General features: G+C 41.6%; 9 protein-coding genes and 2 pseudogenes across 11 annotated transcripts; 6 read left to right on the forward strand and 5 right to left on the reverse strand.

Moving 5' to 3' along the window:
• Positions 1 to 14,858: 14,858 nt before the first annotated feature.
• LOC112252194 (adaptor related protein complex 1 subunit mu 1) lies at positions 14,859 to 41,765 on the reverse strand. The gene is made up of 12 exons (XM_024423225.2): positions 41,530 to 41,765; positions 34,509 to 34,665; positions 34,168 to 34,235; positions 33,849 to 33,979; positions 33,465 to 33,612; positions 33,146 to 33,272; positions 32,697 to 32,839; positions 29,239 to 29,310; positions 28,939 to 29,097; positions 28,634 to 28,759; positions 22,101 to 22,176; positions 14,859 to 15,514 (listed from the first exon to the last, which is right to left on the reverse strand). The coding sequence occupies exons 1-12, from the start codon at positions 41,569 to 41,571 to the stop codon at positions 15,492 to 15,494; spliced, it is 1,272 nt and encodes a 423-aa protein (XP_024278993.1). The 5' UTR covers positions 41,572 to 41,765; the 3' UTR covers positions 14,859 to 15,491.
• Positions 41,766 to 46,618: 4,853 nt separating this feature from the next.
• Positions 46,619 to 48,204, reverse strand: fam32a (family with sequence similarity 32 member A). Its single transcript, XM_024423226.2, has 4 exons — positions 48,064 to 48,204; positions 47,578 to 47,719; positions 47,393 to 47,446; positions 46,619 to 47,287 (listed from the first exon to the last, which is right to left on the reverse strand). Exons 1-4 carry the CDS (start codon positions 48,138 to 48,140, stop codon positions 47,219 to 47,221), a joined length of 342 nt encoding a protein of 113 aa, XP_024278994.1. The 5' UTR covers positions 48,141 to 48,204; the 3' UTR covers positions 46,619 to 47,218.
• Positions 48,205 to 55,939: 7,735 nt separating this feature from the next.
• mrpl54 (mitochondrial ribosomal protein L54) lies at positions 55,940 to 57,864 on the forward strand. Its single transcript, XM_024425325.1, has 3 exons — positions 55,940 to 56,140; positions 56,853 to 57,009; positions 57,222 to 57,864. The coding sequence occupies exons 1-3, from the start codon at positions 55,960 to 55,962 to the stop codon at positions 57,352 to 57,354; spliced, it is 471 nt and encodes a 156-aa protein (XP_024281093.1). The 5' UTR covers positions 55,940 to 55,959; the 3' UTR covers positions 57,355 to 57,864.
• A 1,380-nt stretch (positions 57,865 to 59,244) lies between these two features.
• On the forward strand, positions 59,245 to 63,727 carry LOC112253275 (annotated as a pseudogene).
• Positions 63,728 to 67,042: 3,315 nt separating this feature from the next.
• LOC112252196 (scaffold attachment factor B2) lies at positions 67,043 to 76,565 on the forward strand. The gene is given in 20 exon segments (XM_024423227.2): positions 67,043 to 67,312; positions 68,197 to 68,287; positions 68,395 to 68,459; positions 68,566 to 68,748; positions 68,875 to 68,940; positions 69,059 to 69,104; positions 69,868 to 70,297; positions 71,011 to 71,057; positions 71,194 to 71,306; positions 72,777 to 72,926; positions 73,086 to 73,159; positions 73,603 to 73,735; positions 73,837 to 73,979; positions 74,116 to 74,427; positions 74,719 to 74,767; positions 74,770 to 74,858; positions 75,113 to 75,155; positions 75,290 to 75,381; positions 75,489 to 75,605; positions 75,799 to 76,565. Coding segments are annotated over 20 exon segments (2,532 nt in total). The 5' UTR covers positions 67,043 to 67,147; the 3' UTR covers positions 75,923 to 76,565.
• A 14,235-nt stretch (positions 76,566 to 90,800) lies between these two features.
• On the forward strand, positions 90,801 to 153,618 carry si:ch1073-396h14.1 (disintegrin and metalloproteinase domain-containing protein 10). The gene is made up of 15 exons (XM_024423231.2): positions 90,801 to 90,936; positions 92,998 to 93,145; positions 93,270 to 93,388; positions 93,518 to 93,673; positions 108,790 to 108,875; positions 110,996 to 111,118; positions 128,069 to 128,161; positions 128,426 to 128,594; positions 137,379 to 137,542; positions 143,298 to 143,469; positions 145,041 to 145,185; positions 146,195 to 146,378; positions 146,989 to 147,088; positions 151,244 to 151,473; positions 153,317 to 153,618. Exons 1-15 carry the CDS (start codon positions 90,876 to 90,878, stop codon positions 153,419 to 153,421), a joined length of 2,055 nt encoding a protein of 684 aa, XP_024278999.1. The 5' UTR covers positions 90,801 to 90,875; the 3' UTR covers positions 153,422 to 153,618.
• Positions 153,619 to 159,707: 6,089 nt separating this feature from the next.
• LOC112252198 lies at positions 159,708 to 173,541 on the reverse strand (annotated as a pseudogene).
• A 5,355-nt stretch (positions 173,542 to 178,896) lies between these two features.
• On the reverse strand, positions 178,897 to 187,503 carry LOC112252199 (lipoprotein lipase). Its single transcript, XM_024423232.2, has 10 exons — positions 187,235 to 187,503; positions 185,555 to 185,736; positions 185,057 to 185,236; positions 183,328 to 183,439; positions 182,680 to 182,913; positions 182,149 to 182,394; positions 181,011 to 181,131; positions 180,592 to 180,774; positions 180,294 to 180,401; positions 178,897 to 180,175 (listed from the first exon to the last, which is right to left on the reverse strand). Exons 1-10 carry the CDS (start codon positions 187,326 to 187,328, stop codon positions 180,124 to 180,126), a joined length of 1,512 nt encoding a protein of 503 aa, XP_024279000.1. The 5' UTR covers positions 187,329 to 187,503; the 3' UTR covers positions 178,897 to 180,123.
• A 28,028-nt stretch (positions 187,504 to 215,531) lies between these two features.
• LOC112252201 (tropomyosin alpha-4 chain) lies at positions 215,532 to 241,896 on the forward strand. 2 transcript variants are annotated; one of them, XM_024423233.2, is made up of 9 exons: positions 215,532 to 215,928; positions 219,506 to 219,631; positions 235,510 to 235,643; positions 237,264 to 237,381; positions 237,497 to 237,567; positions 237,712 to 237,787; positions 239,187 to 239,249; positions 239,363 to 239,432; positions 240,744 to 241,896. In XM_024423233.2, exons 1-9 carry the CDS (start codon positions 215,815 to 215,817, stop codon positions 240,824 to 240,826), a joined length of 855 nt encoding a protein of 284 aa, XP_024279001.1. In that variant the 5' UTR covers positions 215,532 to 215,814; the 3' UTR covers positions 240,827 to 241,896. The 2 variants fall into 2 exon arrangements, with proteins under 2 accessions (XP_024279001.1, XP_024279002.1); XM_024423234.2 differs by lacking the exons at positions 215,532 to 215,928; positions 219,506 to 219,631 and adding an exon at positions 225,387 to 225,874.
• On the reverse strand, positions 241,764 to 244,012 carry LOC112252204 (40S ribosomal protein S27-like). Of its 2 annotated transcripts, XM_024423237.2 has the most exons (4): positions 243,860 to 244,010; positions 242,640 to 242,748; positions 242,326 to 242,436; positions 241,764 to 242,196 (listed from the first exon to the last, which is right to left on the reverse strand). In XM_024423237.2, the coding sequence occupies exons 1-4, from the start codon at positions 243,863 to 243,865 to the stop codon at positions 242,168 to 242,170; spliced, it is 255 nt and encodes an 84-aa protein (XP_024279005.1). In that variant the 5' UTR covers positions 243,866 to 244,010; the 3' UTR covers positions 241,764 to 242,167. The 2 variants fall into 2 exon arrangements, with proteins under 2 accessions (XP_024279005.1, XP_024279004.1); XM_024423236.2 differs by lacking the exon at positions 241,764 to 242,196 and having other exon boundaries at positions 242,258 to 242,436; positions 243,860 to 244,012.
• A 74-nt stretch (positions 244,013 to 244,086) lies between these two features.
• LOC112252202 (ras-related protein Rab-8A) lies at positions 244,087 to 254,607 on the forward strand. Its single transcript, XM_024423235.2, has 8 exons — positions 244,087 to 244,313; positions 245,151 to 245,211; positions 245,363 to 245,423; positions 246,363 to 246,440; positions 250,760 to 250,849; positions 251,134 to 251,199; positions 251,339 to 251,389; positions 251,466 to 254,607. The coding sequence occupies exons 1-8, from the start codon at positions 244,190 to 244,192 to the stop codon at positions 251,553 to 251,555; spliced, it is 621 nt and encodes a 206-aa protein (XP_024279003.1). The 5' UTR covers positions 244,087 to 244,189; the 3' UTR covers positions 251,556 to 254,607.
• The last annotated feature ends 12,361 nt before the right edge of the window (positions 254,608 to 266,968 follow it).

The following is a 266,968-nucleotide window of genomic DNA, read 5'->3' on the forward strand; positions in this document are numbered from 1 at the left end:
ACACATGAAAACCACATCCAACAGAGTAACAAAAAACAATCCCGCACAAAACAAGGGCGGGACAAACTACTACATATAGGGAAGCTAATTAAACTAAAATACACACAGGTGAAACTAATAAGACAAAACCAACAGACAAACGAAAAAGGGATCGGTAGCGGCTAGTAGGACGGTGACGACGACCGCCGAGCACCACCCGAACAGGCAGGGGAGCAAACTTCGGCGGAAGTCGTGACACCCATTGCTTTAGGACTTGGTCAGGTGGTTTAAGTATGTCCCAGTTTAGGTCACCAAGCAGGACAAATTCAGACTTGGTGTAAGGGGCCAGGAGAGAGCTTTGGGCAGATAGGGTACAGGCCGGCGCTGATGGAGGACGATAGCACCCAGCAACAGTCAACAAAGAGCTATTTGAAAGTGTAATGCTTAAAACCAGTAAATCAAATTGTTTCGGGATAGACTTTGTGGAGACAACCGAGCACTGAAGGTGATGCTTGGTAAGGATTGCCAGTCCCCCACCTTTGGAAGATCTGTCTTGCCAAAAAAGGTTCTAACTCGAAAGGTTAACATCAGTATTCCAAACATTCTTCCTTCACAACGTCTCAGTAATGACCAACACACATCCATTTTAAGTAATAAGCTTCTAGTGTTAACGTGCAGATATCCCAGGCTTTTAAGAGAGCAGAAATCAGTGAAGGAGATATCACAGCACAAGTCAGAATTGGGGCTAGCAACAGTAGATGGGCCAGGGTGTACATGCACATTTCCAGATATCATCAACAGCAATACAATCAAGGCACAGCATAGTATGGGGAGAGACCACATAGTGCTGATTTATGACATCTGATTTTTTAATTTGACCTTTATTTAACTAGGCAAGTCAGTTAAGAAGAAATTCTTATTTTCAATGACGGCCTAGGAACAGTAGGTTAACTGGTCTAGGAACAGTGGGTTAACTGGTCTAGGAACAGTGGGTTATCTGCCTTGGTCAGGGGCAGTACGACAGATTTCTACCTTGTCAGCTCGGGGATTCGAGTACAACGCTCTAACCACTAGGCTACCTGCCGCCCCGAATGTGCATCAAATGGCAACAAGATCATATTGTATAGCAATTTCATCAGGTAACATGAATACAAAGCCGGTGAGAGGTGGTTAGAAGAGGATGGGTGGCCAAAATTCTGTGTAACCTATGGAGAGTCATAGTCCCGAGTGTGGGAACAAACATAGTCTGTCCCACGTTTGGGTAAAGAAAGTTTGTAGTCAACAGAGTATGCAGAAGTCATGAGGCAAATAGCAAAATGCACAAGAAAAAAATATATATATAATGACTTGGGGCTAGCCATTGTAAGTTCAGAGTCACTCACCCCAACAGTGCGTGAGCGCTGGAGGTGAGCAAAAGCTCTGGAGAGAGGGGTGAGTGTGGTGGGGGTACCTGTACCAGACAGGGGGCGACAGGCCAGGGCAGATGGTGAACTTATCGCCAAGTGGAAGCCAAGCAGCAGCGCAGCAGGCAAAGGGAGTAGGTGTCACACCCACTTGGGAGAAGCTTTACTTTCTGAAGGCAGACTTCTTGTAGAAAATGCCAGTGAATGATCTTTGAACAGCACGAGGGGGCTTCAGAGGACGCTTCAAAGACTCCTAACACTTGTTGGGCCCAAAGTCCTCGACACCTTTTACCTCACACCTTAGTGCTAATTGAATTTGTATCTGGTCTGTTCTTGCAAGCCTGGGAGCCTTAACTCAGCATTCAGTCCCCATAAAATAAAATAATAATAATTGTGATGTACTTTATTTTCTTTTTTTCTTCTTGGCTTTCAAAATAGCGTCAGCCCAAACACTACTCACTCAGTTCCAGGTTGGATGGTGTCTTCAGGTCTCTGCTGTTTGTTTGCTATAGTACCCTCCGTATAGTCCAGTCAGGCTTCATTATTTTCATCTATCTGTCTTACTTGGCCTCAAATTTATCTCAGAGAGATGTAATCTCAGACAATTGTATTATTATGAATACAACAAAATCCACAACAGCCTTTTTCAGGCTCGTCAACAGATATTTCCTATAAACTTGACATGTTATTTCAGTTTATAGACGGCTGCTTAGTTAGTTGGCAATGATATTGCCAAAGACATTTTATTGTCTATAGCCAACAATAAAGTTAAATTACAAAATGGAGATCAATCTTATCACTGTCTAGAAATAGATCTCACACTGCTGTCTCTTACCAAACGTAGTATGTGATAAAAATATATAATTATTCAGATATTTGTTTTGCATCCTCTAATGCATCTCTCACAGAGTTCAGTGTGTCAAATCGGAGGGCATGCTGTCCGGTCCTCTGGCAGTCTCTATGGGGGTGCCACAGGGTTCAATTCTCAGGCCGACTCTTTTCTCTGTATATATCAATGATGTTGCTCTTGCTGCGGGCGATTCTCTGATCCACCTCTACGCAGACGACACCATTCTATATACTTCCGGCCCGTCCTTGGACACTGTGCTATCTAACCTCCAAACGAGCTTCAATGCCATACAACACTCCTTCCGTGGCCTCCAACTGCTCTTAAACTCTAGTAAAACCAAATGCATGCTTTTCAACCGTTCGCTGCCTGCACCCGCACGCCTGACTAGCATCACCACCCTGGATGGTTCCGACCTTGAATATGTGGACATCTATAAGTACCTAGGTGTCTGGCTAGACTGTAAACTCTCCTTCCAGACTCATATCAAACATCTCCAATCGAAAATCAAATCTAGAGTCGGCTTTCTATTCCGCAACAAAGCCTCCTTCACTCATGCCGCCAAACTTACCCTAGTAAAACTGACTATCGTACCGATCCTCAACTTCGGCGATGTCATCTACAAAATAGCTTCCAACACTCTACTCAGCAAACTGGATGCAGTTTATCACAGTGCCATCCGTTTTGTCACTAAAGCACCTTATATCACCCACCACTGCGACCTGTATGCTCTAGTTGGCTGGCCCTCGCTACATATTCATCGTCAGACCCACTGGCTCCAGGTCATCTACAAGTCCATGCTAGGTAAAGCTCCACCTTATCTCAGTTCACTGGTCACGATGGCAACACCCACCCGTAGCACGCGCTCCAGCAGGTGTATCTCACTGATCATCCCTAAAGCCAACACCTCATTTGGCCGCCTTTCGTTCCAGTTCTCTGCTGCCTGTGACTGGAACGAATTGCAAAAATCGCTGAAGTTGGAGACTTTTATCTCCCTCACCAACTTCAAACATCTGCTATCTGTGCAGCTAACCGATCGCTGCAGCTGTACATAGTCTATCGGTAAATAGCCCACCCATTTTTACCTACCCCATCCCCATACTGTTTTTATTTATTTACTTTTCATCTCTTTTGCACACCAATATCTCTACCTGTACATGACCATCTGATAATTTATCACTCCAGTGTTAATCTGCAAAATTGTAATTGTTCGCCTACCTCCTCATGCCTTTTGCACACAATGTATATGCACACTTTTTCTACTGTGTTATTGACTTGTTAATTGTTTACTCCATGTGTAACTCTGTGTTGTCTGTTCACACTGCTATGCTTTATCTTGGCCAGGTCGCAGTTGCAAATGAGAACTAGCCTACTAGCCTACTAGCCTAGCCAACTAGCCTACCTGGTTAAATAAAGGCGAAATAAAAAACAAAAACAAAACAACACCACCAGAGAACAAAGAGATGTGATGTCAGACTCTGTGTCATCACCAGTAGTCCCCTACCCTCTCATCTCTAACCTCGGCATGGGTACATACCCACTTCCTTATTTCACGCATTTAATGTGATCTATAGTTCCCCTTGTTGGTATAGATTAGGGGTGTGGTGGTACACAGAAGACCTGCAACGCCCGAATATCACTCAAACAGATACTAACTCTGCAGTTTCAGTCCCCCTCTCCACCCCTCATATCTCATAAACAGCTTCAACAACAAAAACGATCAACTAGCGGATTATCTTTCAGGCTGAACCAGTTGTCTGATTGAACCACCGCCGTGACACGAGCAGTTCAGATGTCATGTCAGTAGTTGTATGCCAGGCAGCTATTCTACATAGATAAGGACATAAAGACATTATGACAACATGTCACAGTCATATTTTATCAAGATACACTGTGACCTGATTGTAGTCAGAGGTCCAGTGAGTTAGTCACAGTGACTGGCTGTGTTTGGTAAACTGGTGAGGTCACGTCTCTCTCCTATTCCATGGACATGTCTGTCTGTCTGTTACGGTCTGGTCTAGCACAGTAAGCCAGATCTCAGCTACTGATTGGAGCCATGACAGTTGCACAAGAGCAGCCAGAATGTCAACAGAACCATAATAATGGGTAAAATATTAAATTCACTATTTCACTATGGCTGCTGCACCCTGCTCACTGTGACCTAAGCCAAAGCCACCCACACAGAGACTGAACGCCAAGGGAAGGGCCACAGGCTAAAGAAAACAAAGACACTTACTCCCCAGGGACCTTTCCCTTCAGATAAGACTGTTCAAGATGGTGATGTATTTCAAATGAGACCCAAAACAATCTGCAACATTTGTTTTTAAGCTCGATAACCACCTGGCGCTATCTGGGGACATAAAGATAAGGGCAAATCCACAACTACATTGAACGGCATTTAATAAATCATTTATTATATGAATCATATGGTTGCATATGGATAGGGTAAAAAACCTGTCCAGGAAGACTAGGCAAGACACTCCTTAAAGTGGTGGAGTTAGAAGGAAGTCATTTGTCATTGCAAACCCCATTTACATTGCTTTTGTAGGACAGACTAGTGTGTCCACATTATAGCTGTTGTATGACAGACTAGTGTCCACATTATAGCTGTTGTAGGACAGACTAGTGTCTCCACATTATAGCTGTTGTAGGACAGACTAGTGTCTCCACATTATAGCTGTTGTAGGACAGACTAGTGTGTCCACATTATAGCTGCTGTAGGACAGACTAGTGTCTCCACATTATAGCTGTTGTAGGACAGACTATTGTCCACATTATAGCTGTTGTAGGACAGACTAGTGTGTCCACATTATAGCTGCTGTAGGACAGACTAGTGTCTCCACATTATAGCTGTTGTAGGACAGACTATTGTCCACATTATAGCTGTTGTAGGACAGACTAGTGTCCACATTATAGCTGTTGTAGGACAGACTAGTGTGTCCACATTATAGCTGTTGTAGGACAGACTAGTGTGTCCACATTATAGCTGTTGTAGGACAGACTAGTGTCCACATTATAGCTGTTGTAGGACAGACTAGTGTCCACATTATAGCTGTTGTAGGACAGACTAGTGTCTCCACATTATAGCTGTTGTAGGACAGACTAGTGTCCACATTATAGCTGTTGTAGGACAGACTAGTGTCTCCACATTATAGCTGTTGTAGGACAGACTAGTGTGTCCACATTATAGCTGCTGTAGGACAGACTAGTGTCTCCACATTATAGCTGTTGTAGGACAGACTATTGTCCACATTATAGCTGTTGTAGGACAGACTAGTGTGTCCACATTATAGCTGCTAGGACAGACTCGTGTCTCCACATTATAGCTGTTGTAGGACAGACTATTGTCCACATTATAGCTGTTGTAGGACAGACTAGTGTCCACATTATAGCTGTTGTAGGACAGACTAGTGTGTCCACATTATAGCTGTTGTAGGACAGACTAGTGTGTCCACATTATAGCTGTTGTAGGACAGACTAGTGTCCACATTATAGCTGTTGTAGGACAGACTAGTGTCTCCACATTATAGCTGTTGTAGGACAGACTAGTGTCCACATTATAGCTGTTGTAGGACAGACTAGTGTGTCCACATTATAGCTGTTGTAGGACAGACTAGTGTGTCCACATTATAGCTGTTGTAGGACAGACTAGTGTCCACATTATAGCTGTTGTAGGACAGACTAGTGTGTCCACATTATAGCTGTTGTAAGACAGACTAGTGTCCACATTATAGCTGTTGTAGGACAGACTAGTGTCTCCACATTATAGCTGTTGTAGGACAGACTAGTGTGTTCACATTATAGCTGTTGTAGGACAGACTAGTGTCCACATTATAGCTGTTGTAGGACAGACTAGTGTCCACATTATAGCTGTTGTAGGACAGACTAGTGTGTCCACATTATACCTGTTGTAGGACAGACTAGTGTGTCCACATTATAGCTGTTGTAGGACAGACTAGTGTCCACATTTTAGCTGTGTAGGACAGACTTGTGTGTCACATTATAGCTGTTGTAGGACAGACTAGTGTGTCCACATTATAGCTGTTGTAGGACAGACTAGTGTGTCCACATTATAGCTGTTGTAGGACAGACTGTGTGTCCACATTATAGCTGTTGTAGGACAGACTAGTGTGTCCACATTATAGCTGTTGTAGGACAGACTAGTGTGTCCACATTATAGCTGTTGTAGGACAGACTTGTGTGTCCACATTATAGCTGTTGTAGGACAGACTAGTGTCTCCACATTATAGCTGTTGTAGGACAGACTAGTGTGTTCACATTATAGCTGTTGTAGGACAGACTAGTGTCCACATTATAGCTGTTGTAGGACAGACTAGTGTCCACATTATAGCTGTTGTAGGACAGACTAGTGTGTCCACATTATACCTGTTGTAGGACAGACTAGTGTGTCCACATTATAGCTGTTGTAGGACAGACTTGTGTGTCTACATTATAGCTGTAGACAGACTATCAGTATTCCATCAAATCAAATCTTTACCGTGGATTCCCAAAATGGCCACAAAGAAGTTTATGCAACATGTTGCTATTAATTTATGCCGAAGAGAGTGTTTTTTAAAGAGCCCAGTAAGTGAGGATCTCACTTGTGCCTGTGCATGCTTATAGACTCCTCCTTGCTCATATATAATTCCACATGAACATGCCACATAACAGTGGAATGGAATCCAGATGGACTATTTATTGAATGTTATTACTGGCATTTCAGTATATTGCAGTTTCTGTAACTCTTACACCCACTCTCTCCCCTAAAGTATAAATACCTCAGTCTTAAGTTCTAGTAAATGGAGCATCAGCCTTATTTGGTGATCTGAGCATCAACACACTCCTACATCCATCACTCCATTTGAGAGACAAATCACTGAAATTAGATTCCCAATCCCCCCCCCCACCCCGCTCACTCGCTCCCCCTTTATTTCTGTGTACTGTATGGATCTCCCTTTTTCGCCCCCGTTTTCTATTCTGTTGTACTGTAAAGTATTTACATTTACATCGGGCTGGGCGGTACACTCCCACATTATTCAAGATTATTGAAGGCTTTAATGCAGCACCATGTGCATTACCATTTAACAATAAAGAAACACCTTGTATTGAACATCCACGTTGAAGCTTCCTTTGCAGATCCAGTAGTAGTAGAGCCTAATTACCACAGGCATACTGGGGAGAGCCACTGAAATAAGGTGATAGTACAGCAGTCTGGCGATGTGTCTGTCTGAGAGCCACCGCCATTCACACAAAACAAGTACTCTGCCTTCCTTCTGCTCTGTCTGATAGGTAAACACTGAAGGATTCAGTATTATCAAGCCCGAAACCCAGTCTAATATGAGGTTAAAAATATTTGTTAATACATGTTTGATCCCAATGTTTTTGCATGCATTAACAGGATGTATTGTATGGTGATGTTTTTTTATAAGCTTCTTTCATGCATTTATACAATGCAACAATTCAGTGCATTCAATGCACTCGGTCATGAAGTTGTATTTGTTTACTAAAAAACAAAAGCAGGTGGAAGTCATTCTTAACTTCAATATAGAGGCCTTGAGACCAGTAGAGTCCATTGTTTGAAATGCTGCTTACTGTACTTGGATGTGCTGCTTACTGTATATGGAGGTGCCCTTGATTACCTCACAAACAAACACACATGGCCTACTACAGGTCTGGGAACACCTGAACACAATGTATGTCCTATTTGTGTGTGTGTTTGTGTGTGTTGGGGAATGAACCTAGCTGAGTCAGGCCCCATGCTTCCTAGTATAATCCCCTCTTTGAATCACTTCCTTCTCCACATTCCAGGGCTTTTCCCCCAAAAAATGCTGCTTGTGACTCCAGATGTAACCTCACAGTTGCCCAGGCTGGAGCTGCAGCATTCACACAGTCACAAACCCCCCTCAGACCATGTGTAACATAGGTTTCAATGGCAGACTGGCTGGCCCTGTCCAGCTTTCAACACATAGAGACAGCATCAGACTCTCTATCTCTCTGTGTGTGTGTGGGTGTGTTGACAGGTAAAACAGCCTGCCACTTCCTGGTCCATGAGAATGCAAGTCAGACCCCTTGTTTGCAGGCATTTTTTTGGTTTTATCCTTCATACACAGCCAACCATACATACACTGGCAGCCTTTGGTTTATAGGCAATGTTGTTGTGTTTTGTTGTTACATTGTATCAGTGGAAAGGGGGAGGAGACACAAAAATAGATTTATGTATTTTTTACACACAAAAAAACATACACACAAATAATTACATCTACTGTGGCCAGAAGCGCATGCTCACGCCTCCATCCCTGGTGCTTGTATTATTGTTTGCCACATGGCCTTAAACTGTAACAATTTGTTTTTTCTCAGTCACCCAGGCTATTTCAATAACAAGTCATTCGATTCTTCCACTGTGTTAATGATGGCGGATGAAGTGATTTCCAAGTTTTTAATATACATTTTTTCAAGATGAGAAGAGAATCGTCCAGCCCATTGGGTATCTCACTACACCCCCATATGCCATGTCTTGAAATATGCAGACAGACAGATTAAAAGTACATTTCCATTGTAATACTTCTGACAGCCAACTTTCAAGCTCTGCCCATAATTTTTGGACTTCACAGTATTCACAGAAAGCATGGATAATTGGATCATTAAGTTTTACAATTGAGACATGACTCTGCCATTGTGCTTTGTCGATGCACAGATCTGGGGAAGGGTACCAAAAAATGTCCGCAGCATTGAAGGTCCCCAAGAACAGTGGCCTCCATTCTTAAATGGAAGAAGTTTGGAACCACCAAGACTCTTCCTTTAACTGGCCGCCTAGCCAATCTGAGCAATCGGGGGAGAGGAGCTGGTCAGGGAGGTGACAAAGAACCCGATGGTCACTCTGAGCTCCTCTGTGGAGATGGGAGAACCTTCCAGAGGACAACCATCTCTGCAGCACTCCACCAATCAGGCCTTTATGGTAGTGTCCAGACGGAAGCTACTCCTCAGTAAAATGGACTTGACAGCCCGCTTGGAATTTGCCAAGAGGCACCTAAAGAAAGACTCTCAAACCATGAGAAACAAGATTCTCTGGCCAGATGAAAACAAGATTCAAGTCTTTGGCCTGAATGCCAAGTAACATGTCTGGAGGAAATCTGGCACCATCCCTACGGTGAAGCCTGGTGGTGGCAGCATAATGCTGTGGAGGTGTTTTTCAGCAGAAGGGAATGGGAGACGAGTCACGATCGAGGCATAGATGAACGGAGCAAAGTACAGAGAGATCCTTGATGAATACTTGCTCCAGAGTGCTCAGGACCTCAGACTGGGGCGAAGGTTCACCTTCCAACAAGACAATGACCATAAGCAAAGCCAAGACAATGCTGGAGTGGCATCGGGACAAGTCTCAATGTCCTTGATTGGCACAGCCAGAGCCCGGACTTGAACCCGATTGAACATCTCTGGAGAGACCTAAAAATAGCTGTGCAGCAACGCTCCCCATCCAATCTGACAAAGGTTGAGAGGATCTGCAGAGAATGGGAGAAACTCCCCAAATACAGTTGTGCCAAGCTTGTAGCTTCATACCCAAGAAGACTCAAGGCTGTAATTACTGCCAAAGGTGTTTCAACACAGTACTGAGTAAAGGGATTGAACATCTCTGGAGAGCTGTTGATATGATGGCGCCGGTGGGTAGGGCCGTCTTATCGGCCATCAACCAATCATGCCATTATGTTTGTTTGTGTTGTTCGTAACTTGTTTTGTACATAATGTTGCTGCTACCGTCTCCTATTACTAAAAATAGCTTCTAAACATCAGAACTGGGAATTCTCACCTCAAACTGGACAAAGTTTTTCTTCAATGAGCCGGAACGCGAGGGATATACTGTTGACATCCAACCAGGTCCCGATCCCCGTGATTCGCTGGAGAAGGAAACGTAGATTGAGGCAAAAGATCAGGGTGCCTTGTGAATACCAGGCGACGAGTGACGAATCTGCCCTTGCCCTCCATTCTGCTAGCTAACATTCAATAGCTAGAAAATAAATGGGACAAACTAAAAGCATGTATATCCTACCAACGGGACATTAAAAACTGTAATATTTTATGCTTCACCAAGTCGTGGATGAACGACGACATTAAGACCATAGAGTTGGTGGGTTATACACTCTACCGGCAAGACAGAACAGCAGCCTCTGGTAAGACACGGGGTGGGTCCTATGCATTTATGTAAACAACAGTTGGTGCATGATATCTAAGGAAGTCTCAAAGTTTTGCTCGCCTGAGGTGGAGTATCTTCAGAGAAGCTGCAGACCTCAATATTTACCCAGAGTTAATCAGGTTTTTTTTCGTAGCTGTCTTTATACCACCACAGTGCGAGGTTAGAACTAAAACCGCACGCTGTATTCCGCCATAAGCAAACAGGAAAACGCTCATCCATAGGCGGCGTTCCTAGTGGTTGGTGACTTTAATGCAGGGAACCTTAAAACCTGTTGCGACTAAGGGCAGTATTTTCATTTTTGGGAAAAAAAATGTTCCCGTTTTAAAACGGGATATTTTGTCAGGACAAGATGCTAGAATATGCAGATAATTGACAGCTTTGGATAGAAAACACTAACGTTTCCAAAACTGTAAAGATGTTGTCTGTGAGTATAACAGAACTGATGTTGCAGGCGAAAGTCTGAGAAAAATCCAATCCGGAAGTGCCCCATATTTTGAAAGCGCTGCGTGCCAATGAGTCCCCATTGAGCTGTGAATGTGCTATGAACCAGCTTACGCTTTCTACGTATTCCCCAAGGTGTCTACAGCATTGTGACGTAGTTTTACGCATTTATGTTGAAGAATACCCGTAGGGGGCTACATTGCGCAAGTGGTCACATGATGCTCCCGGAGAAAATTTTGAGTAAAGTAAAGAGGTAGCCATTATTCCAATCGCTTCTACTGAGAAACCAATTGTCCCAGTGGATATATTATCGAATAGATATTTGAAAAACACCTTGAGGATTGATTCTAAACAAAGTTTGCCATGTTTCTGTCGATATTATGGAGCTAATTTGGAATATTTTTCGCCGGTCGATTTCTCAGCCAAACGTGAAGAACAAACGGAGCTTTTGGGAAAAAAAATGAACTTTGGCTATCTACCTGGGAGTCTTGTGAGTGAAAACATCCGAAGTTCATCAAAGGTAAACGATTTAATTTGATTGCTTTTCTGATTCATGACAAGGTTGCCTGCTGCTAGCAAGGCATAATGCTATGCTAGACTATCGATAAACTTACACAAATGCTTGTCTAGCTTTGGCTGTAAAGCATATTTTGAAATCTGAGATGACAGGGTGATTAACAAAAGGCTAAGCTGTGTTCCAATATTGTGATTTTCATGAATAGGAAGATTTTCTAGGAAGATTTATGTCCGTTGCGTTATGCTAATTAGTGTCAGATGATGACAACGGTCTCGTTCACGGGATGGGTTGTCACTAGAGGTTAAATCAGTTTTACCAAATTTCTATCAACATTTGAAATGTGCAACCAGAGGTAAAAACAACATCACTAACATTGAGTGGCTGCTGCAAACATACTGACTCAACTCCAGCCACTTTAATAATGGAACAATTTATGTAAGAAATGTATCACTAGCCACTTTAAACAATGCCACTTTATATAATGTTTACATACCCTACATTACTCATTTCATATGTATATCCTGTACTCTACCCTCTACTGTATTTTGCCTATGCCGTTTGGCCATCACTCATTCAATATTTCTATGGACATATTCTTATTCATTCCTTTACACTTGTGTGTATACTTGTTAAATATTACTGCATGGTCGGAACTAGAAGCACAAGCATTTCGCTACACTCACATTACCATCTGCTAACCATGTGTATGTGACAAATAAAATTTGATTTGAAACTCTAGACCACCTCTGCTCCACACGCAGAGACCCACACGTACAAAGCTCTCCCTCACCCTGCATTTGGCAATTCTTACCATAACTCTATCCTCCTGATTCCTGCTTACGAGCAAAAATTAAAGCAGGAAGCTTTAAAAAAGTGGTCAGATGAAGCAGATGCTAAACTACAGGACTGTTTTGCTAGCACAGAATGGAATATGTTCAGGGATTCTTCCGATGGCATTGAGGAGTACACAACATCAATAAGGCTTCATCAATAAGTGTATTGAGGACGTCGTCCCCACAGTGACTGTACATACATACCCCAACCAGAAGCCATGGGTTACAGGCAACATTCGCACTAAGCTAAAGGGTTGAGCTGCCACTTTCAAGGTGTGGAACTCTAACCAATAAGGTTATATGAAAAACTGCTATGCCCTCCGATGAACCATCAAACAGGCAAAGCATCAATACAGGACTAAGATCGAATCACGCTACATCGGCTCCGACGCTCGTTGGATGTTGCAGGGCTTGCAAACTATACTAGATTACAAAGGGAAGCACATCCGAGAGCTGCCCAGTGACACAAGCCTACCAGACGAGCTAAATAACTTATGCTCACTTCGAGGCAAGTAACACTGAAACATGCATGAGAGCATCAACAGTTCTGGACGACTGTGTGATCACGCTCTCCGTAGCCGATGTAAGACCATTAAACAAGTCAACATTCACAAGGCCAGACAGATTACCAGGACGTGTACTCGGAGCATGCGCTGACCAACTGGCAAGTGTCTTCTCTGACATCTTCAACCTCTCCCCGCCCAACTCTGTAATACCAACATGTTTCAAGCAGACCGCCATAGTCCCTGTGCCCAAGAACACTAAGGTAACCTGCCTAAATGACTACTGACTCGTAGCACTCATGTCTGTAGCCTTGAAATGCTTCGAAAGGCTGGTCATGGCTCCGAGCAACACCATTATCCAAGAAATACTAGACCCACTCCAATTTTCAAACCGCACCAACAGATCCACAGATAATACAATCTCTATTGCACTCCACACTTCCCTTTCCCACCTGGACCCTGATCTCCTTTCCCCCTTGCCATCAAGAAAGTTGACTTTGGTCTGAGAATTCCAGTTTACATATGATCATGCGAGGGTATTTAGCTTTCTTCTGCTTCACGCCGATCTGATGGCATCACTCCAGATCCTCCAGTGATACACAGCTCCTCTGATATCAACTTGAATGGTCCCCCCCCCATCCCCCCAATCGTCCGGTAGGGAGAATGATCTCACTATTCTGTCGCTTTTCTAGCTGATCCAGTTCATGTTCTGAAGTTTGAACCTTTGTTTCCAGAAGGCCAATTGTCTTATTTGTCCACACGCCCGCCTTGTATATGCATATCTGAGGAGACATATCCTCGAGGAGACACTTTTGTTGTGTAAAGGGCAGACCAGCTATGCAGAACTGGTCTTTGTATCACCATTATGATCTAAAGCTCATTAACTGGTACAATGGCAGATAGATTTGATTTAGAGTGCGAGAAAGAGACTCACAGGCCTGCATGCTATTCACACCCCAGTGGTCTGCAGGGAGATACACCATTCTGATCTGGAGCCGGAGCATGAGGAATGCACGCAACACAGCATCTAGACTCACTGACAATTCACTTTCTACTCTCCTCAAAGTTGTGATGTAACACAAATGGGCTGTATTGATAGATATCAAATACCTGTTAGCATAAAACTATTCAATTTTGGAATACTTTGAAAATGCATCCTTCCTCCCACACTTTCTTGAAATTAATCATTGATCGAACACATTTGGCTAGGTGAAAGCAGGGGTGTCACTATTTCGCATTCACAGATGCAGTCAAGTCAGATAAGTGATTACTTCAAAGGATGGATGCATTTAAGTATTCAAATGTTGCCTAAACATGCTGCAGACAATGCAGTAGAAAGCCTGCAATTAAGTTGAAAATAGTTTAATACAAAAGGAAACAGTCAAGCTCTTTTTGATAAAACTTTTAGACGCTTGATTTTAAAGATATGGATAATATAGGCAAGTCAATACCACTGCTAAAAGAGGTTTCCTAATTTTAACTGATTGAAGGGTTCCTTGTGTCATAAGTATAACGTAAGCAAAAGTTTGGTTGGATGATGAAGTAGAACAAAACCTTCATTTTAAAAGATCAATTGGATGTGAACTAAAGGTGTAAAAAAAGTGTCAAAATCGATGACATTTTCTGCATATGCAAAAGCTCTGGCCACAACGGTGTTGTGATCAAAATGAATAGACAAGAAAGAGAGAAACCTCAAACTCACAACCACTCGGACTGTTGTCTCTTTGATTTGGACATAAACATCAGTTTACAGCAAACAAGACAATAACATTTTTATTTTATGAGAGAGAAAATGTCTGATGGTGGTATCACTATAGGGATGTTTTTGCAAATTTGCAGTTTAAAGCTTTTGGCCTAGTTTGAGAACTTATTGAAGCAACCATGGCAGCCAACTGTTAACACAAGTCACCTAAAAGATCTGCTAGGAATGTACAATACCATTTAATAGCTAGCTTCATTCAGAATGGTTTATAAAAATGTTGCCTTCCATTGAGCATGTTGTATTCCACTGAATAATGTGAGGATAAATCAAGTGATGAAAATGACACTAACAAAAATGTATCAACAGCTAATTAGCAACTTAATACATCCCAATAAACATTTAGGATTTGATTATTCACAGAGGTAATGGAAACTGCAATAAAAACTTGTGGCAAATATTTTATTATAGTTTGACCATTTTAAGAGCTCACTTCGATCTGCACAAATGTACCAATGCACCTTATTCTCATCATAACAGCCATACAGACTGATGTCCGATGATTCCGGACCAGACGATATATTGAAGAGCTTTTTCAGCCTTGCATCAGGCTATCACTAAGTAATCAGGAAAACCGACAAATGAAGAACGCTGTGTGTAAATTCACATTAAACTTCTTATAACACTTCACTGGTTCGTTGGTCACACTCAACTTGTAACACCTGAAATTGACCTTTAAAATATATGACCACATTGCAAGCAGGTGATTTAGATGGAAAAGAGGTGAGTATCAACAATTGTATTCATTATTTGCAACTGACCTACTATAGAAATATCATACATCTCACTACTTTTAGAGCACAACTGTAACCAAATAAAAACGTATATTTTGAATTTTCAGAGGAATATAATTTCTGTATTATGGCACTAAACATGAAACAAACTTCAAACTTGAAAAGAAAACAAATGAAGTCAATTGACAACAAATGTCCATGACAAAGGACTAAAAGTAATTACACATCCGTGACCATCAATGTTCCATCCATAGAAATATGGGCCTTTCCCTTTCCTGCTGCAGTTTCTATTGGGTTCGGAGCTGGTAATCTGGAAAAGAAAATGGAAACCAATATCATTAGTGATCTAATCAGTAACAATCAATTTAGCACACAGTCATACATGGATATTGACTGATATATAATAAATCTGTTTGGCCATAAAAGCTAATGCTTAGAGAAGCCGTTTTCCTACCCTACCCTTCCACCTTAACCTCAAAACACTCACAATGGAAAATAATTCATCAAAATGAATTAGTGTTTCAATATTATTCCTAGAGCCAAACAAAAGAAAACCGGATGTGTCTCTTGGGGGCTGGCTCCACCCACTGTAAAACTAACACAGGACAAGTATGTATGAGATAACTGATTCAACCAGTAGAACCAGCTCAAGGATAAGTTTCCTTATTTTGCTTCCCTAAGACCAAAGATTGTGTGTAAGTAAGGAGATGTTGAGTTAAGTTTCCCTGGTGCTTTGCTTGGCAGTATGAGTTGTAAACAAACATCTTAAATACACAGATTTACAATGGGAAGCACACAGCTGTGTCGAGTTTGGTTTCTCTGCTCAGGCCAAGTTCTGACTGCTTATCTGTTCAGGAATCTCAGAGTTTTGAGTAGAGGTGAGCATGACATCCACACTACCCCCCCCCCACACACTGGCTTGTGTACTTCTTTATGTTTGTGGACTTTGTGTGTCCTCTTACACGTCACAACGTGGGAAAGCAAGCAGCATGGGCCGGATTTAACGAGATCAGTACAGTCGGTTAGTAGAAACCTCTCCAAAAATCACTCTTTAGCCTAAGAAACAGCATCAATGTATGTAATAACAATTTTTTTATAACAATTATGGAACCAGTGTGATGTGTGTAACGTTAGACGTGGAGTGATGAAATGGTTTGCCCCCCAAGCCCAGCGTATCTGGTTTTAATTTGCCTTGAACCGTATCTGCTTTAAGAGCAATTAAGTGCAAAGGTTAAGGTGGAACAGTGTTTATGTGGTTGCTAGGGGAACCAAGGGCACTTGGAACAATAGTGCATGGAGCCCAATAGTATTGTTACATGACGTGAGTTGACTTTGAAACACACTACTGACATATGTAATTTATTTGTGACGGTGGTTGGAGAAATTCTGTGCCAAATTCAGTAGTTATGATGAGTCTAAGACAGACGCCCACAAGTCCCTGCCACACACGCTTTAAATTTCACAACATGTTTACTTCTAGTGAAACTCAACGGTTCGCTTTCTAAATGTTGGGATTCATATTGTTAGTTTGAAATACTTTTTTCATGTGCATAAAACAGAAGACTTTTTCACCGTTTTTAAACATTTAACAACTAATAAACTTCAAAATACTACTCTAATATGACATTTCTTAAAAAATATGATACTTTTAACAGAACTCCTATCCAGTCTTCACATCAGTCTAAATAACAGACTCAGATGAATGAACTATTTTTAAATTGTTGCAAGCACATGCCACGGGCTAGACAGTGGTTCTACTGGTTTCCCCCCTTCGTAACCATCAAACACATGCTGGTTGTATGGCGTTTGAGAGAGAACATGAAAAGGGGTAGAATAAGACAGTTTAAGTCTAGGACTACTTTGGCTGTGGTAATTGATTGGCTGTGTTTACAGGCCTTTACTGCCCGCTCATGGGAGATCTCTAATTTTGTCCTATGAGCCCCTCTCCCCAAAAACGTACGCACACAGTTTTTCTTGTGGAGATGGACAGTGAGTGGCTTTGCTGACTCAGGCTCCTGGCCATTCGACACTCACACAGGGACACCCAGATGATGTGCCATTCGCACGCTGTCGTCAAAACAGAGTGCTTGTCGGTGCAGGGGTGAAGCTAAACCACAGACCTGTGACCCCACAGCAACCGCCATCAGCATGCCAATCAGAACCTAAGGCCACATCAAGGCCCCCAGGCCACTGCAAATCTGACAAGGATTTTTAATCAGCCTGAAGAAAACACTAGGCTGCCAAAGAGATCAGGGCCTCTAGTTGACTTAGGGCCACTACTGTACAGTGAAGTGTATCACTTCCCCATAAAATAACACTGCTCCTTTTTAAAAGTGATATGAAAGGTGGATTTGAAGTACTTCGTCTTTCATTGTTTGATAACAGAGTGATATGTCATATAGGCTGGGCATAGGTCAATAATGATTCACTTCTTTCCCTTTGACGTTGTAAATGTTAATGAATGAGATTAATAAAACCACAGGGTGCCACGCTTAATATTAAGGATGTCTAACTACATTTGCTCTTTCAAATGAATACATCTCAGACTGAATCATCTGTCAGTTAAGGCTGCATCACTTTCTTGAACAAAATAAAATAAAACGGTTGTGTGGTAGCAGTCTGCGGTGGACACTGGCAAGGAAACCGTCTGGAAACGGGTGCCCAGTGTGGCAACTAAAATCCAGAGCTCATCAAGATGATGCAAGTACTCAGATCAGGTGGCGTTGGCTTGTATTCAGTTGGGCCGTTGGGGGTGAATGTGGACTTAAAACTTGGCACTGCCCAGAGATGTCTCATCTTCCCAGTTAATTACAAACACCTTCACACATAGTTTATAATTACACATCAGTGATCTACTGTGTTGCTTGATTGCCGTGACAGCTTACATAAACACATTAAGTTAATAACAGGTTTGATGAACAATAAAGTTGGATTTTGTATTAATTAGGAACAAACAAAAGCTCTAGCATTCTTTGAACTCTAAGTGGAACAAATGGAATACGCCACACATGCACATGACAAATACAGATGCTTAGTATGGAAAAGGGTGGCTAGACTTTCCTTTTGGTGAGATACAACAGTGCAGTATGCTGGCAACATTCTTAAATATATATATTTTTTATCTTTGTATATGCACAGTACATCTACTGTAGGTATTCAGCGATCCACTCACAGTTAAGGTCTAACCTCTCCAGTATGAAATCTATCACCCATACTTAAGACTTCAGACTCCAGCCACCCGAGACAGACTGTTCTCTCTGCTACCGCACAGCAAGCGGTACCGGAGCGCCAAGTCCAGGTCCAAGAGGCTTCTAAACAGCTTCTAACCCCAAGCCATAAGACTCCTGAACAGCCAATCAAATGGCAACACGGACTATTTGCATTGCCCCCTCTCCACCACTGCCAATCTCTGTTGTCATCTATGCATAGTCACTTTAACTCTACCTACATGTATATACTACCTCAACTAACCGGTGCCCCCGCACATTGACTCTGTACCGGCACCCCCCGTACATATTTTTTTTACTGCTCCTCTTTCTTTACTTGTTACGTTTATCCATATTTTTTTTAAACTGCACTGTCGGTTAGGGGCTCGTAAGTAAGCATTTCACGATAAGGTCTACACCTGTTGTATTCGGCGCATGTGACTAAGAAAATTTGATTTGACTTGAGTAATTCAACAGACCCACTGGTGCTTGTTTTATTAAATCTTATCAGAACCATTTAGAGAAAATTACACTTTCAGTTTCAGCACTGCTGAATTCCCCTACTCACATATGCATGCCTAAATCATTCCTTGGCTAAATGCACTGTCAATAACCCAGTGATAAAAGGTCAACTTTTTAAGAGCAAGGGCATGCATGTGTAGTCCCTGTGGGCTGCCTACATTCTTAATCCGCCAACCCCAAACCGGAGGAGTCACCTTCGTTTGGCAAAGACCTCTCCGGCCGGCCCTCCCCTCTCGCTACGCTAGCAGGTTCTCACAGTCCTCTGGAACTTCAAAGCTTTTCCCCCCGTGTTTTCCTTCCCTTTTTTTCCACTCTTAAAAAAGAATGATTCTGCACCTCTGGCATTGACACTTAACTGCTTCAGCATATCTTGGTTCTATCCCTTCTCGCAGACAATGGCGGTGGAACTCATCTATTCAGAGGGATTGAAACAAAACGGAGCCGTCTTATTGACAGGCCTCATTATACTTCCGTGGTGAATATGGATTACTGGAGATTAGGCTTGGGCGGTATACCATATACACCCGGCTATTTTGAACTGCTGTCAATGCTTTATTTTTGGGGGGGTTTGAGGTGCCCTAAAGCTCAGGGGGGCATGCTACGCCACTGCTTATAACTTAACTATGTAAGATGTGCCAAATAAAGTATCTCTATCTCAGGGCTCCAACGATGCATTTGGTTCGCTAACTTGCAAGATCAAGCTGGCTGTTTACAGCAGAGACAATAAATCCCCTCCTGGATAAAGATCTCTGCCTCCTAATTTTGTTTTGTACCACAAATTAATATTTATTTTTTTTTGGAAAAAAAATACCGGCCCTTGTGTGCACTGCTGGTAATTCTATATACCCTGTTATGGTACAGGAATGGTATCAAGGCAGAGCTCAACATTCAGGGCTGCCCGAATTTTCAAACTCCAAAACAGAAAATAATGAATATTTGTATTTATTCCTTAATCTTCAAGACATCTGACGCTTCACGTTATTTATTAAATCAGCATTCGGTTTCCAAGCGGAAGAAGCCTTCCCTGTCCTTCTCGAGTGAGCCCCGCCCCAGAAGGCTACATCCTGGATACACGTGCGGAAACATCTCAGCGGAGGTGGGAAGCCCAATTCAGAACATCGGCACTTGGAATCCACACAATCACAGAATAAAAAGTTCTCCACCTGCTTTTCAGTCTATTTTCATATCAGACAACATCGTACACAGCGATGTCATTAGCAAAGAAAGGTTTATGTAGGCCTACACTATTGAACTGCTTGATTGTCAAGTTTATATAATTGTTTAATAACAGATTAATTTCTGAAGCTGTTAAGTAGCTATGTTGTTTATCAGCTGAATATCCATTGTTGGGTGGCAAAAGCTCACAACTCCTCACACAGCTGATCGCGGAGTGGAAAATAATATGTTCTAATAAGCCCAGTCACTGCACAACATCTATAACTGCAATCTCAGAAAGACAACCGTTTTGATTGCAATTATTGAAAAGAGCCTGACCACGGCTTTTCAGCGCTGTAGGATTCATTTTTCAACTCCATCTTTACCGCATTTGGCGGTGTTTTACAAACGAGGTGTCTGGCATGACAAAAAAAAGTACCAGCGGGAAGCACGTCAGCCAGTTGAATGCATAAACGGTAGGCCTATATTCACTGGAAAATGCAAACAATTACACAGTATTTATAAAACACTCAAAATCACATGATTAGTGACATTGGGAGGTTTTTTTAGAACATTTAGCAAGGAACAAGGTGATATTTAGAGTGTGGCCTAGCTAATGAATAGCGTATTGTGGTTAACAATGCAGAAGAGCAACCCCATTCTTCAGCCATGTAGTCATTATGCTACATCCATCTGACTTCAGGTGATAATGCTTATTGCTATAGTATCACACCTGCCTGATAATATGGATCATGTACACGCCCTAAAGATATTGCAATATATTATTAGGCTCATTTCAAGAGGAGAATATTACATTTTAAACAGTTAGATATGTTAAGGCTATTGTCATCCTTGAGAGGAGGGGGGTAAATAGTATAAATATCAGATTTTATTAATTAGCTATAATATATATTTTTTTAAAAAGGTACTTGCCCAGGCTGCAAATGAAACATGAAATCACCCACTATTGGAATTCTGCATGCCACTTGGTACTGGCCCGGCCTGCCACTGACAAATTTACCTGAATGTCATACCCTGGATACCGCCCAACTCTACTGGAGATACAGTTTGTCAGTTTAATCTACTTTTATTGTAGTAAAAAGATTGACATGAATTCCATCAGTGAGTCAGTGATTCCAAATAGGCTAGTCTTCAACTGTATCTTCAAGTCACATGCGCAGACAAAAACAGACACAGGACCTGTAGTCTGACCTTGCACAGAGCAGACAAAAGACTGCGCGGACCAAAAGACTCAACCCCCCTGATTGACAAAGTATCAAAACAAGCGCCCAGTCAAGAGGAGATGAATGCCTTCCTCTGGTTGATATCGGAGATAATTAAGATTGGCTGGGTTTGCTCTGCTTTATAATTCAGACAGCCATTCGATGGGGTGTAGTACAGCATGACAGCTGGCCAGCGGCCGCCAAGAACAACGCTATTGCCTGGCTACTTCCTTCCTGCCAATCAGAGGTGGGAGGGGCCCTGTCTCAGACCATCTGCACAGATAACCTTATCAGGAAGAGAGGCCTGGAGAGATGGACGGCAGACTGTACTGTAGAACCTCACAACATGATGTACTGTACAGGAGAAGAGGGGAGAGAAAATAACCAAATCTACTGGCGTTACAGACCCCTTGCTAGCAGTGAGTCTCCTAGATGTAGTCCATGGCAGGGAGAAAAAAAGGTATCAGAAACAACATTCAGTGCTGCAATTACTAAAACTATTGAAACCAATAAAAAGGCCAAGACATTTAATGTGAGGGGCAACAGAGCAGGAGAGCCAATGGAACCACGGAGGACCGGAGCAGAGCCACATGGCTGTTCAGATACATGCACAATTCAACACATAGGATTGATGGTAGTTGACAGGGTGTTTTACATGCAGATGTTTAGTGGGTGGTATGATAATGAGAGATCATTATTACAGTATAATGGGCTGAGATGAAGTCTTCTGAGAGAAGAGTGTGAATGCTTATTATTATTACTACATGGTGTGGAGAATGTTCAAACTTACCCCCGTTCTGTGTGATGTATCGAACCCATGGCAGAGCCTGGTAGCCACTCTTCTCAATGATCTTCAGGTAGCGCACCTAAAAACAAGACTTTCATCACACAGAGCAAATCGTGTTTCAAGTGAGGAAGGGGTTGTAAAGTACACTATAATGAATAGAACAAAATCAGGTTTACTGTATATGATACTGCATTGTTTTTACCAGGATGATTTATTGTTTATATTCTCTCAAATACTAACAATGCCACGTTTCAGGCAACAACCACAAAGGTCAAATATGCCCTGGCTGAAACACAAGTCAATGTCTGCAGATGAGAACTTCTCACATTCCAGAAACAAGCTGGTATGAAGAAGTGGTTAAGAACATTTTCGATATTAAAACAAAAAGTGGGGAACTAGCACTTCCCGGTCCTATGTGAAATTTCATAAATTCTTCAAACTACAACCTACTGAATAAGATCCACCAAGGGAACACATATTGCAAGAATTTACCAAATCCAAATTGAGCCATACCACAAGGGGGCTAACTGTTCAATAAAGCCTTTTATCCACTTCCCTAGAGTTAGATGAACTTGTGGATACCATTTTTATGTCTGAGTGTAGTTTGAAGGAAGTTACTCACTTGCGTTAGCGCAATTGCCAACTAGCGTTAGCACAATGGCTAGAAGTCTATGGTAACTGCTAGCACGTCAAAATCCAGAAGTATCCCTTTAATATGCTTATCTTCGTGGTGCTCATAATTCATTGAGCTTCATATTCCCCCATTGTTACATGGCCAGGCTCTCTTTGAAACGAGGACCACCTTCAGGCATTCAGAGATTCTAACAGAGAGTGGGGGGGATTAAATCTTAAATCTTCCCCAAGATAAAACACTTGCAATAACAGCCCAGAGAAATACACTGACAGGCAGATTTGACAATGTGTAAATGGACTCAGCACACCACACCGCAGCCCAGCTCTCTTCACATAAAAACTGAGAGTTTTATCAACACCATATGGGGAAGATGATAGTTTTTGCATTTGGGAGTGAAACACTTACACCAAGGGTACCATCAATCATAACTGGGCCATAATGAAGAAAGCCAGGATATCACAGGCCCTTAAAGGCTCCTCAATGAGCACCTCTAGGTCTGATCTGTCTGGTGGTCCCGATGAAGATGCAACAGGCATGCAGTCAGCCACCCAAACGAAATACTTGATCTTCCTCTCAGAAAGGTGTGAACACTGCTAGTACTGGGGCACAACCTACCTCCAAGACACACAATATTGCTTTGTCTCATAACAGGCAACAAAGAAACAATTGATGTAGTTATGTCCTTGAGCTGTTCTTGTCTATTAATGTTCGGTATTATGTCAAGTTTTGTGTTGACCCCAGGACGAGTAGCTGCTGCTTTCGCAACAGCTAAATGGGGATCCTAATAAAATACCAAAACAGCTACAGAGAGGGGGCTGCTGCATTCCCCTATGAAAAGGCTATTTCCCATAAACTGGTGCAAAGGCAACCTAGTAGGATACAAACACAATTTACTCCACCGAAGTAAATCTGTCTGCTGACTTGACATTATTCATGTCAGACTAGCGCTGTATTTGGACTGTAAATCTCCTCCCATTTGCGCACAACGCCAATTCCAAGTGTAATTTAAGATCTAAAGGGTGTTTGAGGCAGATCACACGACCGATACACAATGCAAAATGAATAGGTCTATATGCAAATGGGAGGAGTTTCTGAACAGTCTCAGAGCTGTGTGAGTGTGTGTGTGTGTGTCTGCAGTCTAGACAGTAAAGGCTCTTCTCATTGTGAGAACAGGAGGATCTCAGTGCTGGCATGTCAAAGCTAACATCAGTCAGGTTCAGTGGTTGTCATTGGCAGAACAGGAGTGCTAGCAGTTAAAGCAAGCCTACAAGGCCGATTCAGAAAGGCCTGGTGGTTATCACTGACAGTGGCCCTAGCTAACCTCAATTGTGCTACCAGCTCATACATAGACCTACATAACAATAAAGATTATGAATGACGTACAGTACCGGTCAAAAGTTTGGACACACCGACTCATTCAAGGGTTTGTCTTTATTTGGACTATTTTCTACATTGTAGAATAATAGTGAAGACATCAACACTATGAAAAAAAACATATGGAATCATGTAGTAAGCAAATAAGTGTTAAACCAATCAAAATATATTCTATATTTGAGATTCTTCAAAGTAGCCGCCCTTTGCCTTGATGACAGCTTTGCACACTCTTGGCCTTATTGATACATTCATACTTTAAATCAGCAAGAATCACCCTAACCTTTAGTCTCATCTTGCCTAAACGTTGTACCATAACTGAGCCTATTCAAAGTTCCCTAATATTTCAGAGTTTCTAAAGTTTTAGTAATCAAGAGTCATAGTGAGAAACCGCCAGAGATACAGAAATAGTACCCACAGGGTGAAACAAGGACAAAGCATTATTCTACTTCTGACATCTCCAACATTAGTTGACCTGTCTACAACTCTACATGGCCTGTGGTGAAATTGGTAGCTCCATATTCCTACACTACCAGTTAGTCACAGACAGTAAGAAGGTTGGCTGATGTGATTCTGTAATAAAAAAAACAGCTAAATCGAGGTGTAGCCTACTATACTCTATGTCTAAGTTGTCTGGAGCCTTACAAATTTAGATGTTTGTTGTTATAAACTACTGTAAGACCAAAGCAGACACGATTTGGCAACATTTTTCACACAGTTGGTAAAAAAGGTTTCAGACAGATTTAGAGCAAGCTAAATATGCCATATTTCAAGGACACCCTCTTGAAATACAGCATATTTAGCTTGGGGATGAATGTGTCCTCAGTCTTCAAGGATGTCTCTGATGGTACAGAATGTGAATACAGAGACAGTACATGTTAATAAGTGCTTTCTCCAGGCTCTGGTAGATCATTCACCATTTCAATAGCTCTTTGCCTCATGCTGATCAAATCAATAGCTTCAATTAATGCTGAAGCTAAAATAGGCACTGAATCTGTCAACCAGGGTCCAATAAACTTGTTTTTGAAGTTCTTCTTTGAAACAACTAGGTCTACATGACAGCTCTACTGCCTACTGATAGATGTTCAATAATAAAATAAACAGAAATCATTTTATTTAACCTTTATTTAACTAGGCAAGTCAGTTAAGAACAAATTCTTATATACAATGACGGCCTACTGAGGAACAGTGGGTTAACTGTCTTGTTCAGGGCCAGAACGACAGATTTTTACCCTGTCAGCTCGGGGATTCATTACAGCTTCCTTTCGGTTACTGGCCCAACGATCTAACCACTAGGTTACCTGTGCCACCCCAAAACAGGAACGACTGTTTATTTACATCAAATTAAGATCAAATGATCATGTGCTTTCAAAACTTACATCAAAGGCACATCCATCAATCACTTTCTTGGGCACCTGAATATAATATCTATTTTTCAGGATATCTGTCATGATGTCTGTGCCAAACACAATTCTTATTTTCATACACAGTACAAACATGATATGGACTATGATGTATTTATTGTACAATTTATAGTACATGAGAACTTGCAGTTGGTCATGTGTTCTGTTCTGATGGTTGACTGGGCCTATATGGAGTACATCTCTGAGGGGCTGGTGGGTCACGCCACTGTGTCTGAAGGGAGGGGGAACCTAGCTCTAATTATCCCCTTGAGGGGGAAGATGAGCCCTGATGTGGCTCCCCTACCATCAGCAGGTTATAAAGAAAGAATGCAGCCCCTGCCTCTACAGCAGTCCAACCACTCTGGTGTTAAACTTCCCTTTTCTACCTCAGATGGGGTATGGCTGAGCTTGATGCCTGTATGCCTGGCAAGGCTGGCAGTGGGGTTAAACGCCACTTTGATATGCTCTGATATACCACACTGTCTAATTAAGGAGCTGATGTGGTTCCTCTTTCTTTTCTTTTTTTGCTGGTGCCGCGTGTCGTGTGCGAGAGACATGGGAGCTTGGAGAGAGTGAGCACGCACAGTCACACACATACGCTCACACATGTAGCCAGGCATACGCAGAGGCACGCACACATATGCCCACACACCAGGGTTTCCGTTAGGAAAATGTGACGCCGGACACTTGACTGGCAGCATTTTAATTTACTGGACATTTAAGAAATGTACCGGACCAATATGCATTGGATGCATGACCTGATTAGGGCGTACACCCACAATGCTCAGAATGACTGAAATCACATGCAGACTACAGTAGGCCTAATTCATTTTAACAGAACAGGATGCAAGTGTGCGTCCTTAACGAATTCCGATCCCAATTTACTTTTCCTCAGCCAACAAGACGAGAAACGAACAGCAAAATCAAACCTATGTCAATCTACGATCCTCCATAGTAGAAAAGTATACCTATTCTATTGGTCAGCTTGTCGTTCTGTGCAAGAAAGAAATAACTTATGCCAAACAGACTGGAGGTTGTCAGATGATTGATCCCAAACAACCAGTAGGCCTAAACTACACCTAAAAACATTTAAAAAGCAATGAGGCTCATACAACAGATCAGAAATTTTAGCTTAAAATGTTGATAAACTAGATTGAACAAAAATATAAACGCAACATGAAACAATTAACAATTTTACTGGCTTAGAGTTCATATAAGGGAATCAGTCAATTGAAATTAATTACATTTAGCCTTAATCTATGGATTTCACATGATAAGTCGAAGCTGCCTAAACGTTCCCTCCATGCTAGAAGAGATCCTTGGTGGCGTGCGGTGGGCTCAGGGGTTCTGCACAATTCAAGAGGACCTGGAACACCAGCGAAGCAGCCTTGGGGTCAGCCAGAGCCAAACAACACAGTAGCTCAATCAAACTCCCTAAATAGCAGCTTCCAGCGGCATCTCTGATGATGTCTCCATTGATCTCTTGTTGAGTGAGTTATTTTAAGGAGCTGTGGTTTACAAGCAACTCTTTCCTCAAGGTTCCATTACTGGGGTTAAGTAGGCCAATGTGTTGCTACGTTAACGAGAGCATCTTGGAGTGATGATGAAACCTTTCAGTGACCGTTCTCTGGTAGAACATAACAGGAAGACACTATCAATATCTCCGTCGCTTGATTTCATTACAAAGTCCCTCATTTTCCATTAGTGGCAAAACTTCCTGATTTCCAGAGAAATTCAAGCAAAGTGTAATTTAATCCCCTGCCTCTCAATTATGTGTGGGATGTTATTGAATGTGCTGCGTCCAGTGCAAAACATGATACGGGTCGTTTCACCTCAGAAAGCACAAGAGGATTGACACCCACCATCTCAGATTGGTCTGAAATTGTTTGTTGTTAGAAACAGATACAATTAGCATAATTGCAACATTCTGTTGAAATATAATTTGATCTGAGAAATTCAACTAATTGGTTGCACGCAAATTGACCATTTTAATTTATAGGATTCACACATATTCAATAAATATAGAAACTAACATCTGATTTGGACGAAACTTTTTCTAACAACTAGTTCGATATGAAATTATCAGAAGCCCCCCATGGACCCACCACACCAATCCTCCCCACACCAACAACAGGTAGTACGGAGGTGCCGGAGTACTGCATCTTCATCCTATGTAAAGTTTCTCCAGTGGATTTGGTGATGTTTTTCTTCACCTGTTCAGAGAAATGAGTCACAACTGTGAGAAGCATTGGAGTCAACATGGGCCAATATCCATGTGAAATGCTTTCGACACCTTGCCCAGTCCCTGACAAATTTAGGCTGTCCTGAGAGCATACAAAGACACGAGGCGAGAGAACCCCCTCTGAGCCAATGAAAAGGCTTTCCTTTGATTCTCTGGGCTACAAAGTAATTTCCCTGGTGGCAGATTTGGAGGTTGATTGGATCTATCAGGGGACCCACAGCTCCCAGAGGGCTGTCAGGGAGAGAATGACATTGACCCACAACAATACAGACCTGCACACTGTACTATGCTCCTAATTGTTCTTCTCTTAACCATCCCATCAACAAGCTTTGACCATTATGTCACAGTATTTGTCAAAACAATGTCTCAATGCAACAAGGCAATTTTGAGTGCTAAAAGCAGTGTGTGTGGATCGTTTTTATTTTATTTATTTTTTTACTTTTGGGGGGCAATTGCCTAATGCTGGCTATACAGCACCTGTGCAGATCTTTCTGGATACAGTGCACACATTCTGCTGTTTCACAGAAATAGAGCAACTTGTCAACTCCTAAGCTCTCCAGTGTAGCTTTGTGACAGAGAGACCAACATCTCTGATAGAGACCCACCAGGCAAACTATGGTGATGAAAGGATGTTGTTCTCCCTGTGTTAACTGACAGTGTCATACAGTATGTAGTCAAAATACTACATAAACATCACCAGTCGCCGAAGCAGCAAACAAAGCACACCAAACCAGACACACCTCAGGTCTCAGCTTGAACAGCCAGACCTCATATGTGTTACAATAGCTCCATCATGTGTTAGAATGATTACCCGTTTCCCACTACTAAAAGCAACAAGACACCCCTGGTGGATAAAAGAGGTACTTCAGCGAGGAAGGCATCTTACCTGGATGCCAGAAGTAGTGAAGTAGGGGATCTCAAACTTGACACTGATGGGGGGCTTCCCCTCCTTGTCCTCTGCTTCCACACTGGGCAGACCGAAGTGGGCCCTCATCAGATACTCCTTACCCCCCTGGGACAAGATGAAAGAGCAACAGTTAGGATCATGGTGTTTTTTTTACATACATTTATCCAGGTTAGTTGTGACACTTGAGATCTGTATTTGTGGTTATGATGTTCAGTCACTCAAAGAACCCCACTTTGAAACTATGGCCTACTTTAGCATGCAGTCCAGTGTGGTGTTGTACTAACCGGGAATGACTTAATGGACCAGACGACCTCGCTGTTCTCTGGAATCCACTTGACACTGCCCACCGTGGTCTTGAACTTGGGCGAGTCGGCGTCTGTGGGAACTGGAATGTGAATCTCCACATTGTTGGCTGTGGACCGCCTCTTGAACTGACTCTTAGCCTGAGTGAGTGAGATCAATATATTGTATTTCAGAAGATCATGATTATTGTGTTTATGATAGCTTCGTGGTTAACTATTGATTTGATACCTAAGCACACTGTTATCTTAGCTGCTGGGTAACGTTGCAGGGCTGGTGTTTACCTTGATCATGTACTCGATCCTGCTGTGGGAGTGTTTCTCTATCACCGACTCTATCCAGATCAGGGGCTTCACCTGGGGACAACACATTTCTAAGGCTTAAAAAAACAACTTCTCAACAATACAACGAAAGGGTCATTTCTGCTTTGACACGTCTTTCTCATATATGCATAAAAAAATATGAATACCTTAACGCTGAAATCTGCATAAGACGAAACAGTGCCACTGTTCACCACAGCGCATGTATTATTGTTTTTGTTGATGACACCAGATGAGAAGCATCCAGCATCGTAGCAATAACAAAAAGTACACTGCTGCGAAATACATTTTCTATACCCAAAAATGTCACTTCTTTTACTGAGTTAAAGTTCATAGGAGGAAATCAGTCAATTGAAATAAATTTATTGGGCCCTAATCTATTGATTTTACATGACTGGGAATAAGCAGATAAGCAGCTGTTGGTCACAGATACCTGTAAAAAAAATTTTTTTTTACGGTATTCGTCACGGTATTTTTGTGCATTCAAATTGCCAACGATAAAATGCAATTGTGTTTGTTGTCCGTAGCTTATGCTTGCCCATTCCATGGGGCACTCTGTTCACAACGTTGACTCGGCAAACCGCTCACCCACACACCACCATACACATGGTATGCGGTTGAGGTCGGTGGAACGTACTGCCAAATTCTCTAAAACAACATTGGAGACGGCTTATGGTAGAGAATTTAACATTCAATTATCTGGCAACAGCTCTGGTAGACATTCCTGCAGTCAGCTTGCCAATTAAAACCTTCCCTCAAAACTTGGCATTGTGCTGTGTGACAAAACTGCACATTTTAGAGCAGCCTTTTGTCCCCAGCACAAGGTGCACCTGTGAAATGATAATGCTGTTTAACCAGATTGTTGATATGCCACACCTGTCGGGTAGATTGATTATCTTGGCAAAGGAGAAATGCTCACTAACAGGGATAAAAACAAATGTGTACAAGATTGGAGAAAAAAGCTTTGTATGTAAGTAAAATATCTGGGATCTTTTATTCAGCTCATGAAAACAACACTTTACATGTTGCGTTTATATTTTTATTCAGGGTATATTCACCTGTTTGAAGCTGGTGTACAAAACCAAAAGACACAAAAACTAAACTTCAGAACGGGAAGCATAGAAATAGCACAAAGAACAGATCTACAGCTTTGTACACTTGCTTTCAAAGGGAATGAAAGGTCTAACTCACATCTCTGAATTTGGTCGGTTCCCCAACAAAGTAGCTTTAAATCCCAGCTGAATATGCATTTTTAGAAAGCTGCTTTTAATGTATGATTTCAATGTATGACTTTATTTGGCCATCTTTTTTCATTCTCCTTCCTCCTGTCTTTGTTTCTTTGTAAGTTTTATGATGTGAAGCACTTGTATTGAAAAGCGCTATACAAATAAAGCTATCATAAGGGGTTCACAGCGAAGCTATTGTTATTCTTAGATTATTATTATGTCCTTGATATGGTCAAAACTTTGGCATACAATGAGTAACTTCGTCAAAAAGAATTGTACTGATTGGCCTATAGGTGGCACTGTTATAAGCAATCTCACTTAAACCCTCATTCCACAATCCTCATTGACCTTGAGACTAAATTTTTTTTATGTACAGTTGAGGGCAGAAGTTTACACACACTTAGGTTGGAGTCATTAAAACTCGTTTTTCAACCACTTCACAAATATCTTTTTAACAATCTATAGTTTTGGCAAGTTGGTTAGGAAATCTATATCGTGCATGACAAGTCATTTTTCCGACAACTGTTTACAGACAGATTATTTCACTGTATCACAATTCCAGTGCGTCAGTATATACACTAAGTTAACTGTGCCTTTAAACAGCTTGGAAAATTCCAGAAAAGTATGTCATGGCTCTAGAAGCTTCTGATAGGCTAATTTACATCATTTGAGTCAATTGGAGGTGTACCTGTGGATGTATTTCAAGGCCTACCTTCAAACTCAGTGCCTCTGCTTGACATCATGGGAAAATCAAAAGAAATCAGCCAAGACCTCAGAAAAAAGAATTGTTGACCTTCACAAGTCTGGTTCATCCTTGGGAGCAATTTCCAAACGCCTGAAGGTACCACGTTCATCTGTACAAACAATAGTACCCAAGTATAAATACCATGGGACCACACAGCCGTCATACCGCTCAGGAAGGAGACACGTTCTGTCTCCTAGAGATGAACGTACTTTGGTGCGAAAAGTGCAAATCAATCCCAGAACAGCAGCAAAGGACATTGTGAAGATGCTGGAGGAAACAGGTACAAAAGTATCTGTATCAACAGTAAAACGAGTCCTATATCGACATAACCTGAAAGGCTGCTCAGCAAGGAAGAAGCCACTGCTCCAAAGCCGCCATAAAAAAGCCAGACTACGGTTTGCAACTGCACATGGGGACAAAGATTGTACTTTTTGGCCATAATGACCATCGTTATGTTTGGAGGAAAAAGGGGGAGGCTTGTAAGTCGAAGAACACCATCCCAACCGTGAAGCATGGGGGTGGCAGCATCATGTTGTGTGGGTGCTTTGCTGCAGGAGGTACTGGTGCACTTCACAAAATGGATGGTGTGTCATGAGGCAGGAAAATTATGTGGATATATTGAAGCAGCATCTCAAGACATCAGTAAGGAAGTAAGAAACAAGATTCTCTGGTCTGATGAAACCAAGATTCAACTCTTTGCCCTGAATGCCAAATGCCACATGACCATGGCAGCATCATGCTGTGGGGACTGGGAGACTACTCAGGATTGAAGGAATGATGAACGGAGCAAAGTACAGAGAGATCCTTGCGCTCAAGACCTCAGACTGGGGCTAAGGTTCACCTTCCAACAGGACAATGACCCTAAGCACACTGCCAAGACAATACAAGTCTCTGAATGTCCTTGAGTTGCCCAGCCAGAGCCGGGACTTGAACCCGATCAAACATCTCTGGAGAGACCTGAAAATAGCTTTGCAGCGACGCTCCCCATCCAACCTGACCGAGCTAGATAGGATCTGCAGAAAAGAAATACAGGTGTGCCAAGCCTGTAGTGTAATACCCAAGAAGACGCAAAGCTGTAATCCCTGCCAACAGTGCTTCAACAAATTGCTGAGTAAAGGGTCTGAATAAATGTGATATTTCTGGTTTTTATTTGTAATAAATTTGCAAAAATGTCTTAACTTGTTTTTGCTTTGTCATCTTGGGGTATTGTGTGTAGATTGATTCGGGAAAAAAACATTTTAATACATTTTATAATAAGGCTGTAACATGACATGTGGAAAAAGTCAAGGGTTCTGAATACTTACCCAATGCACTGTATATTTATTAAAGCCCTTTCAATGGAGAAACTCCATTATTAGTCTAAGACTACACTTAATCTTTGTCTGAGAAAAACTATAATGACAAGCCCATCTTATGATATTAAAATGTCCCGTCGCTGATACAGTACATACGTGTGTGTTGAGGCGGTAGGACATGAGCTCAAACTCTCCATCAGGAGGAATGAAAGAAATGGTGCGGTCATTCTCAAAGCGGGACAGACGCACACACTGGTGGAATTTGGTGTCCTCCAGCTCCACTGATTTACTCTTCCCTCCTGTGATCAGCACAGCAATAGAACAATATGGAGAGTTGGAGAGGGCATTAGAGGATTGGACTTGGTACACGCACAGTTCTGAGAAAAATGAAAGCTATGTTTAATTGAAATAGATTAGAGGTAAGAGCTGAATCCTAACTTGAGTTATGTGTGCACAACAACTCTGTCTTGCAAATCATGCATTGATGGCTAAGTGTCTAAAGTTAAGGCTGAGAATCCACACAGAAACAGCTTTGAAATCTACATGCATTTGTCTTTTAACTGAACTGTAACCCATCCAGTGACAAACAGTGCAGAGGAACTCACGGCCAGTGTTCTCAAAGAGAACTTTGTCGTTGAGCCCCAGACGCAGCTCGGGCATCCCTGACAGGAACACCCGCATCTTGATGGAGCCCACGATCTCACTGCGCAGCACGTTACCATTCGCACTGACCTGCACATACATGAGAAAAGGAGAAGTATCAGACATTTTACAAGAATTGCTCAAATGTGTCTAAGTTCAAACGGTTGATAGTATTTCAATAAAACACTGAATGATTTTGTCATAGACAAAAATAAACATTGCAAGGCACGACTGTATTAGAGGGAAGGGAGTGTTAGAACACGACATGACAAGGCGCCTCACCAGAAGATTAACAGACTCAATGACGTCCAGGAAGACTTCGTTCTTCCTGTACTTGATGCCTTCTGACCTCCAGGACACTGCGTTGGTGACGGTTGCAGGGGGGCGCGGGCCCCCCGTGTCTAGCTTGTGCCCCTCTTGGGTGATGTACCTAAAAACCAACAGAGACAAACAGGGTGAGAGGATAGGACAACAATGACAGATACCACTCTGTCTGCAGCCATACTGGGTGTTTGGGTGAAATTCTAGATATATGGTACATACACTACTGTAGATCACTACGTATCATGTGTTTAACTTGGAGGAATATGAAAATCTTTAATGGAAGCAAAACATGGGTTGGTACAGAGTTCAGGAGACTGATTAAGGGCTGGAGAGGATACTCACTCTTGAAGGATCTTGCTGTCAGTGGTCTGGGGGTAGCCAAAGTCCATCAACTCATCCATCAACTCGTAGATGATGACAAAGTTATCTCTGATACTCTCCTCTTCCAACTCCTTAAAATACTCTGAGAAAACCTGAAGAGACATAGGACTTGAATAAAGTTACCCACCTGCATTTTCTCATGAAGTTGGTAGCAGTGCTTCATATAATAATTCAAAGACAAGAAATGTGTTATAGCTAACCAGTTAAACATCTGTAATAACCTATGGGTAATAATTGGCCAAATAAGACTACGATTTATCACCCAAAATATGCAACTCACCTGAATAATTTTGTAGAGGAAAGAGAAGACCAATGAGACACAAGCATTTTTCTTAGACGTTGCTACAACTGATTGAAAATATGTTAAGGTGAAGTTGATGTGGGGCTGATAAGTAAAACAAACATGAGCTGGAAAAGGCGGTCAGTTTGAGAAATAACTGAAAGTGGTATTTACTGGAAGTGATCCTTTTGTGAGCTCTAAAGGAGTAGTAGTATATTTGACCTAAGCATTCAAACCAACCATCACTCTCCCTTTTACCAATTTTGGAAAGGCAAAGGAATATTGAGGCAGTAGTTGTAAACACATTTTGTGAAAGGATGAGTGAGTGGCAGTAAGGATACGGTACAGGTTGTTGTGTTTGATCCACATGAAGCGGACACCTCCATGGGCCAGGATAGGGGATAAGTTACCCTCCTCCTCTCTGTCCATGAGGATGGGCATAAAGTGCTCAATCTCTGACATGTCCACATCTCCTCTGTAGTTACGGCAAACCAGAACCTGAAAAGGTGAAACAAAACAACAGGAACTTAACTCTCACTTTCTCTATCTATCATGTTAGGACATGTACATGGCATGTGTCTCCTGACGACATCCTGAACAGGAATCACTGGCAAGTCAAGTGTCCTTGATATGGAACACAAAAATCTACATGGGTCATCATAATTGGACTATGCATTTGAGCCGTCACACACAGCGGACAGTTTTTTTAGGCACACCACCACGTTCAAATGGTTTGCTCCCATGTACGTTGAGTGACGTGGACGTGGCTTGCTATAAAAAGCAGATAGACAGAGGCATTCAGTTAATGTTCGATTGAACGTTAGAATGGGCAAAGCGAGTGACCTAAGCGAATGATCATGGTATGATCGTCGGTGCCAGGCGTGTTGGACTTTCTACACGCAACAATGTTTAGGATTGACTTAGAATGGTGCAACAAACAAAAAACATCCAGTCATCAGCAGTCCTGTGGGTGAAAACAGCTCATTGATGAGAGGTTGAAGGAGAATGGCAACAGGCAGGCCACAAACAGGCAAATAATGGCACAGTACAACAGTGGTGTGCAGAACGGAATCTCGTAATGCACAACTCGCCGATCCTTGTCACGGGCAGGCTATTGCAGCAGAGGCCCATACAGGGTTATCAGCAAAAACATGAAAAAGCGACTTGTGGGCACGCGATCACCACTGGACAATTGAGTGGTCTGACGAATTCCAGTTCCTGTTGCGTCATGCTGATGGCAGAGTCAGGATTTGGCATAAGCTGTATGAGTCCATAGCCACATTGTGTCAAAGGTACAGGCTGATCACGGTGGTGTAATGGTGTGGGGAATGTTTTCCTGGCACACGTTAGGTCCCTTAATATCAATTGAGCAACTTTTCCATGCACCGAAGCATTCCGGCTGTTCTGGAGGCAAAGGGGGTACCGACCCGTTAGGAGACGGGTGTACCTAATAAACTGTTGGTGGTCATGACAACCATGGATGATAACACCTCTCGGCAGGCTTGTAATACAGCCTACTATTCACAAGGCCACCACCATTATCATAATCATCATGCAGAATTTGTCTTTAATGCATCACGTGATCCAATGAAACAGTTCATTCAAAACCAGTCCAGCTGGTGGGGTAGCTAGCTAAGTAATATTACTTTCCCACGGTTTTCAAAGCACTACTGATCTGATCATTTCAAAAGGAACATTATTACGTGATCAATGACGTCCGAAAATTCGTTTGATCACATGGTTTTTCAAACGTGTTGCAAAATGCGAGATGCCACTGATTTCGCCGTGGTTATGGTGAACTCTATGATTCCAAGCTGCTTTCAAGCACAGACCTCTACTGGACACCGTACTTACAATGTACCATAGTTAGTTAGTTAGCCTAATTTCAGTGTGTGTGACAAAACAGGCAAGTGAAGTGTAGAGAATTATTTTATTTCACCTTTATTTAACCAGGTAAGCTAGTTGAGAACAAGTTCTCATTTACAACTGCGACCTGGCCAAGATAAAGCAAAGCAGTGTGACACAAACAACAGAGTTACACATGGAATAAACAAGCATACAGTCAATAACACAATAGGGAAAAAAGAAAGTCTATATTAGAGGTCGACCGATTAATCGGAATGGCCGATTAATTAGGGCCGATTTCAAGTTTTCATAAATCGGAAATTGGTATTTTTGGATGCCAATTTGCCTATTTATTTAAAAAATATATATATTTTAATTATTATTTTTGAATACCTTTATTTAACTAGGCAAGTCCGTTAAGAACACATTCTTATTTTCAATGACGGCCTTGGAACGGTCTTGGGGCTGGGGGCAGAATTTTCACTTTTGGATAAATAGCGTGCCCAATTTCAACTTCCTGCTACTCATGCCAAGAATATAAGATATGCATATCATTCATAGATTTGGATAGAAAACACTGACGTTTCTAAAACTGTTTGAATCATGTCTGAGTATAACAGAACTTATGTAGCAGGCAAAACCCAGAGGACTAACTGTTCAGATTTTTTTATTTTTTGCCTCTGTTCCCTGACTTGTCATTGCCAAGGGATATTTCTTAGGAACCTGTTTTCAGTTCCTACCGCTTCCACTGGATGTCACCAGTCTTTGGAATTTGGTTGAGGTTATTCTGTGTGCAATGAAGAAGTAGGCCAACTAGGAACTGGGTACACTGTTGAGAGTTGCGCAAGATGTGAAAAGTGGCGCTGGTTTGTTTTCATTCCTGTATTGAACACAGATTGCCCCGTCTACAATTTGATCGATTATTAACATTTAAAAATACCTGAAGTTGTATTACAAAAGTAGTTTGAAATATTTTGGCAAAGTTTAAGCAACTTTTGAAATATTTTGTAGTGACGTTGCGTTTTTTGTTAGCTGTTTTTTTCTGGATTAAACGCGCTTTATAAATGGACATTTTGGATATATATGGACGGAATTAATCGAACAAAAGGACCAATTGTGATGTTTATGGGACATATTGGAGTGCCAACAAAAGAAGCTCAAAGGTAATGCATGTTTTATATTTTATTTCAGCGTTTTGTGTAGCGCCTGCAGCGTTGAAATATGCTAACCCCTTTGTTTACTGCTGGTGCTATCATCAGATAATTGCTTCTTATGCTTTCGCCGAAATTAATTTTTAAAATCTGACACGTTGGATGGATTCACAATGAGTGTAGCTTTAATTGAGTATCTACATGTGTGATTTAATGAAAGTTTGAATTTTACAGTATTTTATTTGAATCTGGCGCTCTGCATTTTCCCTGGCAATTGGCCAGTTGAGACATTTTTGTCCCGCCTATCCCTAACAAGTTTTAACTGCCTTGTTCAGGGGCAGAACGACAGATTTTCAGCATGTCCGCTCGGGGGATCCAATCTTGCAACCGTACAGTTAACTCGTCCAACGCAATAACGACCTGCCTCTCTCTCGTTGCACTCCACAAGGAGACTGCCTTTTACGTGAATGCAGTAAGCCAAGGTAAGTTGCTAGCTACCAATAAACTTCTTATAAAAAACAATCAATCATAATCACTAGTTAACTACACATGGTTGATGATATTACTTGATATTATCTAGCGTGTCCTGCGTTGCGTATAATCTGACTGAGCATACAAGTATCTAAGTATCTGATTGAGCGGCGGTAGGCAGAAGCAGGCGCGTAAACATTCATTCAAACAGCACTTTTGTGTGTTTTGCCAGCAGCTCTTCGTTGTGCGTCAAACATTGCGCTGTTTATGACTTCAAGCCTATCAACTCCCGAGATGAGGCTGGTGTAACCGAAGTGAAATGGCTGGCTAGTTAGCGCGCGCTGTTATCGTTGTGTTGCTGGTTTGAGCCCAGGGAGGAGCGAGGAGAGGGACAGAAGCTATACTGTTACACTGGCAATACTAAAGTGCCTATAAGAACATCCAATAGTCAAAGGTTAATGAAATACAAATAGTAGTGTATTTGTTGCAGGTTGTTCCAGTCACTAGCTGCAGCAAACTGAAAAGATGTGAGACCTGGGATGTGTGTGCTTTGGGGACCTTTAACAGAATATGACTGGCAGAATGGTTGTTATATGTGGAGAATGAGGGCTGCAGTAAATATCTCAGATAGGGGGGAGTGAGGCCTAAGAGGGTTTTATATAGCTAGGGCCAGGTGATTTCCTGAACATGTGACTTGACCAGAACAAAATCCTTAGCCCTGTGCAATACACTTTCTGGAATGTCTCTTTATTAATTGCTTCTACTAATAATTTTTTGGTCCATGTCAGCTGGTTCCATGGGAAGATCTCAGGTCCCGAGGCGGTGTCCAAGCTGCGGCCTGTAGAGAATGGCCTGTTCCTGGTGCGGGAGTCCATCCGCCACCCTGGTGATTATGTGCTCTGTGTCGGCTACTCCAGCCAGGTCATCCACTACCGAGTCATGTACCAGCACAGCAAACTGACCATCGACAACACCCAGTACTTCTACAACCTCATAGACATGATAGAGGTGAGGCGGAGATGGATTTGTTATTTAGTTTGTAGAGTCATATGCTTGATGTAGTCAATGAGTGCTAGGAATATGGGAACAAATACTACACTTTTTTCTACTTTAATACATTATATGTGAATTTGTCCAAATATGACTTCTTCAAATGGGGGGACTAGATACATGGAGTGCTTTCATTTCTAAAAGGTAAAACAGATATGTATAAAAAATACCCACAAAGGTGACATTCTGTACTATCAAATCAAATTGTATTTGTCACATGCTTCGTAAACAACAGGTGTAGACGAACAGTGAAATGCTTACTTACGGGTCCTTTTCCAACAGTGCAGATTGAATAACGAGTAAAAATAACATGGCTGCAGTTGAAGTCGGAAGTTTACACACACCAAATACATTTAAACTCAGTTTCACAATTCCTGACATTTAATCCAAGTAAAAATTCCCTGTCTTTAGGCCAGTTAGGATCACCAATTTATTTTAAGAATGTGAAATGTCAGAATAATAGTAGAGATAATTATTTATTTAAGCTTTTTTTTCTTTTATCACATTCCCAGTGGGTCAGAAGTTTACATAGACTCAATTAGTATTTGGTAGCATGGCCTTTAAAATGGTTTGACTTGGGTCAAACGTTTCAGGTAGGCTTCCACAAGCTTCCTACAATAAGAAGGGTGAATTTTGGCCCATTCCTCCTGACAGAACTGAGTCAGGTTTGTATTCCTCCTTGCTCGCACACTCTTTTTCAGTTCTGCCCACAAATTTTCTATAGGATTGAGGTCAGGGCTTTGTGATGGCCACTCCAATATCTGGACTTTGTTGTCCTTAAGCCATGTTGTCACAACTTTGGACGTATGCTTGGGTTCATTGTCCATTTGGAAGACCCATTTGCGATCAAGCTTTGAGTTCCTGAATGATGTGTTTAGATAGTCCCTCCTGCAGCAAAGCACCCCCACAACATGATGCTGCCACCTCTGTGCTTCACGGTTGGGATGGTGTTTTTCGGCTTGCAAAGCCTTCCCCTTTTTCCTCCAAACAAAACAACAAGGTACCATGTTCATCTGTACAAACAATAATACGCAATTATAAACATGGGACCATGCAGCCGTCATACCACTCAGGAAGGAGTTGTGTTCAGTCTCCTAGAGATGAACGTACTTTGGTGCGAAAAGTGCAAATCAATCCCAGAACAACAGTAAAGGACCTTGTGAAGATGCTGGAGGAAACAGGTGCAAAAGTATCTATATCCACAGTAAAACGAGTCCTATATCGACATAACCTGAAAGGCTGTTCAGCAAGGAAGAAGCCACTGCTCCAAAACCACCATAAAAAAAGCCACACTCCGGTTTGCAACTGCACATGGGGACAAAGATCGTACTTTTTGGAGAAAGGTCCTCTGGTCTGATGAAACAAAAATATAACTTTTTAGCTATAATGACCGTTGTTTTGTTTGGCAGCGTGTGTGAAGGAGGCTTTGTTGCGAAATAGGAATGGGAGATGTTTTGGTTTGGAGATGTTTAATATGAGTCTTGAAGGAGAGTGTATAGTCTAGCCAGACACCTAGGTATTTGTAGTTGTCCGCATATTCTAAGTCAGAACCGTCCAGAGTAGTGATGTTAGTCGGGCGGGGGGGTGCGGGCAGCGAACGGTTGAAAAGCATGCATTTGGTTTTACTAGCGTTTAAGAGCAGTTGGAGGCCACAGAAGGAGTATTGTATGGCATTGAAGCTCGTTTGGAGGTTAGTTAACACAATGTCCAAAGAAGGGCCCGATGCATACAAAATGGTGTCGTCTGCGTAGAGGTGGATCAGAGAATCACCCGCAGCAAGAGCGACATCGTTGATATATACAGAGAAAAGAGTCAGCCCGAGAATTGAACCATGTGGTACCCCCATAGAGACTGCCAGAGGTCCGGACAACAAGCCCTCCAATTTGACACACTGAACTCTGTCTGAGAAGTAGTTGGTGAACCAAGCGAGGCAGTCATTTGAGAAACAAAGGCTGTTGAGTCTGCCGATAAGAATACGGTGATTGACAGAGTCGAAAGCCTTGGCCAGGTCGATCTAAACTGCTGTGAAACATATTTTCCATAACCAAAAATATTGTATTTTCAGCTGTTTGAAGCTCAAGTACAAAACAGAAAGTAAAATAATGAAAAGTAAAACTTAAGACCGTGAAGCATAGAAATAGCACACATAGAACAGATCTACCTCGTAGAGGTTTACCTTGTAAACCTACATATTGCAGCTTTAAACAATTACTTGTCTTAAGGATCTTAGATAATGCCATAGATTCCTTTTTTTTATAGCAAAAAAAGGGATTCACAGCAACAACAAAAAAGGAAGCATAATGTAAGGTACGAATCTGCAATATAATGGTAAATAATTGTAGGCTACGAAGACTAGCGACTAACCTTTGCACCATTGAAATTTGATGAATAATGTGGAAAAAACGTATAAAACATCAAACGGTACTTTTCATTGCTGACCAGCAGATGTCATTTACATTTGAGTCATTTAGCAGACGCTGTGAGTTCATACATTTTAACAACAAAAATGTGTACTGGAACCTGTGCGCCTGGCATCGACTATCATCGCTAACGTGCATTGTTATTAAAAGCTCAGCGTAATTAACCGTTTTTCTGCACAATTTGGTAAGAGCCCCAAAGGCTTCAGAAAGCCTCGGTTTCCCATCACTACTTTCCCCATGTCAACATAAAGCTCTCAAATCCAATACTCTTTATTTTTCTTATAACGTAAACTAGCTAGCTTTATATTGTAAGTTGTCCATCAAACCGTGCAATGCATTATTAGCTAAACATTTTAAATGTTTAACACTTGTTATTTAGCTAGCTAGCTAACGTTAGGTAACCCAAATCTGTCATGTCCTCTTACCTTGCCTTTGAGGTCTAATACGTAAACCGCACTTGCTGACATTTTGCTTGTAGTTCGCCGTAACTTACTACGAGTTGGTGATAAATATATTTATAATATCTAAACAGTACAATATAAAAATATGTAGCAGTACGGTAGCATCCAACTAGGGGTGCTAGGTGTTTTTCGCTACCATTGACCAGGTTTTGTGCACACGTCACTTCACAAGCCAGAAGACACAAAACGTTACATGCTCCACTTCCGGGAAGCTGTCACCGCCTTCTTCTTCTTCGGTGGGGTTTTACGGCGGTTGGCATCCAACGTTATGGTGCATCACCGCCACCTACTCTACTCGAGTGTGAGCCGTTGCTCAAAAGTGTGAGCCGTTGCTCAAAAAATATAAAGTACTTGAGACTATATGTAATGAAGTTCCACCCAATACCTCTTTAAACTAATTTCCTGTATCCCCTTCTCCCTCATACGAGAGCTTAAGCCTCTCTCTATCCCTCTGATCCTAACCACACTGTAGCAATACATCTCTCCACCATCACTGTCCATATCAGGCTTTTTGCCTCTGCTTTGCTTACTGAAACTACATCCCTACTACTAAGTGCTTGTTTAGCCAGTACATCAACTGTCTCATTCCCCTCCAGCCCCACATGGTCTGGGACCCAAGTAAATCTTATTTGTATACCCATCTGTCTAATCCTGCAATGGATTTGTAGTACCTCATAAAGTAGGAGTTGTCTGCTACCTGAGCTAAAGGACTGTAGACTCATCAACACTGCGCATGAATCGGAGCAAATAACTACTCTGGTTGGCTTGACTTCCTCTACCCACTGCAAGGCCAACAGTATGGCCATCAGCTCCGCCGTATATAAAGCAAGATGATCTGTAATATGTTTCCTGACTGCCACCCCACATTCCTGCACTATCTTTTGAACTATCTGTGTAAATGGCCACAAAATCCTAATACACAGCTGTCTCTTAAACAAATCAGATGGATCAACACCATCCCTATCTTTCTGTAGTCTCTCCAACACTTCTAGATCAACTACTGGAGGCAGGAGTAGCCATGGTGTATTTATAGGAATAGCTACCGTTGGACTGAACTCCCTTCCATATAGTCCTATCTCCTTCACCTGGGTATTACCCACCGACCCAAAGCTTGTGTTCTGTCCTCACTCATGTTCCCAGCAGGCCTGTAAAATCCCTTTCGCAGGATGAGATACCCCATGTTCCTGTAGGTTGACCCAATAATTCATTCCCAGATGCTGTCTCCTAATCTGCAATGGCATATCCCACCTGTAGCGAAGCCACTGGGGAGGTCAAAAACACCCCACTACATATTCTGAGTTCTTGCCCCTGTATGACATCTAGCCTTTAAATGAGGTCCATATGCTATACTGCCATAGTCTATTACAGATCGAATCAATGCAACATACATGGTCCTCAGTGAGGAACGCCCAGCCCCCCACTCCTTCCCCATCAGACAGCACCTTCTTACACTATCCCACCACTCTTTCAATGTGTTCTGCCCAGGTCTAGTGTCAAAGTATACCCCAAGGAACCTGAATTACCCCACCCTCTCAAAGTTTCTTCCATATAACCTCAAGTATACCACATCTCACACCTTCCTCCTGGTAAAGAACACTGTCTGAGTTTTCTCTACAGAGAACCTGAATCCACACATTAATGCCCACCGCTCTACCTCATCAATTGCTTCCTGTAACTTGACTATGAATTTCACATTTCTTCTCCTCTTCCATAAGGGTCCCATCATCTGTAAATAATGACCTCCCAATATCCATCTGTCCCTGAGTAAACATCATTGATCAAAATTGAGAACAGAGGACTAATGATGCTCCCCTGCGGTGTACCGTTATCCACCAGGTAGCTGTCTGATAGTCTTCCCCACCCTCACCTGGATAGACCTTCCAAACAGGAAATCCTTTATCCAGTTGTACATTCTTCCTTCTACCCCCATAACATCAAGCTTGGTTAACAACCCCTCTTTCCACATCATATCATATGCCTTCTACACATAAAAAAGACCAGTGGTGGAAAAAAGTACCCAATTGTCATACTTGAATAAAAGCAAAGATACAGTACTAGAAAATTACTTAAGTAAAAGTCTAAAAGTATTTGGTTTTAAATATACTTAAGTATCAAAAGTAAATGTCAAATTCATCATATTAAGCAAACCAGACGGCATGATTTTCTTGTTTTTAAAATTTATTTACGGATAGCCAGGGGCACACTCCAACCCTCAGACATCATTTAAAAATTAAGCATTTGTGTTTAGTGAGTCCACCAGATCAGATGCAGTAGGGATGACCAGGATTTTTTCTTTAAGAGTGTGAATTGTAAAATGTCCTGGTAAGCATTCAAAATGTAACAAGTACTTTTGGGTGTCAGGGAAAATGTATGTAATAGAAAGTACATTATTTTCTTTAGGAATGCAGTGAAGTAAAAGTTGTCAAAAATATGAATAGTAAAGTACAAGTAGTAAAAACTACTTAAGTAGTGCTTTAAATTATTTTTACTTAAATACTTTACACAACTGAAAAGATAGCTACAACAGTCTCCTTGTTCACCTGAGCCTTCCTGACCTCTGCTTCTAAGCAGAGCACTGGGTCCATATTTCCCCTACCCTTTCTGAACCCACTCTGACGGGGCAATACTAGCCTACTGCTCTCCAGGAAGTAAGTTAGCCTCTCCGAAATCAAACACTCCATAATCTTATATACAGTACATGTGTTGTTAAAGCTATTGGCCGATAGCTTGTTGGCCTCATTGGGTCCTTCCCTGGCTTCCGGATTGGAACCACTACTGCCTCCTTCCAGCTGCCTGGTAGTTTCCCCTCCTACCACACTCTGTTGTACAACACAAATACCTTATCCAGTGCCTCATCCCTAAGATGGGCCAACATAACGTAGCACACCTCATCTTTCCCAGGTGAAATTAACCCAGCCTTACCTATTGCCCTTTTCATCTCTGCCATGGTAAATGGTGCATTCAATGCATCATTTACATCCTCCCTACTATCCAGCACTCCAGGGTTCTCCTCTCTCGTTCTCTCTCTCCCCCTCCCTCCTCTGACAAATTTGCTGAGCTATGCATTTGGACAAACGCTTTGGCAATTATCTCGGCCTTCTCCTCGTCTGTTACTGCCATATCATCTCCACTCATCAACAATGGATAATCCCACCACCTTGTGACTCCGCTCATCCTCTTAATTATCTCCCACACGTGTCGCTCTTCCAACAGTGTCACAGAACCGACGCCAATATGACCTCTTTGCCTGACAGATAATTCTCCTCACCAGGGCGTGCTTATACTGAATCAGATGTTGGTAGTTATGCATCCTTTTCAGTACTCTAAATGCCCTGTTTCTACTCCACACCATTGTTCCACACTCCTCCATCCACCATGGGACTGCTTTCCTCCTCCACCTCCCTGAACTCTTAGGTATAGCCTCAGTAGCTGCCCACACTAAAGCTGCTCTCACCCAGTTATTCATACTATTAACATCCCCGCTCTTTTCCACCCAAGCCATCACCTGTTCACTCAGCTCCTGAAACGGATCCCACTTCCAAACATTCACCTGCCTACTCCATTCACTAACACCACCTCCCTCCGGCCTACTGTGCATTCTATGGGGTAATGATCCCTTCCTACTGTCGACTCCTCGCATCTAACAGATTCCTGCCATCACACTAGATACCAGAGTGAGGTCCATGGCAGACTCTTTCTCTGTGGCTACATCAATCCTGGTCCCTCAGCCATCATTCAGGCACACCAGATCTTTCATTTCTATCAGATTTTCCATCACTTGGCCATCCAGTAATACATGACTCCACCCCCGGCTGATGAGGTCATCTCAAACCTCTTCCCATGTCAACTATCATAAACTGATGTCTCCCAGCCGCTTTCACTATGAGCTGAATCCTCTGTTTTAGACACTACTTTAGAAGTGCTATTGATAGCTCTTGCTATGAATGTCACCAGCTTTCTCTTATCTTCATTGCCTCACACCCATCATATGTCACACTATGAGCACCCCCACAGCTGCAGCACTTTGGTTGTACACCATCCCCACACTTCCCATACTCATCCTCCCCTCTACACCTCGTTTTCTCTTTACATGCTGTTGCCACATGCCCAAACCTCTGGCAGTTATAACATCTTTAAGGCTTCGGGACATAAACCCTGACATAATAACTCATATATGCTATGGTTACTATATTTGGCAGTACCCGGTCCTTGAAGTGTAACAGAATAGATTGGCTATCTACACTAACACCACCCCTTGTTGCTTTCAATCTTTGAACGTTCACAATGCCTTCTCAAGTTGACGCTTACCTCTTCAGTGCCAAGGCACCCGTCATCACCTCTTTAATCCACTGATTCCCTGCTTGGCCAGGACAGCAGCTCGACACCACCTTACACTTCCCTATTTACTTCAGAGCTTTTTCCCCTCTGCGCCATGTCCTTACAGAAAGCCAACAAGCTCCCATCTCTTAACACTTTAGCATTGACAACTTCCCCGATCAACTCTTGTATCACAACCTTCACAGACTCATCACCCCAACACCCCCTTCCTCCCTAAACTTCAGAATCACTTTATGCTCCTCCATGCTGCCCTCGCAACCTCTCTCTACCCCGAAACTGCTGCTAGAGTTGGAAACTATGTTCTAGCACCACCTTTTCCAAGACAAAATGTTTCATTCATAAGACATAATTTGGTCCATATTGTTTTCTATTAGAAATTTGAATTACCTTGGAGAATACACAGTACTTACTTATGCATGTGGTGGTACAAGAGACCAGGGCACATATACACAAAGTGTTTCAGAATAGGAGTGCTGATCAAGGATCTGTACATATAATCTGCATTATGATCTAAAGGCCAAAACTGATCTGAGATCAGCACACCTACTCAAACAATTTGGGGCTATAATAATATGATCTCCATTCCTCTACTTCACAAATAGATGGCTCGGCAGTTTGGCCTGTGGAAAATGCCATCTTTACTTCAATTAACTACACACAGCCAACTCCAACAATCAATATTATGGTGTATAAATGAGTGAATTTCCAAATACAATGAAAGGTAACTCACTTTAATCAAATACACATGATTACAACAGCATTCCTGTGGAATCTAGTATAATTCAGCATATGGAACACATTTATTCAAAGGGTGTGTTCGTAAAGTCACTTTGGAGTGCATTTGTAAATTCAGAACTTTGATTGTCTGTTCATGAATTCAGAGCATACAATGGAAGCTCTTGCTGAGGAGTAGGATTGATTTGAGTGTTCTGACCTCACACCGCAGTCAAGCACCCAAGCTAACTGGCTAACTTTGGCTAGCTACTTCCAGACAAACGAGAGAACACCTCACTGATCATTTTACTCTCCCTAGCAGAGCTGGTTAGGCTGTTTTCATGTTATCCAGAGCGTTGGTGAGTAACTGTGCTGCTGGCAACAAACTACCATATTCAACAGGTGCTGAGCATTATCAAATTCATCAGTTATTCTGCGCTCTGGCACAGACGAGTGCTCTTAAATCTGAAGAGATAGCCAGAGTGAATTTAAGAACTGACCCAAATTACATACTAACGAACAAATGACAGCATGTGTCACAATGGGCATAAAAGGAATTTCTAAAGCATATTCTAAAATAAAAGTGATCCAGTAGTCCTCTTTATTTGGTCCAGCTGACTTTAGGAATATCGTAATGTTCTGTCAGGCTGTCCAGGTGACGGTTGAAATCCTGCAACAAAAATACTGTTGTTTATAGTAAATGCCAGGGGTTTGTACAACTCAACTTTCCCCAAACATATTTTCAGAATTACAGTAACTGCATAAAATGTCTTACCTCAACTCTCCTCTTGTGAGTTTTTTCTGCTTTGTTCAAAATCCTCTCCATTTGCTGAAAGAAATTAAAAAAGGTGTGGGGGGATAATGGTAAACTAAGTATTTCATCCCATGACCAACATTGTATATATTTCAGTGCTTTAACATCAGTTGGACAATACATTTATCTAGAACAATGAGTATTACCCTCTTCTCTTGCATCTTGTCAAATGCAATTTGAGCTGGTGTTCTTTTGTCAATGTATCCACTCTTGGTCTCCTCCTCTTCGTTTCGATTTGTATTAATTTGCTGCTCCAAACGCTTCGTCTCTTTGTCCTTCTTCTTCTTTCTAATAAATAAATAAATAAATAAAAATGTTAGGTAACGTTACACCAACTAAAGCTTTGAGGGAAATACTAGATTAGGCCTACATGTCTGATTACTCGCACTTAAAGCTACATGAATTTAAATAGGCTGACACTAGCTACGTATTTAACAATTTACAGTGAACAACCGATGATGTTACTGTTGTTACCATGTGTGCTTGTAGCGAAGCTAACTTTAGCTGGTTAGCGAATTTAGCTGGTTAATAGGGACAGAGCTAGCTACTCTTTCACGTCCGACCAAGGTGAAAGAGATACATAGGTTTTAGAGCACACTGACTTATAAGTAATAATAACATGAAATACATACTTTTTACCAGCGGAAACAACTCCAATCCCTTTCAATTTCAGGGAGCCTTTCTGAACGGTGGCGTATTGATCCGACATCTTTGTTGTTGTGGATTCGTCGTCTTCTTCTTCTGTGGATTTATATGGCGGTTGGCAAACAACTTTAAGGCGCATTACCGCCACCAACGAGACTGGAGTGTGGATCAGAGACAGTGGAGGTCTAAATCGATGGGGGTATTTGTTATGCTCCTCTGGGTAGCAGCTCATGTGGGAGTAAAGGGGGATGAGGAAGTGGGTATTATCGCCAAGCAGTCTCTTAAACATCCTAATGTTGAGATGGAATTGTCAATCAGTAAAGCAGAAGCTAAGGGGTTAACAAGAACAGTGGTTAAAAGTGGCAAGAATTGTGGAACAGAGAGAGTAAGGTAAGACACCTGTATAAGATCCAGGAAAAGGTGGGGGCAGGGAAGTCCTCAGGCCAACAGAGAAGGGAAGGAAAGTGTATTCACAAGGCTGAGACTGGACAAGGCTAAATAGTACATTGAAATTGGTGGAGAAACATCCGACTGGGAGGTGTGATCATAGACAGGAGGAGATGGAGACAGTGGAACATATTCTATTTCAGTGCCAGAAATATGTGAGAGAAAGGGAGTGATTGTTGTTGGATTTGAGGAGTAATGGGGTTGAAAGGCCAGGATTAAGTGAACTGCTGGGGAAATCTAAAAGGGATGTAGTATTTCATTATGTATTTTGTTTCCTTAGGGAGAAGGGATGATTGTCTAGGATTTACCCCATCTGTTTCACCCTATACAAGCACTGCAAAACCTCATACAATACATCCTTTCCGCTCTGAGGCACACATTAATTCTGGCCTCACCTCCTCTACCCTCTCTGCAGCCAATAGTATGGCCAACAACTCCATTGTATAAACAGATAAATTATCCGTTGCTCTTTTCGTCACTGCCCCGTCGTCCCTGTTTTAGGGTTCTTAGATCCATCTGTGAATATATTAAAGTATATAATAGTATAGTATATAATAGTAAATAATAGTATAGTATATAATAGTGTAGTATATAATATTAAAATATTGTGTTCTTAAATGTTCACTTACAACTGAATCAACTCCTTCCTCAACACCCTCTCAAGCAACCCTAGATCTATCACTGGCTGAGGGAGAAACCAAGGTGGGAAAACAGCGAGAACCGCAAAGGGGCTGAACTCCCTCCCAAACAACCCTAGATCTATCACTGGCTGAGGGAGAAACCAAGGTGGGAAAGCAGCGAGAACCGCAAAGGGGCTGAACTCCCTCCCAAACAACCCTAGATCTATCACTGGCTGAGGGAGAAACCAAGGTGGGAAAGCAGCGAGAACCGCAAAGGGGCTGAACTCCCTCCCAAACAACCCTATCTCTCTCGCCATGCAATTGCCTATCCACCCAAAGCTTGTATTCAGATTTAGTTCACCTTTTTTGTAGGATGTGTAACCTTATGTCCTTGTAGATTTACACAGTATGTCATGGCCAGCTGTCTTCTTAACTTAAACGGCATCTCTCCCAACTCTACCTGCATTGCTGCCGCCGGGGAGGTCTTGAGTGCTCCACAACATATTCTTAGGGCTTTGGCCTGGATAACATCTAGCATTTTTTTAAATGTTTGAGCTGCTGATCCATATGCTATACTTCCATAATCCATTGATGACCTTAACAATGCTATATATATACATATACACTGCTCAAAAAAATAAAGGTAACACTAAATAACACATCCTAGATCTGAATGAATTAAATATTCTTATTAAATACTTTTTTCTTTACATAGTTGAATGTGCTGACAACAAAATCACACAAAAATTAGCAATGGAAATCAAATTTATCAACCCATGGAGGTCTGGATTTGGAGTGACACTCAAAATTAAAGTGAAAAACCACACTACAGGCTGATCCAACTTTGATGTAATGTCCTTAAAACAAGTCAAAATAAGGCTCAGTAGTGTGTGTAGCCTCCACGTGCCTGTATGACCTCCCTACAATGCCTGGGTATGCTCCTGATGAGGTGGCGGATGGTCTCCTGAGGGATCTCCTCCCAGACCTGGACTAAAGCATCCGCCAACTCCTGGACAGTCTGTGGTGCAAAGTGGCATTGGTGGATGGAGCGAGACATGATGTCCCAGGTGTGCTCAAAACGATTCAGGTCTGGGGAACGGGCGGGCCAGTCCATAGCATCAATGCCTTCCTCTTGCAGGAACTGCTGACACACTCCAGCCACATGAGGTCTAGCATTGTCTTGCATTAGGAGGAACCCAGGGCCAACCGCACAGGCATATGGTCTCACAAGGGGTCTGAGGATCTCATCTCGGTACCTAATGGCAGTCAGGCTACCTCTGCCCGAGCACATAGAGGGCTGTGCGGCCCCCCAAAGAAATGCCACCCCACACCATGACTGACCCACCACCAAACCGGTCATGCTGGAGGATGTTGCAGGCAGCAGAACGTTCTCCACGGCGTCTCCAGACTCTGTCACGTCTGTCACGTGCTCAGTGTGAACCTGCTTTCATCTGTGAAGAGCACAGGGCGCCAGTGGCGAATTTGCCAATCTTGGTTTTCTCTGGCAAATGCCAAACGTCCTGCACGGTGTTGGGCCGTAAGCACAAACCCCACCTGTGGAAGTCGGGCCCTCATACCACCCTCATGGAGTCTGTTTCTGACCGTTTGAGCAGACACATGCACATTTGTGGCCTGCTGGAGGTCATTTTGCAGGGCTCTGGCAGTACTCCTCCTGCTCCTCCTTGCACAGAGGCGGAGGTAGCGGTCCTGCTGCTGGGTTGTTGCCCTCCTACGGCCTCCTCCACGTCTCCTGATGTACTGGCCTGTCTCCTGGTAGCGCCTCCATGCTCTGGACACTACGCTGACAGACACTTCAAACCTTCTTGCCACAGCTCGCATTGATGTTCCATCCTGGATGAGCTGCACTACCTGAGCCACTTGTGTGGGTTGTAGACTCCGTCTCATGCTACCACTAGAGTGAAAGCACCGCCAGCATTCAAAAGTGACCAAAACATCAGCCAGGAAGCATAGGAACTGAGAAGTGGTCTGTGGTTACCACCTGCCGAACCACTCCTTTATTGGGGGTGTCTTGCTAATTGCCTATAATTTCCACCTGTTGTCTATTCCATTTGCACAACAGCATGTGAAATTTATTGTCAATCGGTGTTGCTTCCTAAGTGGACAGTTTGATTTCATAGAAGTGTGATTGACTTGGAGTTACATTGTGTTGTTTAAGTGTTCCCTTTATTTTTTTGAGCAGTGTATATAATTTTCAATGCCATTCTATCTGCGCCCACTCCACTCCTGACAAGCAATCCATCACATTCAATATTTTCTTTCCTTTGACAACTACTCTCTTAATATGCTCTGTCCATGTCATTTCAAGTGTCAAACCAGAAGCCCAGGAACCTAAACCCTCCCCAGATTCCTTCCATACAACTTCAAGTATATTTCCTCCCCAACCTTCCTTCTAGAAAAAAAACACAGTCTGTGTTTTCTCAATTGAAAACTTGAAGCCCCACCTGAGGGACCACTGTTCTACTTCATTCATCACTTCTTGAACTCTTCTGGCTCTATGGGTAATATTTCTCCCTCGATTCCACAGCACTCCCATCATCCGCAAACAACGACCTCCCAATATCAGATCTCACCTGAGAGAATACATCGTCAATCATAATGGAAAACAACAAAGGACTAATCATATCAAAATCAAATCAAATTAAACTTTATTTGTCAAATGCGCCGAATACAATAGGTGTAGACTTTACCGTGAAATGCTTACTTACAAGCCCTTAACCAACAATGCAGTTCAAGAAATATAGTTAAGAAAATATTTACTAAATAAACTAAAGTAAATAATTAAATGTTACACAATAAAATAACAACAACGAGATTATACATGGGGTACTGGTGCAGAGTCAATGTGCGGGGGTACAGGTTAGTCAAGGTAATATGCTAAAGTGACTATGCATCACAGGAGGCATAGTCACTTTTCAGCAAACTTAATGATGGTGTTGGAGTCGTGCCTGGCCGTGCAGTCATGAGTGAACAGGGAGTACAGGAGGGGACTGAGCACGCACCCTTGAGGGGGCCCTGTGTTGAGGATCAGCGTGGCGGATATATTGTTACCTACCCTTACCACCTGTGGGCGGACTGTCAGGAAGTCCAGGATCCAGCTGCAGAGGGAGGTGTTTAGTCCCAGGGTCCTTAGCTTAGTGATGAGCTTTGAGGGCACTATGGTGTTGAACGCTGAGCTGTAGTCAATGAATAGCATTCTCACATTGGTGTTCCTTTTATGCAGGTGGGAAAGGGCAGTGTGCAAAGCAATAGAGAATGCATCATCTGTGGATATGTCAGGGCAGTATGCAAATTGGAGTGGGTCTAGGGTTTCTGGGATAATGGTGTTGATGTGAGCCATGACCAGCCTTTCAAAGCACTTCAGGGCTACAGATGTGAGTGCTAAGGGTCGGTAGTCATTGGGCAGGTTACCTTAGTGTTCTTGGGCACAGGGACTATGGTGGTCTGCTTAAAACATGTTGGTATTACAGACTCGGACAGGGAGAGGTTGAAAATGTCAGTGAAGACACTCACCAGTTGGTCAGCGCAAGCTCACAGTACATGTCCTGGTAATCCGTCTGGCCCTGCAGCCTTGTGACTGTTGACCTGTTTAAAGGTCTTACACACATCGGCCTTTGTAGAGTGTGATCACACAGTCTTCTGTAACAGCTGTTGCTCTCATGCATGTTTAAGTGTTACTTGCCTCGAAGCGAGCATAGAAGTAGTTTAGCTCGTCTGGTAGGCTTGTGTCACTGGACAGCTCCCGGCTGTACTTCCCTTTGTAGTCTGTAATGGTTTGCAGCTTCTGGATGAGCATTTTCTTCTTTGCTTATGGCCTTATACAGCTGGTTTAGTGTGGTCTTAGTGTCAGCATCGGTTTGCGGTGGTAAATAGACGGCTACGAATAATATAGATGAGAACTCTCTTGGTAGATAGTGTGGTCTAGAGCTTATCATAAGGTACTCCACCTCAGGCAAGCAATACCGTGAGACTTTAATGTTAGATATCGCGCACCAGCTGTTATTAATGACACTTCCCTGGTGGGTACCATTATCTACCTCATAGCTTTCTGACAGAGCTCCCCACCCTCACTCGTATTGATCGCCCAAAAATCAAATGTATCCAGTTAAAACCCTTTGTCCAACCCTCATGTTATCCAGCTTGATATGTAGGCCTTCCTTCCGCATCATATCACGAGCCATCTCTACATCAAAGAAAATGGCTACCACCACCTCTTTATTTGCCTGTGCCTTAAGTATGACTGACTCGAGACACAATACAGGTTCCATCGTTCCCCCTGCTTTTCCTGAACCCCCTTTGATATTGTGACAGTCCTCTACTCTTCAGAAAGTACATCAGTCTTTCCGTTATCATCCTTTACATAATTTTACATGCATGAGATGTCAACTCTATCGGCCTATAGCTTGAAGGACTAGTATGGTCTTTTCCAGGTTTCCGTATTGGCACCACTACCACCTGCTTCCAACTTCCCGGCAGTTCTAGCTAATGCTCTCTTCATCTCAGCCAATGTAAAAGGTTCATTCAATGTATCCCCCACCATCTCTCTCTGATCCAGGACCACCCGCATGTCCTCCAATACTCCCTCTTAGCTGTAATTATGGGTATGTTTTCAACATTATGAAAGCCCTTTTCCTACTCTTCACTGTTTCTCTACACTCATCACTCCACTATTGGACTGCGTTACTCTTTCTCCCCTCTGTACCACCTGCCTTGCGGCTCCTACTATTGCTCTTCTTATTGCATCGACTGTTTCTATAGCTGAATTAAGATCTACCTGAGACAACTCCTGTTCACTCAACTCCTGAAACAAAACCCACTCCGCTTTCCCAAATATCCATCTCCTCAATCCATTTCCTACCAATTCTTCCTCCCTCATTCCTACAGTACATATGATAGGATAGTGATCACTACCCACTGCAGATTCTTCCAAAACCTTACAACCACATCTGCCTGCCATTGAACTTGAGATCAAAGTAAGATCCAGAGCAGATTCATTTCAAGTTACTGGGTCAATCCTGTTCCCCAGCCGTCATTAAGACTCACAAGCCCTTTCTCATCCAGTAGTTTCTCCAACACTTGTCCATTTACCTAAGTCTGTCACCCTCCCAAGAGTGTACTATGAGTATTAAAATACCCACACCACATTACCCATCTCCTATCTTGACCTTCTACATTCCCAAGGACCCGCAACTCCAGTCTCTTACACGGGTTGTAAAAGTTCACTATTACCATATTCCCCCCTCCCAACCACCACTACATACTCCTGTTCCACTCCCTCTCCCACACACCTATTAGGGATCCCTCACTTTATAAAGGTAACACACTCCCATCCTCTCCCTGCCACCTTATCTCTACGGACTGCAACATAACCTTGTATTACAAAACCTAGAGTAGGTTTTAGCCATGTCTCCTGGAAACATATAACATCAGGTTTGGCTGGTAACTCCTGAATAAACTGGTTGAACTCTTGCCCATTAGCCATCAAACTTCTGGCATTCCATTGAATGATTAACACCATAATGCAAATGAACCAATACATGATTCCTGGCTGGACTGATTCTCAATCTTATTGAGGTCACCCTGTACATTTTCCCATGAAGGTACTGTGATCCCAAGATACCTCACTGCCTGCTCCACTATGTACTCTCCCCCATTCTGCTCCCTCCATCATGCCCAACCTACATCCCAATTGGCCCTGGAATACCTGCTCTTCTAGGTGCCCCGATTGTTTCTGTGTGAACTACCTTCACTGCTTCTGCATACGAGATGTTAAGCTCACTCCTCACCTGCTGCACTTCCCACCTGTCTTTTCATCACTGAACAACCCCCATATGCTACACTATGGGCACCCCCACAGTTACAGCACTTTAACTGGACCCCATCTCCCCAATGCACGTTCTCCCCCACACTTCGCACATCTCCTTTTGCCTTTACACACCACAGCTACACGCCCAAACCTTTGACAGTTATAGCAATGCAATGGTTTTGGAACATATGCTCCCACATAGTAACTCATATACCCAATCCTAAGTTTTCCTGGCAATACCAGATCCTCAAAGTTTAGTAGCACTGACAAGCTATCCACCTTCTTCCTTTCTCGTGTAATAATGCCCTTCACCCACTTCCGTCCAGTTTGATCCAGCATGCTACTATCAACCACACGTTTACATACCTGCTTGAGTTTGAGTACCAACTCATACTGTTTAGCATTGAAACGCACCACCACCAAACTTCCATCACGAAGAACTTTAGCAGACACAAACTCTTCTACTCCAAATCCCTCATCAACGCGATAGGCCTCACCACCGTAAGTCCACCTTGATCCTTAAATTTCACCAACACCTTGAACTCCACTTCTCTCAATACAACACTGTGAACCCGAACCTCCCTCATCATCACTACTCTCCTCTGACAAGACCTGCAAAGGCTCCTCAGGCTTCCTCTTCTTCTTAACCTTTACTCTTACTATACTTCTACTTTTTTCCATTCCATCACTACACTCCATCCCGTCCTCCTTAACTACTAACCCCTCTACCTTTCCATCCATCTCTGATCCAGTCACAGTCCAGTGTTGATCAACCACCTACACCAGATTTCTGTGTCAACCTGTTGTTGTGGATATCTTCCTCTCTCGATGTTATGCAGATTAGTTTAATGATTGGTACTTTGCTGTCGCATAGAGGCACGTTGATCGCATGCATTCCTCCAAGCAGGTGGCAGTAACGTGCAATAGAAAATCAGCGACGGCTGATACGCTCGTTTTTCCTTAGAGGAAGAAGTTACTCGGAAGTGGCGATTATGAATGTCAAAGACATGCATGGTGGCCATTTGTGTTATCCCTTACCGCAAGAAAGGATGGCAGGGTACGGATTATTCTGCTCTACAATGAGAATTAAATGCTTTGCGACCAATACACCTGTGAGATTTTGTATGAGCAACCTGTATAGAATTCCGACGCGTGGATATGCAAAGAAAGTTGGTAAGTAAATGGCGTCTGTAAAAATCCTTCTCCCCCACAATAAAATGGTGCGGTGGATAATATGTTTACAAGAAAATGTCTCTAGCTAGCTAGTTACCATTAGAAAAGATAACTGGGTGATGAACCCAGGAACAGGTAAATTACAGGCATGATGAGCAATGTTATTTCTTTGATTACAGTATGAATAATTATAGCATCAATATAGTGAGGTAGCTAGCTACTTGCTATGTACCACAGTTCCTGTCATAACTTCCTGCGTGAATGCATGTGCAATCAAAATAATTATTTCACACCCACCCACTGAATCATAGTATCTGCCTTGCTTTTGCATGTTATCTCTAACTGTGAAGTTTATCTCAAGGCACTGGATCTTTAGAATTTAATCGGAGTGTTTCCTTGCCACTTAGCATTCAGGACAATATCTTGAGCCAATGATGTTAAATATATGCTATTGCATTTCCAGATCAATTAATCGGTTAATAAATGTAACTGTTTGTAAGACTTATAAAAAATGTATCTATAAATGGAAACAATTTCATATATGTTTATCAAAAACACTGGGGAGAAATGGCTAGAACAAAGCAGAAGTCCAATCTTGTTCATGTTCTCTAACTCATTGTTCCATGTTTTGTAATAAGACCAGTGAAAACCGTGCTAAAGTATAGAATGAGTCATAACCTGTTTTCATCCCAACTTACTCTCTCTCTCCCAGCTGCCAAAGGGAAGGGCAAGGGTATGGTGAAAGATGTGCTGAAGGGACCGGAGGTTTGTAAGGACCCTGTGAAGCTCACCTCTCACGCTGTTGGAGTCAACATTTTTAAGCAAGGAGACGACCCTGCACTGAAACCTCCCGAGGAGTACCCAGAGTGGTAAGTGCTCAAATATGGTACTACCTTGAGAAGATAGCTGGAGATCAGTTATGTTTTTCTGGGATATTTTATTAATGCTCAACTTCATGTCCATGAATAGCAGGTTTTGTTTTAAACATATAATGTTATTAATTAATAATTAATAATAATTACAAAGCATTTCATATGAACAATTTAAGTGACACCAAGCTGCTACCTCTCTTGCCTCCCAGGCTGTTCCGGTTGCAGCTGGGTCCCCCTAAGAATATCCATGAGCTGGAGCCAGATAGCCATGAGTACTGGAAGGTCCTGAGGAAGGAGCACATGTTGCGCTTTAACAGGTTACACAAAGGGAAGAAGCTGTAGGACCCAGAGCCAGTGAAAGAGAGCCCCTCAGTGATCAGCTGCTCTCTGCAGATCTGTGTTCTGTGTACACCAGACACTACAGCATAGCTGTAACCTGACCGACTCAATACTGTCAGTCAGTATGTCACCTTTCTGCTGAAAAGGAATCACCAATCAACTTGAGAACTTGGACTTGTTGTAAGTAAAGTCAAAAAGAAAGACCTGGATTTTTATTAATCTTAACTTTTGCCTTTTGATTTCTTATCTCAAATGTTACCATCTATAAGCGTCTTTGAAAAATATCACACATTAAATTTTCACATGTTATGTGAGAGTAGGAGTTTTGATTCACATCTTGCAGATGGCATCTGGAATACTCTGATGCATGGCGGTGCTAGATACTTTCAGAAAAATGAAGGCCTTGTTTATTCTTGTCATTTATCAGTGAACACCTGAATAAATACCCGTTGAGGTCTATTTATTTCATGCAAGAGTTTGTCTATCAATGGTGAATAAACATTCTAAATTCAATGACTGTTTCTGTTTTTATTATTATTTTTATTTTGATTAATCTGCAACATGTGGTTGAGTTCGTTGATCATTCCAAGCTTCTCTGGCTGAGTTCACAATTCTGATATTTTTTCCACTAATTGGTCAAGCACATCAGATGTTTTCTCAACAGCTCTTTTCCAGGGCTGATCTGATTGGTCAAAAGACCAATTATTGAAAAAGATCAGAAAAGGGGCTACCTGTCAAAATGCATTCTTAGATATACTGTATATTTCCCCCTGAAGCTGAGGGTTGGTGTGAATCTATTGGCATAGATAGAGAAGGTGAAAGGAGGCTAAACCTAAAATGAGATTGGCATAGGCAAATTACTGTAGGCTACTTCTGAGAGAGAGATTTCTGAACTAGTAGAGTTCGGTCTGTCTGTTCTTCCACTGTAAATTATTGAGGAACTTATCTAATCGAAAACATCATCGGAATCGGTAAAGAAGCAGGGGTTTGTATGCTTTGAGATAAACATAGTAGTTTACGTGGATGAAGAAATTTATCTTAGTTTATTCCGTAAGTATCTGAATAGAATGCCAGTAAATGGATGCGCTTTCAGTTTTTTGGTAAATTTGGATAAATAGGCTACAGCAGTTGGCAGATATTTATTTGTTGTTATAATCTAATGTGTTAATTTTTAGGGGGTAGAGCAGCTTTTTTTTGTATACATGTTATAGCTTTTAGCTAGGCTACGTAAAATCAAACCAGATGTTATTTTTGCATGCTTTGCATACCAATCACTAAGCGTCAGCAAGTGAAAGTTGTGGCAGTGTCTTCTGTAGTGTTCTGCCATCACAGCCACTCAAGGTGTGACTGGCACCCTTGACTCTGGATGACCACTGTTGCAGTCGAATTACCGCTTAAAATTGTTTTAATTTGAAAACTGTGAAAACTAGGATAAATAACCATTATTTACAATTGTTATTTTCCCTCCAAACAACAGTATTGTTTAAAAACAGATTAGAGATAGATGACTGGTGACTGGAATGGGACTTTAAGTGAAGGAGCTCGGGACAGGTTAGCTGACATGCTGGACAATGCCAAATGTGGATGGCGACAACTTGCCAATGTTATCACAGCAATATCGATTCTGCTGCAGGTGAGACTTTGAAATTAAACACTCAATATTAAAAACATTGACTCAATCATTACAGATTTGATGTTGATATGTAAATCCATACCTCATATTCTTCACAGAAGAATCTTTGTCATCTTTACCCAATGATAACAGTCAATCTGTAACTTTTTAATTTGTGAAGCTGTGGAAGTCTAAAAGATGGCATAAAGACCCATGGAGAGAATGAGTGTTTCTCCTGACCTGACAGGGGTTTGCCACCATTGATTGACAGTGAGAATGAGATGATCAGCTGTTCGTTCCAGATTCTCAGCCCGACAGGCAGCCCCGGCCGCTACCTCCTGGAGAGACTGTCTGAGCGCTCCTTCACCCTGGGCTTCCTGCTGCACTGCTTGAAGACAATGGAGCACCATGATGCTGTCCAGTACCTCACTGCCACAAATAGTCAAAACCTCAACAAATTCCTGACTCTCTCTCTCTGAAATATGTGACATATAGTCCAGCTCCATTTTGGCAAAACATCAACACTACAGGCATCCTCTCAGTCATCTTACCTGGTGTGTGCGCGTGTGTGTGTGTTTGTGCGTGCGTGTGTAGTGATGGGGCTGATCCAGCTAACAATGCAGCCCAAGGCCCAGCATGCTACAGAGGGAGGCAGTAGGTGCTGGTCTGTAAGGCCAGTGGTCCTACTGCTATTGGCTACCAGTGGTTCAGAGGCAAAGAAGAGGTCAGTCCATTGCATATTGCAGTCATTATATACCCAGTTCCGACATACAGTGAGAAGTGCTTTTGATTTGAGGAAAGCATTTTAGACATGCAACACACAAAACATGAAGAAGATGCTTCCATGCCACTGGGCAGTGAGTGAGATAACAGGTTCTGGGTGGAAGCAGTCCAGAGCTGGTCCTTTGCCCTTTAACCCCAACCTACCATGGACACTGCACCTGCAGGTTCAAATATGGAGAGAGCTTAATCTTCTCCCAGTGTGCACATGTCCGCCTGGTACGGTCAGCTAGCTCCAGCGCAGTTAACTCCATGATAAACTATGATATTAGAACATAAGGTAATGTGTCCTGATTCGACCCATATCTGGCATGAACTCGGGACATCTGCCAAAATGCGGTTTGGTTCAACTATAACACTGACATTTTGCCAAGTCAGAGATGAGTCGCCGAGGCCGAGAGGTATGAGGACAGGAGTGTACACATCAATTCAGGTTACAATCACTGATTCATAAACCCTTTTTGGTGTTTATCAAATGGCACGGTATGGATGCCAGTGTAGCCTAATAGTAACTGAAGTCTGGACACTGACTGTAGCCTCACATGTAGCCTATTATAATGTTAACTCCTGCAGAATTAAGTGTTCCTGACAGTAAAATGATAGACCAAATGTACATTTTGTCTCAGGAACATGAGTGGAGAAATATTATTTCTTTCTTTCAACATCTTGAGAGAATGCGATCGCACGCTTAGGGACCTGTTGTGTAGTCTAAACGTGCAATTTCATTCAGCTATATAAAAGATGAGAGTATTTCATTTTCAACCACATAAAATATGCATCCAAGACGAACTGAAATACTAAAAGAAAGGTGTTGGATCATTTTCACAGCTTCTGATTTTCTTTAAACCAGTCAAACGGATGTCATTTGGAAATCTCCCTGGTCCCCAAATGTCCTCGCTCCATGAGAGGAGCAGAAACGACAGAGAAAACTTTACCGATGTCAACTAGATTGTTGATGATGCATTGAACATTCTATCAATTTCTGACATTATTCTGATGAGCAAGGTTTATTTAATATTCTGGACGAGCATCAAGTAATAAAAAAAGAGAAGCTACATGTACCTAATTACAGACAAGTTGACGAACAAATAGACTACCAAATGTCGGAAATTCTAAGCAGAAAAATGTAATATTCCAGCACCGCCTGTCTTTCAGCTGTCCCTGAGTAACATGTGCAGGTAGTCTACATGAGCCTTTTGAAGGGATTGTTTGACAGTCAAATGAAAACGTCATGACTGGTTGTGTTTATGCCACATTAAAAGGTAGGCTAATACATTTTAAAGTTAAATTACAAATCTTTACTATTAGGCCCACAGAGATCCTATTAAATGAATAGGGATTCTATATGTAATTCTATGATTAGGCCCATATACACTACTGTTCAAAAGTTTGGGGTCACTTAGAAATGTCCTTGTTTTTGAAAGCAAAGCAAAAAATATTGTCCATTAAAATGACATCAAATTGATCAGAAATACAGTGTAGACATTGTTAATGTTATAAATTACTATTTTAGCTGGAAACGGATTATATTTAATGGAATATCAACATAGGCGTACAGAGGCCTCCATCATTTTAAACTAGTTGAGTATCAGCATTTATGGGTTCGATTACAGGCTCAAAATGGCCAGAAACAAATAACTTTCTTCTGAAACTCGTCAGTCTATTCTTGTTCTGAGAAATGAAGGCTATTCCATGTGAGAAATTGACAATAAAATGAAGATCTTGTACAATGCTGTGTACTACTCCCTCCACAGAACAGCGCAAACTTGCTCTAACCAGAATAGAAAGAGGAGTGGGAGGCCTCGGTGCACAACTGAGCAAGAGGACAAGTACAATAGAGTGTCTAGTTTGAGAAACAGACACCTCACAAGTCCTCAACTGGCAGCTTCTTTAAATAGTACCCGCAAAACAACAGTCTCAACGTCAACAGTGAAGAGGCGACTCCGGGATGCTGGCCTTCTAGGCAGAGTTTCTCTGTTCAGTGTCTGTGTTCTTTTGCCCATCTTAATCTTTTCTTTTTATTGGCCAATCTGAGATATGGCTTTTTCTTTGCAACTCTGCCTAGAAGGCCAGCATCCTGGAGTTGCCTCTTCACTGTTGACTTTGAGACTGCTGTTTTGCGGGTACTATTTAATGAAGCTGCCAGTTGAGGACTTGTGAGAAACTTGAATGACGGCATCCCTCCACAGCCAGGGCAACTGAAAGTGACTTCAAACTTTGCCACGTGAGATTCTTCTCTGCCGCCTAAAAGTACCTCCTTCACTCAAAGACACGTATCACAGAATGTGTTATATTAATCTCTGATTATGCCTCCGCGTGTGGATGCAAAGGCCTTTGAGGTGAACAAAGACGATGTGTCCAATGTTTCCTCAAACAGAGAGTCATGGAGGACGAGAAGGTCACAGTCATGCTGGACAGGGTGGCTAAAGGTATCACTATTACTGATTACATTCAATATACCTTATTTAAAAAATACATATTTCAAAGTATTGTGACATCATGAATACCAATCTTTAAAAATGTCTGTTAATGTAGTTTCTCTGTTTGGTTCATGTATCTGTACAGACATGGGTCTGTGTGAGCTCACGCGAGTGCGGCAGGCTCTAGAGTTAAGCAGTAATCTGTCTGAGCTACGTGCTCTCACTGACCGCATCCAGAGCTCTTGCTGGTCAGAGACCACCTCAGCACGTAACCTGCTGTGGACCATAACACATAGTGAGACCTTTGGCTTATTCACCTTGCATGTTTCAATCAAGGTACATTAGTGGAGTGACCAAATGGGTTTTGAAGCTGGGTCATCTGTGTAAATCAAGATAGCATTATCCATGAGCTAATGCTCTTGGAGCTGCTATGAGTTCAGGTAGAGCTAAGTAAGCACTGCATAATGGCTTCAATAAGCATTGCCTGTCTCTGTCCAGTTCTTCCAGAGAACCGTAACCTGCAGTTTGACTGTGGCGTGAAGGTGTAGCTGGGCTTCGCAGCAGAGTTCTCCAACATCATGGTCATCTACACCAGAATATTGGAGAAGACCAAGGACATTGGGTCCTGCTTTGCCAATCTCACAGACTTCGCTGAGGTTAGCTGCTCTATTGTCAAAACATCTTAATATGTTCAATAGTCTTCCACTGCTGCACAATCTGGCTTGGTATAGCACAGTAATATGTTTCTGTCATGTAGACATGTAATCTTACTCGTTCCTGTTTCCTATTGTGTTCTTTATGATGGCAGGTTTTGGATATGGATCTGAAAATGGGTAATCAGGAGAGCCTCCTAGATGTTTACTGCCAATGGACATCCTTCTGCCCCCGGAGCTTCCAGGCCTCTACACCCGCCTGAAGGGCGTACAGAGACTCAAGGTGAGGGTTCAAATTACACACTGACTCTTGGCGGTTCCACAAAACAGTGGGACCAGTGTTAGTATTGGAAATCCAAATCGGATATCTTTGTTACCAGATTTGTCAAAATCAAATAACATTTTATTTTATACATGCACCAAATACAACAGGTGTAGACTTTACCGTGAAATATGTACTTACGAGCTCTTTCCCAACGATCCAGAGTTAAAAATAAAAACAATATATTGGAGAGCCCAGCAACCCTGTAGGAACCTTGCTGAAGGTGATTATGAATCCCTTCTCTGTGTAGGCCTGTGGTTTATATGAGCTATGTGACTATCCCTTTTTATGAGCTCTGATGCATCTGTCTTAGCTTGTTCTCATTACAGAAGGAGCTGACATTCACTGTGTACCTTCAGTATCAGTATACGAACTTGGATGAGGAGGTCCAAGAAAAGCAAACTTCATTGTGGGCAAACCACTGGTATCCAAACTAAATCTCCACGAACCTCGGCTTCTCCGCTCCAACTCAGCCTTCTCCTCACTTGACCTTCACTCATTCAGCCATTCCTCCTCCTTCCCAAAGGGCTTTGGGCCAAGCTTCCCTGCCTCAGAGACTTCCTGCAATGTCTCAGCCTCCACCTCCTAGTCATATTACTCTGAGCCAGGTGAGTCTGTCACCCCATCTTTCACTGGGAAGGTCAATCTACAGGTAGAGGATGACAGTGCAGAGTTGTTTGATTCTGACTCCCCTCAGCCTCTCACGACAACCTACCTCATGGTCAAGTAGAGGACCTCACATATTGGTTCAGTAACATGCAAAACTTCCATTCATGTTAGTCCTGTCAATTTGTGGAACGTAAGCGTGCGACCCATTCCGTTTTATCTATAGACATACACATTAACTTATTGTGCAACTTATTGCTCTACTGTATTTTAGTCAATGCCACTCCGACATCGCTCATCCTAATATATATTTCTTAATTCCATTATTTTACTTTTAGATTGGTGTATTGTTGTGAATTGTTAAATACTACTGCACTATTGTGACTAGGAACACAAGCATTTCGCTACAGTACACCCGCAATAACATCTGCTAAATATGTGTCTGTGACCAATCAAATTGGATTTGATTTTCATTTGAACTAGCATTACAACAAATTGATCCTATAACCTGAATTGTTTATATGTTAAAGGATACAGAGATTAAAAAATAATAATAATTGTAAAGGGTGTTTGTGAAAATTGTATGAAAACATAGTGCCTTTTCTATAGTTCAAAGCAGAACCATTACATTTTGGGCATGGTATTATTACATTATTTTCACATTGTGGTATGAAATATTAGTCATTATTAAAAACATAAATAACTTATTAAACTGTGTTTTTGAATTCAGAATTTCAAATTTCCCTTTAATACTATATAAACAAATAATTTCCTAACAAGGACACTGCCTGGGATGGTGGTTGGATGAGTGTGCTTGTTTGAAATGGAAAAGTGTTGCGGTAGCTTTTGATAAAGAAGAACATTAAGACGAAGCAGCTGCTTTATAAGCGGGATGCACTGTTGAGCACCAAACCCTGAGGGTTTCATGCTGATTGTATGGAGATTGTGACAGCTGTTTAAATGGCATCCCTTGAGAAGGCAAGAACCAGATGTATGTCAGGAGAAGTGCAGTATTATCATAAGGAAACGTATACTTGGAATACAGAGGAGGAGTGGACAGGGAAAAAGAGAGGCAGAGGAGGTCTAAGAGAGAGAGGGAGGGTGAGCTTGAGTCAGTTCAAAATGGTGAAAAAAAGGGAGATGGTTTGTTCTTTAACAAACCATGGTAGAAAGTGTAAGCAGAGTGAGCTGAAGACAGGAGGAGAAATGGAAGTGAATGAGGTCAAAGTATCGGAGGTGGTAGGTGTGGTGAAGTTCTCGGAGCCCAAGGCTTGCGCCATGGGTCAGGATAGAGATGAGTCTGTGACAGTAGGAGTGAAGTTTTTGGAAAAAGTGGACCCTTGCCTTTTGGCTGATCCATTTGTGGTTTCAGGGTGGGTGAAAACAGAGTTGGGTGCTGTGGAATCGGTGAGGGTAACCAGAAGTGGTCTTGTGATAATTGTTTGTGTTTTTGCTGGTCAGAGGGAGAAGGCGCTCTGCATTAATCGAATGGAGGCGAGGAAATGTGAATTGTTTTGCTCTGAAGAAAAGCACGCCATTGAATGCAGTGATTACTGGGGTAGCAGTAAATGTAAAAGTTGACCAACTGAAGGGGAAAGATCCCAAGTGTTTGTGATACTAGTCGTTTGGTGCGACAGAGACAGGTTGGCGTGAGTGGTGAAAGTGAAGAGTCATTGTCTGTTCTTTTGAGTTTTGATGTTGAGTCTTTGCCCGACAAAGTGATGTTAGGATATATAAGTTATCCTGTACAAGCTTTTGTGCCGAATATATTACATTGTTGCAGGTGTCAAGCTTATAGGCTTGTGGCAGCAGTGTGTAGGATGGAGGTTCCTAAGTGTGAGAAGTGTGCAGAAGGCCATGAGACAAAGGAATGTGTATCGATGGGGAAAGTAGTGGTATGTGCTAATTGTAGGGGTGCCCATGGAGCTGGGTATCAGAAATTACCCGTGCGAGAGAGGCCGGTCGAGGTTTCCAGGGTTAGAGTAGTGCAGAAGTTGTCCTATGCTGAAGCAGTGAAGAAAGTAGAGGAATATGGGTCAAGGCGGACGGATCCTGAGAGGAGTGGTGTGAGTAGTAGATATGTACCAGTAAAGAGGGATAGACCAATAAGTTATATATGTTTCAGTAATATTGGAATTTTTGCATTTATAGCGATGGTTATCAACTGTATTGCAGGGATGGAACGTAAGTCGCAAAAAGGTTGTGGTGGCAGCTGCAGAGAGGTATTTGTGTGTGAAACTTGACATCAGAAGAGTTACAGGGTGTGTTAAGTGGTGGTGTCCCATCCTTTCAGGTTCTTGGCATGAGGTAGGATTAAATAGATTTAAATAGTGAAGTATGGTGATGTTATTTTTTGTGAGTGTAGTGTTAGATGGTCGGGTATTTGTTTATCAAGTAAAGTATAAGGGAGTTGTATTCCAGTCTAGTAGGTGGCGGTAATGCAGCATTTATTGGATGCCAACCGCCGTTAAACTTCATCGACAACGCATCACCGGGGGCAAACTACCTGCCCTCCAGGACACCTACACCACCCGATGCTACAGGAAGGCCATAAAGATCATCAAGGACATCAACCACCCGAGCCACTGCCTGTTCACCCCGCTGCCATCCAGAAGGCGAGGTCAGTACAGGTGCATCAAAGCTGGGACCGAGAGACTGAAAAACAGCTTCTATCTCAAGGCCATCAGACTGTTAAACAGCCACCACTAACATTGAGTGGCTACTGCCAACACACTGTCAATGACACTGACTCTACTCCAGCCACTTTAATCATGGGAATTGATGGGAAATGATGTAAATATATCACTAGCCACTTTAAACAATGCTACCTTATATAATGTTACTTACCCTACATTGTTCATCTCATATGCATACGTTGATACTGTACTCTATATCATCGACTGCATCCTTATGTAATACATGTATCACTAGCCACTTTAACTATGCCACTTGGTTTACATACTTATCTCATATGTATATACTGTACTCGATATCATCTACTGTATCTTGCCTATGCTGCTCTGTACCATCACTCATTCATATATCCTTATGTACATATTCTTTATCCCCTTACACTGTGTATGACAGTAGTTTTTTTTTGAATTGTTAGTTAGATCACTTGCTCGTTATTACTGCATTGTCGGAACTAGAAGCACAAGCATTTCGCTACACTCGCATTAACATCTGCTAACCATGTGTATGTGACAAATAAAATTTGATTTGAAGAGGAAGAACACTGCCACCTACTGCCCTCGGGTACAAACTGTTATCAAAAAACGCATGCGCAGTGGAATGTCCTTTTCAAAGTACGCCATTTTGTAACAGTAGACCGCCTGTTTTCGCGCAAGAGAGCAGCTATTCGGTGATTGCAAACACTTTTTTGTTGCGTTTTCTCAGTGTAATAATGGCTGAAAACTCTTCGGCAGGAGAAGCTGGGGCTGTTGAGATTCCGGAGGGAGCGATTCGCAAATTGTCGGAGTTGAGAGTCATTGACTTAAAAGCCGAATTAAAAAGGCGAAATCTGGACACCATTGGCATCAAGAGTACGCTGACTGAGAGGCTGAAAAAGGTAGACATGCTAACTAGTAGATGGATAGCTGTGCTAATGTGCTTGGTATTTTGCCAACTGAGATGACCTTTCGTGATAATTCCACAATTAAGTGGAACCAGTATAATTGAATTAGTTAATATAATTATCAATAGTTAGCTATAACCACTAGCATTAGCTAAATTTGATATTTACTCCAAATGGAAAGTGAACGTTAGTGAACCATGGCCTTGCGTGGCGTTAGCCACATGGCTCCCTTTCCTCGAGTACCCCTACTCCGTATTCTAGAACTAGCACACCCAATTCAACTACCAAACGTCTTGGTGGTTAGTTCTACCATTTGAATCATACGTTCTAGTTTTAGAATGCATAAAATACGTTGAATGGAGGAGGGTAACTTACTGAGAGGTTAGGGCGGCGCACAATTGACCCAGTGTCGTCCGGGTAATGGGATTGTTTGGCCTGGGGGGCATTATAAGTAAGCCGTCATTGTAAATAATATTTTGTAATTAACTGCCCTGCCTAGTTAAATAAAAATAGAGGTTTGCGAAACACGGCCTAGGCCTGCAGCTAGCTGGTTCGAATCCAGGCTGTATCTAAACCGACCGTGATTGGGAGGCCCATAGTGCTGCACGCGATTGACCCAGCGTTGGCCGGTGTAGGCTGTAATTTTTTCTTAACTAACTTGCCTAGTTAAATAAAGGTAATATAAAGATGTATACATAGCTAGCTAACGTTAAATAACAATAATTCCACCAGCCAGCACCCTTGTAGCCTATAACTGACCACATAGCCCTGTGTTTGATAGCCAAATTGGCTTAACTCCTGAAACCAGATCTAACATAGTTGGCTAGGTAGCTAGATAACATCATTCATTCACCATGTCATCATCAATTTCTCCACAGGCGATTGAAGAAGAGGGTGGAAATCCAGATGAGATGGAGGTTGTTCTCGATGGAACTCCTAAGAAGGCACTGGCTAAACGGACCTCCAAAGGTATGTTAAAGGGGTGGGAGCAAAGGTCTTAAGTCAACAATAATATCTTGAAGTAAAGATAAAATATATTACAGAGAGACTTAAAATGAGACATTGCTCTTCTGCAGGGAAAAGACAGGAGAACGATGAACCAGAGGACTGCACCATGGAGGAAGATTCGGGTGATGGACAGGTGTGTATCAACTGTTGAATCACCTGGTTTGATCTAATGTAATCGCTTTGCTCTACTGTTAGTCTCCCTGGATAACAATCTATTGATGAATTCACTTCCCTTCAAGGATGACATGGAGAACATGCAGGACATGGACATCCTGGATATGAATGTGCTTGATGAAGCTGAGAATGACAACGGTATGCCAGGAGAGGAGGAGTATGACACGGATGAAGTCCTGAATGAAGATGAACACGACATCGGTATCTCTGGCTCTATTGGGCCAATGGGCAAAGCCAAACCTGAAGAGGTGAGACACATGCGCAAGAGTTGTGTGGAACAGTCGTGTCTAATGATGTTTCCAATATTATCTTACTTGTTTGAAATGTTGCACCATGCTGGTGTGTGATTATTTTTTTCCTCTTTCTAAAACTAGGATGTACAGCCTAAAGTAGCAGACATGGAAGATAATGAAGATCTCACTTGCCCATCAGCTAAGGAGGTATAGTTGGTCATTTGTTTGTAGTTGGAATGAAAACACACTGAGTGGCTGTAAAAAGCCATTTGTGGTTGGTACCGACCAATGTTACACTAGATACATTTTCCCTTTATTTCTTTAGGTTCAAGAGAAGGTTCTGGATCCTGAAGACTCAAAGGAAGAAATAGGTACCTTTTGAGAAGTGGTTGGAAGTTCATATGAATGCACACTTTCCTTTTGCAGTGTAAACCTTGGAATGCAAGTCCTTTAGATACAAATTATTGCTGTGGTTGGTCAGAGACTGGAAATCCAAAGATAATTGCTGACTGTGTGTTGATGCTTGTTAACTAAAATTGTTAAATACTCACATTTATTCTGTCCATTTTTGGCACCCTCCTATTATTAACACAGAACTGGTTAACAATCTGAAGCACAGAGCCAGTAATTAAAGATGTAGTTAGTGAGATGTTGCAAGTGATATGCAGTGTTTTTAGGTTGCCACACAAAGAGCCAGAAGAAAAGAAGACTGAGGCCCATTTGAAACCAACCATTCAAAAGCCTTTTTAGGACTGACTAATATTCTCACTGGACATGAGACTAATGGAATTCTGAATTCGATGTCACTTACCACATTATGGACACTCATGAAGTCAGCAATTGCATGAAGACGGACCTTCCTTGTGCCTCTGCTGATCTTGTGGCTTTCTTCAGATCAGATCTTTTTCTACCTTGCGATCAGGTGTACTGAAATGGTCGACTTGAATGAGGAGTTATACTGCTTGGTCAGTCTCTTTGGTTTTTCCAGTCTCTTGTTACGTGTATATCTGTGTATACATAGTTCAATGACAGCGGAGGGCCACGTCCTTTTCCAGCCTTGCCAGTTCCACGTTAACCATTGCTGTGTTTCAGAAGTAATTAAACTCTGCCATTCTATTCCTGTTAAATCCGTAGAAAATGAGAAAGTAGCCGGGTCTTGTTTATCTGAGCCACTAAATGAAGAGTGCCAGGAGCCACCAACTGAAGATCAAGGCACCATCGGGGACACAATCAATGTTGCAGAGGAAGACGATGTGTGCGACACCACTAATGCAGAGGAGGCCATCAATGTAGAGACTGAACTGTCGAGTAGCGACAAGGACGTTGCTAAGCTAACTGAACGTCAAATGAAAGATGCTGAGAACACGCAAAATGTCCCGGAAGAGACGGTTGACGCTGAAAGTACTCAGGCTGTTAGTGTAAACGAGCAGGGCGAAAGCGCTGTTGATTCTGAAATGGTTTCTAAGGCTGAGGGTGAGGAGGAAGACAAGACTGAAGAGAACGCTGCAGAATCAACGGCAGTGAAAGAGTCCTCTTCTGTTGAGGGCGATGATCAGAAAAAGAGGTTTGTTGTTTTCTGTCTACTAGAACAATGGCTATCTGTTGCATTGGCTCCTTTTTAGCAAGTTTTGGTGCTCTTTTGGAGGCAAAATGGTCTGCGCATTTGTCAAGTTTTCATTTTGTCATTCCCCACCTATACCTCACCTCTTAACCATCATAAAGTAATGTATAGATGCGGTAAAGAGGTCAATGGAACTTGACCAAAACAATGGAAACGTGTGGGGGAAAGAGCCCAAATCTCCTCATTGCCCCCCCAAGCAAAATGACTCTCCTTTCAGGCTATTTGTGTTTTTTTACACTATTAGGTAAAAATTTGAGTTTAATGCTTGTATGGATGTCAACCCCAATGAATGTTCATGTCATCTTTTCCAACTGCATTACAGCTTATACGAACAGGACTTTAGCAGTCACTTCTAAACCTGAAAATGCACTGCTACTAAATGTAATGCAGCCCAATCAATACAAATGGGCACCGTTCCGGCATCCTTCTAGCCCTCATGGTCTACGTTCCCTTGACCTCTTTACTGCATCTATTGGGAGTTTCTTTGGCCATCTAAGGCACCCTAGTGACATTGACACCAACCCAATCACTGATGTTGTATATGTTGGGGATAATTCCTGTGTGCACAGGGTAAGTATAATTCATCTGGATGAGACCCCCTCCCCCACGTCTTTTTTAATATACAAATATTAATTGTGTGTTCTCTTTGCCTTTAGTTCTGATGAGGAAAAGGGTAGCAAGCCTGACTCAAAAGAGGATAAGGGTAAGTGTGAATATTGTCCCCCTCTATCATTTTGTGATTGGGATGTCCATTGTAGATAATGTGCTCTCACCTGAATGAGGTGCTGAATCAGCTCTGAGTTGAATGTCCACCTTAGTCATGTTTGTCTGTGGTCCAGAAGCCCCTGCAGGCAATGCTCCAGCTAGTAGTGGCAGAAACCTGTGGGTTAGCGGGCTCTCCTCCACCACCAGAGCGACTGATCTGAAGACTCTGTTCAGCAAGTATGGGAAGGTCAGTATCCTGAGGAGAAATACCACCCTTTTTGGTATGTGCATGAATGTACACTGAACAAAAATATGAATGCAACATGTAAAGTGTTGGTCCTATATTTTATTTCAGCTCATCTCTGAACATCTCTGAAATGTTCCCTACGTGCTTAGAAACATATTTCTCTCAATATTGTTTACATTTATCCACCTGATGTGTCATATCAAGAAGCTGATTACACAGGTGCACCTTGTGCTGGGGTCAATGAAAGGCCACTCTAAAATGTGCAGCTTTGTCACACAACACAATGTAACAGATGTCTCAGGTTTTGAGGGAGTGTGCAATTGGCATGCTGACTGCAGGAATGTCCATCAGAGCTGTTGCCAGAGAATTGAATGTTAATTTCTCTACCATAAGCTGCCTCAATGTCGTTTTGGAGAATTTTGCTGTACGTTGACCATCCTAACAACGGCAGTCCCAGCCCGGGACCTCCACATCGTCTGATAATAGCCACCCGGACAGCTGATAAAATTGTGGGTTTGCACAGCTGAATAATTTCTGCACAAACTATCAGAAACCGTCTCAGGGAAGCTCATCTGCGTGCCCGTTGTCCTCACCAAGGTCTTGACCTGACTGCAGTTTGGTGTTGTAACTGACTTCAGTGGGCAAGTGCTCACCTTCGATGGCCACTGGCACGCTGGAGAAGTGCGTTTCACAGATAAATCCCGGTTTCTACTGTATGGCGTTGTTTGGGCGAGCAGTTTGTTGATGTCTACGTTGTGATGAGTGCCCCATTGAGTAGTGGTATGGGTAGGAATAAGCTACGGACAATGAACACAATTGATTTTTATCAATGACTATTTGAATGCAGAGGTACCGTTATGAGATCCTGAGGCCCATTGTCGTGCCATTCATCCGCTGGCATCACCTCATGTTTCAGCATAATAATGCATGGCCCCATGTCGCAAGGAGCTGTACACAATTCCTGGAAACTGAAAATGTCCCAGTTCTTCCATGGCCTGCATACTCTCCAGGCATGTCACCCATTGAGCATGTTTTGGATGATCTGGATCAACGTGTACGATCAACCTGGTCTTCCGGTTTCCCCATCAGTCTCCAGCAACTTCGCACAAGAGTGGGGCAACTTTCCATGCCACAATCAACAGCCTGATCTACTCTATGCGGAGATGTCGTGCTGCCTGAGGCAAATGGGCACACCACAGTGACTTGTTTTCTGATCCACTTCCTTCCTTTCATTTGTAAACATCTGTTGGTCACACAACTTGTCTGTATTCCCAGTAATGTGAAATCCATAGATTAGGGCCTAATGAATTTATTTAAAATGACTGCTTTTCATTATGAACTGTAACTCAGTAAAGTCTTTGAAATTTGCGTTTGATTTTTGGTCGGAATAATTGAGGAAGATGTTCTTTTGGAGCCCACACACACTTTTCCTGCCCAACAATTAGGGTCCTATCATTCTCCGTCCCTCAGGTTGTTGGTGCTAAAGTGGTGACTAATGCCCGGAGCCCCGGTGCTCGCTGCTACGGCTTTGTCACCATGTGTTCCACAGATGAGGCCACCAAGTGCATCAGCCACCTGCACAGGACAGAGCTCCATGGGAGAATGATCTCTGTTGAGAGGGTGAGGGTCAATATCTACCACCGTGCATATCAGTTGCCTTTGAGACCGACCACTGCTGTACACAACAGTAAACCTGTTGTTTCTCAAATTAATGGGTTGCCTTCATTCAGAGAAGTAAGGTTTGACCATTCTAATCTGTCACTTTGACCTCTGTTCCAGGCTAAGAATGAGCCTGCTGGAAAGAAACCTGCTGACCAGTCTGGCACCGATGGGAGACACTCCTCAGACTCCAAGTAAAAGCTGAGAACACATCATTACACATTAAGTTATTATGTAGAGTATGTCATGTAGTCTGTACAAGGTATGACAGCAATCCATGCTTTGGTTTAATTTCCCTAGCAGTGGCTGTTACTGTTTCCAATGCAAAAGTTTTTGCATTTGTCGCACAAATCCCATTCACATCATGGGACTGATATTAGCATTTTTCCCACGCATGTTCAAGTCATCTGACTTTGGTGAGCTTCACAATCAATTTTAAATACATAGGGATGATTTGGACGTGTGAGAAATTCGTGCCACAAATGCTAAAATGTTAGCATTTTGAAACCGTGCCAGGGAAACTAAACCAAAGCATAGATTTTAGTCCTACCATGTCCATAGACTGCTTACAGGGTAAGGAAACCAATGTCACTTTGTAGTTTGGGTGAACTATTCCTTTAACATTTTCTCTATCCAGGTCTGATGCAAACAAGGACGAAAAGGCTGAAGGAGAAGTCGGGAAAGATGGAAAACGCAATGAGAGAACAGTGGTGATGGACAAGTCTAAGGGAGAGCCTGTTGTCAGCGTGAAAGCCAAAAGCAAAGACCGGGTAAGATACCCACATGCTGACCTCTGTGCTCCATCTATTGAACTTTCACCTCAAACTTTTTTGAAAACTAGTTACGCTACATGATCTGTTATTCAATCCAGAGCACCAGGAGTCGTGACCGCAAGTCTGCAAGCAAAGAGAAGGATATACTGTCATTTGACCAGATCAAGGAACAACGTGAGCGAGAGAGACAGAGACAGCGGGAGAGGGACATCAGGGAGGTGGAGAGACGCAGACACTCTGGGTGAGGAGTTGCTCTAGTTGCAGGACATTTCACCGGAAGCCAGCTTGTTATAACAGTTGGTAGTATGCTTTAAAAAGGGACTCTTCATTTAAAGTGGGATCAGCTAAAAATATCTCTGGTCCTTTGTTTGGTCCAGCGAGCGTGACCGCGGCAGTGGTGCAGACGGTCGCACGGAGCGCGAGCGTATCCGCCTGTTCCGGGAGAAGGAGGAGCGTGAACGCCTGCTGCGTAAGAGAAACTGGCTGGAGGTGGAAAAGGAGCGGCTGAACTTTGACCGCTTGGAGCGTGAGTTCCTGGAGCGTGAGCGTCAGCGCGTGGAGTATGAGCGCCGGCGTGAGCAGGAGAGGATCCAGCGGGAGAGGGATGAGCTCCGAAGGCAGCAGGAGCAGCTGCGCTTCGAGCAGGACCGCCGGCCCCTCAAGAGGCCATACGCCGACGTGGACAGCAGGTACACATTTTATCCCCCCCTCTCCATAGCATAAGTACGGTTTGAATTACCAGGTCGCTAGATTTTAGTTTATTTTTACAGGGACAGTGCACATTAATCAACGTTTCAGTAAAAGTGCCGGTTTTAGCCAACCGGCTAATTTTCACCCGCAGTCCCTGGACAGGTTTTTAGATCGATACGGCCACAACCTCAGCACCTATAGATCTTCAGTATGCATGCCTGTCATGTAAAGGTGTGCGTGGTTTGAGAATACTTTATTGCGACTGACTGACAAAGACCTGCTGCTTGTAGGAAAGACAACTGGCAGGACAACAAGAGGCTGGCTATGGATGACCGCTATGGGGGCGCTCAGACTTCGGTCGCCAGGAGCGCTACCAAGACTTTGACCACAGGGACCGCAGTCGCTACCAGGACGATTCCGTCATTGACAGGTACAGAGTAGACTAAGGTTATTTGCCGCGAGCTGACACCAGCTGTTATGAAGGTTTATGACATCATTGTTGTGTAGCCCTTATGGGGGGGGTCAAATATTTTTAGACTGATTCTATAACAGATGCCTATATGTATACTTGTGTAAAAAGTAGTATTACTGGTCAACTGCTTGTGGTGGTGAATTTGCAGTTGTATGCCACATGCTTTGATCAATGCTGGATGTTTGTTTAATAATCTGAGCTCTTTCCTGTAGGAGGGACACTTCACGGGCTGTGGTTGCAGACCGGGATAGTGCGGTAAGAGACATGGCCATATGTATGCATTGAGGTTCTTGTAGTACCACCTCTGTTTTTCAGCATTTTCTCCCATTTAGTGGCTTTTTAAAGGTGTACCTGATTGTTTGTTTTTAATCATGCTTCCCTCTCGGCAGCACTTCTCCGACCGTACCGAGAGGCACGGGAGGGACACTCGTGACACCTGGACCGCTGCAGGAAGTTATGACAAGCGTACTATTAATCCAAGGTCAGCTTGATTTTAGATGGCTTTGACAAGTTTATTTACCTCTCACCAGTTGGAGACCAATGTGTGTTCTGCACTTCTTTGCGTCAACTGTCCGCTGTTTCTTTCAGGGTGGGCCGTGACTGGGACTCAGGACGAAAAATAGATGGGGACCGAACATGGCAAACAGGTAGAGATGGTGGCATCCCAGGCCAAAGTCACATTGGGGCACGGGGAGGAATGGCAGGGTAAGTTTATATATATATATATATATATATATATAGCGTTATTTACTGTTTTCATCACACACCAGTCAATGTAGGATTAGGAAATGTGGGGCCAGATGGATTCATCTTTTGAGCCAGGTGCAACTTTTTATTCCCTCCCGTTAGGATAAACCTTTCAGCAATACTGATGCTTAGTGTCTTATCTCACCCACAGTCGTGGTGGAGGCTACATGCCAACAGGGACCTCCCAGTCCCTCTCTGGAGCTCTGAATCGTCAGAACCAGATGATGCAAGGCAGTGGGATGCAGGGTGGCGGGGCATTCGGTCGCCGCTACTGAGGTCTGAACACCCTTGTTCCCAGTCACACGTTTAAGTGTATGCAAGTGAAACCGTCTGCAGCTTGTATATTGCTCACGGAAGCTTCGTGAATTCAGATGTTGCTTTTATAGTCCCTTTGACTTTCTTTCCTCAAACTAAGACACGATTGAACTGAACATCTGAGTTTTAAATGTCTCTGATCAGATCATCCATTGGCTTTTCATTCGGAGTGTCCTTTTTGTTTTCAAATTGATTTGGATTTTTTTATTCTATTTTTGGTGTATTTTAAGTGATTTTGTATGGGTTTGAATTTTGGTAGAAATGCTCAGGAATGCGTCTGCTTAAACCGTTTGCTAAAACCTGTGGGGAACTTGGTTGCGGAGAAGTACGAACCCATTAATGATCATGATTGTTTCAGACTTAATTTCAGTAACTGTCATTGTCTTTAGTTTTTGTACTTAAACAACTATTTTTCAGACTTTGTATTGACACTGTAACTTCTTCACAGAACAGAAGTACATGTTCACAATAGGAAACAAATCAACCGTGTCAGATTCAACTGCAGTTGTACTATACCACTGGATGGCACCTGATGGCTATTTTTCTGTGAAATGAAAATGCTGCCTAATAAAATTCTTTTTGCAGTGCAACTGCTAAACAGTTTTTTGACGTGTCTTTCTCATCATAATAACGATATAATGATTAACATTTACCTGTCAAACTTGATTAACAACAAAAGGCTCATGGTAGATGTATAACTCTCCACAAATCCAATAGAATAGTGGGCTTATAAGAGCTCCGGACTCTTCATGCAACCAGAAAAAGAGAAGGGACATAATCCTTGTGAAATGTGCTTGTGTGCATTTCAGGTTGTTTGGGCCTTACATTTAGCAGTGGTTAGGTTAAAAATCAGAAATTGTATAAATGGGTTTAGCCATAATTATTTTTTTTTGTGGCTGTGTTAACTAATGATGACCTTTCCAAACGTGTGCTTGTCACTATAGCCACAAAGTCAATTGTGGCTAAACTGCATAATTCTAAAATGTTTCATTAAAATCTGTTTTTAATACTTAACCACTTTAACCTTATGCCTTACCTTGAATTAAGACAAAAGCACATTCAATTTTTGTACCATTCAGCCCATTTTGCTGTTGTAATTAGTGACAACCTTTCGTGTGTTGTAAACTTGGCTGGTTCGCGCCATGCATTCAATGTGACGGCTAAGACAGTTGCTTGCAAATGGGATCCACCCAAAGTGATTTCAAGTGGAAGATACAGGTACTTTTTTACAGTTAATCCTTAAATCTGGATTTTGAGTTTTAGGAACCATTTAGGTATAGTATTAAAAAAAATGATTACGGAAAATAGGTTTTTGACCTTACTGCTATTAGCCCAGCGTTTCCCAAACCTTGTCCTGGGAACCTTAAGGATGCATTTTAATTATTTTATTTTTTACCCTAGCACTACACTAATTAAAATAATCAAAGCTTGGGTTAATTACTTGAATTGGTGCTAGGGCAAAAACTAAATGATGTATCTATTTCGGTCCCCAGGACTGAGTTAGGGAAACCCTTAGCCCATAGAACCGTTTTGAGTAACAGATTCATACAAAGAAATTAATGTTGGCAGATAGGCGGTACCAACTTCACACAAGTTCGTGAGTCTTGTGGGGGTCAAAGAGCGAGACGGTATGCCAAACCGTTTGGATGCAACAGAAGTTTGTGAGGAATGATTATTGGGATGTCTGACAAACATCGCTGTAGCTCAGCCACCTTCCACCGCAGATGCGGAAGGCTGCCATTGGCAGATGCAGTGGATTGAGAGACAGCCCATGCAAAAGGGTGCAGCCCACACCCTTTCAAGAAGCTCGAACCAAAGTCTGTGTAAGTGGCCGTTCAAGTGAGCATGCTTTTCCGCAAGAGACCAATGGCGCTGATCTATTGTTTCCCTCCCCGCTCTCTCCACCTGCCCCGAACAGACAAAATTAGCCAGTAAGGTGTTTCGCATCTGGAGCAGCCCTCCACGGGGTGGGGGTCAATAAGTAGACCAGCGTGACTGAAAAAATTAGGGAGGTCAATTCATCCCAAATCTCAATTGGGTTGAGGTCAGGTGATCTGATGCAGCACTCCATCACTCTCCTTGTTGGTCAAATATCCCTAACACAGCCTGGAGGTGTGTTGGGTCATTGTTCTGTTGAAAAACAAATAATAGTCCCACTAAGCGCAAACCAGATGGGATGGCGTATTGCTGCAGAATGCTGTGGTAGCCATGCTGGTTAAGTGTGCCTTGAATTCTAAATAAATCACAGATGGTGTCACCAGCAGAGCATCCCCACACCATCACACCTCTTCCTCCATGCTTCACAGTGGGACGATGGGACAAGGCACACTAAGCGCAAATCAGATGGGATGGTGTATCGCTGCAGAATGCTGTGGTAGCCATGCTGGTTAAGTGTGCCTCGAATTCTAAATAAATCACAGATGGTGTCACCAGCAGAGCACCATCACACCTCATGCTTCACAGTGGGAACCATACATGCGAAGATCATCTGTTCACCTACTCTGCGTCTCACAAAGACACGGCGGTTGGAACCAAAAATCGCAAATTTGGACTCATCAAACCAAAAGACAAATTTCCACTGGTTTAATGTCCATTGCTCGTGTTTCTTGGCCCAAAGTAAGTCTCTTCTTCTTGGTGTCCTTTAGTTGTGGTTTCTTTGCAACAATTAGACTATGAAGGCCTGATTCACACAGTCTCCTCTGAACAGTTGATGTTGAGATGTGTCTGTTACTTGAACTCTGTGAGGTGCAATCTGAAGTGCAATTAATTGATGATTTCTGAGGCTGGTAACTCTAATGAACTTATCCTCTGCAGCAAAGGTAACTATGGATGTTCCTTTCCTGTGGCGGTCCTCATGAGAGCCAGTTTCATCATGGCACTTGATGGTTTTTGCGACAGCACTTTAAGAAACTTTCAAAGTTCTTGACATTTTCCGGATTGACTGACCTTCATGTCTTAATGATGGACTGTTAGTAATGATGGACTGTTGTTTCTCTTTGCTTATTTGAACTGTTCTTGCCATAATATGGACTTGGTCTTTTACCAAATAGGGCTATCTTCTGTATACCACCCCTACCTTGTCACAACACAACTGATTGGCTAAAACGCATTAAGAAGGAAAGAAATTCCACAAATTCACTTAGAACAAGGCACACCTGTTAATTGAACTGCATTCCACCTCATGAAGCTGGTTGAGAGAATGCCAAGAGTGTGCAAAGCTGTCATCAAGGCAAACGGTGGCTACATTGAAGAATCTAAAATATGTTTAGATTAGTTTAACACTTTTTTGGTTACTTCATGATTCCATTTGTGTTATTTCATCATTTTGATGTCTTCACTATTACTCTACAATGTATAAAATAGTAAAAAATAAAGAAAAACCCTTGAATGAGTCGGTGTTTCCAAACTTTTGACAGGTACTGCATTTCATAGATGACATTCTCATACATAACATTTGTGTACAGAGACATAGATCTACCAGCAGGACTGGAAACGTAATTAAATGTCTAAAGATGTTATAAATCTACGGTGCATGTCTGTTTTGAATCACACCTCAGTCTCAAATTTAGTCAAACTCAAACTACTAAATGGGGAAGCAATCTATGAATTCTATCTGCTCCATCTCCTAAATCAGCACAGGCTTCCAAACTACAGTACTACCCGTTTACCTCAAATTATAAGTTACATTCTGATATTGTTGAATGAATCTCACACAATTTAATTCCATGATTAGATCTTTGACTGTCCATGATCGTGTTCTTTATTACAGCCTACTGCATTCGGCTAAAAATGAGAACATTTTGCAAAAGATGACAAGTTAAATTAATGTAATTTCCACATCTCTGGTCAGAGTTAAGAACACTGCAGACAAAGGGTGACTGCCTGTCTATAATGAAATGTGCCCAACTAGAATCGTAAAGGGTGAAATGTTTCACAGAATGTGCCAGTCGATTTTGATGAAATAAGGTGAAAGCAGATAGTGGGATGGATGACCTTCGACCCATACACTGTACTGTACAAATTGTGTTGCCTTGACCCTACATTTATCCTTTACCAAATTGCAATAAATTGTTCATATTTCTCCTTGGTGAACAATACAGAGATGCCAATACTTAAACCGATACCTACCAGAGAATACATTTTTGCTTACTTATGATTTTTTTTTAAAGCAGTGTTTTCATATCAATAACAAAACATCAGTACATTTCAAAAACGTGGAAGGAATTCTTCTAATTTCTCAATTTGAGCCCAATGCTTATTGTTCCTCTTCTGGAGTTCTCTGATAAGTTCCTCTCTATCCATTGCTCCCCCTCCTTGTGGGGTTTCTTCAGGACAGGACAATGGCTATTTCATTCAGAAAGAAGAATGGTAACAGCACCCTCAATGTCTACATGAGACAACTAGATGATGTATATGGCCACTGTTAAGAAACATGGCATGGCCTATAAAAGGGGGAAAGTGTCCTTTAAAATGTAATTTTCCTGTCAAGTTACTATCCAACCCTGTTAATGAAAGTTAACTCTGGTTTGTGTGGTGGCACATGTTGTCCAAATCGGCCAGGGCATGGCAGCCACCTGTATTGAGGAAGAGAGCAATTTGATTAATACTGCAGACTCATAATTCGAAACAGAAAAATGGAAGGAAATTATATAACTCCACCCTGACTACTTTAGGTCAAGTGTAAGGTAAATAAGGACTAGGGTTGCAAAGGAGGGTATGTTACTGAAAACCTTTGAAGTTTACCAGTAAACTACCATGTGTATTTTTCAAGGATTTTATGTAATCTATCACAAGACATCTAGTGGCCCTTTTGGTACTTCAGATTATCACAGATGTCTAACAATCTCTGGACTTCTGTGTGGCTTTATCACATGTAATATACAGGATATGAAATCATTGAATAATATGATTTTAAAATATAAAAAATAGAATGACAAAGCTGTCTTATCCTAAATGTGAACCATTAACTTAGTGAATACCATTGGTGTTATGAAGGTTTCAACATGAAATATAATCTATATATTTGTTTCACAAACTTGCATTTATTTTTTAGATGTTAATATGTATTTGTTAATGTTTTGGCATCAAAGAAGAGCTGCAGGGTTAATTAAAAATATATGCTTTTTTCATTAATTAGGATATTTTCTCTTGAACCATATGGTCTATCTACTAGAAACTCATGGACAATATAAACACAGATATAATAAATTAATACTATATATGAATTCATTTTTTCAAGTATAAATGACCAAAGTTACTGTAGAATGCCATGGATTTTCTGTTAATGACCAAAATTACTGAAGATTACAGTAAATTACAGATGAATTTGCAACCCTATTCAGGACATAGGCCTACTGTATTAGCTTTTTCTCAGGCATGTTTTTCTTAAAACATTCTTGAGTTTTCTCAGACGTTAATCTTATCTTGTTTTATGGTATTATGACATATGTAATAGGAATTGTGAGTGATATTGATAATAATATTATATTGTAATTATTATTAGTCACAGCTTCACCCAGCTGCAGATACCCTGGAACCCATACATGTCGGGTAACACAAGGACATGTTTAGGCTTTTCTCCTCTAAGAAAAACACCTGCCATTCAAGGATTTATTATTTAACAAAACACAGAAAATTGAAATAGGCTAGAAATGTTATTTGTACTTTATTTTATATCCCCAGAGGACTATCACATGCTGTTTCTAATATTAAGTCGCTGATCACGGACAGTTCCTAATCAGTAGGGATAGCCACTGAATGTTTACTTCAAACATCCCACCTAGAAGTCCTTGCCTATCCTCTTGTTTTGGGATGCCTCTAGCATGAATGTCCTTGTGTCTGTTGAAGTGTTGGTCTCTTCGCTGCAGTGCTGCAACTGATGGCCCTTTCGCAAATACCATGCTTGCCTCAAAAGGGTCTTCTGCACTCAAGATACTTTAATTCCCCAAAGCTTGCAGCAGGGGGCGATGCAATACCACATTTGGATTCTAATTCTTTTCCATTGCCATTACCCCCCAAGGTTACATCTAGAATTGATTACACCTGAAGGTCTCATGGAGGACATGACTTTTCAAACAGATAATCTTCTCTTAGTGGTGGGAATGTGGGTCTATTGACACACATTATGTCATTCAGGCTTTCTCCGATATGGGTCGTTCCACCAATTGGGTGGGTGCCTTTTGAGTAGTGTAACTTGGTAGGAAGAAAAAAATGTTTTCACCTCATTTTAACATTCTGTCACAAAGATCACATTCAACTGAATAAAAAACATATTTTCCTATCTCAAGAGGTGTTAAATCAAATAAAAAATGACTATAGTAAGTGCCTATTAAGTGCCAAGTAAAGTAACAGGGTTGACAATTTCATCTTAAATCAGCCATAAATCCCCCAGGGGGAATAGAAGCTTGTTGTGTGCAACAGGGAGGGGCAATTGAATGCAAGCTTTTCTAGCCTATCTATGGGTAACAGGGTTCACGTGTTATGCTCGACCCACTCAGTTACCCACCACAAAACACCAGAAAATGTCCTAAAAGAGTTTAACCTGCTTTCACACTAGGGTTTGACTATAAGATTTTAAATGTTTCTTCTGAATGTTAAAATTAAAGTTCAGTTCATATAACAGGGTTGACCTTAAAATGAGGGACAGGTTTTTTTTTTTTTTCTTAAAATGAATCACCAATTGCATTAAAGAAATAATAATCGCCAGAAATGACTGTCAAAGCAACAGAATTACTTTACACCTTTGAGAAATGTCTGGGTGATTTAAAATGAGTGAGTTAAAAGTCAGTTAAAATCTTCATAGTAGTTACAGAGTGTGTACATTTCTGGCACTTTAGTAGTTCTTTAAAATAAATCTTTAAAAGAAAATCTACAAGGAATAATGGGAGAAAATTCCCAGATCCAGATGTGCAAAGCTGATACAGACATACCCAAATGTGTTACTACAAAGGATTTTCTCAGGGGTGTTAATACTTACAGTATCAGTCAAATGTTTGGACACACTGACTCATTCAAGGGTTTTTCTTTCTTTTGACCATTTTCTACATTGTAGAATAATAGTGAAGACATCAAAACTATGAAATAACACATCTGGAATCATGTAGTAACCAAAAAAGTGTTAAACAAATCAAAATATATTTTATATTTGAGATTCTTCAAAGTAGCCACCCTTTGCCTTGATGACACTCTTGGCACTCTTGGCATCCTCTCAACCAGCTTCATGAGGTAGTCACCTGGAATGCATTTCAATTAACAGGTGTGCCTTGTTAAAAGTTCATTTGTGGAATTTCTGTCCTTCTTAATGTGTTTGTGCCAATCATTTGTGTTGTGACAAGGTAGGGGTTGTATACAGAAGATTGGTGTATTTGGTAAAATACCAAGTCCATATTATGGAAAGAACAGCTCAAATAAGCAAAGAGAAATGACAGTCCATCATTACTTTAAGACATGAAGGTCAGTCAATCTGGAAAATTTCAAGAACTTTGAAAGTTTCTTCAAGTGCAGTTGCAAAAACCATCAAGAGCTATGATGAAACTGGCTCTCATGAGGACCGCCACAGGAACATATTCATTAGAGTTACCAGCCAAATAAATGCTTCACAGAGTTCAACATAAACTGTTCAGAGGAGACTGCGTGAATCAGGCCTTCATGGTCGTATTGTTGTAAAGAAACCACTACTAAAGGACACCAATAAGAAGAGATTTGCTTGGGACATTTGCAAGCAATGGACATAGACCGGTGTAAATCTGTCCTTTGGTCTGATGAGTCCAAATTTGAGATTTTTGGTTCCGTGTCTTTCTGAGACGCAGAGTAGGTGAACGGATGATCTCGGCATGCGTAGTTCCCACTGAGAAGCATGGAGGAGGATGTATGATGGTGTGGGGATGCTCTGCTGGTGACACCATCTGTGATTTATTTAGAATTCAAGGCACACTTAACCAGCATGGCTACCACAGCATTCTGCAGCAATACGCCATCCCATCTGGTTTGCGCTTAGTGGGACTATTATTTGTTTTTCAACAGAACAATGACCCAACACACCTCCAGGCTGTGTTAGGGATATTTGACCAACAAGGAGAGTGATGGAATGCTGCATCAGATGAACTGGCCTCCACAATCATCTGACCTCAACCCAATGAGATGGTGTGGGATGAGTTGGACTGCATAGTGAAGGAAAAACAGTCAACAAGTGCTCAGCATATGTGGGAACTTCAAGACTGTTGGAAAGGTATTCCAGGTTAAGCTGGTTGAGAGAATGCCAAGAGTTTACAAAGCTGTCATCAAGGCAAAGGGTGGCTACTTTCAAGAATCTAAAATATATTTTGATTTGTTTAACACTTTTTTGGTTACTACATGATTCCATATGTGTTATTTCATAGTTTTGAAGTCTTCATTGGTATTCTACAATGTAGAAAATAGTAAAAATAAAGAAAGACCCTTGAATGAGTAGGTGTGTCAACAATTTTGTCTGTAACTGTATGTAAATGAAATATTTAATTTACATTTCCAATACATTTGCTAAAATTTCTAAACGTGTTTTCACTTTGTCATTATAGGGTATTATGTGTAAAACACAGCAAAATGAATACTTTCTGAATGCACTGTACATTAATAAGAATGGCTGTCTGTTAAGCTATGTCAGTGTCATGGGAACAACAGGCAATTTGTTGAACACATCACAGTGTGGACATTATTTGGTTTAAAGGCATGAAATCGATGGGCTTCTCTGTATTGAATCATTTTATGAAGTGGGTTATGAACGAAAGGGGTTAATAGTTGGATTGGGTAAGTCTAAAGATGAAGGTGGTTTGATAATTCCCGTAACCTACGAACTCAGGGAGATCCAAGAAATCTAGGGCATAGTCTTCACTAATCACTCCCGATCCTTTGTCTGGGTCTGAATACCGCTCATTTGCAGGGTCAAATGTCACATCTAATGTTGGCTTGAATTAGTTTCACTAGCAACCAAAAAGGCTCATAAAGTTAGTTTGAACCATTGATACCGTGGTAAAAACACATGATTCCTATGGGATTAGAAGTGAAGGCTCAGTGTGCAGGGACAGAGGAGAAAAGAGAGCTCTATATCTTGGCTATGCCTAGGGCTGACTATTAAAGACTCTATATCGGACTAGACAGCTGTACATTTACAACTTTAGAGACCTCATGAAATGTTGAGGTCACGGGTGGTTACCTGTGGATGGGATGGGTGTGTGATGTCATATTTCACATCAGGCCGTTCAACCCTGGCCAATCGGTTTAAGGCAGGATGATTTGGGGGAGTCGGTCAGGGAATGGAACAGCAGCAGGAGAGATAACGGGTATCCTACGAATCAGGTTTGAGAAGTTAACTCAAACTTTGGTCAGTTCGGAGTTCAACACAGGATAACTGGTCATACGAATGTGGCTCACATTTTAGTCAGGTACATTTCTATGGCAACAAATCCTTCAGAACTAACCTGCTCCGTGACTCAGGGCTAACTCAGGGCTAACTCCGTTTGTCTTGAATGAAGTGTCTTGGACCTGAGTTGATGACCAATGAAATGGGATTCTCTCCCTCTCACAAGAATTGCGACATCGTCCCCTTCGTTTGAGGAACTGATTAAATATTTTATGAATCAAATGGTTTTTTTGTGTAAAAAAAGAACAAGATGTGAAAGACGGCATTAACGATAAGAAAAAGGAGCACTTTAAAAAGCCTATTTCAAATCAAATGTATTTATATAGCCCTTCTTACATCAGCTGATATCTCAAAGTGCTGTACAGAAACACAGCCTAAAACCCCAAACAGTAAGCAATGCAGGTGTAGAAGCACGGTGGCTAGGAAAAACTCCCTAGAAAGGCCAAAACCTAGGAAGAAACCTAGAGAGGAACCAGGCTATGAGGGATGGCCAGTCCTCTTCTGGCTGTGCCGGGTGGAGATGATAACAGAACATGGCCAAGATGTTCAAATGTTCACAAATGACCAGCATGGTCCAAAAATAATAATCACAGTAGTTGTCGAGGGTGCAGCAAGTCAGCACCTCATTTGCATTCATAGCCGATCATTCAGAGTATCTCTACCGCTCCTGCTGTCTCTAGAGAGTTGAAAACAGCAGGTCTGGGACAGGTAGCACGCCCGGTGAACAGGTCAGGGTTCCATACCCGCAGGCATAACAGTTGAAACTGGAGCAGCAATACGGCCAGGTGGACTGGGGACAGCAAAGAGTCATCATGCCAGGTAGTCCTGAGGCATGGTTCTAGGGCTCAGGTCCTCTGAGAGAGAGAAAGAAAGAGAGAAAGAGAGAATTAGAGAGAGCTTACTTAAATTCACACAGGACACCGGGTAAGAGAGGAGAAGTACTCCAGATATAACAGACTGACCCTAGCCCCCGACACATAAACTACTGCAGCATAAATACTGGAGGCTGAGACAGGAGGGGTCAGGAGACACTGTGGCCCCATCCGATGATACCCCCGGACAGGGCCAAACAGGCAGGATATAACCCCACCCACTTTGCCAAAGCACAGCCCACACACCACTAGAGGGATATCTTCAACCACCAACTTACCATCCTGAGACAAGGCTGAGTATAGCCCACAAAGATCTCCTCCACGGCACAACCCAGACAGGAAGATCACATTAGTGACTCAACCCACTCAAGCGACGAACCCCTCCTAGGGACGGCATGGAAGACCACCTGTAAGCCAGTGACTCTGCCTTAGAGGCAGAGAATCCCGGTGGAGAGAGGGGAACCGGCCAGGCAGAGACAGCAAGGGCTGTCTCACAACATAGCCTGTTGAATTTGCAAGATAACTTTTCCTTCATTTTGATTTCGGCATAATTGTAAATGTGACACTGACTTGCCCATGGATTTATGTTTCAGTATTGTCTCAATTAAGAGTTTGGTGTTTGACTAGCCGTGTGTGACTTACACACGCAGGCGGTCAAGCAATATCCTCAGTCGTAGTGTGGATGAAACCTAAGCTGGAATGTGAAATTAACTGAAGCTGGTTAGCTTTAGAAAACCCTGAGTAGATATAGCTTTCTTTGTATTTTGCCCCTATAATATAGCCGTAAAGAGCAAAATATTTACCTGGAGGAGCCCACCTCTAGTCGTGACAGCTGTGTTTCTCTGGAGGTAAACCAGATCAGACAAGAAGTGGAATTAGGTTTAGGTCTTCATTTCAGTGTCAGTCACAGGACATTGTCTGGCTACTATTCTTACTGCCATGATTAGCTCCTCTGTGTCCCTGGCATGAAAATAGTTAATGTCATGTTCAGCAGTTGCTCTTTATCTATTACCATTTACAATAACTTTTATTAATTGTGATTTGTAGATCAGTTCGATTCTGTGTCTCCTCTAGGTACCTATATGCAGTGCTTATCTTAGCACTCTTCCACCTCTCCTTTCATATTGAGGTTATATGTGCATACCTCAGACCAGATGAAGTCCTGGTGTCTGGCTTGTGTCATCACAGTGTGGCAGGAGGAGATGCATTTCTCAACTGTAGCCAGTTTGTCATGCAGCACTGCAGGGCCTACTGAACAACGTCCAAATGAAAACACATTACAGTAAAATATGATTTAAAGCAAATGTTATCCTGCTGCGTGTAATCTCTTATATAGGAACCTGGCTTTGACCCTTTATGACTGATAGTGCACCATAGTTCTGTCCCGTCATTGGGTTGCCTTTTTCCGTTTGGGATGGGAATGTCTCCATTGAAGTTTCCTGAACTGAAAACTTTCACGTTTGTTAATTGAATGAATGGATTTGCAAGTAAAAGGAGGTCTATGAAAACCCCAGATGGTCTTTTTTTGTTTTAGTTTCGTGAAGAATCCCTCAAATGGTTGCATTTATTAGTACTGGTGACATCCATGTGTGCATCCCAAATGGCACCCTATTCCTTATAAACTGGGTGTACAAAATATTAGGAACATCTGCTCTTTCAATGACAGACTGACCAGGTGAATCCAGGTCAAAGTTATGATCCCTTATTGATTGCCACTTGTTAAATCCACTTCAATCAGTTTAGCTGAAGGGGAGGAGACAGGTTAAAGAAGGATTTTAAGCCTTGAGACAACTAAGACATGGATTGTGTATGTGTGTCATTCAGAGGATGAATGAGCAAGACAAAATATGTAAGTGCCTTTGAACAGGGTATGGTAGTAGTTGCCGGGTGCACTGGTTTGAGTGTGTCAAGAACGGCAATGCTCCTGGGTTTTTCACAATCAACAGTTTCCCGTGTGTATCAAGAATGGTCCAACACCCAAAGGACATCCAGCCAACTTGACACAACTGTGGGAAGCACTGAAGTCAACATGGGCCAGAATCCCTGTGGAACTCTTTCGACACCTTGTAGGGTCCATGCCCTGACGAATTGAGTCTATTCTGAGGGAAAAAGGGGGTGGTGTAACTTAAAATTACGAAGGTGTTCCTAATGTTTGGTATACTCAGTGTATCGCACTTATAACGATGTACACTGAGGGTCGGGAAGCAAGTTCAGGGAGTGAATACATTTAATAAATAAACGAACAAAACAAGAAACATGACCAGCGCACCAACATGATACAGAAACTGAAACAATGATGACTTGGGAAGAAACCAAATGGAGTGACATACAGTTGAAGTCGGAAGTTTACATACACCTTAGCCAAATACATTTAAACTCAGTTTTTCACAATTCCTGACATTTAGTAAAAATTCCCTGTCTTAGGTCAGTTAGGATCACCAATTTATTTTAAGAATGTGAAATGTGAGAATAATAGTTGAGAGAATGATTTATTTCAGCTTTAATTTCTTTCATCACATTCCCAGTGAGTCAGAAGTTTACATACACTCAATTTGAATTTGGTAGCATTGCCTTTAAATTGTTTAACTTGGGTCAAATGTTTCAGGTAGCCTTCCGCAAGCTTCCCATAATAAGTTGGGTGAATTTTGTCCCATTCAGAGACAGAGCTGGTGTAACTAAGGTTTGTAGGCCTCCTTGCTCGCACACACTTTTTCAGTTCTGCCCACAAATTTTCTAAAGGGTTGAGGTCAGGGCTTTGTGATGGCCACTCCAATACCTTGACTTTGTTGTCCTTAAGCCATTTTGTCACAACTTTGGAGGTATGCTTGGGGTCATTGTCCATTTGGAAGACCCCTTCATTTTATTATTATTATACCTCTATTTAACTAGGCAAGTCAGTTAAGAACAAATTCTTATTTTCAATGACAGCCTAGGAACAGTGGGTTAACTGCCCTATTCACGGGCAGAACAACAGGTTTTTACCTTGTCAGCTTGGGGATTTGATCTTGCAACCTTCCGGTTACTAGTCCAACACTCTAACCACTAGGCTACCGGCCAACCAAGCTTTAACTTCCTGACTGATGTCTTGAGATGTTGCTTCAATATATCCACATCATTTTCCTGCCTCATGATGCCATCTATTTTGTGAAGTGCACCAGACCCTCCTGCAGCAAAGTACCCCACAACATGATGCTGCCACCCCTGTGCTTCACGGTTGGGATGGTGTTCGTTGGCTTGCAAGCCCCCCCTTTTTCCTCCAAACATAACAATGGTCTTTAGGGCTAAACAGTTCTATTTTTTTTTTCATCAGACCAGAGGACATTTCTCCAAAAAGTATGATCTTTGTCCCCATGTGCAGTTGCAAAGCGTAGTCTGTCTTTTTTTATGGGGGTTTTGGAACAGTGGCTTCTTCCTTGCTGAGTGGCCTTTCAGGTTATGTCGATATAGGACTCGTTTCATGGATACAGATACTTTTGTACCTGTTTCCTCCAGCATCTTCACAAGATCCTTTGCTGTTGTTCTGGGATTGATTTGTACTTTCACATCAAAGTACGTTCTTCTCTAGGAGACAGAATGCGTCTCCTTCCTGAGCGGTATGACGGCTGTGGTGTTTATTCTTGCATACTACTGTTTGTACAGATGAACGTGGTAGCTTCAGGCGTTTGGAAATTGCTCCCAAGGATGAACCAGACTTGTGAAGGTCTACAATTTTTTTCCTGATGTCTTGGCTGATTTCTTTTGATTTTCCCATGATGTCAATCAAAGAGGCACTGAGTTTGAAGGTAGAACTTGAAATACATCCACAGGTACACCTCCAATTGACTCAAATGATGTCAATTAGCCTATCAGAAGCTTCTAAAGACATGACATCATTTTCTGGAATTTTCATAGCTGTTTAAAGGCACAGTCAACTTAGTGTATGTAAACTTCTGACCCACTGGAATTGTGATACAGTGAATTGAAATAATCTGTCTGCTTTTACTTCCCTTTATATAAGTCTGATGACAGTCTTTCAATCAGAATATCTTGACTTTTGTTCCATATTGCTCCACAAAATATAACACTGTCTATTATAAAACATTCTCCAAATAGATCTAATTTGTGGGGGAAGTATACTTATAGGCTAATCAGTCTGTCACTGTCTCCAAGGGGAGTTTCCAGCTAACATTATCTCATACAACTAGCCTAAATAAAGATAATGGTAACTTCTCACCCCAATTCGTGTTATGGTGACTGTACCAACCACAATTGACTTTATGACCTTTATCATTACCTCTATGAAACAGTAACACCATTATTGTGAAACCACTTCCCTAATACACATTTGTCTTCGCTAATTATATTTAAATAATACATACTCATTTGGTGGGTGCTTATATTTGTCCTATCTCACACATGTACAAGTGTGTGTTAATAGGCATGTGTGAATGGTAAATGTATTTTTTTTGCATATATTTTTTGCATATATTTTAAAGGACTCCCTAACAGTATAACAACAAGTCTGAATTTGCCTTGGACTGTGTGTTCCTATCTTCCAATGGTAAGTCCTGGCATGAGCAGCTATCTAGTCACATTCCACAGTGAGGAGACCACAGGTAAGCAGCGAGAGAGAGAGAGGGAGAGAAAGAAAGCACAGAAGACATCATGAATACACCCCAATACTGCCTTCTGATGTTGCTTATCTACTCGGGCGACCCCAATGCAGGTAGAATGACTTTTATTTCCTGTGTGACAATTGACACCGTTGTTAGGTTATTTTTGAGGTGTGACAAGTCACGCGATGCAGGGGGGTTCGGTGGCCTACCCTTAGCTTGGAACTATCAGACAAGACAGGGGATCTGCCTGAGCTTGTCCTCTATGTAATGCAATGGCCAACAAACACATAGGACTACATTTCTACAAAGGCCTCCTGTCTTGTTGATGCTGTGTTTTGTTTGATTAGATATATGAGATATTCTCTATGGAAGCTTGGTGTGAGTGTTATATGGACAGTGTGTGTAAGCCCCTGACTATCTGTTTGGCATGTTCTTTGACAAAGGAGAAAAGAATGTAGCACGATAATGGGGAAGTTGTTGTTATGATGAAATTATGTCACTTTTATCTGCTGTCCTACTAGAAAGAGGGAAATGCCTGATATTTATAACACAATCTAAATCAATCTGAATGGCAAAGTTGAAATGGATGAGAACATTAAAAAATGCCTGCCTATACACAAAGTAAGCCTCAGTTCCATGCATCACTTCCCTACAGTAGGTCATTTATCTATAGATATTGTTTGTTTTGTCCCTCTCAAACGTTGTTATATTATCAAATCAATCACATGTTTATTTGTCACATGCGCCAAATACAACAGGTGTGAAATTCTTACATACGAGATCTTAACCAACGATGCAGAGTTTTTAAAAAGTACGGAAAATGTGCTAAAAAAACTCAAGGGAAAAACAGTAACAATAAAATGACAATAACGAGGCTATATACAAGGGGTAGCGGTACTAAGTCAATGTGGAGGGGTACGGGTTAGTCAATGTGGAGGGGTACGGGTTAGTCCATGTGGAGGGGTACGGGTTAGTCAATGTGGGAGGGGTACTAAGTCAATGGGTACGGGGATGTGGGGGTACTAAGTCAATGTGGAGGGGTACTAAGTCAATGTGGAGGGGTACGGGTTAGTCAATGTGGAGGGGTACGGGTTAGTCAATGTGGAGGGGGGGTTAGTCAATGTGGAGGGGTACGGGTTAGTCAATGTGGAGGGGTACGGGTTAGTCAATGTGGAGGGGTTAAGTCAATGTACGGGTTAGTCAAGGGGTACGGGTTAGTCCATGTGGAGGGGTACGGGTTAGTCCATGTGGAGGGGTACGGGTTAGTCCATGTGGAGGGGTACGGGTTAGTCCATGTGGAGGGGTACGGGTTAGTCAAGGTAATTGAGGCAACATGTACATGTAGGAAGGGGTAAAGTGACTATGCATAGATAATAAACAGAGAGTAGCAGCAGTGTATGTGAAGAGTGTAAAGGAATGTGAATGTATGTGTGTGTGTGTGTAGCGACAATATGCATGTGTGTGTGTGTGTTTTGAGTGTGAGGTTAGTCCAGTGATTGTACATCGAGCCTGTTCAAGCGAGTCAGTGCTAAACATAGTAATAGATAAGAATAAAGTAAGGGGTTCAATGTAAATAGTCTGGGTAGCCATTTGATGAGCTGTTCAGCTGTCCCATTCGTCATAACGAGGAGACCAAGACGCAGCGTATTTGGAATACATTCTTCTTTTATTTAACGAAGAACACTGAATCAACTCGTGCTGACACGCAACCACACATAGACAATAACCCACAAAACCCAAATGGAAAATGGCAACCTAAATAGGATCCCCAATCAGAGACAACGATAAACAGCTGTCTCTGATTGGGAACCAATTCAGGCCACCATAGACCTACATATACCTAGACATACTAAAACCCCATAGATATACAAAAAACCCTAGACAGGACAAAAACACCTAGACAATACAAAAACTAAACCAACCACCCTTGTCACACCCTGACCTAACCAAAATAATAAAGAAAACAAAGATAACTAAGGTCAGGGCGTGACATCAGCAGTCTTATGGCTTGGGGGTAGAAGCTGTTAAGAAGTCTTTTAAGCATTGTTTGTGCAGTTATCTGGAAAATGTTTTTGATTACATCACAAAGCAGGTTAACACAGTTCTCACACCAGACAAGATAAAGCCCCTGTATATTAACTTTCCTGTGTCTTTTCTGTCAACTTCTCTAGGAGCTCTGAATGGTATTAGCCCGTTCATAAGGCATTACGAAGGCTTGTCTTATGATCGTGAGGCCTTACACAGGAGACACCGGCGCGCCAAACGAGAGACCCAGCCTCAGGACCAGACACTGCAGCTGGACTTCAGAGCTTTTCTCAGGTACTGGACACAAGCCCAGGACCTTCTGTTTCATTGCCTTTCCGATTGAGTATATAATTGTCAAAACATCTTTCAATGTTTGCTTCACTCTTTGTGCTTTGTGTCACACGATTGTTTACTTTAGGACCTTCCGGTTGCGTTTGAGGCGAGACACGACGGGATTCACAGAGCCTTTTGAAGTCTTCTCTGAAAATATATCAAGTACAGCAGACCTCTCCCATCTATATTCTGGAGAACTTGAAGGTATATGACACTTCAGGGATTCGTGGCTTTATAATCCAACATATTGTAGCCTGCCTCCCCTCAATCTGCCTATCAGTCTCTCTCCCCCCTCCATCTCTCGCTAACTCCCACCTGTCTGTCTCTCACCAGATGAGAAGGGATCTTCCTGTCACGGCTCGGTCATCCAGGGCCAGTTTGAGGGTTCTGTCCTCACAGCCAATGGGACATATTACATAGAGCCTGTCCACAGATACACCAGCCAGCCCACACAACACCACTCCATCATCTACCATGAGGACGACATGGGTAAGAGAGGACTGTTGAACATCTAATGAATGTTCTTCTCAAGTCTATGTTAAAACTGTCCAATGCAGCCGTTTTTATCTCAATATCAAATCATCTCTGTGTAAAAATTAAGTACCTTACTGTGATTGTTTTCAATTAAAGCTGTCAAAAATAGTCTAATGGGAGAGATATGTAACGCGAAAACTAGCTGTTATTGGCAGTGAAGTTTGAAACTCACTTTGTTATTGGTCTATTAACTTATACCGCCTGGTGATGTCGCCAGGCAGGCCAAAACTCCACCCATGCAAAACAAGCTGAAATTTCAGGTGATCTTTCCAAACAGCTCTTACACTCACTATTTTCACAACTTTCACAGTATTACTCCAACCTCATATGGACATATATAAAACACAGGAAAATCAGTTTGACTGCACTGGGCCTTTAATGGCTATATTGCTTCTCCAAAATGATAATGGTCTATTTCAAACGATTCTCAAAATATCTCTCCTATTCCGTCACATGTGTGTATCCACCCTTCCTCATTTTTGGAATAAAGAAATCAATATTAACCTATAATCAGACCATGAACTCATTTACCAAAGGTTAGGATGACATACAGTGCATTCGGAAAGTTTTCAGACCACTTCACTTTTTCCACATTTTGTTATGTTACAGCCTTATTCTAATATTGATTAAATGTTTTTCCCCCTCATCAATCTACACACAATACCCAATAATGACAGAGCAAAAACAGTTTTTTAGAAATTGGAAGGTGAACCCATCCCTGAGGACGTGTGGGCTCTGGAGCAGGTTTTCATCAAGGATCTCTCTGTACTTTGCTCTGTTCATCTTTCCCTCGATCCCGACTAGTCTCCCAGTCCCTGCCGCTGATGCTGCCACCACCTCGCTTCACCATAGGGATGGTGCCAGGTTTCCTCCACACGTGACACTTGGCATTCAGGCCAAAGAGTTCAATCTTGGTTTCATCAGACAAGATAATCTTGTTTCTCATGTTTTAGGTGCCCTTTTGGCAAACTCCAAGCGGGCTGTCATGTGCTTTTTACTGAGGAGTGGCTTCCGTCTGTCCACTCTACCATAAAGGCCTGATTGGTCGAAGTGCTGCAGAGATGGTTGTACTTCTGGAAGGTTCTCCCAACAGAGGAACTCGGTCAGCGACCGTCCGGTTGTTGGTCACCTCCCTGACCAAGGCCCTTCTCCCCAGATTGCTCAGTTTGGCTGGGTGGCCAGCTCTGGGAAGAGTCTTGGTGGTTCCAAACTTTTTCCATTTAAGAATGATGGAGGCCATTGTGTTCTTTGGGACCTTCAATGCTGCAGACATTGGTACCCTTCCCCAGATCTGTGCCTCGACACAATCCTGTCTCAGAGCTTTACGGACAATTCCTTCGACCTCATGGCTTGGTTTTTTTCTCTGATATGCACTATCAACTGTAGGACCTTATATAGACAGGTGTGTGCCTTTCCAAATCATGTCCAATCAATTGAATTTACCAAAGGCAATCAAGTTGTAGAAACATCTCAAGGATGACCAATGGAAACAGGATGCACCTGAGCTCAATTTTGAGTCTCATAGAAAAGTGTCTGAATAATGTATTTGCAATACATTTGCAAACATGACTAAAAACCTGTTTTCCATTTCTCATTGTATTGTATTGCATTGCATTGCATTGTATTGTGTGTAGATTGATGAGGGGAAAAAGGATTTAATCCACTATAGAATAAGGCTGTAATGTAACAAAATGTGGAAAAAGTGAGGGGGTTTGAATACTTTTCGAATGCACTGTATTTTATGACATCATGTTCAGATGAAATGGACTAATGGTCAATGCCATGGCCTGATGCCTCTCTACTCCTTATCACACAAAACCAGGCCAGATCAGTAGATAGGATCCTGCTCCAGGGCCACACTAATGACTGTCAATGGTTCCCTATCTTTCCTTTTAGCCTAACCCAGTCTAAAGCCTTAAACCAGTAGGCTGTGAGCCGGGGTTACATGGGTCAATGATAGAGTTGATCCCTGTGCTCTTTAGAGCAGAAAGGGTTAACGGGTTAACAGCAGAGTCCTCTTATGGAGCTCTGGGGGGTGGGAGGAGGTGGAGACTCACTCAGAGCTCCAGCCAAAGAGAAAAAAAACCTGAGCTGGTGTGAGGAAGGAGGAGGAGGAGTGTCAGGTGACCTGGCATCCTCCCAGGGCTGTGAACCCTTGGAGCTGGTTCCCATAGCGATATTATATTAGGACCCCATCTGAGAGGTTTGGCCAGGTGGCACTCATTGGAAAGCTGTCATCCTGTGTGTGTGTGTGTGTGTGTGTGTGTGTGTGTGTGTGTGTGTGTGTGTGTGTGTGTGTGTGTGTGTGTGTGTGTGTGTGTGTGTGTGTGTGTGTGTGTGTGTGTGTGTGTGTGTGTGTGTGTGTGTGTGTGTGTGTGTGTGTGTGTGTGTGTGTGTGTGTGTGCACATGCGTGTGTGCGTGTGCGTGTCAGTTAGATTAATTCCAGGAAAGAGGTGGAACAATATTACGCACACAAAGCCAAGACCCCCTGCTTGTGATGGAGTCTTCTCAAGGTTTTTGTCTCCCCCTCCCCTAAAATTGTCCAAAGACAAACTGTAGATTTTAGAGGTTTGCTGATGCTGGTTGTAGACAATGTTCTGTACTTTTATACACTTGCCAATATACAGTATAAGCAGGAAGTTATATGGTATGTGATATTTAATTGAAACACAGTGTAACTGATTGAGACAGATGGAGTGTTATATCAGTAGGGGAGAGTGGGGTAAGTTGAGCCAAAGGGTAACTTGAGCCATCTTTGTTTCTAGTAAACCATAGACACAATTAATAATTTGACCAAATATTTAGGAAGAGGTCTTCATTTCATTGAGTCTGAGAAGGAAGAAACCACATGGAGAAAGTGTTAGCAAGTTAGGTAAAATAATCTGATTTTCATCAAGCCAAATTATTTTGTTGTGTAGAGGTTTCATGATGGTTGTATGTAAAACCAAAGTAGTTCATTTTAGTTCTATACATAAGTTGGGGTCTCTATAAGCTTCGATATGAGGTCCAATATGAGGTCCTAAACTAGCATGAAAGTGCACCCATGTACCTTTGTGGACTAATATAGTCAAAATGTTTGCTTTGGGGTAAGTTGAGCCATGGCCATGGGATAAATTGAGCCAATGGCAAGTTGAGCAAATTGAAGTGTTTTCTTCGCAGGCCTAATGCAAGGCATTATCGCTGGGATATGTAACAATAGGGCCTGGCCTAAGTTAAAATTGTTCTAAAAAAGTACAAAGTGTGTGTTAGGTGTTTGTGATAAAATATGCTTAAAATTATTAAAAGACAAAAATGTATTGTGATTGTGTTCCATTGTGTTTGGGAACTAAAGGTAGACATGGTCTAAAAAGGTAGTGGTAGCTTTTCATTAAGTACAGAAATTTGTAGGCAGCTTAACTTACCCCGTCCCGTGGCTCAACTTACCCCACACTTGGGTTAGGTTTAGCCCTTACCCTTTTTTTGAAAAGTGCTGTTTTCAAAACTGTAATGTTTACATGATATTTGATTATTTCCAGGGATACACAACATTCTGAAATATACTGTATGTCGATATCTTTGTTAGAAAGAATACTATATTTCGCTTCACGGAGTGATGCTGAATGTAAAAAATGAGGTAATGTAATGAGGTAATGTAGCCATTTTGTACAACAGTAACTGCCTGTGGTTGACATCTGAACTTGAGGTTGGATAAGGATGAAGGTCTCCTGGTCCCCAGACATGGGACGGCCCAGGTTTGTTTGTAAATAGGCCTTTAGAAACACATCCCTCCTGACAGACAGACAAACAGACAAACTGAAGGCCAAGCTCATCACAAGCTAATAAAGAAGACACTATGGAGGAAGTTTTACCACCCATCCATGGAGTCATAAAGCATTGAGATTATCTCCAGTGGCTTGGATTAGAGTAGCCTTTTGAAGTGTGTGTGTGTGTGTGTGTGTGTGTGCCTGAGCGTGCCTGTGTGTATGAGTGCAGTGAGGAGATAGAGAGGTGGGGGCAGGCTAGTACTGACAAGTCCCCATGCTGTATGGAGTGCTGAAAGAGGAGAAGCAGACAACCCAAAGTAAAAAAATACCAGAGAAAGGAGTGTCCGAGTGTGCCTGTTTGTGAGCGCGCTGTGGCTACCCCTAGTCATGTGACCTCTCTTTTGAAGTCACACCACCGTGGTGTGAGAGAGGGGTAACTATCGAGCATTTCCCATGCTCTCTGGGGCTCTGTCATCCACCCTGCTGGCGCTCCTTCCTCTCTGTGTGTGATTAGTTAAGAGGTTCACTCAGCCCACACCCTGCAAGCAAGCAGATGACAAAGTCTCTAGTTCTGATTGTAAGTGAATAATCACAGAAAAACAACAGTGAAGAAGAATATGTACTCCATATGTGTCAAAGCATTTTTGTTTTAAGATCTATTCGAAACATGGGCAGTCCTCACACAGTGCTTTGAACGTTGTTCACCTTGTGTGTTGTAAAGGCACAGTCCTCTAGTTGAATTGCATCCGGACTCAGACTGAATTCAGTCCCTTCAAGGAATTTCGCATGAAGAATCCGTGTTGGGAAATACCCAGAGACCACATTTCAGGTCTTGAACCCCCCCCCCAGTGTCCTGGCCATGCTTAATGACATGATTTGTAGCCCACCATGGAAGAATGTCTCAGGCAGACTACTTTTAGCAAATTACTCCGTGACAATGATAGAACCTTTCCATCAGCACATTCAGGGGATGTGGCCAAGATCTCCTATAAAAGTGGTTCCCAAACTTTTTATAGGTCCGTACCCCTTCAAACATTCAACCTCCAGCTGCGTACCCCCTCTAGCACCAGGGTCAGCGCACTCTCAAATGTTGTTTTTTGGCATCATTGTAAGCTTGCCACACACACTATACGATACATTTATTAAACATAAGAATGAGTGTGAGTTTTTGTCACAACCCGGCTTGTGGGAAGTGACAAAGAGCTCTTATAGGACCAAGGCACAAATAATAATATAATAATAATCAATAATTTTGCTCTTTATTTAGCCATTTTTGTTCATCGAAAATAGTGAATAACTCACCACAGGTTAATGAGAAGGGTGTGCTTGAAAGGATGCAAATAACTCTGCAATGTTGGGTTGTATTAGTGAGAGTCTCAGTCTTAAATCATTTTCCACACACAGTCTGTGCCTGTATTTAGTTTTCATGCTAGTGAGGGCCGAGAATCCACTCTCACATAGGTACGTGGTTGCAAAGGACATCAGTGTCTTAACAGCACGATTTGCCAAGGCAACAAACTCTGAGCGCAGCCTTGTTCTGTTCGATGAGGCTCTCTTGTTCAGATATCGGTAAGTGGACTGGAGGCAGGGCATGAAAGGGATAACAAATCCAGTTGTTTGTGTTTCCGTTTCAGGAAAGTACCTGCGTAACTGCACACCCAGCTCATTCAGGTGCTTCGCTATATGACATTTGACATTGTCCGTAAACTTGAGTTAATTTGCACACAAGAAATCATACATTGATGGAAAGAAATAAATGTCTAAATGTCTGAGCAAGTGTGAAGGTTTCCCACGAGAGAGTAACGGTTAATGTGATTGGATGTTAATTATTTGACTAGGCTACCTGTATTTGACAAATAATCATTTTAAATCACATTTTTATTTGGCGTACCCCCGACGGTATTGTGCATACCCCAGTTTGGGAATACCTGTCCTATAGGATCAAAAAAATATGTCTGGTGACTGAGGGTTCTGGCCTACTCTGTAGCTGTAATGATTGTCCCAAACTGGAGTAGTAGGAAGGATCGGAGGACCAATGCACAGCGTGGTACGTGTTCATATTGCTTACTTTTAATAGTAATACTGAAAAGTACAAAATAACAACGTGAATAAATGAAACAAACGAAACAGTCCCGTGTGGAACAAACACTGTCATGGAAAATAATCACCCACAACTCAAAAGTGAAACCAGGCTACCTAAGTATGGTTCTCAATCAGGGACAGCGAATGACAGCTGCCTCTGATTGAGAACCTTACCAGGCCAAACACAGAAATCCCAAATCATAGAAAAAGGAACATAGACAACCCACCCAACTCATGCCCTGACCATACTAAAACAAAGACATAACAAAAGAACTAAGGTCAGAACGTGACAGTAGCTGAGCATAGCACAGTGTTTCAGTTTTATGAAATAATTATTTAGCCCTGAATTGGTTTGATCTTCAGGTAAACCCACTCAGAGTTTTTTTTCTAGATTTAGAGCCATTATACGTTTAAACTGTGAAAATTTCACATAAAAAGTGTAGTAGTCAGTTTAAAATCCAGTGCCTTCGGAAAGCATTAAGACCCCTTGACTCATCCACATTTTGTTTCGTTACAGTCTTATTCTAAAATGGATTAAATTAAATAAAATCCTCTGCAATCTACACACAAAACCCCATAATGATAAGCCGAAAAACGATTTTTTGAATTTTTTGCAAATGTATTTTACACAAAAAACAGAAATACCTTTTTTACATAAGCATTCAGATCCTTTAATATGAGAATTGAACTTGAGCTCAGGTGCATCCTGTTTCCACTGACCACTCTTCAGATGTTTCTACAACTTGATTGGAGTCCACCTATGGTAAATTTAATTGATTGGACATGATTTGGAAAGGCACATCTGCTGAAATGAGGTCCCACGGTTGACAGTGCATGTCAGAGCAAAAACCAAGTCATGAGGTAGAGGGAATTGTCCGTAGAACTCCGAGACATGATTGTGTTGAGGCACAGATCTGGGTAAGGGTACAAAAACATTTCTGCAGCATTGAAGGTCCCCAAGAACACAGTGGCCTCCATCATTCTTAAATGGAAGAAGTTTATGGTAGAGTGGCCAGACGGAAGCCGCAAGGCACCCAAAGACTCTCAGACCATGAGAAACAAGATTCTCTGGTCTGATGAAACCAAGATTGAACTCTTTCTGTGAGTGCCAAGCGTCACGTCTGGAGGAAACCTGGCACCATCCCTACAGTGAAGCATGGTAATGGCAGCATCATGCTGTGTGAGATGTTTTCAGCTGCATGGACTAGGAGACTAAACAGGATTGAGTACAGAGAGATCCTTAAAGAAAACCTGTTCCAGAGCACTCAGATCCTCAGACTGGGGTGAAGGTTCACCTTCCAACAGGACAACAACCCTAAGCACGCAGCCAAGACAACACAGGAGTGGCTTCAGGACAAGTCTCCTGATGTCTTTGAGCGGCCCAGCCAGAGCCCGGACTTGAACCTGATTGAACATCTCTGGAGAGACCTGAAAATAGCTGTGCAGCAACGCTCCCCATCCAACCTGACAGATCTTGAGAGGATCTGCAGAGAAGAATGGAAGAAACTCGCCAAATACAGGTGTGCCAAGCTTGTAGCATCATACCCAAGAAGACTTAAGGCTGTAAATGCTACAAAAGGTGCTTTAACAAAGTACTGAGTAAATGGCCTGATACTTATGTAAATGTAATATTTCAGTTTTTTTATTTTTAATAAATTAGCACAAATGTCTAATTACCTGTTTTTGCTTTGTCATTATGGGGTATTTTGTGTAAATTGATGAGGGAAAAAAACAATTTAATCAATTTTAAAATAAGGCTGTACCATAACAACATTTGGAAAAGTCAAGGGGTCTGAATACTTTCCAAAGGTACTGTATGTATGGGGTATTTAAATGAACTCTACTGCAGTCAGACAGATCAGGTTTAGTTATTTAAGTTGGCAAATAACTTAACCCTTGTTTAAGTGCTGCATGCTCTAGAAACTCTGCAGCTTATTTTTGTCTTCCCAGGCATGCATAATTAAGAGAGAGCCCAACTACCCCCCAAATCTAACACCCCGCTGCTACCATCTATAGAGCCAAATGGCTGTTTCTCATTGGCTGTAAGTGCCTCAGCAGAATGGTGTGACCCAATCACGTGATGTCTCTCTGAGAGTTTGATCAAGACATGAGCTGCCTAGGTGGCAGCATGACCGCAGGGTTTTCTCTGCCCTCCCCGGTTCAACCATCAGCCCTCCAATCTGGGTTGTCAATTAGTCAAAGAAACACTACCTGACTACCTGTAAAAAATGTTTTGTCTTTGATATGACTCAACCCATTCTAATATCAGGGTGGACACTCTAGCTAGTGGCTCTTAAGGATCCGCCCAATTGTTGCTTCAAATTTACCCAAATCTAACTGCCTGTAGCTCAGCCCCTGAATCAAGGATATGCATATTCTTGGTACCATTTGAAAGGAAACACTTTGAAGTTTGTGGAAATGTGAAAGGAATGTTGTAGAATATAACCCATTAGATCTGGTAAAAGATAATACAAAGAAAAAAACAACCATTCGTTTGTATTTTTTTGTACCATCATCTTTGTAATGCAAGAGAAAGGCCATAATGTAATATTCCAGCCCAAGTGTAATTTAGAGTTTGGCCACTAGATGGCAGCAGTGTCTGTGCAAAGTTTTAGACTGATCCAATGAACCATTGAATTTCTGTTCAAAATTTTCTATCAATACTGCCCAAATGTGCCTAATTTGTTTATTAATAACTTGTCATGTTCAAAATTATGCACTCTCAAACAATATCATGGCATTCTTTCACTGTAATGGCTACTGTAAATTGGACAGTGCAGTTAGATTAACAAGAATTTAAGATTTCTGCCAATATCAGATATATCTATGTCCTGGGAAATTTTCTTGTTACTTACAACCTCATGCTAATCTCATTAGCCTACATTAGCTCAACCGTCCTGTGGAAGGGACACCGTTCCCGAAGAAGCTCTAGCCACAAGGCCACTGAGATGGTTCTATAATATTGAAGCTGATGCCAATGTGTAAGCATTGATTTAATTGGAACAGTCAGTTCTCTCAAGCTAAAGTGGTTTTGTTCTCTCTGATGGGTTTAGGTGAGGTCATGGGGGTTTGCTATTGAATAATCCCCAAACTCTGGTTTGGCTGGGGGATGTACTGAGATTTATAGTTGGAGACAGAAGTCATAAAGCATGCATTGTTTTCCAATGTTAGGCTATGTTATGAAATTACTTCATTGGCATTATTTTCCTTAAAAAGACCCATATGGTTTGATATTAGGTCATGATGGTCTGCACTGCCATTGAGGAATACCTTGTTGATAAGGTCAAGGAATAGCAATGGCATTTTTGGGAATATCCACCAACATCTCCACAGTGTTTATGGTGTCTGGTGAGTGGATATAAAGGTCTGTGGGAAGCTACAAGCCACCGTGTGCCACAGTGGATCCTATTGTGTGTAAATATTGTAGGAAGATACAGTAGCATCACTTGAATATTTGCTCATGTGAACCTATGTCTATATTATTTTGGTTAATACATACAGTGCATTCGGAAGGTATTCAGATCCCTTGATATTTCCATATTTTGTTAAGTTATAGCTTTATTCTAAAATTGATTAAATGATTTGTTTTCCTAAACAATCTTCACACGATACTTCACACAAATGTATTACAAATAAAAAACAGATACCTTATTTACATAAGTATTCAGACCTTTTGCTATGAGACTCGAAATTGAGCTCAGGTGCATCCTGTTTCCATTGATCATCCTTTAGATGTTTCTACAACTTGATTGGAGTCCACATGTGGTCATTTCAATTGATTGGACATGATTTGGAAAGGCACACACTATATGAAGTCCCACAGTTGACAATGCATGTCAGAGCAAAAACCAAGCCATGAGGTCGAAGGAATTGTCCGTAGAGCACTGAGACAGGATTATGTCAAGGAACAGATCTGGGGAAGGGTACGAAAACATTTCTGCAGCATTGAAGGTCCCCAAGAACACAATGGCCTACATCATTCTTAAATGAATGAAGTTTGGAACCACCAAGACTCTTCCTAGAGCTGGCCGCCTGGCCAAACTGAACAATCGGAGGAGAAGGGCCTTGGTCATGGAGGTGACCAACAACCCCCGATGGTCACTCTGACTGAGTTCCAGAGATCCTCTGTGGAGATGGGAGAACCTTCCAGAAGGACAACCATCTCTGCAGCACTCCACCAATTCAGGCCTTTATGGTAGAGTGACCAGACGGAAGACACTCCTCAGTAAAAGGCACATGACAGCCCACTTGGAGTTTGCCAAAAGGCACCTAAAGGAATATTCTCTGGTCTGATGAATCCAAGATTGAACTCTTTGGCCTGAATGCCAAGTATCACTTCTGGAGGAAACCTGGCATCATCCCTACAGTGAATCATGGTGGTGGCAGCATCATACTGTGGGGATGTTTTTCAGTGGCAGGGACTGGGGGACTAGTCAGGATCGAGGGAAAGATGAATGGAGCAAGATACAGAGAGATCCTTAATGAAAACCTGCTCCAGAGTGCTCAGGACCTCAGACTGGTGTGAAGGTTCACCTTCCAACTGGACAACGACCCTAAGCACTGTCATGACGTTGCCCTCTTTGGGTACAGAAAGCCCCATCCCCTCTCCCTGCATCCTACAACTAGGCTGCTGTAGTCAGAGAGGTAATAAATTCATGGAGGAGATGATCTCCTCATGGCCACAGTATAGAGACAGAGTGAATTCTAACCACGACAGAGATAAATGATTTAAAACAATTGATGTATGGATGACTCACAGTGAAGACTGGGTTTGTGCAGATAACCAACTATTTACGACGTTTGGAATGAGACTAACGTGAGGTAAAGTAAATAATTAATTAATTCGAAGACTAATTGTCAGATATAAAATATCTGAAAAGTTATATTAGGAAATGTATAACTTTATAATCTGAATATTTTCCTTGGTGCCCTGAATTCCTAGTTAATTACAGTTACATGATTAATCAGTTTAATCGCGTAATACTAATTACAGAGAATCTTTGATAAAATCTAAAAGTCAGTGATAGTAAAGACACGACAGCACACAGCCAAGACAACACAGGAGTAGTTTCGGGACAGGTCTCTGAATGTCCTTGAGTGGCCCAGCCAGAGCCTGGACTTGAACCGGATCGAACATCTCTGGAGAGTTCTGAAAATAGCTGTGTTCCCCATCCAACCTGACAGAGCTTGAGAGGATCTGCAGAGAAGAATGGCAGAAACTCCCTAAATACAGGTGTGCCAAGCTTGTAGTGTCATACCCAAGAAGACTCGAGGCTGTAATCACTGCCAAAGCTGCTTAAACAAAGTACTGAGTAAAGGGTCTGATACTTATGTAGATGTGATATTAACTTTTTTTATTTGTATAAATTTGCAAAAACTTCTACAAACCTGTTTTTGCTTAGACATTATGGGGTATTGTGTGTAGATTAGTGAGGGGGGGGGAACTATTTAATCAATTTTAGAATAAGGCTGTAACGAAACAAAATGTAGAAAATGTTGAGGGATCTGAATACTTTCCGAATGCACTGTGCAGTGCCTTCAGAAAGTATTCATACCCGTTGACTTATTCCAAATGTAGTTGTGTTACAGCCTGACTCAAAATGGACTACGTAGATTTATTTTCTTAGCCATCTACACACAGTACCCCAGAATGACAAAGTGAAAGCATGTTTTTAGAAAAGTTAGCTAAAAATTGAAAATGTAATACAGAAATATTAAATTGACAGTAGTATTAACACCCCTGCGTCAATACTTTGTAGAAATACCTTTGTCTTCCTGGGAAAGTCTCTAAGAGTTTTCCACACCTGGATTGTGCAACATTTGCCCATTATTCTTTTCAAAATTCTTATAGCTCTGTCAAATTGGTTGTTGATCATTGCTAGACAACCATGTTCACATCTTGGGATAGATTTTCAAGTAGATTTAAATTCAACCTGTAACTCGGCCACTAAGGAACATTCACTGTCTTCTTGGTAAGCAACTCCAGTGTAGATTTGGCCTTGCGCTTTAGGTTATTGTCCTGCTGAAAGATTAATTAATCTCCCAGTGTCTCATGGAAAGCAGACTGAACCAGGCTTTCCTCTAGGATTTGGCCTGTGCTTTGCTCCATTCCATTTTTTTATCCTGAAAAACTCCCCAGTCCTTAATGATTACTAGCATACCCATAACATGATGTAGCCACAACTATTCTTAAAAATATGGAGAGTGGTACTCAGTAATATGTTACATTGGATTTTCCCCAAACATAACACTTTGTATTCAGGCCCAAAATGAATTGTTTTGCCACATTTTCTGCAGTATTACTTTAGTGTCTTGTTGCATGTTTGGGAATATTTTTATTCTGTACAGGCTTCCTTCTTTTCACTCTGTCAATTATGTTAGTATTGTGGAGTAACTACAATGTTCTTGATCCATACTCAGTTTTCTCCTATCACAGCCATTAAATTCTGTAACTGTTTTAAAGTCACGATTGGCCTCATGGCGAAATCACAGAGCGGTTTCCTTCCTCTTCGGCAACTGAGGAATGACGTACAGTATATCTTTGTAGTGACTGGGTGTATTGATACACCATCCAAAGTGCAATTAATAACTTCACCATGCTCAAAGGGATATGCAATGTCTGTTTGTTTTTTACCCATCTACCAACAGGGGCCCTTCTTAGCAAAGCATTGGAAATCCTCCCGTGTCTTTGTGGTTGAATCTGTGTTTGAAATTCACTGCTCGACTGAGGGACCTTACGGATAATTGTATGTTTAGAGGTACAGAGATGAGGTAGTCATTCAAAAATCATGTTAAACACTATTATTGCAATTTATGACTTATTAAGCACATTTTTCCTGCTGACGTATTTAGGCTTGCCATAACAAAGGGGTGGATTACTTATTGACCCAATACATTTCAGCTTTTTATTTTTAATTAATTTGTAAAAAATAATCCCCTTTGACATTATGGAGTATTGTGTGTAGAACAGTGACAAGAAAAGCTGAATTGAATCCATTTTAAATTCAGGCTGTAACAACAAAATTTGAAAAATGTCAAGGGTTGTGAATAATTTCTGAAAAAGCAATGATTTTCTTAAAATGTTATGTATTTTGTGTGTTTTGTTCAGGATTTCGTTCTCAGTCCTCCAAGTTCAAATACCTCATATGATAATCAGTTTTCAAAGTTTTCCTTACCAAAACATCCAATTTTATAGAGTATGAGATTATTACACCACTGAGGTGCAAAAATACTAAAGCAGATTTACCTAACTCAGTGGAGATTGAAGGGATCTACAGAGCTAGCCATCACTGAGACCGGGTGAGGTAGCTCGTACGTCTGTAGGTTCACAGTGAAGTAAGGTCCGGTGGAAGTTTGTGTAAGAGGGCTTTAGAAGCAAAAATGGTGCAATGCATCAATCGACGAGACCTCATGGAGGGCCAGTCTACTTTCTGATACAGAATGCAATGATGTGAACTGAACCTGACGCCTCTAATAAAGCATAGTGTGCTATGATAAACTGCGTCCAATGGCCTTAATACATTGTCAGCTGCATTCATATACACTACCGTTCAAAAGTTTGGGGTCACTTAGAAATGTCCTTGTTTTGATAGAAAAGCATATTTTTTTGTTCATTAAATTAACATCAAATTGATCAGAAAACAGTGTAGACATTGTTAATGTTGTAAATGACTATTGTTGCTGGAAACGGCTGATTTTTAATGGAATATAGGCTTACAGAGGCCTATTATCAGCAACCATCACTCCTGTGTTCCAATGTCACGTTGTGTTAGCTGATCCAAGTTTATAATTTTAAAAGGCTAATTGATCATTAAAAATCCTTTTGTAATTATGTTAGCACAGCTGAAAACTGTTGTGATGATTAATTAAAGAAGCAATAAAACTGGCCTTCTTTGGACTAGTTGAGTATCTGGAGCATGACAGAATCAAAATGGCCAGAAACTCATCAGTCTATTCTTGTTTCGAGAAATGAAGGAATTTCCTTGCGAGAAATACAACGCTGTATACTACTCCCTTCACAGAACATCGCAAACAGGCTCTAACCAGAATAGAAAGAGGAGTGGGAGGCCCCGGTGCACAACTGAGCAAGAGGACAAGTACAACACACGCAAAAAAATTTTTTGCATGGTTGGTTAAGAGCCGATAAGACGGCAGCCCTCCCCCCGGCACCATCTTGTTACTGTGTATTTGTGCATGTGTTTGTGTGTTTAGACAGTAGTTAGTATATGTTAACGTACAGTGCCTTTAGAAAGTTTTCATACCCCTTGACTTTTTTCACATTTTGTTGTGTTACAGCCTGAATTCAAAATGGATTACATATATGTTTTTTCTCACCCATCTAAACACAATACCCCATAATGACAGTGTAAACCTATTTTTTAGAAATTTACATTTTTTTGAAAAGGAAATACAGAAATATATAGAATCACCTTTTTGCACACCTGGATTGTACAATATTTGCCGATGATTATTTGAAAAATTCTTCAAGCTCTGTCAAATTGGTTGTTGATCGTTGCTAGACAACCATTTTCAAGTCTTGCCATAGATTTTAAAGCAGATTTAATTCAAAACTGTAACTTGTCCACTCAGGAACATTTACTGTCTTCTTGGTATGCAACTAAAGTGTAGATTTGGCCTTGTGGTTTTGGTTATTGTCCTGCTGAAAGGTGCATTCATCTCCCAGTGTCTGGTGGAGAGCAGACTGAACCAGGTTTTCCTCTAGGATTTTGCATGTGCCGAGCACCATTCTGTTGATTTTTTATCCTGAAAAACTTCCCAGTCCTTAATGATTTCAAGCATACCCATAACATGATGCAGCCACCACTATGCTTGAAAATACAGTCCCTTCAGAAAGTATTCACACCTCTTGACTCTTTCCACATTTAGTGTTACATCCTGAAATTAAAATAGATTCAATTGAGTATTTTGACCACTTGCTTATACACAATACCCCATAATGTCAAAGTGGAATTATGTTTTTAGAGTTGAATACTTATTGACTCAAGACATTTTAGCTTCTATTTTTTGATATATATATAAAAAAAGAATGATAATATACCCCTTTGACATTATGGGATATTGTGTGTAGGCCAGTGACTCAAAAATCTAAATTGACTCCCTTTTACATTTCGGGCTGTAACAAGAAAATTGGAAAAATTCAAGGCGTTTGAATACTTGCTGAGGACACTATGTGTGTGCTTTTCTAGTGTGTGTTTACATATATGTGTGTGTTTATCCACATACAGATGCTACTCCCATGGAAAGCAGACATGACGGGTTCTGTGGTGCAGAACGTCTGCAGCGCCTTGCCCAAAGCCTCAGACCCAATCAGGTAGTTCAGGCCAGACATCTCATACACACACACACACACACACACTAAGTACACCTGAAAAGAGACACCTCCCTGTCCTAATTTCTGTTTTTGTCCTCAATCTTGCTTACCATTTTCTCATCTGTGAAACCATAATTGTAATTGGCTTCCGAACCCTTTGATAATCAGATCTAACCAACAAAATGTTTGACAGAACTCATGAGAAAAAGGTGTGTAATATAAAAGATAAGAGAACATATTTGATTCGTAGTATTGATGTGTTTGTTTTTCGTCTGTAGACGATCTACAGATACAATATCTATTGAAGATCATACAGTGAACAAAAATATAAAATGCAACATGTGAAGTCTTGGTTCCATGTATCATGAGCTGAAATAAAAGATCCCAGAAATGTTCCATTCACACAAAAAGCTTATTTCCCTCAAATGTTGTGCACAAATGTGTTTATATCCCTGTTAGTGAGCATTTCTCCTTTGCCAAGATAATCAATCCACCTGACAGGTGCTGATTAAACATCATGATCATTACACAGGTGCACCATAAATGGCCACTCTATGTGACGCACTTAGGCGTAGTGGATGCGGAGTCAGGTGCAGAAGGTACAGAACAATGCTCTAATCTCCGGCACAGAGAAAATAGTACAAGCCAATACAGGGCGCACGTAAACGACCGGCCCAAAACCAGGACCAAAACAGTCTGAAGAAAAACCAAAACTGAGATGCACTACCACACACAAACACAGAGGGAAAAATAAGCCCGCACAAAGAGCAGGCGGGCCTTACCGGCTTAAAAAGCCCAACTAAAAACCTAAACAAGAAACAGGTGAAACCAATAAGACAAACCAACAGAAAAGGGAAAAGGGATCGGTGGCAGCTAGTAGACCGGTGACGACGACCGCTGAGCGCCGCCCAAACAGGAAAAGGAGCCACCTTCGGTGGGAGTCGTGACACTAAAATGTTCACTTATGTCATACAACATAATGCCACAAATGTCTCAAGTTGAGGGAGTGTGCAATTGGGATGCTGACTGCAGGAATGTCCATCAGAGCTGTTGCCTGAGATTTGAATGTTAATTTCTCTACCGTAAGCAACCGAAAACGTTGTTTTAGAGAATTTGGCAGTACGTCCTACCAGCCTCACTATCACAGACACAGCGTCCATGTACAGCATCCTGTGGGCATGCGGTTTGCTGATGTCAACATTGTGAACAGAGTGCCACAGGGTGACAGTGGGGTTATGGTATGGACAAACATAAACTATGACCAACGAACACAATTGCATTTTATCGATTGCAATTTGAATGCACAGAACTACCGTGTCGAGATCCTGAGGTCCATTGTGAGGTCCATTTCTTTTAAGGTACTGTATGTGTGACCAACATATGCAAATCTTTATTCCCAGTCATGTGAAATCCATAGATTAGGATTAATTTATTTCAATTGACTAATTTCCTCATATGAACTGTAACTCAGTAACATCTTAGAAATTGTTGCATGTTGTGTTTATATTTTTGTTGAGTATATATATTGTTCTTTAGCACCATAATAAGCTACCCTGTAAACTGATTCAATAAACAGCCTGCATGGCTTTGCGTGCCAGCTCCACGTATTTCCTCAATCTATTGTAGGCAGGCAGGCCATTGTCTCTGAGGCGTGAGGCTAATTGGTTTGTGGTCCCTACATCTTGATCAACAATGGATACAGGGACAATTGAACATGTACAGAACATCATGTATAGTTATTTATTTATAGCCACTTGTTTGGAAACATACAGAATTTCCTTTATTTTGAGATTAGCTATAAAATGTATTGAGCAGATGTTTTTGCCTGAGGAACTTTCCATCCTGCCGACCCTGTTCACACTCCCTCAGCCACTTTCCCACAGGTGACTGGCCCTGAGGTCACACTCTGTCTATGTGGTCATGCCAGAAAGGATGAAAATTGGATTTTAACCACAAACCGTAGCTTTACCCAACAAGGTGTGCGTTATTGGTGAATAACCACACATTTGTGGTGGTGTGAAAATCAAAAGGCTGTAAAACGAAATAACTCATGTTCTTCCTATTTTGTCATTTTGATCATGTCTATCTCTAATGACTACTGTCTCATGTGACATTCACAGGACGTTCCAGTGTTCAGGTCGAAGAGAACATTGGACCAGTCTAAAACCAGCTGTCTACTCCACCTCCATGCTGACCACTTCTACTACAGGAAGTTCAAGAGTGTCGAGGCTGTTGTGGCTCAGGTGACTGGTCGTAAGAAAAAAGCCAAATAGATGGTCTGTATGATATTGGATGCCTTTTAAAATAAATTATCCATGTCTATGGGTATGTAAGGTGCCTTATTTTGCCTGTCCTTTCAGCCCAGTGGCCAAATACTACTTTCTGAAGTTTGTACCCCAAATTTCCATTTATGGAATGGAGAGTTTTATTGTATTTTTGGATTGATACAGTAACCAACCTCCGCCCTTCCCGCATGCCATTTGTGAATTATTTCGATGGGAAGGGTCGGGGCCCGGGGTGTCTGCCAAAAATGACCTGTTCAATGTTTCAGGACCCAGAGAACGTGCAGTCCTTTTGAAACCCTAGCATGCTATGTCAGAGATATGGTATTTCAGAGATAATGCATCAGGATATCCCTCAGTTACCTCAGTAATCCTGTCCGCTCTATTTACTAACTTTGTTCTCGGAAATCCCATTCAGAACTGGAGGTACTACTCAATATTGGACACATCTGGACAAAAGTTCACTGACTTGTTTTGGGTAATTTTCTCTTGCCGTTTAGCAATTTGGTTGAACCATTGTCCAGCATATTTAAATAGTCTATCAGAACTTCTTATCAGCATGTTACGGTTTGTTGTTGTCGCACTTATTGCTCACAATTGTTCTAACTTGATAACTCTAGATCTTTTGAAACTGAACTGTCTGTCAAACTTGTTATTTAAAGCCATGCACCACAACCTAATAGGGGATGTCGACCCCCCCCCACCACCACCCACTGAAAGTTGCCTAGCAACAACCACTGGAACCTAAAAGACACCAACCATGAGCAGTATCAGTGCTTGGGGAAAATCACTTGTGAAGCCAAGCCCCCCAAGCCATATTACAACCTGTGTTGTGATAATGGTGTTGTTTGCTCTATAACCTGTTAATTCATTTGCCTTGAGACCGTGATATATAGGCCTAAAGGCTGAGACACTAAGAAGTCGCAGTGGCAAAATAAATTCAATCACACCTTTGTTTTATCACAAAAATGGGTAGCAACCTCTGTCGGGTGAAGGCCACAAAGCATATTGCATATAACAGACAGTTACATGAACAGCAGCATGGTCAAGCAAGTTAATGTTTCCAACATTTTCGGACCACTAAACAACTACTGATTTAGAACCACAGAGAGTGACCGCTAGTCACGAAGAAACAGGGTCTGCCTCCACTAATTCAGCACAAATTAAACTTTAACAGAATCAAATCACTTCTGCTTAGTCTAATACACTGACAACTAAAAGACTCCATAAACAATTTACTCCAATCAATGTAAGCTAAATATGATGTGGCTGTCCATGGTTCTGATTTGTGTGCGGGTGTGTGCGTGCATGCACGCACAAGTTGATGTTGACTCGCCGTACTTGTAGAGAAATGCCAATGCCATCCTCCTCTCTTTCATGTTGACGAAACTGTCTATCACTCTGTCATACAGTAAACGCTTTTATTTTTTGTTCTAGCCTACCTGGCTAAAATGCTTGCTCGCTAGCCTAACTTCCTTTCATGGGCAACGTTCGCTAGTTAGCATTATGCTTTTACATCTAGCTACATATTGAACTTCCATTCTCTCAGGCCAGGAGCGCAACAATGTATGAATTAATGGTTGGAGCAGAATTCGCCGTTATACTGTAATCATTGGCCAGAAGAAAATATTTACCAAATAAACTAAAGTTCAAAAAAATATATATATATATATAAAAAGTAACAATAGCATAACAATAATGAGGTTATTTACAGGGGTTAACGGTACCGAGTCAGTGTGTGGGGGTACAGGTTAGTTGAGGTAGTTTGTACATGTAGGTAAGGGGGATGTGACTATGCATAGATAATATACAGCGAGTAGCAGCAGTGTACAAAACAAATGGGGGGGTTGGGGGGGGTCAATGTAATAGTCAAGTGGCCATTTTCTTAATTGTTCAGCAGTCTTATGGCTTGCGGGTAGAAGCTGTTAAAGATCCTTTTGGTCCTAGACTCGGCGCTCTGGTACCGCTTGCCGTGCGGTAGCTGAGAAAACAGTCTATGACTTGGGTGACTGGAGTCTGACAATTTTATGGGCTTTCCTCGGACACGGCCTATTATATAGATACTGGATGGCAGGAAGCTTGACCCCAGTGATGTACTGGGCTGTACACACTACCCTCTGTAGCACCTTACAGTCAGATGAGAGAGCAGTCAGATGAGAGAGCAGTCAGAGCAGTTGCCGTACAAGGTGGTGATGCAACAGGTCAGGATGCCCTTGATGGTGGAGCTTCCTTAGCTCAGTGATGAGCCCTGAGCTGTAGTCAATGAACAGCATTCTCACATAGGTGTTCCTTTTGTCCATGTGGGAAAGGGCAGTGTGGAGTGCGATTGAGATTGTGTCATCTGTGGATCTGTTGGGGCGGTATGCGAATTGGAGTAGGTCTAGGGTATCCGGGAGGATGCTGTTGATGTGAGCCATGACCAGCTTTTCAAAGCACTTCATGGCTACCGATCTGCGTGATATGAGGCGGTAATCATTTAGACAGGTTACCTTCGTTTCCTTGGGCACAAGGACTATGGTGGTATGCTTGAAACGTAAGTATTACAGACTCAGTCAGGGAGAGGTTGAAAATGTCAGTGAAGACACTTGCCAGTTGGTCCACGCATGCCTTGAGTACACGTCCTGGTAATCCATCTGGCCCTGTGGCTTTGTGAATGTTGACCTGTTTAAAGGTCTTGCTACTGAGAGCGTTATCACACAGTCATCCAGAACAGCTGGTGCTCTCGTATGCTCTCAATGCGATTTGATAGGAGAGATGCCAAATCCAAGCTGGCTTCCCTTGACACTTTTTTTGGTGTCCAGGACCATTCACAGTTGAGAAACACTTTTTATGCCAGGTGATTCATGATTTCGACTAGCTGAGAAATGCTGCCTGCCTGCCTGCCTGTCTACTCCCCACTCCCGATCCCTGTACATTCATTGCTACAGGACAGCTGGAGATTGCATTTGAATATTGAAACAATGTTGCAAATGTCAGAGAGACAGACAGCAAGGTTTATATAAATCACTGTTGTTGAAAACTAAATGTTAGTCTGAAATGTGAGATCATGTCTAGATGCTTTTATAGTGGAGATCAAGCCTAGCTCAGCTGATGAGACAGTGGATTGCGCAGTCAGATGGAGCAGAGTAAATAGGCATTTTAACTTCATAGATTTAGCCGGTAGTAATTTGCAGAATAGACACTGGCTGGAATGCACTTTTAACCAATCAGCATTCAGGATTAGACACACCCATTGTATAATGAAGCGTTAGGATCTAGGTGCGAGAGGAATAGCCTCGGATTGGAGAGGAGGCAGAGCGTGTTAAGCTTTCCTTAATAAATGGGCCTGCCGGGAGCACATGTGGCCAGATATGGGAGAATGATCTGCAACAGACGGTGCATCTCAGTAAAAATATAAATAAAATAGAAGTAAAAATACAGCCAGACTAGCATACTACTGTGCCTTTCTAGACCTTATAAACTGTAGAGTAGACCCACAACTGATCCAAATGGAATAAAACATTCAAATTGCCGTCATTGAAATTATATTTTCACTGCAGCCTAGAGTGGAATTTTCTATTCACTTGAAAGCAATAATGCAATTATTCATTGCATTGTGGTGTTGTAGGCTAGTCTAGGTAGGATAATTGTATTGTCCCTAAACAAGATCATTAGGGTAGCTTTTTGAGCGGCATGTCTCATGTTTTCACTGTTCTTTCATGTTCATTATGAACCTGGCCTCTCTGCTGCCTATCAGCTATTCCAATTTGTTCTTGTGGATTCATTTTGAAAATTGATGCAGCTTTGAATGCTTTTATGTGTGGTACAGTATGATTGCTACATTTCCTATTGCAGATCTGGACAAACGAGCCACCTACCTTTATTGTCACCGTGAATTGTGGATAGAGGGCAGGACAGACAGTTAGACTGGTAGACTATATCGACCTGTGGTATAGTATTGGTTTACTGGTTTATTCAGGTCTCCGTTAGCTTTTGCCGAAGCAGCAGCTATTCTCTGTGAGGTCCACAAGAGACATAAAACATGACAAATATCAAATCACTGATACACAAGGATAGTCACACAAATTTGAAATGATACACAGTTGATTTGTGTCAAAAAGGCAGAGCATCTTTATATAACAGACATACCCCTCCCCATCCTCACAACAACTTTGTCAATATGACTTGACCATGATAATTAACCATGGTCAAGTTATAACTAGGAGTTTAGCTTCCACAACTTCCTCAATGGTCCACACCCTGTATAAACTATTTCAGATGAGGTTTAGGTCTTAGAGAATGTTTTGAACCAAATACAATGCTTTTAGTTTTAGATGTATTTAAGACCAGTTTATTATTAATCACCCATTTTGATACTGACTGTAACTCCTTATTTCAGTGAGCTCACTGGCTTTGGGTGCTGACATGTAATGTGGGATCATACGCATACATAGTCATTCTAGCTTTGTGTAAGACCAGTGGCAAATCATTTGTAAAAATAGAGAAGAGTAACAGCTCAAGGCATCTTTTCTAAGGAACACCTGACTGTACATATCTGATGTTAGTATCACTTTTCAGGAGAAGACAGATGCAGACAGTGTCAAAGTAACAAACGTTTATTACTAGAACAGGGGGCAGAAAAAACTACAGGTCAAGGGAAGGCAGAGGTCAGTAATCCAGATCAGAGTCCATAAGGTACAGAATGGCAGGCAGTCTCGGGGTCAGGGCAGGCAGAGGTCAATAATCCAGGGTGGTGTGACAAGGGTGGAAACCTTGGGCGGGTGAGTGAAATTGAACCTCCTCTCCTTCTTTCACTCCCGTAGTCATCCATCGATCCGAAAGGTCAAAACGATGAGCGAGTCGAGATCCGTCGGTAGTTCCCGGGCTGCAAGCTCGTCCTTTACTTCCTCTGATACTCCGTGCAGGTACATGTCAAACAGCGCATCCATGTTCCAGGTACTCTCAGCTGCCAACGTGCATAAATCCACTGCATAGTCTGCCACACTGCGGGAGTCTTGCCGAAGCTGGAGTAACTTCCGTGCTCTCCTGGACAATGGAGCATCAAAAACCTTCTTCACCTCCACCACGAACTCCTCCAGACTGAAGCATACGGCCGACTGTTGTTCCCATACTGCTGTAGCCTAGGTGAGAGCCCTCCCGGACATCAGTGTGATGAGGTACGCTATCTAGCTGTCTGAGGGGAAGGAGGAGGGCTGCAGCTTGATGATGAGAGAACACTGAGCGAGAAACGCCGACAGGTGCCCTACTCACCCAACAAGTGTCCGACTCTCTTGACGAACAAAACAAACTGGCATCAGACAAACAGAGAACACAGGTATAAAGACACTGGGGATCATGGGGAAGATGGGCAACACCAGATCAGCGTGTGACTGTTAGAGAAGCTTCCATTGAAGAACACTCTCTGCGTTCTATTGGATAATAACTAACCAACCATGTGATGGCATGTGATGTAAAGCCATAGCAAGTGAGTTTCTTCAATAACAATTTATTCATCAAAAAGTTAGAATAGGGGGGCGGAGCTAGCATGTTGGAGTGAACGGCTGTGTGTGAGAGGCTCCTGCAACCTTTTCCAAATTAATCTAATTTAACCTACTTTATGGCACTTTTTACAACAAACGTTTCTTTCTAATACAAGATTGTAACTTTTTATGTGAAAATGCCGAGTAATAAGCGACCAAAGGACAATAAATCCACAGTGGAGGCCTACTCCCCACTAAACAACGAGACAGACATGGCGGAAGGCACAGGCAACAACGTGACACTTACAGAACTTACCCGGGCGTTGGGGAGCTACATGTTGCTATAGCTGAGGATCTTAAGGCCACTATTGCTGAACTGGACACCAAAATCGAGAGCATCATTGAATGGTCGCTTCGAATGGCCAGAGTATTGTGGACCTTGAGAAAGTTTCTGAATTCAACGCTGGTCGGCTCGACGAGTTAGAGAAGCTATGCACGTCATTGCAGGATACTGTGCAGAGGCTTTCTGTGAAAGTGGTCGACCTGGAGGGCCGATCCAGACGTAATAACCTTTGCGTTGTTGGTCTGGCAGAGGGGGTGGAGGCGGGCTCTCGCCCCATTGACTTCTTCGCCAAGCTATTGAAGGATGCAATGGGATTGGATGTTTTGGCTTCAGATCCCCAGCTGGACCGTGCACATCGCTCCCTTGTCCCAGTGCCTGGACCGGGCCAACGCCCTCGCCCAGTAATCATCTGTTGTCACAGATTCAAGACCAAGGATCTTATCCTGTGTGAAGCTCGAATGAGGGGCAACCTGTCACATAAAGGGCACCCATTCCGTGTCTATGAGGATTATGCGCCCGATGTGGCAAAGCACCGCGCTGACTACAGAAATGTCATGACCAAACTCTACAAACTCCATCTTCGCCCAGCCTTGCTCTTCCCTGCAAGACTAAGAATTACCCCGCCTTCCGGTGAGAAGATTTGTCTCTCCTCGGTTTTGGACGCAGAGAAGTTTATCCGGGAATATACGCCAATCCCCCATACAGGTTAGATAGAGTGCCTTGTCATTGTGTGTTAGAGTCTGCTCAGAGACTCGAATCCATACTATACCATAACGGGTGAAACCGTATTAAACGGGCTCAGCAAGGGCTACCGAACATGTACGCTGAGCCGACCAATGGATGGCGGTCAGAGCTCTCATTTAACGTTAAATTCACTTTAATCGGCCTCAGGGCTGCATATTTGGGAGGCCTTCAGGTTTGATCATTGCGGATGGCTTATATTCCCCCATTTTTGTTTTGGTTATTTATTGGCATTATTCTTATCACCATACCATTTACTTATTGGAGGGGACTGGGGTGATGGTTCCAGCCTGGTTGCAAGTTGATGTTTTGTGCCGTTCTGCCTTTGTCTAGCCGTGGGCCTCTCTCCCGACTAGATTCCCACCAGCCCCCCGGTAGTACTTGTGTCTGTGTAGGTGTGCGTACATATAATTATTATGTGTACTCTATTATTATTTTCTATTAGCATTTTAGTATTATGTATGTGTATATTTTAAATCGGTGTAGATTGTTATTCTGGGGTATGAATGTTTGTATGTGTGTATGTGTATATGTGCATATGGATGAATATACATATTTTTTGTGTGTGTGTGTGTATGTGTGTGTGTGTATATGTATGTATATATATATATATATATATATATAATATTTTATTTATTTCATCTTAAAAAGGAAAAAAATATTTATATATATATTTTTTAATATGTTTTATTTTATTGGGGGGTACGTTTAATTGAGCAAAATCCTTGTTCCGATCTCCTGACCCACAGTATGTAGAGGTACTGCTGTCTATGTCGGTTGCGGATGGTTTATGTTTAGACCGGCATTGCTTAGCATTATAATCTTGTGAGGCTATCTCTTGCTTATCTCAGGGATTGACCCAGGATGACGCTTAAGTGCGCAATATGTTTAAGTTGCAACTTATTATGTTTAGGTTTATTAGATGCTAATTGAATACTTTATTCGCGGGAGCCTCCTCAGTTCATATGTTAGTAGACATTCTAGGATAGTGAGAGGTGAACGTATAGTTGGGATTTTATTTTTGTTTTACCTCTTGTTCGAGGTCGCGCCGTGCTTTTTTGGCATCAGCCAGACAATGTGTTTATTATTATTATTATTAAAAAAAGATTCTCTCCTATTTGTGCATGCCTGTTAAATGTGGGTTGATGGGGGGGGTAAGTGTTGGGGAAATTAGGGGAACAGGGTGGGAAGTAAAGGTGCTTGCAGGGGGAGGGGTGGGTTGGATACTGCTCGCGTGTAGGTGCTACATATGCTGATCGTGATGGTTCGGTGCGCTTTCTTAACTTTTTATCGAGTTACATGTTATGCAGGCCACCATAGGAACTACAAACGAGAGTAGGGCGGGGCTTACATTCACTTCCTGGAATGTCAAGGGTTTAAACGAACCAATTAAGAGAGGCAAGGTCCTAGCCCACTTGAAAGCACTCTCGTCTGATATTATATTTTTGCAAGAAACCCATCTGAAAAATAACTCTCATAGCAGACTTAATTGTAGGTGGGTGGGGCAAGTGTATCACTCTAGCTTCTCTGCCAAAACGAGAGGCACAGCGATTCTGGTACGGACAGGAATTCCCTTTCTACATAAAACCACTATTGCGGATAAAGAGGGTTGTTATGTGATCGTAATAGGAGAAATCCACTCTACTTCAGTAACTCTACTAAATATCTATGGGCCAAAAATTGATAACCCCTCTTTTTTCAAATGTGTCCTTGCCCTGATTCCAGATATCTCCCATACTAACCTGGTCATTCGAGGTGACCTTAATTGTGTGCTAGACCAATATTTGGATAGATCCTCTACCTGGCAAACCCCTACCTCCTATTCAAGCGAATTCTTGAATTATCTACATAAAAAAATCTAACTTATTTGATATATGGAGGATCGCTAACCCTACGGGTAGGGAATACTCCTTTTATTCTCATGTTCACAATGTTTACACTCAAATTGACTACTGTTTGGTGGATGCTAGACTACTCCCCTATACCTGTAATGTGAGGTATCATGATATTATAATCTCGGACCACAGTCCACTCACCTTCTCCCTGAGATTGGGTGACATTGTACCAAACAAGAGGGTCTGGAGGTTGAATCCTCAACTCCTCACAGAACCAACATTCTGTGAACATCTTAAAGACCAAATTACATTTTTCTTTGATACCAACGACAACACAGAGACTTCCCCAGCATTATTGTGGGAAACACTGAAGTCTTATCTGAGAGGCTGTATCATCTCCTTTCAGGCTGCCAGGAGTAGGCAAAACAGAGGAAAACTGGAAGAACTGGAGGGACAAATTCACTTACTGGATAGAGAGCATGCTAGCCATCCATCTATTGTGCAACCATAAAAAAATTAACTCTTTAAAATTAGAATATAATCAGATTCTCTCAGCTAAAATTGCTAAATCTTTGTGACCGAATGATTCACAAAGTTAAATCTGCATCTGGGGAATTACTCTCTTCCCCCAAAGACATCAATGACAGATTCCGTCAGTTTTACGAGACTCTATATACATCTAAAGCGGATCCTAACCCCTTAATTATGCAAAGATTTTTGGAGGACTGTAATCTTCCTGCCCTGAACCAGGAAGATTCTAACTTCCTGAATAAGGAAATATCTCTTGATGAAATTCTAGTTACTATTAAATCTCTAAAGACTGGCAAGACCCCGGGCCCAGATGGATACCCTGGTGAATTCTATAAAACATTCAGCAACATGCTCTCTCGCTACCTGCACAAAATATTGGTTCAGGCCAATGAGGATGGAGCTCTCCCATCTACTTTGGATGAAGCGTTGTTAACGTAATTGAATTATTTCCAATATGTTTTCATTAATTGAATTAACTTAGTCTATTTTATGAGAATTTGTAAGATTCTTATTTGCATAAAATAGACGGAGACCAGTCTTATCAAAAATGGATAATAGTATTTATTCTCGGAGCACGCTGCCACGTAACCACGAACAACAGTTTATATACAAAATATGACGTCATTGGTGAATGAATCTCCTCTTCTCAACTGAGACAAAGCAATTTTAAAAGTTCATTCAAAGTTCATTCTGACCCACTAGCACACACACAGGACACACAACATAACTGAATTAACTCTTGACCCCTCACCATTATCGATCACCACTTAGCTGACAGTTCTAGTTAACAGAAAACCTAGGAATGCACTCACTGCCTTATCTAAAACACCCCAGAGCTAAGTTTCGTCAGTTCAACCATAGGTTCACGACCCTATCTGCTTACTTAACCCACAACCCATTCCTCCCCAGACTAGTAGGAATGGTATTCATTATGTTTAATTACTCCTTGTCCATGCCACATAATCCCTTCTTATGAACTCATATTGTTAATCGGATATAATAAAACAGAGTATAAGTTTACTTAGTTACAGTTCTCTTTAAAATGAGGCTATTGTTTATTCATTTATTCATGAAATTCCTAACAAGCGTTCATTACAGTTATACATAAGAAGGGTAAAGATCCGGAAGAGGTAGGGTCATACAGACCAATATCTCTCCTTAATACAGACCAAAAGATTTTAGCAAAAACTCTGGCTAACAGGCTTAGCACTTTAATTGGCAAATTGGTCCATCCGGAACAGACCAGTTTCTGTTTATCCCTAACAGAAACTCATTCTTCCATCTCAGGCGCATCTTCAACAATATGTATTCTCAGAGGTTACCCAACGTGGACCTTGCCGTTATATCTCTTGACGCCGAAAAAGCCTTTGACCAAGTTGAGTGGCCCTATCTATTCAAGGTCCTACAGAAATGTAATATTAGGGATGGGTTCATAAATTGGATCCAGCTTTTATATAGGAACCTCTTTGCGAGAATACTCACTAACCAATCAGTGTCGCCCCGATTGAACCTTTACTGAGGGACAAGGCAGGGTTGTGCGCTCATGATTTCATGCAGCAATAATACTAAAGATACTCTAAATAAGATTTCCCTATACGCAGATGACATCCTTCTCTATGTAACAGAACCCCAGGCTAGTATTCCAGCTATTCTTGATGTGATCAATTTGTTTGGTACCTTCTCGGGATACAGAATAAATTGGAACAAGAGTGAATTAATGCCCATACGGTTGCAAAATACCTCCTGGCTAGAACATGTCCCAGTTAAAGTATTTTCAGAAAAATTTACCTACCTAGGAATTGTAGTTACCAAACAATACTCCTCACTATTTAAAGAGAATTTCCCCTCTCTGATGCAAAAACTCAAGGCAAACATACCATTTTGGAGAACTCTCCCAATTTCTCTGCTTGGAAGAATTAATGCCATTAAAATGCTCTTCCTCCCACAACTGCTCTACCTATACCAGAGCATCCCAGCATTTATACCTAAATCCTTTCATAAACAACTGGACTCAATTATCAATCCTTTCATCTGGGATTATAAAACACACAGGATAGGTAAAAAACACCTCTGTAAATCCAAGATGGAAGGAGGATTGTCTCTCCCAAATGTTATATTTTATTACTGGGCCGCTAACCTCCGCGTTGTTACGTTTCTGTTGGATGACGTACTTCCGGCATCCAGCTGGCTTAGTATGGAGCGTGAGGAGTGTCACCCCTTCTCTATTGGGGCTGTGACTTTGTCGCCTGTCAATCTGGAGATGTCACTTTATTGTAACAATCCTATTATACATATGGAAGAAAATTAAAGTCCACTTTGAGCTTAGACCAATGTCATTCATGCTCCCTGTCGCCAGGAATCCCTCCTTTTGCCCCTTCTAACCTTGATAACACCTTTGAGCGATGGGGAGAGCTGGGGATAAGTACCATAGGGGATTTATACATAGAAGGGACCTTTGATTCCTTTGAGTTGCTGAGGGAAACTTATAATCTTCCCAGAAGTAATTTTTTCAGATACCTACAAATTAGAGACTACGTTAGAAAACACCTCCCAACATTTGGGAATGCGAAACCTTCCAAGTTTGACAGATGCATAAAAATATGCCCCACCTCAGACAAACTGATATCACATCTATATGATGCTTTTCAATCTGTTAGCACACCTTTTACAGATGCCATTAAGGCAAAATGGGAGGAAGAACTAGGGACTGACATTTCGGTGGCAGACTGGGAAGAGAGCTTGGAGTATATCCACACATGCTCCATTAATTCCAGACATCATCTCATACAATTCAAGGTATTACACAGATTACACTATTCCAAAACTAAACTGCATAGGATATTTCCTGATACATCCCCTGTGTGATAAATGTCAGGCTGTGCAGGGTACCCTACTCCACTGCTTTGCCCTATGCTCTAGCTTGCATGGTTATTGGTGTGGAATTTTTGGGATCCTCTCTGAAGTTCTGGAGAATTTAATAGACCCGGACCCGCTTCTGATAATCCTGGGAGTGTCTGATTCCCTAAACGGATTAACCAACCCCCCAAAACAACTCATCTCTTACAGTCTCATTTCGGCAAAAAAAAATGAATCTTGTTGTTTTGGAAAAGGAGGGAAGCTCCCTCTACCAAATTATGGCTCAGTGAATTGGCAAACACTGTACACTTAGAAAGAATTAGATATATTCTGAACAATAAATTATCAACATTTGATCAAATCTGGCAGCCTTTCCTCTCCTACTTGGACAAGTCGGCACTATGAATTTGTACTTATTAACGCACTCTCAATTGTAATATCTAAATCTACCTTTGGGCAGCATGTGCTGGCCCTGTCACCTGAGCAGTTGGGAGGGGGGATAAAGGGGGGATAAGTGGGGGTGACATTTACCCTCTTTCTTTCTACATGTCCTTGTTCTGTATGTCGTGTTTTGTATTATTTGTTTTTTTGTTGTTCCTGTCTGCTCTTTTATGTTTAGATAAGAATTGTATACCTGTCTTGTATACCTATACACCATTCTTGTGTGTGTTCAATAAAAAATATTTGAAACAGAAAAAGTTAGAATAGTAAAAGTTAACATCAAAAAGTTAGAATAGTCAAAGTTAGCGCACGGAAAAGCAAAGTGCATAAGGGCTGTACCACAACACCTTGATATAGGGGTGGCGAATGCAAGCATATGAGGAAATTTGGCAAGGATGGAAGAAATTTTACAGTAAAACCTGCAAAAGGGCTAATGTAAACCAGAGAAAAAAACACACTCTCCTCTCCTGTGTCCAATAAAAAAAACACACAGCCCTCTCCAAAGCAAAATTAAAACTTAGACAACTCTCCCCTATTTTGAACAACCCCACCATGATTGGAAAGTTAGTCTAGCCAATTATCTAAACTTTTAGTAATCATGTCCGAATACCGACCGAGCACTCAGGGCAGGTGCCCTCACTCTCACTCAGATATCATTAACATGGCATAAGTCATGGCAAAATGTAGGAAATTATCTTTAAAACTGCAAACATTTCTCTCCACCCTATGGCAAAATGTGTAGAATTGCAGGAAATTTACTTTCAAACATAAATTGTTCTCTCAAAATGAGTGGAATTGCATGAAGTGTTATAAAATTGCAAAAATATAGTGTCTCTGTCATGCTCACTATCCTGAGAACCATACCCGGCCAAAAACAAAGAAATACAAAAACATAGAACAAAGAACATAGAATGCCCACCCTAGGGCCAGGGCGTGACAGTACCCCCCCCCAAAAGGTGCGGATTCCGGCCGCAAAACCCTGACTAAAGGGAGGGGTCCGGTTGGGCCTTCTTTACGGCGGCGGCTCGGGTGCGGGACGTGGACCCTGCTCCACCTCAGTCTTGGCCCACTTAGGTGGCGCCTTTGGAGTGGGGACCCTTGCAGCGGGCCCCGGACTGAAGACCCATGTAGAGACCCACGTTTCTGGACTGAGGGGCTGCAAGTCTGGTGCCTCTGGACTGAGGGGCTGCGATTCTGGCAGCTCCGGAGTGAAGGGCGGCTCTGGCGGCTCCGGACTGACGGGCGGCTCTGGCGGCTCCGGACTGACGGGCGGCTCTGGCGGCTCCGGACTGACGGGCGGCCCTGGCAGCTCTGGACTGACGGGCGGCCCTGGCACCTCCGGACTGACGGGCGGCTCTTGCGTCTCCGGACTGACGGGTGGCTCTAGCAGCTCCAGACAGGAGGGCGGCTCTGGCAGCTCCGGACAGGAGGGAGACTTGGTTCAGGGAGCAGACACAGGATTCATCAGGCTGGGGAGACATACAGGCGGCCTCTTCCTTGGCCGAGGCACCAGATACACAGGGCCGTGGAGGCGCACCGGCGGTCTCGACCGCATAGCTTCCATTTTTTGGGGCTGCCTCTCGTGCTTCAGTGACCTGGTCTTGTCTTCTACCATTCTCTCCTCCCCGGTCCAACTCCTCCTACAGGTTGACGCACGCTGCTTGGTCTTCTTGTGGTGGGTAATTCTGTCACGCTCGCTATCCTCAAACTCCCTGTCATAAATCGATCAAGGCGCAACGTGCATGTAGTTCCACATCTTTTAATGAAAGTGAAACCGAAACATCAAAAAACCAAATAGGTAAACAGAAAAGAACGTGACACAACCGAGGTGCAAACAAACACACACGGAAAAATAATTACCCACAAAACACAGGTGGGAACAGGCTACCTAAGTATGGTTTTCAATCAGAGACAACGACAGACAGCTGTCCCTGATTGAGAACCATACCTTGCCAAAAACAAAGAAATACAAAAACATAGAACAAAGAACATAGAATGCCCACCCTAGTCACACCCTGGCCTAACCAAAATAGAGAATAAAAAGCCTCTCTATGGCCAGGGCGTGACAATCTCCACCCCATGGCAAAATGTGTAGAACTGAAAAAACTTGCTTTAAAACTGCGAATAATATCTCTTCTCCAAAGCAAAATGAGTAGAACTGCATGAAATGTGTTATAAATTTGCAAAATTCTCTCCCCGCCCCCATGGCAAAATGTGTAGAACTGCAGAGAATGTGCTTTAAAACAGGAACATTTCTTAAATGTAGGTGTTCCAAAAGGTTCACATTAGTGGTTTGTAGGCTATGCCTGGAAGCCTGGAGATGATAAATGTGTTAATGTTCATTAACAGTCAATTACCGTGAGACCAGCAGTTATTTGCATGACAGTTACTGGCTGACAAAATGTCATGACCATCAGGATGAATTAGATTTAATAAAATATAAATGTCAACAATAGTTCAATGCTGCTATTCAGTCAGATGACTGGATTAAACAGATTATTATGAGACAATTTGGAATTCCATTTGGTATGTACAATATGAGTTAATTAATTTGCTCTTTATGTTAAACTTTTGTAAAAGGCCAGAGTCATCGTATTTGGTGGTGGTTATGCAGTCAGTGCCTGCAGAAAACCACCTGCTCTATGCCAACTTTCAAGCCCTCTCCTCTCTTGACCACACAGCTGCTGTGGCATTACACTGGGAAGGATTAGGAGAGAGCTGTCAGGGTGACATACAGTGGGGCAAAAAAGTATTTAGTCAGCCACCAATTGTGCAAGTTCTCCCACTTAAAAAGATGAGAGTGGAGTATAGTGGCCATAGTGGAGTTTGGAGTGTGACTGTTTGAGGTTGTGGACAGGTGTCTTTTATACTGATAACAAGTTCAAATAGGTGCCATTAATACAGGTAACGAGTGGAGGACAGAGGAGCCTCTTAAAGAAGAAGTTACAGGTCTGTGAGAGCCAGAAATCTTGCTTGTTTGTAGGTGACCAAATACTTATTTTCCACCATAATTTGCAAATAAATTCATAAAAAATCCTACAATGTGATTTTCTGGATTTTTTTGTCTGTCATAGTTGAAGTGTACCTATGATGAAAATTACAGGCCTCTCTCATCTTTTTAAGTGGGAGAACTTGCACAATTGATGGCTGACTAAATACTTTTTTGCCCCACTGTAGGTGCCAAGAAGGTGTGCCAGTTGTAAACTCTAACTACCCCACATGACTAAATTAACCCAATGTTGATGGCATATCAACACAGGTTTAAGTGCCATTTGGATGCCTTCTATCTCTTCTGTGCCAGCTACACCCATCGGTATGTAGTAACACCATGGCCATGCCCAGCACTGTTACTATGGCAGCAGGGGCTGCCAAGATGGCTGCAGCCAAGTCTTTGACACCAGTAGTGAGTAGTGTGACTTTGGGCCTCCATGCCCATGACACAGGCCCAGTCCCATAGACCTGTAGTGAACTCTGGCATAACTGGTGGACCGATTGGGTCAAAGGCTCATCGTGACCTCCTGCCAAACAGCCTGCCTGTCCACCCGCTGCTTGCCTAACTTGCTGGGATGCTGTACACTATACTGTATGAAAAACTACTAGGCCTATGCGTAGTTTATGTTTGGAGTAAACTAGGTTTGCGAAAGTCTGACCACCTCTGCTATGAAGTCACACAGGACCATTCCAGTCCAGAGAAAATAGGATGTCCACTCAGCAGACCTGGGTTCAAATACTATTTCAGGCACTTCAATCATTATTCAATACATTTAAGAACAAGTATTCACATAACCTTTATATGAAAACAAGTAGTTGAATATTGGAATGTATTTGGGAATGCACTTGGAAAGTATTGGAAAATGCAAAAATATACTGACTCAAATACACTCCCATGCATTTAACCCAGGTATTTGAAAATTGTATTTGAAATAAGTATTTGAAAATACTTGCAAATACAATTTAGTTGACCAAATAACCATTTAAATACTCAAATAAAAGTACTTGTTTTGGCAGTTTTTTTTTTAAATAATCAATTACACAGAACGTTGTATTTAAATAACAAATACTCAAACACTTTGAACCCACTCAGTAAGTGAATGTGATCTCCCTGTCAGCTTTAATGGCACATGGCAGCCACGCCATCTGCTCCTGTCTTCTCACCTCTCCTGACCTAGCCAGATTCTTTCCACTCGTGACGATTTATGTTTTCCATGGCACTTGTTGTGGGCACTGGATGTCTTTATTTTTAAATCAAGCATTGTAAATGATGCACTGATGTCATCTGCGTGTAAATATGGCTCTTGTTGTCACTTGTGACCCCATTCTCACAGGACAGAGACAAGGCTGCTGTTTCCTCACTCCGAAGCATAAATATTTATGGAAAGTTCACCCTGTGCGTCGTTGTTGTTTGCAGAAGAAAAGGGATTCTATACTATGTTCTGTAGGAACTGGTTAGCATGTGACTGGTTTGCATGTGTAAGGTATGCAGGGTACAATGTCACCAGTCTCCCACCCATGCTGAAAATACAGTGGATTAAATAGCTTTGTGGAGTAGATTATGAATTGTATTAATGCCATATTCACTGTTCTGCAATGACTCTCCATAAGCAGCGAAGTAGAATGTCCTCTATAGAGAAGCAGTGTATATAACACCGTGAGCTGTTTTATGAGAATCTTCCCCATCTTTTGTCTCTGTGTCCTCCTGTCCTAGGTTGCCTCCTATGTGAGAGCGGTGAATGATATTTATGACAAGGCCGACTTTGACGGTCTCAAGCTAATCAACTTCAAAGTGAAATCACTCAGTGTAAGAACTCCACTCATTCACAATGGCTGCAATGTTCTGTGTTTCAAGGCTTATCCACTTTAGATGTGCTGATACTACAGTTTGATTACTCCTAAATTAATGAAGCTAAGCTAGCAACTTGATATGTGCAATTCACAAACTAGTTATGTTTTCCCTTTCTTTCTCTCCTTCTTGGACTCAAAGGCTCCTTTATGGGTGATTTTGGGAAGAGCTATTATAGAAATAATGCAGCATCCTCAGGTGCTGCCAATGTGTCTCCTATAGGTCATGAGAGAGGAGGATGAGACCAACCCCCTGAATCGGCCCTTCCTCGGCCCAGAGAAGCTGCTCAGTCTGTTCTCTGAGAGTAACTGGGGAAACTACTGTCTGTCCTACCTGCTGACCAACAGGGACTACAGTGGAGTGCTGGGGCTGGCATGGGAGGGCAAGACAGGTGAGAGGCAGGGTCTGGAAAGCAATAGAGACACACACACCGACACAAGCATAAAAACAGCCCCGCTGCCCTCCTAAACACTACCGCATTACACACACATACAAACCCACACATTCCTTAATTTTGACTGCTCCTCAATCACAGCCGCATCTCCAATTAAAGTTGTCCAATGCCTTCTCTAGAAGCCAAAATCTCATCTGACCTTTCCACATCTGATATGCGTCTTATTTGACCTAACTTAACCTGTTTAAATACCCCAGGTTTTGTGGGTAAAGTGTTTTACGGAAACAAATAATCTTTGCAGAACACCTCAGGAATGTCATCAATGAAACACACAGTGCTGCCATTCTAAGGACAATGTGACAAAGCCTTCTCTGTTTTATTATTGTTGTATGTGAGGAAGGGGGGACCTGTTCCCACAGGGGGTGGAGCACCTTGGGTGTTTCCATCACATTGTTAGCTGGGCCGCCTTTGATTGGCTGATCAGAGGGGCGTGAGAGAGAGACTTTCATGCATCCTTTGCGACCTCCTCTCACACACACACACACACACACACACACACACACACACACACACACACACACACACACACACACACACACACACACACACACACACACACACACACACACACACACACACACACACACACACACACACACACACACACACTGCCTTGCACCAGACTGAAATCAGACTCACATGACTGTAGAAGGACTGTGTCCACAAGACACAGAACTCTGTGGCCTTTTGCAAACAGTAATTGTAGTTGCCTTCTTAAAACATTAATCAAAACTATATTATACGGTAAAAAATGTGCTTGCAAAAAGATTAACACACCCATACTTATCTCCAAGCAGACAAAACAGAAAATCCCAGTAGATACATTTTGATCATCATGATTTAGTGACTGCAAGTAATTTTCTTTGCAGTCACTAAATCATCACATCAAATCAAATTGTATTAGTCACATGTGCCGAATACAATAAGAATAAGAAATAAAAGTAACACGTAATTAACGAGCAGCAGTAAAATAACAATAGCGAGACTATATACAGGGGGGTACCGGTACAGAGTCAATGTGCGGGGGCACCGGTTAGTCGAGGTAATATGTACATGTAGGTAGAGTTATTAAAGTGACTATGCATAGATGATAACAACAGGTAGCAGCGGGGTGCAAATAGTCTGAGTAGCCATTTGATTAGATGTTCAGGAGTCTTATGGCTTGGGGGTAGAAGCTGTTTAGAAGCCCCCGGTATCGCTAGCTGTGCGGTAGCAGAGAGAACAGTCTATAATTAGGGTGGCTGGAGACTTTGACAATTTTTAGGGCCTGCCTCTGACACCGCCTGGTACAGAGGTCCTGGGTGGCAGGAAGCTTTGCCCCAGTGATGTACTGGGCTGTACGCACTACCCACTGTAGCGCTTTGCAGTTGGAGGCCAAGCAGTTGCCATACCACACAGTGATGCAACCAGTCAATATGCTCTCGATGGTGCAGCTGTAGAACTTTTTGAGGATCTGTGGACCCCATGCCAAATCTTTTCAGTCTCCTGAGGGGGAATAGGTTTTGTCGTGCCCTCTTCACGACTGTCTTGGTGTGATTGGACCATGTTAGTTTGTTGATGATGTGGACACTAAGAAACTTGAAGCTCTCAATCTGCTCCACTACAGCCCCTTCGATGAGAATGGGGGCATGCCTGGTCCTCTTTTTCCTGTAGTCTACAATCATCTCCTTTGTCTTGATCATGTTGAGCAAGAGGTTGTTGTTCTGGAACCACCCAGCCAGGTCTCTGACCTCCTTCCTATAGGCTGTTTCTTCGTTGTCGGTGATCAGGCCTACCACTGTTGTGTCATCGGTAAACTTAATGATGGTGTTGGAGTTGTGCCCTGGCCGTGCAGTCATGAGTGAACAGGGAGTACAGGAGGGGACAGAGCACACACCCCTGAGGAGCCCCTGTGTTGAGGATCAGTGTGGCAGCTGTGTTCTTACCTACTCTTACTACCTGGGGGTGGCCCGTCAGGAAGTCCAGGATCCAGTTGCAGAGGGAGGTGTTTAGTCAAAAATCAAATCAAATGTATTTATATAGCCCTTCGTACATCAGCTGATATCTCAAAGTGCTGAACAGAAACCCAGCCTAAAACCCCAAACAGCAAGCAATGCAGGTGTAGAAGCACGGTGTCTAGGAAAAACTCCCTAGAAAGGCCAAAACCTAGGAAGAAACCTAGAGAGGAACCAGGCTATGTGGGGTGGCCAGTCCTCTTCTGGCTGTGCCGGGTGGAGATTATAACAGAACATGGCCAAGATGTTCAAATGTTCATAAATGACCAGCAAGGAGTCATCATGCCAGGTAGTCCTGAGGCATGATCCTAGGGCTCAGGTCCTCCGAGAGAGAGAAAGAAAGAGAGAACTAGAGAATTAGAGAGAGCATACTTAAATTCACACAGGACACCAGATAGGACAGGAGAAGTACTCCAGATATAACAAACTGACCCTAGCCCCCCGACACAATCTACTGCAGCATAAATACTGGAGGCTGAGACAGGAGGGGTCAGGAGACACTGTGGCCCCATCCGATGACACCCCCAGACAGGGCCAAACAGGAAGGATATAACCCCACCCACTTTGCCAAAGCACAGTCCCCACACCACTAGAGGGATATCTTCAACCACTAACTTACCATCCTGAGACCAAGCCGAGTATTGCCCACAAAGATCTCCGCCACGGCACAACCCAAGGGGGGGGGGCGCCAACCCAGACAGGAAGATCACATCAGTGACTCAACCCACTCAAGTGACGCACCCCTCCTAGGGACGGTATGAAAGAGCCCTAGTAAGCCAGTGACTCAGCCCCTGTAATAGGGTTAGAGGCAGAAAATCCCATTGGAAAGAGGGGAACCGGCCAGGCAGAGACAGCAAGGGCGGTTGGTTGCTCCAGAGCCTTTCCGTTCACCTTCACACTCCTGGGCCAGACTACACTCAATCATATGACCCACTGAAGAGATGAGTCTTCAGTAAAGACTTAAAAGGTTGAGACCGAGTTTGCGTCTCTCACATGGGTAGGTAGACCATTCCATAAACATGGAGCTCTATAGGAGAAAGCCCTGCCTCCAGCTGTTTGCTTAGAAATTCTAGGGACAATTAGGAGGCCTGCGTCTCGTGACCGTAGCGTACGTGTAGGTATGTACGGCAGGACCAAATCAGAGAGATGGGTAGGAGCAAGCCCATGTAATGCTTTGTAGGTTAGCAGTAAAACCTTGAAATCAGCCCTTGCCATGACAGGAAGCCAGTGTAGGGAGGCTAGCACTGGAGTAATATGATCCAATTTTTTTTGTTCTAGTCAGGATTCTAGCAGACGTATTTAGCACTAACTGAAGTTTATTTAGTGCTTTATCCGGGTAGCCGGAAAGTAGAGCATTGCAGTAGTCTAACCTAGAAGTGACAAATGCATGGATTCATTTTTCTGCATCATTTTTGGACAGAAAGTTTCTGATTTTTGCAATGTTACGTAGATGGAAAAAAAAAGGGCTTCACCATGTTTCATTGAAATGTACAGCTGTGTGTCATCCGCATAGCAGTGAAAGTTAACATTATGTTTTCGAATGACATCCCCAAGAGGTAAAATATATAGTGAAAACAATAGTGGTCCTAAAACGGAACCTTGAGGAAATCAACCTACAGTTGATTTGTCAGAGGACAAACCATTCACAGAGACAAACTGATATCTTTCCGACTAAACCAGGCCAGAACTTGTCCGTGTAGACCAATTTGGGTTTCCAATCTCTCCAAAAGAATGTGGTGATCGATGGTATCAAAAGCAGCACTAAGGTCTAGGAGCACGAGGACAGATGCAGAGCCTCGGTCTGATGCCATTAAAAGATCATTGACCACCTTCACAAGTGCAGTCTCAGTGCTATGATGGGGTCTCAAACCAGACTGAAGCATTTCGTATACATTGTTTGTCCTCAGGAAGGCTGCACAACAGCCTTTTCTAAAATTTTTGAGAGGAATGGAAGATTCGATATAGGCCGATAGTTTTTTATATTTTCTGGGTCAAGGTTTGGCTTTTTCAAGAGAGGCTTTATTACTGCCACTTTTAGTGAGTTTGGTACACATCCGGTGGATAGAGAGGCGTTTATTATGTTCAACATAGGAGGGCCAAGCACAGGAAGCAGCTCTTTCAGAAGTTTAGTTGGAATAGGGTCCAGTATGCAGCTTGAAGGTTTAGTATGCAGCTTGATTATTTTTATCATTGTGTCAAGAGATATAGTACTAAAACACTTGAGTGTCTCTCTTGATCCTAGGTCCTGGCAGAGTTGTGCAGACTCAGGACAACTGAGCTTTGAAGGAATACGCAGATTTAAAGAAGAGTCCGTAATTTGCTTTCTAATAATCATGGTCTTTTCCTCAAAGAAGTTCATGAATTTATTCCTGCTGAAGTGAAAGCCATCCTGTCTTGGGGAATGCTGCTTTTTAGTTAGCTTTGTGACATCAAAAAGGAATTTCAGATTGTTCTTATTTTCCTCAATTAAGTTGGAAAAATAGGATGATCGAGCAGCAGTAAGGGCTCTTCGATACTGCACGGTACTGTCTTTCCAAGCTAGTCGGAAGACTTCCAGTTTGGTGTGGCTCCATTTCCGTTCCAATTTTCTGGAAGCTTGCTTCAGAGCTCGGGTATTTTCTGTATACCAGGGAGCTAGTTTCTTATGACAAATGTTTTTAGTTTTTAGGGGTGCAACTGCATCTAGGGTATTGCGCAAGGTTTGATTGAGTTCCTCAGTTATGTGGTTAACTGATTTTTGTCCTCTGGCGTCCTTGGGTAGACAGAGGGAGTCTGGAAGGACATCAAGGAATCTTTGTGTTGTCTGTGAATTTATAGCACGACTTTTGATGTTCCTTGGTTGGGGTCTGAGCAGATTATTTGTTGCAATTGCAAACGTAATAGAATGGTGGTCCGATAGTCCAGGATTATGAGGAAAAACATTAAGATCCACAACATTTATTCCACGGGACAAAACTAGGTCCAGAGTATGACTGTGACAGTATGTAGTATGTCCAGAGACATGTTGGACAGTCCCAGGGTCCTTAGCTTATTGATGAGCTTTGAGGGCACTATGGTGTTGAACTCAGAGCTGTAGTCAATGAATAGCATTCTTACATAGGTGTTCCTTTTGTCCAGGTGGGAAAGGGAAGTGTGGAGTACAATAGAGATTGCATTATCTGTGGAACTGTTAAGGCGGTATGCAAATTGGAGTGGGTCTAGGGTTTCTGGGATAATGGTGATGATGTGAGCCATGACCAGCCTTTCAACGCACTTCATGGCTACAGGCGTGAGTGCTATGGGTCGATAATCATTTAGGCAGGTTGCTTTAGTGGTCTTGGGCACAGGGACTATGGTGGTCTGCTTGAAACATGTTGGTATTACAGACTCGGACAGGGAGAGATTGAAAATGTCAGTGAAGACACTTGCCAGTTGGTCAGCGCATGCTCGCAGTACACGTCCTGGTAATCTATCTGGCCCTGCGGCCTTGTGAATGTTGACCTGTTTAAAGGTCTTACTCACATCGGCTGAGGAGAGCGTGATCACAGTCTTCCGGAACAGCTGGTGCTCTCATGCATGTTTCAGTGTTACTTGCCTCGAAGCGAGCATAGAAGTAGTTTAGCTTGTCTGGTAGCCTTGTGTCACTGGGCAGCTCTCGGCTGTACATCCCTTTGTAGTCTGTAATGGTTTGCAAGCCCTGCAACACCCGACGAGCATCAGAGCCGGTGTAGTACGATTCGATCTTAGTCCTGTATTGACGCTTTGCCCGTTTGGTGGTTCGTCGGAGGGCATAGCGCTATTTCTTATAAGCTTCCGGGTTAGAGTCCTGCTCCTTGAAAGAGGCAGCTCTAGCCTTCAGCTCAGTGTGGATGTTGCTTGTAATCCATGGCTTCTGGTTGGGGTATGTTCGTACGGTTACTGTGGGGACGGCGTCATCGATGCACTTATTGATGAAGCCAATAACTGATGTGTTGTACTCCTCAATGTCATTGGAGGAATCACAGAACATATTCCAGTATGTGCTAGCAAAACAGTCCTGTAGCTGAGCATCTGCTTCATCTGACCACTTTTTTGTTGATCGAGTCACTGCTTCCTTCTTTCATTTTTGCTTCTAAGCAGGAATCAGGAGGATAGAATTATGGTCAGATTTTCCAAATGGAGGGCGAGGGAGAGCTTTGCATGCGTCTCTGTGTGAGAAGTAAAGGTGGTCCAGAGTTTTTTCCCCTCTGGTTGCACATTTAACATGCTGATAAAAATTTGGTAAGACCGATTTAAGTTTCCCTGCATTAAAGTCCCCGGCCACTAGGAGCGTTGCCTTTATGTGAGTGTTTTCCTGTTTGCTTATGGCGGAATACATTGAGTGTTGTCTGAGTGCCAGCATCAGTCTGTGGTGGTATGTAGACAGCTACAAAAAAGACAGATGAAAACTCTCTTGGTAGAAAGATGGGTCTACAGCTTATCATGAGGTACTCTACCTCAGGCAAGCAAAACCTTGAGACTTCCTTCGATATCGTGCACCAGCTATTATTTACAAATATACATTGTCGACCGCCACTTGTCTTACGAGATGCCGCTATTCTATTGTGCCGATATAGCGTATAACCAGCCAGCTGTATGTTGATAATGTCGTCGTTCAGCCACGACTCGGTGAAGCATATGATATTACAGTCTTGAATGTACCGTTGGTAGTTAAATCTTCCACATAGGTCATCAATTTTATTTTCCAAAAATTGCATGTTTGCTAGCAGAATGGAAGGCAGTAGGAGTTTATTCGATCTCCTACGAATTCTCAGAAGGCAGCCCGCCCTCTGGACCCTTTTTCTCCACCTTTCTCCGCCTTCTCTTCACGCAAATTATATGATGATCAAAATTGGAAGTACAACTATCCAAAGGTGCAGAATTATGGGCAATTACTATAATTTTGTGCACCAAACAATTTCATACAATTTCCGAGTGATGGCTGGAACTGGGACCTTTCTGTTGCATTTCAAAGATGGTGGTAGAAAAAAACTGGTTGTTTTTTTCTTTGTATTTTTTTCTACCAGATCTATTGTGTTATATTCTCCTACATTCAATTCACATTTACACGAACTTCAAAGTGTTTCCTTTCAAATGGTACCAAGAATATGCATATCCTTGATTCAGGGCTACAGGCAGTTCGATTTGGGTATGTCATTTTAGGCGAAAATTGAAAAAGGGGGCTATCCCTAAGAATGGAAAAACCCTGTCTCCTCCCCTTCACCCACACTTATTGAAGTGGATGTAGGTGACATCAATAAGGGATCATAGTTTTCACCTGGATTCACCTGGTCAGTCTATGTCATGGAAAGAGCAGGTGTTCCTAATGTTTTATACACTCAGTGTATATGACTATAAAGGTAATGTAGTAGTAGTGTAGTAGTAGTGGGAGATGTATTACTAGAGGTGGTTATATTGCCTGGGGAACAATAGAATTGTACATAAGTGTTGTCCTTCGCTCAATATAACCACCTCAAGCAAATATCCGTTGCTTGTGGCAATAGTGGCTGTGCTCCTTTGCAAATATATCTAGTGCCTACTGTGAAGCCAAGCCTAGTTAAATAAAGGTTACAGTGAAAAAATAAAATAAACAAAAAATATATATATTTTTAAAGCCAAGGTAAACTCCCAACTCCTATAGCCCATGTCAGTTCCATGACCAAAGCTTTTCTACGATCCACATACTGTAACAAAACGTGCCTCTCTGAAATGAGTGGTGGGCTAGCTGAAAGATGATGTCACAGTACTGCATTCTGTGAGGAAAAGGCCAGCTGTTTGTAATTGGTGGCCGGTGGGATCGCATGCAGTGCAGGAGCATTATATAAGCCAACAAGTTAAGGCAAGTCACCGATACACAGACCCATCTGGCCGTGAGGCTTTTATCTGCCCCAGTGAGAACTTAGCCTGCCTTCTGGCCTGTCAAATCAAATCAAATGAATGTTTATTTGTCACGTGCGCTGAATACAACAGGTGTAGGCAGACCGTACAGTGAAATACTTACTTACAGGCTCTAACCAATAGTGCAAAAAAGGTATTAAGTGAACAATAGGTCAGTAAAGAAATAAAACAACAGTAAAAATACAGTGAAAAACAGTAGCGAGGCTATAAAAGTAGCGAGGCTACATACAGACACTGGTTAGTCAGGCTGATTGAGGTGGTACGTACATGTAGATATGGTGAAAGTGACTATGCATATATGATGAACAGAGAGTAGCAGTAGCGTAAAGAGGGGTTGGCGGGTGGCGGGACTCAAAGCAGATAGCCCGGTTAGCCAATGTGCGAGAGCACTGGTTGGTCAGGCCAATTGAGGTAGTATGTACATATGTACATGAATGTATAGTTAAAGTGACTGTGCATATATGATAAATGTCCATACTGTCCATACTTTCATTGATATTTAGGGGGCTGGGGACAACCTCAACCTGTGGTGTTAAAAAGAAACGTCAAGGTCACGTATGCAACCTATACTGTAAGCAATATAGTGAAGGGTGGACAGCCATAACACAGCTATTACAGTAGAAATGGCACATTAGTAACAACTAACACATTCATGACTTTAAGCAACCCAGTGCAGCTGAGGTTTCTCACGCTTTATTTCTACTGCGCTGAACATGTTGTCTACTGTACACATTCTGCCAAGGAAATTGCCCTTTCACCTAAATGATAGTATCAAGTCTAGACCCTATTCATACCTTATCTTTACTCTCCTTACTTTTCCCTTATATTTCAGGGAACTGGGGAGGGATTTGTTCGCGACACACTCTCATGCGGGATGGTAGCAACGCCAGTCTGAACACGGGCCTGATCACGCTGCAGAACTACGGCCAGTACCTGCCCCCCCAACACGTTCAGCTCACCCTGGCCCATGAACTGGGCCACAGCCTGGGCGCCCCTGTGAGTTCTGGACAGTATCACCCTTGGCTATCCTTAATGTTTTACCCCCATTGGAGTCCTAGCACTTTCCTTTACTTGTTATTTTACTGATATTTGGTGTTATTTTACTGATACATGTCATTTCATCACATTACCTTTTTTTGTTGTACCGGTCGTGTTGCAGCTCTCTGCATTAATTCGTTGCAGGATTTGAACCCCTGTGCTCAAAGGCATTCTTATGTTTTGGAGTTCAGACAGTATGTGAAATAGCTGTTTTCACATGTTGAGCTTAAGTTTTCACGTGAGGAGAATAATATGGTTTCATGTTTTTGCAGTTTTACATGTTAAGACCTTCATATCTGAGAATCAGATATGCCGTTTCACATGGTAAAAAAAAGCTCACTTTCACATTTGGAATTGTAGGTTCTCATATGAAAATCAATCACATGTGAAAATATAATTTGCAGGTTCACATGTAAGAAACCTCCACATGTGAAAATCTCACTTTCACATGTGGAATTGCTTTGTCACGTGTGAAAGTTTTTCATGTATGAAACTGCAGATTAGATTTTTACATGTGAAATTCAAATCTGCAGTTTCACATGAAAGAAAACTCCACATTTACGCCAATGTTTGTAAACAAAGGAAATGTATACAAACATTGTATAGCCTTAAACCATGGTTAAAACTATAATTTGTATATAATGGATGGCATTGTCTCCTTGCATCCATAGTGTAGTCTATTGATTTGAGATTGGTTGCTTTTCTCCAGCCTCACCCCTCATCTCAGTGCTAGAGGCGTCACTACAGACGCCCTGGTTCGAATCCAGGTTGTATCATAACTAGCTGTGATTTTACAATGCAAGCGCAAATTAATTGTAAATGGATACCCAAAAATAGTTTTCAGTGCTTTTTAAAAATGTTTGTGATAGCATAATTAAATAAAACGCCTCCTTCTTTCCTGCAATTTTCCCTATCTTTGGTTATGTTACCCTGGCCTTTTTTTTTCATTTGCAAGTTTTAGTGTATTCATTCCAGCAACATAGCACCCTATATCCTACTGCTGGTTTTCTTCTGAAGCTTAGCAGGGTAGGTCCTGGTCAATCCCTGGATGGGAGAGCAGACATTTGTGAAAATAAACGTGAAGGAAAAACACGTCAAAAGTTAACGTGAAATTTCACACTTGTCCAAAAACCACGTGTTTTTTTTGTATTTTTTTGTTGTTGTAAGGAAGACCTTCCTGCCCTGGCCTTTGGTAAAACAGGATTTGTTGTGAGTGTGTATATGCAGTATGACCAATCTCAATGATCTGTCAGTTCTGCATTTCCCATGTATTGAGCACACTTAACGCTACTTGGCTGTTTACATTATTCCTGAAGTAATCAGCAAATGATCCACTTCACTGCTGCCGATGTTATAAAAGTTGGTCTTTATTGACTAATGTATAGTGTTGAGCGATTAACCAAAATATGGGCATTTGTTTTGTTTTTAAACAACTAATTTACCTATGTAATTGACCTTATTATTATTTATTTTAATTATCTTAATTTAATTTCGTTCGTTTTTTTTAATGTGAGCTCTATGCGCACATTGTGCAGTTTCTGTAGAGATAAATTAGCTCAAGCCCATACTGTGAAATGTAAAAGGGAGTTGTAATTGTCACGAACGTCGTAGTGAGCGGACCAAGGCGCAGCGTGAGTATAGTTCCACATATTTTTCATCTCCGTAAAACAAAACAATAAAGAAACAACAAACTGTGAAATCATGACCTGTGCACACAGGCAACTACACATAAACAATATCCCACCCAACACAGGTGGGGAAATGGCTACCTAAATATGATCCCTAATCAGAGGCAACGATAAACAGCTGCCTCTAATTGGAAACCATATTAGCACCAACATAGAAATATACATGCTAGAACAACCCCTAGTCATGCCCTGACCTACTACACCATAGAGAACCAAGGGCTCTCTATGGTCAGGGCGTGACAGTAATTTCCAACAGGCCAATATTCTACATAGTTTAGAGCAGAAAATGTGGTAATTAATTACAATGACCATAATCCATTGCAAACCTACTTGTCCAGTCTGTGTGTTTCTTTTAGCCTGTTACATAAAAGATACAGAAGGATGAGAGATGTAGAGGGATAGATGGACAGTGAGCAGTTGCTTCCCAAGGTACTGTATCTCTACCTAAAAATAAATGACCTAAGTGATTGATAGTTGGTATTCAGCAGTCCAAAAACTTAGCCTTATTTGCTACTAAAATTTTGATTTTGTCAGACAGAATAAGCCGCAGACAGAATATACACAACGACTTAATAAAAAAAATGAAAGTAAAGTCGTGAATACATGATGGTTAACAAGTGATAAGCAGTAATGTTCAGTCACTACCATCATGGGACTTTTATTCATTGTTTTATTCTGTGTTGTTACAGCATCCAACCCACAGAATGTCTAGTGCATTCAATGTATAAAAAAAACAAGAATCTAAACCGAAATCCGTGATTGATTTTTATTAATCGAACCAATCTCTGAAAGCACTAATCGCTCAGCATTACTAATGATTAGTGCATTTGGAAAGTATTTGTGTTACGTTATAGCCTAATTCTAAAATAGATTTAATAACAATTAATCTACACACAATACCCCATAATGACGAAGCGAAAGCAGGTTTTTACACATTTTTGCATGTCAAAACAAAAACCAAGCTATGAGGTCGAAGGAAATGTCGTAGTGCTTGAGATAGGATTGTGTCAAGGCACAGATCTGGGGAACACAGTGGCTCCATCCTTCTAAAATGGAAGAAGTTTGGAACCAACAAGACTCTTCCCAGCCAATCTGAGCTATTGGGGGAGAAGGACCTTGGTCAGGGAGGTGACCAAAAACCAGATGGTCACTGACAGAGCTCCAGAGTTCCTCTGTGGAGATGGGAGAACCTTCCAGAAGGACAACCATCTCTGCAGCACTCCACCAATCAGGCCTTTATGGTATAGTGCCCAGACGGAAGCCACTCCTCAGCAAAAAGCACATGACAGCCCGCTTGGAGTTTGCCAAAAGGCACCTAAAGGACTTGCCAACCATGAGAAACAAGATTCTCTGGTTGGATGAAACCAAGATTGAACTCTTTAGCCTGAATGTCAAACGTCACGTCTGGAGGAAACCTGGCACCATCCCTACGGAGAAGGATGGTGGTGACAGCATCATGCTGTGGGGAGCTTTTTCAGCGGCAGGGACTGGGAGACTAGTCAGGATCGAGGGAAAGATGAAAGGAGCAATGTACAGAGAGATCCTTGATGAAAACCTGCTCCAGAGTGCTCAGGACCTCAGACTGGGGCGAAGGTTCACCTTCCAACAGGACACCAACCCTAAGCACACATGAATCAAGGCTGTAATCGCTGCCAAAGGTTCAAAATACTGAGTAAAGTGTCTGAAAACGTGTGTAAATGTGTAAATTATTTTATTCTTTTAAACATTTGCAAAAATGTTTAAAAAATCTGGTTTAGCTTTGTCATTGTGGAGTATTGTGTGTAGAGTGATGAGGAAAACAATCAATTGAATATATATTAGAATAAGGCTGTATCGTAACAAAATGTCAAGGGGTCTGAATACTTTCTGAATGCACTGTATGTTATAAAGTCTTGGCACACTAGCTTACACATTATATTTTTACATTTTCTCCCTCACCAAAAGTGTTGTTTGCAGAACATTACATTTTTACATTTGAGTAATTTTGCAGATGTTCTTATCCAGAGTGACTTACAGGAGCAAGTAGAGTTAAGTGCATTGCTCAAGGGCACATGTTTCACCTAATCGGCTCGGTGATTTTGGTTACTGGCTCAATGCTCTTATCTTAACTGATAGGCTACCTGCCACCCATTATTGGTACCCCTTACAGAAACCCCCCCACACACCCACTTTCCCTCCATAACCACCAGCAGCACCATCTACGACCTTTCTCCCACTGCCTCAAATGCCAACATTCCATCCCCCTCCCTATACCCTGCTCCCACAGAGATGTTATTCACACTTCCATAGGCAGCAATGGATTCTTTCCAGGCGTTTCTGCACAGATTAGTTCTGCTACAGCATGTCGGTCTGTGGCCCTTTTATAAATCCAGCAGGTTCTTGGCTGAACGGTGCAGTATCCCGGGTCCACTGACAGGCATGCCTCATTGTTTCCAGATGGAGGATGGGATAGGGCACAGAGAGATCAGAGGGCCTGCTTCACCTGAGATGTATGATAAGGGGGAGGTAAGGGGTCTGAGGGGAGAGAGGGGAGAGAGGGGGCCAGGCCTTTGGCCTACTTTGGTAATGATATTCTCTCCCATAGTCCCATAGTGTCTGGAAACCCTCTTGCTATCCTTAATGTGACAGCATGGCCCTCCGAGAGATAGAGGGAAGAGTGAGAGAAGAACCTAACAAAGTGGCCTCAGTCATTTGTCTACACATAGTTTATTTGCCCCTTAAACTGTTCTAAGTGATTACAATCCCAGTCCATATTAACATCTCAACAGCAGATTTAAACACATGAACGATCGGACCTCGTCATTTGTTCTGGTACATAATCAGAGAAAGTGGGTCTTGGAGAGATTCAGCGAAGGCCTCAGGGCTGTATCTATATGTGCTGTCCTGGGTGTGTCGTTTGTTATGAGAACATTGTATTCCTCTTCCAGAACCATGGCCAACAGTGACACAGCACTTTTGTTTCTCTCTTAAAATGACCTTCATTTAAGTTAACAAGCGTTTGTATCCAGCAATAAAGAGAGTCATTTTTAGTCTTAAGGCTGTGATCGAATCCCCGAGCTGACAAGGTAAAAATCTGTCTTTCTGCCCCTAAACAAGGCAGTTAACCCACTGTTCCTAGGCCGTCATTGTAAATAACTGACTTAACTGACTTGCCAGGTTAAATAAAGGATACATCTTGGGGGCTCCCGAGTGGCGCAGCTGTCAAAGGCACTGCATCTCAGTGCTAGAGGCATCACTACAGACCCTGGTTTGATTTCAGGCTGTATCACAACCGGCCGTGGTTGGGAGTCCCATAGTGTGGTGCACAATTGGCCCAGCGTCATCCGGGTTAGGGTTTGGCCAGGGTAGGCCAAACCCTCATTATAAATAATAATTTGTTCTTACTATTTTACAATTGTAACGATATTCGTCTTCCTCTGACGAGGAGTATGAAGGATCGGACCAATATGCAGCGTGGTACGTGTCCATGTTGATAATTTATTAACATTGAACACCAAAAACAAAATAACAAGGAGAACGAACGAAAACTAAACAGTTCTGTCTGGTGAAGACACAGAGACAGAAAACAAACACCCACGAAACACAAGTGGGAAAAGGCTACCTAAGTATGATTCTCAATCAGAGACAACTAACAACACCTACCTCTGATTGAGAACCATACCAGGCCAAACGCAAACACAACATAGAAAACGGAACATAGACAACCCACCCAACTCACGCCCTGACCATACTAAAACAAAGACATAATAAAAGAACTAAGGTCAGAACGTAACAACAATGAGTTCAGTAGTTGTTTTCTCAGAATCACCCCATACAAATCCCTCCAATAGTTTTACTTTGAATGAAAAAGGATGTTCAGTAATAACTTCCTTTTCATCTGGTGAAAATTATCGAATTTGACATAAATATGTTTGAATACGAGGGCCCCAATGTCCATAATCGTGTACTAGAAGGAGACAAAACTTCTTGAGCTCATTCTACTGTGAAGTAGAACCTTTATGTTCTGTGTTGTATTTGCTTCTCAGCATGATGAAGGTTTGGATTGTGGGAACCTGGGTTCTTCTGGAGGGAAAGGCAGGTTCTTGATGTTCCCTCACGCTACCAATGAGGTCCGGGAGAACAACGATAAGTTCTCTCCCTGCAGCATCAAGCATATCAGCCGAGTCCTGAAAGTCAAGAAGGATGACTGCTTTGTGGGTGAGGCTCTACATGTAGGTCTAAACAAACCAGACCTCCTCTGTGGAAAAGAGGACATCAATAGTATGTAGTGTTCTGTTTCTCTACAGTGCCTTCAGAAAGTATTCATACCCATTTACTTTTTCCACATTTTGTTGTGTGAAAGCCTGAATTTAATTGATTAAATGTAGATTTTTTTATCACTTCCCTACACACAATACCTGATAATGTCAAAGTGGAATTATGTTTTTCAAAATGTTTACAAATGATTTTAAAATGAAAAGCTTAAGTCAAAAGTATTCAACCACTAGGCATGCCTAAATAAGTTCGGGAGTAAAAATCACATAATCACATAGTAAATTGCATGTACTCACTATGTCTGCAATAATAGTGTTAAATGTGATTTTTGAATAACTACCTCATCTCTTTACACCACACATACAATTATCTTTAAGGTCCCTCAGTTGTGCAATGCATTTTTCAACACAGATTCAACCACAAAGACCAGGGAGGTTTTCCAATGCCTAACAAAGAAGGGCCCCTATTGGTAGATGGGTAAACATAAAAAGCAGACATTTATTATCCCTTTGAGCATGGTTATTATAATTACACGTTGGATGGTGTATCAATACACCCAGTCACTACAAAGATACAGGCGTCGTTCCTAACTCAGTTGCCGGAGAGGAAGGAAACGGCTCAGGGATTTCACCATGAGGCCAATGGTGACTTTAAAACAGTTACAGAGTTTAATGGCTGTGATAGGACAAAACTGAGGATGGATCAACAACATTGTAGTTACTCCACAATACTAACCTAACTAATAGAGTGAAAAGAAGGAAGCCTGTACAGAATAAAAGTATTCCAAAACATGCATCCTGTTTGCAACAAGGCAACAAGTATCACCAGACAATAGAAGATGAATTCCCCTTTCAGCAGGACAATAATCTTAAACACAAGGCCAAATCTACACTGGAGTTGCTTACCAAGAAGACAAAGAATGGCCGAGTTACAGTTTTGACTTAAATCTACTTGAAAATCTATGGCAAGACCTGAAAATGGTTGTCTAGCAATGATCAACAACCAATTTGACAGAGCTTGAAGAATTTAGAAAATAATCATGGGTGAATGTTGCACTATCCAGGTGTGGAAAGCTCCTAGAGACACAGAAAGACTCACAGCTGTAATCGCTGCCAAAGGTGCTACTACAAAGTATTGACTCAGAAATATCTAATTACATAAGTTTATTTACCATTACATACCTTTATTTCATTTTCAATAAATTTGCAAAAATGAATAAAAATGTGTTTTACATTGTCATTATGGAGTATTGTGTGTAGATTGGTGGGATAAAAAAAAGTTTTAATCCATTTTGATTTTTCAGGCTGTAACAACAAAATATGGAATACGTCAAATGGTATGAATACTTTCTGAAGGCACTGTATCTCTCTGTGTCTCTCTCTCTGGGTATCTATCTCTCTCTCTCTGGATCTGATTTATTCCAATCATTTATGAAGATACCACAGGACATCTACATGAGTCAGCAGTGTTGAGATGAGCTAATGTGTGTGGCTATATGTGTTCTGTCCTGTCAGTCAGTGATCAGCCCATCTGTGGGAATCAGATCGTGGAGGAGGGGGAGGAGTGTGATGTGGGCCACAACGAGACAGACCTCTGCTGCCACAGTGCCAAGGAATCTGTGGGCATCCAGTGTCGCCTGAAACCTAGCAAGAAGTGCAGGTAACTTCAGTTCCAAAGTTTCGCAATTAAAATCAGTAGTAGGATTAAAATTGTCCCTTTGCAATTTGCTGATTCTAGATCTGTTTCTATGGGTAATTTATATATAAAGTTACATAACATCACCCATGAAACATTTTTGTCAAATCAAATCAAATGTATTTATATAGCCCTTCGTACATCAGCTGATATCTCAAAGTGCTGTACAGAAACCCAGCCTAAAACCCCAAACAGCAAGCAACGCAGGTGTTGAAGCACGTTGGCTAGGAAAAACTCCCTGGAAGGGCCAAAACCTAGGAAGAAACCTAGAGAGGAACCAGGCTGTGAGGGGTGGCCAGTCCTCTTCTGGCTGTGCCGGATGGAGATTATAACAGAACATGGCCAAGATGTTCAAATGTTCATAAATGACCAGCATGGTCAAATAATAGGTCTGGGACAGGTAGCACGTCCGGTCAGGATTCCATAGCCGCAGGCAGAACAGTTGAAACTGGAGCAGCAGCATGGCCAGGTGGACTGAGGACAGCAAGGAGTCATCATGCCAGGTAGTCCTGAGGCATGGTCCTAGTGCTCAGGTCCTCCGAGAGAGACAAAGAAAGAAAGATAGAAAGAGAGAATTAGAGAGAGCATACTTAAATTCACACAGGACACCGGATAAGACAGGAGAAGTACTCCAGATATAACAAACTGACCCTAGCCCCCGACACATAAATTACTGCAGCATAAATACTGGAGGCTGAGACAGGAGGGGTCAGGAGACACTGTGGCCCCATCCGATGATACCCCTGGACAGGACCAAACAGGAAGGATATAACCCCACCCACTTTGCCAAAGCACAGCCCCCACACCACTAGAGGGATATCTTCAACCACCAACTTACCATCCTGAGACAAGGCCGAGTATAGCCCACAAAGACACCCAGTAATTGTCTCTCTTTGTATATCTGTCCGTCCGCCCACCTGCCTGTCTGTCTCTCTGTCTATCTGTCTGTTTGTCTTTCTGTCTGTCCCCTCAGTCCCAGTCAGGGTCTGTGCTGTGGGCCAACGTGTGTCTTGAAACCGTCAGGGGTCAGCTGTGAGGAGGAGTCAGACTGTCAGCTGGAGAGTATTTGCTCTGGTCTCTCCCCCATCTGCCCCGAGCCTGTGGCCAAGGCCAACATGACCATATGCAGTCTGGGCACCCGGGTGTGTCTCAACGGGGTGAGCACCGTAGGAGGGCCAGACGATGACTCAACATTTTCACCCATTGCACCCACTGTCTCATTGCGACGACATTCCAAAGTCAACAGTATCCACTTTCACAGGATCTGTTGTCCTTGGTTGCCAACTTGAGTACATTTACTCAATGTTTTCACCCATTCAGATGATAAATGGGGTTCTGAGTTTGGAAAGTTGTTCTGAATGTGAAGATTGCTCAACTGTTTCAATGTAAATTACATATGTATGGCTCTCTATGGGGGCATAAATCCTGAAATATAAGATTTGGACCAGAACACATTTCTGAGGCTACCTGGAGCAAGGAACAAGTTAACTGAATACAGATGTTTAGGATTTGTGGAAATGAGCAGGCCTGTCCTGCATTTTTGTCTGTGAGACTTCACTGGTGGCCATAATGTACTAGAGCTCATCCAGGCTAGAGCTCATCCATTCTCTTTATGTCTTCTCCCCTCTCTCCTCTATTTCACCATCCCTCTCTATCCTTCCCCTCCTCTTCCCCTATCCTTTTCCCTTTCTCCATCTCTCTATCTCTCTCTCTCCCTCCTTCACTCTCCCCTATCTTTTTCTCTCCATTTCTCCCTCTATTTCTCAGAACTGTGCTAAATCACTGTGTGTGAGGTACGGCCTGGAGCAGTGTGACTGTCTGGGAGAGTCCAAAAACGAAAAGTGCCACATGTGCTGTCAACAGCCGGGTAAGCACTGTCATGACGTTGGCCTGGGGGTAGATTTATGACAGTCAAAAATACCTCTTCCCCCCTTTTTCCTCTCTCTACCCTACTGATGTGAAATTTGAAAACCCCTTGGTTAACATACAGATTCTGGGAACATCAGAAGGTGGGGGGAAATTAACTATATTCTGGTAATCTGACCAATTGAAAATATGCGGTGGTACTTAATGAATATGATGTCAGTTCAGTTGTCATCTGGGACAATTCTCATCAATGATAGGATGACATAAACTCTACAGTGGAAAGTCTACACATCAGAGTTATCGGATTCACATGGAATTGTTGTTCAATTTAAATGTTTGAATATAAAATTATTGGTGAAGAGATTAAATGTAATTTTAGCTTCCAAATGAGAGATTTGGGTTTTCATAAGGTTAGGGCTCTGCTCAATCAGTGGCCCGCCCCTGTGAAGAGTCATGGGTTATAAAACTTTTCAGACACACCCTTCTCCCTCTACTATATAAAGCCTTGACAAAAATGTAACCTCCTGTTCCGAGGACGTGAGAACGACGGTCTGATGTCAGAATGGTTCAGATAATAACTGCAGAACGAAGCCAACATCAGCGTGAGCTTTGGTTGCGAATGGTATGCACTTTGAACTCTTATTCACTACAGAAGTGAAAAGGAAAACCCTCAAACGGATCACTAATACCTTTGACCTTACACAGCTAGTTAAAGGGCCAACCAGGGTGACTTGTTGCTCTAAAACACAGATTGATTTGGTGTTCAGTAATAAACCAGAGAGAGTGACTAAATCATTCAATATGGTTACTGGGCTGTCTGATCATAATCTGACACTTATAGCCAGAAAGCTGTCTAAGAGCAGGTTTAACCTCTCTACTGTTAGAAAGCCGGATCAACTCAGAATACCTAAGAGTGATTTAAACTATTTTGAAAAAGCAATTAAGGGAATAAACTGGAATGATCTCTTGTCCTATACAGACGTGGAAGCTGATAGTCAGGTTTTTCTATCCACAATTCAGACTACAATAAATGGCTTCCTAAAGAAAATCAAATCCAAACCTGGCCAAAAGAGCACTCTTCCTTAGCTAAATGGAGAAATCTGGAAATTGATGAAAGAATGATATTATGCTCTAAAAATAGCCCTAAAATCTAAATTAGAGCATGACAGACGTAGGTTTACCATGTTGAGAAATGAGGTGATGAAAGAAATCAGACAGGCCAAGGCAAACTTTTTTATTAACATAATTGGTGAAGCAAAGGGAAATTCTAAATTGATCTGGGAGAATCTAAAAAAGTTAACAGGGAAAGACCATAGTAACACTGCAAAAAGACTAGAAATCATGGTGAATAACAATCTATCACAGGATGCAGTCGAAATAGCAACAGCCTTCAATTCCTACTTTATTGACTCTGTCAGGGTACTGACACAGAACCCCTCCACTGGTTTATTGGGCTCAGTGCTAGTGAATGACACTCAACCTGTCTTCATCATAAGGGAGGTTTCTGAGTCAAAGGTGAACAAGGTGATTAGCTCACTAAAGAACTCTAAAGCCAAAGATGTGTTTGGGATGGACTCTACCTTTCTTAAAAACTACAAAGAGTCACGCATTGGCCCCATTACTAAGGTCACCAACACATCTATTGGTCTCGGAGTGTTTCCTAGGGTATGGAAGTCGGCCATAATAACGGCCATCTTTAAATCAGGCGACCCTGCTGACGTGAGTAACTACAGGCCCATTAGTATACTACCTGTGGTGTCAAAGGTTGTTGAAAAGTGTGTAGCAGAACAACTGATTGCCCACCTCAACAACAGCCCCTTCACATTACACTCCATGCAGTTTGGCTTCAGAGCGAAACACTCCACAGAAACGGCCAACTGCTTTCTTCTGGAAAATGTGAAGTCCAAGATGGACAAAGGGGGTGCTGTTGGGGCTGTGTTTCTGGACCTAAGGAAGGCTTTTGATACTGTTAACCATGAGATTCTCATCACAAAATTGTCCAAGTTCAACTTTTCCCCTGATGCCTTGAGATGGATGAAATCATACCTTGAAGGCAGAACTCAGTGTGTCAGAGTGAGCAATGAGATGTCGCCCACTCGTAGCTATGACGAAATTGTTTGACTACAGAGGTAGCAAAACTGTACTTCGAATCTATGATACTCCCCCACTTAACATACTGCTTGACTAGTTGGGCCCAAGCTTGCTGTACAACCTTAAAACCTATTCAGTCTGTCTACAAACAGGCTCTCAAAGTGCTTGATAGGAAGCCCAACAGCCATCATCATTGTCACATCCTTAGAAAGCATGAGCTCTTGAGTTGGGAAAATCTTGTGCAATACACCGACGCATGTCTTGTATTCAAGATCCTTAATGGCCTGGCTCCCCCTCCACTCAATATTTTTGTTAAACAGAAAACCCAGACATATGGCAGCAGATCCACAAGGTCTGCCATGAGAGGTGACTGTATAGTTCCCCTAAGGAAAAACACCTTTAGTAAATCTGCATTCTCTGTGAGAGCTTCCCATGTCTGGAATACACTGCCATCAGACACACATAACTGCACCACATATCACACTTTCACAAAATGCTTGAAGACATGGCTAAAGGTCAATCAGATTTGTGAACATGGTCCCTAGCTGTGTGTTGCCGCTTTCCATGTTGTCTGTAGCTTGTGAGGTGTGGAAACACTTTGTTGCTTTTATGAATTTTGTCTTGCTGCTTTTTGTTCTATGTTGCTCTGTCTGTATGCTATGTCTTGCTTATCCTATGTTGCTATGTCTTGCTTGTTCTATGTTACTATTGTCTATATTGTAATTGTTTTTAATAACCTGCCCAGGGACTGCGGTTGAAAATTAGCCCGCTGGCTAAAACCGGCACTTTTACTGAAACGTTGTTTAATGTGCACTGTCCCTGTAAAAATAAAAAATAAACTCAAACTCAAACCTCCTAGCCGTTGAGTTAGCAACAGCAGCTGCAAATGAGGGTTAGGAAGGAACAGACAGAGTATCCCGTCTATCACACAACTACGTTACTACAACGTATCCAATTGACCATCAGAGACATTCTTCAAAGGACAAAGGAGTCGGTTTGGCAACACGGCCTTCCATCTACCACCAACCTACCGAAGCGCAGCTCAGAGTAAATATTTATTGCATTTTCCTTTTCCAAATGGGCGGTAATTTAGACTACATAAAATACTGTATTTACGATAGCACAGCTTCTTCCTTTGGTCCACAGTCTTCCCGCTCTTTCACTCAAACCCAGCCCTTTCCTTTTGTGTAACCAGCTGTCATATCTGTTCCGCCCGCCAGGGACGTTTTCCTTTCTGACGTAATTTGTAATCAAGGTATGATTCATTCTGTGTATATGTAATTCTGTGTGATTAGTTGGTATTTAGTAAATAAATAATTAAACCCAATTTTGTATTGCTGATTCAACTTGTTAGCCAGGGTTCGTGAAGATAACCAAGAATTTACAACTTTCAGATGAGACTGAATTAAGGTGACGATTAATATTGACTGCTATTGATGTAAAATATTACTAGGTCTTTAAGAGTTTATTCGGAAGATAACAGCTCTATAAATATTATTTTGTGGTGCCCCGACTCTCTAGTTAATTACATCTACATGATTAGCTCAATCAGGTAATATTAATTACGGAGAAATTATTTTATAGAAAAGCATGTCATATCACTTAATCCGGCATAGCCAAAGACACGACAGCACAATCCCTCTTCTCCTCCCTCACCCTCGTTTCCTCTGATGTGCTTAGATCTGGAGAATGGGGCGGCAGGGTAGGCTAGTGGTTAGAGAGTTGGACTAGTTACCGAAAGGTTGCAAGTTCAAATCCCCGAGCTGACAAGGTACAAATCTGTCGTTCTGCCGTGGGTTAACAGGCAGTTTAACCCACTGCTCCTAGGCCGTCATTGAAAATAAGAATTTGTTCTTAACTGACTTGCCTAGTAAAATAAAAAAAGTGTTTATGATTGGGGAAAAAACGTTTGCTTTGAGGTTCCCATCATAATACATCCTTCTGTTCGAACATCCGACGTGCTGTGTAAAAGTTCAATTTAACAAATGTGTGCATGTGCTTTTCCACTCAGTAAACTCAATCATTTCATCTATAACAAAATGTTCACTGTATTTCTTCACCTCAGACAAGCCTGCAACCTGCGCCAGCACCACATCCTCTGTCTTGGCCAGGCATTTCCAGGGAAAGCGTGTAGCGTTGGTTGCCGGGGCACCGTGTTCAGCCAAGCAGGGCTACTGCGACATGTTCCAGGTGTGTCGCATCCTGGACGCTGACGGGCCCATCGCCAGGCTGAAGAACTCCTTTCTCCACCTGGTAGACCTGGATGAGTTTGATGATCTGGCTGAGTGGATAAAGGTTTGTTATATGTTTGTTGTGCTTTAGGGGGTCGTCTATCTATCTAAAAACATTTCCACTGCATTTCAACCCTACCACAAAAGGACCAGCTGACATCATGTCAGTGATTCTCTCGTTAACACAGGTGTGAGTGTTGACGAGGACAAGGCTGGAAATCACTCTGTCATGCTGATTGAGTTTGAATAACAGACTGGAAGCTTCAAAAGGAGGGTGGTGCTTGGAATCATTGTTCTTCCTCTGTCAATCATGGTTACCTGCAAGGAAACACGTGCTGTCATCATTGCTTTGCACAAAAAGGGCTTCACAGGCAAGGATATTGCTGCCAGTAAGATTGCACCTAAATCAACCATTTATCGGATCGTCAAGAACTTCAAGGAGAGCGGTTCAATTCTTGTGAAGAAGGCTTCAGGGCGCCCAAGAAAGTCTAGCAAGCGCCAGGACCGTCTCCTAAAGTTGATTCAGCTGCGGGATCGGGGCACCACCATTACAGAGCTTGGTCAGGAATGGCAGCAGGCAGGTGAGAGTGCATCTGCACGCACAGTGAGGCGAAGACGTTTGGAGGATAGCCTGGTGTCAAGAAGGGCAGCAAAGAAGTCACTTCTCTCCAGGAAAAACATCAGGGACAGACTGATATTCTGCAAAAGGTACAGGGATTGGACTGCTGAGGACTGCGGTAAAGTCATTTTCTCTGATGAATACCCTTTCTGATTGTTTGGGGCATCTGGGATTAAGCTTGACCGGAGAAGACAAGGTGAGCGCTACCATTAGTCCTGTGTCATGCCAACAGTAAAGCATCCTGAGACCATTCATGTGTGGGGTTGCTTCTCAGCCAAGGGAGTGGGCTCACTGACATTTTTGCCTATGAACACAGCCATGAATAAAGAATGGTACCAACACATTCTCCGAGAGCAACTTCTCCCAACCATCCAGGAACAGTTGGGTGACTAATAATTGCCATAATTGCCATAAGGCAAAAGTGATAACTAAGTGGCTCGGGGAAGAAAACATCGATATTTTGGGTCCATGTCCAGGAAACTCCCCAGACCTTAATCCCATTGAGAACTTGTGGTCAATCCTCAAGAGGCGGGTGGACAAACAGAAACCCATAAATTCTGATCAACTTTAAGCATTTATTATGCAAGAATGGGCTGCCATCAGTCAGGATGTGGCCCAGAAGTTAATTGACAGCATGCCAGGGATTGCAGAGGTCTTGAAAAAGAAGGGTCAACACTGCAAATATTGACTCTGCATCAACTTGATGTAATTGTCAATAAAAGCCTTTGACACGTATGAAATGCTTGAAATTGTACTTCAGTATTCCATAGTAACATCTGACAACAACAAAAAATACACTGAAGCAGCAAACTTGGTGGAATCTAATACTTGCGTCATTCTCAAAACATTCTCAAAACTTGGCCACGACAATAGAAAGCTTCCTCTGTTGATGTTCTTCGTTCAGATGTTCCAGCCTCAGTTGGCTTTGAGCTTTGGTCTCGCTAGAAAGCGCAGCGAATCAGGAATGCCCACAGGGATTTAAAAGATCTGTTCAGGTGCGTCATGTTGAGTTAGTGAGATGGTGACACCTACTAGTGCTTAGATTTACCGCTCACACAATTGGTTTGGGAGCCATGCCAGTTAATGGTTATTAGGCTGTGAAATGGCAATAGTAGTGTTTCCATACCACAGATGAATGGGCTACTGCATACCCATTGGTTCCATCCAAATGAGTGTGACACATAACGAATTCTAGCTGACTAACATCCTGTAACAAATGGCAATGACAATAGCAGATTGGAACTAAAGTGGGTGAGTGTTTGACTTGTTGTGCTCTTGTCTTCTGCAGACTCACTGGTGGGCCATTCTCTTGGTCATCATGACTCTGTCTGCCGTGATGGTCAGCACCGTGTGCCTGTGTGGACGTACCCTGGACATGGGTGAACCAGAGTAACCACTGTAGCTCCAACAGTGGCAGTTGGTGCCATTCAAGATTAGGGAGAGCGACAATTTTTTTTATAAGCATGGTCTTATTTCGATTACAGCATATTGGATGACTGCCATTCATATTCCCTTCACCCAGCTCAATGTAACATCGATAGGCTTTAGGCTACTACATGATACTCGAATTGGCCCTATACCCATCATGAGGTTGCTACAACCTAGCCTAAAAATGCACAGGTCTAGAGACAAATTGGAGTAATCACATTCACATTCAATTCTGCCTTGCACACTCTTGCCTGTATCTATCTGATCTGGGGTGTAATCATTAGCCCAAGCAGTTAGAAGACGTTCAGTTTTGCAACTAAACCTATAGTTTCTATTTGACAAATTCAGGTATGTCCCTCCCCATTTAGTTCTGTTTGCTTCCGTTTAAGAAATGTTTTGTAACAGAACCGGCAGAATGAATACTCCCCTGATCACCTGCACACATAGTTCACTTTCATAGCAGCCACATACAGCATCATCACTTTGCTCGTTCTATAATTCATTCTCGCATCTACGAGCTCTCCTTCTCTCACCTTTTTCCTTCACTTGTGGACTTCAGTTTATAACTCAACAGCTGTCCGTGACTAGGCACAAAAACCTCTCCAAGCCAAACCTTCATACCAAAACCACTGACCTCTACACAGCCTACATCGTTGTCACCATATTAACGTTATAGTTATTAAACTATAACTAACGAGTTAGTAAACCCACAATCCAAGCCATGTGTACAATTACACAGTACAGTGTACAGCAAGCAGTTTAGCAGTTACCACAGCGGGCCCAGGTAGCAATACATTTATAAAACCAAAAGCTTACCTTGACTTTGAAGAGTTGCAGTGTTGGAAAGCCTTAGCCAGCAAGCTAACATAAATAGCATTCCTCTCTGTTTCAGTCAGGTTGTTGAGTAGGCTAAATTAGCTGCATTAGTTAAGTAAGTGAAAGGGGTAAATTAAGAATTTAAAAAATACAACGAAATATATCTCTCTGCTGCTTCTTCTTAATTTTTTAAGAAATGTATTTCTTCAAAACAGTTAAACTATTGTCTTTCTCTTTAAGTCAACTTCTCACCACACTAGCTTGTGCTTTCAGTAATAGATTAATTCTCTGATCATTTGATTGGATGGACAAGATGTTAGTTCATACTGCAAGAACTCTGATAGGTTGGAGGATGTCAGAGGTGGGATCAATACACTATCATTCAAGTCTCAATTCGAGTCCCAAGTCGAACTGGTTGAGTCTCAAGTCAAGTCCAAGTCGTGCATTCTAAAGCAAGTCAAGTCGAGTAGAGTCACCCGTTTTTTCAAGTCAAGTCTCAAGTCAGTAAATAAATAATCTATACATGCAATGACTTGTTAAACTTTTTCTGTTTAATGAGGCTACCAGACTGCACTTTTCATTATTTTGTCTACAACATATTTTGATACATTTCAAGCAATTTTGACATACCAAAAGACAAGTAATTTCACATTTACATAAGTATTCAGACCCTTTATTCAGTACTTTGTTGAAGCACCTTTGGCAGCGATTACAGCATAGAGTATTCTTGGGTATGACGCTACAAGCTACTTGTATTTGGGGAGTTTCTCCCATTCTTCTCTGCAGATCCTCTCAAGCTTGGATGGTTGGATGGGAGCATTGCTGCACAGCTATTTTCAGGTCTCTTCAGAGATGTTCGATCGGGTTCAAGTCTGGGCTCTGGCGGGCCACTCAAGGACATTGAGAGACTTGTTCCGAAGCCAGCCCTGCGCTGTCGTGGCTGTGTGCTTAGGGTCGTTGTCCTATTTGAAGGGGACCTCGAGTCTAAGGTCCTGAGCTCTCTGGAGCAGATTTTCATCAAGGATCTCTCTGTACTTTACTCCGTTCATCTTTCCCTCAATCCTGATTAGTCTCCCAGTCCCTGCCTCTGAAAACCATCCCAACAGCATGATGCTGCCACCACCATGCTTCACCGTAGGGATGGTGTCAGGTTTCCTCTGGATATGATGCTTGGCACTCAGGCCAAAGAGTTAAATCTTGGTTACATCAGACCAGAGAATCTTGTTTCTCATGGTCGGAGAGTGTTTACGTGCCTTTTGGCAAACTCCCAGCGGGCGGTGATGTGCATTTTACTGAGGAGTGGCTTCCGTCTGGCCACTATACCATAAAGGCCTGATTGGTGGAGTGCTGCAGAGATGGCTGTCCTTTTGGAAGGTTCTCCCATCTCCTCAGAGGAACGCTGTCAGAGTGACCATCAGGTTCTTGGTCAACTCCCTGACCAAGGCACTTCTCCCTTGATTGCTCAGTTTGGCCTGGCGGCCAGCTCTAGGAAAAGTCTTGTTGGTTCCAAATTTCTTCCATTTAAGAAAGATGGAGGCCACTGGGTTCTTGGGGACCTTCAATGCTGCAGACATTTTTTGGTACCCTTCCCCAGATCTGTGCCTCACCACAATCCTGTCTCGGAGCTCTACCGACAATTCCTTCGACCTCATGGCTTGGTTTTTGCTCTGACATGCACTGTCAACTGTGGGAGTAGTACAGAGCATTGTACGAGATCTTCAGTTTCTTGGCAATTTCTCGCATGGAATGGCCTTCATTTCTCAGAACAAGAATAGAGTGATGAGTTTCAGAAGAAAGTTATTTGTTTCTGGCCATTTTGAGCCTGTATTCGAACCCAAAAATGCTGATGCTTCAGATACTCAACTAGTCTAAAGAAGGCCAGTTTTATTGTTGCTATAATCAGCTCCACAATTTTCAGCTGTGCTAACATAATTACAAAAGGGTTTTCTAATGATCAATTAGGCTTTTAAAATGATAAACTTGCATTAGATAACACAACGCGCCATTGGAACACAGGACTGAGGTTGCTGATATTGGGCCTCTGTACGCCTATGCAGATATTTCATTAAAAAATCTGCTGTTTCCAGCAATAATAGTCATTTGCAACATTAACAAGTATTTCTGATCAATTTGATGTTATTTTAATGGGGAAAAATAGCTTTTCTTTCAAAAACAAGGACATTTCTAAGTTGAACGGTTGTGTAAATACAGTTCAAGTCTGACGTTTACATGCACTTAGGTTGGGGTCATTAAAACATGTTTTTCAACCACTCCACAGATTTCTTGTTAACAAACTATAGTTTTGGGATGTCGGTTAGAACATGTACTTACATCTAAGTAATTTTTCCAACAATTGTTTCCAGACAGATTATTTCACTTATAATTCACTGTATCACAATTCTAGTGGGTCAGAAGTTTACATGCACTAAGTTGACTGTGCCTTTCAACAGCTTGGAAATTATGTCATGGCTTTAGAAGCTTCTGATAGGCTAATTGACATAATTTGAGTCAATTGGAGGTGTACCTGTGGATGTATTTCAAGGCCTACCTTCAAACTCAGTGCCTCTTTGCTTGACACCATGGGAAAATCAAAATAAATCAGCAAAGACCTCAGAAGAAAAATTGTAGACCTCCGCAAGTCTGGTTCATCCTTGGGAGCAATTTCCAAACACTATAAGGTACCACATTCATCTGTACAAACAATAGTATGCAAGTATAAACACCATGGGACCACGCAGCCGTCATACCGCTCAGGAAGGAGACACGTTCTGTCTCCTAGAGATTAACGTACTTTGGTGTGAAAAGTGCAAATCAATCCCAGAACAACAGCAAAGGACATGGTGAAGATGCTGGAGGAAACAGGTACAAAAGTATCTATATCCACAGTAAAACAAGTCCTATATTGACATAACCCGAAAGGCCGCTCAGCAAGGAAGAAGCCACTGCTCCAAAACCGCCATAAAAAAGCCAGTCTACGGTTTGCAACTGCACATGGGGACAAACATCGCACATTCTGGAGAAATGTCCTTTGGTCTGATGAAACAAAAATAGAACTGTTTGGCCATAATGACCATCGTTATGTTTGGAGGAAAAGGGGGAGGCTTGCATGCTAAAGAACACCATCCCAACTGTGAAGCACGGTGGTGGCAGCATTATGTTTGGGGGTGCTTTGCTGCAGGAGGGACTGGTGCACTTCACAAAATAGATGTCATCATGAGGAAGGAACATTACGTGTATATATTGAAGCAACATCTTAAGACGTCTGTCAGGAACTTCCAAATGGCTAATGACTCAAATGATACTTCCAAAATTGTGGCAAAATGGTTTAAGGACAACAAAGTCAAGGTATTGGAGTGGCCATCACAATGCCTTGACTCCAATCCCATAGAAATTTTGTGTGCAGAAAAACTGAAAAAGGATGTGCGTGCAAGGAGGCCTACAATCCTGACTCTGTCAGGAGGAATGGGCTAAAATTCACCCAACTTATTGTGGGAAGCTTGTGGAAGGCTACCCGTAACATTTCACCCAAGTTAAACAATTGAAAGGCAAAGCTACCAAATTTTAATTGAGTGTATGTAAACTTCTGACCCACTGGGAATGTTAAGAAAAACATAAAAGCTGAAATAAATAATTCTCTCTACAATTATTCTGACATTTCACATTCTTAAAATAAAGTGGTGATCCAAACTGACCTAAAACAGGGAATTTTTACTTGGATTAAATGTCAGAAATGGTAAAAAACAGTTTAAATGTATTTGGCTAAGGTGTATGTAAACTTGCGACTGTATATCGTTTATTTCCTGATCTTACTTGGTTCCAAGTGTGTTGGCCAATCAATCCATAATCTTAATTCCAATCCGCAGATGTTCCCAGACTAACCTATCTATCAAGGCACAAGGCGAGACCCAAATGCAGACACAGGATGCAGATGGTTGGAGTCTTACAATGTTTATTGAGCCAAAGGGGTAGGCAAGAGAATGGTCGTGGACAGGCAAAAAGGTCCAAATCAGATCAAAATCCAGGTGGCAGACAAGCTCGTGGTCAAGGCAGGCAGAATGGTCAGGCAGGTGGGTAGAAATTCCAGAAACAGGCAAGGGTCAACACCGGGAGGACTAGAAAATGCAAATAGCAGGAGAATGAGAAAACCGCTGGTTGACTTGGAAACATACAAGATGAACTGACACAGAGAGGCAGAAAATACAAGGATAAATACACCGGGGAAAATAAGTGACACCTGGAGGGGGTGGAGACAATCACAAGGACAGGTGAAACAGATCAATGCGTGACACCATCTTTCCCAGTACAATACCATTTCCTTTTGCGATACATCCTTCTATTTTACTGTGATGTCTTATGAGGGTCTTGAGCCTCTATTTTTACAATTTCTACCAAGATTGCTCTAAAAATAAACACTTTACCTAAGAGTATAATAATATTTCTCATTGATTGATCATGGTTTTTCAGATCTCCTAACAGGTTTGTATATCCATCTGAACACAGATATTATGACTTACAACTACTTCTGGACCTGACTCCAAAAGCAAACCACAGAAGGACAGTACCAAAATAGATGATCTATTGATTGGCAGAGTCTGCACAAGGCTGACTGTTCAATGCCCCATATTCTTTTTGTGCCAAGAATGTTATATAATAGTTTAAATTGAGAAGCATGGATTGATGTGTCAGTTGTTGTTTTGTATAGCAGTTCATAAACCCAATGCTATGGTACTGGGACATAAAACATATTTTATTTTATGCAGCATAGTTGTCAAACCTCTCAACCTTAAGTTAAACATATACATTTTACGATTTAGAGTTTAGTGACATTATTTGCTGTAATATTTGTTCTGCCTCTTCTGGAGGATGAAATTGGAATTTTAACCAACTCTATGGCTTCATTTAAAAAGGAGGATAATTTAAACAGGGTTCCATAGTCAATCCACCGGAAATGGTTGGTTTAAATCTGTATATCGTCAAAAGCCCCCTTTTGAACATTGGAAAGGCTGTGTTTCTATTGTTGAAGATTCCAGTACAAAGATGCGATTACCCCTTTTTACTTTTTAGCAGACGTTCTTAACCAGAATGACTTACAAGAGCAATTAGGGTTAAGTGCCTTGGTCAAGGGCACATTAGCAGATTTTTTCACCTAGTTGGCTTGGGGGATTTTGAGTCCTTCGGTTACTGGCCCAATGCTCTTAACTACTAGGCTACCTGCCACCCCTTACTTGGATACGATTAAGGAGCGGGAAGTCACTGGAAGCTTTGTTATATGTTCTGAAATTGAATGTAGATTGTGTATTATTGAATGATATTGTCTGTTTATCTCTGCTTGGATGTGTGAATGGGTTTCTACTATAGCATTTCTAAGGAGGATCCTGGAAAAATGTTCATGTTTACAACTATCTTTCCATTAAAGCACTCATTCCACTTCAAAATAGCAGTTCCAATTTATTCAAATATGTATATAGTCACATACAGTATTTACAGGTATAAACAGAGTGCAGATATACTTTCAGAGGTAAAAGAGGGTAAAAAAATATATATATAGTAATATTCTGTACCATAGAAGTATATGCCAACATGGTATTTACACATGGTGCACTTAGCAAGTAACCGCCTTAGTAACCTCCTCCCTGTTTTCAGTGAAGTGTTTCATCTCCCCCTTTATACAGGCTCAATAGAACAGGCAGAAATTAAATGAGTCAATGATTTACAATACCGATCTCAAAATATATCATATTTGTTATAATTAGCCTACTCAGTGCTGTTGAAAATAGTCTGACATTTAGATATCACAATAACATTGTTTCTAATATCCTCATTAGCTGCCAATTATTACCTGTAACTTAAACTATGATGCAAAGTAAACTGTGCAGTCTACTGAGGAAGGCTGTCATGTTTCTATTGTTGATGTCAACTCACTTTACAAGAACCACTCATTGACTTATTTCAGAGAAGCTACCTGTTCACAGTTATAAAATGGCATCCACAGCTAAATTAACATTATTTGGGTTATAGTTCAGCAGCAACCATGGACATGTCAGTTAAATACATCACATAAGCACTTGCAATGAAACAGAGGTAAGGGTTCTGTATAAATCGATGTAATTATTATTTTTGTTTTAAAAGGTATAATATTGTATAACATTGTAATAACGGTTATCCCACTGATATGTAGTGTAAAGGCTTGTATAAAAACAGCAGTCAATGCATTATTGCTCAAGAGCTTGACTATAATCAAAGTTATCGGGAATAATTTGCATTTCGGACCTCACAATATTACTGTCTCAAAGACCATGTAAAAGATACAACTAACTATGAAAAAAACATACAGTATCAACAAATACATGCAGTAGGTTAAGACAAGTTCATTGACAATGTTATTTTAAGGCACACTGAGTCCGATCCTACAACCACATAGTATTGAGGACGACAAAGGTGAATGCTCTGTCAGTTTAAGCATAACATAGGCAACACATGAGGTTTTAACTGCAGGTACCTCGAGGCCTCTTCTCATTCTGTCCTATGGGTCGCTGTCAGTCAGAGGCACCAACGACTTTGTATAAGAACCATCTCTTTGGGGTTGCCAGAAAATCAGCAAAGACGATGGCATTCACTATCCTTTAGCACCACATCGTAGTTGATGTGGCACAAAAGCAGTGCTTAAAAAATAAATTAATACAAACATTCACACATTTGTAATAACACATTTCTGTACACTATATACAAGGTGGAAATGTATTTGTATAGTTTGAACGACAAAATCCTTTACAGCTGCATAAATTATTTTTCTAAGTGCTTCGGCAGTGGAAGGAGGGCAATTGTCTGTTGCTCCATACATTCAATATTAGCGGTTCCTGAGGTTAACTCTGTAAAACAAACAGGATTTTTGTCAATGGATCCCTGACTAGCAATAATGCAGGAAAAAAGTATTGAAGGAAGAAAAAAAAAAGCTGTTAAAAAAAATTAAAAAAAATGTATCACCTTTTTTATGTTTGTTTTTTCCCATTAATTTTGCATTTTACAAATGTCACTTCCTGTTGTAAGCTGAGGGCATGAGGACCTTTAATGCAGAACAACATCCTAGAAAAGGGTCAAACAAGAATAGAATATTAAAGGTCAAGTCAACTACTTCAACATTCTTTTTGAAAATTCCACACAAAAACTATTAGCCCATCGTTGGTATAGTGCCAAAATGTTTTAAATGTCAGCAATCAAATTCAAGATATATAATACTTTCAAATTACAGAAATACAGCCAGTATAATGCATTTTGCATCACACAGAATACATCATACAGTCCATTTCTGCAGATTTTTCAAAACGTTCATATTTCTGATGATTTTATGGATGACAATTGTCTTAATTTCATGATTTTAAAAGAAATTAGGCCTCTCAAAACTCACTTTTTCTGTGTCTCCCCGACTTTGATGCGTATTTTGTGAACCTCCACTTCAGAATCCGCAGAGTCACCTGACCACCAAGATGACACCATTTTGAGCATGGACGAGGCTGACCAGTTAGTAGACTCCTGCCACTTGAACTTTACCATCAGGAGGTCACCTATGTCTTTCTCCGCTACCAACAGGAAGGACTGGGTCTTATTGGTCGTGATCTTCTCCTTTCTGCCAATGTGAAAGTGCATAGATGCTCAACAGGTTGTCACCTCACTTCACAAGAACAACTAATTTACCTCTAATCATAGAATACAGTAGCACGAAAACTTGAGCTACAGACCATAAAGACTTATGTCATTATAAATGTGATAAATGGTGTCAGGTGTCTTATGTTGATATAGCATGTGCTTTGTTGTATGGTTTAGGATTTAACTACCTGTTGGAGCAGGTACTCACAGTGTCAGCTTGAGGTCTTCAACTTCTCCTTTGGTTCCAATCAGAGAGACTGTCAGTGAAGGCTCCATCTCAGACCTGTCCACCTTGCTGGAGAAGTGGATCTTCAGCTGGTAATGATAGACTCGGAACGGCATGGAGTCTTTGGTCTTGGTGTACATCTTGCGTATCATGCGAATCTTTCTGATGTTGTAGCCCACGGTGTTACAGTGGTTCTTGCGGCAGCTGAGGCACATTCCGCGGTCGAACATATCGTTGCTCCCGCAGCGATATGCCATGCTGGTCTCCTGCTCGTTGACCAGGGAGTCAATGAACAGGTGAATGGAACGCTCATGGGAACATCTGGGAATGTCAGTGATGGCTGTGAACATAAAGGGTATAGTTGTATTACTATACACGGTTGAAGAGCATGCATTTAGTTTTATTTGTATTTAAGAGCAATTGGAGGCCACGGAAAGAGAGTTGTAAGCTTCAATGCCATACAACTCTCCTTCCGTGGCCTCCAATTGCTCTTAAATACAAGTAAAACTAAATGCATGCTCTTCAACCGATCGCTACCTGCACCTGCCCGCCTGTCCAACATCACTACTCTGGACGGCTCTGACTTAGAATACGTGGACAACTACAAATACTTAGGTGTCTGGTTAGACTGTAAACTCTCCTTCCAGACCCATATCAAACATCTCCAATCCAAAGTTAAATCTAGAATTGGCTTCCTATTTCGCAACAAAGCATCCTTCACTCATGCTGCCAAACATACCCTTGTAAAACTGACCATCCTACCAATCCTTGACTTTGGCGATGTCATTTACAAAATAGCCTCCAATACCCTACTCAACAAATTGGATGCAGTCTATCACAGTGCAATCCATTTTGTCACCAAAGCCCCATATACTACCCACCATTGCGACCTGTACGCTCTCGTTGGCTGGCCCTCGCTTCATACTCGTCGCCAAACCCACTGGCTCCATGTCATCTACAAGACCCTGCTAGGTAAAGTCCCACCTTATCTCAGCTCGCTGGTCACCATAGCATCTCCCACCTGTAGCACACGCTCCAGCAGGTATATCTCTCTAGTCACCCCCAAAACCAATTCTTTCTTTGGCCGCCTCTCCTTCCAGTTCTCGGCTGCCAATGACTGGAACGAACTACAAAAATCTCAAACTGGAAACACTTATCTCCCTCACTAGCTTTAAGCACCAACTGTCAGAGCAGCTCTCAGATTACTGCACCTGTACATAGCCCACCTATAATTTAGCCCAAACAACTACCTCTTTCCCTACTGTATTTAAATTTATTTATTTATTTTGCTCCCCATTATTTTTATTTCTACTTTGCACATTCTTCCATTGCAAATCTACCATTCCAGTGTTTTACTTGCTATATTGTATTTACTTCGCCACCAGGGCCTATTTTTTGCCTTTACCTCCCTTATCTCACCTCATTTGCTCACATTGTATATAGACTTATTTTTCTACTGTTTTATTGACTGTATGTTTGTTTTACTCCATGTGTAACTCTGTGTCGTTGTATGTGTCGAACTGCTTTGCTTTATCTTGGCCAGGTCGCAATTGTAAATGAGAACTTGTTCTCAACTTGCCTACCTGGTTAAATAAAGGTGAAATAAATTACTGGTCCACGTTCAAAAACCAGAGTTGAGATTCTCAATTGAAGGAGAAAGTTTCCTTCCCTAACATTACCATTATAGATAGTAATATCAACCTTGATCTGAGGCCCTACAATAAGAGTTATGTTGTTGGTGACCTTCTGAAGGGATGGTCTCTAGCTGTGATGTTTGGGGGCCTCTGTTTTAACAGTAATGAATGGGCCTTTGTCAGGCTGACAGCTACAAAGTTAGTCGTGAAGACATAAGCGACTAGCTGCAAAGTTACTGCAACTTCTGTTATATTGTTGTACTGACTTCACCACCCTATTGTTCACAAGCCCTGCCATCTTCAAATAAGTTACAAGTAGACAATTACATGTCTGCCTTAGCCAATGATACATCAGTACCCAAATTGACAACAGAGTCATTGTGTGGAAAGTGATTGCGAGTGTTGTTATATACACTGAGTATACAGAACATTAAGGACACCTGCTCTTTCCATGACATAGACTGACCAGGTGAATCCAGGTGAAAACTGTGATCCCTTATTGATGTCACTTATTAAATCCACTTCAAATCAGTGTAGATGAAGGGGAGGTGACAGGTTAAAGAATGATTGTTAAGCCTTGAGACGTGGATTGTGTATATGTGCCATTCAGAGGGTGAATGGGCAAGACAAAAGATGTAAGTGTCTTTGAATGGGGTGTGGTAGTGGGTGCAAAGTTTGTGTCAAGAACTGCAATGCTGCTGGGTCTCACGCTCAACAGTTTCCCTTGTGCATCAACCCTAATTGAGGCTGTTCTGAGGGCAAAGGCAGGGCTACAACACAATATTAGGAAGGTATCCTTAATTTTTTGTGCACTAAATGTATGTCTAATATGTCACCAATTCTATAGTGACACAGAAAAATATCTAGATGTGATTCTCACCAAAGAGACCATATTTTGAAATAGTCTCCAGGGTGCTTTGCAGATTGCAGCCTGGCTGGAAACTGCCTCCATTGGGGTATATGTCCACATGACCCACAGGCTGCTGGATGCCGATGCTGAAGCCCAGAGAGCCCCGTGTGAAGAACGTCCACAAAGTGAGCATCATCTGGGGACAGGCGGTGGTGAGCATGCTCTCCCTCAAAGTCTGGCCCGGCTGGGTCAAGACCTGTAAAGAGAAGGGGACCAATCAGTGAGTAGTGGAACAAGCCAAAGCCCTATGAAGGAATGTTCTTGCAGGCCAAAGAAGCAACTAATGATTAGCAACAGTGCTATTATATGGTCTTTGTTTCTCCATAAGACGTTATATTTACCAGTTATTCTGCCCACTTTATTAGAGGCGTGACTCCCAGCGAATCCTGCCACATGAGCACCCAGACTGTAGCCAATGAGGTGGAGGTTATCAAGAGGGATATTGGTTGCCTCCTATAAAACACATTGGAGTAAAGTGTCAAGTTTATTGCCATAGAAACTAGGAGTGTGAACATTTAAAAGTTAAAACAAAGTTGGGATCCTTAACGTTAAGAAAAATCCCTAACTCACAATTTAAATCACAGTGCAGTTATCACAAAACATGATCTTCCGTGTTGTAGCCTAACTAGACTATACAGCTATAAAAGGCCTGGGGGAAAGTTGCCGAATTGAAATAAACCAGACAGGAAAAGGCGAACTTTAGGCTACTTAGGTGAATTTGCGAGGCATGCAAGACAATTAAGACATTGCGAGATTCAGATTAGTAGGACAAATGGCCACGGTTCTGCCTGCCTGCTCTTTCTCTTTGCTAATGACAAGAGTGTGTGTTCAGTCTTCGGTCTGTTGTATGTATAATATCTAGGCTTAGGCTATTCATGGGGCCGATGTCGCCAGGATACAGAGCTATCTTCGGGCCAGTCTTGTGAGCATGGGGTAAGCTCCTCTTCGTTGCTGAGTGGGTGGGGGTGTTTTTGTCTCATAATAGGAAATTACAATAGGCTACTGGTATAGCCTGTATTGATTACACTTTTCAGATATAATGGTGTGTGGCCCCTTGAAAGCGCTTCGGCTATGGCATGTTCGTTTATGTTAGGGTAGGCCAAACCACGGCTTTTTAAACACCAACACGAAACCTTCTCTGGAAGGCATTCTACTCGTCTGTAAGTGGCGTGCAATGTTCCCTCAAAAATAAATTAAAGCACTGAGCAAATTTCAGGTCTGCTGAGCGCAAACTTGAACATTCTGAAAATTCTGTGCACAACTTCCAGTGTGCATTTACTGTGAAAATTGAGGCTATATCCTTTTTAAATGACAGTTTTAACAGTGACCATGTAGGCTACTGTGGCTATTTGCTGCTAATGTAGGGTGGCCTACCATCAACAACAATTGAAAAAATGCATCACATAACATTTTAACATGGAAATAGCTGTTATATCATTTAGCCTACAGTAACAGCCAATGTGTGGTGTTCAATATATGCCTACATTCCATGAGACAAAAAAAAGGGCTTGACATTAATCTGTTTATCCACTTGGCCTTCAGACCAGGAGGTGACATGTTGAAATCTCACAGTATCAACTTTGCTGTAGCTTTCTTTTATGTTTGCTATGTCACTGCAGACACAGTCATCTGAGCCATCCAATTGGCCAGAGGTAGACCTATAGTGCACTTGATTTGCTCTGTAGGCCCACTGAGAAGGCAGAGTTTGTACCTTCAGACACATTAAATGTTTCAAAATGGCAACAGTTTGCCTACCCAGCAAGCAGGGCAGCTGAATCCGGTGTACCTACTGCCAACAGCACACCAAAAAAGCCGATACCGATTAATCGGACGATTTGTATTTATTTATTTGTAATAATGACAATTACAACAATACTGAATGAACACCTATTTTAACATAATATATCAATAAAATCAATTTAGCCTCAAGTAAATAATGAAACATGTTCAATTTGGTTTAAATAATGCAAAAACAAAACAAGTTTTGGAGAAGAAAGTAAAAGTGCAATATGTGCTATGTAAGAAAGCTAACGTTTCAGTTCCTTGCTCAGAACATGAGAACATATGAAAGCTGGTGGTTCCTTTTAACATGAGTCTTCAATATTCCCAGGTAAGAAGTTTTAGGTTGTAGTTATAGGAATTATAGGACTATTTCCCTCTATACCATTTGTATTTCATTAACCTTTGACTATTGGATGTTCTTATAGGCACTTTAGTATTGCCAGTGTAAGAGTATAGCTTCCGTCCCTCTCCTCGCTCCTCCCTGGGTTCGAACCAGCAACACAATGCAGGTTAGTTAGCGCACGCTAACTAGCTAGCCATTTCACTTCGGTTACACGAGCCTCATCTCGGGAGTTGATAGGCTTGAAGTCATAAACAGCACAATGCTTGACGCACAACGAAGAGCTGCTGTCAAAACGCACGAAAGTGCTGTTTGAATTAATGTTTACTCGCCTGCTTCTGCCTACCACCGCTCAGTCAGATACTTGTATGGTTGTATGCTCAGTCAGATTATATGCAACGCAGGACACGCTAGATAATATCTAGTAATATCATCAACCATGTGTAGTTAACTAGTGATTATGATTGATTGTTTTTTATAAGATAAATTTAATGCTAGCTAGCAACTTACCTTGCCTTACTGAATTCACGTAACAGGCAGTCTTCTTGTGGAGTGCAATGAGAGAGAGGCAGGTCGTTATTGCGTTGGACTAGTTAATTGTAAGGTTGCAAGATTGGATCCCCCGAGCTGACAAGGTGAAAATCTGTCATTCTGCCCCTGAACAAGGCAGTTAACCCACCGTTCCTAGGCCGTCATTGAAAATAAGGTGTTCTTAACTGACTTGCCTAGTTAAATAAAGGGGGGGGGGGGAAATCGGCGCCCAAAAATACAGATTTCCGATTGTTATGAAAACTTGAAATCGGCCCTAATTAATTGGCCATTCCGATTAATCGGTCGACCTCTAGCTAGACACAAGGCGAATGACTGGTTGGTTACTACTGCTCTAGAAAGTTGAGTGAAGTTCAATCTCGTGTTTCTCTCTGATTTTTCTGCATGGCAGTCCCAAGTTGCAGTCTCGGGGCTACTGCGCACGCACAGTTTAGAGGCAACATTGTTGGCATGTATTCATGGATGCCAAGGGAAGCCAGGCTTCCACCTCCAAAAACGTTTTGACCAAGAAAAAAAAGAAAAAACAAATGATTTATTTGGTCTCTCTGTGTTTCATAAATGTCTTTCAATTTGCAAGTATCTCACCAGAGAAAGCATCTGAGCAAACTAAACAGCGCCCTTCTATCTCAGTATGTGTAGCCTGATGCTGTCTGGTCAGAAAGAGTATGACAATGTTGCTGCCTATACCATTGAATGAAAGAAAAGCCAGCAAGTATTTGGCCTCCCTTCATAAAAACATATATATAAAAGAATAGCCAATCAGCGTTGAGCTAAACTAAGTGAGCTCAGCTGTGAATGGTCCTGGCGCACTAAAAAAGTGTAAAGGGAAGCCAGTTTGGATTTGGTTTCAGACCAATCCCATCACAGGCCAAACGTCATTATTGACAGAAAAAAGCTTTAATTTTTGCATCTCGTTGTGTTGTTGTCCTCCGGTGACTAGCTAAAATCGTCCCTAACGATCAAGTATTTTAGCCAGGTAACTGAGGACAACAAAAACTAAAAGCATGTACTGTAAGACAGAGTCATAGACCGTTTAGGCAACATGAAAGAGTGGATGGCATTGGCGTTTCTCTACAAGTAGGGTGAGTCAACATGTTTTTTTCCACTTGCACGCTCAAATACATCAGTACCATGGACAGCCTCATATTAAGCTTACGTTGATTGGACTAAATCATTTTTGGTATCTTTTAGTTGTCACTGTATTAGACTAAGCATAGGTGATTAGATGATATTGAAATGGTTGTGGAATAGCGGTAACGCTCCATGGTTCTAAATTAATAGCTGTTAATTAGTCCGAAAATGTCAGAAACATTACCTTGCTTGACCATACTGTAGGTCATGTAACTGTTTGTTACATCTACATGTATTAAAAAAAACATGTTTACCTTTATTTAACATGCAATATGTTTTGTGGACTTCACCGGACAGATGTTGCTCTCCGGTTCGGTATGAAACAGATGTGTGGTTGAATTTATTCTGTCACTATGTCTTATTGTCTCGGCCTTGGCCTATATATCACGATGTCAAGGCATATGAACTAACGGGTTATAGAGCATACAACGCAATTATCACAACACATAGGTTGTAATATGGGTTTTTGGAGGGGGGGGGGCTTGGCTTCCCCAGTGATTTTACCCATACACCGCTACTGCTGTAAAGTATTGCCGCTTCTGAAGTGGGACTAACTTCCATCACTACACAACAAAAACTGTCAATCCTAGCCTGCCGCCTGGGCGCAGATCACTCTTTCCTAAAAAAAGTACTTTATAGTTAATTAAATATCGCAACTTACATTTAGTAGAAAGAAACCACCTCTAGCTACCCCAAAGGGTTGCCGTAGATAGAAATTCATTGCCCGGCCCTAGCGGTCTTACAGTGCCTTACAAATGTATTCATCCCCTTTGGCGTTTTTCCTATTTTGTTGCATTACAACCTGTAATTTAAATAAATGTTTAATTGGATTTAATGTAATGGACATCGAAATTGATGACGTGAAATGAAAGTTGGTGACGTGAAGTTAAAAAACAACAAAAAAACAACAACAACTGAAAAGTGGTGCGTGCATATGTATTCACCCCCTTTGCTATGAAGACCCTAAATAAGATCTGGTGCAACCAATTACCTTCAGAAGTCACATAATTAGTTTTTAAAAAGTCCACCTGTGTGGAATCTAAGTGTCACATGATCTGTCACATGATCTCAGTATATATACACCTGTTCTGAAAGGAGTCTGCAACACCACTAAGTGAGGGGCACCACCAAGCAAGCGGCACCATAAAGACCAAGGAGCTCTCCAAACAGGTCAGGGACAAAGTTGTGGAGAAGTACAGATCAGGGTTAGGTTCTAAAAAAATATCTGAAAAGTTGAACATCCCACGGAGCACCATTAAATCAATTATTTAAAAAATGTTTAAGAATATGGCACCACAACAAACCTGCCAAGAGAGGGCCGCCCACCAAAACTCACAGACCAGGCAAGGAGGGCATTAATCAGAGAGGCAACAAAGAGACCAAAGATAACCTTGAAGGAGCTGCAAAGCACCACAGCGGAGATTGGAGTATCTGTCCATAGGACCACTTTAAGCCGTACACTCCACAGAGCTGGGCTTTATGGAAGAGTGGCCAGAAAAAAAACATTGCTTAAAGAAAAAAATAAGTAAACTCATTTGCTGTTCGCCAAAACATATGGAAGAAGGTACTCTGGTCAGATGAGACTAAAATTGAGCTTTTTGGCCATCAAGGAATATGCTATGTCTAGCGCAAACCCAACACCTCTCATCACCCTGAGAACTCCATCCCGACAGTGAAGCATGGTGGTGGCAGCATCATGCTGTAGGGATGTTTTTCCATCGGCAGGGACTGGAAAACTGGTCAGAATTGAAGGAATGATGGATGGCGCTAAATACAGGGAAATTATTGAGGGAAACCTGGTTCAGTCTTCCAGAGATTTGAGACTGGAACGGAGGTTCACCTTCCAGCAGGACAATGACCCTAAGCATAATGCTAAAGCAACACTCGAGTGGTTTAAGGGGAACATTTAAATGTCTTGGAATGGCCTAGTCAAAGCCCAGACCTCAATACAATTGAGAATCTATGGTGTGACTTAAAGATTGCTGTACACCAACAGAGCCCATCCAACTTGAAGGAGCTGGAGTAGTTTAGCCTTGAAGAATGGGCAAAAATGCCAGTGGCTAGATGTGCCAAGCTTATAGAGACATACCCCAAGAGACTTGCAGCTATATTTGCTGCAAAAGGTGGCTCTACAAAGTATTGACTTTTGGGGGGGGGGTGAAAAGTTATGTTATGCTCAAGTTTTCAGTTTTTTTTGTATTATTTCTTGTTTGTTTCACAATAAAAAATATGTTGCATCTTCAAAGTGGTAGGCATGTAATGTAAATCAAAGATACAAACCCCCCCCAAATATATTTTAATTCCAGGTTGTAAGGCAACAAAATAGGAAAAATTCCAAGGGGGTGAATACTTTAGCAAGCCACTGTACATACTTAATAGGACCATTATTCCGCATTGTGAATTAACATGTAATTTAATGGTTTTTTAAAATTGTTTTAAATGGAAAACTGATACAACAAAATTGCAGTGTAAGCGTAAGAAAATGTTTCCATTTCTCACATCCCTAATAGAAACCATTTACAGTAAATCTTTGTACTTTGTTACCTATGTTTATAACATGTTATTGATACTTTCTCTGAAAAACAGTGCAGTGACTTGGAAGTTGAGTCACCGTACAAACCTCCAGCCAGTCAATGAAGTGAGCGATCTCTTGTCCCACCATCTTGGTGTCCTGGGCGGCTACAGGATATTGGTTCTGGGCTGTGTGCAGCCAGTCCACCACGATCACATTGGCATCCTGCTCTCTCTCATACAGCGCTGACACCAGTTTGGCCACCCAGCTCTCAAACAAGCCGCTCACCTGTTGCAGCGGAGAGAAAGCACAAATGTTTTTTGTTAGTGACGGGGAATCCAAGCCCTTGAGCAATAGTTGTGAAGGACTTCATGTCACAGACATGCAGCTACAGGTTGGAGGGGCTTACTGTCCAGCCATGGATCACAAGGAAAGTTTTAGAGGTGCTGTTGAAAGTGCATTCTTTGAGAGACTCTGGGTTGCTGGGAATGATGTAACAGATGTCATCTTCTGGCATCAAAGGCTTCCGGAGGGAGAATTTGGTGTAGGCATGAGGAGTGGCATCGTTCTTTTGAAACAAGTCCTTGAAGTTGTCCATTAAATTATCTAAGAGAGGAATGTGAACACAACACATTGGCTTTGTAAATATTTGTATATTAGTTGGACCATAACCCAGACAGGCAGAATGCAAGACAATGGAAAGTAGCTGTAGGCCTAAAGATTATACAATGTTTTGATCCATGCTGCTATTTCTAATCTTAAATCACACTGGTGGTGGTTGGGATGCCTGGCTGCACAGGCCCCTCAGTACCAGGGGGGCTACTAGGGTTCAGTTGGTCAGACAGACCCCATAGAAACCACAGCTTTTCCCAGCTTTGTTCCTCTAGCTCTGACAAATCACACAGGGTATAAAAGTAGCTGCATTCACAGTGGGTCAGCGGACTCCTTGGCCAAGGCTATAGGTAAGCACTAAGCTACTGCACTGCAATGAATGGAGGTTGCATTCCATGACGGTTAAAGCAGACACAAATAGGTTATATTTTGAATAATAAATAGACCATAGCCTTTGTATTCATATGGAATCTGACTACATCTATGTCTTATTTCAAAATTGCAGAAGACCTACATAAAGTTTTGTATAAAACTTTTGAGTTTCTGTAGCCTATCTATACTGAACAAAAATATAAATACAACATGCAACAATTGCAACGATTTCAGTGAGTTACAGTTCATTTAAGGAAATCCGTCAATTGAAATACATTCATTAGGCCCTAATCTATGGATTTCACATGACTGGCAGGGGCACAGCCATGGGTGGGCATAGGCCCACCCACTGGGGAGCCAGACCCAGCCAATCAGAATGAGTTTTTTCCCACAAAAGGGCTTTATTAGACAGAAACACTCATCAACTGTCAGAGTGGCTGGTCTCAGACGATCCCGCAGGTGAAGAAGCCGGATGTGGAGGTCCTGGGCTGGTGTGGTTAGACGTGGTGTTCGGTTGTGAGGCCAGTTGGACTTCCTGACAAATTCTCTGAAACAACGTTGGAGGCGGCTTATGGTAGAAAAATTAACATTTAACTCAACAGCTCTGGTGGACATTCCTGCAGTCAGCATGCCAATTGCACTTTCCCTCAAAACTTGAGACATCTGTGGCATTGTGTTGTGTGACAAAACTACATATTTTAGAGTGGCATTTTGTCCCCAGCACAAGGTTCACCTATGTAACGATCATGCTGTTTAATCAGTTTATTGATATGCCACACCTGTAAGGTGGATGGATTATATTGGCAAAGGAGAAAATGGTCACTAACAGGAATTGAAATACATTTTTGCACAAAATTAGAGAAATAATATTCTTGCCTATGGAACATTTCTGGGATATTTTATTTCAGCTCATGAAACATGGGACCATCACATGTTGCATTTTTGTTTTTGTTCATTATCTTTTGTCTACTTTTATGTCCAATATACATCAACATTAGGATTTTTTTCAATCCCTAATTATAGTAACCTTACTCAAATTGCGCATGAATGAATGGGCGTTCAGTCGAATACTTGAGATCATATCCTATACTAACAATTTAGTCTACGTCATCACACAATCCCAGAAATTTGATACAGCCTCATCATTTAAGTGACAGTATCTAAAGGCTGTCAATTACATTTATAATAATCTGAAAAGTTCGATTCTTCCGATAATGTAATTTTAGCGGCACAAATGCAATGTTTTCTAATCAGATCACAAAACGGATAATAGTAATTCTCAACAGTAGTTTCATGGATTAGCTACTCACCAAGGGTATGGACGGAGTGGTCCTCTTCCAAAGACGAGACAGACAATACTGAATTTAACACAAGAAAGTAAAGACATTGTACTTGCAACCCTTTCATTTCTTTTCAACCTAATAATTGTTATTTGGGGAAATGTCAAGTTTGCAATCACAGACCCTAAAAAAATTAATCGAATGTAAACCGTGACAATTTTCCACCGGTTAGAAGAGATCCCGTGCGTTATGTAGCGCGTAGTATTGCTATCTGAACTACCTTGAAGTGCCCGGTTCCTAAATAGGACCTCTCCCTCTGTCGCAAACCTATTGGTTGCTTTTACCCCCGGGCGGGGAATTAGGGTATAATGTAAGACATTGATAACTGGCAATGAAGTTAATAATTTTATTCAAGCGATTGTTATTTACTATGTGAAATAGCACAGGCAAATGTTAAATCAGATCTGAGTAGACTGAATTTGCTGTTGCCCATAGCTACAAATGGCCTTGCTCTTGACTTCATGAGGGAAGTTTCATGCCTGAAAATAAATTGTTCATTTAACGCTTCATCATACAACTTTCTGGGAATGGTGCAGGATCGTTGCTTGGCTTAGGGAACACTCACATTTAAGGAACTTGACCAAACAAAATAATATTCGTATTTCATTGCTTTGACGGAACCTTTCCTAAAAGTTCAAACAGTTAGATTTCTGTAATGTTCTCTCAAATCAAATCAAATCAAATGTATTTAAATAGCCCTTCGTACATCAGCTGATATCTCAAAGTGTTGTACAGAAACCCAGCCTAAAACCCCAAACAGCAAGCAATGCAGTTGTAGAAGCACGGTGGCTAGGAAAAACTCCCTAGAAAGGCCAAAACCTAGCAAGAAACCTAGAGAGGAACCAGGCTATGAGGGATGGCCAGTCCTCTTCTGGCTGTGCCGGGTGGAGATTATAACAGAACATGGCCAAGATGTTCAAATGTTCATAAATGACCAGAATGGTCAAATAATAATAATCACAGTAGTTGTCGAGGGTGCAGCAAGTCAGCACCTCAGGAGTAAATGTCAGTTGGCTTTTCATAGCCGATCATAAAGAGTATCTCTACCACTCCTGATGTCTCTAGAGAGTTGAAAACATCAGGTCTGGGACAAGTAATTCTCTAATTGATTTGACATTGGGAATGTTCTCAAATAGTTCAGAGAACATTACAAAACGTTCTGTGGGAATTTCAGTACTTCAGCATAACATTTCCTCATGGTTCTTGAAGAAAAGGACTAGGCTTTTGGTGGACTAACTTCTGCTGCCACCATGGCGCATTGGTCAAAATGCAAATAAGGAGATTGCGGGTGGGGGTGGGGTTGGATGGTTTTATAAAGCCGGTGGGAAGGATGTGTTAGAAGTTGTGGCTTGTAAGGCCTTGGAGATAGATTGGATGTGGTGGTCTGGAAGGGAAATACAAAAGGGAAACATTAGGAACACAACAAAATGGTGCAGACATGACAAAGTAGTGCCAGGTGACTATGGGGAAAAAGGCTTAACATAACATCTATAAACTAAGGAGACTGCCAGGAATAACATAAAGGAGCAATAGCATGGATATAAAGGACATGCTATGAGTTTAGGCCTCATAATACAGTTCACTTACATTTCTCCTACAATAAAATAACATAGGGGAACTTACTTCATCATATCATGCACACTGGACAGGTGAAGGATAGGGAAACACCAAGCATAATCTGAAGTAAGGTAGGAAGGAGCATGCGGTTTATATCGGGGAACAGTGAAAAGGGTAGAGTAGGGGTGATTAAGGGAGCAGAGACAGATGTGGAGGGAAGGGATGTGGTCTAGGGTAATTGTAAACTAATTGAAGCCCGTAGAAGTGGCATGACCCTTACAACATCTCTATTTAAAAAGTCCTGTTCTCAAATTGTTCCGAGAACGTTAAGAAAACTTTCCATAAAAACCATAACAACACCTTTAGTAACGCTCAGAGAATGTTCTAAGAATGTTATTTAAAATTATAAACTGGGCTGAAAGACCGTATACCATCAGACCGTATACCACGGGTATGACAAAACATTTGTTTTTACTTCTCCAATTACGTAAGTAACTAGTTTGTGGTATATTGCCAATATACCACGGCTAAGGGCTGTATCCAGGCTCTCCTCGTTGCGTCGTGCTAAGAATAGCCCTTCGCTATATGTCAAGGAACCAGAGTAAAACGTTTTCAGAATCTCCCTACATCCTAAAAACCACAGGTGAAATTTTCACTTCTGTTCTCAGAATGTTAAAAAAAAAATCTGTTTCACTATTCAGGAAACATATGGCTTCGTTTCTACAGCCAATGGAAACCAAAAACATACGTTCCCACAACTTCCAAGGAACCAAATGTACTAGCTGGGTTTGAGTTATTTTGTCAATTGATTTATTGATTGATGACGCCATAACTATTGGACATATGATCATGTTTTTTTCCCTTTACAACATATCACAGTGCAGAGGGTTTTATGGCGTTTTTCCATGCAAGGGGAACCTCAGCCCACATTAGGTCTGTTTGAGGGGACTGTTTCCTATAGCAGGTATGTGTTAAGTGAGCTATGTGGGGTTTAGGTGCACAACTAAAGTGGAACATCATGTTATGAGAAGCAATGTGCGAAACCTGTGATGTCATCAACATTACTGTCTTTAGTTCCAGAAGACTGCACTGAGTGGAGGAGGCCAGATGGGCCAGTATAAATCATAGTCCAATCCTAACCAACCACACCTCTACCCCCTTTCCCCCAGCCTCTTACCCTAGCCACCATTCACCATGTTATACATCCATAGCCCCTTGACTTACGTAGAAATTGTGGTCTAGTAATGATGCAAGATCGCTTCAACAACATTTCTCCCCTGCTTTCTAACAAAACAGCATTTGAGCTTATCCAAACTTGCTTTCTGTTGCAAAGCCAATTTCAATTGGATGTTTAGTTTGATCATTTGCTTAGGTACATTCAGAGATGTAGCCTAACTATCATGTGATCTCTGTGGGAGATTAATAACAAATGAACAAATGCTTTTAGTTAGTTGGTGTTTGACTCTTTATGCTGGGATACCCACTGGTTGTACTATGGGAGGAATAGGTCTACAACCAATCAGCATGACATAGGCCTAGTTTGATTTTAACCCGCTTCCTCACTTAAGACCGTTGATCTTCTCAACATTTGACATACTGTATCAGTCAGTAGGGATCTGGAGTCCGTGTGAATTGTGGTTGGTCAGCCTCAGAGGTCTGTTGGACCAGTCCTGTGTTTCCATTATCTAAGCAGTGCACAAGTGTGTACGTAGGACTAAGAATAATGTCACCTGCTAGGGTCACATGCTTTCCTTCAAGAATGTGCACATGGTAAGTGTGTCTAGCCTCTATGGTGGACCATTGTTGTCAAGCGCCAAGGAAAAGTCCAGAGGGGACGCCCTGACAAACCTATCAGAGGCCCCTGGTCGCTCAGAATGAGAAACAAAGTTTGGCTCTGATGCTGGTATTTGTCACTGTTGTTATGGAACAAGTGGGACAAAGGGGGGAAAATCCCCACAGCAGTTGTCTTATTGTACTGTTGCCAGATTCAACACACATATACCCTGCTGCTCCCCCCAGAAAAAGCAGCTCTTGTAGCGTTCCAGTCGTCATCCAATCTAATGTTGCTTTTCTAGGAACTTGACCGAGTTTCCCTGTAAAGAAGGAACAGCAGTATTAGAAAAACAGATGCAATCACTCCCCATTGCTACGGTGCTGCAATTCTGGAGGGAAGCTGATTCGATTTTGGAGGGAAGCATCTCATTCAGTGTTATGGTGACGTAGTTCATTTTGATGAGATAATGTTGGAAACTGTACTGTAGAGATTTGCAAGAGCCAGTAAATTGGTGTGGTTTGGAAGCCAACTGCTGTCCAAAGTTTTGGAAGTGATAAATTGTTCTGGACTGCTTTTTCCAGGGTTCTTTTTAAGAATGACATGTGTGGTTCTAATGGCTTCAGGAAGTTCTTACCATGTGTAAAGATATCCTAGTTTATTTATCATGGTTGTGATGTATAGTGTGTTGTGTAGCTAAATGAGCCAGAAGTGGATATTTTCCCATTAGGAACATCTGTAAAATTCTTCAGAACTATTACATCTTCACTGCAAACATTTGTCTCGTGTTGTTTGCTTTTTTTGGGAGCTTTTCATAAGAAGTCCAATGGAAAAATGACAATAACATCTTAGAGAGGCATTCTGGTGACAATAAGTTCAGTGAAATGTAAGGTTTTAACCACACCTTTGTAGGGGTTACAGTCGTACACAAACACAAAAACACAATAAGGAAATATTTCAATGACCTCAAGGGAGGGAGGAGGTTTCCTAACCCTATCTCTGTCCAGTACCTACTTAGACCCATCACCCCTGAGGGAACACAGGCAGACTGGATTGCTTAAACACATCAGTGTCATTCCTCAATCCGACTGTAATTTACCGGATGACAGATGGTTTCCATGTTTTCGCCACATACTTTCAAGACATATCTTCTTATTCCATGAAAAATGTGTATTAATGAATGATTTAAAGCAAAATGTTAACAATGTGTCATCTATCTCATGTTGTTTTGTACAGTACTCACAGTAGTGAGTCATGGGAAAATATCTATCCTATCATGTTTCCTTATTTTTTGGATGGTCCAAATTCCAATAATTACCCAATAACCTCACTGTTTTCATGGAATTCTACCATGTATTTCCAACTCAGGGAATTTGGGGTCCAAAACTATTTCTCTGTGTATTGCCACTAGGTGTTGCGTAACTTGTTTTGGTATTTTAGGGTACTGATGATAGGCTCTAATGTGGATGTTGTGCTACTAGCACATGTCAGACGTAAGGTTTAATGAGCCGCAGGTGTCAGATTAGGCACAATGAGACCACTGTGTTTTAAGCACAGGAGTAATAACACTACTATTACAACAGTAGCCATCCACATCAAATTATATTAGTGTTATTTCTCTTATGCTTGTTTGCAAATATTGATAATACCTGTGAATGACAACTGCCTCTATATTGATGGCACTAGGTTCAGCATGCGATTATATCAAGAGATTAAGAATGCTTTTTTGGTCAATTGTACTCAAGGTCCAACCGAAATTTGAGTTCCGCTTTTAACACAACCCCTCCTAAAGACACACATACTGTACTTATAAAGTTTTGGAGTGGTGTGTGGGGCTGCCATACTGGGCCCAGGGGGGCTGTTGTTGTTTGGGTTAAGTGCCTTGCTCAAGGGCACAATGGCAGGCAATGGCATCTAGGGTTTGATACCAGATTCCAGTTGCCAGCTCACTTCCCGCCAGATTTTTCCCATCAGACCCAGGAGTCGAACTGGCAACCCTCCGGCTGCTGGTTCGCCTCGAACCACCAGACTACCTGCCGACTATATGCTTATATAGTCAGTCTTGTAAATTATGTATTGCCAACAATTATACACTATTGAGTGATGTTGACAGAGATTTTAATAATGTCCTAAGAATAGCTACATGTTGTATCTAGTTACATGTTCTAGGGTTAGAACAAGATAAGGAATTCAAGAACACAATATGTAGATCAGGGGAGTAGTAAATCCAATAATACCCAGATGTATAATGTACTCACTTTATTAAAGTATCATGATTTTCCTTCATACAGTGCACTGCATTTCAGTTCATAAAAGTAAATGTACTCATCAGCTGGCATGGAGACAAATTTGATCAGTCTGTCCAAAGCCACACGTGTAAAATCACAAAGATTAATCTATAAAAACAAAGACAGCAATGGAAACTTGCCCAAATATATTACAGCTTAATATACAAATATATACAGGTACATTCAATAAATAGAATATGAAACATTATTGGGATGCATTATGGCTATAATGTAGGGCTGTCCACCAATGTTTGCAAAGGCTCACAGATATGTTCTGTATTTAGTGTAGCATTTTGTTTGACCTTTCAAAAGGGCATGATTGACCAATAGGGTTAAGGTAATTGTTTCCACATCATTTTTGACCTATAAAAGAAGTTATACAAGTTTTCAGGAAATGCTAACTTCTGCTTGTGACCTCTATCTTCTCAAGTCAAGTGGCCAATTAAATATGAATCTAAACAACAATCCAGTTAGACTAGTTGTTGAATGATCAAATTGACTGACGTGGATTCACGCCCTTAAAGTGACCCCTGCCAAACACAATAACCAAATGCACACAAAGAACAAGCAGGGAATTAATCTACAACAACTCATATATACTGTATAACACTGATTGAAAAGCCATGTACACGGATCACTGTAATATTCAATTCAGGAGACAGTGTCACCATCTTTGGTCCCTGTGGTGGTGGCAGTTAGTTGTTTAGGCACGATGGCATTAGTGACATGACTATTATAGTGTGCATACCGAATGTGTCAAAAAGCTTTCTTAAAAGCAGAAGCTATTAATCTCTTTGAATCAAAAGTTTGAATCGGAACTACCCAGTATAGGGTTAGAAATACATTGATGTGATTTGTATACATGGACACAGATGAAGGATAACAAAGATAATGTAGCAACGTTAGACAAAGTCAAAACCATGAAAAAGCTGATTTTAGAATGACATTTGTAACACTCTCCATGATGATGGTTAATAGAAGAAAAATACCATAAACTGACTCCCAGCACAGTGGATAAAGTGATATAGATTGTGCTTGGGGGTGGAGATGACATGACAGAATGGAAGGCAGAAAACGGTACATGTCAAAGACTAACATCTCTTATCTTCTCTCCAGCACGTTCTCCCTGGCTTCATCCAGCTTTGGCTGTGGGCTGCAGTGCAGACTGTATTCAAGTGCTGCTTCATGCAGTGTTCTTCTTGAAGAGGCTTCCCTGCATCTTGAGCCTGTGCATCCTAAAGATAAGAGAGAAGAGAAAATGAGGAAGGAAGTTCTGAATCCTAACTTTGGATATGATAGATTTTTATGCATTCAAAGTTTCACAAAGTTTCCAAAATGTTCTAGATTTCTTACGTTTTCTCTTTCCGGCTCATGTTGTCCTCTTTTGATTTGACAAAGACTGCGTCGTCTTTTCCTCTGACGAGGTAGGCAAACTCTCCATCTTTAGCACTGAAGATCACCCTGGAGTCAGACAGTAAAGACTATCAGTAACGCCTTCTGAAACATGTATCATACAACTTCAAAGACTGGCAATGTGAAAGATGATGTGCAGTGTCAAAGATATTCATATATTGTCCACAGTACTGCTGGGTTTTGATTGATCCATCTCATCAATTGGAATATTCAGTTCATCATTATCATGATAACTTACTTGGACTGAGTCTCCCCGGCCTTGACACGCATTTTGCGGATGTGGAAGTTGCTGTTACCCCACCAGTCAGACCAGCTGAAGTAAGCATCTTTCTCCCAACGCAGCTTGACCATAAGCAGCTCCCCGATGTCCACGTCGGTGGTCAGCAGGAAGGACACGGTGCTGTTAGTGTTCAGGAACGGCCTGAGAGGTCACACACAGGTCAAAGGTTAGGGGGTCAGTTCACCTTCTGTACTGTATACAGTACCCAGCTGAGGAGAGGCAACGAGGTGATATCTCTGGGGTTAATTATGTCAGTGTATAATATTTGTACGTTTGGATATGTATAGAAATGATATCAAGCATTTCTAGACAACTAAGTATATAAAAAATAAATAATAATGATTTTATTATTTTCTTTAATATCAAACTACACGTACATGATGTAGGGAATGTCTGTCTTCTCATCATGGGTTCCGTACAGAGAGATTTTCATGGGCTGCTCAGTGTAGTCCAGTTTCTCGCTGCTGAAGAAATGCACCTTCACTTGGTAATGGAAAACTGTGGAAAGAATGACGGAGACCTTAATTTAGAACCACGCCACACAGACGTCTGAAACCCTGAGTATGTTTGCCTATGCAAATACCTGCAGTGTGCCCAGTTGAGACACATTCTCCAACTGTTTGAAGTGTTTGTGGCATGTGGACATTGTCCCATCACTGATGCCCACAGTTAAAGCTAAAGATCCTTATTCTGCTCCCACAGAACTGTAGTACCTCCATGATTATAACTTGTCTTTACATACCCATATTATAGCTCTGCTTACTGCCATGACTAAGGATGACTAAGGGAAGGAAAATGTTTAACTTCAGATTACGCATTAACGAATAGAATTGGCATGTAAAGTATCCTCTAACTTTACACTGTAAGCAATCACATGCAGTGGTGTCAAGTTACCAAACTACAGCCACTACTGAAATACTAATAGACTCACTCTAATGTGACTTTCATGGCTTGCACCATAAACCTTGTTTTATCCCCCCTGCTTGTTTTGGTTTGACCTTGATGCCACTAACGTATCAGATGTGTTAGACTGTGCCAATCCTACAATAGTGGGGTGAGGGGGGTTAAAAATTGACGCAGGCTGGGCATATGTTATGAAATCTTTTATGGATAGGGAGTCAGGAGGAACTGATAAAGGAGGGACTTGTGTAGACTTCAGAAGTCACACTGTTTGAACAGGGTTATCTAGTACTGGTACAGTATGTGCACTGGGGCCCCGTTGTACTAATGTAACATACATGGCCTGGTAAAGAGACTCTGTGTTCAGTTAAAGCTCTCAAGGCCAGCTTGAGCTAAGCCTAGTTCCATGCCACCACTACAGTAACTACATTTAGCCTTCTGGACCAATGCATTGAGGATTTGGTCACAAATGTACATCAAGTCTTAACTTATGAAAATCTATTTTAGTGCCAGGGAGTGAACCTTCTGTTGTGAGAAAGATTAATCCAATTGTTCCTTTGTGCATGAGTGCTCTCTCATCCTAAAGCAATTCCCCTACATCTCTCTCGCTCTTACGTTTGAAGGGCATCGTCTCACGGGTCTTGAGGTACATCTTGGTGCTCCGGGGCAGGCGGACCTTGTTGACGCCGTAGCCCACCTTGTTGCAACGGTTCTTGCGGCAGTTGAGACACATTCCCTTCATGAAGGCCTCCTTGGAGCTGCAGCGGTAGGCCATGGTCTGATGCTCTGCTGCATTCACCAGCGAGTCGATGAACAGGTGGATGGAGCGCTCGTGGGAACACTTCACAATCTGGTCCATATCTACACAGGACCCACATAAAACAAGACCATTAGGACCATGATGACTAAATCACTGGCTGATTCTCATATATTCACCGGACTAACTGTGCAACCATGTCTGTGACATTTGCTTATTCAGACTTAAAGTTAAAGAAAAGTTAAGACATTGAAAATGACACTTTTAATGGAGTCAAAGTACCTGATGCAGATATTCAAACTTAAAGAAACACACCTCATGAAGATTTACTACACTGTAATAACAGAGTGTGATTTTATTACATTGCAGTGTTAAGTTATAGTACGTACTATGGATGCCTGTGGTGGCAATCATCATCATGGTGTTCTGCAGGTCACAGCCTGGCTGGAAGGTTCCTCCGTTGGGGTAGATGTCCACATGGCCCACCGGTCTCTGGATGCCGATGCTGCGGTCTGGGGAGCCCCGGGTGTTGGTGTGCAGGACGTCCACGAAGAGAGCATCATCAGGGGACAGGGTGGTCTGGTTGTCAGCGTGCTCAAAGGTCGGGCCGGCTGGGTCCAAACCTGGGAGACGGATGGAAGGAGAGAGAAGGGGGAAGTAGAGAGGGAGAGAACAGTCACAGTCCATCTGTAATACTGTGCATGAGAACATGCAGGCAAAAGCCTCAGTGTGCTTCCAGGACTGAAGTAAAGCCACAATGTACTCAATGGATGTGATTATGGTGTTTAATGGTATGCTGCCTCCAGGGCCTGATCTGGTTTAGGGATAAATATTTTAATATTCTAAGCAGGTCAAAGAGATTTCATAGTTGAGTAAACTTTATGGAGACAAACTCAGGGACTATTGAGGCTAAATTCATTGGGGTAGAACTTGCATATGTAGGCCTGTGCATGTATGTTTGCATCCATGGTACATGTAGTGACAGACTGATAGACAAACAATAAAACCTCTTCAGCAGAGAAGGACTGTCTGCTCACCTGTGATCCTGCTGACTTTGTGGTTGGTGAGGAAACCGGCGATGCCGGCTACATGAGCCCCCAGACTGTATCCCAGCAGATGTATCCTCTCCCAGGGGTAGTCCAGTGTTTTCTGACAAGGGGGGAAAACAAAAATGGTTTATTCCTAATTCCTAGGCTGTCAAGTGTGACTGTGTAAAGACTTAGCTGTGAAACTTCTTATGCCATGGTTATGTGATGCTAACACCCTTTCAAGTATATTCTGTTACGTCAGTTATACTGTCTGCTTTCACATGTAACCATTTCAGGCGGTTTATCATACCAATGTGTCCTCCCTTGCCCTAAAGTATTTTTCTAGCAGACAATATGCTTCACATGTGCTGCTTCTATCAATAATGTGCTGTGTAATGATGCGGATCAACAACATGGCAGTAAAAAGCCTTTATGAGGCATACTAAATCAGAACCAGGAGGAAAACACATCCACAACTCTGACTTCTAAAACATTGTATCACCAATAATATACAGTATACTGAACAAAAACATAAACGCAACACGCATTCATTTCACAGATTTTACTGAGTTACAGTTCATATAAGGAAATCAGTCATTTGAAATACATTTATTAGGGCCTAATCTATGGATTTCACATCACTGGGAATACAGATATGCATCTTTTGGTCACAGATATCTTTTTTTTTTAATTGCCTCACAATGGGCCTTAGGATCTCGTCACAGTATCTTTGTGCATTTAAATCGCCATCGATAAAATGTAATTGTGTTCATTGTCCGTAGTTTATGCCTGCCTATACTACAATCCCACCGCCACCATGGGGCACTCTGTTCACAACGTTGTCATCAGTAAACCACTCGCCCAGATGACGCCATACATGTGGTCTGCGGTTGTGAGGCCAGTTGGGCGTACTGCCAAATTCTCTAAACCGACGATGGAGGTGGCTTACGGTAGAGAAATTAACATTACATTTTCTGGCAACAGCACGGGTGGACATTCCTTTAGTCAGCATGCCAATTCCGCGTGACAAAACGGCACATTTTAGAGTGGAATTGTATTGTCCCCTGCACAAGGTGCACCTGTGTAAGGATCATGCAGTTTCTTGATATGCCAAACCTGTCAGGGGGATGGATTAATTTGGCAAAGGAGAAATGCTCACTAACATGGATGTAAACAAATTTGTGCACAACATTTTGGAGAAATAAGCTTTTTGTGACTATGGAACATTTCTGGGATATTTTATTTAAGCTCATGACACATGGGATAAACACTTTACATGTTGCGCTTATATTTTTGTTCAGTGTATTTTTAATAACTAGATCGATTCCAAACTTCAGATACAACTTTTGTTCAACTCACCCATTTACACTACTGCCTGAAAGTCTGATCTCAAGTTAGAAATCAGGCCATTCTGTGAAGCTTATATTTAAGCAATAAGGGCCGAAGGGGGTGTTGTATATAGCCAATATACAACGGCTAAGGGCAGTCCTTAGCACGAGTGCCTGGATACAGCCCTTAGCCGTGGTATATTACCAATGCCTCATTACCAATGTCAGGTGCGTTATTGCTGTTTTAAACTGGTTACCAATGTAATTAAGAGCTTTAAAAAATGTTTTTGTCATAACCCTGGTATACGGCCTGATATACCACGGCTTTCGGCCAATCAGCATTCAGGCTCGAACCACCCAGTTAATATTATATTCTTTTCTGTGTACACAGTGACCTTGAGATCACTTACCTGCAGCCAGTTGACAAACTTGGCTACGTCTCTGCCCACCAGCTTGGTGTAAGCGGCGGAGGTAGGGTAGTGCTGCTGGGCCCGGGTCAGCCAGTCCACCACGATAACGTTGGCCTTGGGCTCCCTCTCATACAGCGCTGTCACCAGCTTAGGGACCCAGCTCTCAAATAGCCCTGTGACCTGGAAGAGACACAGTTCTAGGGTCAGTGGCTGGCGTGACCCAATGTGGCCCTGTCCCCCATTGTCTGCTCACTGCACTGATTGAAGACCAGCCAAGTGTCAGCACTTTAACACATGAATGAGCACTGGAGCGTTATAACTAGGGACAGCGGGAGGCTTCTCATCATGCATCTAGTTATCATTGCTGAATCTATTTTTAGGGACAATTATTGTTGAGTTATTTCGCTCATAATATAAACAATACAGCTTATTCAAATGATGGTAAACAATTTATGCTTTAGTGATAATCAATCATAATAGAATGTCAAAGCTTTTTACCGTCCATCCATGAATAACCACGAACGTCTGAGTCTCTGGGTTGAATTCACACTCTGGGATGGTTAAGGGCTGGCCAGGAACAATGTAGCACAGGTCATCATCTGGTACCTCAGCGGTTCTCAGGGAGAACTTGGATACAATGTCAGTGAGGTCCTCAAGCCATTCAGTAGAGTTGTTGTTACCTGCATAGAGTGATGATTTTTACATGTTTTTGTCATTTAGCAGGCACTCTTATCTAGAGCAATTTAAAGGACAATATGGTGTTAAGTGCCTTGCTCAACGGCACATCGGCAGATTTGTCAACTAGTCGGCTCAGGGATTCAAACCAGTGACCTTTTGGTTACTTGCCTAATGCTCTTAACCGCTACACTACCTGCCGCTCGCTTTACTACTAGTGCATAATCTTGCATGTTAGAGCTTTAAACAAACATCCTGTTCTAATAGCATACAGGTTATTATTATGCACAATGCAGGGGAGTCAATACGATTGTTTACATTTTCAACCAGATACATATTGAAACTCATTCTAGATGTCATATTAGTGAAGAGTTTGTCATAATCATGATTGCACAAGGCAGTCACTAGAAATTCAAACCCTTTACCACCACCAAAAATGTACTTCTGATTTGCATGACAAACCAAATCCAGCATCTACAATTTCTTTACAAGGAAACAAATTCCAGTATTTTTTATTGGATCTTTCAAGTGGTGGCAATTCAGCTTTTTATATTCACACTCTGACTATCTTGGAAGAAAATAATTACAAAAACACAATCTGCAGAATTTATCAGTTTATCAATTGGTATAATCTAGTCCAATTAACAGCATGATAAAATAAATCATGAAAAGTTTTAACAGTCAAGTGTCGCCCCCTTTTGCCACTTGCATTTCTACCAACCAAACATTCATTCATGATTCCACATTTTCTAGTAATGCTATTTCACACAAAACAAATCACAAATAAGCCTATTGACCACATTAAATATTGAATATAATGTTAATTATAATATATATATATATATATGTGTGTGTGTTATTATGCAAAAATGTGTAAAACAAATGAAAAATAGTTATTTTGCATTAAAAAATGCTAACATATTTTAGTTCTCAAAGTATTGTTGTAATTGCACTTGAATTTGCAAATAATTATTTTCTTCCTCATTTTCTTTCGGATCCAATTTTTGTTGTTGTTGCAATGGTTGGAAAGAGCTCCCACTGCGCACCCTAAACAAAAGATACCTGAGGGGTGGGGTAGGTGGGTCTAACAACTTCATAAACTATTTTCTGGGTTACTATGGGTCAGTTGGAGATGGCTGCACCAATTATGCTCCTTCCAGGTGGCTTGAGTGTTTATTTTATGGGAGAAATTCAACTAGGAGCAGACTGGGACCAGAAATCAGCCCTGGCATTTCTAACACACCAGACCATTATTTTTCCTGAGGCCCCCACACTGGACCAATTTTTCCTTGAGGAACCCATTATTATCAAAATAATTATACTTTTGTGAAAAAGAAAAAAAAATTGACAGGCCCAGGGGACAAAAAACTTGACCAACCCATCTGGCATTTGCCCGTAATGCCAGATGGCTAGTCAGCCCCCAGGAAAATAATGTATTAATTTAACCTCTCTCTAACAATGCCAAAGTCAGCTCTACAAACAGGAGACATATCCCTTACTTACCAAAAAGTGTTTGTTCTGGTGTACTTGAAAAAGATGCACAGATATTTGCAAGAATTATCCAAACGGTGACCAAATAGGTATTTTCTTTTCCCATATTATTGTTGATCTAGACGTTTCTCTGTCAAGTCCCGAATGAAAAGTTCCTTGAAAATTGGTTTAGGAGTAGTAGATCCAATTGTATAAGTCAGTAGGATCACAGCTCCGGTTAAAAACTGTGGTCTGACTGTGATCAGAGAGTTAATAACTTTCTTACGAAGTCTGACACAATTGCCGCCCCAAGTTGTCTTTATAAGAGGCTCATTTGAATAAACAAACTCCATTGGTCTGAAATGAGTGGGCTGGTTCCAAATGCAAAATTGCAACAAAAATCATTGGCAACTCTGCGCCTTCACCAATGCGCATTAAATGTGGAAATGTTATATTTCTGTTCTATAGCTTTCACTTGTAATCCTTCATTTCAGAATAATATCTTGTCATGATTAAAATGTTCACCAAATTGATTTACTTGCTATTTCTTTAGAGATTTAATGCTTTAGCCTAATTCGTTTTAAAACTTTTTTTCAATATATATTTTCGTAAAATAAAAATAATAACTTTTATTCATCAGAAATGGGCTTCTATAGGTGTGTGAGCTATGCAGTCTCTACAATCTCATGCTCCCGTTTTGTGCTCTTCTGTGAATCAGGCCTACCAGACACAATGCAACAAACTGGAGAAGAACCAGTGACATTGTTTGAATCGTAATTTATGTATGTCCAACTATATCTCGATCTATCTCTATATAGCGAAAAGTGATACGTTTTGTGTGTAGGATTCTGCTAAATGCAGAGACACTATTGGTGCTGAATAAAATGTGTCAATATCATTTGAAATGTACTTGCATAATGTCATATTTGTTATAAAATATATCGTACAAAACCCCCCCACAACTAAACCGTTAGGCCTAATAAGCTATACTTTAAACGCGAAGATATGTTGCATTGATCCTACAGGTATTACAGAATTGATGTGTGGCATAAAAGTATACCTCAGCCATCCCCAGGGACAACAATACACTCTTTACTGAGAACGTCGTGGTGGACACCAGATTCCCATGTGAAGGAGAAGGGCAATGGGTGTGTTGTGCAAGCAAGCCCCTTCTCTCATTGGTTGATCAGCTGAATTTGGAAACAATGACAAATCTCGATTGACTCACAAATGATACAAGACAGTCTCAGTGTCTTGTGAGTGTGCCTGCATACCAGATCTATGTGGAAATTCTGAAGGACATATTTCAATGCGTTATGTTAATTTATGCAGTACTAAACTCCACAAAGCAGTCTCTTCCCACTGGGCACACTGGTTGAATCAACCTTGTTTTCATGTAATTTCAATGAAATAACTTGAACCAACATGGAATAGACATTGAATTGATGTTTGTACCCACTGGGTTGACATACTCCAACAAATAACTCATTTAATTGGACTATGAAAACCAGATGTTTAAAACACAATAGTCATATAGTATGTTGGCAGCTGAACAGTTTTAAGGTTCTATTAACTTTAACTTTTTTTGCATGTACAATAAATTGTGAGATTGAAATTACACTGTGGGAGTGCAGGCAGTGGTGTGGGTGGGAAATTTGTGTGACCAGTATGACTGGTGTTATGAACAGAGAGTATATAACTCATGTCTGGACAGAGAGTGATGCATGCCAATTGTCTTCTCCTCCACATTTGTCTGGTACATCAGGCAAAACATATTAACCTGAGGGTCAACTTGACATAACTTGATGAGAGAACAATAACATGTACTGTTTGATCGTATATAATGTCATATTATTGATCTATATCCTGTCCACTGAATAGAGAACATGTCAAACCTGGATCTCACTCTGGAGGAATATTGTTTCACTAAATCTTAGAATCTGTAGGAATAAAATGCCATAAAATAGATTAAACCCGTAGTCAGAGTAGTATGTATGAACATGTACAGTACTATTTATCAGGGAGGCTTTGTGCTTTGCCCTCGCTACAAAAGTACCCACATATGAATCTAAGTTGACCTTTAAGGAGGATCTGTGTATCTAATGTGTGCAGTAACTTATACAGACAGGTTCAGCCCAAGGCATAAGTGAGATAAGTGACCACTTGGGGCCCCGTAGAGCAAGCGAGCCCCAGACCCAAAAATAAATGCATTTTCAACTTACTGTTGAGCTATAAAAGCAGAATACAAAAGGTGCAATTTGGTTGTGCATAAGCACACATCTGTTATTCTCTTGTTATGGCAGTTACTGACAGTCACTCAATTGGCCCATGTCAGCAAAACATTTCTAGATTGGTAAATTCGTTTAGCCAGCTATCTAAACTTGTAGTAATCATGGTCAAATTACCTACCAGGCACACAGGGCACTTACCCAGGGGCAAGGTAAAAAATGTGCCGATGTGCACTTGAGCAAGGCATTTAATCCTAATTGCTCCAGGGTTGCTGTTGATAATAGCACACCCTGGCCGTGACCCCACTGTTCGAGGAATAAAGGACATGGCATAATTCATGGAAAAATGTGTAGAATTGAAGGAATTTATCTTTAAAACTACAAAAATTTCTCTCCACCCCATGACAAAATGTGTAGAATTGCTGGAAATTAGCGATAAAACTGAATTTTTTTTGCTCTGCCCCATGACAAAATGAGTAGAATTGCATGAAATATTAAATAAAATTGCTAAATCTTCTCTCCACCCCATGACAAAATCTGTAGAATTGCAGCAAACCTGTTTTAAAACTTTTCTTCTCTCTACTTTTAAAAGTGGGGCCATTAAAATGTTTTGCCCATGAGGTGCTTAGGGCCCAAAAAAGGCTAGGACTGGCCCTGTATCACCTTATGTAACCAGTAAAACTGAGATTTGTGGAGAAATATCAACTCTGTACTTAGGAAGGCATATTGTATTTAGATGTGACATTTTCCGAGTGGAAATACAGCATTGCTGGCCAAATATAAACCACGGATAAACTACAATTTTTCTGGTAATCATTCAATAAGCTTTCTCATTACAAATATAGCACACTGTTTCTTTGAATTTTCTCTGGTTATGTGCATGACTAACTAAGGTAATTGATGCTTAGGGCTACCAATGTGCCCAACCCAGTGTTTTAGATGGGAGTGATGCCTAGCCTTGATCTGTAATGTCTAACCCACTGAAGACACATTGTAATTAAGGAGAAGGATGCCTATTGGCTGTGCTCCCCCTATATCTCCCTAATCTCAGACAGACTATCCACTGTGGTTGTCATCTTTGCCCAAGGGGAAGCATATTGATAGAAGATAAGGCAGAAATATAAGCATGACTGTGCAATACACAATACACACCCCTGGGGTTTCCTGACAACACTGAGGATAAGTCTACTTGTGTCTTCATTGGTATGATTAACATGGAGACCCACATTTCCCAACAACCACTTCAGAGAGGATAAATAAAGGCAGTCGCACCATGTGAAGACAGCTGGAAAGAGGAAGAGATATTTATTTATTTTCTCTTTTGTACTTTAACTATTTGCACATCGCTACAACACTGTATATAGACAGACATAATATGCCATTTGAAATGTCTTTATTCTTTTGGACCTTGTGTGAGTGTAATATTTACTGTTCGTGTTTTATTGGTTATTTCACTTTTGTTTATCCATTTCAGTTGCTTTGGCAATGTAAACATATGTTTTCCATGCCAATAAAGCCCCTTAAATTCAGTTGAATTGACAGAGACACAGAGAGAGCGTGAGAGAGAGAACAGACAGACAGGAAGGCAGACAGTGACATACAGGCAAGCAAACAGACAGACAGAGAGAACCAAGCAGCCAGCCAGCCAGCCAGATATAGAGCTAAGCAGTCAGACAAACATAGTGCCAGATAGCTGGGGGCGTATTGGAGTCTGTACAGGTCTAATATCACAGTTTGGTGTCATGCAGTCCTTTGTCTCTTATTAGCTTGGCTTTGACCTTGAGTTCTGCTGAGGAAATTAAAAGCTCATTGTGAGTTCACAGCATCTGGACAAAACAGATCAATTTCCTGTCCGTTTGTGTCCAAAAAGCCGGACATCCAGAATAGAGCAAATAGTTCTCTTTGCATGCATGAAAACAGCCGCGTGACCTACAACAACAAACCATTCTGTGACATTATTCTGTATAGTTTGACTGCAGCCATGGCCATGCTAGAAACTCCAGTCTAAAAAGCCTGCAGCTCTGTCTAGGAGGTCAACGAGCTATGTCAGCATTAATTACTAACATTTACATTAGTAATAAATACTTCATTATAAACATTTATAGGTAGTGAATGCTGCTCCATCTGGTCTCCTCTCTCTCTCTGTACCACACAAATGCACATAGGTCCTCCAGCTGAGTTTGCAGTCAGTCCATTGTTTAAAAGAACTGTTGAACCCTCTTCAAAAGAGCCAAATGCATCAAACACCCCACTGCCAAGGTGTCCAGCATCCTCATGCTAAACCCCCATCTGATTACTCACAGATTGGATACGCTGTGGGAAAACTGTAAACAAGTCAAAATGTGTCTTAATTACTTAGCACGACGTAACACAAATACGTTTCAGGAGGAAGCCAGCAGGAAGGTGTGTACAGCGCTGAACGGCTGCAGGACTTTGCTTTCCACATGAAGGGGCTGTACTCTATCTCTTCTTTGCTTTAGCTGTGGGCCAAGCTGTACGTCCATGCTCTTTGGTCTTATGATGTGTAATAAGTCAACTGTCTGTGATGTACTGCAGTGGATTCAGCATTTTTCCACACTACACTCTTAGGAAAAAGAGTTCCTAAAGAGTTCTTCGGCTGTCCCCATAGGAGAATCCTTTTTGGATCCAGGTAGAAAATTGTTGGGTTCCATGTAGAACCCTCTACGTTAAACAGCCTACATTAAACCTGCCACCTCACCCCAGCCCCCCGACCCGTATATCCATCTGACAGGGACCCCTGCCTGCCTGTCCTAGTATGGCACAACACCAACACATGTTGGCCCTCTGCCCTGGACCTTGACCTTGAACGAGGGAGGGAGGGTAGAGGAGAGGGACTCTTACAGTAGAAATGAAGGCACAACACAGTGAGGTTTGATTGCTGAGTGAAAATAGTCACATAGCATAATTGTTTTGCAGATGTGTCCTGCATGCTGATTTCTTTATCTGAAAGTGGGTTTGTAGTATTTCCAGCCGCTCTCCGTATCACCATGACCAAGACACAATAGGAAAAGATTGAGGTGCTGCTAAGGCCTTGAGTTGGAATGCTGAGTTGGAATGTAAAAAACACGCGTCAACATTTAAACCAGGGGTGTCGAACTCATTCCATGTAGGGCCCAGTGTCTGCATGTTTTTTTTTCCTTCTTTCAATTAAGACCTAGACAACCACGTGAGGGGAGTTCCTTACTAATTAGTGGCCTTATTTCACGTTTTGTTCTATGAGATAATATCAGTCAGTTAACATGACCTTTATGAATTGTGAAGCCTTTATATGGAGAAACATTGGAGCGAGAAAGAAAGAAAATGACTCTCCTATTTCCTCCCTCTGTCCTGAAATGACATGAAGGAAATGGTCATGTTCTGTCCTCAGGCTGTGTACTCTATGGAGACTGTATGGAGTGACACCGTGTGTGTCTGTGTCTAAACGTGTGTGTGTGTGTGTGTGTGTGTGTGTGTGTGTGTGTATATATATATACACATGTGTGTGTATATGTCTCTAAATGTATGGTTTCCCCTTTATAGTGTAGGAAGAGTAGGTAAAGTGCAGGGACATTGAGCCTTGCAGGGGGGACCCAGTTCGGCCTCTAATAAGAACCAGACTGTTCTGTAAGTCTACTCCGCCTCATCCTCATTCCACTTACACAATGTAAACCAGTGGTGTAAATCAGTGATGTGTTCAGTCCACAGTGAGCTGAATGAACAGTCCTTAGGAGTTAGTTATGACTAGTGAGACACCTACAGTACAGCTGCAGTTATATAGGTGAAACCTTATTCTACAATCTACATGCCGATGTCCGCTACCTCCCCCACTCAGTTTCCGTCTTGGTATATAACCCCCCCCGACATGCACACACACACACACACACACAAGCACGCACGCACCCACACACATGCATACAAATGCACACACATTCTTAGAAAGGGGAAACGTATGTGCTGAATGCCACATCTGTTTTGCCACATGTGTTCCCTCTGTGTAGGAGACATGCCTTCGTAACTGGTATAAAACAAAGAGGGACTTCATGAGGGCAAAGGTATTCCATGTCCTTTTACTAAACCTCATCTCAATTTTACAGATCCCAGGGCAGTGTTTCCCACATTCCCACACGTCTCAGTGCTCAGGTCCTATACAACTCCACTTGTATAGGACCACTCCACTGTCTGTTTTAAACTGTCACTGGAAGTCATAAGAATTACTGTAAAACTAGCACCTATGCTGCTCAAGTCAGTTTAGGCGTGAAAGTGCTAATGTATTAATTTGCCATAATTGAATTAGTGTGTGTGTATGTGCGTGTGTGTATGTGCGTGTGTGTGTGCGTGCGTGCGTGCGTGAGTGTGTGTGTAAGAGGAATTGCTGTCAGTCAGCTATGTGGGGAATGGAGAGTGACCCACCAGGATAATGTTGTGTACACCCAGGAAGCTGACTGGCCATGGAATCCAGTCAGCCTCCACTGTGAAACAGCCTTTCACATCTACCCATCCACCCAGGCCCAGGGGACAGAGGCATGCCAACCCTGCACTCAGCTAACCCATTTCACAATGGGGCAATTCCATGCCAGGATGGCCCAAAGTTATTTGATATCATATACATGATGTTGTGGATTTTCCTGAAATGAATTCAGGAAATGAAATCTGTATCCAAAATAATTCTTGAGAAATAACTAGTTCAAGTTGTAACATTTAGTTTTTTTGCCTAAACACTGACTACAACGATGAGTCTGTAGATGCTACAAAGCCAAGTGGTGATGTGATCTGAACCCTTACTGTGGGTTCTGAAATATGGCTGTTTAGATTTAAGAATACAAGTTATTTATATTAATTTTGGGATAGTAAAAAGTATAAACATAAATATCTCAAAAGTACTCTTTTAGATGTTATTCTTTTTGAGACATTTTGTTTTAAACAATGTACTATATAAGTATATCAAATTTCCAGAGCGGGCTGTTTGCTACTTTTGAAGTTATGAGCACCACCAACACATGGATTCAAAGGGAACTCCATCTGCTGGTGATTTGCTGAATGTGCAATTCACATTCACAAGAACAGTGATTGATTAATGGTCTATAATGTAAACTTCTATGTATAAAATGGGTCGTATCTTAAAAAGTACCAGAAAGGTCATTCTGGAAATTTGAGGTGTTTTAAGAGTATATTGTTCCAAACAATATGTCTGAAAATAAACTAAATCAAAAAGGGTACCTTTGAGATATTTAAGTTAATATGACAGGATTTTATTTTATACCCCTTTTTCGTGATATCCAATTGGTAGTTACAGTCTTGTCCCATCGCTATAACTCCCGTGCGGACTCGGGAGAGACGAAGGTCGAGAGCCATGCATCCTCTGAAACACGACCCCGCCAAGTCACACTGCTTCTTGACATACTGCTGGCTTAACCCAGAAGCCAGCTACACTGATGTGTCGGAGGAAACCCGTACAGTTGGCAACCAAAGCCAGCGTGCATGCGCCCAGCCGCCACAAGGATTTGCTAGAATGCGATGGGACAAGGACATCCGGCCGGCCAAACCCTCCCATAAACTGGACGATCGATGGTCTTAATCTAAACACTACTCATATTTCAAATCAAATCAAATGTATTTGTCACATGCACCAAATACAACAGGTGTAGACTATACTGTTAAAATGGTACTTACATGCCCTTTCACAATAATGCAGAGGTAAAAAGTACAAAAAAAGAGCAAAAAAGGAAATAGTATCACAATAAAATGACAATAACGAGAAAATACACATTGGAGTACTGGTACCGAGTGAATGTGCAGAGGTACGAGGTAGTTGAAGTAATGCAGGTAAGGATAAAAGTCACTAGGTGATCAGGATTGATAATAAACAGAGTAGCAGCAGCATAGGTGAAGTGTGAAAGTGTGTCTATGTGTGAGTATGTGTGTGTGTGTGTAGCGTCAATATGCGTGTGTGTGTGTGTGTGTGTGTGTGTGTGTGTGTGTAGCGTCAATGTTTGTGTAGTATGTGTGAGTATGTGGGTAGAGTCCAGTAAGTTGATGATGCAAGACAGTCAGTGCAAATAAAAAGGGGGTCAATGCAAATAGTCAGGGTAGCCATATGATTAACTGTTCAGCAGTCTCATGAGTTGGGGGTAGAAGCTGTTCAGGAGCCTTTTGGTCCCAGACTTGAACAGTCAATGACTTGGGTGGCTGGAGACCCTCTGTAGCGCCTTACGTTTGGATGCCAAGCAGTTGCCATACCAAGCAGTGATGCAGCCAATCAAGATGCTCTTAATGGTGCAGCTGTATAAATCTTCTTGAGGATCTGAGGGCCCATGACAAATCTTTTCAGCCTCCTGAAGTGGACGAGACGTTGTCGTGCCCTCTTCATGACTGTGTTGGTGTGTTTAGACCATGATAGGTCCTTAGTGATGTGGACACGAGGAACTTGAAGCTCTCGACCCACTCCACTACAGCCGCGTCGATGAATAGGGGCGTGCTTGGCCCTCCGTTTTCTGTAGTCCACGATCATCTCCTTTGTCTTGCTGACATTGAGGGAAAGGTTGTTGTCCTGGCACCACACTGCCAGGTCTCTGACCTCCCTATAGGGTGTCACATTGTTGTTGGTGATCAGGCCTACCAAAGTCGTCTCGTTGGCAAACTTTATGATGGTGTTGGAGTTGTGAGCGGCCACGCAATCATGGGTGAACAGGGAGTACAGGATGGGACTAAGCATGCACCCCAGAGGGGCCCCCGTGTTGAGGGTCAGCGGATGTGTTGTTGCCTACCCTCACCACCTGGGGCGGCCCGTCAGGAAGTGCAGGAACCAGTTGCAGAGGATGGTGTTCAGTCCCAAGGTCCTTAGCTTAGTGATGGATGTGGAGGGCACTATGGTGTTGAACAATGAGCTGTATCAATGAACAGCGTTCTCACCTTTTCTCCAGGTGGGAAAGGGCAGTGTGGAGTGCAATAGAGATTGCACCATCTGTGGATTTGTTGGTGGGGTATGCAAATTGGTGTGGGTCCAGGGTATCTAGGATGATGGTGTTGATGTGAGCCATGACCAGCCTTTCAAAGCATTTCATGGCTACAGATGTGAGTGCTACGGGGCGATAGTCTTTTAGACAGGTTACCATGGCATTAGGGACTATGGTGGTCTTCTTGAAACATTTAGGTATTACAGACTAGGTCAGGTAGAAGTTGAAAATGTCAGTGAAGACACTTACCAACTGGTCAGCACATGCTCTGAGTATGCGTCCTGGTAATCTGTCTGGCCCTGCAACCTTGTGAATGTTTACCTGTTTAAAGGTCTTACTGACGTCTGCTACGGAGAGTGTGATCACACAGTCGTCCGGAACAGCTGGTGCTCTCATGCATGGTTCAGTGTTGCTAGCCTTGAAGGGAGCATAGCAGGTTTTCAGCTCATCTGGTAGGCTCACATCACTGGGCAGCTTGTGGCTGGGTTTCCCTTTTGTAATCCTTGATAGTTTGTAAGCCCTGCCACATCTGACGAGTGTCAGAGCCGGTGTAGTAGGATTTGATCTTAGTCCTGTATTGACGCTTGCCTATTTGATGGTTCGTCGGAGAGCGTAGTGGGATTTCTTATATTTTATAAGCATCCGGATTAGCATCCCACTCCTTGAAAGTGGCAGCTCGATCCTTTAACTAGCCTTTAGCTCCTGTAATCCATGGCTTCTGGTTGGGACATATATACGTACAGTCACTGTGGGGACGACATCGATGCACTATTAATGAAGCCAGTTACTGGTGTGGTAAACTCATGAATGCCTTCGGATTAATCGGATGGAACATATTCCAGTCTGTGCTAGCGAAACAGTGCTGTAGCTTAGTATCCACTTCATCAGATCACTTCCATATTGAGCGTGTCACTGATATTTCATGTTTGAGTTTTTGCTTGTAAGCAGGAATCAGGAGGATAGAGTTATGGCCAGATATGTGTGTGGAGTAAAGGTGATCTATAGTTTTTTTGCCTCTAGTTGTACAGATGATATGCTGGTAGAAATGAGGTGAGATGGATTTCAGTTTTCCTGCATTAAAATCACCGGCCACTAGGAGCGCCACCTCTGGGTGAGCATTTTCTGGTGTGAGGTCTTACTGCCAGCATTAGTTTGTGGTGGTAAGTAGATAGCTACGAAAATATAGATTAAAAACTCTCTTGGTAAATAGTATGGTCTACAGCTTAACATGAGGTATTCTAACTCAGGTGAGTTTGCCTGACTCTGCTGTTTTGTCCTGACGGTGTATAACAAAAACAGCTATATTTTCCATGTCCTTGTTCATCCACAATTTGGAGAAATATAGGATATTACAGTTCTTTAGATCACGTTGATAGTATAGTCTCGAACGGAGCTCATCAAGTTTATTCTCCAGTGATTGCACGTTCGCCAATAGAACTGAGGTTTGAGGCGGTTTATCCACTCGCCGCAGAACACATGGTATGGTTTTAGAAGACACCAAAACTGTCTTTATAGCATCTACAGACACCTCATTGTAGTGAACTGGGTAAGGCCAAAATGTAACAAATTTCACAACTTTAATTAGTTATTTCTCAATAATTATTTGGAGTCAGATGTCAAATGCATGCCAAACATCCATTCCCCAAAGGACCTTTTTATGGATTTCATTTCAGGAAGATCCAAAACATCATAAAATTATTTTGGCCATCCTGGCATAGAACTGCCCAATGCTACCCCATTTCACATACTTAAATATTCCAGTGCGCGTGCGTGTGTGGTTATATATATATATATATATATATATATATATATATATACACACACAGTATGTGCGCATGTGGGTGTCTTTGCAATTGTGCGTTGGAGCGAACCTGTGTGCAGGCATGTTATGTGTTTACTACCCACTGGGCACAGACATCAGTTCAATGTTTAGTTTGATTTACATTGTGTCCCCAAAAAATGTCACTTAGTCATTGGATTTAGGTTAAAAGTTAGGTGAAAAAAATACGAATTGCCCTTGTGTTGATTATTTTTTGATTCAACCACTTTTTGCCCAGTGGGTACATGCTTGTGTTTGTGAGTACACTGTACACTCCTAGGAAAAAGGGTTCCAAAAGGGTTTATACCTTTATTTATTTTTATTGAACCTTTATCTGACTAGGTATGTCAGTTAAGAACAAATTCTTATTTACAATGATGGCCTAGTTTTTCGGCTTTCCCCAACCCTTTCTGGTTCCATGGGTAAAATCCTTTCGGGTTCCATGGAGAACCCTCTGTGACAAGAGTTCTACATGGAACCCAAAAGGCTTCTGCTTGGAACCATAAGGGTTCTACCTGGAACCAAAAAGGGTTCTTCAAAGGGTTCGCCTATGGGGACAGCCGAAGAACCCTTTTAGGTTCTTTTTTTTAAGAGAGTACATATGTATGTGAATATATATGTATGTGTTTGTTGGGGCTTCTTTTATTGTACTTGGCGATCAGTCTTGTTGATCAATTCCATCACCACTCTTTCATTCCCCGTCCTCTTGTTGTACCACAGAGACAGTCTCTTTTATGGTCCTGAATGCTGCCTCCCCGGAGCTCCAGTTATGTAGCTGAGCTTGAATTACATGAAGTGATAATAAAGATGTTGTCACAGCTTTACTTTCTTTCTTCTGTCAAGAGAGGGTCCTGACCTATCTACAGATCGAGGCCTTTGGTTGGCCCCTCTCCTCTTCAACTCCTTCACCTCCTGCTTCCTCTGGCTTGTGGATGCTGTTCATGTGCCCCGTTACCGCGGCAATACAGATGCGTCTCGCACCTCAGTTTGGACCAATCATAATTAAGGCTAGGACTTGTTCATGACTTGACCAGGAAGAAATCTGGGTCTCAATTGTAGTATAACACTATGGTTTCCACTAGTTACCACAGCCACAAAGGCTATTGCCTATATTGTAAAAATGTAAGGTTACGGTTAGGCATAACATTAGCACTGTGGTTAATGTTAGGTTTAAGTTGAAAATCTAATTTTAAGAAGAGAAATTGTAGAAATAGTTGGCTTAACACTACGTCATAGGGAAAACACATGGATTACAAACAAACACGTCACAACTCCACTTTCTGTTTTCCAGAACCCCCCATGTTTTGCTGTTGTATCCATGAATCTGGCTCAGGTACCTGCGGCATCATAATATTATGAACTATGTAAAATGTCAATGCACCACCAAAATTAGTATTATGAATTATGAATTAGTATTATGAACAAGAAAGATGTAAATAGTATCAATAATAAATGGATGGCAAAAAAATCTGATTATGAACGCTATCGTGGATGTTGTCTTACTTTCTTTTATACCTTAGAGAGGGGGGTAGTTCTGGGAAGAGCCTTGTGACTCAGACATCTGGTGTGGTGGTTGTTTTGGAAAGATGGAGCTAGATGGAGCTATGTCAGGAGAGCGGTGCATCTCAGAGTGCAACGTCCTCAGACTGCCTACATGTGCAGGTCCTGATGTTTGCCTAGTTAGACCTGCGTGTGTATAAGCTCAGGTCCAAAACACTCATCAACAGAAACAACAAGCAAAACCATTTCCAAAGCCATTTAATGTGGATGAGTGATGTGATGTTGCTGTGTGGGTGGGTGACACAGAGCTGCATAATGTGTACAGACTGGAGCCTCTGACTTGGGCTGGTTGTCTGTCACCAGGTCTACATGCGTGCTTCCACTCTGTACCGTCAGGTTGTATTGGAGTGGTTGTGTTGACTTTAGACCAGATGCCCTCCATCTGGAGAGCCTTTTGGGATGATAGTTGCTCAGGGATGAGGTAAAGGAACCATACAATAGCTATAGTCTTACTGCACACACGGATGTAGAGGGTCCAAGATGCTGGTCATGGCTGGTGTTTTAGCAGGTTCAGACATGGAAAGGGAGGAGATGGGTAGAGGATAGATGCAAATGGAAAATACACAGCTGACAGGTACATGTGTTATGTTTGAGGGGCTTTATAGCTGCTGTTTGACCACGGTGTGTGTGCAGGGGATGGCTACAGGAATTTGTATTGAATACTGTACTTTGCTAATGGTTTTGCACACAGGGAGCCATCAGAGCTCAGACGAGTTAATGACTCAGTAAAAGAAAAATCCACATATGTTAAAGGTTCTGAGGCAACTGAAGTAATGAGTTCTAAGGAAAGTGCATCTTATTGGGTCATTTTGTTTGTGAGTGAGTCTGTTTTGAGTTTAGTTTCTGACCCTTAACCACAGTAAAACGAGACAAATGTGAAAGTTCACTCACGGAACTGAAGAGATAAGCTAAAGGTTTTGATATCATGCCTAGATTTACATTTAGTCATTTAGCAGATGTTTTATTTAAATTTGTACTTAACCTTTATTTAGTAATTTAGCAGATACTCTTATTCAGAGTCACATTCCTTAGTTGAATGGTTCCTGCTGTGTAGTAAGCCTATCATACCAAGGATAACAGGTCATTTGAATAGTTCTAAACCCTTGGAGAAGTGGGAAATGTACCATTGTAAAATAACTACACTTTTCAATCTCTTATGAGCAGTACTATTGCACTCTCTGCTGGTTTAGGTAGGTGGTTGGACTATCCACAAGATCAGGGGGTGTATTAATTAGTGCACACTTAGCAAACCGTAGCAAAATGTTTTGCACAGACAAGTTTGGGTAGTCCATCTCTATTTCGTCCCATTTGCTTCCTTTTTGTGTCTAGTGAATACGACTTGCTTTCCAATAGCCTTTCACCAAAATTGTTTTTTCTGTCTCAATGTAGTTTAGTTTGCAAGATGAGTCTTCTGTTCAGAAATTATCATTAGTAATAAACTTACATAGGTAGCCATATTTTGTCACCATTTGTCACCATTTTTTGTCACCAATTTAAACACATTGGGAATGGGACACTAATGCTGAGATGTGAAGTCTTTGGAATTTAAGACACTGTTCCTCTGAATATAAACCACTAGAGGGTACCACAGTATTATAAATCACAAGATATACTTGTACTCTTAACATTGAGTTCCTGTCTAAGTCAGTAACAAACTCCAAAGATGTCCCCAGCAGAGATAGGTACTAACACTCACAACCCATTGTGGCTACAGACTATGGTGAATTAGGACGACGTTGCTGCTAGAAAATGATCTATATTCATTTTTAATAGTTTTTTTATCAATGGTTCAGGTTTGGATTTGTGAAGGGTAAGCTGATCCTAGATCTGTACATAAGGGCAAGGTCTGATTTGGAGCTAGTTACTGTACAATGTGGTTGTTTCTTTGTGTGCTTGTGGAATGCTGAGGACAAGTGACATCTATTTAGTGAGGCTGTAATCTTCACAGAATCCCAGCGATGCATAGATAGACAATTACTACCATTGGCCAGGAAATCTGATTTACCTCAGGGAACTGTAAACACAGACACACACACAATTCTTTGATCTGTTAGAGTCGTGGTTAAAGTAATAGACTTGGCCATAGGGACCTGGTTGTCAATTCTGTACAATACCAAAGCCAGGAAATGGCTTATGAGTGCTGAGGTTCAGATGACTGTGGGGTGTGCATGTGCTCTATGTTATGTATCCCTCTGAGACTCCCCACATCACCATAACATACTGACCCTTATCCTACTGTGGCACACTGAGAAATTAGCCCTATATTCTCTCACTCCTGGACCTGTGTGTTTTCTCTTCCAGAGAATTTATTTATATAGACCTATATGGAACTAATCATGGAAAGACTAGTCTATGTGTGTCTTTAGTAAGGTGTCAGTTTTGACTGTCAAGAGTGAAACAGAGGTCTGGGTTGTGCTGTTTTGGAGAGTAATCCAGGACTTCACCATATTTCCACACCTGCATTGCTTGCTGTTTGGGGTTTTAGGCTGGGTTTCTGTACAGCACTTTGAGATATCTGCTGATGTAAGAAGGGCAATATAAATACATTTGATTTGATTGTGATTCAGTGGACACACTGACATCTTATTCAGCTCTGGAGATGCTGGCTGGGGCAGGACAGAGAAAAAAGACAGGGCGGATAAACTAATCTGAATATCAAAGCTATGTTGTGCTGAACTGGCTTCTAAGAGAATGGAAATGAGGCGGGGAGAAAAATGTGGAAAAGCAGACAACAAGTTATTTTTCTACTACTTTGGTCTCCCGGAATGCCTATGATGATCTCAGAGCTGAATTCAATGAAAGCTGCAGTGTATTGTCATTTCATCTTTGCAAACTCTAAATCTGTCATTTCTTTACCTTAAACATGCCTTCTTACTATGAATCAAGCAACATTATTTTCCTTCAGTTTTATGTTGCTACATTGTTAGTTTGATTGAATTACAATTATTTGGACAGTGATTCATTCTGATGGCCTCCTCTCTTAACTGCTCTCTGCACACTTCAGTCGAAGTGTTGATTACTCACGCAGTGACCTGTGTCCATGTACCCAGTCTACCTATGTTTCAACAGCTCACGGTGCACTTAGCATGGCTACTCTGTCTGCTGCTGGCCTGTCAGTGGAATGGCAGGCCGATATTGTCATGCATTGTTCCTGGGATCTTAAGTGTTACCCAGATAACTTCAGCAATACAACTCACTGTGTGTGTCAGAGCCCAACTTTGTCGGGATCAGTGTCCTGTCCACGGGACAGTTGAGCTAACGTAGGCTAATGCGATAAGCATGAGGTTGTAAGTAACAAGAACATTTCCTAGGACATAGACACATCTGGTATTGGCAAAAATATTAAATTCTTGTTAATCTAACTGCACTGTCCAATTTACAGTAGCCATTACAGTGAAGGAATACCATGCTATTGTTTGAGAGTGCACAATTTTGAACATGAAAAGTTATTAATAAACATTAGGCACATTTGGGCAGTCTAAAATGTTTAACGGAATTGCAATGGTTCATTGGATCAGTCTAAAACTTTGCACATACACTGCTGCCATCTAGTGGCCAAAATCCAGGTGAAAATTGAAAAAAACGGGTGGATCCTTAAGAGGTATTAAAACCTCTTTGGGATAGGCATGCTGCTAGTGCCCCACCTTGACAACATCCGGTGAAATTCAAAATACAAAATTCGTAATATTAAACATTCCTGAAAATACGAGTGTCTTACATCGTTTCAAAGCTTAACTTCTTGTTAATCCAGCCGCTTTGTCAGATTTCTAAAAAGGCTTTACGGCGAAAGCACACCATGCGATTATCTGAGGACAGCACCCCGCATACAAAGCATTACAAACATTTTCCAACCAAGCAGAGGCATCACGAAAGTCAGAAATAGCGATAAAATAAATAACTTACCTTTGAAGCTCTTCCTCTGGTTGTAATCACAAGGGTCCCAGCTACATAACAAATGGTCCTTTTGTTTGATGAAGTCCTTCTTTATATCCCAAAAAAGTAAGTTTAGTTGGCGCGCTTACTCAGTAATCCACTGTTTTCCCTCGTTCAAAATGCATACAAATGAATCCCGAAAGTTACCAATAAACTTCATCCAAACAAGTCAAATAATATTTCTAATCAATCCTCAGGTACCCTAATATGTAAATAAATGATCAAATTTAAGACAGAGAATAGTATGTTCATTACCAAAGATAAATAACGAAGTTAACACTACAGCCAAAATGGGAGCCACTTAGAAAAACTACAAATTCTAGCTCATTTTTCAAAAAACAAGCCTGAAACTCTTTCTAAAGACTGTTGACATCTACTGGAAGCCATAGGAACTGTAATCTGGGAGGAATTCCATTCATATTCCCATAGACAGCCATTATAAAGAGTGGTGAGCTCAACAACAACAAAAATTCCTGGGTGGATTCTCCTCGGTTCTTTGCCTGCTATATCAGTTCTGTTATACTCACATACATTATTTTAACAGTTTTGGAAACTTTCGAGTGTTTTCTATCCAATACTACCAATCATATGCATATCCTAGCTTCTGGGCTTTGGGCACCTCATTCATCCAAACCTTCAAATACTGCCCCCTATCCATAAGAATGACTCCAACCAAGTGTATGTAAACTTCTGCTAATAAGGATAAATTTAACACTGAAATGTGTGGAACTGTATAGACACTGGAACAGTGTTACATTTAACACCGTTTTTAAAAAAAAGTTTTATTTAACAAGGCAAGTCAGTTAAGAACAAATTCTTATTTACAATGACGGCCTACCGGGGAACAGTGGGTTAACTGCCTTGTTCAGGGGCAGAATGACAGATTTTTAGAGCGGCAGGGATTCGATCCAGCAACCTTTCAGTTACTGGGCAAACGCTCTGCAGGCTCAACGCTCTAACCACTAGGCGACCTGCCAACCCTGTTGATTTAACACTGGAGAATTTGCTGTGCACAAACATTCTGTTGGCCTGGTCTCACTCATGTCTCATCCATGTTACTACTCTAATGTATTATCCTTCCTTTTCAACACCAAGCCTTTGTGACACTCGTGGCAGCCGTTTATGAATGAATGTAATAAATTGATAAACATTGTAAATAGGCTGAGCAATTTATTTATACCCTGTCTCGTTGAACAGCCAGAGGCAAATGTAAGGGCAGATAACAGTGCAGGGCATGACAGGATATGGTGATTCAGCAGTAAAATATAGACTGATACAGCTAACTCTTTGTATGGAGAAAGACTGCCTTCTTCCCAAACCTTTTACTGCCCTGTAGGGTGCTTACATGATGACGTGCTCTAATGATGGCGAGAGCAATAAATAGGGAGTCAGAGTTGAGTTATCCGTGTTATTGTAACCTCATGCAGTACCATGAACACAGCTCTCACAGTATAATTCAAGTCAGAATAGAGAGGGTATGGAGGGTAAATGTTATTGATGAAAAGAGTGCTGGAGGCAAATCACTGGTCACGAGAGGCCAAACGGGGAACATGGAGGCGAAACAGACACACGGGTCCTATTTTATGTTTTTTTCAGTGATCAACTGTGTTTTATGGACATGTTCCATGTTTACTCTTACTTTGTAATTATGACACATTTCCCATGGTCAAGAGCTGGGGTCCCTGACCTGCCTGTGCCTGGTCTCTTTCCCACATTGCTGCCTGTGAGTCATACAGTACTGTAAACGTCTGGAGAGGACAACACAGAGAGGAATGTTTAGAATACGTCCTCAGTACCAAGACTCATTAGCTTATATTACAAAATAAAGGATACAGAAATGTCTGAGCTTCATGTATGCCCTGCACATAAATGCTTCGATAGTGAAAGGTTATGAAAATGTGTCATGTGTGAGAGCCCACATGAAGAAATACTATAGTTTACTATAGTATAAATAGGGTAGTATTACCATAGTTAAAAAATTGTAGTGTTTTTGCTGACGTTATTATACTGTAGTATTTACTATAGTGTTTTGCTTATATTACTGTAGTATACTATACTGCCTTACCAAGCAAAAAGGCAGTAACTGCTCACTGCTCCTGCCTCTATTGTATTGTGTTTTTGAGAAAATGGGGGTCATGTTAGCAGTAACTGCATAAAGTTACTGTGAAACCAAGGTAAATAAAAGCCATTTTTCTTAGTTCCACACTATGAGCAGTTACTGCCTTTTTGCTTGGTAGGGCAGTATAGTATTTACAGTTTACTATAGTATAAATACTGTAGTATTACTATAGTTAAACAGTAGTGTTTTTGCGGACTGTAGTATACTGTACTATTTACTATGGTGTTTTTGCAGATATTACTGTAGGAGACCGTGACGTGAACCAACTCAAACAACTGTAAACTAGGTGCAGTATCTTCACGAAGGATAGCAAGAGAAAGTAAGCAAATGCTATTGGTGTTCTAAATCAAATTGTACTTACAGTGAAATGCTTACTTACAAGCCCTTAACCAACAATGCAGTTTTAAGAAAAATGTGTTAAGAAAGTATTTACTAAAATAAACCGAAGTAAAAAAAGAAAAAAGAAAGAAGAAATTGAAAATAACAAATAATTAAAGAGCAACAATAAAATCACAGTAACGAGGCCATATACACGGGGTACCAGTACAGAGCCAATGTGCAGGGGAACAGGTTAGTCAAGGTAATCAAGGTAATATGTACATGCAGGTAAAGTGACTATGCTTAGATAATAAACAGAGAGTAGCAGCATGGTAAAAATGGCGGAAAGGGGGCAATGCAAATAGTCTGGATAGTCATTTGATTAGCTGTTCAGGAGTCTTATGGTTTCACATTGGTTACACTCACGCCCCTTTTGACCTCCTGCTTTTCCGCAGAAACCAGTGATCCGGGTCAACAGCATCAATGTAACAGCATAGCTTCTGTCCCTCTCCTCACATGGACTCGAACCAGGGACCCTCTGCACACATCAACAACTGCCTCCCACGAAGCATCGTTACCCATCGCTCCACAATAGCCGCGGCCCTTGCAAAGCAAGGGGAACAACTACTTCAAGGTCTCAGAGTGAGTGATGGCACCTATAGAAATGCTATTAACGCACACCCCGCTAACTAGCTAGCCATTTCACATCGGTTACATGACAAATCTTTTCAGTCACCTAAGGGGGAATAGGCGTTGTCATGCCCTCTTCATGACTGTCTTGGTGTGTTTGGACCATGATAGTTTGTTGGTGATGTGGACACCGAGGAACTTGAAGCTCTGAATCTGCTCCAATACAGCCCCGTCGAAGAGAATGGGGGAGTGCTCGGCCCTCCATTTCCTGTAGTCCATGATCATCTCCTTGTCTTGATCACGTTGAAGGAGAGGTTGTTATCCTGGCACCACACTGCCAGGCCTCTGACCTCTTCCCTATAGGCTGTCTCGTCGTTGTCGGTGTTCAGGCCTACCACTGTTGTGTCGTCGACAAACTTAATGATTGTGTTGGAGTTGTGCTTGGCCATGCAATGATGGGTGAACAGGGAGTACAGGAGTGTACTGAGCACGCACCCCTTAGGGGGCCCCGTGTTGAGGATCAGTGTGGCAAATGTGTTGTTACCTACCCTTACGACCTGGGGGCGGTCCGCCAGGAAGTCCAGGATCCAGTTGCAGAGGGAGGTGTTTAGTCCCAGGATCCTTAGCTTAGTGATGAGCTTTGAGGGCACTATGGTGTTGAACGCTGAGCTGTAGTCAATTAACAGAGTTCTCACATAGGTGTTCCTTTTGTCCAGATGGGGCAGTGTGGAGTGCAATAGAGATTGCGTGATCTGTGGATCTGTTGGGTGGTATGCAAATTGGAGTGGGTCTCGGGTTTATGGGATAACGGTGTTGATGTGAGCCGTGACTAGCCTTTCAAAGCACTTCATGGCTACAGACGTGAGTGCTAAGGGTTGGTAGTCATTTAGGCCGGTTACCTTGGTGTTCTTGGGCACAGGGACTATGGTGGTCTGCTTGAAACATGTTGGTATTACAGACTCGGTCAGGGAGAGGTTGAAAATGTCAGTGAAGACACTTGCCAGTTGGTCAGCGCATGCTCGGAGTACACATCCTGGTAATCCTTCAGGCCCTTCAGGCCCTGGTTCGTCTGAGGGCATAGAGGGATCTTTTATAAGCGTCCGAGTTAGAGTCCCGCTCCTTGAAAGCAGCAGCTCTACCCTTTAGCTCAGTGCGGATGTTGCCTGTAATCCATGGCTTCTGGTTGGGGTATGTACGTACGGTCACTGGAGGGACAACGTCACAGATGCACATCGATGCACTTATTTATGAAGCTAGTGACTACTTGGGTATCGTCTGCTACTTAACATTTACATTTTTGGTCTTTAAGAGTATCTTATCTACGCTAAAAATACTTTGAGACTACCATGTTCATTGTAGCAGTGTTACAGTCCAAGCCCTGTTTTCTCCCTCAGTAATACACTCTGCCCTCACTTTACTGTGACTCTGTAGCTTTAAATCCAGCTATATCTTACCTCTATTCCCCAGTTGACCAGCTTTTTGGGTAGCTTTTTACCTTAAAAGGACATGCCTAGTTGAGCTGTGGTTTCCTGTGGGAGGCCTTTCCTCTCTCCGCCTGTGGAACTGAGAGCCTGGACCTGCCCATCCTCCTCTGTCCCTCTCTCTCTCGTTCTCCCTTTCCCAAGGAAAGTCCTGGCTACTCCACTCTGCTCCTCCCTCATACACTCCCCACACACACACACACACACACACTCCCCCCACACACACACACACTCCCCACACACACACACACACACATACATGTTCACTTCTGGTCTGTTTCCTGTTCTACGCAGAGTAGAGCACAGTCCCCACAGAGCCAGATGTACTGTACACAGCGGGTGTGTGGCCCTACGTGCCGGCTCTCTTTCTGTCTTCACTGTCCCTTCCAGTCCAGGCTGACCTGGCCCCTTAAGAGGTTAATTATACTTTAAGGCATCTCTCTCATGATGCTTTACATGTTTCACTAAAGAACCCAAAAGTCAGAGCCCAAGGATTCAAATGCCTTAAGAAGGATACTGTAGATATTTCCAAACCCTTTGACTGCCCATTGCAACAACACAACAATGAGAGGCTGGGTGGGGGTGGGTGGGTGGAAGAGACAGTGAGAAATGAAGAGAGACATAGCCGCGGGAAGCAGGAGTGCTGAAGGTACTGAAGAACCCCAGGATAAATCAACATTTAAAGATTATTTTGTAATTTTTGTAAGGAAAAAATGTTGTGAACTAAACATTTATTAATCAAGCGGACAGCACTGTATGAGTGAAGAAAGGGGGGGGGGGACTTCAAGGACTAGGTGCTCAACTTCAACCCACTGAGGTGCTCATTGAAACATTAAATCATCCCTAGTCCATAACATCCTCTGTGAGGAGCATCCTCCTGATTCCTCCTCAGACCAGACAATAGTTAATTACTCAGTCATCTCATGTCCATAATAGATCTATCTCTCTCTCCCTCTCAAGTCAATTGGCTTTTTTGTCATGGGAAACATGTTTATACTGCCAAAGCAAGTAAAATGGATAAACAAAAGTGAAATAAACAATCTCTCTCTCTCTCCAGTGATATCAATGCTTCACGAGTGAGTGATCAGATTACTGTTTGTGTGCCTCCTGCTCATTATAGGCCCATCTAAACTTGTGCAACAGGTTTCTGTCACCAACATGCCTCAGGACAATTCTCAATGAACTATCTGGATTATTGTCTGCTGATCAGAATAAATCAAGAATTGTGGACATGATGTGAACATTGGAGACCAAACCTGATAGACTAAACCTTGTAATTGTCCTGCAATGGTTGGCCCTACAGCCTATTCAGTCTCCAGTATGGGGTGAAGTGAGCATTGTGACTCAGTATTTTGTGATCAATCAATCAAATGTATTTATAAAGCCCTTCTTACATCAGCTGATGTCACAAAGTGCTGCTGTACAGAAACCCAGCCTAAAACCCCAAACAGCAAGCAATGCAGGTGTAGAAGCACAATGGCTAGGAAAAACTCCCTAGAAAGGCCAGAACCTAGGAAGAAACCTAGAGAGGAACCAGGCTATGGGGGGGTGGCCAGTCCTCTTCTGGCTGTGCTGGGTGGAGATTATAACAGAACATGGCCAGGATGTTCAAATGTTCATAGATGACCAGCAGGGTCAAATAATAATAATAACCACAGTGGTTGTAGAGGGTGCAACGGGTCAGCACCTCAGGAGTAAATGTCAGTTGGCTTTTCATAGCTGATCATTCAGAGTATCTCTATCTCTCCTGCTGTCTCTAGAGAGTTGAAAACAGCAGGTCTGGGACAGGAAGCACGTCCAGTGAACAAGTCAGGGTTCCATAGCCGAAGGCAGAACAGTTGAAACTGGAGTAGCAGCATGACCAGGTGGACTGGGGCGCCAACCCAGACAGGAAGGTCGCGTCAGTGACTCAACCCACTCAAGTGACACACCCCTCCCAGGGACGGCATGGAAGAGCACCAGTAAGCCAGTGACTCAGCCCATGTAATAGGGTTAGAGGCAGAGTATCCCATTGGAAAGAGGGGAACCGGCCAGGCAGAGACAGCAAGGACGGATCGTTTCACCAGTGCCTTTCCGTTCACCTTCACACTCCTGGGCCAGACTATACTCAATCATAGGGCCTACTGAAGAGATGAGCTTTCAATAAAGACTTAAAGGTTGAGACCGAGTTTGCATCTCTCACATGTGTAGGTAGACCATTCCATAAAAATTGAGCTCTATAGGAGAAAGCCCTGCCTCCAGCTGTTTGCTTAGAAATTCTAGGGAGAGTAAGGAGGTGATGGTGAGATGTTGATTTGGGATCCTATAGTTGTCACACAATGACATGCACAGGAACAGGCTTTGTCCTTGAATGAGAGGTGAACAAAGGTTGAGTCACACAGGTGTGTGTGTGTCTGTATGCGGGTGAATATTTGTGTCAGTGTATGCGTATATGTGTTTGTGTTATTCTGCAAGTGTACCATGGTACATGACATCATCCTCTTGCTCTAGTGCTCAAGGGGAAATTCATAGGTGAGCTCATGTCTGATTGGCTAAATGCGATCCAAACATAAGTGCATTGACAGGTGGAGGGGGGGTGCATGACATAATTACAACAGGTGTGTGTGTGTTATAGAGGAGGAGAACATCATGGCTAGTAACAGAGACCAGGTGGTTTACTGTCCAGGATGAGTCATAGTCAGGGAGAGTCAGGGAGAGGGATAGGAGGGTTTACAAGGAGATTAATGGAACTGGAGGTGTAGTTCAGGCCTGCTTTCATTTCTATGCCTGGGAGAGAATAAGAGCCATGACTCCATGGTTTTGTGTTCAACATTATGATACGGAAGAAGACCGAAAAAGCATGACTGTTTTAAAAACTGAGAGAAGTGTAACTACATTGTCATTAATTGTTTAAATAGTGGAAATGAACATGTTCATATAGGTTTATCAGTCATAAAATTGTATGGTTATGGTAGGAGTAGGATTCCTTTCCTCTTGAGAGAGAAAAAGATCAGCAGATAAAATGAAAACAAATGTACGTCTAAGAGTTGTTTAGAGCCGTGCAGATTCCTAATCAATGTCAGAATGAATTATCCTTCAATTCCATCACAACTCTCCCCCCTTTCCTACACACGCACCCCATTACTTACGTCAGACCAGTATAATTAATGGTTATGAATCAAAACCATACACTAGTACCAGCTTTTCAAACTCAGTTGGCAAAATATTTCATATTGAATCATTTCTGTGGCTTCTCTTCTGAAACAGAAGGCGGGCCTGGAACTGTGGGACAGCATATTAAAAGTACTAAATTATGCTCCAGAGTTTCTGCCACAGAGGCTGAGAGAGGGAACATGGTGAAATATTCAGAAGTATTTTGATCTGTGGATCCAGAGGCCCCATCAACCTATATTGCCTTCAGAAAGTATTCACACCCTTTGACTTTTTCCACATTTTGTTGTGTTACAGCCTGAATTTAAAATGGATTACATTTGTCATTACACAATACCCCATTGGATTACACAATACCCCATAATGTCAAAGTGGAATTATGTTTCTCGAAATGTTTACAAATCAAGAAAAAAATGTAAGCTGAAATGTCTTGAAATGTCTTGAAAAGCTGAAATGTCCCTTTGTTATGGCAGGCCTAAATAAGTTCAGGAAAAAAAATGTGCTTAACAAGTCACATAATAAGCACGGACACACTGTGTGGAACAATAAGTTTGTTCTGAAGTGTCTGTTCTATATTTGAGAGATATAAGAAGGATCAGGAAACATTTATTATATATTTAACTCCTTATTTTTGGCACTAAATAGTCTCCATATGTGCTTCCATAACTTGTTCAACTGGTACGGGGGACCTTCAGAAGAGTCTTGTGAGGCCTGTGGGTGTCCTAGAGCAAAACAATCAGTTACATGTTCGTGAGAGTCTCACCTTTCCACAGAGGGGTCATAATAGTTCGGAAGCTACAGGTGATTTTGTGAGCAGATCGTTTTTCGGGATGTTCCATGGTCTAACAAACACCTTTATAGCTGTCATCTTTCACCGCAGATGTGGAAGAGCAACATAGGCATATGAGGTGGATTGAGATGTATCCAATGCAAAAAAAACAGATATCTCTAGATTAAACTGACAGATTTTTATGGAGATTTTTGTATTATGCTAATTAATTGACCTTAGGGTATTTTAACATGATTTTTGAATGACTACCGCATCTCTGTAGCCCACACATTCAATTATCTGTAAAGTTCCTCAGTTGAGCAGTGAATTTCAAATGCAGATTCAACCACAAAGGTTTTCTAATGCTTCGCAAATAAGGGCACCAATTGGTAGATGGCAACAACAAAAAACAGACATTGAATATTCCTTTGAGCATGGTGAAGTCATTAATTACACATTGATTGGTGTATTAATACACCCAGTCACCACAAAGATACAGGCATCCTTTCTAACTCAGTTGCCGGAGAGGAAGCGAACCGCTCAGGAATTTCCCCATGAGGCCAATGGTGACTTTAATAAACACTTACAGAGCTTAATGACTGTGAAAGGAGAAAACTGAGGACGGATCAATAACATTGTAGTTACCCCACAACCCTAACCTAATTGACAGAGTGAAAAAAGGAAGCCTGTACAGAATACAAATATTCCAAAACATTCATCATTTTTGCAAAATGGCACTAAAGTTATACAGAAAAAAATGTGGCAAAGCAATTCACTTTTTGTCATGAACACAAAGTGTTATGTTTGGGGCAAATCCAATACAACACATTACTGAGTACCACTCCCCATATTATCAAGCATAGCGGTGGCGGCATCATGTTATGGGTATGCTTGTAATCATTGGGGAGCTTTTCAGGATAAAAAGAAAAGGAATGGAGCTAAGCACAGGCAAAATCCTAGAGGAGGCCCTGGTTCAGTCTACTTTCCACCAGACACTGGGAGATGAATACACCTTTCAGCAGGACAATAACCTAAAACACAAGGCCAAATCAATAGAGTTGCTTACCAAGAAGACAGTGAATGTTCCTGAGTGGCTGAGTTACAGTTTTGACTTAAATCTATGGCAAGACCTGTAAATGGTTGAATAGCATTGATCAACAACCAGAATAATGGGATAATGTTTCACAATCCAGGTGTGGAAATCTCTTAGAGACTTACCCAGAGAGACTCACAGCTGTAAATGCTGCCAAACGTGCTTCTACAAAGTATTGACTAAGTGGTCTAAAAACTTATGTAAATGAGATATTTCTCTATTTAATTTTCAATAAATTTGCAAAAATTTCTAAAAACATGTTTTCACTTTCTCATTATTGGGTAGATGGGTGAGAGAGAAAAAAATAGATTTAATTCATTTTGAATTCAACCTGTAACACAGCAAAATATGGAATAAGTCAAGGGGTGTGAATAATTTCAGAAGGCACTGTATTTGTTACCAGCTCCATACAGTCCATCCAATTGCCTGTCTGAATTCAGGCCTATTCCTACAGAGGAGACAGACAGGGAAGGTACAGAGGAAGCCAGTTGTAACACATATTTGAATAGCTATGATACGTGATCCTTCTAGTTCTCAATCCACATTCAGAAATGGGCTCCGTAGTCAGGAAATTCCAGTGGCATCCATCCATGCAGAAAAGCAATGTGAGCTAAACAGCAGTGCAATGTCTTATTCTCAAGAGGAGAAAAGGCCACAACAAAGAAGCATTAAAACACTAAATGTCAGGAATTGTGAAAAACTGAGTTTAAATGGCTAAGGTGTATGTAAACTTCCGACTTCAACTGTAAATTTTCCCTTGGATAAATTCTGAATTCCTTATGGATTTGGATTCCTCACGTTTCAATCCTTATTGGATGAGATTCGTTATGACAAGACCCTCTGAGTATAAGTACTTGTTTACTTAGTGGGGGGGGTACCTTAAAGTGCTTACATGAAACGACTCATTCCCTATAAATCAATTGTATTATCATATCAGCCTATCATCAAATGCTCTTTGCCAGATATCAAACGATGATTGGTATGGATTTGAACTACTTATTCCTCTATGATAAAGCCGTTAGCCTGGGTTGACAGGCATGCTAGACGGCACATGGTGTGACATTTTTCACTTCATCCCCAGTGAGCTTTTCTGGGCCAACTCCCTTCACACTGCCCAGAGGAAATATGAACGATTGATATATGGCACCTTTTCACCTCAGTGTCAGCCATGTCAAAGCAGCTGATGTGTCTGTAAACAATACTGCTCCATGAATGAGGTGAGTTGGGGCAAGTAGGATGCCTTTGGCACACCTGAAAGTGAAAACACTTTCTTGTAAATCAGATCAGGTTCCTTACTAGAATCTGGTTGGCATGTGTCAAGATGCAAAGTCAATCGATAAAAGGCTGTTGTTGTAGTGGTTTACCACAGCTAGTCAGCGGGCAATGCCCTTTATTGATAGACAGTTTTAGTGCAGCTGGTATGCTACTAAACTGTGAAGACAGACAGGCTGTGGGTCCAGATTTAGGGGGGGCCACTCCTACCTCCTGCACATCTTTCCACTCCCTATAAGACAAAACCTCTCCACAGTTCTCTGTGACTCAAACTCAAATGTCAGGTGTCCAGAAATCAAAGCAAAACGGTATCTTTCAGAGGTTGGTGTTTGGTAGCAGAATGCTGAATTATTCAATATGTTTAATACTCCAGTACAGTAGATGTATGTCAATCAATAATAAGAATCATATTTATTTGTGTATATCTTCCTATTTCAATGGCAGACATTATTCTCCATTCTCTCCCATCAACAGGACATCTGATCCCCTCATCCAAACCTCAAAACCTTGGCATTCCAACTAATATCAGCTGGTGAGGGGAAACTTCATCAATGTAAACTCATTACCTGTCCTCTGTTGTATGTGGAGCTGCTAAGCATCCTTTATTAGTGACTTGGGCGGACCGTCCAACAACAGACGTCTTCACCAAGCAATCACAACTTGTTAACTCTCTCTCTCTATGGCTCACCCATAACAGAGCCAACCCTATTCTTGAGCAGGACAAGAGGTGTGTTAAGCGTCATATGCCAACTCTTCCATCCACAGGGTTAAATGTTGAATTAGGCCCTGTGTTTCTCTCTCCTGTCTGATCTGTCTTTTTTCTGTGAAAACATAGCAACCCAAATAAGGAGATTGGCTGAGAGCTGCTGTGTAAGTGAGTGTTTACAGCGGTCCAAGCCATTCCTTAGAAAGGCCTCGTATGAGTGGTTTGATCGGGTGGTGGGGTGGGGATGTCTGGTGAGGGGGGCAGAGTGGTGTGTGGAGGGATGGAGGGAGGAAGGGAGAGGGAAGCATCGGAGACTACACTCAGGTTTGGTTGAGAGTTTAAAGCATTGACAGCAGCCCTAGGCTCAAGTCTGCATCCCTCTGTGCTGCGCTTGCAACCTCTTGTCTCTCACTCCATTGCTCTCCCTCTTTCTCTACCTCTGTTTCTCTAGCCCTCTGACTTGTGGACTCAGGATCTAGTAGTCGCTCCATTACTGCATAGGACAGGCTCTATCTCAAACTACAGGGGTAACAACTTTCTCAGCTACATTTCTCTTCTCCGTGAGCACACTAACCAGGCACTATGGAGGCCATCAAGAAGAAGATGCAGATGCTGAAGCTGGACAAGGAGAACGCCATCGACCGCGCAGAGCAGGCTGAGAACAACAAGAAGGCAGCAGAGGACAAGTGCAAGCAGGTGAGTTGAGAAAGAGACATGCAGATTAATCTATATAACATCACTCAGTTGACACAGTAAAATGGTAAAATAAAATACTTAGCTACAGAAGGATAAAGTGCAGGATTTAATCAAAAGCTATGTTCATGAAAGGGATATCACAAGAGATATCCGAGTTGGATGATGCTTAAATTCAAACCATGTACGGGCTCTGATGTCTCATACTGCTCTACACTCTGTAAGCCAATCTAAACATTTGTTCCATACCAGAAGTTTTTCGGAGAAAATTGTGTGTAGTTAATCCAACGCAAATAGGTTTGATTAAAGTGTGGACCCAAATCAAAGATTGACAGTGTTAGCAAATGTATTGTTAGAGAATTGTAATAAAAGATGTGAGACCAAGTCAATCAAAGTTAATGAAAGAATCAAAGTGGACCCAGTGTGCATATGCCTGTAATGTCTGCAGCTGACCAGAGCGCAGCTCAGTGGAAGTGTTTAGGTTAAATCAACAAATGAAAGATGATGTTGACCTATGAGGAAAGATTCCTTACCAACAGCAGCCTTGGGAGGGAAAGAGGACCGGGTGACAACTCCTTCAATGGACAACACACAGTACCACTGGGACTTGACAAGAGCAATAAAACACAGCTAAAACGGAGTATAACCTCCAATTATAGCTTTAGTTACATAGTCCAAAGATTAATGATGAGCCGAGTACTTTATCCCCCAGGCTTGGACTAAACTGATGCCAACTGAAAAAAATGTATTTAAAAAAGGACAAATAGGTGCTGGATGCAGCATCGTCTTGATGGTCTGTTGACAAGGCTCAGCCTAAATCAGGATAAGCCCAGTGGTGGTCGGGGTCCTACAATTCCACAGAGATGGACCCAGGCCCCAGATCCTATTCACCCCGAGTTTGGAGGTTCGTGATGGGGCTCTGGAGAGGTATAGCTGTAGCAGAGGACCACTGGTAGACCAAGGGCGTCTGTACGGGAGTCCATCCAAGTGCCTGACATGCGTCTCCATTGCCTGAGAGAACACAGTCAACCAAGGATAGCAGCTGTATTTTTAGACAATAGGAGATGGCCGTGTGGAATCCAGCGGGATTATCAGCACTTCAGAGCCCCAAAGGCACAGAGGGGAACTCTGATTACTACTTAGCCCCCAGTGTGTGTGCAGGCTCTGCATGCTAGCGCTTTATTGTTCTGACAAAAAATGAAATCAACTGTCAACACCCTGAGGGAAGTTACCATGCACATTGTAGATTTCTCTCATCACTGTTGTTTTGAGCAGATTATCAATCCAGCTGCAGAGTTATAACTTTATAGGCATTCATTTATTTAATGTTTTACCATCAAATCATAGAGGTGTAACATTGGGAATGCTAAATAGGTCCCCTGAATATCAAGATGGATTCTGGGTAGACACATCGGTCCTATAAATCCATAGGCTAAAGTACAGGTAGGGAATAGGCAAAAGGCATTGTTAGTGAGGCAGGCAAAAACTCATACACGGGAGGATTAAATCGCGGGAAAAACAGTGCTCCGAAATACATGTCACAAAACAATACCTCCGTGATGGGGTGCAAAGAACTGAACTAAATAGTGCGTTAATGAAATACAAGTGTGCGAACATGTGAATAGAATTCAGGTGATTGGGATCTGGAAAGTGAGCTGCATTCAGGGGATCTGTGTGTTTGCTGCAGGTAAAGGCTCGAGCTTACCGGTAGGCAGTTGGCGAGGGCTCTTTGCCCAAGCACAGACGGGATAGGAAAGAACGTAATCTCGGACGTCAGCTGTTAAGGATGGCCACCAGAACTTGCGTGTCAGTAGCTCCGTGGGCCGGGTGATTTCGGGATGGCCAGAACTCAGCGAGGTATGGCGCCACTGCATTAGTTGGGGTCTGACGGATGCAGGAACATAGGTCTTGCCTGCAGGAGTGTCGGAGGTGCTGGGTCGTGGCATAGGGCCTCCTGGACGACTGCTTGGATTTCCCACTGTATGGGTCCCACGACACAACTCAGGAGCTGGGTTAGAGGAAGGGGTGTCAAATAGACAGGATAAGGAATCAGCCTTCACATTTTTCTTGCTTGGCAGATAGGTGAAGTTGAAGATGAGTGCCCAGCGAGCCTGTCTGGGGTTGAGCCTCTTAGCACTTAAGTACTCCAAATTGCAGGGGGCGGTGAGGACAAGGAATGGGTGATGAGCTCCCTCTAACAAGTGGCGCCACTCTTCAATAGCCAGCTTAATGGCGAGGAGCTCTCGGTTCCCAATATCATAGTTCCTCTCAGCAGGTGACAGTTTCTTGGAAAAGAAGCCACATGGGAGTAATTTGGGAGGTGTCCCGACCCGCTGAGAGAGAACCGTTCCCACGCCGACCTCGGTTGCATCCACCTCCAGAACAAAAGGAAGGGTAGGATCTGGCTGCCTAAGGATGGGTGCAAAGGTGAAGAGGCATTTCAAGGTCTCAAATGCAGTAAGGGCGGTGTCGGTCCATTGGAGGGTACGGGCTTTGACTGGTGAGAGCTGAGAGAGGAGCGGTTGTGCTGCTGCAGTTCCAGAATGAACCGGCAGTAGTAGTTGGAGAATCCTAGGAGACGTTGTAGTTCCTTTACGGTGGTAGGTTTGGGCCAGTTAAACACAGCCGTGACTTTGCCTTCGTCCATGTTGACCCCTCCTGGTGTCAGCACGAACCCTAGGAAGGTTACTGTGGTAATGTGAAAGGCACTCTTCTCAGCCTTACCGTAGCAATGGTGGTCCTGTAGCCGTTGGCTAAAGTACAGGCAGGGAATGGGCAAAAGGCGTCGTTAGTGAGGCAGGCAAAAACTCTCAATCACGTGAGTAACTCGTGGGAAAGACAAGTCACAAACCAAACAATACCTCACAGGGATGGGCTGCAAAGAACTGACCTAAATAGTGTGTGATAATGACATACAGGTATGTGAACAGGTGATTAGAATTCAGGTGACTGGAATCTGGAGAGTGAGCTGCGTTCAGGGGATCTAGGTGTTTGAGTGTGAGCTGGAAAGTGGGCTGGAAAGTGAGCTGTGTTCAGGGGATCTAGGTGTTTGAGAGTGTGAGCTGGAAAATGGACTGGAAAGTGAGCTGCATTCGGGGGATTTACATGTTTGAGGGTGTGAGTTGGAAGCAGACGTTACAGATACAGCTAGATGTGTAACTGAAGGACAGAACTGAACAAAGCATAAACATTCCTACCCATACCAACATATTTTCTTGTAGAAATTTGGAAACACAATCTCACATTTTATTAATTCATTAAAGAAGATAAACAAGAACGGCAACATATGATGGAAACTTGATACTAAAAACCTTACGTTGACTTTGATAAAACGGTGAGATAATAAGAGTTATCATAATAGAAATATAAGAAAGCAAGATGAGTAGGCTAATATACTGAAAGACGAAAAGACACCAATGTTTGTGAGTGTGTGCATGCAGGAGAGCTTATATGTGTATGTGTGTGTGTGTGTGTGTGTGTGTGTGTGTGCGTGCATGCGTGCATGCGTGTATGAGTGGGTGGGTGAGAGAGAGGGCTAACTGCGTGTACTATTAACTAACAAACATCTGTCCTGCTCTAGCTGGAAGACGAGCTGCTGGGCCTGCAGAAGAACCTGAAGGGGACTGAAGACGAGCTGGACAAATACTCTGAGGCCCTCAAAGACGCCCAGGAGAAACTGGAACAGTCTGAGAAGACCGCCGCAGACGTGAGTGGGCAGCAAAGCACCCTGGGTAGAGCCCCTATCACACACCCACTGGGTGGTGATTGGAGGAAGGGGACTAGGAGGAGGTTGGGCGCGTGGGTTAAGTACACTACCAGTCAAAAGTTTTAGAACACCTACTCATTCAAGGGTTTTTCTTTATTTTTACTATTTTCTACATTGTAGAATAATAGTGAAGATATCAAAACTTTTGAAATAACACATATGGAATCATGTATTAACCAAAAAAGTATTTGAGATTCTTAGCCACCCTTTACCTTGATGACAGCTTTGTACTCTTGGCATTCTCTCAACCAGCTTCACCTGGAATGCTTTTCCAACAGTCTTGAAGGAGTTCCCACACAGCTTTTCCTTCACCCTGCGGTCCGACTCATCCCAAACCATCTCAATTTGTTTGAGGCCGGGGGATTGTGGTGGCCAGGTCATCTGACGCAGCACTCCATTACTCTCCGTCTTGGTAAAATAGCCCTTACACAGCCTGGAGGTGTGTTGGGTCATTGTCCTGTTGAAAAACAAATGATAGTCCCACTAAGCCCACACCAGATGGGATGGCATATCGCTGCGGAATGCTGTGGTAGCCATGCTGGTTAAGTGTTCCTTGAATACTAAATAAATCACAGACAGTGTCACCAGCAAATCACCCCCACACCATAACACATCCTCGTCCATGCTTTACGGTGGGAAATACACATGCAGAGATCATCTGTTCATCCACACCGCGTCTCACAAAGACATGGCGGTTGGAACCAAAAATATCTCATTTGGACTCCAGCCCAAAGGACACATTTCCACCGGTCTAATGCCCATTGCCCGTGTTTCTTGGCCCAAGCAAGTCTCCTCTTCTTATTGGTGTCCCTTAGTAGTTGTTTCTTTGCAGCAATTCGACCATAGATGCCTGATTTGTAAACATTTCTAAAAACCCGTTTTCGCTTCGGCATTATGAGATATTGTGTGTAGATTGAGGAGGAACAATATTTATGTAATCCATTTTAGAATAAGGCTGTAACGTAACAAAATGTGGAGAAAGTAAAGGCGTCTGAATTACTTCCCAAATGCACTGTATATCATAGAAATCAAAAGATAATTCCACATAAAAAATTTATGGGATTTGCTGCATTGGTTTTGTTGGTAGGCCTACATTATGCTCAAATAGCCAGAATAGTCAATTGGCTACTGTCTAAAACTGCAAGGGTACATCCTCAGTGTTCACTGTAAACACTCGCCGGAAGTTTAAAAACACATTTAGCTCACAAGACATAACATTTGCTCAGTGTTTAGCAGTCTTATGGCTTGGGGGTAGAAGCTGTTCAGGCTCCTGTTGGTTCCAGACTTTGCAGTACTGGTGCCACTTGACGTGCGGTAGCAGAGAACAGCCTGTCTTGGGTGGCTGGATTCTGACCATTTTTGGGGCCTTTCTCTGACACCATCAGGTATAGAGGTCCTGGATGGCAGGGAGCTCAGCCCCCTATGATGTATTGGGCCGTACTCACCACCCTCTGTATGGCCTTACAGTTGCCGTACCAAGAGGTGATGCAGCCAGTCAAGATGCTCTCAATGGTGCAGCTGTAGAACTTGAGGGCTCATGCCAAATCCTTTCAGCCTCCTGAAGGTGAAGAGGTGCTATCGTGCCATCTACACAACTGTGTTGGTGTGTGTGGACCATGTTAATTTGTTAGTGATGTGGACACCGAGGAACTCAACGCTATCGACCCGCTCCACTACAACCCGATCGATGTGGATGGGGGCGTGCTCGCCCCTCCGTTTCCTGTAGTCCGCGATCAGCTCCTTTACAATATTAAGCATTATTGGAATGGTTCCCACCTGTTGGGATGATTTATATATACACTGGATGACTGATAGGGGGCGATGTGTTGAAACCACCATGTTTCCATTTTGGCACTCTTCCACCGTTGTAAAAAATATTTTGGAAGTTATAGAAATTAATTTATTCATGTCTACATTTGTTTATGCATGTATTATATTACACACACCATTTTGTATACTTTTGAATTATATTATGTGAGCAAAAATGTTCTTAAAAGTAAAACATTTTAGATTACTAATGCTACTGTCTCCAATACAACAACAAAAATACTTAAATAGATGTAATTTTGTCCTTGAAACATTTGATTGAAATACTGCACAATTTTATTCATTCCCATAGAGTACCACAGTATGTGGTATAATAACCATAAAACATGGAAGTCAAACAGAGAAATGGCTCCAATTGTTTTTTCCACCAATCATTTTGCATTTAAGGGATTTTAGAAACACTTAAAATGAGGTCTTTGTTTTGTGTAGGCTTTGTGTGACATTTTGATTTGGGCTCCCGAGTGGCGCAGCAGTCTAAGGCACTGCATCTCAGTGCTAGAGGCATCACTACAGACCCTGGTTTGATTCCAGGCTGTATCACAACCGGCTGTGATTGGGAGTCAATTGGCCCAGCGTTGCCCGGGATTGGGTTTGGCTGGGGTAGGCTGTCATTGTAAATGAGAATTTGTTCTTAACTGACTTGCCTAGTTAAAATTTAAAAATACAAATAGCTGTGTAAATCTCTAGGACAAGGTGACTTTTATCAATATATTTGCCTGTATTTACCCCTCAAAAATGAAAAGCCAAATAGCTGCTAATGTGGCTATCATAAAGAAGTACAAACGCTATGATGATCTGGATGAGACTGACGAATCGAGGCAAAGGTAAGAATCTCTGGATTAACTATCTAATGTTAGCTAAATGTAGTACTGAATAAATTGGCAACATTTCTCTAAATGTACAATTCTGTGAACTGTCTTGCACAAGTTTTAAATTGACACAATACCTGTTAGCAAAGGTGTCAGCTAGAGATGACGTGCAGGAGCTTGCAGGGATTTGTAGTTTTGCATGACGTCTACTTTGATGCTAATTAGCATTTTCGAATCTGAGAGTAAATAAGAGCCGAATATATTGATAAAAGTCATCTTGTCTGAGAGAGATTTACATAGTTATCAAAATGTCACACCATAATAAGCCTACACAAAACACAGCCCATATTTTAGTGTTCCTAAAATCCTCTATGGGTAAAATGTATGCTGGAAAAACAATTGGAACCCTTTCCCTGTTTAATACCCATAAAACCACTAGGTTTTATGACGCCTCCACTGTGGGGCTCTATAGAGGACTGCTCCTACTGGAGAGTGCCAACATGGCCGACCGGCGGCTTCAAAGCCTCTTAATGGCCAATGCATAGCATCAGCAATCAATGGTTTATATACATCATTGGTTGGGACCTGGGCCTTTGTGTTAAGAGGCCTACACCAAATTTGGTCAGCAATGTTCTTGGCTACCCACCACATGCCATTGTTTTGAATGGTGATATCCATTCTACTTGTTCTAGTTAGATGGCTGGTCTGTTGCCCCAGCGCCAGCTGTGAGTGTGCTTTGATCAGGACTGTCTGTGTGGAGATCATAATGTGTATATCATTCTGGGCGCCTAGTCTTGAAAGATTAGCTCACCAACTCCCCATACACACTCAGCCACTATGTTCCGCCTAAACACAACCGCACTGGTTAACATACAGGAATGCTGGTAAACTCTGGATAGTAGATACTGTATGTATGGCTGGGTGGCTGCTATAAAGGGGGTATCCCTCTACACCTGCTTTGACTGTACTTACAAGCAGGTAGCCTAGTGGTTAGAGTGTTGGGCCAGTAACTGAAAGGTTGCTGGATCAAATCACTGAGCTGACAATGTAAAAATCTGTTGTTCTGCCCTTGAACAAGGCAGTTAACCCACTGTTCCCTGGTAGGCCGTCATTGTAAATAAGAATTTGTTCTTAACTGACTTGACTAGTTAAATAAAGGTTACATTTAAATACAGGCTTAGGCTTCATTTCAAAGAGGATCAAGTGTGTGCTCGTCATACTTTTGATGGATATTTTTGATGTTGAGTATGAATAAGCCCATATTGTTGTTTTTCAATATCCACAATCTGATTATCTAATAAGAAATTAAAATGTAGAAATTCAGCAACTTTTCATAAGAGGAAAGGCTGTTTTTGATATTAGTTATGTGCTCTCTGAACGACTGTTCGTCAAAGAAAGGCAGTGTTTGTTTTGCCTGTGGCTAGAATGATGTTATCCTGCTGTCATTATGATATATTATCTCTCATACCAGACTCACTTTTTCATTTTCCCAAACACAGTAGGCCTGGTGTCTGAGATCTGCAAGCAGACAGAAAGAATGAGCACCAATATTTATACAATAAACAATCTATGCAAGAAAACAATTAGCAGTAACAATACAGTTCCTGTAACACTTTTTAAAATTCTCTAACGTAAGAGATAGCGGTTTGTAGATAAAACAACAAAGTCAGATTATCTGAGCCATGTGTGCCCCAACTTCAACAAGGAGACCATATTGTTTGGGATTCCGGATATCCCAGAGAAACTCACTGTTGTCTTGCACAGGGAGAGAGAAAGACAGAGAGAGAGGAAGTGGCTGACCAGGCCCAGGAAGGCAGGACTGACATGGCAGCTCTGGGGAATTTAGGCCAGGCTTCCCATGAAAACATGCTCCTGAACACTCCGCCACATGTCATGTATTAGAGGCAACGGTCAACTCATTACACATCTGAATTAACACTGCCAAATCAGATGAGTAGGCAGAGAATTACTGCCCTATAAGCCAGACAACAGCTGATTGCTAATGTTAGCCTGTGTCTGTGAGGCATTGTAAATTAACAGTATGGTGAGGTTGCCCCTAGACACTGGTCTAAGGTAAATTTTCCCAGCTAATGATTTAACATCAGGATTTTAGGGAGGTTAAGCTGGTCCTAGATCAGTGCCTAGGGGGAACTCCAACCTGAAGCGTGTGGTATTTCCTTTGTGTCTGTGGGGCATGGTAACCTTAAGAGAATGGGCTGTAGTGAATATGGGTTGAAAAGGGCTGTGGAGCAGCAGGGCAGAGCAGCAGTTCTGGAATGTCAGGAATGCAGCTAAAGCAAACAGATAGGCCCACACTCCGGTGTCTAATGAAATAAATGCTCCAAGCTTTTCCGGTGGGGAATTCACATAGGCACTCACAGAGCTGGAGCTGAAAGACCACATTTCCACAAGACACTCACCCGAGACACCATAAATCAAAACCTGCTGATTCCATCTGCTTGCTGGAGTACAGACAACTGAATCATGTGAATTGTTTTGTGTATTGCTACCCACACACATATTGATGAGGTATTCAACAATCAAGTTACAGTAACCAATACAAATAGGAGTCGCCAGAGCTACACGAAAACACCACAAGATTTAGCCTAAAATCAAATGCTTTAGACTTTGATTTAACAACTGTTGATAAAACCTGGAATTTTTGTACACTGTAATAGATAATTAGAATGAACTGTTGCGAATATTGTTCAGAATAATCTCTTAAAGTTCAAGTATGAATTTTCCATATCAAACCAGAGAGAAGAGCTATTTATAGGCACTTAAGTGTCACATTTTAGCCTCATGTTTGCTGGACTGGATTTCCTGTTTTCCCTGTCTTTGGTGACTAAATTGAAGCCCTGAATTTGAAGAACATACATTATTTACTATGGCATTGGCAACTGTTAACGTACATAAGACTCTTTATAGGCTACAAAATGGATTGATTTCTTGCCATTGAAGCTGTTCATTGAAAGTCCCCTTTGCCTACACCCGCAAGAATCACGCAGAACGGGAACGCCCCGCCTATCCTAAAACCGTGACCTCATCTGAATCACACTTCTCTGTATTGGAGGAACTTTCCTCATCATTCCTTCCTTTTATTTATTTATTCTCTGCCGTTCAAAACCGGAACGCTTCGCTAACGCGTTCATACATATTTCATTCCAAAGTATATATTTGAATACTTTTTTAAAAGTTACTCTTAGTCTGAACTAAATAACCACCTGGAAAACCTATTGTCTTGGTTTATACAACTTTTCTTATTGCACTGCACTTGAAGATTTATATTCTGCTATTTCGGTCCATTCCAAAGACTGAGTAGTAGTATTATATCCTGTTTGAATAGACCAAAGCAACCTTTGCACAATATTACAATTTTCGAAACCAAAAGTATTTTTTAACGAATAGTACGAGAATGTCGGGTTTGAATTCTTTGGACGCTGTGAAAAGAAAAATCCAGTGTTTGCAACAGCAAGCCGACGATGCAGAAGACCGAGCCCAGGTTTTACAGAGAGAACTGGATGGGGAACGAGAACTTCGGGAGAAAGTGAGACAATCGAATACTTATCTTTTTCCTCTGTCTACTCCTTTTAAAAACTTCGCTTATCTGTCCTTCTCCTCATGACCACGTCTGCTATAATGTTACGTTCTGTAATAGTGTGGAAGATACACGTTAATGAATTGATCTGCCGGTAATGAAGACACAATGGTCTCCAAAAAAGGCTTAACTGCTAAAGGTCCTAGCGCGTGCCCATTAATCATCAGATGTGTGCTACAGTAGAAATCATCCATCTTTATCTTAGACAATCCACTATTGACATATTTTCAAGACCTAAATATATGGTCCTTTCCTCTCTTTGGACATTTCCTTTTCATTATAAAGGAGTACGCTGTAACTAGGCTAGGCTTAATAAAAGGCCCAATTTAGGTTTGTATGAGTCTAATGCTGGAACAAGATGTTAGTATAGAAAATTGGTAAATCTGGAGGGCCAGCACAAACTTAAGTTTCTTGTAAAATAGCTGTATGGTTCAAAAAGTATTTCAAATGCTTTTGAAATATGTCTGAATCATCAAAACATATTTGCAATAGAAACATTAAATGGCTACTTGTGGGGGGCCTAATAAGAGTAGAGAGATTGAGCTGCCAGGTCTTGATTGGGAAGGCAGCAAGAGGTGAGGTAATGAGAGGATCTGGCTAAAGGAGGGGTTTCCCCTTCATTTCAGTGCAATCCATCAAAGGAAGCAAAAGAAAGAGGGATGTGAAATGGATGTTTGATGGATAGCATTGTCCTCCACGAGAGGCCCAGGATGTAAATGTGCGAATGGCTTCTTGGTAGTTGTTGTCAGATATAGGCCTTGTAGAGAGGCAGCTTTCATTGACATATGGTGATGCATATAGAAGAGACAGAACCTCAGGGCTCATTGAACATGAGTACTGACTCATGATTGGACAGCAGGGAGACCATCGTGGGTCTGTGAGAAGCTTAAAAACCAGGCATTGTGGGGGATGCATTTTCATTTCATCCCCTGAATTGACCCCAAGTCTGCAACCTGGCTGCTAATTACATTCACAGTTTCTTCAGTCACAGACTCAGACCTTACATCATGTCGGTCTTCTCAGCCTCAAAGCATTTGAAATGTACCTCTTAAAGGGAAAGTTTGGGATCTTGTCAATGAAGCCATTTATCTACTTCCCCAGAGTCAGATAAACTCGTGAATAACATTTTTATGTCTCTCAAGCATGAAAAAAGTTAAAGGTAGTTTCACGAACCAATGATAACTAACATTAGCGCTATGACTGGAAGAACACAGTCAGCTGGTACAGCAGATATATAGAAGCTAATGGCTAGGAGTTAAAAAGGCTTCTGGAGTTTGTAATTCACAAAAGCTTCCAGTCATTGCGCTATCGCAAACGCTAGATAGCAACTTCCTTCAAACTGCACGCATAGCCATAAAAATGGTATCCACAAGTTCATCTGACTCTGGGGAAGTAGATAAAGGGCTTCATTGCCAAAATACCAAACTATCCCTTCAAGCTCAAGCCATTAGTCTGTGTTCAAGGATGAAAAGACTTGAAGTGGTTGAGTTTTGAGTAAGCACTTGTGTGGCTAACCTCAAGGGTGTATGGGCCCATGTGTGAATAATTGGGGCAAACCAGGGTGATTTCTTGGCACAACAAACTCTTTCATTGGAACAAGCTGCACAAAAGAGGGAACATTTGTTATCTTTCTTGAGGTAATGAATCGTCTTTTGAATAGTTTAAACATGGAGACTATTGGCCTAAAATGAATGCCTTGATGTTATTTTGGAGTGAAGTGGCATTCTTGTCTTGCAAGGCATAACTTAACTTCACACAACACCCTCTGCCTTTGTTGAACCACCATGGAATGATTATCAAGAAATACTTGATGTTGTAAAGAACAATCTCAGCTAAAGCCCCACACATACAAACCAATTACACAATATATATTTATTTAGACTTGTTGTATTCAGGCCCACTGGACAGGGGTGTTAAGGCGAGAGTCTCTAAGAGGAGACTCAGGGGATGGATGGGAGGGAGATGAACTGATAAGCAACCTTGGTTGGGAAGGGAATGGGATGGGAAGGGAAGGGGTGGGAAGCATGGTTTCCGGGTGGGGAGGAAGGATGCGGGCGAGTGGATGGGGACTAAGGGGGGAATGGGTCAGGTTTATCTTTGTATGCATTTTGTTTGATTGTTTTTGTACTTGTAAACCCCCTCTGAAAAAGGAAAATGTCCAAACAAAATAAAAAGTTGGTCACAAAAACAAGATGTGCTTCATTGAGGTTCTATATATTCATATCAACAGTTCTCACAGTATTTAGATTAGGTTGGAGGTTCTAGGCCTACTTCAGATTATTATCCATATTCTATGTATGTAGAGGAGAGGGATGATATCTATCCCAAGCGGAGCTAGCTTCACTCCCAGACCCTTCCTGGAGGGACTGCCTCTGGCTCGATATAAACCATAGTGCTCCAAACCACAGAGCTAGGATCAGATGACCCTACCCCCAGTCCTAGCCTTAACCGTTAGGGGGATGAAACAGTATCTGACCCAGTATCAGTGGTTAGACGCAGCTTCTCTCTACTCCCTGCCCCTGAGGAACAGGACCAGGATACTGCCTGTCGGCTCCACTCCGACACTTCCTGTGCCGCAGCTTCAGCCCACATCAGCAGGAAGATAAGCAGATGCTGGACATTTCTCCCAGGCCTGGACTCAGAGATACAGACACATCCTGATTATCTGGGGGGTCTAAAAGAGAACCCAGTTGCTATATGAAGTTGGCTACTGACTTTGGTGCTGCAAATATTTCTTATCAAAAGACTTCTATAGAATAATGTGATATTTATAATCACTTATTATAAAAGTGTAAAGAGCAGACCACACCCAGCTAGCGCATAACATTCTGAGAACCATATGAGCGTGGTTGTCCTATGGTTATTTAGCATAAAATCTTAACATAACTTTCTGGGAATGGTGCAGGATAGTTACATGGCTTTGGAACATTCTCAGCACATTTAAGGAACTTGACAAAAATGTTTATTTTCTTGGTATTTCATTACTTTAACAGGACGTTTCTTAAAAGTTCAAACATGGTTACATTTCATTTAAAATTTGGTAATGTTTTAGACCCTTAAGAAACAACGTTCGTCTGTCGGAATTTCCGTACTTCAGCATAACGTTTCCTACAGGTGTTCTCATGGTTGTATTTAAAGTCATGTTCTCAAATTGTTCCGAGAACGTTAAGAAAACTTTACATAAAAACCACAAGTGAACTTTAATAACATTCAGAGAACTTCTAAGAATACAAAAACATACATTCTGTTCTCAGAACGTTAAGACCATTGACATGAACTTTAGTAACGTTCAGAGAATGTTTTAAGAATAATGTATACAATCCATTCTCCGCATTGACAAAACTCTCTCTATCCTCTATCTTGTTAAGTGTGTTCAGGTGTGTTGGCCACACCTGATCTTAATGAGTGCTTGTTTCCTTTGAATGTTCACTTCCGTCCTCAGAACATAATTTTTAAAATTTATTTTACCCCCTTTTTCTTCCCAATTTCGTGATATCCAAATATGATCTTGTCACTTCGCTGCAACTCCCCAACCCGCTTGGGAGAAGCAAAGGTCGAGTCATGCGTTCTCCGAAACATGGCCCACCAAACCGGGCACCTGCCAGCTGCGCCAATGTGTTGGAGGAAACGGCATTCAACTGACGACCGAGGTTAGCCTGCACGCGCCCGGCACACCACAAGGAGTTGTTAGAGCGCGATGAGCCAAGTAAAGACCCCCCCCCCGGCCAAACCCTGCGATGCAGTGCCTTAGACCACTGCGTCACTCGCAAGGCCCCAAAAACATTCAGTTTTACTGGTCAGGATACATATGGCTTCGTTCCCAGAACCAATGGGAAACCAAAAACGGACGTTCCCACAACTTCCAAGGAACCAAATGTGCTAACTGGGCAGCCTATCCCTCTCACCAAGTTTTAAATAACATTTGTTTGCTTAGATCTGTATGCTTTTGACAGCCACGTAAATATACAGTAGTGAATGCCAAATAGGTCTAGATTTGTTGACTGGCCTGTCTGGTAATTAGCCACTGGTTTCCTGCCACAAATAGCACCATGATGCATTGCATGCTATGGAAAGAATTACTTCCTGGTTCCACTGAAGAAGAAAAAAAGATCTAACTTTGGACTTTCTCCATGGGAGTATCACGACTATTCAAATTTAAGTTTAACAGTAATACATTTTGGCATTCATTGGGCACAGGGCCCTCCCTTGGAACTTGAAAGTACAGTATTTGAGGGAGTGGATGTTGGCTTGTACTTACAGTGTTGACCAGGGATCCCACTGCCACGCATAGTGACAGGCCTAAGCTTGTCCACTGCTTTAGACCAGCATAATATATAAACCAGTAAATAGTTTCACAGGCAGAATGTTTACTTTACCTGCTGGTACTTAACTCTCCGGTCTAAGACCCAATTGAGCTTTCACTTTCTTATTTGCATACCGGCACTACTTCCTGGTGTTGGCTAGCAACCGAGACCCTGCTGAAGCACAGGGCTTTTGTTTTGCACATGTTCTCAGACCCATAAACAAATCAGTGAGCCATCCCTACTCTGAAGCTGGCTTAAGTCAGGATGAGGAACAGGACAGGGTCTGAATGTGGCTGAAATACGATGGAGTTGACCACTCTGTTCATTTAGCGTACTATTTGCATTGAAAAGGCTTGTGGCACTGCATTAGAAGCACGTGGCTGATGTTTAATATCCTGCCTTTACATATCTCCTCCTGAAATGCCTAGTTATATGAGGCTGTCTTTGTATGTCAAGTCTCTGTTAACAGATGGGATCACAACAGGACTGGACCAGCACTATAACACAGCTCCAGCCTGGAACACTTCCATAGAAACCCAATCCTTATGCCCTTCATTACCCCACTGTCCTCAAATGAAGCAATAATTAGATTCCTGACGTGCAGTAGCCATCGCTCCCTCTCAATGCTTATGACTCTTCAGGATGAGAGTGACAACAGGCATGTGTTTTCTAATGAATGCATGTCTCACTCTCACCTCCTTCGTTCTTTGTAACTCAGTTCATAAGAGAATGGCGTTAGTGACACCAGGGTCTTGGGTTCGATTCCAGCTGGGGCCATCAATACGAAAATGTATTCAGTCACTGTTGTAAGTCCCTTTGGATAAAAAATTACACGCTAAATAGTATATCCCTGTCATCTTTGGCTCAGCATTTACATAATCACAGCCAATGAAAAGGCTCTGGTATTGATATAAAGTCTCCAAAGCGTAAAGAAAGCTGGTCGCATGGCCACAGGGAGGGAGATAGAACTTTGTCCAGAGCAGGGGACAAAGTGAGCGATTCAGCGAGTTAGCACTCCAGATGCTGGTGGAATATCAAGCGTATTGTAGTGAGCTGCTGGCGCTTGATAAGGATGCTGTGGCAGTGGGTTATTAGTGTCAGTGGGGCTTCGTTGTGTCATCAGCTGCCACCTAGACTCAAACGGCCTCAATACAACAGAACACAGTCAGCTGGTACAGCAGATATATAGAAGCTAATGGCTAGGAGTTAAAAAAGCTTCTGAAGTTTGTAATTTACACGTTGAAATTTCAGATCTGATTTTCCCTTCCGAAAAAAGGAATCGACCCCCAACAAAAATGTCCATTAATTATTATCCACACAATAATAAAGATCCTACATTTGTCGCTACTGATACGCTTTTCATTCTATACACTATTGTTGATGTATTTAATGCCATGACATAATAATAGACATTCCATTAGCATAACTTTAGTCTGTTGAGTTTCTCACTAGACATTTTCTATCTTCCATTCATAATTGGATCCTCTTATTTATATGTGAGAGAGGAAGCACTAACAGAGCACCTCCTTAGCTTGGTGTCTTTCCTTTTCCTAGCATTTTTTTCCTATGTGTGTCTCTTTTTTTTGTGTGTATGTCTGTGCGCCATTGTGTGTGTGTGTGTGTGTGTGTGTGTGCGCGCGCGCTCTCTAACATCTTCTTGGCACTGCACCACAAACATTCTCTCGAGTATGTTTTACCATATAAGGTGTGTGTCTCAGGCAGCCAGAGAATGCTATTTGACTACGGAAGGGCATGGCTAGGGAGAAGGAGAGAGAGGGAGGGAGGGAGAGAAAGGGAGAGAGAAAGAGAGAGAAAGAGAAAGCACTCTCCTCTAACCCTGAACTGACTGAGAGAAAGAGGGGAGGGAGGAAGGTCAGGAAGTAGTGTGGATTGGTTTCCTGTCCGTTTTCTACCATTTTCCCCTTTAAACCGACTCCATTTCCTTTCTCTCAAATAGGGTCTTTACATTTTCGTCTAAATAACAGGAATGTGCTCATGTACTGTATAGGGTGTGACTGTAAGTTGTTATGACAGATAGTTGGTAATTAGCTATGATATTTGCATACTTTTCTTTGTGGTACTTTTCAGGTCTCCAGAGTATTCTTTAGCGACTATCCACATGGTATGGGCCTGGTCCATCGTTCAGCTACACAGTAAATAATCTAACTAACAATATGCTTTTCCAACCAACTCTGAGAGACTTCAGTTTTTGAATGCAAGTACCTTACATCATCATGCATCTCGAAGAAGAATGCCTGGTTCCCTCAACATGGCTGAATGATTTACCTTTGGAACATACTATATAACGATGTAGGATCTTTATTTGAGCCAGTTTGCTATAGCAGGAAATCCTGCAGCAATAGGACATGTAAATTATTATGCGGATTTTTGTCTGAATCCTTTTAAAACACTAGAACTTTTAAATTTCCTGCATTGCAGAAAAGTTATCCTGCAACAGGGTGATCAAATTAAGATCCTACATCTGTAGATGGACAAGCAAGCTTTAAAACACACAGAGAATTGTCTGGGGGAGATTTCCCCACATGATAATCAACGTCTGATGTTAGATAGAGTTGAGGCACTAGTTTATAATGGCTATCGCTCATTGTTTTAGTGGTAAATCCGCTAGTAAAAATATTTCTATGCTGCTGATTTTTTTGGTCAACACAACAGCCATTCAACTGTTCAGGTAGCAATTGTAGCTCTATTGCTAACTGCCTGCCTGTCTGTATCAGAACGGGTTTCATAGCCACATACAGACATGCATACCTAACTGACCTGCGCTCATGAATAGAATTGATGTTTGTTTATGTGTGGAGGCTTTCTCCAGACAATTGCCTCATAACTGTATCTGTTTTTTCAGGCCTCGTCTCTTTCAAACTGTCTGGCAGTTGATCTGATGTCCATACAACCCCATAAAGAAGTTAGGGGAAGATGTATTATCCACAATGATTCATTTTGTGGTCAGTTTATGCACCAGTTTAGAAAACGCTCAGTGTCTCGTTGGATTCAATTGACTTTTAGCTGGCTGGCTGTTGATCCATCATTCATTTAATGGACATTTCCTGCCCGCTTCCACTGCCTCTCTAAGCACATGCTAAGCACATATTAACTAGGGAGAGAGGGGGGGGGGGTGTCAGTTAGGCCTGAAAGATAGATCGGGAGAAAGCAAAAGAGAGGCATAGAAAGGAGAGTGCTGACTAACCGCCAGGCCCTGAGCAGAGCAGGAAGCAATGTCTCTCCCACAGCCATCCCTGAGCAGAGCTGAAATATCCAGCCCATGGGAGAATGGAATGGCACTCACTCTGCACAAATAAATCCTAATTGCCCTTTTCCTCTGTCCTCTGTTAGCTCTCTCTATGCCTCACTTTCCAACAGTAACCCCCATCTCTATCTCTGTAGAGCTTCTCTTCTAGGCCCTAGGCCTGAGGCCTAGTTGTGTACGCTGGGTCTGGACATGGTCAGCCAAGGGCAGGCCTGTGGGTGCTGTATTGAACTGTGGGAGGAGTAGTAGTAGTAAGACCTGAGTCAGAGTTGGCTGGAGAGCTTCCATTGTATTTGTCTGAAATCTGTGTTTCTATATTAAGCCTACTCCCTGGGAGGTGGATATGCTTATGGACTGAGAGAGGGAATAAAGGTTTGATTTTCTGTTTGCTTTCTACGAACGGGATTGTTTATCAAGTAAAGAGGATCCCCAAAAAAATCCATCATGTGACCCACTTATTTTGTCTTAAATCAAATCAAATGGATTCCACTGAATGGAATCAGTAGTTCTGTTCGATGATCATTCATCATTAAACCTACTGACCTTAAGACTCTTGCTTCTATCCATTTGAATGTTTCCATCTGTCTCCAATTCACTTTGTAAATTAGTTATTAATTATTTAGACACTGAATGCATGACTAATTTTACATCCAAGAACTCAGCCAAATAGATTGCCTTGCTTGACCTTTTACTGCAGTGGGCTAAATCAGGATCACACAGAGTGTTTCTTGTTAGTCTTAAACAAATCTACTTTGAATGTATACACCTTACACATATGGTTATTGACTTAAACAAACCAAGGCAACAGTACCATGTCAGATATAGAGTTGAAATGTATTACATTTTGAGTTTACATCCCAATATTACACTTTATATACTTCACAGAACACTGAAATATAACAAAACCGTTTGACATAGAAACACCGGACTTTCTGTTTAATTACAAAATTCTGAAAAATATTAATAACATTTCACCCATGAGGCCACTAGAGGGCGATTTGGTAATTTTACTATAGGAAAGGGATCATGAAGAGGATATGGGCACTTTGTGTATTCCCCTGTCGTTGGATCCTGACACATGGTTATGGGTGACTGAGGATGTCTTTACCCCCCATATGATGGCTTCCATTACATTAGCATTTACATTTGAGTCATTTAGCAGACACTCTTATACAGAGTAACTTACAGCTCGTTAGTGCATTCATCTTAAAATAACTAGGTGGGACAACCACATCACAGTCATAGTACGTCCATTTTTCCTCAATAAAGTAGCTATCAGCAAAGTCAGAGGTAGTAAGGGGAGGAAAGAAAGTCCAGATCGAATGTTAGTTCACAAAAGGCATTTTTGCAGTGTGCGGAGAAGCGGTTAACATGGGAGAACTTGGGAAGGTTGAACACCAGGTGGACAGTAGTGTTCTGGATAAGTTGTAGGGGTTTAATGGAACAAGCGGGGAGCCCAGCCAATTGCAAGTTGCAGTAGCCCAGACGGGAGATGACAAGTGCCTGGATTACGACCTGCGCCACTTCCTGTGTGAGCTAGGATCGTACTCTTTGGATGTTGTAGAGCATGAACCTGCATGAGCAAGTCACTGTTTTGATGTTTGCAAAGAACGACCGGGTGTTGTCCATGGTTACGACAAAGGTTCTCTGCATTCTGGAAGGGGGACCATTGTGGAGTTGTCAATCTGGAAGGAGAGGTCTTTGAGCGGGCTGGTCTTCTCCGGAATGAAGAGCAGCACCTTCTTGTCAAGGTTGAGCTTGAGGTGGTGGGCTGACATCTAAGCTGAGATATCTACGAAGCACGCAGAGATGAGTGTCGCCACCTGGGTGTCGGAAGGTAGAAGGAGAAAAGTAGTTGAGTGTCATCTGCATAGCAATGATAGGAGACCATGTGAGGGTACCATCCAGGGAACATCCTCTTAGCAGGATGTGCTTCTTTCTAGTACAACACATTACTGTGTCAGTGTGACCCTGATATGTGTAACCTTTGACCTCATCCCCCTCTCTTCTCCCAGGCGGAGGGTGATGTGGCGGGTCTGAACCGCAGGATCCAGCTGGTGGAGGAGGAGTTGGACCGGGCCCAGGAGAGGCTGGCCACTGCGCTGCAGAAACTGGAGGAGGCAGAGAAGGCTGCGGATGAGAGCGAGAGGTCAGTACCAGCCAGCCACAGAAACGGACGTATTTATAATCTTTCACCTTTTAATCTTTATATTTACAGTGCATTCGGAAAGTATTCAGACCCCTTGACTTTTTCCACATTTCGTTACATTACAGCCTTATTCTGAAATGGATTAAATAAATATTTTTCCTCTTCAATCTACACACAATACCCCTTAATGACAAAGCAAAAACAGGTTTTTAGACATTTTTGCAAATGTATTAAAAATTAAAAATAGAAATACCTTATTTACATAAGTATTCAGACACTTTGCTATGAGACTTGTAATTGAGCTTAGGCGTATCCTCTTTCCATTGATCATCCTTCAGATGTTTTTACAACTAGATTGGAGTCCATCTGTGGTCAATTTAATTGATTGGACATGAATTGGAAAGGGACACACCTGTGTATATATAAGGTCCCACAGTAGAATATTCCTGAAGGACAAAAATCTATACAGCACTCCACAATCAGGCCTTTATAGTAGAGTGCCCAGACGGAAGCCACTCCTAAAAGGCAGATGACAGGCCGCTTGGAGTTTTCCAAAAGGCACTTAAAGACTCTGACCATGAGAAACAAGAATCTCTGGTCTGATGAAGCCTGAATGACAAGCTTCATGTCTGGAGGAAACCTTGCATCGTCCCTACGGTGAAACATGGTTGTGGCAGCGTCATGCTGTGGGAATGTTTTTCAGCAGCAGAGACTGGGATACTAGTCAGGATCGAGAGAAAGATGAACGGCGCAAAGTACAGAGAGATCCTTAATGAAAACCTGCTCCAGAGCACTCAGGACCTAAGACTGTGACACCAACCCTATGCACAAAGCCAAGACCATGCAGGAGTGGCTTTGGGACAAGTCTCTGAATGACCTTGAGTGGCCCAGCCAGAGCCCGGACTTGAACCCGATCGAACATCTCTGGAGAGACCTGAAAAGAGCTGTGCAGGAACACTCCCCAGCCAATCTGCAGAGAAGAAGGGGAGAAAGTCACTAAATACAGGCCAAGCTTGTAGTGTCATACCCAAGAAGACTTGAGACTGTAATCTCTGCCAAAGGTGCTTCAACGAAGTACTGAGTAAAGGGTCTGAAAACGTATGTAAATGTGATATTCCAGTTTGTTATTTTTAATACATTTGCTAAAATGTCTAAAAACCTGTTTTTGCTTTGTCAAGGCTGTCATTGTAAATAAGAATTTGTTCTTCACTGACTTGCCTAGTTAAATAAATGATGGGGTATTGTGTGTAGTTTGAGGGGAGAAAAAAAACAACTTCATTTGTATTCGAATAAGACTGTAATGTAACAAAATGTGGAAACAGTCAAGGGGTCTGAATACTTTCCAAATGCACTGTGTATGCCATTTTCCATTCGATAGTACCAGGCACATGTGGCTTGCTTTGACTTTTTTTTTTATTGTTATAGGTTTTGATGCCATGTCAATTGCTAGCAAATGACCAGCCCCTTCAATAGCGTACTGAAAGCAATATTTCCGGAAAGCCATCTTGAATGTGTAAAACCATTTAATGTGCCTCCATATTGGGTGGGCTGTGTAAATGATACTTGAAATTGATTGTATCTTGGGTGTTGCTGACATTACTGTGTGTCCTGTCCTATCAGAGGCATGAAGGTGATCGAGAACCGGGCCTCCAAGGACGAGGAGAAGATGGAGATGCAGGAGATGCAGCTAAAGGAGGCCAAACACATCGCTGAGGAGGCCGACCGCAAATACGAGGAGGTGGGACTTCACATGGTCCCATAGAGTTTGTTCTGTCTGGGGTATAATCCATTCATAGAAGTATCCCTTAACATACTCCTACTGTTCCACTAATATGTTTATCTCTCTACCTTAGGTGGCCCGTAAGCTGGTAATCCTTGAGGGAGAACTGGAGAGAGCTGAGGAGAGGGCCGAGGTCTCAGAACTGTAAGTGCAGCACACGCCTCCTACACCAAAATAAGAGGGTAAACAAAGGTTCCTGAAATGATCATGTGAAGATCCTTCCAGTATTGTGTATTTAAGTATTGAGATGCCAATGCTAAGTACTTTTCTTCCTTTATTCCCCGGTAGTAAATGCAGTGATCTGGAGGAGGAGTTGAAAAATGTGACCAACAACCTAAAATCCCTAGAAGCCTCATCTGAGAAGGTCAGTGTGCATACTATTACATCATAGAAGTAAATACAGTCAACTACTGATGAGTGCAAACTCCGCTTAAGTGCAGTGTAGATCACCAGTCCCAATTCAAATACATATAGTTTTTTTAAAAACTTATTCTGGATATCTGCATGTTTTGGGTAAGTGCATCAACTTAAGTCAGTCCCAAATCATTAGTTGACTATACATGGCAGACATGAAAGCAGAGTTATTTTTAGTGTAATCACTACCTGACACACTTTTATCTTCAAAGACATCTGAACAAAAATCCTGGTATCACCTGATAAATTGGATGTTGATTTCTTTATGATAATGTTGATGGAACAGGAAGGTGCAATAGCCCTGGACCAAAACAGACCTTTCTCTGCATTTCTACCTAGCCAGCTTAGTGCCAGTCACGCCACATGAATCTCCCTCAGCCACTTAAGCAGTTGCCCGGTGCTGATTAAATCACTGCCCTTCTCATGGTTGGCATCACAGCACGATGTGTTCCTTATACCCATGCTAACACACAGCCAGTTTATCAAACCTGAAGAGTTGTATTTAGGGTTGCAAAGCTACCTGTAATTTTGGTAATTAGTAATTTTGGTAATTAACAGAAAATATGTATCGGAATTTTGGTAATTTATACTTGAATAACTTAAAGCATGTTTTATTCATATAGTATTCATTTTTTATATATGTGTCCATATTGTTCATGAGTTTCTTATTAGATAGACCATATGGTTCAAGAGAAAATGTCCAAATTAATGAAAAAAGCATCTAATCAACACTGGCATTATTTTCAATTAATTCTGCAACTCTTCCAACTATTGACATTTTCACAACTGTCACTAGTTTGACGCCAAAAAATTAGCAAATACATATTGACATAGTCTTTTTACAAACCTTTATTTATTTTACTAAGGATAGTTCATGTTGAAACCCTCCTATTAAACACCAATGGTATTCAAGAAGTTGATGGTTTACATTTCGGATGTTTTACAGCTTTGTCATTCTATTTTTTATTTTAAAATCATCGTAGTTAATTATTTAATATATTTGACATGTGATGAGGCATTACAGAGCTAAGAGATTATTACAGACACCTGTGATAATCTTAAGTACCCAAAAGGGCCACTAAATGTTTGTGATAAAAACATTGAAATATACCAAAATGTTGGTAGTTTACTTTTAAACTTAGAAAGTTTCCAGTAATATACCCTCCCTTTGCAACCCTAGTTGTATTACAGCGAAGCATGGTTCACAAACAGTGCCGCAAGATCATCGCTGTCTATGCACTTTCATGTCTGTCTGTTTCTGTACGCGTTTCTGTCTCTGAGATGAATGGTCTGACATGTTCAAGATTTCAGAGCTTGCCTGGAACAGACTTTGTCTTGTATTTTGACAGTACTCAGAAAAAGAGGACAAGTATGAGGAGGAGATCAAGGTTCTTAGTGACAAGCTGAAGGAGGTAAGCAGCTGCTGGCATCTTATTGGATTCTTAGTTCATACAGTAGTAAGCCAATTTGCTCCATGTCAAAACGGCGTCCTGTTCTGACACCCCCCTCCCTGTGTGTCCCCCAGGCTGAGACTCGTGCAGAGTTTGCAGAGAGGACAGTGGCCAAACTGGAAAAGTTCATTGATGACCTGGAAGGTATGAGTGCTAAAAACGCTGTTGCAAACTGCTCTATGGCATTTCGATAGAAGAGAACGTAAATGTACCTTAGTGTGGAGAGAAAGTTAGACATATTTTATTGCAGAAGATTAAACTATATATTTTGAAAATAACCGTTTTATCATTGTTCTCAGTTGCATCTCAGACTTATAAAGCTGAGTTGCTCAAATAAGAACATTCCATGTCAGTAAATTAGTAAAGATGTCAAGCTTGTCCCGTATTCCCCATTGTATGTCATTTCCTTGGTCAAGAGGTCTGGATATTTAATCCTCTCCCTGAGCAATGAAACAACATCTTATTATGCACAGTTTCACATTGACATGGTCCCAGCTAAAAATAAAAAAATTCAACTAGCTGGAAATATTTCTCTAGGAGAAAGGGTACCCTGCCAAATGTATGGAAACTTCTCCGACAAGCTAATAAAACACACTGCCTTGGTCTCCAGTGTAAAGAAATATGTAGGCCCATTTTCTACTAACCAAAGAGCACCTATTTTGGTGTCTGATGTCTGCACTAAGAACAGAGTGCAGCATTTTTGGTACTAGAGCCACATGAAATGGGTTTACCGGTATGAGGTACGTTTATGGAAACCTTGATATAGGCTTAAATGCTTAAGGTAGTCATCTCTTGCCCTGGGGTTAGCCTCCTGAAATACCCTTTCTCCTTTTCTCTGTGCCTTCTGTCCATCTCACTGTGTAATGAAACTCATTAAAAGCTAACTATCTCAACTATCCTTCTTTAATGAAATAGTTTTGATATTACAATCTTTATAATAGGATAAACAACTGTTTTAAGAAGGTGAGAATTTATGGAGTGTGGCATGCATTCACACTGAGTGTCCCTCACATCCTTTTTACATAACATTTGTCGCGCAACTCCATACAGTACTGTCAGTTTTATAAATGCAAATCTTCCTTTTGTTTTGGGTAGTGTTTTTTAGTGTGGTTGTGTTTTGCATATTGAACAACTTAACACGACCACAGCAGTTACAGTATGTAAAATCAATCAAATGTATTTATAAAGCCCCTTTTTACATCAGCTGATGTCACAAAGTGATATACAGAAACCCAGCCTAAAACCCTAAACAGCAAGAAATGCAGATGTAGAAGCACGGTGGCTAGGAAGCAGCAGTTGTACATCCTGTATAGGAATGGCTTTGGATTCTGTGTAGAATATTGTTTACCAAACCTAAGGAGAATGAATTCATATTAATCAACTGTATGATGGTCCTGTCATGTGTGGTTTCATTCTATATGTCTTCAATATGTCTTTATTTTATTTATTTTTTAGAAAAATTAGCAGGTGCCAAAGAAGAGAACCTGGGAATGCATCAAGTCCTGGATCAAACACTGCAAGAGCTCAACAGCTTATAAAGATGGAGAGGATAAAAGTCTTGCAACATTCCATAAATATTACATTTCATTCCACATTTTGAGCTGTAAAGTCTTATTCCCAGCGAAAGGGGATTAACTTAACTTGTACCCTTTGTTTTTTAAACCAATGAGTCAAGAATAGAAAACAACAACTCATATTTGACATGTGCACTCAAAAGCATGTTTTGAAATAGGTTGTGTTATATGTATGGCCTTCATTTATGTATGATTCATGAGCTCCACCAAGAGTTATTTTGCAAACAGTTGACAGGAATCAGCTTTTACCAACTGACATGGTAATTTAGTGCATGCACAATGTATGTGAACATATCCACAGGTTGGACTGTGCCTTTTAATAATGAGCCAATATTCTACCTTTGGTGTATATGTGTGTGTTAACATGGTCATTGACACTAGAGGAAGACTCATGGAAACGATGGTGAACATGTCTGTGGTGCTACTGGTGGTGCTAAAATACTGTGACTATCATTCAGGTGGAGGGATTGCCAAAGTGAAGAAAAATAATAATTTTTTATGTGAAAAGAGTATTCTATACAAATCTTTCAAGGAACTACAACTCCTCTTCTGACCTAACCTATTATCTGTATGGTCTTAAAGTGCCGCCATATGCTGACATGCAGCTTCATAGCACCTCCTTTCCACTATGGCCTGACATGCCTGCCACTATCCCAGCTCTGCATTTGGCTGCCTAGCCTAGGTGTAAAATCATAATCCTGGTATTATATTGTGGTGGTAGCATATTTAATAAAAGTTCAACCAAAAAAAGCACCACTGGGGCCTCAATCAAGGTAATAAAACATGGATACTTATTGTATATAGTAGAATAATGTTAGTTATTGATGTATTGCTCCAGTTTTACAAAACTTTCAGTCAGGGGAACTCTCGAAACCAAAGAATACACAAACCACAGAAGGTGAACCGTCAAAAGGTTTTATTGTTGTCTGTGAAGGTAATCAATCAAGGCTTCTCATCCTTATTTGACTGAGTCTGTGTTGAAATGATTCATTCACTTTTCCAGCTTTCAGTCTAATAAATTTTTACACAACCTGGCTCGAGATTATTTAATGTATTATTTCGTAAGAAAAATAGAAATGTCAAACACAAGAGACAAACCACTTCAGCATACAGTATATTATACCTATTCATTACAAAAAGGCATATTGTATCTGAACAATATTGTAATCTGTTTATATCATGACAAAACACTGCCAATCAGCTCAGCTGAATAATCCCCATTCCGTATAATGTAATAATTTACAAAACATCCATGGTCCACAATTTACGACTATCACAGTTGAAAGCTCACTACTGAAATCTCACTCAGCGTTGCTTTCTTCTGAAGGAGCAGCCTGTATAGGGGTGAGAAAAGGACTGGTAAAATCAAAAATCAGTAGATATTCGATAGAGCTCTACACTGATATGGGCCTATGCTACTGTATAAGTTCTTGAGCAATGTGATTGTACAACAGTCTTCTTACCCTCAGTGAGGCGGCATTTCCCCCCTCTGGGCTGGCACAGGACGAAGGAGCAGCCGCCACAGGGCACCACTCTCTGGGCATGACTGAACACTGTGGTGATCCTGTAGCAGCCTGAAATAAAGTTTAAAACAAATATGTTTTTCTGTAACCTTAATAATCCTTTGTAAATGCTTTATTTCATGCTTTATTTTTTATTTTTGTAAATTATTATAATTCTTATAGATCGGGAAATGGGAAAGCTAATTTAATAATAGTGTGAACACTACATGTAAATAGTTTGGGCAGTTGATGTAAACTACATCTTTAATACTCACCAGGGCATTTTACATCCATGAAGTAGGAGTTGGGACTCTGAACCAACCTCTTCTTCTTGTGTCTTTGCCTCTCAGCCTCCAAAGTAGGGTGCATTAGGTCCTTAGTGAGCTGCAATATGGATTAATGTATAAAAATATTTGTTTTCACAGCTCACACCATTAGAACCATTAAAAAAATATAAAACCATGTGAAAGGGGAAATAAGTCAAGGGCACCCTCTCATGTCTGATACAAGAACTGCAGCATAACTATATCTGAGGCTTGCCCGGGCATGTAATTCCATTCCCAGAACAGGCACTATTTTATATTTGCTAAATGGTCATGTTTTAAACCAAAACATAGTCTTCATAATTTATTGCTGAAATTGACTGAATCATTAGCCAGTACTGAGCGATTAACCGACATATTTTCTGGTTATTTGCAACGTCGGTCAATTACTTGAATTCATTTAGTCCGGTTTTAGTGGGTGGCCGTATATAATGCGAAGGTCTTAGCAATCCAAAGGTTGCGAGTTCAAATCTCATCACGGACAACTTGACATTTTTTAATTTACAACTACTTACTACTTTTTTAGCTACTTTATAACTACTTAACATGTCTGCTACCCCTACCCCTTTAAACATGACTCCTAAACTTAACCTTAAGCCTAACACCTAGCCTAGCTAACGTTAGCCACCTAGCTAGAATTCATAACAGAACAATACGAAATTCTTTGAAACCAAGATCCCACCGGCTGACTGTTACTGCCTAAGCAGTGAAAATATTATTAGGATATTAAAACGAATAAGCTCATTTAATAAAAAATAATATACACACCGGAAATATTGTATTTCATTGTAATTTCTTATTTTATATTGATATCTACCTCATGTGGAACTGAGAGACAAAGCAACATTTTCAATGTTTTGACAAATGAATGTTTACTACTTGACTTTGGAATTTCCATTACAAAGCTCTAAAATCATTGTAATGCTATTATTTCATAATGCATTTTATGTAAAAAAAAAAAATTAAAAGGATCAAAACCGAAAACCATTATTATTTTTTTATAATCGAACTGAAACCGAAGCAACCTCAAAGTACTTATAGCGCAGCACTATTAGCTACTAACTTCAATGTTCATGGTCAAAACAAGACCACCAATAAACATGTACACGTTGTACAGTATTTGACTGGCTATTCCAAAGAATTGATCGCATGAGCAAAGAAAAACCACTTACCGACATTGCTTCTCTTGGTTATTGTTATTTCACTCACTGGCACTGTACTTTCAACTTTGATTAGAATATTACAGCACTCCTTTGCAGACTGATATCGTTGTTGTTAAAATGAGAAGATAATGGTGAGATCACATTTTCATGGGTGGGACATTGACTTCAAGAGCACAATCAGCTGACGTTACCCTTTTGATTGACAGCGGGTAATTCACGGATACAGAGCAGTCAAGAGTGAAATGTTGTTTGTCCAATCACTGGTCCAGTAAATCGAGTAAAGCAGTAACGTATCTCTTTGCACAACTGCCGGGCGGGATTTCCGCAATTGCTAATAATATGGCGAAGACTTACGATTACTTGTTTAAACTACTGTTAATCGGCGATTCTGGCGTCGGAAAGACGTGTGTGTTGTTCAGGTTTTCAGAAGATGCCTTTAACTCAACATTTATCTCCACAATAGGTATGTGAATTTCGTAAGTTTTCTGGTTAGAAAAGTTATACCGGAGGACGGGTAGCTAGTTAGCAGCAATAATAGTGTGCGCCCATCCTGTCATGCTAACGCTAGTTCGCTAAAGTTAGCTGGCTAGCTAGCTTATTTGTTTAGCATTCAGGACTAGCTTGCTAGTTAACTTAACAGGCTTTACAAACTGCTCGCTTGGCAATAAAACCAGCACTTCAGCATCCCCAACATTCCTCAAATTGATATTTTCATGAGATTTTAGCAAGCGACGTCACCTGACTCCATAGCTAACTAACGTTAGCTGTCAAGTGAGCAAGAACAAGCTTACTCTGACTCATTAGATAGCTTAGCTAGCTAACGTTAGATAACAGTGAAGTTCACTTCCCAGCAAGCAACACATGAACGAGTTTGCTAGTTCAAACCAGTCACTGTAACATTACAGAAAGGTAAGTTTTAGTAGCTACATGTTGGGGAGGTCTTCCCTGAAGTTATGCAGCCATTTACATTAGACAAGCCATGCTCAAATCGAAGTTGTGCACTTCCTGTGTGTGGCCTGCAGCATCATCTAAAAAGATGCGCCTCCCTAAGACAGAACTCTCTGGACATGATATAATCCAGATAATTACTAGCTAGCCTTCAAGCAAATGTTGAATCCAGTCTGGTTTTGCCACTTGTGCATAAACAGTGCTGTAGGCATACAAAATACATTCAACTCAAATGGTTGTGTTTCAATGATCCTTTGTCGTTTGGAGCTCTGTGGTTTAGACAATAGTGAAATCACATTTTTAAGTGGGTAGAAGTGCAATAATTGTCTCACTTTTTCTATTCCTGTTTCAGGTATTGACTTTAAAATTAGAACTGTAGAACTAGATGGTAAGAAGATCAAGCTACAGATATGGTAAGACAGCCCTTTGACTTCACAGAATGTCTCTGAAATTATGTCTTGAAAAAGTGCACCTTGGGAATGATCACAATTGGCCTATAATTCTACAAGTGGGTTAAAATCGGGGATGGGAATTAAAGGATCTCATTGTGTTGTTCTCTCCCAGGGACACAGCTGGCCAGGAGCGGTTTCGAACAATCACAACGGCATACTACAGAGGAGCCATGGTCAGTCGCTTTGCTTTACTATGCCCCTCTCACACATTTTGCAAATGTACTACAAAGCACATATACCTACATGAGAATCAGTAAGATACTTGAATAAGAGTAAAGATACCTTTTTAAAAAGACAATGACTCAAGTGAAAGTCACCCAGTAAAATACTACTTTGGTAAAAGTCTAAAAGTATTTGGTTTTAAATGTACTTAAGTATCAAAAGTAAATGTTATCGCTAAAATATACTTAAGTATCAAAAGTAAAAGTATTAATCATTTCAAATTCCTTATATTAAGCAAACCAGATGGCTTGATTTTATTTTATTTTTTAAATTTATGGATAGCCTGGACACATTTCAACACTCAGACATAATTTACAAACAAAGCATTTGTGTTAAGTGAATCTGCCAGATCAGAGGCATTAGGGATGACCAGGGATGTTCTCTTGATAAGTGTGTGAATTAGACATTTTCCTAAGCATTCAAAATGTAGCTAGTACTTTTGGTTGCCAGGGAAAATGTAAGGAGTAAAAAGTACATTACTTTCTTTTGGAATGTAGTGGTGTAAAAGTTGTCAAGTATAAAGTACAGTTGCTCCAAAAAACGACTTAAGCAGTACTTTAAAGTATTTTTACTTAAGTACTTTACACCGTTGATGAGAATGTAGTTTAGATTATAAGAAAAAAAATCCATATTCAGAGACATTAATGTTGATCAATTTGTGTTAGGCCTAGATTGCACACTAGTTTGAGTCCCTTTATTTTTTTTATTGAGCACTACATACCTGAGATCATTCATGGGAGGTGTAAAATCACACTGGATTCCTGTTCAGGCCCTTTGTAACAATTAGCTTTTTACTGAGGTGTACAAGTCTTAAGTTTAACAGGATGTTAGTATCTGACATTCATTGTTAAAGTGGTGGTTGTTTACCAAGTCTCTGTTTTTCTCCCCAGGGCATCATGTTGGTCTATGACATCACCAATGAGAAGTCATTTGACAACATCAAAAACTGGATAAGGAATATAGAGGAGGTAATTCAGAAATTATAGTAGTTTGGTTCCTGGATGCTTATTCGCTGAAACAGCATTTTATGTCACGTGGTGCCTAAGATCAGCCCTTAGCCGTGGTAGTGTTTCCACTACAGTCAAAAATATTTCACTTTGAAGATGCTAGAACAGTCCATTTACTTTTTCCCTGCAATTTACCTAGTCAGCTTGTTATGTGTTCTATGCTAGATAAATATTTCTCTCAAGGTGCATTCGAGTTGCGATTGCCATAGGGAGGGAAACATGCATTCTGACAAGCAGTCAATGCACAACAATTCATAATGCAATCATGGGTAAACAGGAGTTTTAAAGGTCTTTAGTTGAGCAAGAGTAGTGGCAGCCAGGGAAAGTGTTGGGGGAAAGAATTGTGACATGCAGTGGTTTCCGTGAGAAGTACGATATTGTCATCGATACAATAAGTATTGCGATTCGAAGCTGATTTTATTGTGATTCGACATTCCAAACATATTGCTCACCATATGTCTGCTGCAGAGGGACAAGGGACAGCCGTGAAAAAACAAGTTTTGATCAGTCATGGAAGTGCTGAAATAAATTGGCTCCCTATTTAAAAAGATGGAGAACAAGCTATGAAGGAATAATACTGGGGTTTTGGTGCAGGTACATCCAACTAGCGCAGAAATAGTATTGCGACGTTGTCAAAACTATACAGTATATTGTGAAATATAATATCAAGATATGTAACTATCAATTATTTTCCTCCTCCACTAATATCTAATAATATTGACCATGCATAGGCTATATGCATGGTTCAATATGTTAAAATAATTGTAACACCATATTTTTACCGACATGTTATTGGGATCATTCCTGGAGGTGGAAATTATATTTGAGATGGTGTCAGCATGATTTTATTTCCATTCATTTTGGAGTAGAATGTCCTTTTAAAAAAAGTCACCACAGCTGAGCTTCTCAGTAACTCTACATAAAAAAATGATCAAATGAGGACCCCGGACCACATTAACCCCCACTGCTACAATTAACCCCCACTGCTACAAAACACTGCCATGGTATATTGGCCATTATAAACTGGGTGGTTCGATCCCTGAATGCTGATTGGCTGACAGCCGTGGTATATCAGACCATATACCACGGGTATGACAAAACATTTATTTTTACTACTCTAATTACGTTGGTAACCGGTTTATAATAACAATATGCTACCTCGGGGGTTTATGGTATATGGCCAATACCTGCTAAATATTCAGACCCTTTGCTATGAGACTCAATTGACATCAGGTGCATCCTGTTTCCATTGATCATCCTTGATTGGAGTCCACCTGTGGTAAATTCAATTGATTTGACATGATTTGGAAAGGCACACACCTGTCTATATAAGGTCCCACAGTTGACAGTGCATGTAAGTGCAAAAACCAAGCCGTGAGGTTGAAGGAATTTCCTGTAGAGCTCCAAGACAGGATTGTGTCAAGGCACAGATCTGGGGAAGGGTACCAAAAAATGTCTGCAGCATTGAAGGTCCCCATCATTCTTAAATGGAAGAAGTTTGGAACCACCAAGACTCTTCCTAGAGCTGGCCGCCCGGCCAAACTGAGCAATAGGGGGAGAAGGGCCTTGGTCAGGGAAGTGACCAAGAACCCGATGGTCACTCTGACAGAGCTCCAGAGTTTCTCTGTGGAGATGGGAGAACCTTCCAGAAGGACAACCATCTCTGCAGCTCTCCACCAATCAGGCCTTTTATGTAGTGGCCAGGCAGAAGCCACTCTTCAGTAAAAGGTCTGAGATTCCTTTAGGTTCCATGAGAAACACGGTTCTCTGGTCTGATGAAACTATTTGGCCTGAATGCTAAGCATCACATCTGGAGGAAACCTGGCACCATCCCTACAGTGAAGCATGGTGGTGGCAGCATCATGATGTGGGGATGTTTTTCAGAGGCAGGGACTGGGAGACGAGTCAGGATCAAGTAAAAGATAAACGGAGCGTTCAGGAACTTAGATTGGGGGCGAAGGTTCAACTTCGAACAGGACAACTACCCTAAGCAGACAGCTAAGACCACGCAGGAGTGGTTTCGGGACTAGTCTCAATGTCCTTTAGTGGCCCGGACTTGAACCTGATCTAACATCTCTGGAGAGACCTGAAAATAGCTGTTCAGCAATGCTCCCCATCCAACCTGACAGAGCTTGAGAGCACCAGCAGAGAATAATGGGAGAAACTCCCCAAATACAGGTGTGCCAAGCTTGTAGCGTCGTACCCAAGAAGACTCGAGGCAGTAATTTCCGCCGAAGGTGCTTCAACAAAGTTCTGAGTAAAGAGTCTGAATACTTACGTAAATGTGATATTTCTGTTTATTAAGTTTTCATAACAATTGGTAATCAGCATTTTTGGACACCGATCATGGCCGATTACATTGCACTCCACAAGGAGACTGCGTGGAAGGCTGACTACCTGTTATGCGAGTGCAGCAAGGAGCCAAAGTAAGGCGCTAGCTAGCATTAAACACATCTTATAAAAAACTATCTTAACATAATCACTAGTTAACTACACATGGATGATGATACTACTAGTTTATCTAGCTTGTCTTGCATATAATCAATGTGGTGCCTGTTAATTTATCATTGAATCATAGCCTACTTCGCCAAACGGGTGATTTAACAAGCGCATTTGCGAAAAAAGCACTCGTTGCACCAATGTGTACCTAACCATAAACGCCTTTCTTAAAATCAATACACAAGTATATATTTTTAAACCTGCATATTTAGTTAATATTGCCTGCTAAAATAATTACTTTTAACTAGAGATTGTGTCACTTCTTGAGTTCTGTGCAACAGATTCAGGGTATATGCAGCAGTTTGGGCCTTCTGGCTCATTGCAAACTGTGTGAAGACTGTTTCTTCCTAACAAAGACTTCCAACCTCTCCAAACTGGGGATGAGTCAACTAAAGCGCATTTGCGAAAAAAGCACAATTGTTGCACGGATGGACCTAACCATAAACATCAATGTCTTTCTTAAAATCAATACACAGAAGTATATTTTTTTTAACCTTCATATTTAGTTAAAAGAAATCCAGGTTCAGGCAATATTAAACTAGGGAAATTGTCACTTCTCTTGCGTTCATTGCTCGCAGTCAGGGTATATGCAACAGTTTGGGCCGCCTGGCTCATTACGAACTAATTTGCCAGAATTTTACGTAATTATGACATGACATTGAAGGTTGTGCAATGTAACATGAATATTTAGACTTATGGATGCCACCCGTTAGATAATACGGAACGGTTCCATATTTCACTGAAATTTGTTTTCTAAATTATAGTTTCCCGATTTGACCATATTAATGACCTAAGGCTCGTATTTCTGTGTGTTATTATGTTATAATTAAGTCTATGATTTGATAGAGCAGTCTGACTGAGCGGTGGTAGGCAGCAGCAGGCTCGTAAGCATTCATTCAAACAGCACTTGCGTGCGTTTGCCAGTAGCTCTTCGCTGTGCTTCAAGCATTGCGCTGTTTATGACTTCAAGCCTATCAACTCACGAGAATAGGCTGGTGTAACCGATGTGAAATGGCTAGCTAGTCAGCGCGCACCCCGCTGATAGCGTTTAAATCGGTGACGTTACTCGCTCTGAGACAGTGAAGTAGTTGCTCCCCTTGCTCTGCTTTTGTGGGGTGATTGGTAACGATGCTTCGAGGATGTCTGTTGTCGATGTGTTCCTGGTTCAAGCCCAGGTTGGGGCGAGGAGAGGGACGGAAGCTATACTGTTACACTGGCAATACTAAAGTGCCTATAAGAACATCCAATAGTCAAATGTATATGAAATACGAATGGTATAGAGAGAAATAGTCCTATAATTCCTATAACTACAACCTCAAACATCTTACCTTGGAATATTGAAGACTCATGTTAAAAGGAACCACCAGCTTTCATATGTTCTGAGCAAGGAACTTAAACGTAGCTTTTTTACATGGCACATATTGCACGTATACTTTCTTCTCCAACGTTTAGTTTTTACATTATTTAAACCAAATTGAACATGTTTCATTATTTATTTGAGGCTAAATTTATTTTATTAATGTATTATATTAAGTTAAAATAAGTGTTCGTTCAGTATTGTTGTCATTATTACAAATTTAAATTAAAAAAAATTTAAACTCTGCCGATTTAATCAGTATCGGCTTTTTTTTGGTCCTCCATTCTGTTTCGGCGTTGAAAAATCATAATCGGTCGACCCTAGGCTGAATACTTTCCGAATGCACGGTATATCTTTGAAGTCTGTACGTTTTACTGAAAGTAGCAATTACATTGCATGATCAATCTTCTGTCTTCCTGTCCAGCATGCCTCTGCTGACGTGGAGAAGATGGTTCTGGGAAACAAGTGTGACGTCAATGACAAGCGACAGGTGTCCAAAGACAGAGGGGAGCAGGTGGGTGATCACCACTGATCAGGAAATGAAAAATATCAAACTACCTGACTGATATCAAACTTACTATACAGTAGATGTTTTGTGCTACTGTCCATGTTTGCTGAGTGACAGTTGTCCAAAGACAGATGTGAGAAGGTGGGGGATCAGTAAATGTTATGTAGGCTATTATCAATAATTATCAATGACTCACATCTTGAGTATCTACAGATGAAGAATTGTGATTGAGCTACTGTCAATGTTCGCTGAGTATATTTTGTGCGTCCCTTTTTACTGACCTTTGGCAGTTGTCGTTGGAGTACGGTATCAAGTTTATGGAGACCAGTGCAAAGGCCAATATCAACGTGGAGAATGTGAGTTCACTAATTCTCAGCAGTTAAAAAACAACAATGGCTGTACAGTAATTGTTGTTCTGTTAGGTTGAAAGAGACTGCACATTGTTTTGTCTATTTGATCTTTATTTGTCCTGTCTTTTTTTCCCCTTAAATTCAGGCATTTATGACCCTTGCCAGAGACATCAAGGCGAAAATGGACAAGAAACTGGTAAGTGTGTGTGTTGTGCGCAAATCTATTTTAGATGCGGTATTGTGTGTGTGTTCTGACTGTGTGTGTGTTCCAGGAGGGCAACAATCCTCAGGGCAGCAGTCATGGTGTGAAGATCACAGAACAGCCCAAGAAGAGCAGTTTCTTCCGCTGCACCCTCCTGTGAGGACAACGATCTTACCATTGTCCACAGCTGGACTTGCTCAGAGCTTTCCTCTTTCGCCCTGTTCTCATTCCTGATATCCCAGGCCTCTTTGGGCTTTTTTTTCTGCTTCACCATGTGCCCCCAGTTTACAAACGGTAGCTTTCATTGGTCAGGTGTATCAATCAGTGTTGTTGGATGGGCGTTAGATTGAGATCTCTATACCAGGCACTCTTCTGTACCATCATGCTCTTATATCGTCTCTCGTAATTACACTTAGGTTTCTGCTCACCCTCTCCTCTCTCTGCAACGGTTGTCACAGATACTGTATGTTCCTCTGTGGTCGTACTGCTGCCAAAGTTGATCCTTAGTGAGGTTTTGTCTCAACATGGATTGACCTTATCCTTAAAAGCAGTGGCTTAATTCCATGATAAGACTAGTTAACCATCATACATCTTCTGTGAGATTGTTGACTTCTGCGTCATCTAGCTACTATGGAGATTTATTCCAAATGTGTCATCTATGCATCCCTGTTTTTCCTTGATCAAATGAGTGATTATCTGTATTCTACCTTAAATCCCCTTTTGCCATCCAACAAATAGACCAGAAAGCCACTTATTTCCTTAAGATAATATAATACAGTTCTGAAGTGTTAGTCTTACAATGTTAACAGTAAAGACATACCATCTTAATGACATAGCTGAAAATTTTCATCTGTGTTCAGTATTTACCATTATGCAGTTCAGATTATTTTTATGCACAAGGTTTGCAAACTGTGTGTTAGAACAATTTTATGTGCCGGCAACTGCACATTGAGTTGAACCCTGTTTTACTGTGTACTCTTGCACTTTAGTAGTGAAATTGGCTGCGCAATTTGCAAAAGTATGTCTTATTCCAGTCCCTTGTATAGGAATGTCAGTATTCATTAGAACTATTACATTCCAGAATTGTTCCAGAGGCTAGAAGTTAAAATCATCTGTTCCACAATAACATCAGTCTAGTTAGGAAATGAATTGCTATCTAACAAATGAATGCATACGTTTACCATATTTTTAGTTTTGGCATTCAGAATGTGTTTAATCTTATACCACTCCACCCCAAAAAATTGTGAGCACCTCATTGCCCCAAATATTCATGTTATGTATGATGTAGAGACCACTGAAATAGAGATATAGTCCTTTGGGTGGTAATTGCTTGATGTCATTTAACTTCTTAAGCACCCTTTTCAAAGTCCAGCCTCTCAGCCTATTCCTTTTTTTTTTAACTGGTTGTTTTAATTGTGATACTGTAATACCATGTCTGTTTGTGTGGCCTTTGACTTTTGTAAGCTGTTTTCACGCTTGTCAGTATTTGTGACAGAAAATTCGTGACAATTGCGCCAAAGTAGGCTGCCTATAAGAACTCAATTGAATAATGTCAACCTACTGTATGGTGAAACAAATGCCATGAATATTAATTTCCAGGTTTATTACTATGTTCTTTTTTCTGTTGATTTACCAATATGCTGTGACATTCCAGAACCATTCCTGCTGCTTCTTTAGGGAAAAGGCTACACGGACACTCCTGACCTGCTAACTGATATTTAATTTAAGAATTGGTTAAAATTAGGTTAGGTTTAATCAAATGTATTTATTTACAAATCATTTTTTTTACCTAAGCAGATGTCAAAGCGCTTAAATAGAAACCCGGCCTAAAACTGCAAACAATACAGATGTAGAAGTGTGGTGGCTATGAAAACTCCCTAGAAATATCAGAAAACTAGAGAGGAACCAGGCTCTGTGGGATGTCCAGTACTCTTCTGGCTGGGTGGAGATTATATGAATGCATGGCCGTTAAGGTAAGGGTCCGTTTCAGATTCTGGTTAGTCATTTTGATGGTCACTAGTGTCCTTATCGCCGCTCCCCTTCTTTAGTCAAGAGCGGTAGCTATGTTTGTCCTAATTTAACTCCAAGGCCCAAATGTTGGTTTTTGATGTGCCAGTATTAAGCCCACAATCTATTTTGGAGTGTTTTGAGTTGAAGGTATTTGCATTGCGTACTGTATTCGAAGCAAGACATCGGCATACCACTGTAGTGACATGGCAATGGACTAAAATGTTACAAGCAAGAGAACGTGTAGTCAGAGTGGGGAAAAAAACATCCAAGTATGAAAGTGCCCTTCTAGAAAGCCTGCTCTTGATTATGCACTTTTCAATAATTCTCCATTGTCATGAAAGACCAAGTGATTTATGATGAATGAGTTGCGATATTCTACAGTACAGATTCTATCCTCAAGACTTAATTTAAGTCGCCTTCAGTGTGACAATGTTAAATGGATGGCTGGAGGAAAGTGACTTCATATTATATTTAGCATTTTGTTTTTGTTCTCGTCTATCCTTCCCTCTGAGCTTGTCCCTGTCCATCGCAACAGAAGTGGCTTATTTTCACCTGATGCTTAATATAATGGGCTTTGGAACTATTCATCATGAGACTGTTGGACCTCTTGAGGCTTTTAATATTTTACTTGAAGAAGAGCTTCTCTTTTGAGATTAGAAATGTGCAAAGGATCATTCTTGTATAGCTTTCTGTTCTACTTTTTTTTTGTCACCTTGAACTTGCTTTTCTCAACGCAAATCTATAGGGAATGGAGTACATGTTAAATCATAGCAAAGGAACAACAGTGACTTCCCCATGAATTATCACAAATTGTTTCTCTAGTTGTGACAATGAAGTAAATTGCCATTGGAATTGAATTATTTTATATGTCCTCTTGTAAGTGTTTTACACGAGAGGACATAAAATAATTCAATTCCAATGGGTGGGGCACAGTCAGTTTGTCGGACTGTTGTATCTTTTAGGACCTTTACAAAGGTCTGGCAAATGTTTCATCAGAATACCAGTTATTATGAAGGTTTCTTTTCCTTCTGGTGGAACTATTTGTACATATTTCAGTTTATAAATTACTTTTCTTTGAATATATAATTAGCATTCCATGTTCAAGACAATTTGGATTTCATAGTTGATTATGGGTTAAATGGAGGAAGAAAAAAAAAAAAATCGCATTTTGAAAACAATTGTAAATAAGAAATACATTTTACTGTTACCTACTTTCATAAATCTTGTTGAATTGATCTACATGTTTGTAGATGTGTCCTTTTGATGATTTATTAAAATGAGATTATTCTAACTTGCTACATTTTTTTGTCAGACATTTTCAAATGAATCTTAATCAAATGTTATCAATGTATATTGAATAGGCCTAATCCTATATGGAATTCATTAACATTTTTTTTAAACAAAATAGCTTGATAAAGCTGTAATACCAAGGACAGAACCACAAGACAGATATTTCACTGGATATTTAAATGTGAAGTGTCCACTTGCCGTTTCCACTCACTACCAAATATGGTAGTAAGAGGAAGCTTACTGGCAGGCAATGGGAGAAGATGGAAAAGAGATGGATTTTGGCTGACATTCTGCAAATTTTCTCATTGATTAAACATTTGATCTCAATACAGTTTTCTGTTCCCAAAACTAGGGCAGAATGCTAGGGAATTAAACAAAACGTGCACCCCTTGGGGTCATGATAACAAATTGAGAAACACTGGGGGAGTTAAGGTTAGGAGGAGTTGGGTAAGAGGGTTAGGGGAGGAAGGGTTAGCTAACATGCTAAGTAATTTCATAGTAGCTAAAAAGTAGTATGTAGTTGCTAATCAGCTAAATTTGTCCTTGGTGAGATTCGAAATTGCAAACTTTGGGCCGCTAAACGTTTGCTAGGTAACTAACGTTAGCTACGCTAGGGTTTAGGGTTAGAAGCTAGGTTAACCTCTTTAGTGTAGGGGGCAGTATTTTGATGTTTGGATGAAAAATGTACCCAAATGAAACTGCCTGTTTCTCAGGCCTAGAATTGTCAGATTAGGATAGAAAACACTAAAGTTTCCAAAACTGTCAACATATTGTCTGTGAGTATAACATAACTGATATTGCAGGCGAAAACCTGAGGAAAATCCAACCAGGAAGTGCTGTTTTTCCTGAAAGCTCTCTGTTCCATTGCATGCCTTCCCTCCATTTAAAGGGATATCAACCAGATTCATTTTCCTATGGCTTCCACATGGTGTGAACAGTCTTTAGACATAGTTTCAGCCTTTTATTTTTAAAAACTAGCGAGAAAGATCACATCGCGTCACTGGATGGCTGGGTGCCAGCAGCGTTTTGCATGCGCCAACAGAGTGGAGCAGACATTTTCCCTTTCTCTCCTATTGAAGAAGCTACAGTCCGGTTGAAATATTATCGATTATACATTGTAAAAACAACCTGAGGATTGATTATAAAAAACATTTGACTTGTTTCTACGAACTTTACGGATACTATTTGGAATTTTCGTCTGCCCCGTCGTGACCGCTCGAGCCTATGGATTTCTGAACATAACGCGCCAACCAAATGGAGGTTTTTGGATTTTAAAATAATCTTTATGAAACAAAAGGAAAATGTATTGTGTAACTGGGAGTCTCGTGAGTGCAAACATCCGAAGATCATCAAAGGTAAGCAATTAATTGTATTGCTTTTCTGACTTTCGTGACCAATCTACTTTGCTGCTAGCTGTTTGTAATGTTTTGTCTGCTGAGAGAGATGTCCTTACATAAACGCTTGGTATGCTTTCGCTGAAAAGCCTTTTTGAAATCTGACACGCCAGGTGGATATCAACAAGCTAAACTGTGTTTTGCTATATTGCACTTGTGATTTCATGAAAATTAAATATTTTTAGTCATTTAATTTGGCGCTCTGCAATTCAGCGGATGTTGACGAAAATTATCCCGCTAACGGGATGGGTGCATCTAGAAGTTAAAGGGTTAGTTAACATGCTAAGTAGTTAAACAGTTGTCAGTAGTTGCTAAACTGCTAAAGTTGTCTGTGATGAGATTCAAACATGCAAACTTTGGGTTGATAGACATTCATGTTATATGCCCACCCATTTACCCTGCCCAACCACCCTCCTTTTGTTTTTGTATTAAGTAACTTTCTGCCTTGCATATATTTGTATGCCTATTTGTTGCTGTATCAGGTTTTTGCCTCCGTTAAAATAATATTTGCATACGGATACCAGAGTAAAATGTAATGATTTTCGTATCCTATCAATATAGCTTTCAATGTGGTATGTACGTACAGTCGTGGCCAAAAGTTTTGAAAATGACACAAATATTAATTTCCACAAAGTTTGCTGCTTCAGTGTCTTTAGATATTTTTGTCAGATGTTACTATGGAATACTGAAGTATAATTACAAGCATTTCATACGTGTCAAAGGCTTTTATTGACAATTACATGAAGTTGATGCAGAGTCAATATTTGCAGTGTTGACCCTTTTTTTTCAAGACCTCTGCAATCACTGGCATGCTGTCAATTAACTTCTGGGCCACATCCTGACTGATGACAGCCCATTCTTGCATTATCAATGCTTAGAGTTTGTCAGAATTTGCGGGGTTTTGTTTGTCCACCCGCCTCTTGAGGATTGACCACAAGTTCTCAATGGGATTAAGGTCTGGGGAGTTTCCTGGACATGGACCCAAAATATCGATGTTTTGTTCCCCGAGCCACTTAGTTATCACTTTTGCCTTATGGCAAGGTGCTCCATCATGCTGGAAAAGGCATTGTTCATCACCAAACTGTTCCTGGATGGTTGGGAGAAGTTACTCTCGGAGGATGTGTTGGTACCATTTTTTATTCATGGCTGTGTTCTTAGGCAAAATTGTGAGTGAGCCCACTCCCTTGGCTGAGAAGCAACCCCACACATGAATGATCTCAGGATGCTTTACTGTTGGCATGACACAGGACTGATGGTAGCGCTCACCTCGTTTTCTCTGGACAAGCTTTTTCCTGGATGCCCCAAACAATCGGAAAGGGGATTCATCAGAGAAAATGACTTTACCCCAGTCCTCAGCAGTCCAATCCCTGTACCTTTTGCAGAATATCAGTCTTTCCCTGATGTTTTTCCTGGAGAGAAGTGGCTTCTTTGCTGCCCTTCTTGACACTAGGCCATCCTCCAAAAGTCTTCGCCTCACTGTGCGTGCAGATGCACTCACGCCTGCCTGCTGCCATTCCTGAGAAAGCTCTGTACTGGTGGTGCCCCGATCCCGCAGCTGAATCAACTTTAGGAGACGGTCCTGGCGCTTGCTGGACTTTCTTGAGCGCCCTGAAGCCTTCTTCACAACAATTTAACCGCTCTCCTTGAAGTTCTTGATGATCCGATAAATGGTTGATTTAGGTGCAATCTTACTGGCAGCCATATCCTTGCCTGTGAAGCTCTTTTTGTGCAAAGCAATGATGACGGCACGTGTTTCCTTGCAGGTAACCATGATTGACAGAGGAAGAACAATGATTCCAAGCACCACCCTCCTTTTGAAGCTTCCAGTCTGTTATTCAAACTTAATCAGCATGACAGAGTGATCTCCAGCCTTGTCCTCTTCAACACTCACACCTGTGTTAACGAGAGAATCACTAACATGATGTCAGCTGGTCCTTTTGTGGCAGGGCTGAAATGCAGTGGAAATGTTTTTTTGGCGATTCAGTTAATTTACATGGCAAAGAGGGACTTTGCAATTAATTGCAATTCATCTGATCACTCTTCATAACATCTGGAGTATATGCAAATTGCCATCATACAAACTGAGGCAGCAGACTTTGAAAATTAATATTTGTGTCATTCTCAAAGCTTTTGGCCACGACTGTACACTGAGTGTACAAAGCATTAGGAACACCTTCATATTGAGTTGCACCTCTTTATGCCCTCAGAACTTAATTCGTCGGGCAGGGACTCTGCAAGGTGTTCAAAGCGTTCTACCGGGATGCTGGCCCATGTTGACTCCAATGCTTCCCAGTTGTGTCAAGTTGGCTGGGTGTCCTTTGGGTGGTGGACAATTCTTGATACACACTAGAAATTACTGAGCGTGAAAAACCCAGCAGCGTTTGACCTGTCAAATTGGCAATAGAAATTGGGGTTGATTCCCAACATTCATTATTTTACCAGGACACAACTGAGGGTATGAACAGAACACAGACTCAGGGAAGACATGATGCCCTTTCCTGGTTCAGAGTTCCAATGTGACTGTGTAATCAAGAATGGGGTAGTTCTAGAATGGTTCCATGGCATTATTTCTAGGAAGTAAGTTCTCAAATTGTCTCTGTCATTGAATTGCACTCATTGCTTACCAGCCGTAGCAACCAAGGCTAGATGAGACCAATGTAAATACAAAAATACCTTCATATATCCAAAACAACAAAAAATGTGTGGCCTGGAGTGTACGATATATGCCTTATGACTATTGTTATTGTATTACAGTAGGGCACTGAATGGTAGTGTTCTGTGACATTGCATGCTGTATATTCTTCAGTTAAGTGAGTTAAAACCGAAGTCTGTACTAACATGGCCGTGTCTATTCGCTGCAGGGTTGCTGAGGAAATGCTCCTTTCCAAGCCCACAGACTACTTCCTGTTCCGAGTAAGTGAAAGCAGGATAGGATACACGCTCTCCTATCGGTAAGCCTCTGTACATTAGAGACACTTCCAGGCGAGGTGTCATTAGACTGGTTGTTTGTTCAGCTGAAACATGAAGAATGGCATTTCTATAAACAGGCAGGCAAAGAAATGTTAACAATAGGCACATGAGCAAATTAGTTGTGTTCTGTTTCCATAGCTTGTATCTTATCTGATTCTACACCATCGTCACACCTATTACCCGCTGACAGGCCCTTGTTCTATTCACCAGTGGTTTTTTTCTAGTGAAACTGATCACTGCAGGCACTTCAGGATTGACGTGCTGCAAGACCTGGTGAACTTCCACTGCAGGGTGCCTGTCATTCCTTTCAATGAGCTGCTGACTGTAGCTTGTGGACAGGTGAGGAACTATAGTTGATTCCGTAAACTACCATATTGTTCATTTTGTACACACACAGGTATCCTATAGGCTTGAATTGAGTTGGTTTGATATGGCATACACACACAGTGGTCAGGGTACAGCACACTGAGCTGAATTTTTGAACACTGTTGTGGATACATACGTAAGTGAATTGACATGTTTTTGACTAAACATTCTCCCCTTTCATCTACTTGTTGTTGTTGGTATCAACGGACGGGGCTAATTATGCCGAACTTTTATTCCCCCAAAAGACAACCCATGAACCCTAATCATGGTGTGTTGCTGAATACCCCCCCACACATGAACAGTAGTACTCATCTAAAACCAACTGAGGACACTTAACCTGCCTTCCAACATCATCCCAGCACATTGAGTGACCCTGCCGGCCAGCCTCCAAATGCTAGTAACTCCAAACGGCCATCCTCCAAGACTCTACCCCTGCCTGGAGACAGAGTTAAACACAATGAGCCTCCAAAACCCAAGCATCAGAAAAATGCTGGAATTACATTGTGTGTTTGTTGGGGGATAGGGTTAAAGTTTTATTTTTTAAATGTTGAAATATTGCTATTGCAAAAGCATTGTAGGCCTTTATTGCCTACATATGTCTGCAGGTTGAATCCACTGAGATCAAAGAGAACTTAAGTTAGTGTAAGAATACAGTCTATCTATGCTGTATATTCAAGGTAGATTGTACTGCTAAGCCAATGCCCAGAAAGATACACTTAGTCACCGCGGGCCAGCCAGACCAACCTCATGAGTTACCTGCCAGAGCTCCCTGCTCTTCCACAGAGAAAGATCAAGACACAGAGCAGCACTGCACCTGAAGGCCCCCCCAGGACCCAGGATGGTGTATACAGACTGCTGACGACCACAGGCCCCGACCGAACACACACCACCTGGACCCAAATCCCAACAAACAGAAGAATTAAGATGTAAAGTCAGAGGAAGTTCCATAATGACGACCACAGGCCCCGACCGAACACACACCACCTGGACCCAAATCCCAACAAACAGAAGAATTAAGATGTAAAGTCAGAGGAAGTTCCATAATAAGAGGAGTGCCCATCAGGAGCACATGTATGCAGAGATCACTGTGGAGGCTGAGCAGGGGAAGGCCAGGTGAAACACAGCCCTGGAGGCCAGAGAAGGACATTGATACAGCTGGTGAGCACAAGTACCAGATGCTTCCAGGAGAGACTACCAATGGCCCTCCACCCATTGCTGCTGTTAGAGCCACATACTCCTCCTTTTGCCCCTACATACTAATGTCCACTTCTCTACCCTTGGGAATGGATGGATGGACACATTAATGTCGTTGTAGCAGGCAAGACCGTTTATGAGAGAAATATCTGTTGCAGGCAATGATGACTTAAAAGTTAGTGACAGTCTGAAGATGATTATTTAATTGTATATCTAGAATTTATTTAACAAAGTAACATTGTCCATCCATTTGAGATGGTTGCCAAATGCTGATCTGTAATCAACAATGTAATTGGGAAATGTGCTCTCAAGGACAGGTTCTGGTCTGACTGGATTGACAGGAGGAATGTGAGTCAATTGGGAAACTTGGGTGACAGTGTGAGTCATTCCACAAAATGAGTGCCTTGTGTCCCTCTAATATTTTAAGTAGAAATTGTGCATTAACATGTTTAATATAGACCACATGGAAATTCTATAAATCATATTTTGAATATGAAAAAAAAAGGCTTGCTAAAGTCTCAAAATTCAGCATTTTGACATGTCCTTCCGTTAACCCTGTGTCACTTCTAGGACTATTTTAACCCACTTAATCTCAATGTCGCCATCATAGTAAAGCCATTTGGCGACTAGGATGCGATGATCATCTTAATTTTGCTGATTGTTCCCGGGGTAATCTAGGTTAACCGTGCAAGGGAGTTGCATTAGATGCAGCTGGGGATGCCGTACTCCACTAGACCACACAGATTGGATCCCCGCCTGTCCTTGAAGACCAGACGTTTTTTTGGGGTTCCACTGGGAGTTTGGTTGCACAGCTGAAGCTTTGTGGCAATGGAGAGTCGTTGAAAACACACATGGAGTGGTTGATGTGAGTACCTAAGATTTCTAACGTTATATATGGATTCTGTGAATATATCATTTATCATGTTTTAATGTGTGTGTATAATTGATTACTACAGATTTGATAAAGTAATAATGATATGAAACTTAAACAACTCACACGTAGATGTATGTAAGGGGAGTACAAAGTATTTTAGAAGTATTCTCAGTTGGTCCCTTTATGGATCATTTGATAAGGTTAATGCATTATGACTGTCTACAGTCATGGAAAGAGTCTCAGAAAAAGATTGGCGTATATCCATTGACTTACCTCTGTCCAGGTAATAATATATATTTTTTTTAACTGCCCTTAAGGACTGAAAATGTTTTTTTTTTTCCCACAGTAAGAGAGGAGTTGCTATATTTATCGAATAAACACTTTTTTTTTCATAAAGTTCAAGGGAATTAACATGGAATGTAGACATAAATGTAACGACATAAAAAACGATTGAGGTTTTCTATCAAGATAATAATTATTGCGGAGCTAATGTGATGTAGTATTAAAGGAATGTCATTATGTCGCACGAGAAAAGATCATCCGCTTTTATTAAACTCGCCAGATCTGTTTCCAAATCAATGAATATCGATTCAACTCATTGACTACTAAATTCCCTTTGCGCTTCTGAAATCATTACATAGAAACAATTGTATGAACGTTAAGGCTATTTTCTGGTAATTGTGTCGTTATTATGTGCCAGATGTTAAGACTACAATTGCAAAAATCGCTGAAGCTGGAGACTTACATTTCCCTCACTAACTTTAAACATCAGCTATCTGAGCAGCTAACCGATCGCTGCAGCTGTACATAGTCCATCTGTAAAAAGCCCACCCAATCTACCTACCTCATCCCCATATTGTTTTTATTTACTTTGCTGCTCTTTTGTACACCAGTATCACTACTTACACACCATCATCTGCTCATCTATCACTCCAGTGTTAATCTGCTAAATTGTCATTACTTTGCTACTATGATCTATTTATTGCCTTACCTCCTCATGCCATTTGCACACACTGTATATAGACTTTCTTTTTTTTCTATTGTGTTATTGACTGTAAGCTTGGTTATTCCGTGTGTAACTCTGAGTTGTTGTTTATGTCGCACTGCTTTGCTTTATCTTGGCCAGGTCGCAGTTGCAAATGAGAACTCGTTCTCAACTAGCCTACCTGCTTAAATAAAGGTGAAATATTTACATTTCTTAAAATCCATTATAATTGGGTTATTTGTGAGATTTACTTGTCAATTCAATAGCTTTGCATCTGTAACTGACTCAAATCTGGATTTCTAATTGTATTTCAACTATTGCCATGGTTTTCTTAGCTAGAAACAGCAGCCAGTCTGTTTTAAGATGTAAACTGAATGATTTAGCAGCTTGCTTAGTTCAAATTGAAAGGCTAATTTATTCAACATGAATAGCGAGGACATTTTATGGTAATACGTTTTTGTGTTGCCTAATAACCTGCTAGAATAGGCTACTGAGAATGGTGTCATAATTTCAATCACAAAATATTAATAATATGGATATGAACTGAATATACACTACTGTTCAAAAGTTTGGGGTCAGTTAGAAATGTCCTTGTTTTTTAAAGAAAATCACTTTTTTGCCCATAAAATAACATTAAATTGATGTTATTTTGAATGTACAAAAAATGTGCTTTTCTTTCAAAAATAAGGATATTTCTAAGTGACCCCAAACTTTTGAACGGTAGTGTATGCTTGTCAACAACAGCCAGTGTTTGTTTTATTACCTGTAGCCTAATCTTACAGACTGTTACCTAAATCTAATGCATTCTAATAACATCTGATCGGCAATTGCGATATCGCTGTGAACATGATCATGATAAAACAAGGTTACAACTGCAATGGATTGAAGTTGTGGGCAGAAAGAGACTCGTATTGAACTATTTTAGCTCCCATCGAAATGCATCTTTTCCCTTAGGAATTGACTGATTTATTTTATACATTTGGCGCATTGCATGTTAATCTTAAAATAATAGATATATAAGTGTGAAGCAGAAAGGAAATATCCAATAGAGGTCGGTATTCAGAATATAGAGTAATATTTTTAAAAATGAAAACAGTGCCTTCTAATAATGGAAATGGAAATATGTTATTAGTGTTTTTGGATAGACTCTAATGATGTCATGTTTTAGTCCGCGGGTGAAAGCAAGTCGTGCTCACTGGGCTATATCAGGTTGTAAGGGATGCATGTGGGACATTTGGAGCAGAGGTATGAATAGTTAAATGGGAGATGTTCTTTGACCATTTCTACTTATTATTACTCAATTTTATAAGCCGGAAGGTAATGTCCTTTAAAACGATCATCTGTTTCCATTAAGTGAAACAGTGTCAATTATTTAACATAGATTGAAATTAATATTTTAGTATTGAATATTAATCTTATAAGACAGCACCAACTTTTTGAAGGTCCTATATTTGTTAAACAACAGGTTATAATGATAAACTTAATGAAAGGGGTTCTGGGATTGTTTACTTTAGGTGTCTATTCCACATAATGGGATACTATTATCTAGTTTCTTAATTAGGATTCTTTCTTCCAGAACTGATGGAAGTCCATTACAGTATGTATGTTAAGGGTGCTCCCAAATTAAATAAGGCCTGGTCAATTTTGTTTGTTTTTACCCTACGTAATGAATATTTGTTAGTGGTGTTAATACCGTATTTGATGCATTGTGTGGGGTCTCTTTTATTTGGTTTTAGTGGGTTTTTCACAGGTTAGAAAGGATGCACCTTAACGGGCACACATTACATTTTCTGAAGCTTCCATTGTTAGTTTTGGTTGAACACTTGTAAATTATTTTGATAAGGAATGTACTGAAAAAAAAACAATACAAACCTGGTACACAAAATGTTTGAAATGTTTTTAAATAATTAATCTGAGGTACGGGGAAAGGAAAGGGAGAGAAACACTCACTTGAAGGGGTTGAATGACTTCTGACTTTCTGGTGAGGCTTGATCACCTTCACTAGAGGGCCTAGAAACATTTGGGTAAGATTTATATGTAATATGTAAGCACTCATAATTACGGATAGGTTTTATACTTAATAGTTAGAGTGATTCGGACTAGGAGATGGAAAACCTGTCTCTAGTCTTTCTCTATTCCTTGAGTTATGAGATAAAATGTATTTCTTTACGGAGTTAAAGGTAGTAATTCTAATTCAATTTTTTTGTTTTATTTTTATTTAACCAGCAGTGTTTTTTTACACATTAATCACGTTGTGAGTCATGTGTCAAAATAGGGGAATTACCAGTTCTGAGTTTTTTTGGATTGATGTTTTACACACCTCGAGTGATATATAGAAGTGTATCGCATGATATATGAAGGAGTGTATTGTTGTGTTTGTTCTCTTTCCATTTTGTTTCGATACAAATCTCACCAGATTGGGTCTGCAGGATGATCAAGATTTCTCCCTAAGGATTAGCGGTCTAACTTCCTGATCCTGTGACTCTGCAGTGAGGTCGACGGTGTGATAGGGGAGTATAAGCCAATTTGAAAAAATGGTTAACAGATTGTGTTATTTTCTTTGAGATTTGTCTTAGAAATTAGTATTAAGAATATTGCTAGTAGTAGTAATTTGTCATACAGAAATAATTTGTCTGGGATTCCTGAATCAGAAATGCTCTAAACTACTCTGTTGTTCTGATCTGTCCTCTTTGTAGGTTACTGCAAAGGTGACCACAGATGGTATCTAGGCATAGCAGGGACAATTTGCCCAAGGAACAGTGTGGACCTCAAACCCCCTATATCCAGCTGAAGAAATGGTGAAAATGGCTTTCACTACAGCCCTGTCCTTCCCCACTTCTACCTGAGACGTGAGTCCGAGCCAGCAACCTGTACCCACCATCCAGTCGAAGCTATCAACAGCCTTTTCTCTCATGCCTTTCCTCTCAGGGGTGCGACATGAGTCCACGTGGAGGGAGCATGGAGAGAGATCCCGTCCAAACTTCTCTCATGCTGCTGGTATATTGGTTGGCAAATGGACAAGACATAATGGGTGATAAAGGTGGTGGCAACCCAGGTGAGACATTGAAATCAGGACATTATCATGGACCAACCACTTTGAACTTTGAATCTATCTGAAGAAGACAATGAATAGATGCCATAAGAATGAGTGCCTGAAGCAGGGGTGGGTCAACTGTGCCCATAATTGATTTAGGGTTGCCCTAAATTGTTTATTTGGGGTATCAAGTTGATTGTACAGGTCTACACACTGCAAAATGTATAGTAATTTAGACTAAGAATGCATTAAGATACTGATCTGTAATTATGACCATGATAAATCAATGCTAGAATTACAAGATTAATATATTGTATGTTTATATTAATGTCAATCTGCCAGTGTTGGTGTGTTAAGTTAAGGGTTTTAACTTTGAGTGATAGTGATTCACATTAGTTCTAAGCATTGTAATTCTAAATTTGTGTTGGATAATTCATTAATTGGGTTTTAATTATGATTTGGAAACTGAAAGGTTTTTGTAAACTGACATTGATTTGAGAAAGTTTTTAGTATGTTAACGATATGAGTGGAGCAATTAATGTATTATGGATTGATTTGTTATGCAAATTGTGACGTGTGCTAAGAAGTTGTGTACTAAAGATCTCACCATGCCCCTGCTAAATGGAGAGGGGAAACCCTCTGATCCTGAGAGTGAATCTTATCCTAATCTATTTTACCTATATCCATTACCAAATTACATTTTGATGATAATACTTATGAACTATAGCAGGTTTGTGCTAATGGCACATAGAGTCCATAGACGATGCCCTTAGACTTGACTGCCCTTGACCAGCACAAAAACATCCTGTGGCGTACTGCATTAGCATCGAATAGCCCCTGCGATATGCAACTTTTCAGGGAAGTCAGAAACCAATATACACAGTCATTTAGTAAAGCTAAGGCTAGCTTTTTCTTAAACAAAAATGTGCATCCTGTAGCACTAACTCCAAAAAGTTTTGGGACACTGTAAAGTCCATGGAGAATAAGAGCACCAGCTGCCCACTGCACTGAGGCTAGGAAATACTGTCACCACCGATAAATCTACGATAATGGAGAATTTCAATAAGCATTTTTCCACGGTTGGCCATGCTGTCCAACTGGTTACCCCTACCCCGGCCAACAGCTCTGCACCCCCCGCAGCAACATGCCCAAGCCCCCCTTGCTTTTCCTTCACCCAAATCCAGATAGCTAATGTTCTGAAAGAGCTGCAAAATCTGCATCCCTACAAATCAGCTGGGCTAGACAATCTGGAGCCTCTCTTTCTAAAATTATCCGCCGAAAATGTTGCAACCCCTATTACTAGCCTGTTCAACCTCTATTTCATGAGATCCCTAAAGATTGGAAAGCTGCCACTGTCATCCCCCCCCCGTCAAAGAGGGAGACACTCTAAACCCAAACTTTTACAGAACTATATCCATCCTGCCTTGCCTTTCTAAAGTCTTCGAAATCCAAGTTA

Source organism: Oncorhynchus tshawytscha, linkage group LG06, assembly GCF_018296145.1.
Source record: "Oncorhynchus tshawytscha isolate Ot180627B linkage group LG06, Otsh_v2.0, whole genome shotgun sequence".
In the NCBI taxonomy this organism is placed as follows: domain Eukaryota; kingdom Metazoa; phylum Chordata; class Actinopteri; order Salmoniformes; family Salmonidae; genus Oncorhynchus; species Oncorhynchus tshawytscha.

Excerpts from the sequence above, each read along its gene's own strand:
- LOC112252194 (XM_024423225.2), bottom strand. The coding sequence starts at position 41,571 with ATGTCAGCAAGTGCGGTTTACGTATTAGACCTCAAAGGCAAG. Across the intron at positions 34,666-41,529 it reads TATTAGACCTCAAAGGCAAG|GTTCTGGTTTGCCGTAACTA; the intron begins GTAAGAGGACAT and ends TCACCTTTTCAG. Across the intron at positions 34,236-34,508 it reads CAAACACAACAACCTGTACC|TTGTAGCAACGTCTAAGAAA; the intron begins GTATCCTTACTG and ends ATTTTCAATCAG.
- fam32a (XM_024423226.2), bottom strand. The coding sequence starts at position 48,140 with ATGTCGGATCAATACGCCACCGTTCAGAAAGGCTCCCTGAAATTGAAA. Across the intron at positions 47,720-48,063 it reads GTTGTTTCCGCTGGTAAAAA|AAAGAAGAAGAAGGACAAAG; the intron begins GTATGTATTTCA and ends TTTATTTATTAG. Across the intron at positions 47,447-47,577 it reads ACAAGATGCAAGAGAAGAGG|CAAATGGAGAGGATTTTGAA; the intron begins GTAATACTCATT and ends AATTTCTTTCAG.
- mrpl54 (XM_024425325.1), top strand. The coding sequence starts at position 55,960 with ATGAATGTCAAAGACATGCATGGTGGCCATTTGTGTTATCCCTTACCG. Across the intron at positions 56,141-56,852 it reads TGGATATGCAAAGAAAGTTG|CTGCCAAAGGGAAGGGCAAG; the intron begins GTAAGTAAATGG and ends TCTCTCTCCCAG. Across the intron at positions 57,010-57,221 it reads CCCGAGGAGTACCCAGAGTG|GCTGTTCCGGTTGCAGCTGG; the intron begins GTAAGTGCTCAA and ends CTTGCCTCCCAG.
- si:ch1073-396h14.1 (XM_024423231.2), top strand. The coding sequence starts at position 90,876 with ATGAATACACCCCAATACTGCCTTCTGATGTTGCTTATCTACTCGGGC. Across the intron at positions 143,470-145,040 it reads GAAGGATGACTGCTTTGTGG|TCAGTGATCAGCCCATCTGT; the intron begins GTGAGGCTCTAC and ends CTGTCCTGTCAG. Across the intron at positions 151,474-153,316 it reads ATCTGGCTGAGTGGATAAAG|ACTCACTGGTGGGCCATTCT; the intron begins GTTTGTTATATG and ends TGTCTTCTGCAG.
- LOC112252199 (XM_024423232.2), bottom strand. The coding sequence starts at position 187,328 with ATGGGAAAAGAAAATACCTATTTGGTCACCGTTTGGATAATTCTTGCA. Across the intron at positions 185,737-187,234 it reads ACCAGAACAAACACTTTTTG|GTAACAACAACTCTACTGAA; the intron begins GTAAGTAAGGGA and ends CACTCTATGCAG. Across the intron at positions 185,237-185,554 it reads TGGTTATTCATGGATGGACG|GTCACAGGGCTATTTGAGAG; the intron begins GTAAAAAGCTTT and ends TGTCTCTTCCAG.
- LOC112252201 (XM_024423233.2), top strand. The coding sequence starts at position 215,815 with ATGGAGGCCATCAAGAAGAAGATGCAGATGCTGAAGCTGGACAAGGAG. Across the intron at positions 237,788-239,186 it reads TAGAAGCCTCATCTGAGAAG|TACTCAGAAAAAGAGGACAA; the intron begins GTCAGTGTGCAT and ends GTATTTTGACAG. Across the intron at positions 239,433-240,743 it reads GTTCATTGATGACCTGGAAG|AAAAATTAGCAGGTGCCAAA; the intron begins GTATGAGTGCTA and ends TTTATTTTTTAG.
- LOC112252204 (XM_024423236.2), bottom strand. Across the intron at positions 242,437-242,639 it reads CATGGATGTAAAATGCCCTG|GCTGCTACAGGATCACCACA; the intron begins GTGAGTATTAAA and ends ACTTTATTTCAG.
- LOC112252202 (XM_024423235.2), top strand. The coding sequence starts at position 244,190 with ATGGCGAAGACTTACGATTACTTGTTTAAACTACTGTTAATCGGCGAT. Across the intron at positions 245,212-245,362 it reads AAGATCAAGCTACAGATATG|GGACACAGCTGGCCAGGAGC; the intron begins GTAAGACAGCCC and ends GTTCTCTCCCAG. Across the intron at positions 245,424-246,362 it reads CATACTACAGAGGAGCCATG|GGCATCATGTTGGTCTATGA; the intron begins GTCAGTCGCTTT and ends TTTTCTCCCCAG.